The sequence below is a fragment of the Elaeis guineensis genome, chromosome 7 (genome assembly GCF_000442705.2).
Source record: "Elaeis guineensis isolate ETL-2024a chromosome 7, EG11, whole genome shotgun sequence".
NCBI lineage: Eukaryota > Viridiplantae > Streptophyta > Magnoliopsida > Arecales > Arecaceae > Elaeis > Elaeis guineensis.
Window position 1 is genome coordinate 35240105 of NC_025999.2, and position 288358 is coordinate 35528462.

The following is a 288358-nucleotide window of genomic DNA, read 5'->3' on the forward strand; positions in this document are numbered from 1 at the left end:
GAAAGCTTTGGGTGTGTGTGAAGGCCTAGGAGAGAAGGTTTTATCGCATAAAATAAGAGAGAGTGGGCGTGGGGGGCTATGGTGGCGCAAGGTGGAATCCTAGTCTTACTAGGATTCAATCTATGACTTGTTCAAATTTGGTTTCTCAAACCAAATCAAACCAAAATCAAATCAACCCAATTAAAATAGGTCTTAACTCAATTAAAAATCTAATTTAATCAGATTAAATTAGATTTAAATCTAATTTAATTTTTTAATCGAATTAGAAGTTAGATTGACCCAAGTCCTAATTGAACTAGGACTAGTTTTTCCTTGCACTTGGTTTATCCAATAAACCAATTAGACTTGATCCAATCAAGACCAAATCAAATCTAATTAAATCATATTCAATTTGACTTAATATCAACCCATTGTCTTAATCAAATTAATCCAATTAGCAATCGAATTGCTAATCGATCCTCCTACAACACTTGCACTAGGTTAAATATCAATCATATTGATCGTTTAACCCTAGAATGATTCTTAATCGTTGATCAACCATCCGATCGGATCATCAACTCTAATGTATGTGACCTCATAGGTTTGAACCTAAGTTGATAGCATAGAAATAAATTTTTATACCAATCAAAGTGACCATCTAGCAACGGTTCCCGACGATTGGATAGGTCGAATGTATAGAACAACATCCTTAGAACCCATGTGGATGTAGTTTCCATATAATTCATCCTCTTGACAAAAATGCTCATAGGATACCTTAAAGTTCAATTATCAACTCTGATCAGGTTATCCACATTGTATTTCAAAATATTAAATCCATCTGATGGATTATCCAGGCCAAAGTTTTGCTAAATTAAAATACAGCGACTCATTCTTCTCCAACTCTTGGGAATGGTCAATCCCATCTCGATCACACTCTGACTTCATAAGTACTTGACTGTGCCCAAAAGCCTTCCATCATTGAATTAAAAATTTAGTTAGTCCAGTACCAAAGTATAGTGAGTTGCTTGCAAGTCACTGAGATGATCTTAGGTCTAAGGGACACTTATACCTATATCCCATCAGAGACATTCTCGATAGTAGAATGCTCTGGAGTTGATCATGTTCTATGATGATGTACCCTTATATCTCACCTGTATGTCATACCAATATCTCTATACTCTTTGGTTAAGAGGATAACAAACCTATATGGCCTACAGCGACCTATGCTCGATAGAAGCTATCGTCCTTATTAATAGCCCATCATTTGGTCGTGAACAGTTTTAAAGACTAATCAATAAATCTTCTCTTTATCAAACCTAAATAGTCTTAAGGACTTCATCACAACAACGAAGTTCATTAGAAGATGAAAACTTATGATGAAAATGCCAAAAATATATATTTTTTTTAACAAATCAATTACAATACAAGGTTGCTCAACCATCAACAGGTTGATGATTGGCTTTTGGGATATATTTTTCAATAATTTGGATGTAAGAAAGAGAGGGCAGAAGGCTCTTTTAGATGGAAAAAAACTCACACAAAAAACTTTATGGCATGGAGAAAGGTGGGCATCAAAAATAGGTGGCGAATAGGAGGTAGAGTCCAACATCTTATGGACTCTTGGTTTTCTTATTTGAATCCAAACCAAATCATATTTGGTTAAGCCCAAATAAATAGATAAAACTCCATCTAATTAGGTTCATAAATTTTTAACCAAACTCCAATCACATTAAGAATTGATTGAACCAATATTTTGATCAAATCAGAGATAATTCTTTCTTAGCGATTAGGTCATCTCATAACCTAATCGGATCAAATGTAATTGAATCTAATTTGATTAGATTTTATCTAATCTCTTTGCTCAATAAAATTGAACTAATTAGTAATCTAATTACTAATTAATCTTCTATTAATTTACTAACACTTGATGAATAAATTTAGTGTAACTTTGCATAAGGTTAACCATCAATCGAATTAATAATTAAATCTTTGAACGATTCTTAATCATTGATTAGCTACATGATCAGTCAGAAACTTCTTTTGAGTATGATCCCATAGGTTTGAACTTAAGCTGGTAGTGCAAAAATAATTTTTTAAACCAATCGATGTAACTATCTAGTAATGAGATCCGACGTCCGGATAGGTCGAATGATGGTAAAGCAACATTCATAAACCTATTGACATATGGTTATCGTATAATTCATCTCTTTGACCCTAATGCTTTAGGATGATCTAGGATTTGACTGTCAACCCTATAATAGTCATCTACATTGTATTTCAATCTTTTAAATTTATCACATGGATTATCCAGACTCAGGTTTTACTAAATTGAAATACATTAATACATAAATCCTACTAATTCGGAGAGATCAATCCCATCTTGACTTACACATCGACTTGACAAGTACTTGACTACATCCAAAAATCTTTCATCATTAAATTATAAATTCAGATAGTCTGACACTAAAATACAGCGAGTTGCTTGCAAATCACCGTGGTGATCTCAGATCGAAGGGATACTTATACTCATACCCTTCGCGAGCCACTCTTGACAACAGAGTGCTCCGTAGTTAGTCACGTTTAGTGATGATGTACTCTTACATCTCATCTGCATGCCATACTAGTGTCTACACACTATTTGATTACGAGAATAACCAACACATATGGTACAAAATGACCTACACTTGATATTACTATCATCCTAGTAATAGCGTATCATTTGGTCGCGAACTAGTTTAAGGACTACGTGATAAATCCTCCTTTATTGATCAAAATAATCCTAAAAACTTCATCACATCATAGGAGTTCGTTAGAAGATGTAACCTTGTGATGAAAAAGGCCAAATAACTTTTATTATTTATCAATTTATATACATTTATAATTCGCACAATCGTCAAACGATTAGCTTAAGAACATATTTCTTAACAACTTCCATTTGGACTAAAGTCAATCAGTATAGTATCGTATACTTATCTTCGATTTATCATCTCAGAACTCCTAGATACTGAGGCTTTAGTAAATGGGTTGGTCAGGTTCACCCTTTCATCAATCTTCTAAAGTTTGACGTTACCTTAACAGATTTTTCGAATATGATGGTAGTGATGCAAAATGCTTGGTAAGCTAATGAGATTTTGACTCTTTGGCATGAGCTATGGTACCGATGCTGTACAATACAGCAAGAACATCATAGAAGGGTGCCACTCCTAGCTTATTAATGAACCTACAATTACATAGCTTCCTTGCAAGCATCAGATGCTGCAATGCATTCTACCTCGTAAATTAAATTGGCTATATTATTCTACTTGAAAATTTTCTAACAGATTACTCCATTATTTAGGATAAAGATGTGTTCCGACTTGTTCTTACTATTATTATATCCAACTAAAAATTAAAGTCATACTCTACAAGTTTTAAGTCAGATTCTCCATAATCGAGTCACCGATCCTTAGTATTTCTAAAATACTTAAGGATGACCTTCCAGTAATTCTCATCTAGATCTTACAGGTATCTACTCACTATCCTAGTGAGTATACCATATCCGATCTCATGCATGGTATTCATGATAGAACAAATTCTACTCATAAACACTCTATATACGCAGACTAGGATAACCTAAGCAGGCTTTTAGATTTATCTCTATAGATCTTCATCCTTAGGATGAGGGACGCTTTCTCAAAATTCTTTATGAAAAATAATGATAACAGCGAAACCTTTATTCCTATAATGTAAAGAAAGTTATCTTGATTAAGAGAATTTAATTCATATACAAAATAAGAAATACACTCACAGAACTATTAATCCATTTGTATTTATAGGGTTCTTCTTCGTTCTCAATGAAGCTATGTATTTTGATCACTTATTAAAATACATGTTTCAAATTTAAAATATTTAGTATTGCCATAGAAAAAAATGTCTCCTTATAGTCAATACCATAACGTTGATAATATCCTTAGGCAATCAGATGAGCTTGTAGGTCTCCACCTTCTTGCCTGTGCTACTCTGATCCTATTGAAGATCTATTTATACTCTATGGGCTTTACCCTTTCGAGTGGATCAATAAGTGTCCATACACTGTTGACCATTATGGACTCCATTTTGGACCTATGGCTCCAAGCCATTAATCAGAGTCGGACCTCTGCATGGCATCCATATAGGTGATCAAATCTTTATTATTCTCATCAAGTTCAACAGGATCATAACTCGAACTAGAAATCGAAGTATCTATCTGACGGATGTGGTACTCTATTAGATCTCCTTAATCGTGCCACTACAACAGGTTCTGGATTTGATCTAGTCAAATCCGATTCTATGAGTTCACTAGATTGTGTTGGTTCTTTTACATGTCGAACTTCATAAGTTCCATATTAAAAGCATCAGTTTCTTTACCAAAGTACTTTTCTAAAAAAAATGCTGAACAATTTTTATTCTTTAGCAAGGTAGAAGTTATATCCTCTAGATTCCTTAGGGTATCCTACAAAATAATATTTATAAGATCAGGATCCAAGCTAATTGGTCTGCAAATATTTGACATAAAACAAACACTCCTAGACCCTAAGATAAGAGAGTATCGGCTTACACCTAGTCCATATCTCATATGGAGTCTTTGTGACTGATTAATTCAAAATTCAGTTCAAAACATAACAAGTAGTCTTAAGAGCATAATCCTAAAAGGAGACAGATAGACTTGTAAACCCCATCTTGAATCGAACAATGTCTGACAAAGTGATTCCAATAAGAGAGAATCCTATTCTCTTCTAGATATGTCAAAAACTCATCGAAAAAGTATTCTCCTCCTTGGTTTTAATGCTTTTTTCAATTTGTTTCTCTACCTTCTTAAGAAATTATTTGCACATTTCAAATAATCCAAATTTATGGCAAGCATGTTCATAGATCCAATACATCATTATGTATCAGATATGACCGAGCCTAAATTGCCAAAGGTAAGCTTCCATGATATTATCTACTTTAAGAAGTTTATTTGTTGTATACAGTACATTAACAGGCTGTGACTATTCGTAAATGTCATTTTTTTAATTGTCCACACATGATTTTGACATGATCTATAATGATATTACAAAAATCATTCTATGTTGACAATGCAAATCCATCCTTGGCTAGAAGGCCTACAGAAATTACATTTGTTAAAATAGACAATGGTGACAATCATCAAAAATAATATTATTAGAATTAAAAATTTGCTTGAGAATTTCTAAAGCTAGAACTAAATCATGACTTTCAGCTCCAACATTCAAAATTTTTTTGTTGTTTTCAATCTTTCTACTAACCTGAAGTTATTGCAATAATTTGCATAGACTTTTAATATCCAATACCTAGGTAGTAGTGTCACAAATAGTGAAATCACAAGGTGTTATCATATAAGTATCTTGACCAGCAATCCTTTGTTAATTTTTCTTTTTTAGCCTGTTCGACTCAAAGAACTCTATCAGACTAGGTTAACCTTAAACTCTTTTGTCAGTTCAAACTCATCAACCCCAAGTATGACTCTTTTACATCTATATTTTTTTTTTCTTTCATAAAAATTATAGTCCCACTGAAGACACATCTTCAGAGGTGCAAAAGAACTCTTCCAATATTTGAAAGATTTCCTCCCACTGAGCATCATCAAATTTACAACTAAATTCGTGTCCTTTGCTACTCTCAAAAAAGCACCACACGGTGATATGATCATTTGGTCACTTCTGATAAGTATCTTTGATCACGTCATGTGTGTTGGATGTAGAAACATTAGGTGTTAGATCCATAATCATATATAGGATCCATTCATACTATAGAACTATTTGTAACTTTTGATACCATCTATTGAAGTTTGTGTTAGTAAAACTAGATAGGCAATATGTATATATTTCAATTTTTTTTTTGATTACAGCAGAAAAATAAATGGGTTAAACCCTTTAACCTCACATGCATAAGATCAAATCTAATCCTACCCAAGTCCAGGAGAAAAACAAATATATAATCTAGAATTTAAAAATAAGTATGAGATCGAATCTCAATTCTTTAGTGTGGATAGATATTCACCACTACTAATGATCACAGATTCGTAGATGCTCGAGCTGCACATATGTCTGACCTCTATGGATTGTTGGATATATGTCCTAAAAGCTAATCTTGGCTAACGCCTATCATATTACTAGACATATTTTTATACTTAATGGGCACTTATATTACCATTCATATTTTATGTGTCCATGAATTATCCAAGGGATTAACAAGATGACATATATTCTCAAAGAGTTGAAAATTTGAGACATGTGTCATTGATGGTAAATTTTTAAATTGCTCCTGATCATAGGATCATTATGGAGATGGTGATTGATCCAGATAGATCAGTGCACTGATCGCTTCCTTCCGATAAATGAGTCTCATGTCTGTGGTGTAGTGATACTGGAGCGACAATGCAGGTGGTTGTTAGAGAACAAGTAGCACTGAGCATGGCCATGGCCTATATGAGAAGTCATATGGATGTCTGTTCACTCGTTAGTAATTTTCTCGATGCTACAGTAGTGTGACTAGTCCTTTGACCTATGATGCTACAGCTACTCGCAGTGAGGCTGCTAAAGTTTGACTACACATAAACATTGACTTAATGAGTTCTTGTAGTGGATGTTGGTGATAGTTGGTCCACCGTAAGAGTAGGGTGCGCATCTAAATAGAATCTATCGATTCTAATAGAAGGGAGTAGTCATATGGGATTTAAGAAGCTGAGTTCTTAAGTCTATGGCCATAGCAATGTGATTGATGGAAAAGAGTCACATGTGGACTCAAGCTAATTGAATCTATCATATGATCGATGATGAGGTTTGATGATTTATCCATGACTTGCCATCTGGTCGGGACTCACGATAGAAAAACTGTATCATCATTAACTGCACCTAGAGGTTTATCACCTTTTATTTTGTTGGATTACCACTACATACTGCTAGGTGTCACTGATGGATTGTTAGACCCACGAGCATCATCTCGATGATTGATAATCTTTGATAGGCAGAGTTGAAATAATTCCAACCCATTGAAAGAAGTTTTAATGATATTGTGATAGGGATTACAATATATCTCACTACCAGATAGAACAAAATTTATGGGGTCATACATAAAGAGGCTTTTGACTAATCAGATGGTTGAATTACGATTATGAATCGTGATAGGATTTAATTATCAATTTGATTGATGATTAATCCAATGCAAAAGTTATAATTAAGTAACTTGCCAAAGAAGTCACGAGTTATAGGAGGATTAATTAGCAATTGGATTACTAATTGGCTCAATTTGATTGAGCAATGGGGCTTGCATCAAGTTTAATTGAATTAGATTCAATTTGACTTGACATGGATTTGATTTGATCAAGCCTAATTGGGTTATGAGATAATCAAAATGCATGGGAGAATAATTTTTTGTTTGATTAGGATTTGGATTTGACCTAATTTTTAATTAGATTAAGATCTAATTAAAGAGTGTTTGGATTTCTATTTGGACTAAAAATCCTCCTCTAATTAGGTGACATCTAATTCCTAATTGGATTAGGTTCTAATCTAGATAGTTTGGGCTCCTAATCAGATTAAGATTTTAATCTATTTGGATCTAATCAATTTCTAATATGATTAGAATTGATTAGAGTTTTATTTGTTTTAAATCAGTCACCTAAAGAGGAGTCCTAAGTGGTTAGAACTCTACCTCTCCTTGCGCCATTATGAAGCCCCACGCCCATATAGATTTTGGACGCCACAAATATCCAATGCCCCTTTTGTTTTGTGCGATGAAAACTCTTTTCTTTTCTGCTTTTAATGTGCAAGAGAGAGGCACACAAAATTAGAAAGGTGGGCGGCATAAATCAAGAGTCCAAGGATAGTTGGACTCTTATCCCTTTACCTAAAATCCTTATCAATTCCTATTTAAACATGGGATCATAAGAGGTGGCAACAAGGGGCTGATATTGATCAGATTAAGATGACTAAATTCAGAGGAGACGTGCGTGAAAAAATCCAAGGGAGAAAGACACGGCATCCCAAGGGAAGGCATGAGGTTTGTTTGTTCTTGTCCCTTCTTTCTTACCAACAACAAAAGGTTGGTTGTTAGGGTCTTCTCTCTCTCTCTCTTTGTCCAAGTTTGGACATAAAATTTTTCTCTCCCTTTTGTCCAAGAGTTGGACATAATTTTTTAGATCTCTAACGTAGAGATCATGAGTATGGATGTTAGGAAGAAAGAGAAGAAAATATTCTTCTCATGATCTCTAGCATAGAGATCATCATCCTCCTATTATCTTCTTCTCTAAAAGAGTCTTGAGAGAAGTGAATAGTTTTCAACCGTAAAGATACGATCTCTGCAAGGGAGTTAGCACCCTAATAAGATCAAGAAGCTTTTGATCAGATCGAAGCCTCGTGTGGATATTTGTAGAGGTCAGACACTTGTGCGGTTTCAAGAGACCTTCGGAAGACATCCAAGATCTTCAGTTCATAGTGTAGATTGACCCACACCAAGGAATGAAGATTAGATCTTCTCTATTTATTTTTCTCTATTTGATTTCTATATCTAAATCTTATCTCATATATGTATATCTTATTTTATAATTTTAAGATTTGATCTTATGCATGCTTAGATTAAATTAGATTTAATCTAAAATTTTAATTTTTATTGTATACTTATTTTAAAATTTTTGCATGCATGAAACTATAAAATTTTAACAGTGGTATTAGAGCCATATAATAAGCATGAGATTAAAATTTAGATCTAAAATCTATAGAAAAAAATTTTAGATCTAAAATTTTTTGATGTCATTCTGATATAAGGTTGCTCTGGCATAACTTGTTATGCTGCATGATTGTCTTAGAATGATATTAAAATTTTTAATTAAAATAAAATTTTAGATCTAATTTTTTATCATATATGTGATATATGTTTTATTGTTTAGATCTAAAAAGAGCTTTGAGATCTATTTTGATTTGTATATATGATATATAAAAGTATGTTTAGGGCTGAAATCAGTTTTTATAATCTGAATTTTATTCATATGTATGATATATATTTGTATGTATGATCTAAAAATTATTTTAAGATTAAAACATACTTTTTATGTAAAGAATTTAGATCTAAAAATTTAGATTTAAGATGTGAAACTAGTGTTTGTGCATGAGAGATTGTTCATGGATAGATCTAATTAGGTCATGTAATTTGATTATATATAAGATTTTTGATTTGATCATAATGGGTCAAAATCAATTTAGCAGTTGATCAAACTGAGTCAAGTGTTGATTAAGATTAGGTCAATAGAGCTTAAGATCATACAATTATTGTTGATCAAATTGATTGACACCCATATGCAGAATCAATTAACTTAAGAATCTAATTCAGCTCTATGGCTCGAATCTGATTCACCTAAGCTAACCTATTTGAACCAATTAACCAATTGATGTCTAAGACAAGTAATTGAAAGATGGTTATTTAATTGGTTTGGTTCGCTGACCTGGCCAATTTGTTGGTGTTTAAGAAAAGCAATGAAGAGACCTCCATCAATCTCCACTTATCTGATCAATTTGGAAGATTGAGTCTCAAATATAGTTGCTTGACGATTTGATTTAGTCCATGCCAATTAAATCAGTCGTATTATGATTGATTAGATGAGACCTAAATTCAAAACTTCTCATAAATATTAAATCCAATGATCTTCCACCATTATACATATGCAGGCATGCTACCGGTATTGATTGTTCATGGCTGGTCACAGTGGTTCAGTTGCATCAAAAACATGCAACCACTCTATTAGCAAAGAGTGGCTCCAAGATAAAGATAAGGTTGGACCCAATAACTATTAGGTGAGGGATCCAATGATAGCTTTGCACCTACTTGTGAACGGTGGGTCTGACTTAACTAAGGAGTGTGGGCAATAACTGTTAGATGAGCCTATATGACATAGAGACCAAATCACTGCAACATGCTTAGAGAAGAATCTAGGTAAAAAGTTGTCCATACGTCGATGTGCGTATTATCAATAACTATTAGGTGATATGCATGGCATCGGTGGAACTGCAGTACCCACAAAAAATTTAGTTATCGTGTTAGGATTTTCATTTCTCCATCCGAAGAGTGTGAGAGATCTGATAAAATAGTGAGAGTCTTTTTGCATCTAAAATTTTTTAATGTAAATTATAAAATAAGTATAAACATCTAACTAGAATCTTTACTCTCTGCTGTTTATTGTATCAGCTTCCAACCCTCTAGCTCGAATCCTAGATATCAACCGTTTAACCGAAATTAATTACATAGACTAGCTCACAAACTTAAAAATTATTTTTAATTTTAAAAAATTAAGCAATATTCTTTATCAAATTATTTTAATGTTAATAGCCTATCCAACTCAAAGTCAACGAGCTATACTTAATAAGTGGATGGACAATGACAATAAAGGTAGGTGCTATATGTTGAAGTCCATGTTAAGATGAACTCCAACATATGCATGACTATATATACACTACCAATGACATATTAATTCATCTACAAGTGTTGTGAGGTGATCAGAGTCACACAGTGCATGAGATGCGTGATGGACAGTCAGTCTATAATTATTGTTTGATAATGATCAAGGATATTAAGGAGCTTAAAAGGCTCGACATGACCATGCACAAAGAATTGCTTATGGATTTGATCCTGCAATATCTTTTTAGTTTATATGGATAGTTTATGGTAAACTACCATATGAATGACCTTCTTGGTATCTTATCTGAATTGATCAAAATATTGATAACTAAGAACCTTGAAAAGTTTAGAGGTACATATCTGGAGAGCCTAAAGAAACAACACACGTCTTGAGTAGGTTCGTTGAAATTGCTCAATACTATCCTTATAATTTCTTCTTCTCTTAGTTAAGTTTTAGACTCTAGTACTTTTTATACACTTTAGTATAGAGTCTATGGGAAGGTAGAGGGCTGAGGAAGTAACCCTTAAAATTAGCAATAGGACAAGAGTTACTACAATGGCCATGGGCATCTATCCTTTGTGATTATCGTTTGGATTTAGTTCATAGAGACAGTCTCTATCATTTATATGGTGATACATTTGTGAACTTAATTGAGCAAGCAGTGAATGCCATTAGATCTAAGAGATCCAAAGTTGAGATAAACCTTAAGTATATGTGGAACCTTGGGCTAGGTTGTATAGGAGAAGAAATGATTAACAAACTAAAGAAATATGAGATTTTGGGCTCATTGACTATTGAGTCATATCTAGTTTGTACATCAACTTTTTGAAAAAAAATGATCAAGCAACTCTTGTGGGACAAGAGGAAAAAGACCATTGAGATACTTATTCTAGTACACATTTGATGTGTGTAGCTCATTTGATATGCTAACAAAAGGAGTTGTCTTTACTTTATTGCCTTCATCGATGATCAGTCATGGTATGGGTAGTATATGAGATACAAATCTAAAATTTTTAAAAGGTTCAAAGAATTCAGATGTAAAGTAGAGAAGTAAATCAAAAAATTTTAATGATACTTCGATTAGATCGAGGATGCAATATCATTTTTTTTTTTTGATTATCTCATAAAATAGCATAGTTCCATATTGGACCCTCTTAGTACATCTCAGCTCAATGAGATAATTAAGAAGAGTCATGAGACTATATGAGATATGGTCCGGTCCATGATGGACTTCACTGATCTATTTTATTTCTTTAGGGACATACTTTATTTCTATAGAATTGGGTTCTCTCTAAATCTGTTCCTACCACACCGTATGAGATATGGCATGGTGAGAACTAAATCTTGATTATTTCAAGATCCAATAATATCCAATCTGTGTCAAGGACAGCAGGAGGACATGTTAGAGGATAGATCTATAAAGCTCATTTCAAAGAATATCCTAAAAGAGTTTTGGATACTACTTTTCTTCTGATAGGATCACAATGTGATTGTGACCTATTATGCTATCTTCTTTGAAAATTATTTTCCCAAAGATCAAGCAGTGAGAGGAAAGTTAAGCTCGAAGAGTCTCTGAAGAACAGCGAGCCAAAGAACCTAAAGAACCTATTCATGATGAACCAATATATGTATGTTCCTCCTCCACCTCATAGACATAGTAGGATCTCCTATCCTCTCGAAAGGTATTTGGATATGCTTGACAGAAGATGTAGAGAAAAATCATTTCTCATGAGAGATAGGGAACATAGATATGCCCAGCTATGCAACCCAAGAGTGGGGGGGGTGAATTGGGTTTCTAAAAATTCAAACTTAACTTACAACTTATGAAGAATATTTAACAATAGCAAGATAAGTAAGGAGAGTGTAATTGATGCAAGGGTAATGGTTGGATGCAAGAATGTAAGAGAATAAAAAGTTTAAAAAGAGAGCAATTAAGTACAACACAAACAAGAGGATTTATAGTGGTTCGGTGCCAATCTTGCACCTACATCCACTCCCCAAGCTCTTACTTGAAAATTCTAATCCACTAAACTGTATTCAACCTGAATACACTCGTCGGAACCTTCGACTCTAGCTATCCCAAGCTAGACCACTTGTTTCTCGGATACAAGCCAACCCAATACAATCCGATTCAAGGTTTGGATCAACCTTCCCACATTTTGGAATCCTTCCAAAATAAAAACAATAACTCAAAAAAAGTATTACAGTTAATTACACAGAAATACAGATGAAGCTCCTTTAATGAGTGAATAAAGCTTTAAATACACTTTACACAATTAGAAGGAAGCTCTTCTTGATTTCCTCAAGGTGGTTGGAGACTTTAATGAACTCTTGAGGAGTTGGTGAACTTGAAATAAAAGCTTCTTGAACTATTTTTGTGGGCTCTTGCTTAGGGTTGATAAGAATGCTTGAAGAATCTTTTTCAAATCTTTCTATCTCTTTTTCTTGATTCTCTCTTTTAAGTCTCTTTATATAACTTCAAATAATGGTGGAGAGTAATCTGGGCTGAAATAGAGCCATTAAAGCATATTAAATAAGCATTAAATGCAATTGAAATGGATTAAAATCTAATCATTGCAGAATTTTCCCATCACAGAGGTTGACTCATAGGGTCGACTCATGCTCATGGGTCGACTCATGGGGTCGACCTCTATGGAAAAGAGCAGAAAATGACTGTTCTGTAATTTTGGCCTGTAGAGCAGTAGAGGTCGACTCATAAGGTCGACTCATACCAAGGGGTCGATATTGGGAATAGTGTCCCAAAGCCAATCGTCAGTCTGTTGAGGTTGTGGTCTTTGTTGTATTAGTATATAAATTATAAATAAATAAAAGTTATTTTGATATTTTTCATCATGAATTATCATCTTCTAATGAACTCCTGTGTTGTGGTGAAGTCCTTAGGACTATTTAGACTCGACAAAGGAGGATTTGTCGTTTAGTCCTTAAATCTGTTCGCGACCAAATGATACGTTGTTACCAAGGATAATAATGTTTATCGAGCATAGATCATTGTGTGCCATATAGGTTGATTGTCCTCTTAACCAAGGAGTGTGGAGATACTAGTATGGCATACAGGTGAGATGTAAGGGTACATCTGCACTGAACGTGACCGACTCTGGAGCTATCTCTGCTGTCAAGATTTGCTCCGATGGGATATGAGTATAAATGTCCCTCCGACCTGAGACCGCCACAGTGACTTGCAAGCAACTCACTGCACTTAGGCACTGGACTACCTGAATTTCTAATTCAGTGACGGAAGGCTGTTGGGTGTAGTCAAGTACTTGACTTGTCGGTGCGTGTGTCAAGATGGGATTGACCACTCCAGTTCAGAAGCTGTATACAGTCGTATTTCAATTTAGTAAAATCTTAGCCAGGGTAGTCTTAGTGAGGAGTCACAGGACTGTTTGAGTTGAGCACGACTCGGATGATCTAATCAGGGTTGACAGTTTAACCCTGAGTCATCCTAAACACCGGGGTCAAAAGAGATGAATTATACAGTAACCATATTCACGTAGGTTTGAGTGTTGCGATTGTGACTATTCAACCTATCGAATGTCGGATACCATTGCTAGATGGTCACTTCGATTAGTACAGGAATTGGTTCCTATGCTACCGGCTTAGGTTCGAACCTGTGGGGTCACACACATTAGAGGTTCTTATCTGATCTGATGGCTGATAAAGAGTCCTAATATTCATGGACTATGAGTCCTATATGTCTGGGACTCTGTGATCGAGAATTAGAATTCTCTGATCATGAGTCCCACGCATTTTGGGTACCAGGGTCAAGAGTCCCACTGGTTTGGGACTCTTCGATCAAGATTTCATATTAATGAACTTTGATATCTGATTGCCCATCGAATTTGGACTCAATATTTATGAGAGGATTAATTAGTGATTTATCACTAATTAACTCAATTTGATTGAGTAATTATTTTTGGATCAAGTCTAACTGAATTGGATTCAGTTGGGTTTGACCCGATTAGGTTAAGTGTTGACCTAATCGTCGAAGTGGTTTGGTCCCTGATTTGATCAGGGGTTGGGCTTAGTCAATTTTTGATTTGATTAAGATTTTATTGAGCCTAATTAAGTTGGATTTAATATAGTTTAATTATGCTTAACCTATTTAGATTAGGTTGGCTCCATTAGGTTCAAACCACCTTGACCTTTCTCCCGGCGCCACCTCAGTTCTTTTGTGCATATTTGAATTCACGAGAAGCAACATCTCGTGAATTTTCTCCACACAGAAGGCATCCCACGTCCACCCTTGTGTGCCAATTATCTGGATAAAAATAAGTTGGTTGGCCATTCAAATTCAAAAGAAAGTTTGAATTTGAATGAGCAACCAACTAATCCATGCGCCATGCTCTTATCTTGTGTGCCCCATATTTTTCACGAGAAAGTGTTTCTCATGTAAACTCTCCATGCACAAATGAACTCACACCCCTTCTCTTCTCACACCCAAGTGGATATGGATGAGTTGGTTTTGCATTTGAATTCAAATTTGATTTGAATTCAAATTTGATTTGAATTCAAATGTGCAACCACTTATCTTTATCCTCTCACGCAGATAAGACACATTTGATGTTGTTTTAAAAGGAAGAGAAAGGTGGGGTGTGTGTAAAATTTTTTGGAAAAAAAGAGTGGGGCGTGAGGATGCCTTGTGCACAAGTAGGAAGTCCATATCCTTCTGAGAGAAAAAGAAAGAAAAGAAAAAACAAGTGGGTGCAGGGTTTCTAGTGAGTTCCCTAGGGTTTCAGCCTGGGGTTCGGGAAGTGAGAAGGTGAGCTACGAGTGTCGTGAGCCCACCAAATTTTAGGAAGATCTTCAACATCCTCTCAAGCATGTCTGCTGATGATCCAGAGCATCTAAAGAATCGACAGACATCGATAGAAGGAGTTCGATCAGCATCGGCCGTCGAAAGGGCTCTACAACGAGCTAGCACCCGTGAGGAGCTGATCAGATCGGGAGCCTCATATGGATGATCGTAGAGGCCAGATATACTATGTGGCTACATCATGATGATCAGACTCTCCCGACGGTGATCAGATTGCGGCGATCTACTATCCGCACAAAGGTATTGTGTTCTGAACACATTACAGTAAAGTGTTTACTGTTCAAATTTGAATTTTAAATTTAAATCCATGCATGCTGTATATCATATTTAGATTCTAGTGTAGGATAAACATATATTAATTAATTAGATTAATTAATATTTTTCACTGTAAAATCATAATTTTGAAAAAAATTAAAATTACCATTTTACCCCTGCACTGAATTTCATGTCAAATGGTATCAGAGCAGGTTCTAAGATATGATATATGAATTTGCATGCATAGATTAAATTGTAATCTAAAAGTTTAAATTTAAAATTTATTCAAAATTTGAAATTTGAATTTTGAAAGTTGTTCGAAATTTAAAATTCAAAAGTTTGAAATTCAAAATTTGAAATTTGAATTTTGAAATTTGAAATTTGAAATTTAAAATTCAAAAATTTGAAATTTAAAATTTGGTTGAAATTTCAAATTTGAAATTCAAAATTTAAAATTCAAAATTTAAAATTCAAAAATTTGAAATTTGAAATTTGAAATTTGTTTGAAATTTGAAATTCAAAATTTTAAAATTTGAAATTTGAAATTTGAAATTTAAATTTTGAAATTGGTATATTTAGATATACTTGATCCAAGTAGCAAGTAATCAAATTTGGTTGGTTGCCATGGCCGTCTGGTCATAGGAAAAAAGTAGGGTTTAAAGGCCCTCTCATCCCATTCGATGGGGTCTCCTATGGCGGTAGGGGTGCCGCTGTAATTATATCCCATGCAGATAAAGTAGCGAAAAGACTTAATTGTAATGGTTCAATTGTAAAATTTATCATGAATGTGTTAGATTAGATCTAAAGGAATATTCATGATTTATTTTGATTGAGTTATTTTCTGTTGTGTAATTAGCAATAGGATTGCTATTTATGAAATGTGCTGATCTATTTGTGAAATGAGTCAACATATTTGGTGAACAGAAAATAAAATTTTTCAAAAATTAAAAATTATTTTCAAAAAGCCAAACCTTGACCCATCAGCCCAAATACTTAATTAAAAGAATTAAGTATTGTCAAGTTGGTCTAGAATTGTGAATTAAGACCTAAGATAATTGCATAAACTTGTGGGTCAATGGGTTCGATGAATTAGGTCCATAATTGGGTTAGACCTAAGGTTAGTTAAAGAAATAGACTAAATTAGAGTAATTGATCAAATCTAATCAAAAGTTGAATTAGATTAGGTCAAGGATACTCTAGACTCAACTCCAATAGTTGTAGTTGAATGGGTCCATGTCTTTAACTAGACCAAGATGGACTTAATTCATGGCTACGCGGTGGAACCCTATTTACTAAGTTGATCAAATTAAAACTAATGAACCGATTGGTGTCTAAGGTAAGTTTGGCTGTTTGACCAGTGGTTTTTAAGCAGGAGCTACTCGCAGTGATTTGATCTCTGACGAGTTAATGGCTCATCCCCACCACTGATCTCACTTACCTGGCCAACCTGGTGAGTTAGGTTTTGATTAGATCACTTGGTGATTAGGGCTCACCCATGTCAATAGGTAAATCAGTTTGACTGATTTAGGTGCTCCTAATGCCAGCTTTAATTAAATCTTTTTTTAATCTGACTTGGTGAAGTCAGTGGGAGGATTGAAATTGACTGGATATTTCCTTCTCATCTATCCTTTAATAAAATCTTCAAAATTATTAGGTCCCTAAAATGATTAAGTTATAGTGATAACTAAGTCATAGCCTCCCATTAAGTGAGTGATAATCAGTCCATTAGTTTAATAATCATTGGAGGCCCAAAGGCCTGGTGCTTATTGACTAATGGAATTATCATTCATAATATGATAATTTGGTTTAAGTCTTTCTGATGGTGGTCAGGTTGGTTGGCCAAAGTCAGGCCTGATCATTTATTGGTCCGATTCATCAAATCAAGTCATGTTAATGGTTGGACTTAACCAGATCTTTTCAGTGGAGGCCAAAGCCTACTAATTAGGTTCTGGGGCAAAATTAATTACTAGAAGTTGTTTAGGAAAATAACTAGTTATGAACCTACCCATAGATGCACATGGGTTGACCAACCAAAGTTGAGCTCGTGTGTAGTCTGTGTGGATTCTAGTACCCACTAAGAAATTAAAGTAATTCCTCGAATTGGAGGTTGAGGCTACCAGTTCGTTAAAATACTGGGAGAAACTTTAGACTAAAATCCAAGTCTTTAGTATCAATAATTTATGTACTAATAGAGGTCTGATTTTTTTTTATGCAGCTATGGCTACTACCCTGTCGCTCCGGCATTATTAGATAATGACAAGCTCATGGGACCAAATTTTGATAGCTGGTATCGAAAATTAAAAATCATCCTTGAGCATGAGCGGATCCTTTATGTAGTAACAAATCCGGCATCCAAGGAGCCAGCCCTGAACGCTAGAGGGACGGTCTGAGATACTTACCAGAAGTGGCTCAATGACCGCACCACCGTTCGATGCATAATGCTGGCGGCAATGAATGATGAGTTTAGCCGCAGGTTTGAGAATGCCCAGCCGCAGGAGATGCTTCAAATGTTGAACGACTCCTTTGGCATGCCTGACGATGTTGAAAGGTACAAAACTAGTTGTGCTATTTTCAATACTCGAATGAGAAATGGAGCCTCAGTCACTGATCATGTACTGTACATGATCGAAATGATTGAGCGTCTAAGTAAACTGGGCTTTCCCTTGCATGAGCAGTTCGGTAAGGATGCGATCCTTAATTCATTGCCCAAGTGCTTCCTCCCCTTCCTTACTCATTTTGAATGACAAAGCCTGCAGTGAATACCACCATTTATTGGGGTTGCTGTAGAACATTGAGAAGGACCACCAGCTCCATAAGGATTCGGTGAATGTTGTGGGAGAATCTTCTTCTGTCATCGACCCTTTAAGAAAGGGAAGAAGAACATGAAGAAGAACAAGAAGATGCAGCCGTATGCTGGGATGTCTGCACAGGGTCAGACCAAGAAGCCAAGCCCGACCAGAGCCAGGAAGAGTGCTTCTTTTGTAAGAAGCAGGGGCACTGGAAGAGGAACTGTCCTCAATACATTGCCTCCCTGGACCCAAACAGGTCGAAGAAGAAGCAAGGTAATTATATGATAACACCTTGCAACTTTTCTATTTGTGATACTACTGCCTGGGTATTGGATACCGGAAGCCCTTATCATATTTGCAATTCGATGCAGGTCTGCAGGTCAGTAGGAGATTTGATGATGGCGAGAGGTTCCTGAACGTTGGAGATGGAAGCAAAGTTTCAGTTCTAGCTTTAGGAATCATGAACCTTGTAATCAATTTCGTAATGTAATTCTGAGTGAATATCACTATTGTCCAAATCTTTTATTAAATATTATTTCTGTAGGCCTTTTGGCCATGTACGGTTATCAATTTTTAATAAAAAGAAATATTTGCAATATCATTTTGAATGGTGTTACAATGTTTGTTGGACAACTAAATAATGTAATTTACTTACTGTCACGGCCTGTTAATGTGGTTCAAACCTCCGGTAAATGCCCTAGAATAGATAATGTATCAGAAGTCTACCTTTGGAACTGTAGGCTAGGTCATATCAATAAGAACAGGATAAACAGGTTGGCTCAAGAAGGAATTCTTGAAGTTGGTGATTGTGAATCACTTCCAACCTGTGAATCTGTCTTCTTGGGAAGATGACCAAGTCAGCTTTTACTGAAAAAGGTGAGCGAGCCAGTGAACTCTTGGGTCTGGTATATTTTGATGTATGTGGACTTATGAGCTCAAGTGTAAGAGGTGGATATTTCTACTTCATAACCTTCACAGACGACCTATCAAGGTATGGGTATGTCTATTTAATGAAGCATAAGTTGGAGTCATTTGAAATGTTCAAACTATTTCAAAATGAGGTAGAAAAACAAACTGAGAAGTGTATTAAAACTCTTTGATCTGATCGAGGAGGTGAATACCTTTCCAATGAGTTTCTAACATATTTAGGGGAGAATGGGATTCTCTCTCAGTGGACTCCTTCTGGAACACCACAGCATAATGGTGTGTCTGAAAGGAGGAATCAGACCTTGTTGGACATGGTCTGATCCATGATGGGGTTTGCTGGTCTGCCAATCTTCCTCTGGGGATATGCACTCGAATCGGCTTGTTACCTTCTAAATAGGGTTTCGGGTAAGTCTGTAACCAAAACACCATATGAGTTATGGATAAGACGTAAGCCAGTACTCTCGCACCTTAGGGTTTGGGGGTGTCCGGCTTATTTAAATATTTAATTACGGACAAGCTTGGACCTAGGTCTGACAAGTGTAATTTTATAGGTACCCAAAAGAGACCAAAGGATATTATTTCTACCTAGCTAATGAGCAAAAGGTGTTTGTCAGCCTTAAGGCAATCTTTTTAGAAAAGGAGTTCCTTAGTGAAGGGACTGTTGCCTCTAAGGTCAAACTTGAGGAAGTTCGGCAGGTGGAAAAACTGACACAAGTAGCTGAACCTGAACCAGATTTGGTTAGACCAAATTCGGAGTCCATTGTTGATGCATCCTTAAGGCGATCTGGTAGAGTACCACGTCAACCGGACAGATACTATGGTTTCTTGGTCCGGAACGACGATCCTGTCGAACTTGATGAAAATGATGAGGACCTGATCACCTACATGGATGCAATGCAGAGATCTGACTCTGAAAAATGGCTAGAGGCCATGAAATCCAAATGGAGTCCATGAAGGTCAACGATGTGTGGACATTGTTTGACCCACCCGAAGGAGTAAAACCCATAGGGTGTAAATGGGTCTTCAAGAGAAAGAGGGGCGCAGACGGAAAGGTGGAAACCTATAAAGCCCATCTGGTTGTCAAGGGATACTGTCAACGTTATGGTATAGACTATGACGAGACATTTTCTCTTCTGGCAATGCTCAAATCCATTCAGATTATGCTTGCGATAGCTGCCCATCTGGACTATGAAATTTGGCAGATGGATGTGAAGATAGCTTTCCTAAATGGAGAGCTGGACGAAGAGGTGTATATGATACAACCTGAAGGATTCACATTCACAGATGAGTCTAAGGTATGCAAGCTACAGAGGTGCATTTATGGACTTAAGCAGGCATCTCGGAGTTGGAACATACGTTTTGATAGGACGATCAAGACGTATGGCTTCATTAAGAATGGAGAAGAGCCCTGCATTTATAAGTGGGCTAATGGTTCAGTAGGAGTATTTCTTATATTGTATGTGGATGACATTCTCTTAATCGAGAATGATGTCCCTGCATTATAGGGAATAAAGATTTGGCTGTCGTCACAATTCTTCATGAAGGATCTGGGAGAAGCTTCCTACATCCTAGGGATGAGGATCTATAGGCATAGATCTAAAAGGTTGCTTGGCTTATCCCAGTCCACGTACATTGATACTATGCTGAAAAGGTTCAGCATGGAGAATTTCAAGAAAGGCTATCTACCGATAGGCCATAGAATTTCTCTCTCGAAAAGGGATTGTCCGACAACACCTCAAGAGAGAGAGCATATGGATAGAATTCTATATGCTTCAGTAGTGGGATCTATCATGTACGCCATAACATGTACACAACCAGATGTGGCATACTCACTAGGGGTAGTGAGTAGATACCAATCTGATCCAGGGGAGAATCACTGGAAGGTTGTTAAAACCATCCTGAAGTATTTAAGAAATACTAAGGACCAGTGGCTTGTTTATGGTGAATCGGACTTGAGACTTATAGGGTTTACAGACTCTAATTTTCAGTCTGATCATGATGACAGTAAGAGTGTGTCGGAATTTATTTTTATCCTTAATGGTGGGGCTGTTTGCTGGAAAAGTTTCAAGCAGCACACAGTGGCTGATTCAGTTTGCGAGGCAGAGTATATCGCTGTATCAGATACTATCAAAGAAGCGGTGTGGCTGAAGAAATTCATCACCGAGCTCAGAGTAGCACCCTCCCTTGTTGGTCCAGTTCTGCTCTACTGTGACAGCTCTAGAGCCATTGCTCAGGCGAAGGAACCAAAGGCACACCAACGGACGAAGCATATTCTACGTCGCTATCATCTCATCCGAAAAATCATGGATCGAGGAGACATCGACCTTCAGAAGATCGACGGGAAAGAGAACCTAGCCAACCCATTCACTAAAGCCATTGCGGTGAAGGAGTTCGACGACTTCAAGTCAAAGATGGGTATTAGATACTGCACTGATTGGATTTAGGCCAAGTGGGAGATTGTTGGAATAGTGTCCCAAAGCCAATCGTCAGCCTGTTGACGGTTGTGCTCTTTGTTGTATTAGTACATAAATTATAAATAAATAAAAATTATTTTAACATTTTTCATCACAAATTGTCATCTTCTAATGAACTCCTGTGTTGTGGTGAAGTCCTTAGGACTATTTAGACTCGACAAAGGAGGATTTATCGGTTAGTCCTTAAATCTGTTTGTGACCAAATGATACGTTGTTACCAAGGACAACAATATTTATCAAGCATAGATCGTTGTGTGCCATATAGGTTGGTTGTCCTCTTAACCAAGGAGTGTGGAGACACTGGTATGGCATACAGGTGAGATGTAAGGGTACATCTGCACTGAACGTGACCGACTCCGGAGCTATCTCTGCTGTCAAGATTTACTCTGATGGGATATGGGTATAAATGTCTCTCCGACCTGAGACCGCCATGGTGACTTGCAAGCAACTCACTGCACTTAGGCACTGGACTATCTAAATTTCTAATTTAGTGACGGAAGGCTGCTGGGTGTAGTCAAGTACTTGACTTGTCGGTGCGTGTGTTAAGATGGGATTGACCACTCCAGTTCAGGAGCTGTGTACAGTCGTGTTTAATTTAGCAAAATCTTGACCAGGGTAGTCCTAGTGAGGAGTCACAGGACTGTTTGAGTTAAGCACGACTCGGATGATCTATGAGGGTTGACAGTTTAACCCTGAGTCATCCTAAACACAGGGCTCAAAAAAAATGAATTATATAGTAACCATATTCACATAAGTTCTGAGTGTTGTGATTGCGACTATTCGATCTATCCAGATGTCAGGTACCATTACTAGATGGTCACTTCGATTAGTACAGGAATTGGTTCCTGTGCTACCGGCTTAGGTTCAAACCTGCGGGGTCACACACATTAGAGGTTCCTATCTAATCTGATGGCTGATGAAGAGTCTTAATGTTCATGGACTATGAGTCCTACGTGTCTGGAACTCTGTGATTGAGAATTAAGATTCTCTGATCATGAGTCCCACGCATTTTGGGTACCGGGGTCCAGAGTCCCACTGGTTTGGGACTCTTTGATCAAGGTTTCATATTGATGAACTTTGATATCCGATTGCCCATCGAATTTAGACTCAATATTTATGAGAGGTTTAATTAGTGATTTGATCACTAATTAACTCAATTTGATTGAGTAATTATTTTTGGATCAAGTCCAATTGAATTGGATTCAGTTGGGTTTGACCCGATTAGGTTAAGTGTTGACCTAATCATTGAAGTGGTTTGGTCCCTGATTTGATCAGGGGTTGGGCTTAGTCAATTTTTGATTTGATTTAGATTTTATTGAGCCTAATTAAGCCTAGTTAAGTTGGATTTAATTTAGTCTAATTGTGCTTAACCTATTTAGATTAGGTTGGCTCAATTAGGTTCAAACCACCTTGACCTTCCTCCCTGCGCCACCTCACTTCTTCTGTGCATATTTGAATTCATGAGAAGCAACTTCTCATGAATTTTCTCCATGCAGAAGGCATCCCATGCCCATCCTTGTGTGCAATTATCTGGATAAAAATAAGTTGGTTGGCCATTCAAATTCAAAAGAAAGTTTGAATTTGAATGAGCAACCAACTAATCCATGCGCCATGCTCTTATCTTGTGCGCCCCATATTTTACATGAGAAAGTGTTTCTCGTGTAAACTCCCCATGCACAAATCAACTCACACCCCTTCTCTTCTCATGCCCAAGTGGATAGGGATGAGTTGGTTTTGCATTTGAATTCAAATTTGATTTGAATTCAAATGTGCAACCACTTATCTTTATCCTCTCATGCGGATAAGACACGTTCGATGTTGTTTTAAAAGGAGGAGAAAGGTGGGGCATGCATAGAATTTTTTAGAAAAAAAGAGTGGGGCATGAGGAAGCCTTATGCACAAGTAAGAAGTCAATATCCTTTCGAGAGAAAAAGAAAGAAAAGAAAAAACAAATGGGCGCAGGGTTTCCAGTGAGTTCCTTAGGGTTTCAGCCTGGGGTTCGGAAGTGAGAAGGTGAGCTACGAGTGTCGTGAGCCCACCAAATTTTAAGGAGATCTTCAACATCCTCTCAAGCATATCTATTGATGATTCAGAGTATCCAAAGAATCGACAGACATCGATCGAAGGAGTTCGATCAGCATCGGCCGTCGAAAGGGCTCTACAATGAGCTAGCACCCGTGAGAGCCGATCAGATTGGGAGCCTCGTGTGGATGATCCGTAGAGGTCAGACGTACTGTGTGGCTATGTCATGATGATTAGACTCTCCCGACGGTGATCAGATTATGGCGATCTACTACCCGCACAAAGGTATTGTGTTCTGAACACATTACAATAAAGTATTTACTGTTCAAATTCGAATTTCAAATTTAAATCCATGCATGCTGTATATCATATTTAGATCCTAGTGTAGAGTAAACATATGTTAATTAATTAGATTAATTAATATTTTTCACTGTAAAATCATAATTTTGAAAAAGTTTTAAAATTATCATTTTACCCCTGCACTGAATTTCGCATCAGTTGACCCATGGGGTCGAGTCACAGAGTATGCCAGCCAAAATTTTAGCGTGCCGTTCAGCCCTTTAAGTCATGAGTCACTCATAGGGTCGACTCAAAAATAAAAAATCTGGTTTTCTTACAAAATATACTTCCAAAAATATTAAAATTTTCTCCAATAGATTGTACGTCTTTAGTTCTTGCTCTTGAGGCTTCTGAATCAGGTCTTGACAAAATTATGATTTTATCCCTAAAATGCAATAAGTCTTTTTCCAAGCCAAAATCATTAGTAATCCCCTCAAATACTTTGTAATCATCAAAATCAATTCAAGGAGCAACAATCTCCCCCTTTTTGATGATGACAAAATATTTGAGCAAAAGCAAATAGAAAGCATTGAACATGAATTTCAAATTTATGAAGATGCATCACTTAGATATTATAGCCAAGTATTGGAACGAAACGCATCATAATCAGTTTAAAGATAAATTTGAAATTTGCTTATAAGTGCATTTGCTTGGAAGGAAAAAGGCATGTGACACATGTACCCATTTGCTTAACAATTTACTTAATGTTCTTATAAGTGCATTTGCTTGGAAAGAAAAAGGCATGTGACACATGTACCCATTTGCTTAACAATTTACTTAATGTTCAATCTTTATTGCTCTTATTGCTCAATCTCAATCTCGATTCTCTACTCCCCCTTTTTGACAGCATCAATTGAGATTCTTTACTTTCCCTTTTTTTTAATATATTTTCTCTATTCCTTCCTTTTGATGGGATCAATTTTACATCTTTAGCTTCCTTCTTTATTGCTTGTTTCTTTATTGCTTATTATTTTACTCTCCCTCAATATAGCAATCATAAAAGATATATCAATTTGCTCATTTAACAGATATTGCTATTCAAGTATTTCATAATTTAAAAGTAATTCAATTTGATCACATTCAGAGATATTCATTGAAAGTCAAAGTGTATATATATATCCAAAAGATGACTGAAAACATAGATGTTTCAATACATAAGTATTGACTTAGAGTACAAAAGATATGGATAGAAACTATCCAAGAGTCAATCAGTCAACATTACATTACATGGCCCATAAGATAGATCCTAGACAAAAACTAAGGAAAGGACAGACTACACTGGATCTAATAGATATCATGGCTGGATGGATCCGAATCTGATGAATCAGAGTGGGGTGAGGAGATGAAGGATCATGTCCACGAGCTTGACCTCGACTGCATCTGCCTCTGCCATGGGTAGAGGTGCCAGCACGAGTAGAGGGGTGAGAAGATCCTGAAGGCTGAGAAGCAAAGGACTGAGCTACAAGTGAGAGTCTGATGGTGTCCAGAAGGTTCAAAGCTATCAAAATAGATTGTAGCAGTGCAGTGAACTAAGTGGAAGCATGCTCACTAGAGCCCCTAATCTCTCTCCTCAGGAAGTCAAAACCACTCTCTAAGACTCCTCGCAGTCTGGCTGCCTCCGCAGATAGGTCTGAGACCTCAGTGATGTCCTCATGCGGCTGTGGATGGGCTAGAGCTAACACTTGCCCCTGCAAATCAGGTACTCTGCCAGTCAATCTCAATACACAACCCTCAAGCTGCTCGATGTGTATTGACTAATCAAAAATCATCTGAAAAATAGTGGAGATGTGGGGGATCAGTATCTGATCAGATACATCATGAGATGTCGATCCCTGAGCAAAAGTGAAGTGCCCATCTGATGAGATAGTATGGAGGCTACACGCTGAGATATCATCTCTATCTCATCATCAGCCAATCTGATCTCTGAAGGATGTGCTCTGCTGTCCGGCTGTTGAACTGAAGTATGCCTCCTCGTAGACTCTGACAGCCCAGCCTCATGGTCAGAAACAAATTGAATATCTGGAGATATAGCCCTGTGATCACGGAGGGATGAGGATGGTCCTTTCTCCTCTGCTCTATCCTCAGCTCTCTCATCCACACCTTTTGTCCAACCACCATCAATTTTGAAAAATCCCATGCTGTGCAAAGTATGACGGTTGATAGTGTCGGAGTGAGATAGCCTAGCTACTGCCTCCCCCTCAAAGCTAACTCCAAACCTCCTAAATACTAAAGTAAGAGCCATACCAAAAGGCAAGTGTGCCTTGGACCTATTCAAGGTCTCTCTCATAGCCTCAAACATCAGTGCCGGGAGGTTCAGGGGGGTTTGAGTAATAACATGATGTGGGAAATTTAGTGTGGGGGTAAAATGATAATTTTAAAACTTTTTTAAAATTATGATTTTACAGTAAAAAATATTAATTAATCTAATTAATTAATATAAATTTATCCTACACTAGGATCTAAATATGATATATAGCATGCATGTATTTAAATTTAAAATTTAAATTCGAACAGTAAATACTTTACTATAATGTGTTCAGAACACAATATCTTTGTGCGGGTAGTAGATCGCCACAATCTGATCACTGTCGGGAGAGTCTGATCGTCGTGATACTGCCACACAGTGTGTCTGGCCTCTGTAGATTGTCCACATAAAGCTCCCGGTCTGATCGACTCCTCACGAGTGCTAGCTCATTGTAGAGCCCTTTTGACGGTCGATGCTGATCGAACTCCTTCGATCGATGTCTGTCAATTCTTCGGATACTCTGAATCATCAACAGATATGCTTGAGAGGATGTTGAAGATCTCTCTAAAATTTGTGGGCTCACGACACTCGTAGCTCACCTTCTCACTTCCGAACCCCAGGCAAAAACTCTAGGGAACTCACCGGAAACCTTGCACCCACTTTTCTTTCTTTTCTTTCTTTTTCTCTTGGAGGGATATGGACTTCCTTCTCATGCACAAGACTTCCTCACGCCCCAAAATTTTTCTCCAAAAATCTTCTTCTTTCACGCCCCACTCTTCTCCTCCTTTTACAACAACGTCAAACGTCTTATCCAAAAAAAGGATAAAGATGAGTAATTGCACATTTAAATTCAAATCAAATTTTGAATTCAAATGGACACCAACTCATCTCTTATCCACTAAAGGTATGAGGCATGGCTTAATTGTGCATGGAGTGATTTCATGAGAAACCTTTTCTCATGTAATAAATGGAGCGTAAAAAAAAGGATAAGGTGCAAAGATTGATTGCCCATTCAAATTCAAACTTTATTTTGAATTTGAATGGCCAACCAATCATTCTTATCCATTCATATGGCACATTAAAGTGGGGCGTGGAGAGGGCTTGGTGTGAGAAAAAAATTCATGAGAAGTTTCTTCTCACGAATTCAAATGGGTGCAGTGGAAGTGAGGTGGCGCATGGAGATTGGGTCAAGGTGGTTTAATTATTTAAACCAACCTAATTGAACCAAATAAGTTAGGTTCAATTAGACTAATTTAAATCCAACTAAATTAGGCTTAATTAGGCACAATAAAATCCTAATCAAATCAAGAATTGATTAAGCCCAACCCCTGATCAAATCAGGGACCAAACCATCTCGACGATTAGGTCAACTATTAACCTAATCGGGTCAAACCCAACTGAATCCAATTCAATTGGACTTGATCCAAAAATAATTACTCAATAAAATTGAATTAATTAGTGATCAAATCACTAATTAAATCTTCATAAATACTGAGTCCAAATCCGATGGGCAATCAGGCATCAGAATTCATCGATATGTAACCCTGATCGAAAAGTCCCAACTAGTGGGACTCTTGACCCCGGTACCCATAATGTGTGGAACTCATGATCAGAGAATCCTGATTCTCGATCACTGAGTCCCAAACATGTAGGATTCTACATCAGCCATCAGATCAGATAGGAACCTCTAATGTGTGTGATCCCGCAGGTTCGAACCTAAGCCGGTAGCACAGGAACCAATTTCTGTACTAATCAAAGTGACCATCTAGCAATGGTACCCGATGTTTGGATAGGTCGAAGAGTCACAATCGCAACACTCAGAACCTACATAAATATGGTTACTATATAATTCATCCTTTTGACCCCTGTGTTTAGGATAACTCAGGGTTAAACTGTCAACCCTGATCAGATCATCCGAATCGTGCTCAACTCAAATAGTCCTGTGACTCCTCACAAGGACTATCCTGGCCAAGGTTTTGCTAAATTGAAACACGACTGTATACAGCTCCTAAATTGGAGTGGTCAATTCTATCTTGACATACGCACCGACAAGTCAAGTACTTAACTACACCCAGCAGCCTTCCGTCACTGAATTAAAAATTCAGGTAGTCCAGTGCCTAAGTGCAGTGAGTTGCTTGTAAGTCACCATGGCGATCTCAGATCAGAGGGATATTTATACCCAATTCTATCGAAGCAAATCTTGACAGCAGAAATAGCTCCAGAGTCAGTCACGTTCAGTGTAGATGTACCCTTACATCTCACCTGTATGCCATACCAGTGTCTCCACACTCATTGGTTAAGATGACAACCAACCTATATGACACACAAGACCTATGCTTGATAAGCGTTGTCATCCTTGGTAACAACGTATCATTTGGTCACGAACAGATTTAAGGACTAAATGAAAATCCTCCTTTGTCGAGTCTAAATAGTCCTAAGGACTTCACCATAACATAGAGTTCATTTGAAGATGAAACATTTTATGATGAAAAATAACAAAATAATTTTTATTAATCATAATTCATGTACATATACAAAAATGAGCAAACCGTCAACAGGCTGAAATTGGCTTTGGGACACTATTTCAACACATGATACATAATGCAGATGTCCCGACTAAAGAGGAGATCATATCTACCACTTCTAGAAAAAAATAACTTAGTTACCATGTGGTGTAGCAGCCTCATCTCAATGGAAAGAATCTTTGCCTCTAATTTGTTTAGGCTTCCAGTGAAGGTCCTCCTTAGAATAACATTTATTCCTTCCTCTTTAACTGGGAGTTCTATGTTTGTGTATCCCTCACAAGGTAAATGAAGAATTTCTCCCAAAAGCATAGGATCTAGGCTAATTTCTATACCCTTTACTATGGATTTTATTGTTTCATTGCTGTATCCCAAATTCAGATAAAATTCTCTAACAAGATCCACATAAGTATTTTCTTTTAGGGAGCAGTAGAATTCCCAACCTTGGTCCTTTTTGATCCGATAGAGAACCCTTCCCTTTCAAAAAATCTGAAATCAATATTTTTGCCGGGCTCTACCTTCTTATCAGAGAGGGGTACCTTACTAGGGCTGATTGGAGACCTGGTTGTAGCAGGAGCTGATGCAGGAGCAGGGTTTGAAGCAGAAGTGATCTCGGTTGCTTGTCTCTTCCGGCGCACACTTTCCTCCAACCCATGAACTGATTTCCTCCTCTATGGAAGCTTCATCTTCGGAGCCATTTGCGCAGGCCGAAACAGCAAGGAACTTAGGAGAGCAAATGTGAGGGAGAGATGAAGGGTTTTGAGTGGAAAGACAAGGATTTTGGAGAAGTGGAGTGCCAATTTGGAGAAGATGGGTAGAATCTAGGGTAAGCTCGACTCGCTCCAAATGAAGAAGGAGAAAGGGAGGAGCTTGGTTCTTAGAGGGCGATTTAGAGGGTGAGAGATGGTGGGAGAAGAGTTTTGGGAAAAAACTTGGGTTTGAGGAAAAAGAGAGGGAGTCTTTTGGCTTGGTGGAAGAAAGAAGATGGAGAGTTGGGTCGGCTCAAGGGAGGTTTTCCAACAAAAAGAAAGCACCCGAAGGATTTAGTTAATATTACAAGTTTACCCTAGGGTCGACCTTGGGGGTCGACTCATGGCACAGAGAAATTCAGAAAAATGATTAAACAATTTTGAAAAAATTTGAAATATTAGGAGAACGATGTTTACCCAAAAATTGATTATGAGAATGATAATTTTGATTTTTGATCTCAAAAGAAAAAGATGAGAATTAAGCTAAAAGGATTTTTGGTGATGATACCTTGAAATCAGAGAGACACTTATGCAGATGGATCAAGGATTCCTAGTTCTCTCCTAATTTCACAAAATCTATTTTCAGTTAAGGTCTTGGTAAAGATGTCAGCTAATTATTTTTCAGCATAAATATAGTCAAGAATTATGTCTTTATTTTGGACATGTTCTCTTATGAAATGATGCCTGATTTCAATATGTTTTGACCTAGAATGTTGAATTGAGTTTTTAGTGAGATTTATCGCACTAGTGTTATCACATCTTATGAGAGTTTCATTAAGTTTGATACCAAAATCTTCGAGTTATTGCTTGATCCACAAGATTTGAGTACAACAACTTCCGACTGCAATGTATTCAGCCTTGGCTGTAGATAGTGCTACCAAATTTTATTTCTTGCTAAACCAAGAGATTAGGTTAACTCCAAAAAATTGACAAGTTCCACTAGTACTTTTTCTATCTAATTTACATCCAGCAAAATCGACATCTAAATATCCTATTAAGTCAATTAGTGAGTCCTTAGAATACCATAATCCTAAAGTTTGTATACCATTTAAATATCTAAGGATTCTTTTAACTGCATTCAAGTGTGATTCTTTTAGATTTGATTGAAAATGAGTACATAGGCAAACACTAAACATAACATCAGGTCTACTAGCAGTTAAATATAATAGAGAACAATCATGCCTCTATAAAATTTTAAGTCTACACTTTTACCTTCTTTATCCTTGTCAAGCTTACATGTTGGGCTCATGGGTGTGCTAATCAGTTTGGAGTTCTCCATTCCAAATCTTTTGAGTAATTCTCTTGTGTACTTGCTTTGGGTGATGGAGATTCCTTCCTTTGTTTATTTTATTTAGAGTCTGAGGAAAAATATGAGTTCTCCCATCATGCTCATCTCGAACTCCCCCTGCATGAGCTTTGCAAAATCTTGACAAAGAGTTTCATTAGTAGATCCAAAAATAATATCATCGACATATATTTGTATAACTAATATATCATCTTGATTTTTTTTAATGAAAAGAGTTGTGTCTATATTTCTTCTTGAAAAATTATTATTGAGTAGAAATTTGCTTAGCCTTTCATACCAAGTCCTGGATGCTTGTTTCAAACCATATAGAGCTTTATTTAATTTAAAAATATGATTAGAAAAAGCATGATTTTCAAAACTTAGGGGTTGTTCTACATAAACTTCTTCAGCAATATATCCATTCAAAAAGATACTTTTAACATCTATTTGGAATAATTTAAATTTCATAAAGCAAGCATATGCAAGTAGAAGTCTGATTGCCTCTAATCTAGCAACAGGTGCAAAAATCTCATCAAAATCAATTTCTTCTTCTTGATTATAACTTTTTGCAACCAATCTTGCTTTATTTCTTATCACATTTCCATATTCATCCAATTTATTCCTATATACCTATTTTGTGCCAATTATTGAATAGTTTTTAGGTCTTGATACTAAGGTCCATATATTGTTTCTTTCAAATTGATTAAGTTCTTCTTGCATTGCATTAATCCAATTATAATCTTTTTCAACTTCGTCTATAGTTTTAGGTTCAAGATGAGAGACAAAAGCATAATGATTGAATACATCTTTAAGTGAGAAACGAGTTTTACACCATGTGTAGGATCACCAATGATTAGTTTCTTGGGGTGATTGTGATCATACCTTCATTCTTTGGGTAGATTATTTGTACCTTGAGGTTATTCTTATCGTTCTTCACCTTCCTCATCTTGTTTGTCTTTATGTTCTTCATCATCTTGAATTGTTGAATCTTTTAGATTGATCTCCTTTATCCCTTCTATAAGAGGATCTGCATCATCAAAACTCTCATTTTTTCTTGAAGGAAGATCGTTAGTTTCATCAAAGACAACATGAATTGACTCTTCTACTACTAAGGTTCTTTTGTTGAAAACTCTAAAGGCTTTACTAGAAGAGGAGTAACCAAGAAAAATTGCTTCATCAGATTTTGCATCAAATTTTTCTAGTCTTTCTTTTCCGTTATTTAACACAAAGCATCGACACCCAAAAACATGAAAATATGCAATATTTGGTTTTCTTCCTTTCCAAAGCTCATAGAGAGTTTTCTTTAAAATTTGTCTAATTAAAGTATGATTTAATATGTAGCATACTGTGTTAATTGCTTCCGTCCAAAAATATCTTGGAAGGTTGCTTTCACATAGCATGGTACGAGCCATTTCTTCAAGGGTTCTATTTTTTCTTTCTACTACCCTATTTTGTTGGGGTGTCCTAGGTGCCAAAAAATTATGGTCAATTCCTTTTTCATCACAAAACTTTTCAAAATCTTGATTTTAAATTCGGTTCCATGATCACTTTGAATATTTTGAATTGAAAAATCTTTCTCATTTGTGACTTTTCGATAAAATTTAGAAAAAATTTGAAAAGTTTCATCCTTGTGTGCCAAAAAGAAAACCCATGTAAAATGAGAGAAATCATCAATAATTATAAAACCATATCATTTTTCTCCTAGACTAGTAGTTCTAGTAGGTCCAAATAAATCCATGTGCAAAAGTTCTAATGGCCTAGAAGTTGAAACAATATTTTTAGATTTGAATGAAACTCTTGTTTGTTTACCTAGTTGGCGTGCATCACAAATTCTATCCTTTTCAAAGTTCAATTTGGGTAAACAATAACCAATTCCTTCTTAATGAGTTTTGAAAGTGAATGCATGCTAATATATGCAAGCCTATGATGCCAAAGCCAACTAGTCTTATTAATCTTGGCATTCAAGGATACTAGGCATTGCATATTTATTTTGGATAAATCATTCAAATCTACCATATAAACATTGCCATGTCTATGCCCAACAAATTTAATACTTTCATTAACAGGACTAGTTACAATGCAAACAGAAGATTCAAAAATAACTTTGTATCCTTTATCACAAAATTGACTGATACTTAATAAATTATATTTTAAACCATCTACTAATAAAATATTTTTAATATACTTGGAGGGAGTGATACCAATATTACCTATACCGATGATATTTCTTTTGCCATTATCTCCAAAGGTGACCATCCCTCCATTTTAGCATCAAGTGTGATGAATTGGGATTCATCACCAGTTATGTGTCTCGAGCATCCGCTATCAAGATACCATTTTCGGTTTGCTCCTTGGGATGCTAGACACACCTGCAAGCAAAAGTTAAGTTTTTACTTGAGGTACCCAAGCTTTCTTGGGTCCTTCTTGGTTAGTCACAATGGTTTCTTTTAGAACCCATATTTTCTTTGCATTAGAATTTAAAAATTTGTTAGAGAGACAAGTGTATGACTTGTGACCTATTTTACCATATTTGAAGCAAGTAATGTTTGAAAACTTATTGTTTGAAGAGTTTACATAGATATTTTTTAGAAACTTTTGTTTCTTTAAGGGGTTGTAACCAAGACCAGCCTTATCATAAACAGCCTTTTGATTTTCAAGAATCATATTAAGTTTATTAAAACTTAAGGTAAATTTTTCAACTATTGATTTTAGCTTGGCAATTTCACTCTTTAAGTTCAGATTTTTTTGAAATAGGGTAGATTTTTTATTCGAAATGCTCTCATTTTATTTTAGTAAAGATTGATTCTTTGATTTTAACTCTTTATTCTTTACCCCTAGCTTCTTTAGTTCATCAATTAAATCATAAAAAGCTTTATAAAGTTCTTCAAAGGTAAAGTCAACAGGAGTTGCAGAATTTATCTCATTTTCATATGCGATAAGGCACAAGTTGGCTTGTTCATTTGAGTCTTCTTCTTTGGAGCTTGACTCATCACTTCCACTCCAAGTAGCCATCATGGCCTTCTTCTTGTACTTCTTGGGATCTTTCTTCAATTGTGGGCATTCAGACTTAAAATATCTTGGTTTCTTGCATTCGTAGCAAATAAGGGATTATTGTTCTTTATACTTTTCTTTGCTATATTCTCCTTTTGTGGGTGGCCTCTTCCTCATTTCTTGTTTTCTTTTCCTTAAAAATTTCTTAAACCTTCTAGTAATGAGAGCCATTTCTTCATCCTGCTCTTCATTTTTCGTATCATCAGTTTCTTCATCAAGTTGAGCAATGGATTTGAGGGTGATTGTCCTCTTCTTTTTGACTTCTTCTTCTTGATATTATTTTATGCTCAGCTCATGTGTCATCAGTGATCCTAGAAGCTCTTCCAAGGGTAGGATGTTCAGATCCTTGCTTCTTGGATAGCGGTCACTTTGGCTTCTCAAGTTCTTGGTAAGGACCTAAGAATCTTCCTCACGAGGTCACTATTAGCATAAGACTTACCAAGACTTTTTAAATTATTTATAATATCAGTAAAGTGAGTAAATATTTTAGTTATAGATTCATCATGCTTCATTTTAAAAAGTTCATATTTATGCACGAGCATGTTAATTTTAGATTCTTTCACTTGATTAGTTTCTTCATGAGTTACTTCTAATCTATCTCATATTTTCTTAGCAGACATGCAAATTGAAATACAATTAAATTCATTAGCATCTAGGGCACAATACAAGACATTCATGGCTTTAGCATTAAGTTGAGCCATTTTCTTATCAACCTCATCCCATCTTTTTCGGATTTGGTTGATTCCATACCGTCAATAATTTTAGTGGGTGTGTGTGATCCATTTACTATGATACTCCACATATCATAGTCAAGTGCTTGAATGAAGATTTTCATCCAAGCTTTTCAATAGGTATAGTTTGACCCATTAAAAGTGAAGGTCGGTTAGTGGACTGCCCCTCGACTAGAGAAGTACCAACTTGAGTTGCCATAGATCTTTAGCTCTTTGATTGGTTAAATCAAAGTAGGGCTAGAGCACCGGGCTCTGATACCACTTGTTACCCAACTATGCAACCCAAGAGGGGGGGAGTGAATTGGGTTTCTAAAAATTTAAACTTAACTTACAACTTATGAAGAATATTTAACAATAGCAAGATAAGTAAGGAGAGTGTAATTGATGCAAGGGTAATGGTTGGATGCAAGAATATAAAAGAATAAAGAAGTTGAAAAGGAGAGTAATTAAGCACAACACAAACAAGAGGATTTATAGTGGTTTGGTGCCAACCTTGCACCTACATCCACTCCCCAAGCTCCTACTTGAAAATTTCAATCCACTAAACTGTATTCAACCTGAATACACTCATTGAAACCTCTGACTCTAGCTATCCCAAGCTAGACCACTTATTTTTGGGTACAAGCCAATCCAATACAATTCGATTCAAGGTTCGGATCAACCTTCCCACATTTTGGAACCCTTCCAAAACAAAAAAAATAACTCAAAAAAAGTATTACAGTTAATTGCACAAAAATACAGATGAAGCTCTTTTAATGAGTGAATAAAGCTTTAAATATACTTTACACAATTAGAAGGAAGCTCTTCTTGATTTCCTCAAGGTGGTTGGAGACTTTAATGAACTCTTGAAGAATTGGCGAACTTAAAATAAAAGCTTCTTGAACTCTTTTTATGGACTCTTGCTTAGGATTGACAAGAATGCTTGAAGAACCTTTTTCAAATCTTTCTATCTCTTTTTCTTGATTCCCTCCTTAAAGTTTCTTTATATAACTTCAAATAATGGTGGAGAGTAATTTGGGCTGAAATAGAGCTGTTAGAGCACATTAAATGAGCATTAAATGCAATTGAAATGGGTTAAAAACTAGCCGTTGCGGAATTTTTCCATCACAGGGGTCGACTCATAGGGTCGACTCATGCTCATGGGTCGACTCATGGGGTCGACCTCTGTGAAAAAGAGCAGAAAATGACTGTTCTGTAATTTTGGCCTGTAGAGTAGCAGAGGTCGACTCATGCCAAAGGGTCGACCCATGGGGTCGACTCACAAAGTGTGCCAGCCAAAATTTCAGCATGCCGTTCAGCCCTTTAAGCCATGAGTCGACTCATGGGATCAACTCAAAAATAAAAGGCCTGGTTTTCTTACAAAATATACTTCCAAAAATATTGAAATTTCTCCAATAGATTGTACGTCTTTAGTTCTTGCTCTTGAGGCTTCTGAATCAGGTCTTGACAAAATTATGATTTTGCCCCTGAAATACAATAAGTCTTTTTTCAAGCCAAAATCATTAGTAGTTCCCTCAAATACTTTATAATCATCAAAATAAATTCAAAAGCAACAATAAAGACGATCTCAAAATCTATAATGAGATGATGTCAGACATCGACTACAAGAAAGGGATGTGAAATAGCTTTTCTAACTAGATACCTTTTAAAGATTTTCATATAGAGTAGCTTATGGATTTCACTTCTCGTGATAAGAGATCATAAAATCTACAATAATCTTGGAGTTGGAATATTCATCTCGATGATATGATCAAATTGTTTGATAAAAAATGAATAATTATGTATTTTCAAACGGGTCAGTGGGAGTGTCCAATACTGACATCGGTTAAAATATAGTTGTATATAAAATTCATAATGAAAGATATGAAGCAAGCATCCTATATTTTGAGAATATAAAGATCTATAGGAATAGATATAATTGGATGCTTGTGTTTTTATAGATAAAGTACAGAGAGTAGATGCTGAAAGGGTTCAGCACAGAAATCTCAGAGAGGGATCTGCTATCCTCTTGGATATAGATGTATGCCATGTGATGTACTTGAACTGATATAGATAATACTATGAATAACACTAGTAGATATTAGTTGTATCCAGACTGAGAGCACTGGATTGCTGTGAAAATATTTTTAAGTACTTGAGAAAAACTATAGATTTGTTCTTAATTTTTGGAGAAGGGTCAAAGCTAAGAGTGGGAGGATATACCAATTTAGATTTTATGTCTGATGTTAATGATAGAATATCTACATCATGAGGTGTGTTCCTATGTAATCATGTCGATATCTTGGAAGGATTCCAAGCAATTGATCGATCAAAGCTGAATACACTGTAGATATATAGGATGTATTCTGGTTCTAATATTAGTTGTAGAACTAAATGTCATACCATCAAATACTATGATACTATACTACAAAGATAATAGCACCATAGCCCTTGCTAAGGAGCCTAGGTCTCACTAGATATACAATCACATAGAGCAACAAAACATGCGACTACCTCAAGTAGAAATATATAGAGGTGCAGAGAGCAAACTCTACATGAGATGTGGTAAACTCACTGATAAGTCACATAGCTAGCCGAAGACTAAAGCCTGTCTTAAGAAGATGGGGCTTGGTATATGGCAGATTAGCTTTTGTGCAAGTGAGAAATTGTTGGATGTATGCTTTAGAAGCCAATCTTAGCTGATGCATATCATATTACTAGGACATGTTTTTATACTTAATGGGCACTTATATTACCATTCATATTTTATGTATCCATGAATCATTCAAGCGATTAACAAGATGATGACACATATTTTTAAAGAGTTAAGAATTTGAGACAAGTGTCATTGATGGTTAATTCTTAAATTGCTCCTGATCATAGGATCATCATGGGAATGGTGATTGATCCAAATAGTCCGATGCACGGATCGCTTCCTTCGGACAGATGAGTCTCGAATCTGCAGTGTAGTGACACTGGAGAGAGAGTGCAAATGGTTGTTAGAGAATAACTAGTATTGAGTGTGACCAACATGAGAGTCATATGGATGTCTGCTCACTCAGTGACTTTCTTGATGCTGCAGTAGTATGACGGGTCCTTTGACCTATAGTGCTACAGCTGCTCACAGTGAAGCTACTGGAGTTTGACTACACATAAATATTGACTCAATGAGTCCTTGTAGTGGATGTTGGTGATAGTTGGTCCACTGTAGAAGTAGGGTGCGCAGCTAGATAGAATCTATCGACCCTAGCAGAAGAGAGTAGTCTTATGGGATTTAAGAAGCTGAGTTCTTAAGTCTATGACCATAACAGTGTGATTGATGGAAAAGAGTTTCTGTGAGAATCACACATAGACTCGAGCTAATTGAATCTATCATATGACCGATGATGAGGTTTGATGATTTATCCATGACCTGCCATCTGATCGGGACTCATGATGGAGGGATTGTATCATACATTAACTATACCTAAAGGTTCATCTCTTTTTATTCTGCTGGATTGTCACTACATACTACTAGGTATCATTGGTAGATTGTGAGACCTACGAGCATCATCTCGATGATCGATGATTTTTGATGGATAGAGTTGAAATGGTTCTAACCCATTGAAAGGAGCTTTAATGATATTATGATAGAAATCACAATATATCTCACTACCAGATGGAATAGAACCTATGAGATCACACACAAAGAGACTTTTGACTGATCAGATGGTTGAATTACAATTATGAATTGTGATAGGATTTAATTATCAATTTGATTGATGATTAATCCAATGCAAAAGTAGCAATTAAGTAATTTGCTAAAGAGTTAGTGAGTTATAGGAGGATTAATTAGCAATTAGATTGCTAATTGGCTCAATTTGATTGAGCAATGGGGCTTGCATCAAGTCTAATTGAATTAGATTCAATTTGACTTGACATGGATTTGATTTGATCAAGCCTAATTGGGTTATGAGATAACCAAAATGCATGAGAGAATAATTTCTTATTTGATTAAGATTTAGGTTTGATCTAATTCCTAATTAGATTAAGATCTAATTAAAGAGTGTTTGGGTTCCTATTTGGACTAGAAATCCTCCTCTAATTAGGTGACGTCTAATTCCTAATTGGATTAGGTTCTAATATAGATAGTTTGGGCTCCTAATCAGATTAGGATTTCAATCTATTTGAATCTAATCAATTTATAATATGACTAGACTTGATTAGAGTTTTATTTGATTTAAATCAGTCACCTAAAGAGGAGTTCTAAGTGGTTAGGACTCTACCTCTCCTTGCGCCATTATGAAGCCCCACGCCCACTTAGATTTTGGACGCCACAAATATCCAACACCCCTCTTGTTTTGTGTGATGAAAACTCTTTTCTTTTCTGCTTTTAACGTGCAAGAGAGAGGCACACAAAATTAGGGAGGTAGGCGGCGTAAATCAAGAGTCCTAGGATAGTTGGACTCTTATCTATTTACCTAAAACCCTTATCAATTCCTATTTAAACATGGGATCATATGAGGTGGCACCAAGAGGTTGATATTGATCAGATTAAGATGCCTAAACTTAGAGGAGGTGTGCGAGAAGAAATCCAAGGGAGAGAGACACGGCATCCCAAGGGAAGGTGTGAGGTTTGTTTGTTCTTGTCCCTTCTTTCTTACAAACAACCAAAAGTTGGTTGTTAGGACCTTCTCTCTCCTCTTTGTCCAATTTTGGATATAAAATTTTTTCTCCCTTTTGTCCAAGAGTTAGACATCAATTTTTTGGATCCCTAGCATAGAGATCATGTGTATGGGTTTTAGAAAGAATGAAAAGAAAATATTTTTCTCATGATCTCTAGCGTAGAGATCATCATCCTCTTATTCTGTTCTTCTTCTCTAAGAGAGTCTTGAAAGAAGCAAAGAGTTTTCAACTATCAAGATGGGATTTCTGTAAGAGAGCTAGCACCCTAATGAGATCAAGAAGCTTTTGATCTAATCAAAGCCTCATGTGCATACCCGTAGGAGTCGGACACTTGTACAGTTTCAAGAAATCTTCGGAAGACATCCACGATCATCAGCTCGTAGTTTAGATCGATCCGCACCAAGGTATGAAGATTAGATCTTCTCTATTTATTTTTTTTAATTAATTTTTATATATAAATCCTATCTTACATAAGTAGATCTTATTTTATAATTTTTAGATTTGATCTTATGCATGCTTAGATTAAATTAGATTTAATCTTTTTAATTTTTACTGTGTACTTATTTTAAAATTTTTACATACATGAAACCATGAAATCTTAACACGGGTATCAATCGGGATCAATCTTGAACTGATATTCTCATGATAGATTCTTCTTCTTCAAGTAGAACCTCAGCCTTAGAATTTAGATTAACTTTTTGATCTTGACTGTGGGATCAACTCCTTGATCTGCAGCCTTCTTTTTCTTCTCCTTGTTCTTCGCTCTTGAAAAAAAATCACCTCTACTTTTTGGTATGTGGAAAGTGGGACACCCAACATTTGGGTGTGGAAGAGAATAGAGGAAGGAGGGGAGGTGTGGAGAAGGGAAAGAGAGAGCTTTTTTGTTTTCACAAAATTCTTCTCAGAAATCTTAAAGACCTTCTCTTTATATAAGCTCTACCTTGACTCATAAGAGGAATTCAATTATCTTAAAAAGTTACATCCTTATCTCATAAGAATACTCTACCATTTTAATATATTTTTTTTCAATAAAACCATATATAATTGGCATATTATCAGCCCCTTTAGGTAGGTACAAGGGGTGCCCCATGGTATACAAGTCAGGTAGTTGAAGCGCCAACTCTTGGTGCCCCACATTAGGATTTTGATCAAGAAAGGGGGCATGGCCCCTCTCTCTCTCTCCCCTCCATGCCAAGCCATAAGAGGGGGGCCCCTCTTGCAAAATCTTGGAGATTGGAGCCCTTGGTCTTGCCAAAATTGAAGGAAGGCACCACCCATGCTTTTCTTCTATTCCACATACACTTAGAGATAATTAAGAAATAATGAAGAGATAATGTTAGGATAATTTATGCCAACTCATTGATATTATTCAATCTTCTTAAGCTCACAATTAAGAGCCCAATAAAAGTCTAAATAGATTTATGTTAAGTTTAAAGCTATGGACTTGATCAAATCGAAGTTTGAGAAGAATTAGAGTTAACCATGTGCAAGCATGATTTAGTTAAACCCAATAGGATTTCAATAAATCCTATAATTAAAATTTTATAAGCCCAATTGACAAATTCGAGATTAAATCTCTTAATGTGTGATCCCATAGATTTTATTCTATCTAGTAGTAAGATATATTGTGATCTCCATCATAATATCACTGAAACTCTTTTAGATGGATTGAAACATTTTTAATTCTACCTTTCGAAGGTCATCGATCATCAAGACAACATCCGATAAGTCTCACAATCCATCAGTGACACCTAGTAGTATGTTGTGGCAATCTAGTAGAATGAAAGTATGAACTCTTAGGCATAGTTATCGTATGATTCAGTCCTTCTATCATGAGTCCCGACTTGATCGAGGTCATGGAGAACTCGTCAGACTCCATTGTTAGTCATATGATAGATTGGATCGACTCAAGTTCATTTGTGAATTTTGAAAAAAAAAATTTTCAATATTCATACTTGCTTTGGCCAAAAATTTTCTGAACTCAGTCTCGCAAATCACATAGGACTTCTGTTTTTCTATCAAGATCGATAGATTCCATCTAGGTGCATCCTACTCAAAACAGCGAACCTGAACCTACTGAAGCCAACATACATAGTAAGGACCTAAATGGCTAGAGACCAAGAGAACGTACAGTTAAACTCAGTAGCATCACTATGAATAGCTAATGACATCGGTGGTCAAAGGATCACTCACACCACTACATCGTCGAGAAGACCACTGACTAGTGAATAAACATCTATGTGGTTCTCATGTTGGTCATGCTCAGTGCAAGTTATTCTTCAACAACTACTCACACCCTCACCCCAGTGTCCCTACACTGTATACCCAAGACTCATCTACCCATGAGGAAGGTGAACATGCATCGATCTTGAATGGATTGATCATTATCTTTCATGACGATCCATTAATTAGAAGTATTTAAAAATTAACTACTAATTAATGTATGTCTAAAATTCATAACTTTTTAAGAATATATAAAAATCATCTTTGTTAATTTCTTGGATAAATCATGGATACATAAATATGATGGAAAAAAATAAATCTTTTATTGATAATAAATAATTATAAGTATAAGTTAAAGCCTTGGAATTACATAATGTGTTAGCCAACAATTGGCTTCTAGAGTATGAATCCAACAAACTCTCACTTGACCTAAAGCCAATAGGCCATATATCTAAGATCTATCTTCTCAAGATGAGCTTCGATCTTTTGCTGGCTGAGAGGCTTGGTCAATGGATCCGTCATGTTCAGAATAGAGTCGACTCTTTGCACCTCGACGAACTTCTTCTCGAGGTATTCGCATATGATGTGAAACCGCTGCTTTATATGCTTGGACTTCTGATGAGACCTAGGCTCCTTAGCGAAGGCTCTAGTGCCATTATTATCATAGTGCAGTACAATGGCATCTGATGGCATCACACCCAACTCCGCAATAAACTTTTTGAACCAAAAGGCTTCCTTAGCAGCTTCAGAGGTGGCGATGTACTCGACTTCCATGGTCAAATATATAATGATCGGTTGCTTGAAACTCTTCCAGCTAATCGCATCACTATTGCATAACAAGATATACCCCGATGTAGACTTTCTATCATCGACTTCAATCATGAAGTCTGAATCGATGTATTTCTCAACTTTCAGCTCCGATCCTCCACCAAGGACTAACATCAAATCCTTAGTCCTTCTTAAGTACTTAAGAATATTTTTAACAACAATCCAGTGCTCTTCACCTGGATTCGCCTGATATCTGCTCGTGGCACTCATAGCAAGTGCTATATCAAGATATGTACATAATATGGCATACATGAGGCTCTCTATTATTGAAGCATAAGGGATCTTGCTCATGTACTAGATCTCTTCAGGTGTGTCGGGATACATCTTCTTGGAGAGATCAATGCTATGTCGAAGAGGCAAAAGACTCCTTTTGGAGTTTTTCATGTTAAACCTCTTCAGTACCTCCTCTATGTATATCTACTATAAGAGTCCTATCATTCTCTTAGATTTATCTTTATAGACCTTTATACCAAGAATGTAGGAGACTTCTCTTAGGTCTTTCATAGCGAACTCTTTCGATAACCATACTTTGACTAATGTCAGCATGAAAATATCATTCTCAATCAGGTGGATATCATCAACGTACAATATGAGGAATGTGATAGCATTCCCACTGACCTTTTTGTACATACATGGCTCCTTTTCATTTTTAATGAAATCAAATATTTTGATCACATCATTGAAGCGAGTGTTCCAACTCCGAGATGCTTGCTTAAGTCTATATATGGATCTTTACAGCTGGTAGACCTTGTGATCACTATCACTGGATGTGAAATCCAAAGGTTGCTCCATATAGATATCTCCCTTAAGATATCTATATAAGAAGGCAGTTTTCACATCTATCTATCAAATTTTATAATCATGAAATGTTGCTATCGCAAGTAAAGTATGGATGGATTTCAGCATGGCTACGAGCGAAAAAATTTTATAATAGTCAATGCCTTCATGTTGACTATAACCTTTCACAACTAGCCTTATCTTATAGGTCTCTATCTTACCATCTGACCTAATTTTTCTTTTATAAATCTATTTACATCCAATTTATACAATACTTTCAGGTAGATCTACTAAAGACTAAACTTGGTTGGAATGCATGGAGTCAATTTCTGACTTTATCGCTTCCATCCATTTTTCAGAGTCTATATTTAACATTGTCTCATCATAGGTTTTGGGATCATTCCTATTGTCCCTATCTCCCATCAGGAATGCTTTCTCTAAATTCTCTGTAAGAACATCGAAGTACCTTTCAGAAGGATGGGAGACCCTACTTGATCTATGAGTCACATCTATTGGCTCATTATTGGATTTAGGTTCTTGGACTTGATGCTCTTCAAAGATTTTTTTTCGAGATCAATCTTCCTCCCACTGCCTCCATCTTGGATAATTTTTTTTCAAGAAGATGGCATGATGGCTCACAATCACATTATAATCCTCAAAAAAATAGAAGTAGTATCCCATGGTTTTCTTAGGATATCCTATAAAGGGTGCCCTAAAGGATCCAGCCTCTAACTTGTCTGTCTACTGTCGCTTGACATGGATCGGACATCTTCAAATCTTGAGGTACCTAGGAGTTAGTTTCTTACCATGCCATAACTCATATAGTGTGGTAGGAATGGATTTAGAGAAAATTTGATTCAAAAGATGAATCGCAGAAAGTAAAGCATGTTCCCAGAGAAAGACAGGAAGGTTAGTGAAGCTTATCATGGATCAGACCATATCTAATAGGATTCGATTTCTTCTTTTGGATCCTCCATTGAGCTGAAGTATCCCTGGAGGTGTCCACTATGAGACAATGCTATTATCCTTGAGATAGGCCCGAAATTTTTCACTAAGGTATTTCTCTCCTTGATCTGATCGAAGAATCTTTATAGATTTTCTGATCTATTTTTCTACTTCATGTCTGAACTCTATGAACTTTTCAAAGACTTCAAACTTTCGGTGCATCAGATGCACAAACCTATACCATGAATAATCATCGATAAAGGTTATGAAGTAGATATAGCCACTTCTGACTTGTACATCGAATGGACCACACACGTTAGTGTGTACCATGGCTAATATCTCAGTGGTCTTTTTCCCTAATCCCACAAAGGGTAGCTTGGTCATTTTTTTTTGAAGATATGATTCATAAATTGGATAAGACTCAGAAGTCAAAAGTCCAAGAAGATCATCTTTCTCCAGTTTGTTGAGTTTATCCTCTCCAATATGGCCTAGCCTAAGGTGCCACAAATACTTTTGACTAATTCTATCTCTAGGTTTCTTAGATCCTATGGCATTCATAATTTACTTGTTAATATTTACACTCATATCTGTATGCAAATGATAAAGACTATCAATCAAGAAAGTATATGCTATAATTTTATTTTTGAAATAAATTGAACATATGTCTTTATTGAAATAAAAGTTATAATTATCCTGTGCTAGTGCAGAGATAGAAATCAAGATTCTACTGGCTATAGATACATAATAACAATCTTTTAAAAATAAATTAAGTCCTAATGGTAGTCATAGATGATAGGTTTCGATGGCCATAATAGAAACCCTTGTTCCATTATCGATCTGGAGGGTGATCTCGCCTTCCTTCAACCCCCTTACTTCTTCAAGATCCTATATAGAAGTACACAAATGAGCACTTGAAGTAGAATCAAGAATCAACTAGAAGAAGAGAAAACTATTAGATTAGTTTTAATAACAAGCAATTCAGATGTACCTTCAAAAGGCCCATCCTTCTTCCTGCTCTTGACAGTCATCGGGTAGACCGGACAGTTTCTTCTCTAGTGACCTTCAACGTTGTAATGAAAATACTTTCCCTTATCATCGGCCTTTTTTGAAACCTATTTCATGGACTTGGCCTCATTCTTCTATTTCTTGATGGGATTTTTTTTCTTAAAAGAAGATTTTTTTTGGAGGAAGCCCGCTCCATAGCTAAAACTGTATCTCTTGAACTCTTCAAGGTATCCTCTGCTGTTATCAACATATTCAATAACTTGGGCAAAGTGCTATCAATTTTATTCATATGGTAGTTCATAATGAACAACCCATACGAATCAGGAAGAGACTGGAGGATCAGATCCACCTATAATTTCTTGTCCATGTTCATCCTGAGCTTCTGAAGCTCCTCTATGTCTTTGATTATTATCAAACAATGATCATTGACAGACTACCCATCATGCATCTTACTTTGAAAGATCTTCGAGAGACCTCAAAGCGAACTGTGTGACTCTGCTCACCATACAACTCTTGCAAATGAGTCAATATCCCTCTGGTAGTCCTCATGTCTTCATGCTGTCGCTGAAGATCATTGGACATGGATGCTAACATATAGCACTTCACCTTGTTATCTTCGTCCATCCATTTCTCAAGTACAGCTAGTTGATCAGGGGATGGATGAGCAAGTAACACAAGCACATCTTGGTCTAGGATATGGGTAAGCTTTTCAGAGCTGAGAATGATTCTCAGATTCTGGAGTCAGTCTTTATAGTTGGCATCAATCAACCTATTGGTATCGAGGATACGGGCTAAGGGGTTGGTACTCAACATGATTATCTACAAAGAGAATAGTTTTTAGTTAGATGTTTGTACTTATAAGATTTTTTATTCTAGAAACTTTAAAAATAAACAAAGGCTCCTACTATTTTCTCGAATCTCTCACACTCCTCGGGTGGAGAAATAAAAATCTATATGCGATCAGTTTCAAGTGAATACTACGGTCTCATTAATCTATACACACCTCACCTAACAGTTATTGGTAAGTACAGACCAATGAGTGGATAACACTTTATCCATTGCTTCACTAAGCAAGATACAGTGGTCTTGGTCTCTAAGTCCTGTGGCCTCAACTAACAGTTATTGGCACATTTCTTAGTTAAGTCAAACATATCATTCACCAGCAAATACAAAGCCATCATTGGAATCCTCATCTAATAGTTATTGAGCCCAATCCCATCTCTATCCAAGACATCAAATATCAATAGAGTGGTTGTACCTTTCCAATGCAATCGAACTACTATAACCAGTTAAGAATGATCAATGTTAGGAAGGCACCCGCATCTCTACAATGATGGAAGACCTCTAAACTTAATATTTAACATAGAGATTTGAGTTTAGGTCTCTTCTAAATTAGCTGATCTGACATCCGACTGATTATATTGAGTGTTGAAAATTATGTCCAAAAACAAATCATTTGATGATTGAGTTTATCCTTGTACATGAATTATTGATCAATTGAATAATAGTTATTCTGATATTTTTCATCACAAAGTGACATCTTTCTTGAACTCTTGTACTGTGATGAAGTCCCTAGAACTATGCTAGTATACGATAAAGAAAGAATTTATCATATAGTTCTTAAACATGTTCATGATCAAATGATACATCATTATGGGACAATAATGTTTATCGAGTGGAGGTCATTGTGTGCCATATAAGTTGGTTGTTCTCTTAATCAAAAATATGGTGACACTGGTATGGCATACAAGTGAGATAGAGGGGTACATCATCATTGAACAAGTGACTCACCTACCGAGCATTCTGCTGTCAAGAGCTACTCGTGAAACACATGAGTATATGGGTCATTCAGACCTAAAATCACCATAGTGACTTGCAAGCAACTCAATGTACTTTGGTATCGGACTACCTGAATTTCTAATGCAATGACGGAAGGCTACTAGGTACAGTCAAGTACTTACGAAGTTTGTGTGTGGATCAAAATGGGATTGACCTCTCTGGATTATTGAGTTGATGTATCGTTATATTTTAATTTAGTAAAGCCTTGGCCAGGATAATCCATGAGATGAATTTGAAAGGTTGAAATACAATATAGATGAAACAATCTCGGTTGACAGTTAACTTGAGACCATCCTAGAGCATCCAGGGTCAAAAGGATGAATTATATGGTAACCATGTGTATAGATTCTGAAATATTCTTTTACAATAATTCGACCTATCTGGATGTTAGGAACCATTGCTAGATAATATCTCGATTAGTACAGAAATTGGTTCCTGTGCTACCGACTTAGTGTTTGAACCTATGGAGTCATGCACATAAGTCAGACAATGCAAGAAGAAATTGACCTATATTTATATGTCTAATTTGGAAGTACTTGACTTGATTGAACATATAAGCTAACTTGATTGAAAATTAAGTTATGGGTCAAACGAGATTGAAGAGTTGACTATGTCTAGCTAGCACTACACATGAGGTTCAGGTACGATCTTGGGGATGAACAATTTCTAATCTATGATTCATGGAACATATAAAAGATTGAATTTAAGTACTAATTAATTTTAGATTAGATCTAAATTAATTAAACTTAAATGGATCCAAAATTTAAGTTAGAATTGGTACAAAAGTCCTAAAGAGTTTGGGATTGACAGCTTTTCAAAATTATTTCGAACCAGCTTCGAATTGGATCTGTTTTGGATGAGATATGAGTATTCCTACTTGCACTAAAAATATTTTCTAATGAAGCATGACCAAAACCAAATTTGGTGCTTATTTGGGGCATCCCAAGAGGGTGAGAGATTGGGTGCAAGTTGATTGTCATATGTGATGATAATTATATCTCATATAGGAATCCTTCTTTCATGAGTATTGGATCAATTCAAATCAGATTTGAATAAAAAGTTCTAATCTCATTGGATCATAAGAATCATCTATAAATAGAGAGAGTCTCTATCTATGGATGAGTAGCAATAGCATAGCAAACAAATCAGATTGAGAGAAGAGAAAAGAGAGAGAGAGGTCCTTTCCTCCCTTTGGCCTCTCTCCTTGTAGCCACCCCTCTTCCTTTGGGGTGGGGTCTCTTTGGGTGTCCCACATGCTGGTTTGAAAGTCACACCAGCACATCTCATCCCTCAATTGATTGTATTATGAAGCCAATTGGATTAGAGTTCATCCTCCTTTCCTGCGGTATCTGATGTGCATGCGAAGTAGAGGGTCTACACATCGAGGCCTCCATGAAGATTTATATCAAATAATTTAGGATTTGATCTCTGATTCTACTGTGTTTTAAGTAAGATTTAATCATTAAATAAGTAGAATATTAAAAAAATTTAGATGCAACCTGGGCATCCCGGAGGGAAACTGTTTTCCTTCTCTTCAATTGGTATCAGAGCAGGCCTGAAATATATGTATGCAAAATAAAATTTTTTAAAAAAATTATATAAGATATTTTTGAGAATTTTGTAGGATACTAAATCTAATTTAAATCTATTTATATAAAATTTTTGATCTAATTTTGATCGGATTAGAGGTGCCTAATCAATGGTTGATTGAGGTTGTTATAAGTCTGTTATAATAGAATTCTGATATTGCTGAATTTCTAATGGAATAGCAATGTGAATTAAAATTTATTTTAAATTTATTTTAATAAAATTTTAATATTATTATTTTTACTATAAAGTAAGATTTATTTTAGATTTAAATTAGATCCATTTTGATGGATATTTAGACCTGAATCCTATCATAATTCAGTACTGCATGAAAACAGATTTGATCAGAAATTAATTTCTTATGCATTCATATTTGCATCTAATTAATTTTTTATTTGACATCAAATTTAAAATTAATATTTTATAATCAGTATAAGATATATTTCAGATTTGATATGATGTATATGATACATCAAATCTAATTGGCTTAGATGAAGAACATAATTGATAAGATCAAAGATATGTTCATAACATAAAATAGTTTTGTCAATAATTGCATGTTGATGTAATTACATATGAAATTAGATTTAAATTCTAGTAGCCTAGTACTCAGATTGATGAGATCATCAGACCGCTCGGTCATAAGATATTGAAGAGATTATTCTCTTTTTTGCCTATTCGATGGGTTCTCTTATGATGTGTAGGGGTATCATTGTGATTCAGTTTCATGAAGAAGAAAAGTGAACAGATTTTTATGTATTATTTTGATCATAAATATATTTAGATTAAATTTTAAATAATTTATAATTTATTCTAATAGGATAAAATTCAGATATAAAATTATTTTAGATCAGAATTACATGTTGCATATGATGTAATTGATATTGATCTAAAAATTATCATGATACATGAGATGTATGAATGAAATTTAGATTATACCTATGTATGTTTAATTATTAAATATATTATAAAAAATATTTTCATGTATTGAAACATATGGTATGCTTCACCTGAAACTCTTATAGAATAGTTCTACAAACTAAAACACACATTTCACATAATTAATTTGAATTAAGTTTGAATGATCTAGATTTGAGAATTGAAGATCATTAAGACACCACATAATATAATGGGCAATGGGATAGCATGAATCAGGTCCTTCTAATAGATTAGACCTAGGGTTAGAAATACAAATGGACCAAGTAGAGAAATTGATTAAATCTATCAAGTGTTGAATTAGATTAGGTCAGTATTTCTTGAAATCAATCTCAATAGTTGAAGTTTGATCAAGTCCATGTGTTTGACCCTAATAAATGGACCATGATCATGGCTCCGTGGTTAAGCCCGAATCTTCTGGTGTATCCAATCGAAACTAATTAACCAGTTGGTGTCTAAGGTAAGCTTGGTAGATTCAATCAAGTAATTTTTAATTAGGAGCTATTCATCTAGATGCGTCTATGGTGAGTTAAGGGTAGATCCTTCCACTGATCTCACTTACTTGTCCAACATGATAGATTATATTTTGATTAGATCATGAATCGATTCGTGCAGACCCATACCATTAAGGTGAATCAGTGTGACTGATTTAGGTGTCTTTGGACCAGCTTGTGCTTAATCCTTTACATGACTTGGTGAAGACAGTGGGAGGATTTGCAGCTTGCAGGTCGACTTCTTCTCTTATTCTTAAATCAATTAAATCAAATTCTCTAAATTGTTAGGTCCATAAAGTGATAAAGTAATGAGATAACTTGGCATTGCCTCCCATTAAAGTGTGTGATAATGAGTCTAATATTCCAAATAGGCATTGAAGGTGCCACATGTCTAGTGTCTATTTCATATTGAAATTGTCATTCATCATATGATCATCATGATGTACCTTCAGATCAATGCTCAGGTTGGTCAAGCCATACTCGGGCCGAGACATCTATTTGTTGGATGCACTTGGTGTGTCATGTTAATGGTTGGACCTAATCAGAATTTTCAGTGGAGGTGCACACACCTGCTAAAGGGACACCTGGGGTAGAACCCATTGCTAGAAGTGGTTTAGAAAACAATTGGTAATGAACCTATCCATGGATGCATTAGGATTGGCTGAGCCACACTCAGGCCCGAATGCAGTCCGTGTGGATTCTAGTGCCCGCTAAGAAATTAATGTAATTCTTCGAGTTGGAGGTAGAGGCTATCAATTCGTTAAAAATAGTGGAAGAACCTTTAGACTAAAGTCCAAATCTTTAGAATTAAAAATAATTCATATACTAATAGGCTAGTGTTTTCTCCTTTCAATTATGGCCAACACACTATCCCTCTGTTCGCTGTTGGACAGCGACAAGCTCATCGGACCCAACTTCGATAGCTGGTATCAAAAGTTGAAGATTGTGCTGGAGCATGAAAGAATTTTATATGCCTTACGGATCAAGCACTTGAAGAACCTGCAGCCAATGCTCCTCGTGCTGCGAGAGACACTTATATGAAGTGGCCCAATGATTGCATGACTGTGCGTTGCATGATGAGGGCAGCTATGAAGATGAACTTAGTCATAAGTTTGTAGATGTAAAGCCTGAGGAGATGATTCAAATATTGAATGAGTCCTTCGGCACCCTTGAGGATGTGGAGAGAAATAAAACCTCTTGCATAGTGCTCAATGCCCATATGCGAGAGGGAGCTTCAGTCACCGATCATATATTATTATACATAATTGAGCAGATTGAACATCTTAGCAAACTTGAATTTCTGTTACATGAACAATTAGGCAAGAATGTTGTTGGGTGTAAAACCCCCCAGCCAAGTTCGTGTCAGGAGTGACCCCACGGGGATTCCACCAGCATCCAACTTCAACTGCAGGTAAACTTCGTCCGGACTCCTACGAGAGCCGGACTCCGTCTCCAACTTCAACTGCAGGTAAACTTCATCGGACTCCTACGGGAGCTGGACACCGTCTCCAACTTCAACTGCAGGTAAACTTTGTCCGGACTCCTACGGGAGCCGGACTACATCTCCAACTTTAACTGCAGGTAAACTTCGTCCGGACTCCTATGGGAGCCATACTCCATCTCCAACTTCAACTACAGGTAAACTTCATCCGACTCCTACGGGAGCCAGACTCCGTCTCCAACTTCAACTGCAGGTAAACCTCGTCCGGACTCCTATGGGAGCCAGACTCCGTCTCCAACTTCGACTGCAGGCAAACTTCATCCGGACTCCTACAGGAGCCGGACTCCATCTCCAACTTCAACTGCAGGGAAACTTCGTCTGGACTCCTATGGGAGCCGGACTCCGTCTCCAACTTCAACTGCAGGTAAACTTCATCCGGACTCCTACGGGAGCCGGACTCCTCTCCAACTTCAACTGCAGGTAAACTTCATCTGGACTCCTACGGGAGCCGGACTCCGTCTCCAACTTCAACTGCAGGTAAACTTCGTCCGGACTCCTACGGGAGCCGGACTCCGTCTCCAACTTCAACTGCAGGTAAACTTCGTCCGGACTCCTACGGGAGCCGGACTCCGTCTCCAACTTCAACTGCAGGTAAACTTCGTCCGGACTCCTACGGGAGCCGTGTTGGGAAATATGTCCCAAAAGCCAATCATCAAGCTGTTGACGGTTGAGCAACCAAGTATTGTAATTGATTTGTTAATAAATAAAATATATTTGGCATCTTCATCATAAGCTTTCATCTTCTAATGAACTCTGTTGTTATGATGAAGTCCTTAGGACTATTTAAGTTCGATAAAGAGAGGATTTATTGATTAGTCCTTAAAACTGTTCACGACCAAATGATAAGCTGTTAATAAGGACGACAGCTTCTATTGAGCATAGGTCGCTGTAGACCATATGGGTTGGTTGTCCTCTTAACCAAGGAGTGTGAAGATATTGGTATGGCATACAGGTGAGATGTAAGGGTACATCATCATTGAACGTGACCAACTCCAGAGTATTCTGCTGTCGAGAATGTCTCTGATGGGATATAGGTATAAGTGTCCCTTAGACCTGAGATCGCCTCAGTGACTTGCAAGCAACTCACTATGCTTTGGTACTGGACTAACTGAATTTTTAATTCAGGGATGGAATGCTTCTGGGCACAGTCAAGCACTTGCGAAGTCAGAGTGTGATCGAGATGGGATTGACCACTCCAAGAGTTGGAGAAGAATGAGTCGCTGTATTTCAATTTAGCAAAATCTTGGCCAGGGTAATCCATCAGATGGATTTGATATTTTGAAATACAATGTGGACAACCTGATTAAAGTTAACAGTTGAACTCTGGGGTATCCTATGATCATTTTGGTCAAGGAGATAAATTATATGAAAACTATATCTGCATGGGTTCTAAGGATGTTGTTCTATACATTCGACCTATCCGATCGTCGGGTACCATTGCTAGATGGTCACTTCGATTGGTACAAAAATTTATTTCTGTGCTACCGGCTTAGGTTCAGACCTATGAGGTCACACACATTAGAGTTCATGATCCGATCGGATGGTTGATCAATGATTAAGAATCATTCTAGTGTTAAATGATCAATACGATTGACATTTAACCCAGTGCAAGTGTTGCAGGAGGATCGATTAGCAATTCGATTGCTAATTGGCTTAATTTGATTAAGCCAATGGGATGAGATTAAGTCTAATTAAATATGATTTAATTAGATTTAGTTTGGGCTTGATTGGATCAAGTCCAATTGGTTTATTGGATAAGTCAAGTACAAGGAAAAATTAGTCCTAGTTCAACTAGGACTTGGGTCAATCTAATTTCTAATTTGATTAGAAAATTAAATCAGATTTAAATCTAATTTAATCTGATTAAATTAAGTTTTTAATTGGGTTAAGATCTATTTTAATTAGGTTGATCTAATTTTGGTTTGATTTAATTTGAGAAACCAAATTAAAACAAGTCATGAGATAGAATCCTAGTAAGACTAGGATTCCACCTTGCGCCACATAAGCCTTCCCCATGCCCTCTCTCTTATTCAACGCCAATTTCCACTTATTTTATGTGACAAAAGCCCTCTCCCAGGTCTCTCCCATGTTCACAAAAGGTTTCCTCTCTTCTTTCTTACATGGAAGGTGGTTTGGATCAAATCAAAAAGGAATAAGTTTGGATTTCGAATTCTATGAGATAGAGTTTTAGAAATCCAAAACTCTTTCAATTTTGCACCGAATTTATCCAAATTTTTTTTGAAATTTTTGTGGCTTTTAGGGTATATATTGTGTACCCTTTTCTGGAAATCCATACATAAAAATATGGAGGAGGTGCTCAAGAGTTGGGCGCCCTTTAACTTGCCATGTTTGGATAAGCCTTGACTAGGTATTTGACCTAGACAAGGACTCTATCATATCTCTCTGTACAAAATGAGTTTCTTCATGAAATTTTTAGAGAAGACAGAAATTTGAGAGACCTTTGAGGTATCCAAAAATAATAGAGAAAGACCTTTGGGTCATGGAGATATAAAAGACACAAGTTAGGGTGTCTAGAGAGAGAAACGAGAAGAAGAAGAGGGTCTTCTTCTAGGGTTTTGTTTGTTTTCATATCTTTCCTCCCTCCATCTTGAGTTTCCTGAGAGCATCTCAGATCTGAAACTCCTCCTTTTACTTTTCATCTTTGGAAGAGTCCAAATCAAGAAGAACGAGGCACCTGATCAACCATCAAAGAAGGATCAGCGCAGTACTAGCATACTGTACTGATTTCCTGAAGCAGGACTTCTGATCGAGATTCGTGGACTCGTGTGGATGACTCCTAGAGGCCGGACATGTGTGCGGCTTGCAACATCATCCTTAAGCCCAGATCAGGAGGTTAGAGCATCTAACTTGCAAGGTAATAGATCTGATCTATTGTTTAATACATACATTAGATGTAGTATAGAAACATGTTGATATGATCAACATGTAGTTCATGTTATATTTATATATTTTAATTTTTGATTTAATGCTATATAATAATCATATAATAGGATCTTAGATCAAGAAATTCTCTGATTTTAGAAAATAAATTTTGATTTATTTAAGTCTTTCGCTGTATGATCTTGAAAAAGTTTCAAGATCTAACTCTGAAACCCTAGATCTGGTTCCTACAAGCCGACTCTGTCTCCAACTTCAACTGCAGGTAAACCTCGTCCGGACTCCTACGGGAGTCGGACTCCGTCACCAACTTCGACTATAGGCAAACTTCGTCTAGACTCCTACGGGAGCCGGACTCCGTCTCCAACTTCGACTGCAGGCAAACTTCGTCCGGACTCCTACGGGAGCCGGACTCCGTCTCCAACTTCGACTGCAGGTAAACTTTGTCCGAACTCCTACGGGAGCTGGACTCCGTCTCCTACTTCAACTAAAGGTAAACTTCGTTCGGACTCCTATGGGAGCTAGACTCCGTCTCCTACTTCAACTGCAGGTAAACTTCGTCCGGACTCCTATGGGAGCCGGACTCCATCTCCAACTTCAACTGCAGGTAAACTTTGTCCGGACTCCTACGGGAGCCGGACTCCGTCTCCAACTTCAACTGTAGGTAAACCTCATCCGGACTCCTACGGGAGCCGGATTCCGTCTCCAACTTCGACTGCAGGCAAACTTCATCCGGACTCCTACGGGAGCCAGACTCCGTCTCCAACTTCAACTGCAGGCAAACTTTATCCGGACTCCTATGGGAGCCGAACTCCGTCTCCCACTTCAACTGCAGGTAAACTTCGTCCGGACTCCTACGGGAGCCGGACTCCGTCTCCAACTTCGACTTCAGGCAAACTTCGTCCGGACTCCTACGGGAGCCAGACTCCGTCTCCAACTTCAACTGTAGGTAAACTTCGTCCGGACTCCTACGGGAGCTGAACTCCGTCTCCAACTTCAACTGCAGGTAAACCTCGTCCGGACTCCTACGGGAGCCAGACTCCATCTCCAACTTCAACTGCAGGTAAACTTCGTCCGGACTCCTACGGGAGTCAGACTCCATCTCCAACTTCAATTACAGAAAGACTTCGTCCGAGCTCGTACGGGAGCCAGACTTCACCTCCGACTCCATCTAGAGGTGGGATTTGTCCGGGCCCCCACGGGAGCGGACTTCCACCCTGAACTCCTGCTGAAGGTCTTGACCTAGATTCCTAGACAAATGATCCCATCCAGGCTTCTGCGGAAATCAGACTCCAACCGAACTTCAGTCGATAAGTCTGGACCCCTGGCAGGCCGCAGTAACGGCCACGACTCTGCTCCACTCCCGGTGGCGGATCCTACGCGGCTCCATTACTCCCTGGCAGGCTGCAGTAACGGCCACGATTCTGCTCCACTCCCTACGGTGGATCCTATGCGGCTCCATTACTCCCTGACAGGCCGCAGTAACGGCCACGATTCTGCTCCACATTCTGCAATGGATACTCTGTGCAGTTCCACTACTCCCTGGCGAGTCGCGACAACGGACGCTGCTCCACTCCCCGCAACTGATTCCACGTGGCGAGCCATGATGACAGCCACGACTCCACCCCATTACTCTTCATGATTAATTCCTCCTGGCCCCGTACGGCCCATGACAAGGCGATCATAAACAGTCGCTATCAATCCTCTGCTCCCTCCGTCTATAAAAGGGAACCCCAGATATGTTATTCTCTAAGCTCTATTTTTTATCCCAAAACTCTGCTAAAATTTTCGTTCGAGCACTCCATTCTTGTTGAGGCAGAGAACTGACTTGAGCGTCGGAGAGTCTTGCCGGAGCAACCCCACCTCCGGTTTAGACTTCTTTTGCAGGTGCCAGCGGCGACCGCGACTCCCTCGACTCCAGCTTCTCCGACGCAGGCGGATTTTTGCACCAACAGGATTGGAGCTAGAGGAAGGGCCTGTGTCTTCGCAGTACCCTTGTTCTTAAAGGAGTGCTCAACGGGACCGTCTCCGATCATCTTCTCCGACATCCGCTCCTCCTTCCCCCACTAGATCCTTACCCGATGCCTTCTCGCGAAGCATCCACATGGCGACCCACGGCCTCTGCGGCCAGATCTCAGGCTCCAGCCTCGCCTCCAGTTTCCCAGGCCCCACATCCTCCGACAATGGCTCCAGCATGGAGCGGTCGGACAATCGGCCTTCGACGGATTTTGCCAACACTATCTCGGAAGAATCTCAACGGGGAGCGACTGGCATATTGGCCGGACCTCCCAAGCAGCAAAAGATCGAGGAATCCATAACTTTCACCGAAGAAGATGCTCAAGGAGTTCAATTCCCTCATAATGATGAGGTCGTAGTTTCCTTGAATATAGCTAATTACGATGTCCGCCGCATTCTTGTCAACAATGGAAGTTTGACCGACATTTTGTTCTATGACGCCTTCTCAAGAATGTCCATCCTTGATGGCCATTTGAGGCTGATTAGCTCCCCTCTAGTAGGGTTTACCGGCAATGCTGTCCCGATGGAGGGAGTGATAACTTTGACTATGGCCACGGGTCGATATCCAAGGCAATCCCGGGCTCTGGTGAATTTCTGGTGGTGAAGGCGCCGTCAGCCTACAACGCGATCCTCGACCGACCTCACCTCAATGCTCTCCGAGCCATCGTGTCAACCAACCATTTGAAGTTGAAATTCCCTACCGACCAGGGGATCGGAGAGGTCAGGGGAGACCAAGCCCTGGCCAGACACTGCTACAACATAGCCTTGCAAAGAAGCGACCAATCCGACCCCTGTACAGTTGATGGGCTGGATGCTCGCGATGACCTCACCGAGGAGAGGGGCGGCCCAATCGAAGATCTGGTTCTGATCTCTTTGAATGACGAAAATGTGGAGCATGTGGTGAAGATCGGCTCCAACCTAGGGGAAGAGGTACGGGCGCATCTCATAGACTTTCTACGAAAGAATGCGGATGTTTTCGCTTGGGTTCCAGCAGACATGCCAGGGATTGACACGAAAGTCATGGAGCATCGCCTGGCCATCGATCCCAAGCATCGACCGGCCATCCATCGATCCAAGCATCGACCGAGAAAGAGAAAATCCAAGGTCATGCACCAGAGAGGCAGAAAGCGATAGCCGAGGAAGTGGACAAACTCCTGAAAGCTGGATTCATTAGGGAAGTCAGTTATCCTGACTGGATTTCCAACGTTGTCCTAGTCAAAAAGGCAAACGGCAAGTGGAGGATGTGCATAGACTTCAAAAAGCTGAATAAAGCCTGCCCAAAGGACAGCTATCCTCTGTCCAGAATTGATCAATTGGTGGATGCGACCTCGGGCCATGAGCTCCTCACCTTTATGGATGCATTCTTCAGCTATAATCAAATCAGGATGGCACCGTAAGACGAAGAAAAGACTACTTTCATTACTAACTGGGCCTTTACTGTTACAGGGTCATGCCTTTCGGCCTAAAAAATGCAGGCACAACCTACCAACGACTGGTGAACAAAATCTTCAAGAGCAGATCGGCCACAATATGGAGGTCTACGTGGACGACATGCTCATGAAAAGCAAATCTTCCATGAACCACATCACCGACCTTGAGGAGGCCTTCGGCACCCTCCGAAAATATAAGATGAAGCTGAACCCGACTAAATGTACTTTCGGAGTGACCTCGGGGAAGTTCCTGGGCTTTATGGTATCAGGATGTGGAATCGAGGCCAACCCGAAGAAAATTTGTGCCATCCAGGAGATGGCCGCCCCAAAGTCGATAAAAGAGGTTCAGTGCCTTACAGGGAGGGTGGCAGCCCTGAATCGCTTCGTCGCGAGATCGGCCGAACGGTGCTTACCCTTCTTCCAAACCCTCAGGCGGCCGAAGAACTTCTGTTGGACCTCTGAGTGCCAACAGGCATTCGAAGAACTAAGGAGCTACCTCAGCTCACCTCCGTTGTTGGCGAAGCCAGAGCCTGGAGAGGAACTGTTTTTATACCTGGCGGTCTCTCCCACGGCTCTCGCGGCAGTCCTTATCAAGGAAGAAGCAAAAGTCCAACGGTCGATCTACTACGTCAGTCGCGCATTGAGAGACGCCGAGACCAGGTATACTAAATTTGAAAAACTGACTTACGTCCTGTTGATTGCAGCCCGGAGGCTCCGACCCTACATTCAAGGGCACACCATAATGCTGTTCACCAACCAACCGATCAAGGCGATTCTACACTGGCAGATGCCTCCGGGAGGATGGCAAAATGGGCGATCGAGCTCACAGAATTCGACATCAACTACTGACCCAGGCCAGCAGTGAAGGCCCAGATATTGGCAGATTTCATAGTGGAGTGTACTATCCCTGAGGAGGCCGAACTTGAACAAGGCAAATTGATGGCCTGGAGTCCCGACCGAACCCCCCCAAAGAAGAAGCAGATCCCTCTGGTTGCTTTTGGGCCCTCTACGTGGATGGGTCTTCCAACATGTCAGGTACAGGCGTGGGTCTGATCTTGATCAGTCCGGAGGGAATCGTTGCGGAGTATGCTCTGTGCTTCGAGTTTCCCGCAACAAACAATGGAGCAGAATATAAAGCTCTGATCGCAGGACTGAAGATCGCCAAAGAGTTGGGAGTAGATCGGCTCCAAGTCCACAGCGACTCCCAACTAGTAGTGGGACAAGTCAATGGAAACTACGAAGCACGGGAGGACAGCATGGCTAAGTATCTTGAAAAGGTAAAGGAGCTCGTCCCCGCCTTCAGTAGCTTCAACATCAAGTAGATTTTGAGGATGAAAAATATCAGGGCCGACCTTCTCTCCAAGCTGGCAACACCGGCTCCGACCGAATTGCCCAAGGATATTTTTTTGAAGTTCTAAAGTGCCCGAGTACGAAAGAATCATGGCCCGTGATGGAAATTGACCACGAGCCCAGCTGGATCGACCCACTGATAACATATCTCAGAGACGGGTTCTCCCCCAGGATGCAAAAGAAGCTCGGAAGCTCAGAAATCAAGCCTCCCGATACATCCTTTATGAGGGCAAGTTGTACAAGAGATCATACTCGTTGCCCCTTTTAAAATATCTCTGGCCTTCGGAAGCTGACTACGCCTTGTGGGAGGTGCATGAAGGAATCTGTGGAAGCCATATGGGGGCTAAATCTTTATCTCACAAGTTGCTCCGCCAAGGATATTACTGGCCGACGATGCATCATGACTCGATTGAATATGTCAGAAAGTGTGACCGATGTCAGAGATATGCCAACATCCAGAGACAGCCCGCCACCGAGCTTACACCCTTGAGTGCCCCATGGCCTTTTGCGCAATGGGGGATGGACATCCTTGGACCCTTTCCCGTGGCGTCGGGGCAGAGGAAGTTCCTCCTGGTAGCGATTGACTACTTCACCAAGTGGGTCGAAGCCGAACCACTGGCGAAAATCACAGAAGCTAAGGTGCAAGATTTCGTCTGGAAGTCAATCATTTGCAGGTTCGGTCTGCCAAGAACCCTAATTACCGATAACGGGCGACAGTTCGTGGGAGCAAGATTCGTCAAATTCTGTGAAGGTCTGAACATCTCCCACAACTTCACATCAGTAGCCCATCACCAGGCGAACGGCAAAGCTGAAGTGACCAACAGAACCCTGCTGCAAGGGATCAAGACAAGGCTCGAAAAGGCGAAAGAAACTTGGGCAGATAAACTTTATCATGTGCTGTGGGCGTATCTAACTATCCAAAGACTGCCCACGGGGAGACCCCCTTTGCTTTAGCCTTCGGAACGGAGGCTGTTATCCCAATTGAGCTTAAACTCCTGTCAGCGCGAGTCATGGCATTCAACGAACATCACAATTCGCAAGGTCTCAAAGCCAACCTTGACTTACTGAAGAAAAGTGGGAGGTAGCTCAAGTTCGGATGGCAGCCTACAGACAGAAAGTCACCCACTATTACAATTTCTGGGTCAAGAATAAAGTCTTTAGAGCAGGAGATCTAGTACTTCGACGAGCTGCTATCTCGCAACCTCAGGATCGAGGGAAGCTCATCCCAAACTGGGAAGGCCCGTATGAAGTCAAAGAAGTAGTCCGGCCCGAAACTTATTACCTCAAGAGCTCGAAGGAGCAGACCTCCCGCGACCATGAGCTCGAAAAACTTACGAATGTATTACCGATAACTTTATTTGAAATAAAAGTTGCATATCTACATGTCTCCTCTCTTGGCACTAGCTTATATCGACAGGACAGTCAAAACAAACCGTGTCGGAAGCGGGAGGGGAACTTCTTCTCGACAAAGTCGAAGGCCTAGTTCTCTTTAGACCGGATGGGGGGAGAGACCCTGCAACGCCCATATGTGCCCCCACAGCCCTGTTAGGGACAGGAGGAGAACCTCGTCCTAACTTGAGCAAAGTCGAAGGCCCGGTTCTCTTTAGACCGGATGGGGGGAGAGACCCTGCAACGTCCATATGTGCCCCCACAGCCCTGTTAGGGACAGGAGAAAAATCTCGCCTTAACTTGAGCAAAGTCGAAGGCCCGTTCTCTTTATACGGATGGGGGGAGAGGCCCTGCAACGCCCATATGTGCCCCCACAGCCATGTTAGGAACAGGAGGAGAACCTCATCCTAGCATGAGCAAAGTCGAAAGCCCGGTTCTCTTTAGACCGGATGGGGGGAGAGGCCCTGCAATGCCTATATGTGCCCCCACAGCCATGTTAGGAATAGGAGGAGAACCTCGTTCAAACATGAGCAAAGTCGAAGGCCCGGTTACACCTAGACCGGATGGGGGGAAGGGCCCAGCAGTGCCATATGTGCCCCTACAGCCGCATTAGGGACAGGAGGAGAACCTCGTCCTAACCAGAGCTGAAACATGTTACGACAGAAATAGGAGAAGAACCTCGCCCTGACACCAATTAAGGTCTGGTCATTCAAGACCAGATGAGAAAAAGGGGGACCTTCCCAGCGGCCCCTTCGCAATAAGACTCTGTCCGGACTTCTACGGGAGCCGGACTTCGCCCTCGATTTTGATCGCAAGAAGACTCCGTCTGGACTCCTATGAGAGCCGGACTTCGCCCCAACTTCAATCGCAGGTAGACTTCGTTTGGACTCCTAAGGGAGCCAGACTTCGCCACTGACTTTAAGTGCAGGTAGACTTCACCTGGACTCCTATGGGAGCCGGGCTCCATCCCCAACTTCAACGCAAGCAGACTCCATCCGGACTCCTGCGGGAGCCAGATCTCATCTCCGACTCCAGCTATGGGAAGACTCCGCCCGGACTCCTACGGGAGCCGGGCTTCATCCCTGACCTCGACCGCTGGTAAGCTTCATCCGGACTCCTACGGGAGCCGGACTTCGCCCCTGACTTCAATTGTAGGAAGACTCCGTTCGGACACCTACGGGAGCCGGACTTCGCCCCGACTTCGCCTATGGGAGCCAGACTCCCGCAACCCCACCAAGAGTAGAGGGAAAAATCCCACTCGAAAAAGAAAAAGGGGAAAGTGGGGAGGAGTTAAAAAGGAAAGTGATGAAAAAGGAAAGCGATGGACTACGTCGGCGATGAATGGAAAACAAACAGCATCAAATATGCAGAGAACCTCACCTCAGTAAGGATTGGGGTTCTTATCAAGAAGCCCAGCCTTCAAGAAAGCTCTCAACGCAAGCCCAAGATAAGACGACTTCCTCAGGGTGACGAGAAGCTCAGACCTCCGAGCTCGAGCCCTAATGGGGGGCACCAAGCCCGAGCGGCCCCAGACAAATTTGCGGCCTCAAATGAAAGGACGGATCAATGTGATGGCAATCGGGTACCTTCGATCGACACAAAGGCCGAAAGAAGCACGACAAGCGACAATTCAACACATGAGTAAAAGAGGTAGCAGAAAATTCCCTTCTCATATTATTTATTAAATATGCATTATAGAGCCATTAAGGTTGAAGAAGAAGGATGACTGGAAAGGCGAGCCGAGTGGCCACAACCAGTAACCTCCGGACGATCTCAAAAAAAAAAAAAAAGAAGAAAAAGAGAAAGGGAGAAAGAAAGAGAGAGAAGGGAATACAACAATAACAACGGTAAAGGAAAGAAGTTCAGCAGGTAGCAATTCGATGCAAAGTGCGGACGAAGTAACAAAATCTCCTTCTCATTTTTCGATTAACAAGATGTACGTTACAAGACCCAGAGGGCCAGAAAAAGAAAACATTACTACAAGACTTGAAAGGGATACACCAGAGACCACTTCAAGCTGTCGACTTCTCTTCCCGGTTCCATCCTTCTCAGTAGTATTTTTCAGTATGTGTGATAAGTCTCTCGGCTCTCGCCCCCCGCCTCATTCCGATCCATCCCGAAATCCCAACCCTAAGGGAAAATGGATGGGATAGAATTCAGGGGGCAGCAAAGGCAACAGCAGCGGCGATGACGACCTGCTTCAAGAAGAACCGGAGGTATCCCAGAGGCCGCGATGGCGTCGGAGGCATGCGCCACCACCGTGTGCTCCACGACAACCACCGTCGTAGGTACTCCGGCAAGGTCGGCATGCATTACTTCCACCGTCCCCGCAACAAGTTCTACTGTCCCACCATCAGTGCCGACCGCTTCTGGTCCCTCGGCCCCGACGACGTCAAGAATCCCGCCACAGCTTGTGACGACAACTCTGCCCCCTTGACTGGTGTCGCCCCGTTCGGCTACTCCGAAACTCTCGGCGAAATGCCCTCACCAGTGGTCCCCATTATTAAACCCCTGTTGTTGAAGGAATTCTCCCTCGAGCCCCCTTTAAGGCGACGGGAACCCTCGGTGACAGTTTGACAGCCGGAGAACTCGCAGGCCGCTGTTTTCCTCCTCACACTCCTCTTGGTCCATGGCATCCTCTCGAGGTTGGCCTCCAGGACGAGGGCCCCGACGGGAGAACTCCTTGGAGAGGTAGGGGGACTGAAGGTGGCGGAGAGCCGGCGGGGATGGCGAAGACTGGTGCGAAGGGTGCTCGGAGTCGAAAAGGACACCGATGGAGTGGCTAAGTGGCTAAACTCTCAGGCGAAAGAAAGGTGTCGACCCTCAAACGAAGTGAAGCCCCTGGAGTAAAGGGGGGGCTTAAATAAGCAACGGGGCCTGGTACAGTTATGGTGGCAGATATCCCTAGGCCAACCAATGCCCGTCACGTGTCCCACTCACCGTGGCATTGGGTTGACCATTCGCGGACCACTATGGCGTGACGCTTAGGATTACGCCCTGGTGGGAGTTCCGAAAGGACTTTTGGATGGCCCTAATCAAAAAAAGGCTCCAGCATGCACGCATTAAATGCCAAGATTTTCGAGGGCGATCGTGTGCAGAATTCAAGGAAACGACTTCGACTGTGAAAATTTTCTGTACTTCCTTCGCTCGAAGCACGAACTCGGAAGTAAGGGGACTGGTGTTGGGTATAAAACTCCCCCAACCAAAGTTCGTGTCAGGAGTGACCCCACGGGGATTCCACCGGCATCCAACTTCAACTGCAGGTATACTTCGTCGGACTCCTACGGGAGCCGGACTCCATCTCCAACTTCAACTGCAGGTAAACTTCGTCCGGACTCCTATGGGAGCCGGACTCCGTCTCCAACTTCAACTATAGGTAAACTTCGTCCGGACTCCTATGGGAGCCGGACTCCGTCTCCAACTTCAACTGCAGGTAAACTTCATCCGGACTCCTACGGGAGACGGACTCCATATCCAACTTCGACTGCAGGCAAACCTCATCCGGACACCTATGGGAGCCGGACTCCGTCTCCAACTTCAACTGCAGGCAAACATCGTTCGGACTCCAACGGGAGCCGGACTCCATCTCCAACTTCAGCTGCAGGAAAACTTCATCCGGACTCCTACGGGAGCCGGACTCCGTCTCCAACTTCAACTGCAGGTAAACTTCATCCAGACTCCTATGGGAGCCGGACTCCGTCTCCAACTTCAACTGCAGGTAAACTTTGTCCGGACTCCTACGGGAGTCGGACTCCGTCTCCAACTTCAACTGTAGGTAAACCTCGTCCGTACTCCTACGAGAGCCGGACTCCATCTCCAACTTCGACTACAGGCAAACTTCATCCGGACTTCTATGGGAGCCGGACTCCATCTCCATCTTCGACTGCAGGCAAACTTCGTCCGGACTCCTACGGGAGCCGAACACCATCTCCAACTTCAACTGCAGGCAGACATCGTCCGGACTCCTACGGGAGATGGACTCTGTCTCCAACTTCAACTGTAGGTAAATTCGTCCGGACTCCTATGGGAGTCGGACTCCATCTCCAACTTCAACTGTAGGTAAACTTCGTCCGGACTCCTACAGGAGCCGGACTCCGTCTCCAACTTCAACTGCGGATAATCTTCGTCCGGACTCCTACGGGAGCCAGACTCCATCTCCAACTTCAACTGTAGGTAAACCTCGTCCGGACTCCTATGGGAGCCGGACTCCGTCTCCAACTTGAACTGCAGGTAAACCTCGTCTGGACTCCTACGGGAGCCAGACTCCGTCTCCAACTTCAACTGCAGGCAAACTCCGTCCGGACTCCTATGGGAGCCAGACTCCGTCTCCAACTTTAACTGCAGGTAAACTTTGTCCGGACTCCTACGGGAGCCAGACTCCATCTCCCACTTCAACTGTAGGTAAACTTCATCCGGACTCCTACGGGAGCCGGACTCCGTCTCCCACTTCAACTGCAGGTAAACTTCATCCGGACTCCTACGGGAGCCAGACTCCGTCTCCTACTTCGACTGCAGGCAAACTTCGTCTGGACTCCTATGGGAGCCGGACTCTGTCTCCAACTTCAACTGCAGGTAAACTTCATCCAGACTCCTACGGGAGTCGGACTCCGTCTCCAACTTCAACTGCAGGTAAACTTCGTCCGGACTCCTACGGGAGCCAGACTCTGTCTCCAACTTCAATTGCAGGAAGACTTCGTCCGAACTCCTACGGGAGCTGGACTTCGCCTCCGACTCCAGCTATAGGTGGGATTTATCCGGGCCCCCACGGGAGCTGGACATCCATCCTGAACTCCTACTGAAGGTCTCGACCTAGATTCCTCAACAAATGATCTCCATCCGAGCTTCTGCGAAAATCAGACTCCAATCGAACTTCAGCCGACAAGTCTGGACCCCCTGGTAGGCCGCAGTAAGGGCCACGACTCTGCTCCACTCCCTGCAGCGGATCCTACGTGGCTCCATTACTCCCTGGCGGGCCGCAGTAACGGCCACGATTCTGCTCCACTCCCTACGGCGGATCCTACACGGCTCTATTACTCCCTGGCAGACTGCAGTAACAGCCACGATTCTGCTCCACTTCCTGCAATGGATACTCTATGCAATTTCACTACTCCCTGGTGAGTCGCGACAACAGATGCCGCTCCACTCCCCGCAACTGATTCCACATGGCGAGCCATGATGACAGCCACGACTCCACCCCATTACTCTTCATGATTAATTCCTCCTGGCCCCGTACGGCCCATGATGAGGCGATCATAAACAGTCGCTATCAATCCTCTGCTCCCCCCGTCTATAAAAGGGGACCCCAGATACGTTATTCTCTAAGCTCTATTTTCTATCCCAAAACTCTACTAAAATTTTCGTTCGAGCACTCCATTCTTGTTGAGGCAGAGAACTGACTTGAGCGTCGGAGGGTCTTGCCGGAGCAACCCCACCTCCGGTTTAGACTTCTTTTGCAGGTCCCGACGGCGACCGCGACTCCCTCGACTCCAGCTTCTCCGGTGCAGATGGATTTTTGCACCAACAAATGCTATCCTCAATTCACTACCGAAATCCTACCTACCCTTTCTCAGTCATTATAGAATGATGAAGTTTACGGTAAACTACTATGATTTGCTAGGGTTACTACAGACTTTTGAAAAGGAACACCAGCTCCAGAAGGAGCCGGTGAATTTAGTGGAAGGTTCATCTATAGGGCGTCGATCCTTTAAGAGAGAAAAGAAGAAAAAGGTACAAAAATCTCGTGCCATTGATCCCAAGCAGAGTAAAACATCAAAAATTAACAAGAGCCAAGTAGAGTGCTTCTTTTGTAAGAAGCTAGGTCATTGGAAAAGAAATTGTCCTGCTTATATAGCCATCCTTGACCCAAACAGGCCTAAGAATAAGAGAAAGAGGTAAGTGGTTGCTTCACAAGATATTTATATGATAACACTTTGTAATTTTTCTATTTATGATACTACTACCTAGGTATTGGATACCGAAAGTCTAATTAATATATGCAATTTGTTACAGGGACTACAGGTAAGTAAGAAGTTTCGAGAGAGCGAGCGGTTCCTTAACCTTAGAGATGGAAGTCTTGTTCTAGTTCTGGCCTTGAGAACTTTGCAGCTTGTTTTCGAGTCTAGTAGTATCATGTTGGATGATTGTCATTATTATCCCTCCTTTATGATGAATGTCATCTCTGTAGGCCTTTTGGCCAAACTTGGTTACATATTTATAATAAAAGATGATTTTTGTGATATCATTATGAATGATACTACAATTATGCATGGACAATTAAAATATGATATATAGACAATATCATGGTCTATTAGTGTAATGTACACACCTAGTAAACATCCCAAAATAGATAATGTCAGTGAATCCTACCTTTGGCATTGTAGGCTTAGTCATGTGAATAAGAATAGGATTGACAGGTTAATCAAAGAATATATCCTTGAAATAGATGATTGTGAATCATTGCCTACCTGTGAGTCCTGTCTACTTGATAAGATGACTAAATCACCTTTTAAAGGAAAAGATTAGAGAGCCAGCGATGTCCTAAGTCTAATGCATACTGATGTATGCGGGCCTATGAACATAAGTGCCAGAGGAGGATACTACTACTTCATTACATTTACAGATGACCTATCGAGTTATGGGTATGTCTATCTTATGAAGCATAAGTCAGAATCATTTGAGATGTTCAAATGATTTCAGCTGAAGTAGAAAAATAAACTGAAAAGAATATTAAGATTCTTCGATTAGACTGAGGAGGTGAATACCTCACCAGTGAGTTTCTGACATATCTGGAAGAGAATGGGATTCTTTCACAATGGACCCCTCCTAGAACATCACAACATAATGGTGTGTCTGAGAGAAGGAATAGATTAGACATGGTCCAATCCATGATGGGTCTTGCGAGTTTGTCAATCCCCTTTTGGAGATTGCTCTAGAAACTGCCTGCTACATTTTAAATAAGGTATCCAGTAAGTCTGTTGATAAAACTCCATATGAGATATGGATTGGGCGTAAACCAGTACTCTCACACCTTAGGGTCTAGGGGTGTCCAGCTTATATCAAGCATTTAAAGATAGATAAGCTTGGATCGAAGTCTGATAGATGCTTATTTGTAGGGTACCCAAAGAAAATTAAAGAGTATTACTTCTACCTCACTGTAGAACAAAAGGTGTTTGTTAGCAGCCAGACAGTCTTTTTGGAAAAGAAGTTTCTTGATGAAGGAGCTAATTCCTGTAAAATTGAACTTAATGAAGTTCATGAGGTAGAACGACTGACACATACAGAATTGGATTCGATTGGTGAATTGAATCTGAAATCGATAAAGGCACTATTAAGAAGATCCGATAGAGTACCGTGTCAATCGAACAGATACTATGATTTCTTGATCTGGGATGGTGATCCCATTAAACTTGCTGAGAATGATGAGGATCCGATCACCTATATGGGGTCATGCAAAGGCCCGACTCTCAAAAATGGCTTGAGGCCATGAAGTTTGAGATGGAGTCCATGGAGATCAATAGTGTATAGACACTAGTTGATCTGCCTGAAGGCATAAAATCTATAGGATGTAAATAGATTTTTAAAGAGGAAAAGAGGAGCGGATAGGAAGGTAGAGACCTATAAATCCCATCTAGTTGCCGAGGATTACCGTCAGCATTATGGTATTGACTATGATGAGACGTTCTTTCTTGTGGCAATGCTCAAGTCCATCTAAATTATACTTGCTATCGCTGCACACTTAGATTATGAGATCTGATAGATGGATGTCAAAATTACTTTCCTTAATGGAAAACTGAAAGAAGAGATGTATATGATACAACCTAAAGGGTTCATATCCACAGATGAGTCGAAAGTGTGCAAGCTGAAAAGGTCTATTTATGGACTTAAGCAGGCATCGAGGAGTTGGAACATGCATTTTGATAAAGTGATTAAAACGTATAGCTTCGTTAGGAATGGAGAAGAGCCTTACATCTACAAGTGAAATTTCAATTTTGTGATTATTTTTCTTATGCTGTATATGGATGGCATACCGTTACTAGGAAATGACATCCGGACTTTGCAGAGTGTGAAGCTGTGGTTATCATCACAGTTCTCCATGAAGGACTTAGGAGAAGCATCCTACATCCTAGGGATGAAGATCTATAAGGGTAGATCCAGAAGGTTGCATGGATTGTCCTAATTTACGTATATTGATGCCTTGTTGAAGTAGTTCAACATGGATAATTCTAAGAAAGGCTATCTTCCGATAGGTCACGAAATTACTCTTTTCAAGAAGGACAGGCTGACAACTCCTGAGGAGAAAAAGTGAATGAGTAGAATACCATATGCTTCGACAGTGAGATCTATCATGTATGCTGTGATATGTACAAGATCGGATGTGGCCTATTCACTAGGGGTAGTGATAGGTACCAGTCAGATCCAGATAAGAAGCATTGGAAGATTGCGAAAGCAATGCTTAAGTATTTGAGAAATACTAAAGACCAATGACTTATCTATGGAGATTCTGATCTGAAACTTGTGGGATATACTGATTCCAATTTTCAGTCAGATTGTGATAACAGCAGAAGCATGTCAAACTACATATTTACCTTGAATGGAGGAGCTATTTGCTGGAAGAGTTTCAAGCAACATACTTTGGCCGATTTTGTATGCGAAGCAAAATATATTGCTGCATCGGATGCTACAATGTTCTGCGCCGCTATCACCTGGTGTGAGAGATTGTGAACCATGGTGACATCGAGCTTCAGAAGATCGATGGAAAGGAGAACCTAGCAGACCTCTTCACTAAAACTCTTGGGATCAAAGAGTTCAATAACTTCAAATAGAAGATGGCTATAAAATACTGTCCCGATTGGCTTTAGTCCATGTGAGAGTTGTTGAAAATTATATCGTAAAACCAATCATGTGATGATTGAGTTCATCCTTGTATATGAATTATTGATCAATTGAATAATAGTTATTCTGACATTTTTCATCACAAAATGACATCTTTCTTGAACTCTTGTATTGTGATGAAGTCCCTAGAACTATGTCAGTGTACGATAAAGAGAGGATTTATCGTATAGCTCTTAAATATGTTCGCGACCAAATGATACATCATTATGGATAATGATGTTTATCGAGCGGAGATCATTATGTGCCATATGGATTAGTTATCCTCTTAACCAAAGAGTGTGGTGACACTAGTATGGCATACAGATGAGATGTAGGGGTACATCATCACTGAACAAGTAACTTACCTGCTGAGCATTCTGCTGTCAAGAGCTTCTCGCGAAACATATGGATATAAGTATCTTTCAGACCTGAGATCATCATAGTGACTTGCAAGCAACTCACTGTATTTTGATGTCGGACTATCTGAATTTCTAATGCAGTGACAGAAGGCTACTGGATATAGTCAAGTACTTACGAAGTCTGTGTGTGGATCAAGATGGGATTGACTCCTCTGGATTATTGGAGTTGATGTATCGTTGTATTTTAATTTAGTAAAGCCTTGGCCAGGGTAATCTTTGAGATGGATTTGAAAGGTTAAAATACAATGCAAATGAAGCAATCTCGGTTGACAGTTAACCTGAGAACATCCTAGAGCATCCAGGATCAAAAGAATGAATTATGCGGTAACCATGTGTATGGTTTTGAAATATTCTTTTATGATAATTCAATCTATCTGGACATCAAAACCATTGCTAGATGGTATCTCGATTAGTACAGAAATTAGTTTCTGTGCTATCGACTTAGTGTTTGAACCTATGGAGTTACGCACACACGTCAGACAAAGTAGAAAGAAATTGACCTATGTTTATTTGTCCAATTTGAAAGTACTTGACTTGATTAAACATATAAGCTAACTTGATTGAGAATTAAGTTATGGGTCAAACGAGATTGAAGAGTTAACTATGTCTAGCTAGCACTACACTGAGGTTCAGGTTTGATCCCGGGGATGAATAATTTTTGATCTATGATTCATGGAACATATGAAAGATTGAATTTAAGTGCTAATTAATTATAGATTAGATCTAAATTAATTGGACTTAAATAGATCTAAAATCTAAGTTAGACTTGGTACAAATGTCCTAAAGAGTTTGGGATTGACAGTTTGTCGAAATTGCTTTGAACCAACTTCGAATCAGATTCAAATCAGCCCTGTTTTTGATGAGATATGAGTATTCCTACTTGCACTGAGAATACACCCTCAGGAAGCATGTCCAAAACCTATTTGGTGCTTATTTGGGGCATCCCAAGTGGGTGAGAGATTGGGTGCAAGTTGATTGTCATATGTGATGACAATTATTATACCTCATATAGGAATCCTTCTTTCATGAGTATTGGACCAATTCAAATCAAATTTGAATTAGGAGTCCTAATCTCATTGGATCATGACAATCATCTATAAATAGAGACGGTCTCTATCTATGGATGAATAGCAATAGCATAGCAAACAAATTAGATTGAGAGAAGAGAAAAGAGAGAGAAAGGCATGAGAAGAGAGAGAGGTCCTTTCCTCCCTTTGGCCTCTCCCCTTGTTGCCGCTCCTCTTCCTTTGGGCATGGGGTCTCTTTGGGTGTCCCACATGCTAGTTTGAGGAGTCACACCAGTACATCTCATCCTTCGATTGATTGTGTTGCGAAGTTAATTGGATTAGAGTTCATCCTGCTTTCCTATGACGTCTGACGTGCATGCAAAGTAAAGGATCTACACATCTAGACCTCTGTGAAGATTTATATTCTTAAATTTTGATGGCATAATGGAAGGATTAGGTATTTAAAATTTTTATTAAAAATACCCAATGTACCAAAATCCTAATGCCTAGAAACTCTTGACTATATCAATCAAAGTACAATAAAATAAATTTGGATCAGAAGAATACCTATAACACTAATCCAATTTTTATGAGGTGTCCAAGTGTCTGCCCTCCAATGGTGATCCATAGAAAAATTAAACCAAGGACAGCACTCTTTCTTCACCTTGCTTCAAAAGTTCTAGCCCCTAGAACTCAACCAGCCATCAATCGATCAGATCTTCTTCCAGACCTGAGTCTAAATCTTTCTGAACTATCCACTAAACTTGACCTCCTTTTTCTAGACCTCTTAAACCCTTAGAGCTATTAGGATTAGGCTTGTCTTAAAAGATCAAGCCTTGTCCTAAAACCTAGAGTTGTAAGAGAGGGAGAGAAGGACTGGATAGGGGATGTAAGAATTGAATGATCACCCCATCTGCCATCCCCTATTTATAGCACTAGATGGGGCACTAACAGAGAAGGCACACATCATCTGAAAAGGTATATCAAGTCCTCGTATCACTTATCTGAGAGTCCCTAAACAAAAGGACTCTTCAAGAGGTGATACGTCGATTCCTGCCTTCTCACGTGCACACGCCTAGAACAAGATATTTTTTGTATCTCTTCACACATCAGATTAGCATAAAATTTTGCCACATGAACCTTTATTCAAATAAAAAGGCCATCACCAAATGACACATTATTCAGATAAGAGTTCATATTTGAAAAAAACTCTTCACCGAAGAGACACACGAGCACCTTCTCCCTATCCCGCACGCCCAGAAAAGGGTGTGAAAAGCAACCTTTCTTAATCTGATAATTTTTTAGATTTTTACCACATGATCAGCACTTAAAACTAATCCTTATCACAAAAATTATCAGATAAAAAGTTGCTTAAGACTCCCTAAATAGAAGGAGTCTTCACGTCCCTTCATGCATCCAGAAAAACCTGTCACACGTGCAGCAATAATTTGAGCAATTTATTTATGTATAATCTGATAGATTTTTCATACTCAAAAAGGTGTGCTAGGTGGCTCATCATCTGATCTACTTGTCATGAAAAATAGAGGCTCAAAATAGAAGGATTCTTAGTCTTTCTCCATGCCATAAATAAAGTGCACATGCATTTTGCATATTAGCGCCAAGAGTCCTTCTTAAGATGGACTCTTACTTATTTGGCGTGTACACCAGATGGCTCTTTTTGGCTACTTCTAGGTGGCTTGACCTTACCCAAATGCTCATCAAATTAGGCTAGCAAATAAGTAAGGCATGAGATCAAATTGATCTCTAAAAGAGCTAGGGATTCCACACGTGCTAGCATGCTTACCGAAACCCTGATTGAATCCAAAATTCTACTCAACTTTTTTAAAAAGGGTCCTTGGCTAATTTCTATATGTAAATGATCCATTGGGTTTCACATCTATCTAGTAGTAGATTTGGATGCAAGTTGACCTAATTTGATTAGAATTTAATCTAACCGATTTAGGTCCAATCGAACTAACCCAATTTAAGTAATTAGAACTCTTTCTAATTGGCATTCGAATTAAACTCTTTAATTTGATAAAAAATCTACAAGTCAAGATTGACATCTAGCAATATATCATGACTATTCAAAAAATATAAAAATTTAATAAAAATATCAAATATATCCTTCAGTGGTAAGTTACCATGCAATACAATCTTTCAATCATTCCAGCACCCTAAATATGTTCATGAGTATGGAATCATGTCAAACTCAAATAATATTCATATCGATTCTCAATTAACCAATGATGACTCAAATGAAGAAGTATGAGAATTTTTTTCTAATCTTCTTCCTATTTTTAGTCAAAAAATTTTTTCTAAGTCATCTACGAATGAGAATACACAGGATGCGATCTCCTCTTACTAGGAGTGATTGATTCTAGTTGACCTACTCACAACCTTCGTACACACTCCTACCATATCAGAATATCCCGTACATGTCTAAAGTCATGCTTGAGTATGAACCAAAATATGAATTCATGTGCACAAGATTTCATGATGATCTCAGGTCTAAGGATCACTTGCACAACTCCCACTTAGAGAACCATCTTTGATATGCAAGTAAGGCTTCCATAAGATGTTCTCTTTCATTGAGTCAATTCAGTGGACTCATTTCTTAGATGAGCATCCACATCCTTGTATTAGTGTCCCACACAAGTTGCTAGTAAGATCTACCACCGACTCCATCGAGCATACATAGGATGTGCCAATCTATTCAGAATATTGATCTCCGACTCAATGTTCCTTCGATCAGGAATATTTAAGATTAGAATTTTAGAATTTTAGGTCTCACTAGCATGACCCATTCATATCTCCTAAAATTATTATCCTAATATTTGAGGTTCATCATAATCTTAGTCATAATAAGAAGCAGCTAACATGATGAATCAATACCTCATTTTATTATTCAATAATAAATATCATTACATGAGTTGAAAAATTATGAAAAAATGTTTCATCGCAACACACTTGTGATTGGCTTATAGGGTACTCTTTTTTCAATCTCTCATTTGCACTAAAGCCAATTGCCTTTGTATCTCAATCCCATACAATCAAGATGACGATCAAATAGCTACTGTGGTATGGCCTTAGTGAATGGGTCTGCTATATTGTTCTTTGTATCTACTCGTTCAAGGATAATATCTTGTCTCCCTACAATTTCTCGAACGAGGCAGAAGTGTCTAAGGATGTGCTTAGATCTTTGATGAGACCTAGGTTCTTTAGCTTGAATAATGACTCCAGTGTTATCATAATAGAGTGGCACCGATTCTTCAATCTCAGGAACTACTCCTAAATCTATGATGAACTTCTTCATCTAGATAGCTTCCTTAGCTGCTCACTAACAGTGATATACTCTATCTCAGTAGTTGAGTCAGCTACTATCTGCTACTTAAAACTCTTTCAACTCACTGCCCCACCATTTAGGATAAATACATACCCTGATATTAACTTACTATTATCTGGATCAGATTGAAAACTAGAATCTGTATATCCCTCTAGTTTCAACTCTAATCCTCCTCCATATATAAAAAAATATCTTTAGTCCTTCTTAGGTACTTCAGAATATTTTTCACAGCTTTTCAATGATCCTCCCCTGGATCAACCTAAAATCTGCTAGCTACGCCAAAGCATAAGCTACATTAGGCCTGGTACATAGCATAGCATACATAATTGATCCCATAGCGAAGCATAAGGGATTTCACTCATCCTCTTTCTCTTTTCTGGTGTCTCAGGATATATTTTTTTATAGAGACGTATACCATGACTTGCTGATAGGTAATCTCTCTTACTAGCCTCCATATTAAACCTCTCTAATATGAGATCTATGTACCATGATTGGAATAAGTCTAACATCTTTTTAGATCTATCTCTATAGATCTTTATACCCAGTATATAGGATGCTTCACCTAAATCTTTCATGAAAAATTTATTCGATAGCCAAGTCTTGATCGATTGCATTATTAGGATATCATTCCCAATGAGCAGTATGTCATTGACATCCAAAATCAAGAAGACAACAGCACTCCCACTTATCTTCTTATACACACATGGTTCATCCTTATTTTTGATAAAGTCAAACTCTTTGACTGTCATATCAAATCAGATGTTCCAGCTCCTCGAAGCCTGCTTTAATCCATAGATGGATTTTTTTAGCTTGCTTACTTGATTTGCCTTCCCACTTGAGACAAATCTCTCTGACTGAGTCATATAGACTTCTTCCTCTAGATTACCATTGAGGAATGCAGTCTTGACATCCATCTGCCAGATTTCATAATCATATTATGGACTTGAGCATAGCCACTGATAAGAAGGTTTCATCATAGTCAATTCCTTACTTTTGTCTGAAATCTTTTGCCACCAACCTAGCTTTGTAGGTTTTCACTTGGCCATCTACTCTGATCTTTTTTTTGAAGACCCACTTGCACTCTTTTGGGATCACACACTCAGGTGCATCAACCAAGGTCCACACTTGGTTGGTGTACATCGAGTCTTTATCAAATTTCATAGCTTCCAGTCATCTGTCTGAGTCTCTACTCATGATAGCTTCCGAATAGGTCAGTGGATCATCATCTTGAATGATATTAATTGAATTATCATTCTCAATGACAAAACCATATCTCAGAGGTGCTTGACGCACTCTATCTGATCTAGCACTAAGCTTATGTCCAAAAATATTTTTGACATAAGCAGGACAGCCCCAAGTCTTAAGATGTTTAAGATTAGGCTTCTTTCCCTTTCATATCTCATATAGTGTGCTTGCAACAGACTTTAAAGACATCCTGTTTAATATGTATGTGGCAGTCTCTAGGGCATTATCTCTAGAAAGATATTGAAAGATCAGTGAAGCACATTATGGACTGCACCATATCCATCAAAGTACGATTCTTCCTTTCTGCTATACCATTTAACTGAGATGTATAAAGAGGGGTCCATTCAGAGAGAATATCTTTACTTTTAAGATGATCAAAAATTCACTGGATAAGTATTCTCCTCCTCGATCAAGAATATCTTTACTTTGGATTTATGTTTCATAGGATACACATATCCGAACCTTGATAAATCATCTGTAAAGGTAATAAAATAAGAGTATCCACCTCTAGCCTGAGTTGTCATTGGTCCACATACATCCATATGTATTAGGGCTAACAACTCACTTGCCCTCTCTCCATGTTCAAAAAATAGGGTCTTGGTCATCTTACCCATAAGCCAAGATTCACAAGTTTTGAATGATTCATAATCATACGGGTCAAAGAATTCCTCTTTGTATAACTTGTTTATCCTTGACTCGCTAATATAACCAAGATGGCAATACCAGAGATATGTAATATTCACATCTTTTCTCTCTTTTTTCATATTTTTTTTAATATAAAAAATATTTTCATTGAGTGCAAGAATTAAAAGATTATTATCAATATAACCACTGCCATAAGAGTCATTAGAAAAGAAAATAGAGCATCCATTTCCCATTAGCCTTATTTCATAACCTTATTTTAATAACAAAGGTATAAAAATAATATTTCTAATAATCTTTGGCATGTAATAACAGTCTTTCAATACTAAAATTTTGTTTGAAGGTAAATCAAGCATACAGGTTTTCACAGCCTCTACGCTAATGGACTCTCCACTTATGCCATAAAGCTCGAGGTCACCTCTTTTCAGACCTTTGATATTCTGTAGTCACTGTAATGAATTACAAATATGCGATCAATAGGCAGTATCTAATATCCAAGTATCAGAGTCTGATCCACTCAATAAAAATAGATTTGTATCATATACACACATTTTGGTGCTATACTTGCACCCTGCTTCAAACTTGCAAGATTATTCTTGCAATTATACTCCCAATATCTAAACTTGCCACAAAATAAATAGCTAATATTCATATGAATATCTTTTGCCTTCTCATTATTATTGACCATCCCAAGGTCAGAAATATTCAGAACATTAGAGTTCTTCTCTAATATAAACCTAACTTGCAAGTTTCTCAACCCATCCACATAGTTGAGATAGGTCAACATATTTTTATCTGTAGTGTTATGCAGTGAAAATAAAGAAGCCATAATACAGACTTAAATCTACATAAATAAAGAATAATAGTATAAGCAAACCACTCAAGTTTGACATGCATAACTAGTTAAGGACTTTTAAAAACTAGTTATATCTCCACTATTTTATCAGATACCATAGTCCTCTTTTATGGCAAACAAAAAATTTTAATCTGATTTCTTAATGGGGTTGAAACCCTAAACCCTTATTGAAGCCTTGTGGATATCACAATAAATCTTAATAATTTCAAAAGTAGGAAAATCTATCCAATTGCATCTCATGCAACTCTCAACATAAACTTTACCTCTAAAAATACTCATAGCCTTGTGGATATCATAATAAATTATAGTATTTTAAAGTTTAGTCAAACCCTTCATTTTCATACAGTCATATCTGAAAAATACTACCCTTGTGGATATCATAACAAAGCAACATATCCAAAATATACCGTAAAATATCTGATATGCATCAAGACAAACCCACATCAATCTTTATAGCAAGCTTTATGGATATCACAACAGACCTACTATGATTTTTGATAGAATATTGACTAGACATGAAGGAAGACATATGTAGTGTTCAAAATATTGAGCTACCATCATTCAAGATTTGAACTAATCTAATTGGTCAAAAAAGTATTAAGATTGATGGGGGTCCTCTCGTTGCTTTTCTTAGACACCAATAAAATTAGTCAGACCCATAATGGAACTAATTAAATAACCATCGTACTTAAAATACTCCTTAGACATCAATTAATTAATTGATTCAAAAAATAGATTAGCTACTGATTTATAATACTATGACTTAATATAATTTTTATGAGAGCTTTAATGGTCTCAAGCACATCCTAATTCAATCACAATGATGCACTATTATAGTTATATCTTAATAATCATAACAACTAATCATGGCATCTATTCATATATCTAAGATATGAAATCATTATCATTCAATATGATTATAACTAAGCATCTCAAGCATATCACATATGCATAAAGTTCTAATAACTTGCATAAATACAAAATATTCTTTTCATGGTTCTTCTTCTTAGGACATCACAATGGCACCCCTACATGCCATAAGAGTACCCTATTGAATAGAAAGAGAGGATCTCTGAACCTTACTTTCTCTTATGATCGGATGGCCTAGTGATGAATCTCAATTAAAGTACTAAGCTACTAAAAAAATTCTACACATACATCATGCATTTTATATTTAAAATATATCTCTAAGACATACTAGAGTTTGGATGTTCAATCGGGTTCAACCCTTGAGCCGACTTGAACCAAACTAAAAATCCATGCTTGATCACAATCAAGATAATAATTTAACCATTGATTATATAGATCAAGGTAGGCTCTGATACCACTATTGGATTTTAGTGGCATAGTAAAAGGATTAGGTGTTTAAAATTTTCATTAAAAATACTCGATGCACTGAAAATCCTAATGCCCAGAAACTCTTGACTATATCAATTAAAGTATAATAAAATAAATTTAGATCAGAAGAATATCTATAATACTAATCCAATTTTTATGAGGCATCCAAGTATCCATCCTCCAACGATGATCCACATGAAAATTGAACCAAGGACAGTGCTCTTCTTTACCTTGCTTCAAGAGTTCTAGCCCTTAGAACTCAAGCAGCCACCAATTGATCAGATCTTCCTCCAGACCTGAGTCTGAACCTTTCTGAACCATCCACTAGATTAGATCATATTTTTTTAGACCTCTTAAATGTTAGATGTGTGCCCTAGATGCCAGATTGGCTGACATATTCCTGTACAAATATAAGGATAAATTTATAATTTTGATTATAAATAAATAAAAAGATTATTCTACTATCACATTGTGTATATTATGTCTGTGATACATCCTTTGAGTTAGTAGGAATATTAATTCATATTTTCAAGAGTTGAAAATTTAAAGCATGAATTTACATAACTAACTCATAAACAGCTCCTGACCATAGGATCATCACGAGGATGGTGATCGATCCAGAAGGTTGATGTACGATCACTTTCTTAGAGTAGATGTGTCTCGAGTCTATGGTGTGGAGATACCAGAGTGAGAGTATAGATATTCATTGAGAATGAGAGTACTGAGCGTGACCACCTCGAGTAGTCAGAAGGAAGTCTACCTTCTCATCGATGACTAGCTCGATGCTGCAGCTGTGCATCTAGTTCTTTGACCTGAGGTGCATCGATAGTTCACCTTGAGTGTGTTATAGTTTGACTATACTATAACTCAATCTCCTAGCCATTCGAAACCTTGAGGTGTATGTTGGCTGTAGCATATTCATTGTAGGAACTAGATCGCACCAAGAAGGGATCTATGAACCTCGATTGATGAGAGTAGTAGTCCTATGATGATCGAAAGATCGAGTCCTTAAGCCCATGGCCATGGCAGAGTGAAATAATAGAAAAGGGTTTTCCATTGAGGTTTCACATCAGACTTGGATCGATCGATTGATTCATATGACTGATGTTGGGTTTGACGAGTTTACCTTAACCCTAATTCAGTCAAGACTCATGATAGAGGAACTCAATCACACAGATAGCTGCACCGAGAGGTTCGTCTTCATTTCTGATGGATTACCATCATATACTGCTAGGTGTCACTAGTGGATTTTGGGAGCAATTAGACGATCTTGATGATCGATCATTCTAATTGTCTGAATCAGAAGAGTTCTGATCCATCGAAAGGAGTTTCGATGATGTCGATGATGAGATCACGACATGTCTCATTACCATACAAAAATGAACCTAACTGGGTCACACAAATAAGAGTTAGGATCTGGATGTCATCAATTGAGCTGTCCAGTTTGATTGATTTGGATTAGATCTAATTAGGTTCAAAAAAATCATGCTAGCACACGATTGAGCCTAACTTTCTCCTCGTGCAATCTTTTTCATCTTGACTGAGCCAAATATGTTTTGACTCACCTAGAGAACCTTGAGAAGATTTTTCTCTATCTGACTAGAGTCAGTCCAGCTCTGAAAAGTTTTATCTTAATTCATGAGATGAATTTAAGACAGCACCTACCAATTTCTGTCACCTACCATTTCTATTTTAGGACATCGGTCAAACGTTGACTTATGGATCTTAAACTGAAGGCCACTTGGCAAGAAGTCATTGGAGAGTTTTTGTAGAGTGTCCACTTGCTAAATTAGGCCTCAAAGTGGGTGCCAAGATCAGATTGGGCATGCCCCCAAGTGGATAAGGATAGAGTCCCATGAGATGAGGACTCTATGCCTTGATCGACTCAAACTGTTGGGCACCAACCTCACTATGTTTATCCAGTGTTGGCACCAATAGTAGGAGGGTTTGGTGGGATTCTTATCTAATATGATTAGATGACATCACTCCACCAATTAAATTTTTTTCAAAATTAATTAGAATTTTTTGATTGGTCGAATGATGTGGCACTGCATGGCACAGCAAGGTCTATTTAAACCCTGTCTGCACCTAAGGTTTAGAGAATCTACTCAATTCCTAGTAAAAGCCTGATATCCCTCCACTTCTCCACATTTCCTCTAGTCTTCATTCTCCCCTCTTCACGTTCAAGAAGTTGGGCATCCATCTGGTGCTTGTCCAAGGCGTGGTGGCTTCCTGATTAGAAGGCTGCAGAGATTTGTCGAGAAGCTGCTGCTCCAGCTTCAGAAGATCTTTGAAGATCTTTCAGATCAGGATCCAGATCTGATTTTTGGAGCAAAGATTTGAGAAGAAAAGATAATCCAGATTCTGCTCGAGTGGATACCGATAGAGGCCAGACGACTGTGTGGCTATTTTAGAACCTCAGGCATTGCTGTGATCATCTACAGGGTAATCTAGTTACCCTAGAGGTATTCCTCTAATCCTCAAGTTTTAGATTTAATTTTAGATTAAATATTAGATAATAGAAATAAAATTAATAGATCTTAGATTTAAAATAATCATAGTATATTTTTTTTTATAATATTTCACCCCATATCTCATTAGATCTGGTAGATCCTACAAGGAAAAATATGGTTTTTTCTTCAACTGGTATCAGAGCCAGGTTGATGGCTCTATTTCAGATCTAATTTAGATTTAATTTTTATTTTTATTTATCTGATATTAATAGATTTAAATGTCACATCAGATGTGATTAAATCTAAAATCAAAAAATTTAAAATTAAATTTAAGTAGATCTAACATGTGTGAGATGCATGACTAGACTAGGAATAGTTTAAACTATGAATAGTCTTAAAGTTCTATGTTTTAATGTGATTAAAATATAAATTAGATCTAATTTATTCTTTGATTTTTTGATGTTATAAATACTATATTCAGATTAGAAAATAAAAAATAAAATTTAATTAATTTATAAGATTGATCTATTGTATGCCTAGACTAGTTGTAGAATTGTTCTAGTAACTATCTAGAATAGATTTTATATTGAATAGTTCAATTAAAATCTTATTTTTTAGATATTACATGTGATATATCAGATCTGAAAGCATGCTAATTAGATCAGATTTTAATACATGAGATGTATGCAATGCATGTATAAGTTAGATCTGAAATTATATATGTGATATGTAACTTAGATCTAACTAGTTTTGTAGTTAAATCAATATTTCTGATTAAGGTATTCCTCATGGCCGTCCGGTCATAAGAATAAAGTAGGGTTTAAGACCCTCTCCTCCCATTCAATGGGGTGTTCTTATAGCGTGTAGGGGTGCTGCGCATTCATCCTTAATCAGAAATCAAACTTACATTTCTGCAAAACCCTAGATCCTGAAATCCTAAGATTTATTTATATATTTTATTTATGAACCCAAGACTTAATTAATGAATTAAGCCTATGAAATCAAATTTGGTCTAAAATTGAGAATTTCAGATCTAAATCATTTTCATAAAATTGGGTTCGGGCTTGGGTAGCTCAATTAGGTCTAGCGGTTGATCAAATCGAATCAAAAATTGGTTAGGTGGGATCATGAAAGCTAATAATTGACCAGCCTAATAGGATTAAGTCTAGGTCAAGATCGAATCACATCTAGAAGCGACTCGATCAAGTTAAGATCTAATTTGGCTCAGTGTTTAGTGTCTGGATTGTAGACTAACCTAATTGGTTCTGGTTCGACAATTTGGTGTCTTAGATAAGTTGGGCAGATGCGACTGACTAGTTTTTAATTAGGAGCTACTCGACTTGAATACGTTCTTATCAAGTTAATGGCATATCCCTCCCACCGGTCTCACTTACCTGGCTATATGTGTCGACCCAATTCTAATTTGAGGTGGCTAACAATTCAGCTAACCCATGTCACTAGGTTAGTCATAATTGTTATGACTATGTCAAGTCAAGTTTAATGAGACCTAAATTAAATCTCTCTAAGAAAATATTAAGTCTTAGGTCTTCCACCATTGTGGATGTGCGGGCCCTTCTCACGGTTGATTGTTCTCGACTGGTTACAGTGACTCAGTTGCACCAGAAAGATGCAACCATGTCCATTAGGCATTGGATGCTACGGATTAGAGGATGGGTTGTGCTCAATATTTCGGATACGGTGAGGGATGCAATCAGGAATCTAGTTCGTGCAAATGGTGGGTCTGACTTAACTGAGGAATGGAGCAATATTTTGAACACGATGAGCTTCATGAATTAGAGATCAAGTTTTGGGTGCACCATGATTAGAGAATCATTGGACAAGAGTTGTCTACTTTTCGATTGACCCATCACCAATAACTGTTATGTGAGGTGGTGAGCCAGTCGGTGAGACCGCACCACCCACTAGAAATCACTAATCATGAAGATTTTCACATCTCTACCTAGGGAGTGTAGGGATCTGAGAAAATAGTAAGAGCCTAATTTATTTAAAAATGAAACTCCTAAACAAATTGGTTAAGTTTGATTACAAAATCTAACTAAAAACTTTTGACTCTCTACAGAAAACATGTCTGCATTCAACCCCCAGACCAAAATACTAGACACCCACAGATTGACTGGACCTAATTTTAAGGACTGGTTGAGGAACTACAGAATTATTCTAGATTTGAGAAACTGACTCATATCTTGGATCAGGACCCACCTGCCATACCAGCACGTTCGACTGCTGAACAAAGAGTATCTCTGAAAAAGTGGATGGATGACGATAACAAAACCAGGTACTTCTGTTGGGTGCAATGTCTGATAACTTGCAGTGCCAGCATGACAATATTATGACTACCCATCAAATATTGGCTCACCTATAAGAGTTGTTTGGTGAACAAAGTCATGCAGCCAAGTATCAAGTCTGTCAAAGACTTTTTAAGACTAAAATGCATGATGGACAGTCAGTCCAAGATCATTGTTTGACAATGATCAAGGACCTTGAGGAGCTTGAGAAGCTCGATATCATCTTAGACAAGAATTTTCAGATTGATGTGATCCTTCAGTCCTTGTCCGATGCATATGGTCAGTTCATCATGAACTTCCATATGCATAAGATGCAGTGTACCTTGGCTGAGTTAATGAACATGTTGGTTACGGTTGAGCTTTCTTTGAAGAGTTCAAAAGGCTCAGTCCTTACTATGGAGCGGACTTCTTCCAAGAAAAAATCTTTTAGAAAGAAGAAAAAGTCTGCAAGAAGCAGAAGGTGGATGGGAAAAGGAAATAGACGGAACTGAAGAAGAAGGCTGCTGAAAAGGGAAAATATTTTCACTGCAATTCAGACGGCCATTGGAAATAGAATTGTCCTCAGTACCTGACCACCCTGAAGAATAAGAAGGATGGTCCTTCTGGAGGTATGCTCGTTATAGAATCTAATCTTACGATTTTTTCGCATCCAGTTGGGTACTTGACTCTGGTTCTAGTGCTCATTTGTGCACTTCTGTGCAGGCTCTTGAGGAAAGCAGGAGGCTGAGGGATGGGGATATGATCCTACGCATCGAGAATGAAGCAAGAGTTGCTGTTGTGACCGTGGGAACCTATCCTCTGCGATTACTGTTAGGATTAGATTTAGTTCTTAGAGACTGTTATTATGTGCCTGCAGCAAGCAGGAATTTGATTTCGATGTCATGTTTAGCACAAGAAGGCTATGTGATTAGCTTTCATAAGGACCATTGTAACATATTTTATGAACATAATAAAGTTGCAAATAGTTTTCTTATTAATGGTCTCTATCAGCTACATATTGATGTATTTGTATTTAATATCGAGAAAAATGTGAATGCCATACGAATTAAAAGGTCTAGAGATAGTCTAAATAATATGTATCTGTGGCACCTAAGGCTAGGTCATATATCGAAAGATAGGGTTAACAAATTAGAAAATCTGGGCTATTAAGTCTGTTGACTTTCGAGTCATATCCAGTTTGTGAATCATGCCTTCAAGGCAAAATGACCAAGCTCCTTTTGTGGGTATGGGGAAAGGGCCACAGACCTACTTACCCTAGTACATACAGATATGTGTAGCCCATTTGATGTGCCGGCTAGAGGCAATTATGTCTACTTCATTACCGTCAGCGATGATATGTCTAGGTACGGATATGTGTTTCTAATGAAACAAAGTCTGAAGCTTTTGAAAAGTTTAAAGAATTCAGGCATGAGGTAGAAAAATAAACAGGAAAGCCCATTAAGGTTCTTCGATCAGATCGAGGAGGTGAATACCTTAGTCGGGAGTTTCTAGACTATCTTAAGGATAATGGCATAGTCTCTCAATGGACTCCACCTGGAACACCACAACTCAATGGGGTTTCAGAATGGAGAAATCGATCCTATTAGATATGGTCCGTTCCATGATAAGCTTCACGGACCTCCCTGAGTTTTTTTGGAGATATTGTCTCATGACAGCAATAAATGTATTGAATAGGTTCCCTCTAAATCCGTTCCTACCACACCGTATGAGATATGGCATGATAAGAAGCCAAGTCTGAGTCATTTCAGAATTTGGGGTTGTCTGGCTCATGTCAAGAGACAGCAGGCGGACAAGTTAGAGTTCAGGTCTTTTAGAGCTCGATTTATAGGATATCCTAAAGAGTCATTAGGATACAATTTCTATATTTGGAAGATCACAATGTGATTGTGAATCGACATGCTATTTTTCTTGAAAAATAGTTTATTCAAGATAGTGGCATCGAAAGAATAATTAAGCTCAAGGAGAATGTCTCCCAAGAGCAATGAGCTAAAAAACCTGAGGAACCAAATCAATTAGAACCAGTCCTAATACAACCTCTTCCACCTCGTAGATCAACTAGAGTTTCTCATCCTCCTGAAAGATACTTAGGTACTATACAAGAGGAAGTAGAGAAAATATTCCTCACAGGAAATGTGGCTCATGGTGATGACCCCAAGACCTATGACGAGGTGATATTAGATATTGACTCTGAGAAATGGTTAGAGGCAATGAGATCAGAAATTGACTCGATGCACTCAAATCAAGTCTGGATCTTGGTAGATTCACCTGAAGGTATTGTACCTATTAGGTGTAAATGGATCTTCAAAAGAAAGATAGGTGCAGATAGAAATGTGGAGACATTCAAGGCTAGGCTCGTAGCGAAAGGTTATAGTCAGCATGAAGGCATTGACTATTAGGATACCTTTTCATCCGTAACTATGCTAAAATCCATCCACACATTGCTTACTGTTGCAGCCTATTTCGATTATGAAATATGACAGATGGACGTGAAAACAACATTCTTAAATGGATATCTTGAGGAAGATATCTATATGAAACAGCTACTTGGTTTCACATCCAGTGATGATGATCACAAGATCTGCAAGCTACAAAGGTCCATTTATGAACTTAAGCAAGCATCTCGGAGCTAAAATACTCATTTCAATGATGTGATCAAAATATTTGATTTCATCAAGAACGAGGAGGAACCATGTGTGTTCAAGAAGGTCAGTGGGAGCGTAGTTGTCTTTCTCGTACTGTACGTAGATGAGATCCTCCTAATTGAGAATGATATTTTCATGTTGACCTCAGTCAAAATATGGTTGTCTAAGGAGTTCTCTATGAAAGATCTAGGAGAGTCATCCTTTATACTGGGTATTAAGGTCTATAGAGATAGACCAAATAGGATGTTGGGACTTTCATAGAAGATGTATATAGAGGAGGTGCTAAAAAGTTTAGCATGGAAAACTCCAAAAGAGATTTAGTACCTTTTAGACATAGCATTCATCTCTCCAAGAAGATGTGCCCTAGCACACCTGAGGAGATTGAACGCATGAGCAAGATCCCTTATGCTTCGGCAATAGGAAGCCTCATGTATGCCATGCTATTTACATGACCTGATATAGCCCATGCTATGAGTGTCACAAGCAGATATCAGTCGAATCCAGATGAAGAGCACTAGACTTCTGTGAAATATATACTTAAGTACTTGAGAAGGACTAAGGATATGTTTCTAGTCTTTGGGAATGGAGAACTCTAGGTTCAGGAATTTACAGACTCAGACTTTATGACTGATGTAGATGATCAAAAGTCGACATCAGGGAGTCTACTCATTTGCAATGGTGGTGCAGTTAGCTGGAAGAGTTTCAAGCAGACGGTGATTGCTAATTCCACCATGGAGGCAGAGTATATTGCTGCATCAGAAGCTGCGAAGGAGTTATTCTGGTACAAGAAGTTTGCCGCAGAGCTTGGAGTGATGCCATCAGATGCCATCCCTCTTTACTGTGATAATAATGGTGCCATAGCCCTAGCTAAGGAGTCAAGATCTCACCAGAAGTCCAAGCATATCGAGCGACAATTTCATCTGATCCATGATTACCTCGAAAAAAATTATGTCGAGGTTAAGAGAGTTGACTCCACAGATAATGTGGCAGACCCACTGACAAAACTATTAGGCCAGCAAAAGATCGAAGCCCACCTTGAGAAGATAGGACTTAGATATGTAGCCAATTGGCATTAGGTCAAGTGGGAGTTTGTTAGATGTGTGCCCTAGATGCCAGATTGGCTGACACATTTCTGTACAAATATAAGGGCAATTTATAATTTTGACTATAAATAAATAAAAGGGTTATTCTACTATTATATTGTGTAAATTATGTCTGTGATACATCCTTGGAGTTAGTAGGAATGTTAATTCATATTTTCAAAAGTTAAAAATTTAAGGCATGAATTTACATAACTAACTCATAAATAGCTCCTGACCATAGGATCATCACGAGGATGGTGATCGATCCGAAAGGTTGGTGTACGATCGCTTCCTTAGGATAGATGTGTCTTGAGTCTATGGTATGGAGATATCAGAGCGAGAGTACAGGTATTCATTGAGAATGAGAGTACTGAGCGTGACCATCTCGAGCAGTCATAAGGAAGTCTACCTTCTCATCGATGACTAGCTCGATGCTGCAGCTGTGTACCTAGTTCTTTGACCTGAGGTGCATCGATAATTCACCTTGAGTGTGTTATAGTTTGACTACACTATAACTCGATCTCCTAGCTATTCGAAATCCTGAGGTGTATGTTGGCTGTAGCATATTCATTGTAGGAACCAGATCGCATCAAGAAAGAATCTATCAACCTCGATAGATGAGAGGAGTAATCCTATGATGATCGAAAGATCGAGTCCTTAAGCCCATGGCCATGGCAGAGTGAAATAATAAAAAAAGTTTTCTATTGAGGTTTCACATCAGACTTGGATCGATCGATTGATTCATATGACTGATGTTGGGTTTGATGAGTTCACCTTAACCCTAATTCAGTCGGAACTCATGATAAAGAAACTCAATCACACAGATAGCTGCACTGAGAGGTTCATCTTCATTTCTGATGGGTTGCCATGATATACTGCTAGGTATCACTGATAGATTTTGGGAGTAATTAGAATGATCTTGATGATCGATCATTCTAATTGTTTGAATCAGAAGAGTTCTGGTCCATCGAAAGGAGTTTTGATGATGTCGATGATGAGATCATGACATGTCTCATTACCATACAAAAATGAACCTAACTGGGTCACACAAACAAGAGTTAGGGTTTGGATATCATCAATTGAGCTAGCCCAGTTCGATTGATTTGGATTAGATCCAATTAGGTTCAAGGAAATCATGCTAGCACACGATTGAGCCTAACTTTCTTCTCGTGCAATATTTTTCATCTCAACTGAGCCAAATGTGATTTGACTCACCCAGAGAACCTTGAGAAAGTTTCTCTCTATCTGATTAGAGCCAGTCCAGTTAAAAAAAGTCTTATCTTAATTCATGAGATGAATTTAAAATAACACCTGCCAATTACTGTCACCTGCCAATTTTGTTTTTGGACATCGGTCAAACGTTGACTTATGGATCTTAAACTGAAGGTCACTTGGCAAGAGATCATTGGAGAGTTTTTGTGGAGTATCCACCTGCTAAATTAGGCCTCAAAGTGGGTGCCAAGATCAAATTGGGTGTGCACCCCAAGTGGATAAGGATACAGTCCCATGAGATGAGGACTCTATGCCTTGATCGACTCAAACTGTTGGGCGCCAACCTCACTGTGTTTATCTAGTGTTGGCGCTAACAGTAGGGGTTGGGTTTGGTGGGGTTCTTATCTGATATGATCAGATGACATCACTCCACCAATCAAAATTTTTTTAGAATTAATTGAAATTTTTTGATTGGTCGAATGATGTGGCACTGCATGGCGCAGCAAGGTCAATTTAAACCCTGTCTGCACCTAGGGTTTAGAGAATCTGCTCAATTCCTAGCAAAAGCCTAATATCCCTCCACTTCTGTATGTCCCCTCTAGTCTTCTCTCTCCCCTCTTCATGTCCAAGAAGTTGGACATCCATCTGGTGCTTGTCCAAGGCGTGGTGGCTTCCTGATTAGAAGGCTGTAGAGATTTATCGAGAAGCTGCTGCTCCAGCTTCAGAAGATCTTTTGAAGATCTTCTAGATCAGATCCAGATCTGATTTTTGGAATAAAAATTTGTGAGAAGAAGACGATCCAGATCTTGCTCTAGTGGATACCGATAGAGGCTAGGCGACTACATGGCTATTTTAGAACCTCGAGCGTTACTGCGATCATCTACAGGGTAATCTAGTTACCCTAGAGGTATTCCTCTAATCATCAAGTTTTAGATTTAATTTTAGATTAAATATCAGATAATAAAAATCAGATCTAATAGATCTTAGATCTAAAATAGTCGTAGGATATTTTTTTTTGTAATATTTTGCTCCAGATCTCATTAGATCTGAAAGATCCTACAAGAAAAAATATAATTTTTTCTTCATTAAACCTTTAGAGCTATTAGGATTAGGCTTGTCTTAAAAGAACAAGCCTTGTTCTAAAACCTAGAGTTGTAAGAGAGGGAGAGAGGGAGTGGATAGGGGATGTAAGAATTGAATGATCACCCCATCTTCTATCCCCTATTTATATCACTAGATGGGGTACTAATAGAAAAGGCACACTTCATCTAGAAAGGTATATCAAGTCCTTGTATCACTTATCTGAGAGTCCTTAAACAGAAGGACTCTTCAGGGGGTGATATGTTGATTCCTGCCTTCTCATGCGTGCACACCCAGAACGAGATACCTTTTGCATCACTTCACACATCAGATTAGCATAAAATTTTTCCACATGAACCTTTTTTCAAATAGGAAAGCCATCACCAAATGACATATTATTTGGATAAGATTTCATATGTGAGAAGGACTCTTCGCCAAAGAGATGTGCGAGAACCTTCTCCCTATCACGTGCGCGCACGCCCAAAAAAGGATGTGAAAAGTAATCTTTCTTAATCTGATAATTTTTTAAATTTTTATCACATGATCAGCACTTAAAATTGATCTTTATCACAAAAATTATCAGATAAAAAATTACTTAAGACTCCCTAAACAGAAGGAGTCTTCACATCCTTTCGCGCATCCAAAAAAACCTATCGTGTGTGCAGCAATGTTTCAAGTAATTTTTTTATGCACAATCTGATAGATTTTTTATACTTCAAAAAGTGTTCTAAGTGGATCATCATCTAGTCTACTTGCCATAAAAATAGAGGCCCAAAATAGAAGGATTCTTAGTCCTTCTCTGTGCCACAAATAAAGTGTGCATGTATTCTGTATATTAGTGCCAAGAGTCCTTAAGTTGGACTCTTAGTTATTTGGTGTATACACTAGATATGGTGCCTCTTTTTAGCTACTTTGAGGTGGCTTGACCTAACCCAAATGTCCATCAAATTGGCCTAGCAAATGAGCAAGGCATGAGACCAAATTGATCTCTAAAAGAGCTAGGGATTCCACACGTGCTAGCATGCTTACCAAAACCCCGATTGAATCCAAAATTTCAATCAACCTTTTAAAAAGAATCCTTGGTCAATTTTTATATGTGTGTGACCCATTGGGTTTCACATCTAGCTAGTAGTAGGTTTGGATGCAAGTTGACCTAATTTTATTTGATTTAATCTAACTAATTTAGGTCCAATCGAGCTAACCCGATTTAAGTATTTAGAACTTTTTCTAATTGGCGTTCGAATTAAACTCTTTAATTCGATCAAAAACCTACAAGTCAAGATTGACATCGAGTAATATATCATGACTATCTAGAAGATATAAAAATTTGATAGAAATATCAAATATGCCCTTCAGTGGCAAGTTCCTGTGCAATACTATCCTTCGATCATCCCAGCACCCTGAATATGTTCATGAGTATGGAATCATGTCAAACTCAAACACATATTCATATCAATTCTCAATTAACCAATGATAACTCCAATGAAGAAGCATTAGAAATTCTTTCTAATCTCCTTCCTATTTTTGATCGAAAGATTTTTTTTGAGTCATCTACGAATGAAAATACACAGGATGCGATCTCCTCTTACTAGGAGCAATTGATTCCATATTGACCTACTCAAAATCTTCGTACACACTCCTACTATATCCAAAACACCCCGTACATGTGTTAAAGCCATGTTTGAGTATGAACTAAAATATAAATTCATGTGCACAGGATTTCATGGTGATCTCAGATCTAAGGATTACTAGCATAACTCCCACTTAGAGAACCATCTTTGATATGTGTTGGTGCGAAAATCTGCTTGCGCCGGAGAAGCTGGAGTCGGGGAAGCCGCGGTCGCCGACGGGACCTGCAATGGAAGTCAAAATCGGAGGTGGGGTTGCTCCGGCAAGACCCTCCGACACTCAAGTCAGTTCTCTGCCTCAACAAGAATGGAGTGCTCGAACGGAGAATTTAGCAGAGTTTTGAGATAAGAAATGAGCTTATCGAATAATGTATCTGAGTCCCCCTTTTATAGGCGGAGGAAGCAACGAATTGATGGCGACGTTTGTAACCGTCTGGCAGTGGACTGCCCAGGGTCAGGCAGAGTTTGCTGCGAAGCGTAGTGGAACGGACCCGTGGCTATCGCTGAGGCGTGCCACGTGGAGTCTGTCGCATGAAGTGGGGCGGCGTTTTGCCGTCGTGACTTGCCAGGAGAATCGTGCAGTATCTGTTGAGGCGGTGGAGCAGGATCGTGGCCGTTTATCGTGGCTGGTCAGGTAGTAATGGAGCCGTGCGGGATCCGTCATGGGGAGTGGAGCAGTGCTGCGATCGTTACTGCGGCCTGTCAGGGAGTGGTGGAGCTACGCGGAATCCACCGTAGGAAATGTAGCAGAATCATGGCCACGATCGTGAACTGGGAGTGCTGATACTGATCTGTCGGCTGAAGTTCGGCAGTGGTCATAGTCCGGCCACCGTAGAGGTCCGGATGAAGATTGTCTGCAGCCATTGGAGTCGAGGACGGAGCCCGGCTCCGTAGGATCCGGACGAAGTTTTCCTGCAGTCAAAGTTAAAGGCGAAGTCCGGCTCCCGTAGGAGTCCGGACGGGGCTTACCAGCAATTAACATTGAGGACGGAGCCTGGCTCCTGTGGGAGTTCGGGTGGAGCTGTCCTGTAGTCGATGTCGGTGGTGGAGCCAGGCTCCCGTAGGGGTTCGGGCGGAGTCTGCTTGCGGCTGAAGCTGTTGGCGTCGAGGATGAAGCCCGGCTCCCATAAGAGTCCGGGCGAAGTCTCCCTCCAATTAAAGTCAGAGGGGAGGTCCAGCTCCCGTAGGAGTCCGGACGAGGCCTACCAGCGGTTGATGCTGAGGACGGAGCCCGGCTCCCATAGGAGTCCGGGCGAAGCTGTCCTGTAGTCGATGTCGGCGGTGGAGCCCGGCTCCCGTAGGAGTCCGGGCGGAGCTGTTCTGTAGTCGATGTCGGCGCAGAGCCCGACTCCCGTAGGAGTTCGGGCGGAGTCTGCTTGCGGCTGAAGCTGTTGGCATCGAGGATGAAGCCCGACTCCCATAAGAGTCCGGGCGAAGTCTCCCTGCAATTAAAGTCAGAGGGGAGGTTCGGCTCCCGTAGGAGTCCGGACGAGGCCTACCAGCGGTTAATGCTGAGGACGGAGCCCGCTCCCGTAGGAGTCCGGGCGAAGCTGTCCTGTAGTCGATGTCACGGCGGAGCCGGCTCCCGTAGGAGTCCGGGCGAGCTGTTCTGTAGTCGATGTCGGCGGCGGAGCCCGACTCCCGTAGGAGTCCGGGCGGAGCTATTCTGTAGTCGATGTCGGCGGCGGAGCCTGGCTCCCATAGGAGTCCGGGCGGAGTCTGCTTGCGGCTGAAGCTGTTGGAGTTCTCGGTGACGGAGCCCGGCTCCCGTAGGAGTCCGGGTGAAGTTTTCGTATAGTCGATTCCACTGAGGACTTCGGCTGTGGATATTTTATACCCAACACCAGTCCCCCTACTTTCGAGTTTGAATTTCAAACAAAGGAAGTACAGAGAGAGAGATGGACACAGCCGAAATCGTCCCTTCGAATCCTGCGCACTGCCGCCTCCGGATATTTTGGCATTAAATGTGCGCGTGCCGGAGTCTTTTCGAATTGGAGTGGTACGAGGGGATGCTTCGAAATTCCCACAGGTACTCTGGCTAGGTACTGCACAATTATGATCCTGCCAACCGTCAGCCACTTTTAGCCATCTGCCAGGGGGAGTGGGACACGTGTCGGATGGGACTGGCCTGGGGGATTCGCGATCATTACGGCATCGGATCCAGGGTCTATTTAAACCCGTCCTCCCTCCTTTAGGCATCCTACTTCATTCCTGAGTTTTCGCTGGTGTCTGTCTTCTCTTCGAGAGCCCTGCTTTAGTGAGCGTCTTCTCGAGCCATAGGCGCCTCCCGTTTTTCGTCCCCCAGATCCCTCAGAGTAATATAGGTTAGTGCCAACCTTCCTCTCACCGCCTAGGGGCTTCTTTTCTCATCATTACTTTTGTGTATCCCTCCGAGTTAGTCTTCGGCCTCTCTTCCCCTTTCGGTCCGTCTTTTTAGGATCCTTTAGATCCTCCCTTCAAAACTACTCAAAATGTCCTCTGGCTCTTCTGCCCCCGGCAGTTTCGAGAGTTCTTCTGCTTCAAACCCCCAGGTCCCTGTCTCTGTGGACGAACCCCGTCCGGGGCTGGGCCTCGCCCGTTTTCGCACCGGGCGTTATTCCATGTTCCTCGACTTCGGAGGAACTCCTTCTGATAAGGGTTCAGTATGGGGTTCCTCCGGAGTACGACCTAGAGCTACCTGGCCCCTCTGACCGGGCCAGCACTCCTCCTCCTGGTCGCTTTTGTTTGTATCAGGAAGCGTTCCGTGCCAGACTCCGACTTCGCTTCCTGCCTTTGTCGCTGCCTTCTTCCGCTTCTTGGACATCTCTCTCGCTTCCGTGGCCCCGAATTCCTTTAGGTTTTTGATAGGGTTTCTCTCCCTCTGCCACATAGTCGAGGTTCAGCCGTCTCTCTCCTTGTTTAGGTATTTTTATACCTTCAAACGCCATCCTTCGGGAAGGACTGGTGGTACTTCTCCCCTCAGTTTGGTAAGAAGGGGTTGCTGAAAGGCGCCCCTTCTTCGATTCACAATTGGAAGGGAAAATACCTCTTCGTCCACTGCCCAACCTTGGAACTGGGCCTGCCCCCTTGGGGTTCTCTGAGGGATTCCGTCCGCGGGCTCCCAGCCTGGGGGAGGATGACCTCCAGGCTGCCCAGAAGCTCTACTTATCCCGCTCCTTCCCTTCCTAATCTTCTGAGGGAGTAGCTTCTTTTCAACATCGGCCTGAGCCCCCAGGATCCAGCGAGTATTCGTCTTATCTTTTCTTTTCTTGCCTTCCTCTTCTTCTTCTCTTTACTTCTTTTTCCTTCCCACTCTCTTTTTTTTTTTCTCTTTTTTTTTTTTTTTTTTTGACTCTTGATTGATCGGTGTTGCTTCTTTTTCCCCTTTTTCTTATTTCTTCTCTTTCTTCTCTTTTTTTTTTTCTTAGCAATGGACGCCGAAGCAATGCGGATGCTCGCCAGGGGCATGAGAGCTCAGAAGAGAAAGGGCGCGGTGGCCTCCGGATCGGCGAAGAGGGCCAGGGCGGAGGAGACGAGCTTGGCAGCGCCCGTCCAGGCGGCCCCGGCCATCGACATTCCTTCAGATGCCGAGCCAGTGGCTCCCCGGGCCTCCTCGAGGAGCCCACCGACTGGGGCCCCCCTCCGGGGGTTCGCTCCACGGAGGCGCCCGTCGGGGGAGGAGGAGGAAATCGATGGCTCGCAGGGCGAGTAGCCACCGAGCTGCTGTAGACGAGTCCGTCTGCTCCAAGGAGGGATCGGAGAATCCCTTCAACGATAGGGACTTGATCAGGCGGTTGATCGACGGCTGCATCCTGTCCGACTCGTGGGGAGGATCGACCGCGCCGATCCTGAGCAGCGGCTTGGGACTCTTTGGGGTCCTTCCTCGAGGTAAACGGATCTTTATTTACACGGTCAGTCGGCCTCTGTCGTAATTCTCTATCCGTCCTTGCAGATTGGGCACCAGCTCTTTGCCTATATCGAGGCGGTGAGCCGCATGAGGAGGGACATCCTCCAGGCGGAGGAACGCTGCCAAGCCGAGGTTGCCCACCTCCAAGCGAAGTCGGTTGAAGTAGCCGCCCTCCAGGAGGCCCTGGAAAGAGAGAAGCAGGCCCGGGAGGAGGAGAGACAGATCTTGGACGAGTCGGCGAGGAAGGCGGAGGCCGAGGTCGCCCATTTGGTCGAGCAAACTCCGGTCCTGGTCTCGGAGGCCAGGGCCCTTGCGGTGGAGGAATTCAAGGCCTCCATGGAGATGAGGGACCTGAATGTCCAGTTCGGCCAGGAGGCGTTCACCAAGGGGTTCGAGCTCTGCCAAGAGAAGGTGGCCAGCAAATTCCCCGATCTCGACCTCGGCTTCCTTGAGGAGTCCGAAGACGAGGCCGGCCCCTCGTCTGCCGCCACTGCGGTCGCACCCCCCACGCCGGGTTCTCCACCTCCCGCCCCTGAGGTCTGAGACCTCTGATCTTGTGCCCTTATTTTGTCGCAATATTTTCTTTCTATTTGTCTTCACAATTATTCAATCAATAAAGTCGAATTTCTTGTTGTGGATGGCTTCTCCTTCCCCCTCCTCCTTCTTTCCGCTTTTCTCCTTGCAATGAGTCGTTCCCTGATGCTTTTGCCTTCCGATGGCAGTGCCCTGCAGAAGCACTCCCCTTGCCCCTGGGGGTCCCGCTGAAATCGACAATCCAGCGGTTGAAAAAAGAGGTCCTTCACCTGACGAAGAAGTTGAAGAAGATGGAAGGCGAACTCCGCAAATCGAGAGAAGGCCATTCTGAAGCCCGGCCCACTTTCGGAGTCTCCATGTGAAGGCGATCATGGATTACAGTCGGAGGAAGGCAAACTTGCAAAGGAACTCGAGGAGTGCAAGAAGAGCACCAGCGACCGTATTTGGGCTCAAGAAGCCAGGATCAGTGCCCTTAAGGTGGAACTGTCAGCTGCGAAGAGGAAGATTGGCCAGCTGGAAGAAAATTCATCCCGACTCTTGGCCTGGGTCGATGATGAACAGAAGTGGTCGCAGAAGGTCTCCGACCTTCAGAAGCAGCTTCAGGACGCCGAGATGAGCCATGACGTTCAGCGGGCCAGCTGGCACCAGCAGGTGGAAGAGTATAAAGGGAGATTCCGACGGCGGTCGACGAAGTCGTTCGTCTCCAGAGGCAGCTGGCTAACAGGGCGCAGCTTACTTCTGCCCAAGATTCTGAAGAGCTCCAAGCCCTGAGAGGCACTGTTGAAGGGATCTCTGTCTCCCTCGGGGAGAAGTCAGTCGAGCTGCAACAAGTGAAGATCCAACTGGCACTTGAGCGGCGGGCCATCGCAGACGCGGAGGCGGAGTCCGAAGTTTTGAGGAAGAGGCATCGAGAAGCAGAGGCTGAGAGCCAGCAACTTCGTCGGGCGCTTCAGGACGCACTGCGAAAGAGGGAAGAGCTAGAAGGAGAAATAGAGAATCTGAGGCAGTCCTGATTGAGGGACGGAATAGATAACTCTAGGTCGGAGGGAGCAGGGCCTCCTTAGAGCTCTTTTTGCCTTTCTGTCTTATCATGTAGTTACTTCCTTTTTATCATTTTGCCCTCCTTGGCCTTCCTGGCTTTGTAGTGCGTATATTGGAAATGGAATAAAAAGAGTGTTTTGCGCTACCTCGTCCGCGCGCTGCACTAATATCGCTGTCTGCCGAACCTTTCTTGCCATCTGTCTTGCCCGATGTTGACATCATTGGGAGGGGGCTTTTTCCTTTCATCTGATCTTGTTAGCCGGCCAGGTTTCGCCACCATTAGCCCTCGCTGCAGAAGTCATGGATGGAGCCCGACTCTCGTAGGAGCCCGCTGAAGTCTTCCTTGGGGGGCGAAACTCGGCTCCCGTAGGAGTCCGGGTGAAGTCTTCCTTGCGGGCGGAACCCGGCTCCCGTAGGAGTCCGGGTGAAGTCTTCCTTGCGGGCGAAACCCGGCTCCCATTGGAGTCCGGGTGAAGTCCTTTTACGGGCGGAACCCGACTTCCGTAGGAGTCCGGGTGAAGTCTTCCTTGCGGGCGGAACCCGGCTCCCGTAAGAGTCCGGGTGAAATCTTCCTTGTGGGTGGAACCTGCTCCCGTAGGAGTCCGGGTGAAGTCTTCCTTGCGGCGAACCCGGCTCCCGTAGGAGTCCGGGTGAAGTCTTCCTTGCGGGCAGAACCCGGCTCCCGTAGGAGTCCGGGTGAAGTCTTCCTTGCGGGCGGAACCCAGCTCCCGTAGGAGTCCGGGTGAAGTCCTCTTTGCGGGCGGAACCCGGCTCCCGTAGGAGTCCGGGTGAAGTCTTCCTTGCGGCGGAACCCGACTCCCGTAGGTGTCTGGGTGAAGTCTTCCTTGCGGGCGGAACCCGACTCCCGTAGGAGTCCGAGTGAAGTCTTCCTTGTGGGTGGAACCCGGCTCCCGTAGGAGTCCGGGCCTTCCATTTTGCTCGAGCCGGTGTGAGGTTCTCCCCTCGTTACCAGCCTGGCTGTGGGGGCACGTTAGGGCACTGTAAGGCCTCTCCCCCCATCCGGTCTAAAAGAACCGGACCTTCGGCTTTGCTCATGTCAGGACGAGGTTCTCCTCCTATTCCTGACATGACTGTGGGGGCACATTAAGGCATTGTAAGGCCTCTCCCCCCATCCAGTCTAAGAGAACCGGCCTTTGACTTTGCTCATGTTAGGACGAGGTTCTCCTCCTGTTCCTGACATGGCTGTGGGGGCATATTAGGGCGTTGTAAGGCCTCTCCCCCCATCCGGTCTAAGAGAACCGGCCTTTGACTTTGCTCATGTCAGGACGAGGTTCTCCTGCTGTTCCTGACGTGGCTGTGGGGGCACATTAAGATGTTGTAAGGCCTCTCCCCCCATCCGGTCTAAGAGAACCGGGCCTTTGACTTTGCTCATGTCAGGACGAGGTTCTTCTCCTGTTCCTGACATGGCTGTGGGGGCACATTAGGGTGTTGTAAGGCCTCTCCCCCCATCCGATCTAAGAGAACCGGGCCTTTGACTTTGCTCATGTCAGGATGAGGTTCTCCTCCTGTTCTGATGTGGCTGTGGGGGCACATTAGGGCATTGTAAGGCCTCTCCCCCCATCCGTCTAAGAGAACTGGGCCTTTGACTTTGCTCATGTCAGGACGAGGTTCTCCTCCTGTTCCTAACATGGCTTTGTTTTTGGAGGGATCATATCCAGTCATAATAAATCCACGCCAGGTGGGAAGGGCACGTTAGGTAGAAAGGAAAGTAGATTCAAGGTGAAATCATAAGTGATACATTTACAATTTTCCCGCTCCTCCTTGAGGCCCTCCGGTGATGGAGTCGATGGTCCCGATGGGAGGCCGATCCCCGGGTTGCTCCTCCCTTCTCTGCGGTTCAGGCTGTGGGAGGGCTCTTGGCCGGTCTCCTCTACCCTCAGGCCTGCGGTGGATGAATCTGTCGAGTCGACCTCGTCGAATGAGCTCCTCATCTCGTCCTGGAGCTGGATGCATTCTTCGATGTCGTGGCCGTGGTCGTGGTGGTAGAGGCAGAACTTGTTGGGGTTGCGCTTCTCGGGATGTGTGCGCATCCTCTCCGGCCTAGGGAGCTGCTCCCTGACCTCCATTAGTACCTGGGCCTTCGAGGCGTTGAGGGGGGCGTAGTTGCGAAATCTCCCTGGTGGGGAGCCCCGCCGAACCCCGCGGTCCAGGCTTCTCTGCCTGTGTGCCTGGGGTGGAGTATGGGTGCGCTTATATCCAGGAGGAGATCGGGAACGTGGTCGGGCTTCCTTTGGCCTTTTCTCAACTGCGGGCTTACTCGAATCTCCCGCTTGATGCTCCCTTGCTGTCTCTTCGTCCTTCATTTTGAAGGCTTCTTTCGCTCGGGCGTATCCTTCAGCCCGAGCCAGTAAATCGGCAAAATCCCTGAGGTACTTCTTCTCCAGAGAGAACAAAAGATCATTCTTCTGAAGGCCACCTTTCAGGGTGGCCATGGCAACTGATTGGTCCAAGTTCCGGACCTCCAATGCCACGATGTTAAAGCGATTGACGTAGACCCGTATGGACTCCCCTTCCCTCTGCTTGATGTTGATGAGGGACTCCGAATCCTTCCGGGGGCGCCGGCTGCTGACAAAATGGGCCACAAATTGGTGGCTCATTTGATCGAAGGAAAAGATGGTACCCACTTCAAAGTCGAGTACCAGTTCCTCGCTGCTCCCTTCAAAGTAGACGGGAAAGCCCGGCATAAGATGGCGTCAGGAGCGTCGTGAAGCAGCATCATCGTCCGGAAGGCCTCCAGATGATCAACCGGGTCTGAAGTCCCATCGTAGCTTTCGAACTGGGGAAGCTTGAAGTTTGGCGGGATCGGTTCCTGCATGATCATTTGAGAGAAGGGAGGGTCAGTACAAATATCCTCATCATGAGCGGGGGGCACGTGGCGGAGTTCTTCAATCCACCGGTTCATCTCCTGGAGCCTCCGATCCAGAAATCCTCTCGACTTCGAGTCTCGAGGGTCCTCTGGCAGAGCGGGGCAGGGATCTTCCAGGGATGGAGTCGTGGTCCGATTGAGGGCTCTCTACCCTCGGATTTGTTTTCCCGGGAAGGATGGGGTGGCTGGCCCAGGTGGCCAGACCCGCTGTCGGGTTCTGACATTCTGGAGATGCCCTTTCGGGTGCGCCGATGCCTGCGGTTGCTGCTGCTGCATTGCTTGCACAGCTTCGATGAGGCCTCTGACCTGCTGTGCCAGCAAGTCAAATTGCTCCGTGTCGACCGCCACCGCCGGAGGAGGAGGAGGAGGCTGGGAAATAGGAGGGGAGGTCGGAGCCTGAGATCTGGCTGCGGAGGCCGTGGACCATCGTGTGGATGCCTTGCGTGGAGGCATCGGGCGTGGATCTCGCGGGGGAAAATTAGGAGTGGGTGTCGGAGAGACGATCGGAGGTGGCTCCGTTGAACACTCCTTTAAGAACAAGGGTACCGCGAAGGCTCAGCCCTTCCTCTAGCGCCAATCCTGTTGGTGCGAAAATCTGCTTGCGCCGGAGAAGCTGGAGTCGGGGAAGCTGCGGTCGCCGACGGGACCTGCAAAGGAAGTCTAAACCGGAGGTGGGGTTGCTCTGGCAAGACCCTCCGACGCTCAAGTCAGTTCTCTGTCTCAACAAGAATGGAGTGCTCGAATGGAGAATTTAGCAGAGTTTTGAGATAAGAAATGAGCTTATCGAATAACGTATCTGAGTCTCCCTTTTATAGGCGGAGGAAGCAACGAATTGATGGCGACGTTTGTAACTGTCTGGCAGTGGACTACCCAGGGTCAGGCGGAGTTTGCTGCGAAGCGTAGTGGAATGGACCCGTGGCTATCGTTGGGGCGTGCCACGTGGAGTTTGCCGCATGAAGTGGGGCGGCGTTTTACCGTCGTGACTTGCCAGGAGAATTGCGCAGTATCCGTTTCAGGAGGTGGAGCAGGATCGTGGCCGTTTATCGTGGCTGGTCAGGTAGTAATGGAGCCGCGCGGGATCCATCATGGGGAGTGGAGCAGTGCTGCAATCGTTACTGCGGCCTGTCAGGGAGTGGTGGAGCTGCGCGGAATCTGCCGCAGGAAATGTAGCAGAATCATGGCCGCGATCGTGGCCTGGGAGTGCTGATACTGATCTGTCGGCTGAAGTTTGGTAGTGGTCATAGTCCGCCACTGTAGAGGTTCGGATGAAGACTGTCTGCAGCCGTTGGAGTCGAAGATGGAGCCCGGCTCCCGTAGGAGTCCGGGCGAAGTTTTCCTGCAGTCAAAGTTAAAGGCGAAGTCCGGCTCCCGTAGGAGTCCGGACGGGGCTTACCAGCAATTAACGTTGAGGACGGAGCCCGGCTCCCGTGGGAGTCCGGGTGGAGCTATCCTGTAGTCGATGTCGGCGGCGGAGCCAGGCTCCCGTAGGAGTCCGGGCGGAGTCTGCTTGCGGCTGAAGCTGTTGGCGTCAAGGATGAAGCCCGACTCCCATAAGAGTCCAGGCGAAGTCTCCCTGCAATTAAAGTCAGAGGGGAGGTCCGGCTCCCGTAGGAGTCTGGATGAGGCCTAGCAGCAGTTGATGCTGAGGATGGAGCCCGGCTCCCGTAGGAGTCTGGGTGAAGCTGTCCTATAGTCGATGTCAGCGGCGGAGCCCGGCTCTCGTAGGAGTCCGGGCGGAGCTGTTCTGTAGTCGATGTCGGTGGCGGAGCCCGGCTCCCGTAGGAGTCCGGGCGGAGTCTGCTTGCGGCTGAAGCTGTTGGCGTCGAGGATGAAGCCCGCTCCCATAAGAGTCCGGGCGAAGTCTCCCTGCAATTAAAGTCAGAGGGGAGGTCCGGCTCCCGTAGGAGTCCGGACGAGGCCTACCAGCGGTTGATGCTGAGGATGGAGCCCGGCTCCCGTAGGAGTCCGGGCGAAGCTGTCCTGTAGTCGATGTCGGTGGCGGAGCCCGGCTCCCGTCGGAGTCCGGGCGGAGCTGTTCTGTAGTCGATGTCAGCGGCAGAGCCCGGCTCCCGTAGGAGTCCGGGCGGAGCTGTTCTGTAGTCGATGTCGACGGTGGAGCCCGGCTCCCGTAGGAGTCCGGGCGGAGTCTGCTTGCGGCTGAAGCTGTTGGAGTTCTCGGTGACGGAGCCCGGCTCCCGTAGGAGTTCGGGTGAAGTTGTCGTGTAGTCGATTCCACTGAGGACTTCGGCTGTGGATATTTTATATCCAACAATATGCATGTAAGGCTTCTATAAGATGTTCTCTTTCATCGAGTCAATTTAGTGGACTCATTTCTTAAATGAGCACCCACATCCTTATATTAGTGTCCCACACAAGCGGCTAGTGAGATCTGGCACCCTCTCCATCAAGCATACATAGGATGTGCCAGTCTATCCAGAACATTGATCCCCAGCTCAATATTTCTACAATCAGAAATATTTAAGATTAGGATTTTCGGTCTTACTAGCATGACCCATTCATGTCTCCTAAAATTATTGTTATAATCTTTGAAATTCATCATAATCTTAGTCATAATAAGAAGCAGCTAATATGATGAATCAATACCTCATTTTATTATCAAATAATAAATATCATTACATGAGTTGAAAAATTATAAAGAAAAATTTTATCGCAATACACTTGCGATTGGCTTATAGGGCACTCTTCATTCATATATCAGATAATTTGGAATTTGATCTTTGGTTCTGTTGTATTTCAGATAAGGATTTGATCGTTAAATAAGTAGAATATTAAAAAAATTTTAGATGCAACCTGGGTATCCCAAAGAAAAACTATTTTCCTTCTCTTTATTGAGGTCAGCACATCAACATATCTAACCAGCCTAATCGGCATGGGTGAACTCGAGTCAACAAGTAACCTAACATGAAACTGAATCTCTCAAGATGACCAGGTAAATTATGATATGTGGGGGTCCCCCTGTTACTTTCTTTAGATACCAATCAAAATTGGTCAGGTCAGATAATGAAATCAATTAAATAACGACCATCTAAATACTTGCTTAGACACCAAATTGATTTATTAGAATCATTAGGTTAACCTATTGAAATGGGCTCGAATCACTAAACCAAATTTAGTCTTGAGTCAATCAACTCATATCAAAATGTGAATCGATGCGATTAACTATAACTAATCTCGACTTTGAGCCCCTTTGATCTAATCCTAATCAATCATTGATTAGGTTCTATCAACTGCTCAAAATCGACAACAGATTCTAACTTGATCTAATCAATTAGACCCTAATTATAGTTTGATCACTCGACCTAATTTGTTCAACCCATACCCACATGCAATAATATAATTTTAGATCTAAAAATAATTTTTAGATTATATTTTATTGCATGCAATTAGTAGCTTATGATCTTGAAATTATTTCAGATCTAAACTTAATGTCATATATCATATATATGTAGTTTTAGATCTAAATTAAATATACATCACATATACATCAAATTTTAGATCTAAGACTAAATTTACATATATCAAATATATGTAAAATTAGATTTAAAATAATGATTAAAATATTTTAAAAATATCTTTTCAAACATCGATTCACATCAAACTATGATAATCTTTATAATATAGGAGATAAACCCTATATCAGGACAACCTTATATCAGTTTGATATGAACTTTTAATCATTCTAATTTTAGATCTAAACTTAAAATTAAACATATCGCATATGCTAATTTTTAGATCTAAAAGATTGAATTAATTATTTTAAAAATAATTTTCAAAATCGATCAATCTTGTACTACGATAATATTTGCAATATAGAGGGTAATTCTATATCAGAACAACCTTATATCAGCACAAGATTAATTTTAAATCATTAAAACTTTCAGATCTAATAAAAAAATCAAATCATATATATTTTTAAAAATCTATGGCTCTGATACCACTGTTAGTAAAATCGGATAGGCAGCATGTATATAATTTAAAACTCTTTTCGATTGCAGCGAAAAAATAAACTGGTTAAATTCTTTAACTGCATATGCATAAGATCATATCTAATCCTATCCAAGCCCAAAAAAAAAATAAACATATAATCTAAAATTTAAAAATAAGTATGCAATCGAATCTCAATACCTAAGCACGGGTAGATATTCATCGCTATCGATTATCATGGATTCGTAGATGCTCGAGCTGCACATGTGTCCGATCTCTATGGATATCTATCAGGATCAATCTCGAACTGATCTTCCCATAGTAGATCCTTATTCTTCAAGTAGAATCTCAACCTTAGAACTTAGATCAACTCTTTGATCTTGACTACAGGATCAACTCCTTGATCTGTAGCTTTCTTCTTCTTCTCTTCGTTCTTCACACTTGAAGAAAAATTACCTCTATCTTTTGGTGTATGGAAAGTGGGATGCCCAACCCTTGGGCATGGAAAAGAATAGAGGGATGAGAGGAGGTGTGGAAAAGGGAGAGAGAGAGAGCCTTTTTTTGTTTTCACAAAATTCTTCTCAAAAACCCTAAAGACCTTCTCTTTATATAAGCTTTACCTTGACTCATAAGAGGAATCCAACTATCTTAAAAAGGCACATCCTTATCTTGTAAGAACACTCTACATTTTTAATCTATTTTTTTTTCAATAAAATCAGATATAACTGGCATATTATCAGTCTCATTAGGTAGGTATAAGGGGTGCCCCATGGTATACAAGTTAGGTAGTTGGAGCACCAACTCTTGATGCCCCACATTAGGATTTTGATCAAGAGAGAGGGCGTGGCCTCTCTCTCTCTCTCTCTTTCTATTGGAAAATATGTCCCAAAAGCCAATCGTCAAGCTGTTGACGGTTGAGCAACCAAGTATTATAATTGATTTATTAATAAATAAAATATATTTTTGATATTTTCATCATAAGTTTTCATCTTTTAACGAACTCCGTTGTTATGATAAAGTCCTTAGGACTATTTAAGTTTGATAAAGAGAGGATTTATCGATTAGTCCTTAAAATTATTCACGATCAAATGATAGGCTGTTAATAAGGACGACAGCTTCCATTGAGCATAGGTCGCTGTAGGTCATATGGATTGGTTGTCCTCTTAACCAAAGAGTATGGAGACACTGATAGGGTACATCATCATTGAATGTGACCAACTCCAGAGTATTCTGCTATCAAGAATATCTTTGATGGGATATAGGTATAAATGTCCCTTAGATCTGAGATCGCCTCAGTGACCTGCAAGCAACTCACTATGCTTTGGTACTGAACTAACTGAATTTTTAATTTAGTGATGGAAGGCTTCTGGGTACAGTCAAGTACTTACAAAGTCAGAGTGTGATCGAGAGGGAATTAACCACTCCAAGAGTTGGAGAAGAATGAGTCGCTGTATTTCAATTTACCAAAACCTTAGCCAGGGTAATCCATCAGATGGATTTGATATTTTAAAGTACAATGTGGACAATCTGATTAGAGTTGATAGTTGAACACTGAGGTGTCCTATGATCATTTTGGTCAAGGATATGAATTATATGGAAACTATATCCACATGGGTTCTAAGGATGTTGTTCTACACATTCGATCTATTCGATCATCGGGTATCATTGCTAGATGATCACTTCGATTGGTATAAAAATTTATTCTTATACTATCAACTTAGATTTGGATCTATGATATCACACACATTAGAGTTCACGATCTAATTGGATGGTTAATCAATGATTAAGAATCATTCTAGGGTTAAATGATCAATACGATTGACATTTAACCTAGTGCAAGTGTTGCAAGAGGATCGATTAGCAATTTGATTGCTAATTGGCTTAATTTGATTAAACCAATAGGTTGAGATTAAGTCTAATTGAATATAATTTAATTAAATTTAATTTAGACTTGATTGGATCAAGTCCAATTGGTTTATTGGATAAGCCAAGTGCAAGGAAAAACTAGTCCTAGTTCAATTAGGACTTGGGTCAACCTAATTTCTAATTTGATTAGAAAATTAAAATAGATTTAAATCTAATTTAAGCTAATTAAATTAAGTTTTTAATTAGGTTAAGACCTATTTTAATTGGATTGATCTAATTTTGATTTGATTTGGTTTGAGAAACCAAATTAAAACAAGTCATAAGATAGAATCCTAGTAAGACTAGGATTCTACCTTGCGCCACATAAGCCCCCCACGCCCTCTCTCTTATTCCATGCCAATTCCCTCTTATTTTGTATGAAAAAAATCCTATCCTAGGTCTTCACCACACCCAAAAGGTTTCCTCTCTTCTTTTTACATCGAAGATGGTTGTGGATCAAATCAAAGTGAGAATAAGTTTGGATTTCAAATTCTATGAGATAGAGTTTTAGAAATCCAAAACTCTTTCTTTTTGCATCGATTTTATCCAGATTTTTTTGAGATTTTTATGAATTTTATGGCACTTGATAGGCACCTTTGCTGTTGGTCCACACACAAAAGGAAGGATGGGGCACCCAAGAGTTGGGTGCCCCTTATCTTGCCATGTATGGATAAACCTTGACTAGGTATTTGATCTAGACAAGAACTCTATCATATCTCTCTATATAAAATGAATTTCTTTACAAATTTTTTGTCAAAAATAGATAAAAGAAAGAACTTTGGGGTATCCAAAAATTAGAGAGAAAAATGTTAGGGCGTGGAGATATAATGGACACAAGATAGGGTGTCTAGAGAGAGCAAAGAGAAGAAGAAGAGGGTCTTCTTCTAGGATTGTTGTGTTCATCTCTTCCCTTCCTCCATCTTGAGTTTTCTAAGAGTGTCTCAGATATGAAACTCCTCCTCCTACTTCTCATCTTTGAAAGAGTCCAAATCAAGAAGAAAGTGGTACTTGGTCAACCATCGAAGGAGGATCAGCACAGTACTAGCATACTGTGCTGATTTCCAGGAGCAGGACTTCTGATCGAGATTCATGGGCTCGTGTGGATGACTCTATAGGCTGGATGTGTATGCAGCTCGCAACATCATCCTCAAGCTGGGATCAGCAAGGTTAGAACATCTAACTTGCAAGGTAATAGATCTGATCTATTATTTATTACATACATTAGATATAGCATAGAAACATGTTGATATGATCAACATGTAGTCCATTCTCTATATATTTTAATTTTTAATTTAATTTCATATAATAATCATGTAATAGGATCTTAGATCTATGAATTCTCTAATTTTATGAAATAAATTTTGATTTATTTTAGTCTTCCACTGCATAATCTTGAAAAAGTTTCAAGATCTAACCCTGAAACAATAGATCTGGTTCCTTCAATTGGTATCAGAGCCTAGGTTGTTTATTACATGATTATTTATACATACTTAGATTATTTTTTAGATTAGATATAATTTATAATCTAATTATTAAATCTAAAATTTAAATTTTTAGATCAACCATGAACTGCAAGGTTGTACTGCTGTAAGGTTTACCCCTTACAGTGCAATGGTTGTCCTAGTTCGTGTAGATCTATCTTTAATCATAAATTTATTAGATATGATCTAGATTAAATATATGATTTATTAGATTTAAAAAATATTTAAATTTAAAATAATTTTTTTTTGTTAATATAACCTGTGCAAAGAACCATCATATTTTTGTTTGAAAAATTTGTGCAGTTTAAAGTTGAAATTGTTTCAATTACATGAACCTATTTAGATTAGATCTAAAGTAGTTTCATGTTTATTTCATTTACATCTTGATTATAAATCAAACATGCAACATGGTTGGTGGATCCATGTTGTAAAATTATTTTACAAACATAAAAATTATTTTCAAAAAGTCGAATCCCAACCCTCAACCCAAAACTTAATTGAGAATTAAGAAGTTGTTTTGATTAGGTTCTAGGATTGTGAATTGAAGAACCTAAGACACAAACCATAACACATTGGGTTAATGGGTTAGTGGGAATTAGGTCCATTAATTGGGATAGACCTAAGGTTAGATTAAAGATGGACTTAATTAGAGAATTGACTAAATCTAATCAATTGTTGTCTTAGATTAGGTCAAGGATTCTCTAGATCAATTACAATAGTTGTAGTTGGTCAAGTCCATGTCTTTAACGAGAACCAAATGGACTTGATTCTTGGCTAAGCGGTCTAGCACAAACTATTAGGTTGATCCAATCGAAACTAATTAAACAAGTTGGTGTCTAAGATAAATCAGACCGGTGGTTTTTAATTGGGAGCCTGCTTACCTATCCATTTCTGATGGTGTCTAAGGCAAGCTTTGGCAGATCCTCCCACCGATCGAACTTACCTGGTCTCTTAGTAAAATTATATTTTGATTGGATCGCTTGACTATTCGAGCTGACCCATGTCAGCTAGGTAAATCAGTGTGACTGATTTAGGTGCTCCTAGACCAGCCCTTTTAATGGTCTCTCTTAAGCTAACTTGGTGAAGCCAGTGGGAGGATCATGATAAGCTGGTTCATCTAACCTCATCTTCTAAATCAATTAAATCCTCTAAAATTATTAGGTCCTTAAAGTGAAATAGTTATGATGATAACTAGATCATAGTGATGGAGGAGAAATAGTTTCTCCACGTAGGATCTTCCAGATTTCACCAAATCTGAGGCAGAATAATTTAAAAAAAAATTATCCTACATATTTTATATCTAATTCTCTAGATCTAATTTTATTATCTGATATTTAAAATCTAAAATTAAATCTAAAACTGTGATGAAAGAAGAAGTACCTCAAGGGTAATCTGATTATCCTGTAGATGATCTCTGCACAGCCCGAGGTTTTGATGTAGCCATGCAAGCACCTGGCCTCTATCGGTATCTACTCAGGTAGGATCTAGAATATCTTTTCCTCATGAATCTACACTCCAAAAATTAGATCTAAATCTGATTAGGAAGATCTTCAAAAGTCTTCCTGAAGTTGGAGCAGCAGCCTGTCGAAGAAGTCCTACAGCCTTCTGTTCCAGACGTCACCATGCCTTGGATCTCTACCAGATGGATGTCCAACTCTTTGGACATGAAGAGAGGAGAAAGGAGAGTAGGGAGGACATAGAGAAGAGGGGAGAGGATAGTAGCTATTAGATTTTGTGCAAAAAATAATTTCTTCCATGAAACCCTGGCACAGCAGGGTTTATATAGACCCTATATGCTGTGCAGTGCCACATCATTCAACCAATCAAAAAATTTTAATAAATTCTGCAAAAATTTTGATTGGTGGAGTGACGTCAACTGATCACATCAGATAAAAATCCCCACCCTCTCTCTTAAGTTGGCATCAACAATGGATAAGCTCAATCAAGGTGGCGCCAAAGAGTCCATGTTTATCAGGACTCTTTGGTTCTTATCCATTTGGGGCGCCCACTTAAATCAAATTGGGCTCAAGCCATAATTTGATTATGGTACCTAATTCAATTGAGTTTTCGCATGTGGACACTCCACAAAGATCCTCCAATAAGCCCTCTTTAGTTTAAGACCATATGTCAACTTTTGACAGATGTCCTAAAATGAATTTGGCAGGTGCTAGGAATTAGCAGGTGTTGTCTTAAATTCATCTCATGAATTAAGACAAATCTTTTTTTTTGAGCTGGACAAGCTTCATTTAGACTAAGAGAAACCTTCCTAAGATTCTCTGGATGAGTCAAATCACATTTGGCTCAGTAGAGACAGAAAAGATTACATGAGGAGAAAGTTAGGCTCAATCGAGTGCTAGCACGATTTTCTTGAACCTAATTGGATCTAATCCAAATCAATTGATTTAGCCCAATTGATGACATCCAGACCCTAACCCTTGTTTGTGTGATCCAGTTAGGTTTAATTCTGTATGGTAAAGAGACATATCATGATCTCATCATCGACATCATCGAAACTCCTTTCGATGGACCAGAACTCTTCTGATTCAGACAATTAGAATGATCGATCATCAATATCATTCTAATTGCTCTCAAAATCCATCAGTGATACCTAGCAGTATATAGTGGCAACCCATCAAAACTGAAGATGAACCTCTTGGTGTAGCTACCTGTGTGATTGAGTTCCTCTATCATGAGTCCCGACTGAATTAGGGATAAGGTGAACTCGTCAAACCCAACATCAGTCATATGAATTAATCGATCGATCCGAGTCCGATGTGAAACCCTAATGAAAAATTTTTTCTATTATTTCACTCTGCCATGGCCATGGGCTTAAGGACTCATCTTTCAATCACCATAGGACTACTTCTCTCATCTACCGAGGTTGATAGATCCCATCTTGGTGCGACCTAGTTCCTACAATGAATATGCTATAGCCAACATACACCTCAGGATTTCGAATGGCTAGGAGATCGAGTTATGGTGTAGTCAAACTATAACACACTCAAGGTGAACTATCGATGCACCTCAGGTCAAAGAACTAGACACACAACTGCAGCATCGAGCTAGTCATTGACGAGAAGGTAGACTTTCTTATGACTGCTCGAAGTGGTCACGCTCAGTACTCTCGTTCTCAATGAATACCTGTACTCTCATTTCAGTATCTCCACACCGTAGACTCAAGACACATCTACCCTAAAGAAGTGATCGTACACCAACCTTTCGGATCGATCACCATCCTCGTGATGATCCTATGGTCAGGAGCTGTTTATGAGTTAGTTATGTAAATTCATGTCTTAAATTTTCAACTCTTGAAAATATGAATTAACATTCCTACTAACTCAAAGGATGTATCACAGACACAATGTACACAAGGTGTAGAAGAATAACCCTTTTATTCATTTATAGTCAAAATTATAAATTTGTCTTTAGATCTGTACAAGAATGTGTCAGCTGATCTGGCATCTAGGGCACACATCTAACAAACTCCCACTTGACCTAATGCCAATTGGCTACATATCTAAGTCCCATTCTCAAGGTGGGCTTCGATCTTCTATTGGCCTAATGGCTTAGTCAGTGGGTCTGCCACATTATCTGTGGAGTCGACTCTCTTGACCTTGACATAACCCTTTTCGAGGTAATCACGGATCAGATGGAATCGCTGCTCGATGTGCTTGGACTTCTGGTGAGATCTTGGCTCCTTAGCTAGGGCTATGGTGCCATTATTGTTGCAGTAATAAGGTATGACATCCGATGACATCACTTCAAGCTCTGTGGCAAACTTCTTGTACCAGAATACCTCCTTCGCAGCTTCCGATGTGGCAATGTACTCTGCCTCCATGGTGGAATCAGCAATTACCGACTACTTGGAACTCTTCCAAGCTAACTGCACCACCATTGCAAATGAACAGACTCCCAGATGTCATCTTTCGATCATCTATATCAGACAAAAAGTCTAAGTCTGTATATCCCTAAATCTGGAGTTCTCCATTCCCAAAGATTAGAAACATATCCTTAGTCCTTCTCAAGTACTTAAAGATACATTTCACAGAAGTCCAGTGCTCTTCACCTGGATTAGACTGATATCTGCTTGTGACACTCACAGCATGGGCTATATCAGATCATGTACATAGCATGGCATACATGAGGCTCCCTATTGTCAAGCATAAGGGATCTTGCTCATGCGTTCAATCTCCTCAGGTGTGCTAGGGCACATCTTCTTGGAGAGATGAATGCCACGTCTAAAAGGCAATAAACTTCTTTTGGAGTTTTCCATGCTAAACCTCTTTAACACCTCCTTTATGTATATCTTTTGTGAAAGTTCGAGCATCCTATTTGGTCTATCTCTATTGACCTTAATACCCAGTATAAAGGATGCCTCTCCTAGATCTTTCATAGAGAACTCCTTAGACAACCATACTTTAACTGAGGTCAATATAGGAATGTCATTCCCAATTAGGAGGATGTCATCTATATACAATACGAGGAAGACAACTACGCTCCCACTGACCTTTTTGAACACACATGGTTCCTCCTCATTCTTGATGAAACCAAATATTTTGATCATATCATTGAAGCGAGTATTCCAACTCTGAGATGCTTGCTTAAGTCCATAAATGGACCTTTGCAGCTTGCAGATCCTGTGATCATCATCACTGGATGTGAAATCAAGCAGTTGTTCCATATAGATATCTTCCTCAAGATATCCATTTAAGAATACCATTTTCAATCCATCTGCCATATTTCATAATCGAAATAGGCTGCAATAGCAAGCAATGTGCGGATGGATTTTAGCATGGCTACGGGTGAGAAGGTATCCTGATAGTCAATGCCTTTGCGCTAACTATAACATTTCGCTACGAGCCTAGCCTTGAATGTCTCCACATTCCCATCTGCACCTATCTTTCTCTTGAAGATCCATTTACACCCAATAGGTACAATACCTTCAGGTGGATCTACCAAGGTCCAGACTTGGTTTGAGTGCATCGAGTCAATTTCTGATCTCATTGCCTCTAACCATTTCTCGGAGTCGATATCTGATATCGCCTCATCATAGGTCTTGGGATCATCACCATGAACCCTATTTTCTATGAGGAATATTTCTTCTACATCCTCTTGTATGGTACCTAAGTACCTTTCAGGAGGATGGAAAATCCTAGTCGATCTACGAGGTGGAAGAGGTTGTGTTAGGACTGGTTCTGATTGATTTGGTTCCTCAGGTTCTTTAGCTTGTTGCTCCTGGAAGACATTCTCCTTGAGCTTAATTATTCTTCTGATGCCACCATCTTGAATAAACTATTCTTTAAGAAAAATAGTATTTCGACTCATAATCATATTGTGATCTTTCAAAATATAAAAATAGTATCCTAATGACTCTTTAGGATATCCTATGAACCGAGCTCTAAAAGACCGAACTCTAACTTGTCTGTCTGCTGTCTCTTGACATGAGCTGGACAACCTCAAATTCTGAGATGATTCAGACTTGGCTTCTTACCATGCCATATCTCATATGGTGTGGTAGGAATGGTTTTAGAGGAAATCCTATTCAATACATAAATTACTGTCATGAGATAATATCCCCAAAGAAATTCAGAGAGGTCTGTGAAGCTCATCATAGAATGGATCATATCTAATAGGGTTCGATTTTTTCATTCTGAAACCCCGTTGAGTTGAGGCATTCCAGGTGGAGTCCATTGAGAGACTATGCCATTGTCCTTAAGATAGTCTAGGAACTCCCGACTAAGGTATTCATCTCCTCGATCTGATCAAAGAACCTTAATGGGCTTTCCTGTTTGTTTTTCTACCTCATGTCTGAATTCTTTGAACCTTTCAAAGGCTTCAAACTTGTGTTTCATAAGAAACACATACCCATACCTAGACATATCATCGATAAAGATTATGAAGTAGATATAGTTGCCTCTAGCCGGCACATCAAATGGGCCGCACACATTTGTATGTACCAGGGCAAGTAGGTCTGTGGCCCTTTCTCCATGTCCCACAAAAGGAAGCTTGGTCATTTTACCTTGAAGACATGATTCACAAACTGGATATGACTCGAAAGTCAATGGACTCAATAGCCCGAATTTTTCTAATTTGTTAACCCTATCTTCCACTATATGACCTGCCTTAGGTGCCACAAATACTTATCATTTAGACTATCTCTAGGCCTTTTAATTCCTATGGCATTCACATTTTGCTCAATATTAAATATAGATACATCAAAATGTAGCTGATAGAGATCGTTAATAAAAAAACCATCTGCAACTTTATTATTTTCATAAAAAAATATTACAATGGTCCTTATGAAAGCTAATTACATAGCCTTCTTGTGCTAAACATGAAATTAAAATCAAATTCCTGCTTGCTACAGGCACATAATAACAATCTCTAAGAAATAAATCTAATCCTAATGGTAATCGCAGAGGGTAGGTTCCCACGGCCACAGCAGCAACTCTTGCTCCGTTCCTAATGCATAGGATCATCTCCCCATCCCTCAGCCTCCTGCTCTTCTCAAGACCCGACATAAAAGTACACAAATAAGCACTAGAACCAGAGTCAAGCACCCAACTAGATGCAGAAGAAATCATAAAATTAGATTCTAAAATGAGCATACCTCCAGAAGGACCATCCTTCTTATTCTTTAGGATGACCAGGTACTGAGGATAGTTCCGCTTCTCCTTTTCCCATCCACCTTCTGCTTGTTCGCAGACTTCTTTTTCTTTTCAAAAGACTTTCTCTTGAAAGAAGTCGCTCCACAGTAAGAACTGAGCCTTTTGAACCCTTCATAGAAAGCTCAGCCGTAACCAGCAAGTTCATTAACTCAGCCAAGGTACACTACATCTTATGCATATGGAAGTTCATGATGAACTGACCATATGCATAGGACAAAGACTGAAGGATCACATCAATCTAAAAATCTTTGTCTAAGATGATATCGAGCTTCTCAAGCTCCTCAAGATCCTTGATCATTGTCAAATAATGATCTTGGACTGACTGCCCATCACGCATCTTGGCCTTAAAAAGTCTTTGACAGACTTGATACTTGGCCACGCGACTCTATTCACCGAACAACTCTTGCAGGTGAGCCAACATTTGATAGATAGTCAAAATATTCTTATGTTGGTGCTGCAAGTCATCAGACATTACACCCAACATGTAGTACCTTACTTTGTTATCATCATCCGCCCACTTTTTCAGAGACGCTCTCTGTTCAGCAGTCGGACGTGCTGGCATGACAGGTGGGTCCTGGTCCAAGACATGAGTCAATTTTTTAAAATTCAGAATAATTCTATAGTTTCCTAACCAGTCCTTGAAATTGGGTCCAGTCAATCTATGGGTATCTAGTATTTTGGTCAGGGGTTTAGAGGCAGACATATTTTCTGTAGAGAGTCAAAAGTTTCTAGTTAATTTTATAATCAGACTTAACCAATTTATTTAGATATTTTATTTTTAAATAAATTAGGCTCCCATTATTTTCTCAGATCCCTACACTCCCTTAGTAAAGATGTGAAAATCTCTGTGATCAGTGATTTCTAATGGGTGGTGCGGTCTCACCGACTGGCTCATCACCTCACCTAACAGTTATTGGTGATGGGTCAACCAATGAGTGGACAACTCTTGTCCAATGATTCTCTAATCATGGTGCACCCAAAACTTGATCTCTAATTCATGAAGCTCACCGTGTCTAGGATATTGCTCAAATCCTTAGTTAAGTCAAACCCATCATTTGCACGAACTAGATTCCTGATTGGGTCCCTCACCATATCCAGAATATTGAGCCCAACCCATCCTCTAATCCGTAGCATCCAATGCCTAATGGACATGGTTGCATCTTTTCAGTGCAACTGAGCCACTGTAACCAGCCGAGAACAATGAACCCCAGGAAGGGCCCACACATCCACAATGGTGGAAGACCTAGACTTAATATTTTCTTAGAGAGATTTGATTTAGGTCTCATTAAACTTGACTTGACATAGTCATAACAATTATGACTAACCTAGTGGCATGGGTTAGCTTGAATTGTTAGCCACCTCTAATCAGAACTGAGTTGACATATATGGCCAGGTAAGTGAGATCGGTGGGAGGGATATGCCATTAACTCGATGTATTCGAGTCGAGTAGCTCCCAATTAAAAATTAGTCGATCGCATCTGCCCAACTTACCTTAGATACCAAATTATCGAACTAGAACTAATTGGGTTAGCCTACAATCCAGGCTCTAACCACTGAGCCAAATTAGGTCTTAACTTGATCGAGTCACATCTAAATGTGATTCGACCTTGACCCAGACTTAATCCTATTAGGCTGGTCAATTATTAGCTTTCATGATCCCACCTAACCAACTCTTGATTCGATTTGATCAACCGCTAGACCTAATTGAGCTACCCAAGTCCGAACCCAATTTTATGAAAATGTCTTAGATCTGAAATTTTTAATTTTAGACCTAATTGAATTTATAAGCTTAATTCATTAATTATGTTTGGGTTCATAAACAAAGCATGTAAAATAAATCCAAGAGTTTCAGGATCTAGGGTTTTGCAGAAAAGTAAGTTTTAATTTCTGATTAAGGATGAACGCGCGGCACCCATATATGTCATATGAACACCCCATTGAATGGGAAGAGAGGGTTTTAAAATCTTACTTTATTCTTATGACCGGACGGCCATGAGGAACACCTTAATCAGAAATATAAATTTAACTACAAAATTAGTTAGATCTAAATTAACATATCACATATACAATTTAAGATCTAACTAATAAATACTTTGCATACATCTCATGTATCAAAAATTAATCTAATTAGCATACTTTCAGATCTGATATATCTCATGTAATATCTAAAAAATAAGATTTAAATTGAACTATTCAAAATTAAATCTATTCTAGACAAGTTACTAGAATAATTCTAGAACTAGTCTAGGCATGCATCAGATCAATTTTATGAAAAAAAATTAAAATTTTATTTTCTATTTTTTGATCTAATTATAATACTTATAATATTAAAAAAATAAAAAATAAATTAGATTTAATTTATATTTTAATCTCATTAAAATATAAAACTTAAGACCATTCATGGATTCAACTAATCCTAGTCTAGTCATGCATCTTATGCATGTTAGATCTTCTTAGATTTAATTTTAAATATTTTAATTTTAGATCCTATCATATTTGATGTGATATCTGAAATCTTTAATATCAGATAAATATAAATTAAAATTAGATCTAAAATAGATCTGAAATAGAGCCAACAATCTGGCTCTGATACCACTTGAAGGAGAAGAAACGGTTTCTCCGCGTAGGATCTTTCAGAATTCATCAAATCTGGGGTGGAATAATTTTAAAAAAAATTTATCCTACATATTTTAGATCTAATTCTTTAAATTTAATTTTATTATCTAATATTTAAAATCTAAAATTAAATCTAAAACTATGATGAAAGAAGAAGTACCTCAAGGGGTAATCTGATTACCCTGTAGATGATCTCTGCACAGCCCGAGGTTCTGATGTAGCTACACAAGTACCTGGTCTCTACTGGTATCCACTCAGGTAAAATCTAGAAACCTTCTCCTCATGAGTCTATGCTCCAAAAATCAGATCTAAATCTGATTAGAAAGATCTTCAAAAGTCTTCCTGAAGTTGGAGCAGCAGCCTGTCGAAGAAGTCCTAAGCCTTCTGTTCCAGACGTCACCACGCCTTGGATCTCTGCCAGATGGACGTCTAACTCTTTGGACATGAAGAGGGGAGGAAGGAGAGCAGGGAGGATATAGAGAAGAGGGAGGGGGCAGCAGCTATTGGGTTTTGTGCATAAAATAATTTCTTCCATGAAACCCTAGGAGCAGCAGGGTTTATATAGACCCTGTATGCTGCGCAGTGCCACATCATTCAACCAATCATAAAATTCCAATAAATTTTGAAAAAATTTTGATTGGTAGAGTGATGTCATCTGATCACATCAGATAAAAATCCTCACCCTCTCTCCTAAGTTGGCACCAACAATGGATAAGCTCAATCAAGATGGTGCCAAAGAGTCCATGTTTATCAGGACTCTTTGGTTCTTATCCATTTGGGGCGCCCACTTAAATCCAATTGGGCTCAAGCCATAATCTGATTATGGTACCCAATTCAATTGGGTTTTGACTTATGGACACTCTACAAAAATCCTCCAATAAGCCCTCTTCAGTTTAAGACCTATATGTCAACTTTTGACAGATGTCTTAAAATGAATTTGGTAGGTGCTAGGAATTAGCAGGTGTTGTCTTAAATTCATCTCATGAATTAAGACAAGCCTTTTTTTTTGAGCTGGACAAGCTTCATTTAGATTGAGAAAAATCTTCCTAAGGTTATCTGAATGAGTTAAATTATATTTGGCTCAGTAGAGACAGAAAAGATTACACGAGGAGAAAGTTGGCTCAATCGAGTGCTAGCACGATTTCCTTAAACCTAATTGGATCTAATCCAAATCAATTGAGTTAGCCCAACTGATGACATCCAAACCCTAACCCTTGTTTATATGACCCAGTTAGGTTCAATTCTGTATGGTAATGAGACATGTCGTGATCTCATCATTGACATCATCGAAACTCCTTTCGATGGACTAGAACTCTTCTGATTCAGACAATTAGAATGATCGATAATCAATATCATTCTAATTGCTCCCAAAATCTACCAGTGACACCTAGCAGTATATGGTGGTAACCCATCAGAACTAAAGATGAACCTCTTGGTGCAGCTACCTGTGTGATTGAGTTCCTCTATCATGAGTCCCGACTGAATTAGGGTTAAGGTGAACTCGTCAAACCCAACATAGTCATATGAATCAATCGATCGATCCGAGTTCGATGTGAAACCCTAATGAAAAACTTTTTTCATTATTTCACTCTACCATGGCCATGGGCTTAAGGACTCGATCTTTCGATCACCATACGACTACTCCTCTCATCTACCGAGGTTGATAGATCCCATCTTGGTGCACCTAGTTCCTATAATGAATATGCTACAGCCAACATACACCTCAAGGTTCTAAATGGCTAGGAGACCGAGTTATGGTGTAGTAAAACTATAATACACCCAAGGTGAACTGTCGATGCACCTCAGGTCAAAGAGCTAGACACACAACTGCAGCATCAAGCTAGTCATTGACGAGAAGGTAAACTTCCTTATGACTGCTCGAAGTGGTCACGCTCAGTACTCTCATTCTCAATGAATACCTGTACTCTCGCTCTGATGTCTCCATACTGTAGACTCAAGATACATCTATCCTAAGGAAGCGATTGTGCACCAACCTTTCGGATCGATCACCATCCTCATGATGGTCCTATGGTCAGGAGCTATTTATGAGTTAGTTATGTAAATTCATGTCTTAAATTTTTAACTCTTAAAAATATGAATTAACATTCCTACTAACTCAAAGGATGTATCACAGACACAATGTACACAATGTGATAGAAGAATAACCCTTTTATTCATTTATAGTCAAAATTATAAATTTGCCCTTTGATCTGTACAAGAATGTGTCAGTCGATCTGGCATCTAGGGCACACATCTAACATATAGCCTCCCATTAAGTGGATGATAATGGGTCCATCAGTTGGATAATCATTGGAGGCCTAAAGGCTTGGTGCTTATCGGCTGATGGAATTATCATTCATTATATGATTTTTGACTGCATCTATCTAAATGGTGGCTAGATTAGCCACCCAAAGTTGGGCCTAATCATTCATTGGCTAGATGGATCAAGTATGGTCATGTTAATGGTTGGACCTAACCAGACCTTTTCAGTGGAGGCCAAAGCCTACTAATTAGGGACTGGGACAAAATTAAAATTACTAAAAATTATTTAGAGAAATAATTGGTTATGAACCTACCCTTAGATGTACATGGGTTAGCCAACCAAAGTTAGGCTTGTGTGCAGTCTAAGTGGATTCTAGTACCCACTAAGGAATTAGGGTAATTCCTCGAATTGGATGTAGAGGCTACCAATTTGAATAAAATAGTGGGAGAAACTTTTTGATTAAAGTCCAAATATTTAGGTTTAATGAATCAATTACTAATTAGGTTATGATTTTTCTTTATGCAGATATGGCCACTTTTCTATCGCTCTGATCATTGTTGGACAATGAGAAGTTGGTGGGACCCAACTTCGGTAGCTGGTATTGAAAGTTAAAGATAGTTCTGGAGCATGAACGGATCCTATATGTGATAACAGATTCTGCACCTGAGGAGCCAGCTACCAATGCACATGGAACAGTCAGAGATACTTACCAGAGTGGCTCAATGATCAAACCATGATGTGCTGCATCATGCTGGCTGCCATAAGCGATGAGTTCAGTCGCAAATTTGAGATGGCTCAGCCAAAGGACATGCTTCAAGTATTGGAGGATGCCTTTGGCACACCCGATGATGTGGAAAGGCACAAGACTAGTTGTGCCATCTTCAACACCAAAATGCGGGATGGTGCCTCTATCACTGATCATGTATTGTACATGATCGAGCTGATGGAGCATTTGAGCAAGCTCGACTTTTCCTTGCATGAGCAGCTTGGGAAAGATGCAATATTGAACTCGCTGCCTAAGTTTTATCTCCCATTCCTCACTCATTATAGAATGTCAAAGTTTGAAGTAAACTACCATGGGTTACTGGGGTTGCTTCAAACTTTGAGAAGGATCACCACTCCACAAGGAGTCGGTGAACTTAGTGGGAGGTACATCTTCTGGTTCTCGACCCTTTAAGAAAAGAAAAAAGAATAAGAAGAAGAAAGTGAAGAAGGTACAAGTTCAGATTGGGACATCAGTGCAGGGCCAAACCAGAAAGATCAAGCCTGATAAGAGTCTATTCTACTGGCAAGCACCCTAGATTAGATAGTGTGTCAGATATTTACTTATGGCACTGTAGGCTAGGTCATATAAACAAGAACAGAATAAACAGGTTGACTCAAGAGGGAATCTTCGAAGTCAGTGATTGTGAATCACTTCCAACCTATGAGTCCTATCTTCTTGGTAAAATGATCAAGTCACTTTTACTGAAAAAGGTGAGAGAGCTACTGAGCTCTTGGGCCTAGTACATACTGATGTATGTGGACCCATGAGCACAAGTGCTAGAGGTGGATATTTTACTTCATCATTTTTACGGATGATCTATCCAAATATGGATATGTCTATCTGATGAAACATAAGTGGATTCATTTGAAATGTTCAAACGATTCTGAAGTGAAGTAGAAAAATAAACTGGAAAGAGTATTAAAACTCTTCGATCTGACCGAGTAGGAGAATACTTTTCTGATGAGTTTCTCACATACTTAGGAGAGAATAGAATTCTCTCCCAATAGACTCCTCTAGGAACACTACAACATAATAGTGTGTCTGAAAGGAGAAATTATACTTGTTAGACATGGTCCGATCCATAATGATTTTGCTAGCTTGCCGATATCTTTCTGGGGCTATGCACTCGAATCGGCCTGTTACCTATTAAATAGGGTTCCAAGTAAGTCTGTAATTAAGACTCCATATGAGATATGGACAGGGCGTAAGCCAGTACTTTCACACCTTAGGGTCTGGGGGTGCCCGATCTATGTCAAATGGTTAGCTACAGATAAACTCGGACCTAGGTCTGACAAATGCACATTCATAGGGTACCCCAAAGAGACCAAAGAATATTTTTTCTATGCTGATGAACAAAAGGTGTTCGTCACCTTAAGGCAACCTTTTTAGAAAAGGAGTTTCTTGATGAAGAAACTGTTACCTCTAAGGTTGAACTTGATGAAGTTCAACAAATAGAATGATCGACACCAATAGCTGAAACTGAGTCAGATTTGATTAGATTAAATTTGGAGCCCAATGTACCTGCACCATTAAGGCGATCCGATAGAGTACCACGTCAGTCAGACAGATACTATGATTTCTTGATCCAGGATGGTGATCCCATCAAACTCGATGAGAATGATGAGGATCTGATCACTTATATGGATGCAATGCAGAGACCTGATTCCAAAAAATGGCTTGAAGCTATGAAATTCGAAATGGAGTCCATGAAGGTCAACGATGTATGGACATTGGTTGACCCACCTAAAGGGGTTAAACCCATTGGGTGTAAATGGGTCTTCAAAAGGAAGAGGGGTGCAGACGAAAAGGTGGAGACCTATAAAGCCGTCTGGTTGTCAAGGGGTATCGTTAACTTATGGTATTGACTATGACGAGATATTTTTTCTTATGGCAATGCTCAAATTATTCGGATAATACTTGCAATAGCTGTCCATCTAGATTATGAGATCTGACAGATGGATGTAAAGATAGCTTTCCTGAATGGAGAGCTGATCGAAGAGGTGTATATGATACAACCTGAGAGGTTTGCATCCACAGATGAGTCCAAGGTGTGCAAGCTCCAGAGATCCATTTATGGATTGAAGCAAGCTTCTCAGAGTTGGAACATGCATTTTGATAAGGTGATCAAAACTTATGGCTTCGTTAAGAAGGGAGAAGAGCCCTGCATATATAAATGGGCAAATGGTCCAGTTGTGGTATTCCTTTTTTTGTACGTGGATGGCATTCTCTTAATCGAAAATGACATCCCCGCACTACAGGGAATAAAAATTTGATTGTCATCGCAGTTCTCCATGAAGGACTTGGGTGAAGCATCCTACATCCTAGGGATGAAGATCTATAGGGATAGATCTAAAAAGATGCTTGGGTTATCCCAGTCCACATATATAGACACTGTGCTAAAGAGGTTCAGCATGGAGAATTCCAATAAGAGCTATTACCGATAGGCCATGAAATTTCTCTCTCTAAGAAGGATTATCCGACAACTCCTGAAGAGAGAGTGCGTATGAGTAGAGTCCCATTGCTTCGGCCGTGGATCTATCATGTATGCCATGATATGTACAAGGCCAGATATGGCATACTCACTAAAAGTAGTGAGTAGATACCAATCTGATCCTGGAGAAAACTACTGAAAAGTGGTTAAAGCCATCCTTAAGTATTTAAAAAATACTAAGGACCAATGGTTGGTTTATGATGAGTCAGATCTGAAACTTGTGGGGTTCACAGACTCCAGCTTTCAATCTGACCATGATGACAACAGAAGCATGTCGAGTTATATCTTTACTCTGAATGGTGGAGCCATCTGCTAGAAGAGTTCTAAGCAGTATACTGTGACAGACTCTGTTTGCGAGGCATAGTACATCGTAGCATCGGATGCCGCGAATGAAGTTGTGTGGCTGAGAAAATTCATCACCGAGCTCGGAGTAGCATCCTTCCTCGATGGTCCGGTCCTACTCTATTACGACAGCACTGGTGCCATAGCTCAGGCGAAGGAACTCAAAGCACACCAATGGATAAAGCACATTTTGCATCGCTTTCATCTAGTCCAGGAGATCGTGGATTGAGGTGACGTCGACCTTCAGAAGATCGATAGAAAGAAAAACCTGGCCAACCCCTTCACTAAAGCCCTGACAATAAAGGAGTTCGACAATCACAAGTCGAAGATGGGTACTAGATACTGTGCCGAGTGGCTTTAGGACAAGTGAGAGTTGTTGGAAAATATATTCCAAAAGCCAATCGTCAAGCTGTTGATGGTTGAGCAATCAAGTATTGTAATTGATTTGTTAATAAATAAAATATATTTTTGGTATTTTCATCATAAGTTTTTATCTTCTAACAAATCTGTGTTATGATGAAGTCTTTAGGACTATTTAAGCTCGATAAAGAGAGAATTTATCGATTAGTCCTTAAAATTGTTCACGACAAATGATAGGCTGTTAATAAGGACAATAACTTCTATCGAGCATAGGTCACTGTAGGCCATATGGGTTGGTTGTCCTCTTAACCAAAGAGTGTGGAGACACTGGTATGGTATACAGGTGAGATTAAGGTACATCTTCACTGAACGTGACTAACTCCAGAGCATTCTGCTATCGAGAATATCTCTGATGGAATATAGATATAAGTGTCCCTTAGACCTGAGATCGCCTCAGTGACCTGCAAGCAACTCACTGTGCTTTGGTACTAGACTAACTAAATTTCTAATTCAGTGACGGAAGGCTTTTGGACACAGTCAAGTACTTGCTAAGTCAGAGTGTGATCAAGATTGGATTTATCACTCTAAGAGTTGGAGAAGAATGAGTCGTTGTATTTCAATTTAGCAAAACCTTGGTCAGGATAATCTATCAGATGGATTTGATATTTTAAAATACAATGTGGACAACCTGATCAGAGTGATAGTTGAACTCTGAGGTATCTTATGATCATTTTGGTCAAGGGGATGAATTATATGGAAACTATATCCGTGGCTTCTAAGGATGTTGTTCTACACATTCGACCAATCCAGCCGTCGGGTACCATTGCTAGATGGTCACTTCGATTGGTACAAAAAATTATTCCTCTATTATCGACTTAGGTTCGGACCTATGAGGTCACACATATTAAAATTCATGATCTGATCAGATGGTTGATCAACAATTAAGAATCATTCTAGGGTTAAATGATCAATACGATTGACATTTAACCTAGTGCAAGTGTTGCGGGAAGATCGATTAACAATTTGATTGCTAATTAACTTAATTTGATTAAGCCAATGGGCTGAGATAAAGTTTAATTAAATATTATTTAATTAGATTTAGTTTGGGCTTAATTGGATCAAGTCCAATTGGTTTATTGGATAAGCCAAGTGCAAGGAAAAACTAGTCCTAGTTCAATTAGGACTTGGGTCAACCTAATTTTTAATTTGATTAAAAAATTAAAATAGATTTAAATCTAATTTAGTCTGATTAAATTAGATTCTTAATTGGGTTAAGATCTATTTTAATTAGATTGATCTAATTTTGGTTTGATTTGGTTTGAGAAACCAAATTAAAATAAGTCATAAGATAGAATGCTAGTAAGACTAGGATTCTACCTTGCGCCACATAAGCCCCCCACGCCCTCTCTCTTATTCCACACCAATTCTCTCTTATTTTGTGTGACAAAAATCCTCTCCCAGGTCTTCACCATGCCCAAAAGGTTTCCTCTTATCTTTCTTACGTGGAAGATGGTTGTGGATCAAATCAAAGTAGGAATAAGTTTGGATTTCAAATTCTATGAGATAAAGTTTTAGAAATCCAAAACTCTTTCCTTTTTGCATCAATTTTATCCAGATTTTTCTTGAAATTTTTGTGACCTTTATGGTACTTGATAAGTTCTCTTTTTTGTTGGTTCATGCATAAAAAGAAGGAGGGGGCACCCAAGAGTTGGGTGCCTCTTATCTTGCCATGTTTGGATAAACCTTGACTAGGTATTTGACTTAGATAAGGATTTTATCATATCTCTCTATATAAAATGAATTTTTTGATGAAATTTTATGAAAAATATATCAAAGAGAGTCCTTTGGGGTATCTAAAAATAGAGAGAAAAAAAGTTAGGGCATGGAGATATAATAGATACAAAATAGGGTGTCTAGAGAGAGCAAAGAGAAGAAGAAGAGGGTCTTCATGTAGGATTGTTGTGTTCATCTCTTTCCTTCCTCCATCCTGATTTTTTGAGAGCATCTCAGATTTGAAACTCTTCCTCCTACTTCTCATCTTTGGAAGAGTTTAAATCAAGAAAAAAGAGGCACCTGATCAACCATCGAAGAAGGATCAGCGCAGTACTAGCATACTGTGCTGATTTTCTGGAGCAGGACTTCTGATCGAGATTCATGGGCTCGTGTGGATGACTCTTAGAGGCCGGACACATGTGCGGCTCGCAACATCATTCTCAAGCCTGGATCAATATGGTTAGTGAAAGGAATATGCCCTATAAGCCAATCATAATGTGTAATTTGATGGATATTCTTTTGTCTCCCGACAACTCATGTACTGATGTTTTAAATAAATAAAGGCATTTAGTTCATCATATACTGTGTCTTATTTTTGATTATGATGAACCCCATAAATTAGGGCTATGGTTTTAGAGTTATGATGTGATCATACCAGTGAGATCTAAAACCTTAAAACTCTAATTTTAAATATTCCTAGTCGATGGAACATTGAGTAGGGGATCAATATTTTCAGTAAGACTGGTACATCCTGTGTATGCTCGATGGAGAGGGTAATTAATCTCACAATTACTTATGTATGACATTAATATAAAGATGTAAGTGCTCATTAGAGAATGAGTTCATTGAATTGATCCAATTAAAGAACATCTGATGGAGTCTTATCTACATGTCAACAGATGTTTCTCATAGTGAGAATTGTGCATGTAAATCTTTTGACCTGAGACTGCCATAGAACCTTATAAGCATGAATCCATATTTTGATCATACTCATTCATGATTTAATCATGTACGGGGTGTTCTGGATATGATGGATTGCTTATGAAGGTTGTGAGTAGGTCAATATGGAAACAATCACTCCTAGTAAGAGGAGATCGCATCCTATCTACTTCGATCGAATAATGATTCAGGAAGACTTTGATTAGAGCATTATGAAAAATTAAAAATAGTTTATAATATTTCATAAATCAAATCATTATTCTCTGATCAAGAGAAATATAAATATAAAATTGGGTTTGACATTTTTCCATACCCAAACTTATATTCGGGATGCAGGATGATCGTAAGATCAAGTTGCACTGTAATTTTCCACTGAAGGGTATTTTTGATATTTCTATCAAAATTTTATATCTTTCAGGTAGACATGATACATTGTTAGATATCAATCATGTCTTGTGAGTTTGATCAAATTAAAGAGTTTAATTCGATCATTAATTAGAAGCTGTTCTGATTGATCGAAACGGGTCAGCTTGATTTGACCTAAATCGGCTCGGTTGTGTTCTAACCAAATTAAGTCAAATTGCACCCGGACTCACTACTGGCTAGATGTGGAACCCAATGGGTCACACACAAAGAGAATTGATCATGGATTTAATTTGATTAAACCATATTTGCAAGTTGAACATGCTAGCACATGTTGCAAACCCTAGCATCTAGATTCGAATTGGATTCAAATCAGGTTCCGATTTGGGCTAATTTAGAACCAATTTGAGTCAAATTGAATTTGGTCTTGAAATAGGTTTGAAGTATTCTGATTGGGCTTACTGTTGGATGTCAAAAACCGAGGAACCACAAGCCTAAGAGTCTCTCTCTTGGCATGTGGATTTAAATCCATGCGCATGTGCCACATGGCGCATGGAGGGAGTTGGCGCCCCTTAACTTGGTCTTATCTATTTTCTCCATGGCTTTTATTCTATGAAAGATTTTCAGAAATCTTAAGAGGTGCCTAAGAGTCCTTCTGAGTATTAAACTCTTCATAAAAAAAATTAGGAGAAGAGATAAGGATGTATCCATGCGCATGTGCCACATGGCGCATGGATGGAGTTGGCACCCCCTTAACTTGGTCTTATCTATTTTTCTTCATGGCTTTTATTATATGAAAGGTTTTCAAAAATCTTAGGAGGTTCCTAAGAGTCCTTCTGAGTATTAAACTCCTTGTAGAATAGTTAGGAGAAGAGATAAGGATGAAGCCATGCGCCACCCTTTGGAAGCACCCCTTGGACCAAGTCAAATCTCAAGGTTGTTTTGAATTGTTCCACGCCCCTTATCTCTTGCGCCCTTCCTGAAGTTGGCACCCTCTATCTTGGCCATTGGATGGGCTTCCTTCCATATCCAAAGGCATGGGTTGATGGCGCCAATAAGAGAAGCATTGCGACTTCTCATGTGAACACCGTAAGTTAAGATCGAAGAGTCCTTCTGCAATAAGGCGCCTCTTCAACCCAACTTTGATGTCCACATGGCTTTTTCTCATCAAATGGGGTATGAGAAATTAAGAGGAGGTATGAGATGAGGTGTGAGTGGGTGTGAGATGCTTGATTTGCACCCCTATGTGCAATATAAATAGGGGTGCACGCCAAGGAGTCATCGCTCATTCCAAACTCTTCCTTCTTTCTTACAATAGGCTCATCTTGTCCAATTCTCTTTATTCTTCTTTTCTAGCCTAGACAAGGTCCTGATAAAGGACAACAAGTCTTCCAAAAGGTTTAGAGAATTGGAATAAAAATTAAGGTGACAAGAAGCAAGAAAGGAAGGCAAGAAAAGGTCCAACAGTGTGACAGCAAAGCCAAGAAAAGAGATTCTGCCCAAATTGCATTTAAATTCTGATAAATTAGAATTTAATTGTAGAGAATATGTAAATAGGTGCTAGTGGGTTGATTGAGTCCCCATGTGGATCAACATTAGAGGGTGAACACGTGGGCACCTGATGGAAACCCTGACGGACTGCTACCAGTGACCGAGCATAAATTAGGGTCTAGCGATAAGAGATATGTTTCTATACCTTATATTATGATATTAATGCATATTATATGGTTTAAATTCTGATAAGATGATCTTGGAGTTAGGTTTTGATTTTATAATTTCATAATAATTACTTTGAAATCCGTGCTTTCGCCTTGACACCAAACCCTACAGTGGTATCAGAGCCACCTTGTTAGAATTAAATCATATGATGATATGTTAATGATTTAATGGCAATATTATAAATATGATATGATCATAATTTATAATTTTTATATGATATTAATATGATGAGATCATATTCATTATTTCATAATTAAATTATGATGTATATAATTATAGAATGTTGCTTTGTCATATTGAATTGTGTTCACTATGATGCTAATTTCTTTTATTCATGTATTTAGTATGATATAGAAATTAAATGTGCATTGAGACCTGAAAAGCCCTCTGTAAAATGATATTAAGTTGTAGTGTAATTAACCAATAGCAAAACCAGTCCAGATGTCTAATTGATCAATCAGTGTCTAGGAAAGTGGTTCATGATTGGTAAAGAGAATGTGGTTTCTAATTGGTTCCGTTGTCTGACCTGGCCAATTTATTGGTGTCTAAGGAAAGCAACGGGGGGACCCCCACCTCTCTCCCACTTACCTGACTGATTAGATTAATTTAATTCTTGGCTGGGATGCTTGATGTTATATTTACTATATTATGGCCTTCCTTCATGCTAGGACATTATTATGTCACAAACCATATTAGGTTCGTTGTGTAACCACAAGACCAATTATGGAAACTGACATAATATTGTTCTGGCGCATCGAGATGCTTACAGCATTTTTGAGTATAATGCTTTGTTGTGTAACCACAAGAGTATTTATATTCTATTTTGACTGTATTAAAATGAAGGGTCCTACTTAACTAAAACATTATGGTTTGTTGTGTAAACACAAGGCTATTAATGTTTTAGAGGCCAGAGTTTTTATTGAGAATTGCATGAGATGCAATTGGAAAGAGTTTCCTACCTTTAAACTTATAAAAGATTTGTTGTGCAACCACAAGATCTTTTATAAAGAATTAGGGTCTCAATCCCACTAAGCAAAACAATCAGGGTTTTCTCGAACATCATACTAGAGGGTTATGATGTCTGATAAAATAGTGGGAGACACAATAAAATTAAAGTTCTAATTTAATTGTGCATATCATCTTGAGTTGTTTGCTTATGTAATGTTCTTTATTATGTAGATTAATGGCTTCTTCACTTTCACTTCGCTCCATTTTGGATACAAATAAATTGACTGGTACCAACTACGTGGACTGGTTGAGAAATCTTAAAATAGTACTTAGTCAAAAGAAGCTTTCTTACATCCTCGATACCCCTAATATTGAGCCAGTTGGGGAGGATGCCACAAAGGAAGAAAAAGCCACATATAGGATGTGGCAAAATGATTCTTTAACTATCAAGTGTATCATACTTACCTCTATGACAAATGAGTTGCAGAGGCAGCATGATAGTATGGACACTCATTCCATATTGCTCAATTTAAAAGAGCTTTATGGGGAACAGAGTAGGACTGCTAGATATGAGATATCTAAGTAGTTATTCCATACCAGAATGGCAGAGGGGTCATCCATACAAAATCATGTTTTGATGGTTATTGACCTAATCACTCGATTAGATCAATAAGGTTTTGTTATAGATGGGGAGTTGAGTCAGGATCTAATCCTGCAATCACTCCTAGAATCATTTTCTCAGTTTGTCATGAACTATCACATGAACAAACTGAATTCTTCCTTGCCTGAGCTGTTAAATATGCTCAAGACAGCAGAGAGCCATATCAAGAAGGATAAGGCTCCTATTCTTCTTGTGGATGGGATCTCTAAGAAGAAGGCAGGCAAAAAGGGTTCTAAAAGGAGGCTAAACCCTAAAGGTGGTATAAATAAGAGGAAAAAAGGAAAGAAGATCTCCGGACAGTTGACCTGCTTTCACTACGGCAAGGCAGGTCATTAGAAAAGGAATTGCAAGGTTTACCTTGCAATAGTGAAGACTAGTGCAAATAATGCACCAAAAGGTATGTATGACATACATACAATATTATCATTGAATTCTTCCATTTCAAACTCTTGGGTATTGGATACTGCCTGTGGTTTTCATATCTGCAAATTATTGCAGGGGCTGCAGAAAATTAGAAGTTTGAGGAAGGGAGACTTCGAGCTCTATGGTGCTGTAGGAGAGTCTATCTAAGAAGAAGCTATAGGGACAAATATCTTGAAGTTTCCTTTGGGGAAGATCTTAGAGCGAACAAATTGTTATTACATGCCTAAGATCATTAGAAATATTGTATCTGTACCCTTGTTGATAAAACAAGGATATCAAATATTTGTAACGAGCAATGGTTGCTCGATTAATTTTTCTAATAAAATAATTTGCCATGGCATTTTTTACAATGGTTTGTTGACTCTATACTTGAATGATAATATTTTTTATGTTGATGAAAATAGTAAAAGTAAAAGAGATAATGTAAATAATACCTTACTTTGGCATTGTTGACTTGGTCATATTAGTGAGACCAGGATTAACAAGTTGTACAAAGAAAAGTTCTTTGATCCTTATGATTGTGGATCATTAGGAACTTGTGAATCATGTCTCATGGGTAAAATGACCAAGACTTCATTTAGTGGATATGGAGATAGGACAAACGAGTTGTTAGGACTTGTACATACAGATGTATGTGGCCTTATGACAACCCAGGCCAGAGGTGGATACTCTTATTTTATTACATTTACAGATGATTTATCTAGATTTGGATATGTGTATCTTATGAAACATAAATCCAAAACCTTTGATAAATTCAAAGAGTATCAAAGTATGATCGAAAAATAAACTAAAAAAAGTATAAAAATCCTTCAATCTGATCGAGGAGGAGAATACTTATCCAATAAATTTTTAGACCATCTTAAGGTAAAGAAAATTATCTTTGAATGGACACCTCCTTATACACCACAATTAAATGGTGTAACGAAAAGAGGAATCGTACCTTATTAGATATGGTGCGATCTATGATGTGCTTCACTGAGTTGCCTATTTTCTTCTGGGGTCATGCTTTAGAGACTGCAATAATTATCTTGAATAGAGTACCTTCTAAATCTGTATCTAGCACTCCATATGAGATATGGAGAGGTAAGAAACCCAATCTTAAATATTTTAAGATATGGGGATGTTCAGCATATGTCAAAAGAAATTTTGGACATAAGCTAGATGCTTGAGCAGATAAATATTTATTTGTAGGATATCCTAAGGATAGTATAGGATATCTATTCTACCACCCTACTGAACAAAAGGTATTTGTAAGTAGGCATGCCACTTTCATGGAGAAAGAATTTATCCTATAAAGAGGCAGTGGGAGAAATATTGAAATTAATGAAGTTCAAAAAAAATAAATAGATATTTCTCAACCAAATATTCACATAAATAAGAAAGAACCAGAACACATAAATCCTATCCGTAGGTCAGATAGGGTACGATATGTACCTATAAGGTATGGGTTCATTATTGAGAATAATGAAGCCCAAGTCATTGAGAATGACAAACCTTTGACCTATACGGAAGCTGTCATGAGTAAGGACTCAAACAAATGGCAGGATGCCATGAAATCCGAGATGGACTCCATGTACACCAACAAAGTATGGACTTTGGTTGATGCACCAGAAGGGGTAAACCCTATTGGGTGAAAATGGGTCTATAAGAAAAAGATTGGAGCAGATGGTCAAATAGAAACCTATAAAGCTAGATTGGTAGCTAAAGGTTTCAGGCAAAAATTGGGTATTGATTATGATGAAACTTTTTCACCGGTTGCCATGCTCAAATCTATTTAGATTATGCTTGCAATAGCAGCATACTATGATTATGAAATATGGCAAATGGATGTGAAGACCGCCTTCTTGAATGGTTTTCTAGAAGAGGAGGTCTACATGTCACAGCCAGAGGATTTTGTCTCAAATGATAGATCAAATCAGGTATGCAGGCTTAAGAAATCTATTTATGGATTAAAGCAAGCCTCAAGGAGTAGGAACATCCGCTTTGATGTAACAGTCAAAGAGTTTGACTTCATCAAGAATGTGGATGAACCGTGTGTATACAAGAAGACTAGTGGGAGTGCTATAGTTTTCTTAGTTCTGTATATGGATGACATACTCCTTATTAGGAATGATATCCCAATGTTACAATCAGTCAAGTTATGGCTATCTAATATGTTTTCCATAAAGGACTTGGGAGAAGCATCCTATATACTTGGAATTAAGATCTATAGAGATAGATCTAAAAGGATGCTAGGCTTATCTCAGTCTAAGTACATTGACTTAATACTGAAAAGGTTCAGTATGGATGGGAGTAAAAGAGGTTACTTACCCATGAGTCAAGGCATACATCTCTCTAAGAAGATGTCTCCTAAGACATCTGAAGAGAGAAATAGAATGAGTTCTATTCCTTATGCTTCGGCTGTAGGACCAATAATGTATGCTATGTTATGTACCAGGCCTGATGTAGCTTATGCCTTAGGCATAGCCAGTAGATTTCAGGCTGATCCAGGAGAGGATCATTGGAAGGCTGTGAAAAATATTCTAAAGTACTTAAGAAGGACTAAGGATATTTTTCTTATATATGGTGGATCTGATCTTAAACTAAAAGGATACTCTGATTCTAGTTTTCAATCAGACCCAGATGATAGCAAATCCATTTCAGGGTATGTCTTTACTTTGAATGGTGGAGCAGTGAGTTGGAAGAGTTCTAAGCAGCAGACTGTAGCTGACTCAACCACAGAGGCAGAATACATAGCTGCAAGTGAAACTGCCAAGGAAGCTGTCTGGATGAAGAAGTTCATCACTGAATTGGGTGTTGTTCCTGAGATTGAGAATCTAGTACCACTTTATTGTAATAATACTGGAGCAGTTGCTCAAGCAAAGGAACCAAGGTCTCACCATAAATTCAAGCATATTTTGAGATGCTTCCATCTCATTCATGAAATAATTGAAAGACAAGATGTTATTATTGAACGAGTAGACACAAAAAACAACATAGCGAATCTATTCACTAAAGCTTTACCACAGCAACAGTTCGATCGCCACCTCGATTGTATGGGGTTGAAATATAAGGAAGATTAACTTTAGTGCAAGTGGGAGATTGAAAGGAATATGCCCTATAAATCAATCAAAATATGTAATTTGATGGATATTCTTTTGTCTCCCGACAACTCATGTACTGATGTTTTAAATAAATAAAGGCATTTAGTTCATCATATGCTGTCTTTTTTTTTTATTATGATGAACTCCATAAATTAGGGCTATGATTTTAGGGTTATGATGTGATCATATCGGTGAGACCTAAAACTTAAAACCCTAATTTTAAATATTCCTAGTCGATGGAACATTGAGTGGGGATCAATGTTTCCAGTAAAACTGGTACATCCTGTGTATGCTTGATAGAGAGGGTATTTGTGTTGGGAATAGTGTCCCAAAGCCAATCGTCAGTCTGTTGATGGTTGTGCTCATTTTTATATTTGTACATAAATTATGAATTAATAAAAATTATTTTGACATTTTTCATCACAAAATATTTATTTTCTAATGAACTCCTATGTTGTGGTGAAGTCCTTAGGACTATTTAGACTTGACAAAGGAGGATTTATCGTTTAGTCCCTAAATCTGTTCGCGATCAAATGATACGTTGTTACCAAGGACGACAACGTTTATCAAGCATAGGTCGTTGTATGCCATATAGGTTGGTTGTCCTCTTAACCAATGAGTGTGGAGACACTGGTATGGCATATAGGTGAGATGTAAGGGTACATCTGCACTGAAAGTGATCGACTCCAGAGCTATTTCTGTTGTCAAGATTTGCTCCGATGGAATATGGGTATAAATATCCTCTAACCTGAGACTGCCACGGTGACTTGCAAGCAACTCACTGCACTTAGGCACTGGACTACCTAAATTTTTAATTCAATGTCAGAAGGCTGCTGGGTGTAGTCAAGTACTTGACTTGTCGGTGCATGTGTCAAGATGGGATTGACCACTCTAGTTTAGGAGCTGTGTACAGTCGTGTTTCAATTTAGCAAAACCTTGGCCAGGGTAGTCATTGTGAGGAGTCACAGGACTGTTTGAGTTGAGCACGATTCGGATGATCTGATCAGGGTTGACAGTTTAACCCTGAGTCATCCTAAACACAGGGGTCAAAAGGATGAATTATACAGTAACCATATTCATGTAGGTTCTGAGTGTTGCGATTGTGACTCTTCGACCTATCTGAACGTCGGGTACCATTACTAGATGGTCACTTCGATTAGTACAGGAATTGATTCCTGTGCTACTGTTTTAGGTTCGAACCTGCGGGGTCACACACATTAGAGGTTCCTATCTGATCTGATGGCTGATGTAGAATCCTATATGTTTGGGACTCAGTGATCGAGAATCAAGATTCTCTAATCATGAGTTCCACACATTATGGGTACCGGGGTCAAGAGTCCCACTGGTTGGGATTTTTCGATCAGGTTTACATATCGATGAATTCTAATGCCTGATTTCCCATCGGATTTAGACTCAGTATTTATGAGAGGTTTAATTAGTGATTTGATCACAAATTAACTCAATTTGATTGAGTAATTATTTTTGGATCAAGTCCAATTGAATTGGATTCAGTTGGGTTTGACCCGATTAGGTTAAGAGTTGTCCTAATCATCGAGATGGTTTGATCCCTGATTTGATCAGGGGTTGGGCTTAGTCAATTCCTGATTTGATTAGAATTTTATTGAGCCTAATTAAGCCTAATTAAGTTGGGTTTAAATTAGTCTAATTTGGTTCAATTAGGTTGGTTTAAATAATTAAACCACCTTGACCCAATCTCCATGCGCCACCTCACTTTCATTGCACCCATTTGAATTCATGAGATGGAACTTCTCATGAATTTTTTCCTCATGCCTTTAGTGGATAAGAGATGAGTTGGTGTCCATTTGAATTTAAAATTTGATTTGAATTCAAATGTGCAATTACTCATCTTTATCCTTTCATTTGGATAAGACGTTTGATGTTGTTATAAAACGAGGAGAAGAGTGGGGCATGCAAGAAGAAGATTTGTGGAGAAAAATTTTGGGACGTGAGAAGTCTTGTGCGTGAGAAGGAAGTCCATATCCTTCTAAGAGAAAAAGAAAGAAAAGAAAGAAAAGTGGGTGCAAGGTTTCTGGTGAATTCCCTAGAGTTTTAACCTAGGGTTCGGGAAATGAGAAAGTGAGCTACGAGTGTCGTGAGCCCAAAAATCTCAGGGAGATCTTCAACATCTTCTCAAGCATGTCTGTTGATGATCCAAAGTATCCAAAGAATCGACAGACATCGATCGAAGGAGTTCGATCAGCATTCACCGTCAAAAAGGCTCTACAACGAGCTAGCACTCGTGAGGAGTCGATCAGATCGGGAGCTTCTTGTGGATGATCTGCAGAGGCCAGACATATTGTATGGCTGCATCATGATGATCAAACTCTCTCGACGGTGATCAGATTGCGGCGATCTACTACCCGCACAAAGGTATTGTGTTCTGAACACATTACAGTAAAGTGTTTACTGTTCGAATTTGAATTTCAAATTTAAATGAATGCATGCTATATATCATATTTAGATCTAGTATAAGATAAATTTATGTTAATTAGTTCGATTAATTAATATTTTTCTGCTAAAAAATCATAATTTTGAAAAAGTTTTAAAATTACCATTTTACCCTGTATTGAATTTTCCCCAAAAATGGTATCAAGCGGGTTCTTAGATATGATATATATATTTACATGCATAGATTAAGTTGTAATCTAAAAGTTTAAATTTAAAATTAGAAATTCAAAATTTAAAATTTGAATTTTAAAAGTTGTTCGAAATTCAAAATTCAAAAATTTAAAATTCAAAATTTGAAATTTGAATTTTAAAATTTGAAATTTAAAATTCAAAAATTTGAAATTCAAAAATTAAATTTAAAATTTGGTTGAAATTTCAAATTTGAAATTCAAAATTTAAAATTCAAAATTTAAAATTCAAAAATTTGAAATTTGTTTGAAATTTAAAATTTAAAATTTGAAATTTAAAATTTAAATTTTGAAATTGGTATATTTAGATATACTTGATCCAAGTAGCAAGTAATCGAATTGGGTTGGTTGCCATGGCCATCCGGTCATAGGAGAAAAACAGGGTTTAAAGGCCCTCTCCTTCCATTCGATGGGGTTTCCTATGACGGTAGGGATGCCGCTGCAATTATATCCCATGCAGATGAAGCAGCGAAAGAAATTAATTGTAAAAGTTTAATTGTAAAATTTATCATGAATATGTTAGATTAGATCTAAAGAATATTTATGATTTATTTTGATTGAGTTATTTTCTATTATGTAATTAGCAATAGGATTGCTATTTATGAAATGTGCTGATCTATTTGTGAAATGAGTCAACATATTTGGTGAACAGAAAATAAAACCTTTCAAATTTGAAAATTATTTTCAAAATGCCAAATCCTGACCCATCAGCCAAATACTTAATTAAAAGAATTAAGTATTGTTTAGTAGGTCTAGAATTATGAATTAAGACCTAAGATAATTGCATAAACTTGTGGGTCAATGGGTTAGATGGATTAGGTCCATAATTGGGTTAGACCTAAGGTTAGCTTAAAGAAATGGATTAAATTAGAGTAATTGGTCAAATCTAATCAAAAGTTGAATTAGATTCGGTCAAGGATACTCTAAACTCAACTCCAATAGTTGTAGTTGAATGGGTCCATGTCTTTAACTAGACCAAGATGGACTTAATTCATGGCTATGCGGTGGAACCCTATTTAATAAGTTGATCAAATTAAAACTAATGAACCGGTTGGTGTCTAAGGTAAGTTTGGCATTTTGACCAGTGGTTTTTAAGTGGGAGCTACTCGCAGTGATTCGATCTCTAATGAGTTAATGGCTTATCCCCACCACTGATCTCACATACCTGGCCAACCTGGTGAATTAGATTTTGATTAGATCACTTGGTGATTAGGGCTCACCCATATCATTAGGTAAATTAGTTTGACTAATTTAGGTGCTCCTAATGCCAGCTTTAATTAAATCTTTTTTAATCTGACTTGGTGAAGTCAGTGGGAGGATTGAAATTGGCTGGATATTTTCTTCTCATCTATCCTTTAATAAAATTCTCAAAAATTATTAGGTCCCTAAAAATGATTAAGTTATATTGATAACTAAGTCATAGCCTCCCATTAAGTGAGTGATAATGAGTCCATTAGTTTAATAATCATTGGAGGCCCAAAGGCCTGGTGCTTATTGACTAATTGAATTATCATTCATAATATGATAATTTGGTTTGAGTCTTTCTGATGGTGGTCAGGTTGGCCGGCCAAAGTCGGGCCTGATCATTTATTGGTCCGATTCACCAAATCAAATCATGTTAATGGTTGGACCTAACCAGATCTTTTCAGTGGAGGCCAAAGCTACTGATTAGGTTCTGGGGCAAAATCAATTACTAGAAGTTGTTTAGAGAAACAACTGGTTATGAACCTACCCATAGATGCACATGGGTTGACCAACCAAAGTTGGGCTTGTGTGTAGTCTGTGTGGATTCTAGTACCCACTAAGGAATTAAAGTAATTCTTCGAATTGGAGGTTGAGGCTACCAGTTCGTAAAAATACTGGGAGAAATTTTAGACTAAAGTTCAAGTCTTTAGTATTTATAATTTATGTACTAATAGAGGTCTGATTTTTCTTTATGCAGCTATGACCACTACCCTGTCCCTCCAGTCATTATTAGATAATGACAAGCTCATGGGACCTAATTTCGATAGCTGGTATCAAAAATTAAAAATCATCCTTGAGCATGAGCGGATCCTTTATGTAGTAACGGATCCGACACTTGAGGAGCCAGCCCCGAATGTTAGAGGGATGGTCCGAGATAGTTATCAGAAGTGGCTCAACGATTGCACCACCGTTTGGTATATTATGCTGGCGGTAATGAATGATGAGTTCAGTTGTAATTCGAGAATGCCCAGCCATAGGAGATGCTTCAAATGTTGAACGACTCCTTTGGCACGCCTGACGATGTTGAAAGGCACAAAACTAGTTGTGCCATTTTCAATGCTCAGATGAGGGATGGAGCCTCAGTCACTGATCATGTACTGTACATGATCGAAATGATTGAGCGCCTAACTAAACTGGACTTTCCCCTGCACGAGCAGCTCGGTAAGGATGCGATCCTTAATTCATTGCCTAAGTCCTTCCTCCCTTTCCTTACTCATTTTCGGATGACAAAGCCTGTAGTGAACTACCACGGTTTGTTTGGGTTGCTGCAGAACTTTGAGAAGATCACCAGTTCCATAAGGAGTCGATGAATGTTGTGGGAGAGTCTTCTTCTGGTCATCGCCCCTTTAAGAAAGGGAAGAAGAAGAACAAGAAGAAGAAGAATAAGAAGGTGCAGCTGCATGCTGGGACGTCTACACAGGGTCAGACCAAGAAGCACAAGCCCGACCAGAGCCAGGCGGAGTGCTTCTTTTGCAAGAAGTAGGGGCACTTGAAGAGGAACTGTCCTCTATACATTGCTTCCCTGGACCCGAACAGGCCGAAGAAGAAGCAAGGTACTTATATGATAGCACCTTGCAACTTTTCCATTTGTGATACTACTACTTGGGTATTGGATATTGAAAGCCCTTATCATATTTGCAATTCGATGCAGGGTCTGCAGGTTAGTAGGAGATTTGATGAAGATGAGAGGTTCCTGAACGTTGGAGATGGAAGCAAAGTTCCAGTTCTAGCATTAGGAATCATGAACCTTGTAATCAATTCTCAAAACATAATTCTGAGTGAATGTCACTATTGTCCAAGCTTTTTATTAAATATTATTTCTGTAGACCTTTTGGCCATGAACGGTTATCAATTTTTAATAAAAGAAAATGTTTGCAATATCATTTTGAATGGTGTTACAATGTTTGTTGGACAACTTAATAATGGAATTTACTTTCTATCACAACCTGTTAATGTGGTTCAAACCTCCGATAAATGCCCTAGAATAGATAATGTGTCAGAAGTCTACCTTTGGCATTATAGGCTAGGTCATATCAATAAGAACAGGATAAATAGGTTGGCTCAAGAAGAAATTCTTAAAGTAGGTGATTGTGAATCACTTCCAACCTGTGAGTCCTGTCTTCTTGATAAAATGACCAAATCACCTTTTACTGGAAAAGGTGAGCGAGCCAGCGAACTCTTGGGTCTGGTACATTTTGATGTATGTGGACCCATGAGCTCAAGTGCAAGAGGTGGATATTTCTACTTCATAACCTTCACAGACGACCTATCGAGGTATGGGTATGTCTATTTAATGAAGCATAAATCGGAGTTGTTTGAAATGTTCAAACTATTCCGAAATGAGGTAGAAAAACAAATTGAAAAGTGTATTAAAACTCTTCGATCTGATCGAGGAGGTGAATACCTTTCCAATGATTTTTTGACATATCTTGGAGAGAATGGGATTCTCTCTCAGTAGACTCCTCCTGGAACACCACAACATAATGGTGTATCTGAAAGGAGGAATTAGACTTTGTTGTACATGGTTCGATCCATGATGGGGTTTGCTGGTCTGCCGATCTTCCTCTGGGGATATGTGCTCGAATCAGCTTGTTACCTTCTAAATAGAGTTCCGAGTAAGTCTGTAACTAAAATGCCATATGAGATATGGATAGGATGTAAGCCAGTACTGTCGCACCTTAGGATTTGGGGGTGTCCGGCTTATGTTAAACGTTTAATTACGGACAAGCTTGGACCTAGGTCTGACAAGTGTAATTTTATAGGGTACCCAAAAAAGACCAAAGGGTATTACTTCTACCTAGCTGATGAGCAAAAAGTATTTGTCAGCCTTAAGGCAATCTTTTTGGAAAAGGAGTTCCTTGGTGAAGGGACTGTTACCTCTAAGGTCGAACTTGATGAAGTTCGATGGGTACAAAAATCGACACAAGTTGCTGAACCTGAACCGGATTTGATTAGATCAGATCTGGAGCACATTGTTCAAGCACCCTTAAGGCAATCTGGTAGAGTACCACGTCAACCGGACAGATACTATGGTTTCTTGGTCCGGGACGATGATCCTATTGAACTTGATGAAAACGATGAGGATCCGATCACCTACATTGATGCAATGCAGAGACCCGACTCTGAGAAATGGCTAGAAGCCATGAAATCCGAAATGGAGTCCATGAAGGTCAACGATGTGTGGACATTGGTTGACCCACCCGAAGGAGTAAAACCCATAGGATGTAAGTGGGTCTTCAAGAGGAAGAGGGGCGCAGACGGAAAGGTGAAAACCTATAAAGCCCGTCTGGTTGCCAAGGGATATCGTCAACATTATGGTATAGACTATGACGAGACATTTTCTCTTGTGGCAATGCTTAAATCCATTCGGATTATGCTTGCGATAGCTGCCCATCTGGACTATGAAATCTGGCAGATGGATGTGAAGACAGCTTTCCTAAACGGAGAGCTGGATGAAGAGGTATATATGATACAACCTGAAGGATTCACATCCACAGATGAGTCTAAGGTGTGCAGGCTACAGAGATCCATTTATGGACTTAAGCAGGCATCATGGAGTTGGAACATACGTTTTGATAAGACGATCAAGACGTATGGCTTCGTTAAGAACGGAGAAGAGCCATGCATTTATAAGTGGGCTAATGGTCCAGTAGTAGTATTTCTTGTATTGTATGTGGATGACATTCTCTTAATCGAGAATGATGTCCCTGCATTACAGAAAATATAGATTTGGCTGTCGTCATAGTTCTCTATGAAAGATCTGGGAGAAGCTTCCTACATCCTAGGGATGAGGATCTATAGGGATAGATCTAAAAGGTTGCTTGATTTATCACAGTCCACATACATTGATATTATGCTGAAGAGGTTCAGCATGGAAAATTCCAAGAAAGGCTATCTTCCTATAGGCCATGGAATTTCTCTCTCGAAGAGGGATTGTCCGACAATACCTCAAGAGAGAGAGCGTATGGGTAGGATTCCATATACTTCGACAGTGGGATCTATCATGTACGTCATGACATGTACACGATCAGATGTGGCATACTCACTACGGATAGTGAGTAGATACCAATCTGATCTAGGAGAGAATCACTGGAAGGTTGTTAAAACCATCCTGAAGTATTTAAGAAATACTAAGGACTAGTGGCTTGTTTATGGTGAATCGGACTTGAGACTTATAGGGTTTACAGACTCTAGTATTCAATCTGATCACGATGACAGCAAAAGTGTGTCGGGATTTATTTTTACCCTTAATGGTGGGGCTATCTGCTGGAAAAGTTTCGAGCAGCACACAGTGGCTGATTCAGTTTGCAAGGTGGAGTATGTCACTGCATCAGATGCTGCCAAAGAAGCGGTGTGGCTGAGAAAATTCATCACCGAGCTTGTAGTAGCACCCTCCCTTGTTGGTCCAGTTCTGCTCTACTGTGACAGCTCTGGAACCATTGCTCAGGTGAAGGAACCAAAGCCACACCAGCGGATGAAGCATATTCTGTGCCGCTACCATCTCATCCAAAAAATTATGGATCGAGGTGACATCGATCTTCAGAAGATCGACGGGAAGGAGAACCTGACTGACCCATTCACTAAAGCCATTACGGTGAAGGAGTTCGACAACTACAAGTCAAAGATGGATATTAGATACTGCACCGATTGGCTTTAGGCCAAGTGGGAGATGGTTGGGAATAGTATCCCAAAGCCAATTGTCAGTCTATTGACGGTTGTGCTCATTTTTGTATTTATACATGAATTATGAATTAATAAAAATTATTTTGATATTTTTCATCACAAAATGTTTCATCTTCTAATAAACTCCTATGTTGTGGTGAAGTCCTTAGGACTATTTAGACTCGACAAAGGAGGATTTGTCATTTAGTCCTTAAATCTATTTGCGACCAAATGATTTGTTGTTACCAAGGATGATAATGTTTATCAAGCATAGGTTGTTGTGTGCCATATAGGTTGGTTGTCCTCTTAACCAATGAGTGTGGAGACACTGGTATGGCATATAGGTGAGATGTAAGGGTACATTTGCACGGAACGTGACTGACTCCGGAGCTATTTCTGCTGTCAAGATTTGCTCCGATGAAATATGGGTATAAATATCCCTCCGACCTGAGACCGCCACGGTGACTTGCAAGCAACTCACTGCACTTAGGCACTGGACTACCTAATTTTTAATTCAGTGACGGAAAGCTGCTGGGTGTAGTCAAGTACTTGACTTGTCGGTGTGTGTGTCAAGATGGGATTGACCACTCTAGTTTAGGAGCTGTGTACAGTCGTGTTTCAATTTAGCAAAACCTTGGCCAGGGTAGTCCTTGTGAGGAGTCACAGGACTGTTTGAGTTGAGCACGATTCGGATGATCTGATCATGGTTGACAGTTTAACCCTTAGTCATCCTAAACACAGGGGTCAAAAGGATGAATTATACAGTAACCATATTCATATAGGTTCTGAGTGTTGCGATTGTGACTTTTTGACCTATCCGGACGTCGGGTATCATTGCTAGATGGTCACTTCGATTAGTACAGGAATTGATTCCTGTGCTACCGGCTTAGGTTCAAACCTGCGGGGTCACACACATTAGAGGTTCCTATCTGATCTGATGGCTGATGTAGAATCCTATATGTTTGGGACTCAGTGATCGAAAATCAGGATTCTCTGATCACGAGTTCCACACATTATGGGTACCGGGGTCAAGAGTCCCACTGGTTGGGATTTTTCGATCAGATTTACATATCGATGAATTCTGATGCCTGCCCATTGGATTTGGACTCAATATTTATGAGAGGTTTAATTAGTGATTTGATCATCAATTAACTTAATTTGATTGAGTAATTATTTTTGGATCAAGTCCAATTGAATTGGATTCAGTTGGGTTTGACCCGATTAGGTTAAGAGTTGACCTAATCGTCGAGATGGTTCGGTCCCTGGTTTGATCAGGGGTTGGGCTTAATCAATTCCTAATTTTATTAAGATTTTATTGAGCCTAATTAAGCCTAATTAAGTTGGGTTTAAATTAGTTTAATTGAACCTAACTTATTTGGTTCAATTAGGTTGGTTTAAATAATTAAACTACCTTGACCCAATCTCCATGCGCCACCTCACTTCCATTGCACCCATTTGAATTCATGAGAAAAAACTTCTCATAAATTTTTTCCTCACGCCTTTAATGGATAAGGGATGAGTTGGTGTCCATTTGAATTCAAATGTGCAATTACTCATCTTTATCCTTTCTTTTGGATAAGACGTTTGACATTGTTATAAAAGGAGGAGAAGAGTGGGGCGTGCAAGAAGAAGATTTTTGGAAAAAAATTCTAGGTTGTGAGAAGTCTTGTGCATGAGAAGGAAGTCCATATCCTTCCAAGAGAAAAAGAAAGAAAAGAAAGAAAAGTGGGTGCAAGGTTTTCGGTGAATTCCCTAGAGTTTTAACCTGGGATTCAAAAGTGAGAAAGTGAGCTACGAGTGTTGTGAGCCCACAAAATCTCAGAAAGATCTTCAACATCCTCTTAAGCATGTTTGTTGATGATCCGGAGCATCCAAAGAATCGACAGACATCGATCGAAAGAGTTCGATCAGCATCCACCGTCAAAAAGGCTCTACAACGAGCTAGCACTCGTGAAGAGTCGATCAGATCGGAAGCTTCGTGTGGATGATCCACAGAGGCCAGACATGCTGTGTGGCTATGTTGCGATGATCAGACTCTCTCGACGGTGATTAGATTGCGGCATCTACTACCCGCACAAAGGTATTGTGTTCTGAACACATTACAGTAAAGTGTTTACTGTTTGAATTTGAATTTCAAATTTAAATGAATGAATGCTATATATCATATTTAGATCCTAGTGTAGGATAAATTTATGTTAATTAATTAGATTAATTAATATTTTTCTTTGTAAAATCATAATTTTGAAAAAGTTTTAAAATTACCATTTTACCCCTGCACTGAATTTTCCCCAAAAAATTGATCTCATAATTACTTGTGTATGACACTAATATAAGATGTAAGTGCTCATTAGAGAATGAGTTCACTAAATTGATCCAATTAAAGAACATCTGATGGAGTCTTATCTACATGTCAACAGATGTTTCTCATAGTGGGAATTGTGCATGTAAATCTTTTGACCTGAGACTGCCATAGAACCTTATAAGCATGAATCCATATTTCGGATCATACTCATTCATGATTTAATCATGTACGGAGTGTTCTTGATATGATGGATTGCTTATAAAGGTTGTGAGTAGGTCAATATGGAAACGATCACTCATAGTAAGAAGAGATCGCATCCTATCTGCTTTGATCGAATAATGATTTAGGAAGACTTTGATCAGAGCATTATAAAAATTAAAAATAGTTTCTAATATTTTATAAATCAAATCATTATTATCTGATCGATAGAAATATGAATATAAAATTGGGTTTGACATTTTTTCATACCCAAACTTATATTCGGGATGCAGGATGATCGTAAGATCAAGTTGCACTATAATTTTCCACTGAAGGATATTTTTGATATTTCCATCAAAATTTTATATCTTCTAGGTAGACATGATATGTTGCTAGACGTCAATCATGTCTTGTGAGTTTGATCGAATTAAAGAGTTTAATTCGATCATTAATTAGAAGCTGTTCTGATTGATCGAAACTGGTCAGCTTGATTTGATCTAAATCGGCTCGGTTGTGTTCTAACCAAATTAGGTCAAATTGCACCCGGACTCACTGTTGGCTAGATGTAGAACACAATGGGTCACACACAGAGGAAATTGATCATGGGTTTAATTTGATTAAAGTATGTTTGTAAGTTGAACATGCTAGCACATGTTGCAAACCCTAGCATCTAGATTCGAATCGGGTTTCAATTTGGGCTAATTTAGAATCAATTTGAGCCAAATTGGATTTGGTCTTGAAATGGGTTTGAAGTATTCTGATTGGGCTTACTGTTGGGTGCCAAAAACCAGGGAACCACATGCCTAAGAGTCTCTCTCTTGGCGTGTGGATTTAAATCCATGTGCATGTGCCACATGGCGTATGGAGGGAGTTGGCGCCCCTTAACTTGGTCTTATCTATTTTCTCCATGGCTTTTATTCTATGAAAGGTTTTCAGAAATCTTAAGCGGTGCCTAAGAGTCCTTCTGAGTATTAAACTCTTCGTAGAAAAATTAGGAGAAGAGATAAGGATGTATACATGCGCATGTGCCACATGGCACATGGATGGAGTTGGCGCCCCCTTAACTTGGTCTTATCTATTTTTCTCCATTGCTTTTATTCTACAAAAGGTTTTCAAAAATCTTAGGAGGTGCCTAAGAGTCCTTCTGAGTATTAAACTCCTCGTAGAATAGTTAGGAGAAGAGATAAGGATGAAGCCATGCGCCACCCTTTGGAAGTGCCCCTTGGACCAAGTCAAATCTCAAGGTTGTTTTGAATTGTTCCACACCCCTTATCTCTTGCGCCCTTCCTGAAGTTGGCACCCTCTATCTTAGCCATTGGATGGGTTTCCTTCCAGATCCAAATGCATGGGTTGATGGTGCCAATAAGAGAAGCATTGCGACTTCTCATGTGAACACCGTAAGTTAAGATCGAAGAGTCCTTCTGCAATAAGGCGCCTCTTCAACCCAACTTTGATGTCCACATGGCTTTTTCTCATCAAATGGGGTATGAGAAATTAAGAGGAGGCATGAGATGAGGTGTGAGTGGGCATGATATGCTTGATTTGCTCCCCTACGTGCAATATAAATAGGGGTGCACGCCAAGGAGTCATCGCTCATTCCAAACTCTTCCTTCTTTCTTACAATAGGCTCATCTTGTCCAATTCTCTTTATTCTTCTTCTCTAGCCTAGAAAGGTCTTGATAAAGAACAAGAAGTCTTCCAAAAGGCTTAGAGAATTGAAATAAAATTAAGGTGACAAGGAGCAAGAAAGGAAGGCAAGAAAAGGTCCAACAATGTGACAATAAAGCCAAGAAAAGAGATTCTGCCCAAACTGCATTTAAATTCTGATAAATTAAAATTTAATTATAGAGAATATTTAAATAGATGCTAGTGGATTGATCGAGTCCCCATGTGGATCAACGTTGGAGGGTGAACATGTGGGCACCTGGTGGAAATCCTGACGGACTGAAGCCGGCGACCGAGCACAAATTAGGGTCTAGCGATAAAAGGTATGTTTCTATACCTTATATTATGATATTAATGCATATTATATGGTTTAAATTCTGATAAGGTGATCTTGGAGTTAGGTTTTGATTTTATGATTTCATAATAATTGCTTTGAAATTCGTGCTTCCGCCTTGACACCAAACCTTACAGTTAGAACGTCTAACTTGCAAGGTAATAGATCTGATCTATTATTTATTATATACATTAGATGTAGCATAGAAACATATTGATATGATCAACATGTAGTCCATTCTCTATATGTTTTAATTTTGATTTAATGCCATGTAATAATCATGTAATAGGATCTTAGATCTAGAGATTCTCTAATTTTATAAAATAAATTTTGATTTATTTTAGTCTTCCGCTGCGTGATCTTGAAAAAGTTTCAAGATCTAACCCTGAAACCCTAGATCTGGTTCCTTCACTCCCCCCCTCCATGCCAAGTCATAAGAGGGAGTGGGCCCTTCTTGCAAAATCTTGGAGATGGTGCCCTTGGTCCTACCAAAATTGAAGGAAGGCGCCATCCTTTCTTTCCTTCTATTCCACACACATACTTAGAGATAATTAGGAGATAATGAAGAGATAATGTTAGGATAATTTATGCTAACTCATTGACATTATCCAATCCTCTTGGGTTCACAATTAAGAGCCTAATTAAAACCCAAATAGATTTAGATTAGGTTCAAGGTATGGACTTGATCAAATTGAAGTCTCGAGAAGAATTAGGTTCAACCATGTGCTAGCATGGTTTAATTAAACCCAATAGGATTTTAATAAACACTAACCCAATTGGAACTTCATAAGCCCAATTGATAAATTCAAGATTAAATCTCTTAATGTGTGATCCCATAGGTTCTATTCTATCTGCTAGTGAGATATATTATAATCTCTATCACAATATCATCGAAACTCTTTTCGATAGATTGAAATATTTTCAATTCTACCCTTTGAAGGTCATCGTTCATCAGGATGACACCCGATGAGTCTCACAATCTACCAATGACACCTAACAATATATAGTGGCAATCCACTAGAATGAAAGTATGAACCTCTAGATGCAGTTATTGTTGGGAAATGTGTCCTAAAAAGTCAATTGTCAAGCTATTGACGGTTGAGCAACCAAGTATTGTAATTGATTTGTTAATAAATAAAATATATTTGGCATCTTCATCATAAGCTTTCATCTTCTAATGAACTCCGTTGTTATGATGAAATCTTAGGACTATTTAAGTTCGATAAAGAGAGGATTTATCGATTAGTCCTTAAAATTGTTCACGACCAAATGATAAGCTGTTAATAAGGACGACAGCTTCTATCGAGCATAGGTCGCTGTAGGCCATATGGGTTGGTTGTCCTCTAACCAAGGAGTGTGGAGACACTGGTATGGCATACAGGTGAGATGTAAGGATACATCATCATTGAACGTGACCAACTCCAGAGTATTCTGCTGTCGAGAATGTCTCTGATGGGATATAGGTATAAGTGTCCCTTAGACTTGAGATCGCCTCAGTGACTTGCAAGCAACTCACTATGCTTTGGTACTGGACTAACTGAATTTTTAATTCAGGGACGGAAGGCTTCTGGGCACAGTCAAGTACTTGCAAAGTCAGAGTGTGATCGAGATGGGATTGACCACTCCAAGAGTTGGAGAAGAATGAGTCGCTGTATTTCAATTTAGCAAAACCTTGGCCAGGGTAATCCATCAAATAGATTTGATATTTTGAAATACAATGTGGACAACCTGATCAGAGTTGATAGTTGAACTCTGGGGTATCCTACGATCATTTTGGTCAAGGGATGAATTATATAAAAACTATATCCGCATGGGTTCTAAGGATGTTGTTCTATACATTCGACCTATCCAATCGTCGGGTACCATTACTAGATGGTCACTTCGATTGGTATAAAAATTTATTCCTGTACTACCGCTTAGGTTCGGACCTATGAGGTCACACACATTAGAGTTCATGATCGATCGGATGGTTGATCAACGATTAAGAATCGTTCTAGGGTTAAATGATCAATACGATTGACATTTAACCCAGTGCAAGTATTGCAGGAGGATCGATTAGCAATTCGATTGCTAATTGGCTTAATTTGATTAAGCCAATGGGCTGAGATTAAGTCTAATTAAATATAATTTAATTAGATTTATTTTGAGCTTGATTGGATCAAGTCTAATTGGTTTATTAGATAAGCCAAGTGCAAGAAAAAACTAGTCCTGGTTCAACTAGGACTTGGGTCAATCTAATTTCTAATTTCATTAAAAAATTAAATCAGATTTAAATCTAATTTAATATGATTAAATTAGGTTTTTAATTGGGTTAAGACCTATTTTAATTAGGTTGATCTAATTTTGGTTTGATTTGGTTTGGAAAACCAAATTAAAACAAGTCATAAGATAGAATCCTAGTAAGACTAGGATTCCACCTTGCGCCACATAAGCCTTCCCCATGCCCTCTCTCTTATTCGAAATCCAAACTTATTCCTTTTTGATTTGATCCAAACCACCTTCCATGTAAGAAAGAAGAGAGGAAACCTTTTGTGAATATGGGAGAGACCTGAGAGAGGGCTTTTGTCGCACAAAATAAGTGGAGATTGGCGTTGAATAAGAGAGAGGGCATGGGGAAGGCTTATGTGGCGCAAGGTGGAATCCTAGTCTTACTAGGATTCTATCTTATGACTTGTTTTAATTTGTTTCCCAAACCAAGTCAAACCAAAATTAGATCAACCTAATTAAAATAGGTCTTAACCCAATTAAAAACCTAATTTAATCAGATTAAATTAGATTTAAATCTGATTTAATTTTCTAATCAAATTAGAAATTAGATTGACCCAAGTCCTAGTTGAACTAGGACTAGTTTTTTCTTGCACTTGGCTTATCCAATAAACCAATTAGACTTGATCCAATCAAGCCCAAAATAAATCTAATTAAATTATATTTAATTAGACTTAATCTTAGCCCATTGGCTTAATAAAATTAAGTCAATTAGCAATCGAATTACTAATCAATCCTCCTGCAATACTTGCACTGGGTTAAATGTCAATCGTATTGATCATTTAACCCTAGAATGATTCTTAATCGTTGATCAACCATCCGATCGGATCATGAACTCTAATGTGTATGACCTCATAGGTCCGAACCTAAGCCGGTAGTATAAGAATAAATTTCTGTACCAATCAAGTGACCATCTAGCAATGGTACCCGACGATCGGATAGGTCGAATGTATAGAACAACATCCTTAGAACCCATGCGGATATAGTTTTCATATAATTCATCCCCTTGACCAAAATGATCATAGGACACCCCAGAGTTCAACTGTCAACTCTGATCAGGTTGTCCACATTGTATTTCAAAATATCAAATCCATTTGATGGATTATCCTGGCCAAGATTTTGCTAAATTGAAATACAGCGACTCATTCTTCTCTAACTCTTGGAGTGGTCAATCCATCTCGATCACACTCTGACTTTGCAAGTACTTGACTATGCCCAGAAGCCTTCCGTCCCTGAATTAGAAATTCAGTTAGTCCAGTACCAAAGCACAGTGAGTTGCTTGCAAGTCACTGAGGTGATCTCAAGTCTAAGGGACACTTATACCTATATCCCATCAGAGACATTCTCGACAGCAGAATACTCTGGAGTTGGTCACGTTCAATGATGATGTACCCTTACATCTCACCTGTATGCCATACCAGTGTCTCCACACTCCTTGGTTAAGAGGACAACCAACCCATATGGCCTACAGCGACCTATGCTCGATAGAAGCTGTCATCCTTATTAACAGCTTATCATTTGGTCGTGAATAGTTTTAAGACTAATCGATAAATCCTCTCTTTATCGAACTTAAATAGTCCTAAGGACTTCATCATAACAACGGAGTTCATTAGAAGATGAAAGCTTATGATGAAGATGCCAAATATATTTTATTTATTAACAAATCAATTACAATACTTGGTTGCTCAACCGTCAATAGCTTGACGATTGGCTTTTTGGGACATATTTCCCAACAACTCCCACTTATCCTAAAGCCACTCGGCACAGTATCTAATACCCATCTTCGACTTGTGGTTGTCGAACTCCTTTATTGCCAGGGCTTTAGTGAAGGGGTCGGTCAGGTTCTCCTTTCCGTCGATCTTCTGAAGGTCGACGTCACCTCGATCCACGATCTCTCGGACCAGGTGGAAGCGGTGCAAGATATGCTTCATCCGCTGATGTGCTTTGGGTTCCTTCACCTGAGCTATGGCACCAGTGCTATCGCAGTAGAGTAGTACCGGACCATCGAGGGAGGTGCTACTCCGAGCTCATTGATGAATTTCCTCAGCCACACAGCTTCCTTCACGGCATCCGATGCTGCGATGTACTCCGCTTCACAAACAGAGTCTGCCACAGTATGCTGCTTGGAACTCTTCAGCAGATGGCTCCACCATTCAGAGTAAAGATATAACCCGACATGCTCCTGCTGTCATCATGGTCAGATTGGAAGCTGGAGTCTGTGAACCCCACAAGTTTCAGATCTGACTCGCCATAAACCAACCATTGGTCCTTAGTATTTCTCAAATACTTAAAGATGGCTTTAACCACTTTTCAGTGATTTTCTCCAGGATCAGATTGGTATCTACTCACTACTCCTAGTGAGTATGCCACATCTGATCTTGTACATGTCATGGCGTACATGATAGATCCCACGGCTGAAGCATATGGGACTCTACTCATACGCTTCTCTCTTCAGGAGTTGTCGGACAATCCTTCTTAGAGAGAGAAATTTCATGGCCTATCGGTAGATAGCCCTTCTTGGAATTCTCCATGCTGAACCTCTTCAGCATAGTATCTATGTACATGGACTGGGATAACCCAAGCATCTTTTTAGATCTATCCCTATAGATCTTCATCCCTAGGATGTAGGATGCTTCACCCAAGTCCTTCATGGAGAACTGTGATGACAACCAAACTTTTATTCCCTGTAGTGCGGGGATGTCATTCCCGATTAAGAGAATGTCATCCACGTACAAGACAAAGAATACCACAACTGGACCATTTGCCCATTTATAGATGCAGGGCTCTTCTCCATTCTTAATGAAGCCATACATTTTGATCACCTTATCAAAATGCATGTTCCAACTCCGAGAAGCTTGCTTCAATCCATAAATGGATCTCTAAAGCTTGCACACCTTGGACTCATCTGTGGATGTAAACCCCTCAGGTTGTATCATATACACCTCTTCAGTCAGCTCTCCATTCAGGAAAGCTGTCTTTACATCCATCTGCCAGATCTCATAATCCAGATGGGCAGCTATTGCAAGCATTATCCGAATAGATTTGAGTATTGCCACAGGGGAAAATGTCTCATCATAGTCAATACCATAATGTTGACGATACCCCTTGGCGACCAGACGGACTTTATAGGTCTCCACCTTTCCATCTGCACCCTCTTCCTTTTGAAGACCCATTTACACCCAATGGGTTTAACCCCTTCAGGTGGGTCAACCAATGTCCATACATCGTTGACCTTCATGGACTTTATTTCGGATTTCATGGCTTCAAGCCATTTCTCGAAATCAGGTCTCTGCATTGCATCCATATAGGTGATTGGATCCTCATTATTCTCATCAAGTTCGATGGGATCACCGTCCAGACCAAGAAACCGTAGTATCTGTCCGGCTGACGCGGTACTCTACCGGATCGCCTTAATGGTGCAGGTATATTGGGCTCCGGATCTGATCTAATCATATCCGACTCAGGTTCAACTATTGGTGTCGGTCCTTCTACCTGTTGAACTTCATCAAGTTCAACCTTAGAGGCAACGGTTCCTTCACCAAGGAACTCCTTTTCTAAAAAGATTGCCTTAAGGCTGACGAACACCTTTTGTTCATCAGCATGGTAGAAAAAATATCTTTTTGTCTCTTTGGGGTATCCTATGAATGAGCATTTGTCAGACCTAGGTCCAAGTTTGTCTGTGACTAATCGTTTGACATAGGCCGAGCACCCCCAGACCCTAAGGTGTGAAAGTGCTGGCTTACGTCTCGTCCATATCTCATATGGAGTCTTAATTACAGACTTACTTGGAACCCTATTTAACAGATAACAGGCCGATTCGAGTGCATATCCCCAGAAGGATATCGGCAAGCTAGCAAAACCCATCATGGATTGGACCATGTCTAACAGAGTCCGATTCTTCCTTTCAGACACACCATTATGCTGTGGTGTTCTTGGAGGAGTCCATTGGGAGAGAATCCCATTCTCTCTTAGATATGTGAGAAACTCACTAGAAAGATATTCTCCTCCTCGATCAGATCGAAGAGTTTTAATACTCTTCCCAGTTTGTTTTTCTACTTCACTTCGGAATCGTTTGAACATTTCAAATGAATCCGACTTATGTTTCATCAGATAGACATATCCATATCATGATAGGTCATCCGTGAAAATTATGAAATAGAAATATCCACCTCTAGCACTGGTGCTCATGGGCCCTCATACATTAGTATGTACTAGGCCTAAGAGCTCAGTAGCTCTTTCACCTTTTCCAGTAAAAGATGACTTGGTCATTTTATCAAGAAGACAGGACTCACAGGTTGGAAGTGATTCACAATCACTGACTTCGAGGATTTCCTCTTGAGTCAACCTGTTTATTCTGTTCTTATTTATATGATCTAGCCTATAGTGCCAAAAGTAGATATCTGACACACTATCTAATCTAGGGTGCTTGCCAGTAGAATAGACTCTTATCAGGCTTGATCTTTTTGGTCTGGCTCTGCACAGATGTCCCAGCCTAAACTTGCACCTTCTTGACTTTCTTCTTCTTGTTCTTCTTCCCTTTCTTAAAAGGTCGAGAACCAGAAGACGAACCTCCCACTAAGTTCACCGACGCCTTGTGAAGTTGGTGATCCTTCTCAAAGTTCTGAAGCAACCCCAGTAACAGTGGTAGTTCTCTTCAGGCTTTGTCATTCTATAATGAGTGAGGAATGGGAGATAAGACTTGGGCAGCGAGTTCAGTATTGCATCTTTCCCAAGCTGCTCATGCAAGGGAAAGCTGAGCTTGCTCAATCGTTCCATCAGCTCGATCATGTACAATACATGATCAGTGACAGAGGCACCATCCTGCATTTTGGCGTTGAAGATGGCACAACTAGTCTTGTGCCTCTCTACGTCATCGGGTGTGCCAAAGGCATTCTCCAACACTTGAAGCATGTCTTTTGGCTGAGTCATCTTGAATCTGCGACTGAACTCGTCGCTCATGACAGCCAGCATGATACAGCGCACCATGGTCTGGTCACTGAGCCACTTCTGGTAAGTGTCTCTGACTGTTCCACGTGCATTGGCAGCTGGCTCCTCAGGTGCAGGATCCATTATCACATATAGGATCCGTTCATGCTCCAGGACTATCTTCAATTTTTGGTACCAGCTATCGAAGTTGGGTCCCACCAACTTATCATTGTCCAACAATGATCGGAGCGATAGGGAAGTGGCCATATTTACACAAAGGAGAACCATAACCTAATTAGTAATTGATTCATTAAACCTAAAGATTTAGACTTTAATCAAAAGGTTTCTCCCACTATTTTATTCGAATTGGTAGCCTCTACCTCCAATTCGAGGAATTACCCTAATTTCTTAGTGGGTTCTAGAATCCACTTAGACTGCACACAAGCCCAACTTTGGTTGGCCAACCCATGTACATCTAAGGGTAGGTTCATAACCAATTGTTTCTCTAAACAATTTCTAGTAATTTTAATTTTGCCCCAAAAACCTAATCAGTAGGCTTTGGCCTCCACTGTAAGGATCCGGTTAGGTCCAACCATTAACATGATCATACTTGGTGTATCTAACCAACGAATGATTAAGCCCAACATTGGTTGGCTCACCTAACCACCATTAGAGAGACACTTCCAAGTCGTCATATGATGAGTGATAATTCCATTAGTCAACAAGCACCAAGCCTTTGGGTCTGCAATGATTATTGAGTTAATGGACTCATTATCAAACACCTTAATGGGAGGCTATGACTCAGTTATCTTCATAACTTTATTATTTTAAGGACCTAATAATTTTAGAGTATTTAAATAATATAGAGGATGAGGTCAGATGAACCAGCTTATCATGATCCTCCCACTGGCTTCACCAAGTCAGCTTAAGGGAGACCATTAAAAGGACTGGTCTAGGAGCACCTAAATCAGTCACACTGATTTATCTAGCTGACATGGGTCAGCTCGAATAGTCAGTGATCCGATCAAAACATAATTTCACCAAGAGGCCAGGTAAGTTCGATCAGTGGGAGGGTCTGCCAAAGCTTGCCTTAGACACCATCAGAAATGGCTAGGTAAGCGGGCTCCCAATTAAAAACCATCGATCTGATTTACCTTAGACACCAACTAGTTTAATTAGTTTCGATTAGATCAACCTAACAGTTTATGCTAGACTGCTTAGCCAAGAATCAAGTCCATTTGGTTCTCGTTAAAGACATGGACTTGACCAACTATAACTATTGTAATTGATCTAAAGAATCCTTGACCTAATCTAAGACAACAATTGATTAGATTTAGTCAATTCTCTAATTAAGTCCATCTTTAATCTAACCATAGGTCTAACCCAATTAATGGACCTAATTCACACTAACCCATTAACCCAATGTGTTATGATTTGTGTCTTAGGTTCTTCAATTCACAATCCTAGAACCTAATCAAACAACTTCTTAATTATTAATTAAGTTTTGGGCTGAGGGTTGGGTTCGGCTTTTCAAAAAATAATTTTCATATTTTAAAATAATTTTACAATATGATTCTACCAACCATATTGCATGTTTGATTCATAATCAAGATACAAGTGAAATAAACATGAAACTACTTTAGATCTAATCTAAACAGGTTCATGTAATTGAAATAATTTCAACTTTAAACAATTTCTTTGCACAAAAATTATTAACAAAGAGATTTTATTTCAGATTTAAACATCTTTTAAATCTAATAAATCATAAATTTAATCTAGATCATATCTAATAAATTTATGATTAAAGATAGATCTACACAAATTAGGACAACCTTTGCACTGTAAGGGGTAAACCTTACAGCAGGACAACCTTGCAGTTTGTGATTAATCTAAAATTTTAATTTCAAATTTAATAATCAGATTATAAATTAGATCTAATCTAAAAAATAATCTAAGCATGTATAAATAATCATGTAATAAAGAACCTAGGCTCTGATACCAATTAAAGGAACCAGATCTAGGGTTTCAGAGTTAGATCTTGAAACTTTTTCAAGATCATACAGCGGAAGACTAACATAAATTTTGATTTATTTTAGTCTTCCGCTGTATGATCTTGAAAAAGTTTCAAGATCTAACTCTGAAACCCTAGATCTGGTTCCTTTAATTGGTATCAGAGCCTAGGTTCTTTATTACATGATTATTTATACATGCTTAGATTATTTCTTAGATTAGATCTAATTTATAATCTGATTATTAAATCTGAAATTAAAATTTTAGATCAATCACAAACTGCAAGGTTGTCCTACTGTAAGGTTTACCCCTTACAGTGCAAAGGTTATCCTAGTTTGTGTAGATCTATCTTTAATCATAAATTTGTTAGATATGATCTAGATTAAATTTATGATTTATTAGATTTAAAAGATGTTTAAATCTAAATAAAATCTCTTTGTTAATAATTTTATTTCAGATTTAAATATCTTTTAAATCTGATAAATCATAAATTTAATCTAGATCATATCTAACAAATTTATGATTAAAGATAGATCTATACAAACTAGGATAACCTTTGCACTGCAAGGGTAAACCTTACAGCAGGACAACCTTGCAGTTTGTGATTAATCTAAAATTTTAATTTCAGATTTAATAATCAGATTATAAATTAGATCTAATCTAAGAAATAATCTAAGCGTGTATAAATAATCATGTAATAAAGAACCTAGGCTCTGATACCAATTAAAGAAACCAGATCTAGGGTTTCAGAGTTAGATCTTGAAACTTTTTCAAGATCATACAGCGGAAGACTAAAATGATCAAATCAAAAAGGAATAAGTTTGGATTTCGAATTCTATGAGATAAGAGTTTTAGAAATCCAAAACTCTTTCAATTTTGCACTGAATTTATCCAATTTTTTTTGAAATTTTTATGGCTTTTAGGGTACATATTGTGCACCCTTTTCTAGTGATCCATGCATAAAATATGGAGGAGGTGCTCAAGAGTTGGGCGCCCCTTAACTTGCCATGTTTAGATAAGTCTTGACTAGGTATTTGACCTAGACAAGGACTCTATCATATCTCTCTGTATAAAATGAGTTTCTTTTGAAATTTTAGGAGAAGATAGATATTTGAGAGACCTTTGAGCCATCTAAAAATTAGAAAGAAAACCTTTGGGTCATGGAGATATAAAAGATGCAAGTTAGGGTGTCTAAAGAAAAAAAACATGAAGAAGAAGAGGGTCTTCTTCTAGGGTTTTTTGTTTTCATATCTTTCCTCCCTCCATCTTGAGTTTTCTGAGACGTCTCAGATCTGAAACTCCTCCTTTTACTTTCCATCTTTGGAAGAGTCCAAATCAAGAAGAAGGAGGTACCTGATCAACCATCAAAGAAGGATCAGCGCAGTACTAGCATACTGTGCTGATTTCCTGAAGCAGGACTTTTGATCGAGATTCGTGGGCTCGTGTGGATGACTCCTAGAGGCCGGATGCATGTGCGGCTTGTAACATCATCCTTAAGCCTGATCAGCGAGGTTAGAGCATCTAACTTGCAAGGTAATAGATTTGATCTATTGTTTAATACATACATTAGATGTGGTATAGAAACATGTTGATATGATCAACATGTAGTTCATGCTATATTTATATATTTTAATTTTGATTTAATGCTATGTAATAATCATGTAATAGAATCTTAGATCTAGGGATTCTTTGGTTTTAGAAAATAAATTTTGATTTATTTTAGTCTTTCGCTGTCTTATCTTGAAAAAGTTTCAAGATCTAACTCTGAAATCCTAGATCTGGTTCCTACAGTTATCGTATGATTCAGTCCTTCTATCATGAGTCCCAACTTGACAGAAGTCATGGAGAACTCGTCAGATCCCATTGTCAGTCATATGCTAGATTGGTTCGACTCAAGTTTATTTATGAAATCTATGAAAACTCTTTTTCAGTATTCACACTTATTTTGGCCAAAGACTTTCTGAACTCAGTCTCACAAATTGCATAGGACTTTTTCTTTTCTATCAACATCGATAGATTCCATCTAGGTGCATCCTACTTCAAATAGTAACCTGAATCTACTGAAGCCAATATACACAGCAAGGATTCGAATAGCTAGAGACTAAGAGAACATACAGTCAAACTCAGCAGTCTTGCTGCGAATATCCAATGATACCACAGGTCAAAGGATCACTCACACCACTGCAGCATTAAGAAGACCACTGATGAGTCAGTAGACATCCATATGGTGCTCGTGTTGGTCATGCTTAGTGCAAGTTATTCTCTAACAACCACCCGCATCCTAAGCCCAGTGTCCCTATACTGCAGACCCAAAACTTATCTACCCATGAGGGAGGTGAACTGTGCACTGATCTCGAATGATTTGATTACTGTCCTCTATGATGATCCATTGATTGGGAGTATTTAGAAATTAATCATCAATTAATGTATGTCTTAAATTTTTAACTCTTTATGAATATACAAAAATTATCTTTGTTAATTTTTAGGACAAATCATGGATACATAAATATGATTGGAAAAAATAAACCCTTTATTGATAATAAAAAGTTACAAGTACAAGTTAAAGCCCTGGAATTACATAATATGTCAGCCAACAAATGGCTTCTAGGACACAAATCCAACAGTTGGGTCCTATAAATAAGTCACCAATAAATAGTGAAAGAGCAACGGACATCTAGCCATAATTAAAAAGAAAATACAAGATCTCTATGTTTATGAATTGATTAAGCCTAAAGACTTGAGCTTTAGTCTAAAGGTTCTCCTATTATTTTAGTCGAAGTGGTAGCCTCTACTTCAATTCGAAAATTATTCTAATTCTTTAGCGGATACTAGAATCCACACAGTTGTACATGAGCCCAACTTTGTCCAGCTCACCCATGTACATCTATGGGTAGGGTCTTAACCAATTCTTTCAGTAAATAATTTTTAGTAATTAATTTTGCCCCAAGTTTTATTTTATTAGGTGATGGGCCTCCATTGAAAGTCTCGGTTAAGTCCAATTATTAACATGAATGTTCTCAAGAATCTAACTATCGAATGATTAGGCTTGACTTTGGCCGGCTAACCTGACCACTCACCAGAGAGACTCGACTGAGTCATCATATTATAATGATAATTCAATAGTAAATGAGCATCAGGCCTTTGGGCCTCTAATGATCATCATACTAATGGACCCATTATCATCCAACTTAATGGGAGGCAATGATTCAGTTATTACTATAACTATCTCATTTAAGGGACCTAATAATTTAAAAAATTTGATTAATTTAGAGAAAAGATTTGACCAGCTATTCTCAATTCTCTCACTGACTTTCTCAAGTCAGATCAAAGAAGATAAGCTAATGTCACCAACAAGATCACCATCGACTACCAAGCATGAAGAGGACTCAAGACTAGCTGGTCAATCTAGGAGTACCTAAATTAGTCACACTGATTTACCTATGCAGCATGGGTTAGCATAAATCAATGAGCAACCTAATCAAAAGCTAGTTAACCATATCGATCAGGTAAGTGAGATCGATGGGAGGGTATACTAAACTTACCTTAGACACCATCAAAATGATTAGATAAGCTGCTTCTAATTAAAAACTATCGATCAAAATACCGATAGGATAGAAATAAATTTTTGAATCAATCAATCTAACCATCTAGCAATGGGACCCGACGTCTGGATAGGCCGAATAATGGTGAAGCAACATTCCAAAACCTATTGACATATGGTTACCATATAATTCATCCCTTTGATCTTAATGCTCAAGGATGATCTAAGATTTGACTGTCAACCCTATAATAGTCATCCACATTATATTTAAATCTTTCAAATCCATCACATGGATTATCCAAGCCTAAATTTTGCTAAATTGAAATATATTGATAAATAACTCCAACTAATTTGGAGGGATCAATTTCATCTTGACTCACGCACTGACTTGACCAGTACTTGACTACACCCAAAAGTCTTCTGTCACTAAATTATAAATTCAGATAGTTTGATATTAAAGTACAGTGAGTTGCTTGCAAGTCATCATGATGATTTCATGTCGGAGGGATATTTATAATCATACACTTCGCGAGCCACTCTGGACAGCAAAGGACTCCATAGTTGGTCGCGTTCAGTGTTGATGTACTCCTACATCTCACCTGCATGCCATACCAATGTCTTCATACCATTTGGTTACGAAGACAACTAATACATATGGCACACAACAACTACACTTGATATCGCTATCATCCTAGTAATAGCATATCATTTGGTCATGAACTAGTTTAAGGACTATACGATAAATCCTCCTTTATCGATCAAAATAACCCTAAAGATTTTATCACATCATAGGAGTTCGTTAGAAGATGTGATCTTGTGATGAAAAAGGACAAATAACTTTTATTATTGATCAATTCATATACATTTATAATTAGCACAATCGTCTAATGATTGGCTTTACGACATATTTTCCAACATTAAGATCTAATTTCATTGCATAAAACATGGGGTTATGGGTATGGGTAGCTTTATTAGGTCTAATTTTGAATGGTTGATCAAACCAAACCAAAAGTTGACTAGGATTGGGTCAAGTGTGCTCATAACCAATCCAATAGTTATAGATTGGTTAGATTGATTAACAGCCACATGTTGTCGATCAATTCAAGGATCTAATTTGGTTCAGTGGTTCGAGCCCGAGTCTAGGCTGGCCTATTCGATTCTAATTGATCAATTGATGTCTAAGGCAAGTCTCGATTATGATTTTTAATTGGGATCATACTTACCTGACAATGAACAAATAGTATCTAAGGCAAGCATCTGCAACCCTCCCAATGATCACACTTACCTAGCTAACTTGATCGATTAAGTTTTGAATTAGGTTGCTCAATGATTCGACCTAGCCCAAGCCACTATATTAGTCATAACAGTGATGACTAATTAAGGATGTGACCTAAATCTAAATCTTTTTCTAAAATATTAAGTCTAACGATCTTCTACTATTGTAGTTATGCAAGCCTTTCTTGGGGTTGATTATTCTTGACTGGTCATAGTAGTTTAGTTACACATGGAAGATGCAACTATGCTATTGGCTTGAGATGCTGTTGGATGGAGATGGAGTTGGGCTCAATATTTTAGATACGGTGAGAGTTCCAATGACGACTCCATTTCATGAAAATAGTGGGTCTGACTTATCTAAAAAGTGGGCAAATATTTCAGACATGGTAAGCTTCATGAATTAAAGATCGAAGTTGGTTGCAACATATTTAAAAAAATATTGAATAAGAGTTGTCCACTCATTGACTGACCCATCACCAATAACTATTAGGTGAGGTGGTGAGTCAATCGATGAGACCACGCACCCACTAAAATCCTTAATCATGGAGGTTTTTATTTTTTTATCTAAGAAGTGTAAGGGATTCGAAAAAATAGTGGGAGCCCAAATTTATTTTTAAAATAAAATTTCTAAAATAAGTTCATTAAGTCAATTACAAAATCTAACTAGAACCTTCATCTCTCTGTAGGAAATGGCTGCTTCAAAGCCTCTTACCCAGATCCTAGAGACCAACCAATTGACTGGACCAAATTTTAAGGATTAACTATGAAACCTTAAGATCATCTTGAGTTTGAGAAGATAGCTTATGTTCTCGATCAGGACCTCACCCCCTTTGAAGGAGAAAAAACATTTTTTCTCGTAGGATCATCCAGATTTCATCAAATCTGGGGTAAAATAATTTTAAAAAAAAAAATTATCCTACATATTTTAGATGTAATTCTCTAGATCTAATTTTATTATCTAATATTTAAAATCTAAAATTAAATCTAAAACTATGATGAAAGAAGAAGTACCTTAAGGGTGATCTGATTACCCTGTAGATGATCTTTGCACAGCCCAAGATTCTGATGTTGCCATGCAAGCACCTGGCCTCTACCGATATCCACTTAGGCAGGATTTGGAACATCTTCTCCTTACAAATCTATGCACCAAAAATCAGATCTTTATCTGATTTGAAAGTACTTCAGAACTACTTCTGAAGTTGGAGCAGCAGCCTGTCGAAGATGTCCTGCAGCCTTCTGTTCCAGACGTCACCATGCCTTGGATCTTTGCCAGATGGACATCCAACTCTTTGGACATGAAGAGGGAAGGAAGAAAAGTAGGGAGGATATAGAGAAGAGGGAAGGGGATGGCAGCTATTGGGTTTTGTGCATAAAATAATTTCTTCCATGAAACCCTAGGCGCAGCAGGGTTTATATAGACCCTGTATGTTGCGCAGTGCCACATCATTCAACCAATCAAACAATTCCAAAAAATTTTGGAAAAATTTTGATTGGTGGAGTGATGTCATCTGATCATATCAGATAAGAACCCCACCTTATCTCCAAAAGATTGCACCAACATTGGATAAGCACAAATAGAGTGGCGCCAAAGAGTCCATGTTTATCAGGACTCTTTGGTTCTTATCCATTTGGGGTGCCCACTTTAATCCAATTGGACTCATGTCATAATCTGATTATGAAACCCAATTTAATTGGATTTTGGCATGTGGACACTCCACAAAAATCCTCCAATGAGCCCTCTTCAGTTTAAGACCCATATGTCAACTTTTGACAGATGTCCTAAAATAAAATTGACAGGTGCTAGGAATTAGCAAGTGTTATCTTAAATTCATCTCATGAATTAAGGCAAGCCTTTTCTGAGCTGGACAAGCTTCATTTAGACTAAGAGAAACCTTCCTAAGGTTCTCTAGATGAGTCAAATCATATTTGGCTCAGTAGAGACAGAAAAGATTTCATGAGGAGAAAGTTAGGTTCAATCGTGTGCTAGCACGATTTCCTTGAACCTGATTGGATCTTATCCAAATCAATTGGGTTAGCCCAATTGATGACATCCAGACCCTAACCCTTATTTGTGTGACCCAGTTAAGTTCAATTTCATATGGTAATGAGACATATCATGAGCTCATCATCGACATCATCGAAACTCCTTTCAATGGATCAGAACTCTTCTGATTCAGACAATTAGAATGATCGATCATCAATATCATTCTAATTGCTTCCAAAATCCATCAGTGACATCTAGCAGTATGTGGTGGCAACCCATCAAAATTGAAGATCAACCTCTCGGTGCAGCTACCTATGTGATTGAGTTTCTCTATCATGAGTTCCGACTGAATTAGGGTTAAGGTGAACTCGTCAAACCCAACATCAGTCATATGAATCAATCGATCGATCTGAGTCCAATGTGAAACCCTAATGGAAAATTCTTATCCATTATTTCACTCTGCCATGGCCATGAGCTTAAGGACTCAATCTTTTGATCACCATAGGACTACTCCTCTCATCTACCGAGGTTGATAGATCTCATCTTGGTGCGACCTAGTTCTTACAATGAATATGCTATAGCCAACATACACCTCAGGGTTTCGAATGGCTAGGAGATCGAGTTATGGTGTAGTCAAACTATAACACACTCAAGGTGAACTGTCGATGCACCTCAGGTCAAAGAACTAGACACACAACTGCAGCATCGAGCTAGTCATCGATGAGAAGGTAGACTTTCTTATGACTGCTCGATATGATCATGCTCAGTACTCTCGTTCTCAACGAATACCTGTACTCTCGCTCTGGTGTCTCCACACCGTAGACTCAAGACACATCTACCCTATGGAAGCGATCGTACACCAACCTTCTGGATCGATCACCATCCTCATGATGATCCTATGGTCAGGAGCTATTTGTGAGTTAGTTATGTAAATTCATGTCTTAAATTTTCAACTCTTGAAAATATGAATTGACATTCCTACCAACTCAAAGGATGTATCACAGACACAATGTACATAATGTGATAGAAGGATAACCCTTTTATTCATTTAAAGTTAAAAGTATAAATTTACCCTTAGATCTATACAGGAATGTGTCAGCCGATCTGGCATCTAGGGCACACATCTAACAAACTCCCACTTAAGCTAATGCCAATTGGCTACATATCTAAGTCCCATCTTCTCAAGGTGGGCTTCGATCTTCTGCTGGCCTAATGGCTTTGTCAGTGGGTCTGCCACATTGTCTGTGGAGTCGACTCTTTTGACCTCGATATAACCTTTTTCGAGGTAATCATGGATCAGATGGAATCGCTGCTCGATGTGCTTGGACTTCTAGTGAGACCTTGGCTCCTTAGCTTGGGCTATGGCACCATTATTGTTGCAGTAAAGAGGTTTGGCATCCGATAACATCACTCCAAGCTCTGTGGCAAACTTTTTGTACCAGAATGCCTCCTTCGCAGCTTCTGATGCAGCAATATACTCTGCCTCTATAGTGGAATCAGCAATCACCGTCTGCTTGGAACTCTTCCAGCTAATTGCACCACCATTGCAAATGAACAGACTTTCAGATGTCGACTTTCGATCATCAATATCAGACATAAAGTCTGAGTCTGTATATCCCTGAATCTGGAGTTCTCCATTCTCAAAGACTAGAAACATATCCTTAGTCCTTCTCAAGTACTTAAGGATACATTTCACAGAATTCCAGTGCTCTTCGCCTGGATTCGACTGATATCTGCTTTTGACACTCACAGCATGGGCTATATCAGGTCGTGTACATAGCATGGCATACATGAGGCTCCCTATTGCCGAAGCATAAGGGATCTTGCTCATGCATTCAATCTCTTCAGGTGTGCTAGGGCACATCTTCTTGGAGAGATGAATGCCATGTCTAAAAGGCAATAAACCTCTTTTGGAGTTTTCAATGCTAAACCTTTTTAGCACCTCCTCTATGTACATCTTCTGTGAAAGTCTGAGCATCCTATTTGGTCTATCTCTATAGACCTTAATACCCAGTATAAAGGATGCCACTCCTAGATCTTTCATAGAGAACTCCTTAGACAACCATACTTTGACTGAGGTCAACATGAAAATATCATTCCCAATTAGGAGGATGTCATCTACGTACAATACGAGGAAGACAACTGCACTCCCGCTGACCTTTTTGAACACACATGGTTCCTCCTCGTTCTTGATGAAACCAAATATTTTGATCACATCATTGAAAAGAGTATTCCAACTCCGAGATGCTTGCTTAAGTCCATAAATGGACCTTTGCAGCTTGCAGATCTTGTGATCATCATCACTAGATGTGAAACCAAGCGACTGTTTCATATAGATATCTTCCTCAAGATATCCATTTAAGAATGCCATTTTCATGTCCATCTACCATATTTCATAATCGAAATCGGCTGCAACAGCAAGCAATGTATGGATGGATTTTAGCTTGGCTACGGGCGAGAAGGTATCCTGATAGTCAATGCCTTCGCGCTGACTATAATCTTTCGCTATGAGCCTAGCCTTGAATGTCTCTACATTCCCATCTGCACCTATCTTTCTCTTGAAGATCCATTTACACCCAATAGGTATAATACTTTCAGGTGGATCTACCAAGGTCCAGACTTGGTTTGAGTGCATCGAGTCAATTTCTGATCTTATTGCCTCTAACCATCTCTTAGAGTCGATATCTGATATCACCTCATCATAGGTCTTGCAGTCATCACCATGAGCCCCATTTCTCGTGAGGAACATTTCCTCTACATCCTCTTGTATAGTACCTAAGTACCTTTCAGGAGGACAGAAAACCCTAGTCGATTTATGAGGTAGAAAAGGTTATGCTAGGACTGGTTCTGATTGATTTGGTTCCTCAGGTTCTTTAGCTCATTGTTCTTGGGAGACATTCTCCTTGAGCTTAATTATTCTTTCAATGCCACCATCTTGAATAAACTATTTTTCAAGAAAAATAGTATTTCGACTCACAATCACATTGTGGTCTTTCAGAATATAGAAATATTATCCTAATGACTCTTTAGGATATCCTATGAATCGAGCTTTAAAAGATCTGAACTTTAACTTGTCCGCCTGCTGTCGCTTGATATGAGCTGGACAACTCCAAATTCTGAGATGATTCAGACTTGGCTTCTTACCATGCCATATCTCATATGGTGTGGTAGGAACAGTTTTAGAGGGAACCCTATTCAATACATAAATTACTGTCATGAGACAATATCCCCAAAGAAATTCAGGGAGGTCCGTGAAGCTCATCATAGAACGGACCATATCTAATAGGATCCGATTTCTCCGTTCTGAAACCCCATTGAGTTGAGGTATTCCAAGTGGAGTCCATTAAGAGACTATGCCATTGTCCTTAAGATAGTCTAGGAACTCTCAACTAAGGTATTTACCTCCTCGATCTGATCGAAGAACCTTAATGGGCTTTCCTGTTTATTTTTCTACCTCATGTCTGAATTCTTTGAACCTTTCAAAAGCTTCAGACTTGTGTTTCATTAGAAACACATATCCGTACCTAGACATATCATCGGTAAAGGTAATGAAGTAGATATAGTTGTCTCTAGCCGGCACATCAAATGGGCCGCATACATCCGTATGTACTAGGGTAAGTAGGTCTGTGGCCCTTTACCCATGTCCCACAAAAGGAAGCTTGGTCATTTTGCCTTCAAGGTATGATTCACAAACTGGATATGACTCGAAAGTCAACGGACTCAACAGCCTGAATTTTTCTAATTTGTTAACCCTGTCTTCCGCTATATGACCTAGCCTTAAGTGCCATAGATACCTATCATTTAGACTATCTCTAAGCCTTTTAATTCCTATGGCATTCATATTTTGCTCGATATTAAATACAGATACATCAATACCTAGTTGATAGAAATCGTTAATAAGAAAACTATCTGCAACATTATTATTTTCATAAAAAATATTACAACGGTCCTTATGAAAGCTAATCATATAGCCTTCTTATGCTAAACATGAAACAGATATCAAATTCCTGCTTGCTGCAGGTACATAATAACAGTCTTTTAAAACTAAATCTAATCCTAACGATAATCATAGAGGGTAGGTTCTCACGGCCATGGCAGCGACTCTTGCTCCATTCTTGAGGCGTAGGATCATCTCCCCATCCCTCAGCCTCCTGCTCTCCTCAAGATCCTGCATAGAAGTGCACAAATGAGCACTAGAACCAGAGTCAAGCACCCAACTAGATGCAAAAAAAATCGTAAGATTAGATTCTAAAATGAGCATACCTCTAGAAGGACCATCTTTCTTATTCTTTAGGATGGCCAGGTACTGAGGACAGTTTCGCTTCCTCTTCTTCCCATCCACCTTCTGCTTCTTCGTAGATTTCTTTTTCTTTTCAAAAGATTTTCTCTTGGAAGAAGTTTGCTCCACAGTAAGAACTGAGCCTTTTGAACCCTTCATAGAAAGCTCAGCCGTAACCAGTATGTTCATTAACTCGGTCAAGGTACACTGCATCTTATGCATATGAAAGTTCATGATAAACTGACCATATGCATCGGACAAGGACTGAAGGATCACATCAATCTGAAAATCCATGTCTAAGATGATACCGAGCTTCTCAAGCTCCTCAAGATCCTTGATCATTGTCAAACAATGATCTTGGACTGACTGCCCATCACGCATCTTGGCCTTAAAAAGTCTTTGACAGACTTGATACTTGTCTGCACGATTCTGTTCACCAAACAGCTCTTGCAGGTGAGCCAACATTTGATGGGTAGTCAAAATATTCTCATGTTGGCACTGCAAGTCATCAGACATTGCACCCAACATGTAGTACCTTGCTTTGTTATCATCATCCGTCTACTTTTTCAGAGATGCTCTCTGTTCAGCAGTCGGATGTGCTGGTATGGCAGGTAGGTCTTGGTCCAAGATATGAGTCAATTTTTTGAAACCCAGAATAATTCAATAATTCCTCAACCAGTCTTTGAAATTGGGTCTAGTCAATCTATGGTTGTCTAGTATTTTGGTCAGGGGGTTTGAGGCAGACATGTTTCTTGTAGAGAATCAAAAGTTTTTACTTAGATTTTGTAATCAGGCTTAACCAATTTATTTAGGAGTTTTATTTTTAAACAAATTAGGCTCCCACTATTTTCTCAGATCCCTACACTCCCTGGGTAGAGATGTAAAAATTTTTTGATTAGTGATTTCTAGTGGGTGGTGCGGTCTCACCAACTGGCTCACCACCTCACCTAACAGTTATTGGTGATGGGTCAACCGATGAGTGGACAACTCTTGTCCAATGATTCTAATCATGGTGCACCCAAAACTTGATCTCTAATTCATGAAGCTCACCGTGTCCAGGATATTGCTCCAATCCTTAGTTAAGTCAAACCCACTATTTGCACGAACTAGATTCCTGATTGGGTCCCTCACCATATCCAAAATATTGAGTCCAACCCATCCTCTAATCCGTAGCATCCAATGTCTAATGGACATGGTTGCATCTTTCCAGTGCAACTGAGCCACTGTAACCAGCCGAGAACAATCAATCCCGGGAAGGGCCCGCACATCCACAATGGTGCAAGACCTAGACTTAATATTTTTTTAGGAAGATTTGATTTAGGTCTCACTAAACTTGACTTGACATAGTCATAACAATTATGACTAACCTAATGGCATGGGTTAGCTCGAATTGTTAGCCACCTCTAATCAGAATTGAGTCGACACATATGGCCAGGTAAGTGAGATCAGTGGGAGGGATATGCCATTAACTCGATAAGAACGCATTCGAGTCGAGTAGCTCTCAATTAAAAATCAGTCGGTCGTATCTGCCCAACTTACCTTAGACACCAAATTGTCGAACTAGAACTAATTGGGTTAGCCTATAATCCAGGCTCTAACCATTGAGCCAAATTAGGTCTTAACTTGATCGAGTCACATCTAAATATGATTCGACCTTGATCCAGACTTAATCCTATTAGGCTGATCAATTATTAGCCTTCATGATCCACCTAACCAACTCTTGATTCGGTTGGCTCAACCGCTAGACCTAATTGAGCTACCCAAGCCTGAACCCAATTTTATGGAAATGTCTTAGATTTGAAATTCTCAATTTTAGACTTAACTTAATTTCATAAGCTTAATTCATTACTTAAGTTTGGGTTCGTAAACAAAGCATGTAAAATAAATCCTAGGGTTTCAGGATCTAGGGTTTTGCAGAAAAGTAAGTTTTGATTTCTGATTAAGGATGAATGCACGGCACCCCTACATGTCATATGAATACCCCATTGAATGGGAAGAGAAAATCTTAAAATCCTACTTTGTTCTTATGACCGGACGGCCATGAAGAACACCTTAATCAGAAATATCTATTTAACTACAAAACTAGTTAGATCTAAATTAACATATCACATATACAATTTAAGATCTAACTAATACATGCTTTGCATACATCTCATGTATCAAAAATTAATCTAATTAACATGCTTTCAGATTTGATACATCACATGTAATATTTGAAAAATAAGATTTGTTGGGTATAAAATACCCTCCGATCGAAGTTTGTAAAAGACCGACCCTTCCAAGACTTTTTCGGCTTCTGACCTTGTGTGGCATCTCTCTGAACCCCCTCGACTGTCCGAGCTTCTGGACTTCTCCGACAAGGAGCCTCTCCATCCATCTACCGAGCTGCTCTACAAGCTCTCTAGGCCTCACTATCAGCCGACCTTCTACAGTGATCAACTATTCTCCGAATTCCTTCCAGACTCTTTCCGACCACGGATAACCCTTTTCCGAACTTCTTCCGAACTTCGTCAATATCTGAGCTTCTCCGACGATGAGATTTCTATAGTAACCAGACTCTATCCAAGTTTCTACGATGATCGACCACCTTCCAAATTCCACCCGAGCTCCTGCGAGAGCCGAACTTCTACAGCAAGCAGTCTATTCCGAACTCCTACCGCAGGTGGTCTAATTCGGATATCTACTCCGGATCCCAGATGAGCTTCTACAATGGGACAGGCTCCATCGACCAGGTTACTACTCTGAGCTTCCACGACAATCGATCTTCAATCGAGCTTCTATAATAAGCGGCCTCCCTTTAGCCTTCTGCAAGAACTGAGCTCCGTCCGAACCTCCATAGCGGATAGATTTCGGACGAGCTTCTACAACAGACGGGCTCCAACAGCTGAATTTCTACAATGGTTGATCGCCTTCGGTGTCTGCTGAACCTCCCCAGCCATCAACCTTCAATAGCATCAGCCGAACTTCAACAATGCCATCCAGACTTCCACAAGATCCCCTGACTCCTCCAGCGGACGAACCTCCCCAATGCCATTTGAAGTCCACCTCCGGCCGACCCTCCACCAGATTCTTCATGAAATCAGACTTTCCCAACAGAAAGTCTCCGTCCGAGCTTCTACAGCAGATGGTTCCCGCCTGTAGCATCAGTGCTCTGGGCACCCAACAATAGTAGACCTGTCACAACCTCGAATGTTTTCAAGCTCCTCTCAGATCGATGAGATAGAGAGTCATTCCGCTCCATCGGACATCCTAGCCGAGCTTCAGCCGACAGATCCGAATTCTTTGGCAAGTCACGACAAGGGCCACAACCCTACTCCACTCACTGCAATAGATTCCGTGTGGCTCCACCACTCTCTGGTAAGTCACGATAATGGACACCACTCCACTCCTCGTAACAAACTCCACGTGGCCCTGAACGGCCCCTGACGCCACTACTCTCCATAACAAACTCCGCATGGCTCTGAATGACCCACTACCAGATGGTTACAAACGTCGCTGTCAATTAGTTACACACTCCATCTATAAAAGGGACTCCCAGATACATTTTTCTCTAAGCTCAAAACTCTATCTCAAAACTCTGCTAAATTTTTACTCAGCACTCCATTTTTGTTGAAGCAGAGTATTGACTTGAGTGTCGGAAGGTCTTTCCAGAGCACCCCCAACTCTGATTTAGACTTCCCTTGCAGGTCCCGACGGCGACCGCGGTCATCTTGACTCCAGCAACTCCGACTTCGATAGAATTCTGCACCAACAAGATTTAAATTGAACTATTCAAAATTAAATCTATTCTAGACAAGTTACTAGAACAATTCTACAACTAGTCTAGGCATGCAGCAGATCAATTTTATAGAAAAACTAAAATTTTATTTTTTATTTTTTGATCTGATTATAACACTTATAACATCAAAAAAATAGAGTATAAATTAAATTTAATTTATATTTTAATCTCATTAAAATATAAAACTTAAGACCATTCATGGATTCAACTAATCCTAGTCTAGTCATGCATCTCATGCATGTTAGATCTTCTTAGATTTAATTTTAAATATTTTAATTTTAGATCTTATCATATCTGATGTGACATCTGAAATCTTTTAATATTAGATAAATTAAAATTAAAATTAGATCTAAAATAGATCTAAAATAGAGCCAACAATCTGGCTCTGATACCACTTGAAGGAGGAAAATCACTTTTCCTCGTAGGATCTTTCAGATTTCATCAAATCTGGGGTGAAATAATTTTAAAAAAAAAATTATCCTACATATCTCAGATCTAATTCTCTAGATCTAATTTTATTATCTAATATTTAAAATCTAAAATTAAATCTAAAACTATGATGAAAGAAGAAGTACCTCAAGGTAATCTGATTACCCTGTAGATGATCTCTACACAGCCTGAGGTTCTGATGTAGCCATGCAAGCGCCTAGCCTCTACCAATATCCACTCAAGTAGGATCTAGAACAAATTTCCTCATAAATCTATGCTCCAAAAATTAGATCTTTATCTGATTTGAAAGTACTTCACAACTCCTTCTGAAGTTGGAGCAGCAGCCTGTCGAAGATGTCCTGCAGCCTTCTGTTCCAGGCATCACCACGCCTTGGATCTTTGCCAGATGGACGTCCAACTCTTTGGATGTGAAGAGGGGAGGAAGAAATTAGGGAGGATATGGATAAGATGGGAGGGGGTGGCAGCTATTGGGTTTTGTGCATAAAATAATTTCTTCCATGAAACCCTAGGCACAGCAGGGTTTATATAGACCCTGTATGCTGTGCAGTGCCACATCATTCAACCAATAAAAAAATCCAATAAATTTTGAAAAAATTTTGATTGGTGGAGTGATGTCATTTGATCATATCAAATAAAAATCCCACCTTATCTCCAAAAGATGGCACCAACATTGGATAAGCACAAATAGAGTGGCGCCAAAGAGTCCATGTTTATCAGGACTCTTTGGTTCTTATCCATTTGGGGTGCCCACTTTAATCCAATTGGGCTCACTCCATAATCTAATTATGACACCCAATTCAATTGAATTTTAGCATGTGGACACTCTATAAAAATCCTCCAATGAGCCTCTTCAGTTTAAGACCCATATGTCAACTTTTGACAGATGTCCTAAAATAAAATTGGCAGATGCTAGGAATTAGCAGGTGTTATCTTAAATTCATCTCATGAATTAAGATAAGTCTTTTCTGAGCTGGATAAGCTTCATTTAGACTAAGAAAAACCTTTCTAAGGTTCTCTGGATGAGTCAAATCATATTTGGCTCAGTAGAGACAGAAAAGATTTCATGAGGAGAAAGTTAGGCTCAATCATGTGCTAGCAGATTTTCTTGAACCTAATTGAATCTTATCCAAATCAATTGGGTTAGCCCAATTGATGACATTCAGACCCTAACTCTTGTTTGTGTGATCTAGTTAGGTTTAATTCCATATGGTAATGAGACATGTCATGATCTCATCATCGACATCATCGAAACTCCTTTCGATGGACCAGAACTCTTCTGATTCAGACAATTAGAATGATCGATCATCAATATCATTCTAATTGCTCCCAAAATCCATCAGTGACACCTAGCAGTATATGGTGGCAACCCATCAGAATGAAGATGAACCTCTCGGTGCAGCTACCTGTGTGATTGAGTTCCTCTATCATGAGTCTCGACTGAATTAGGGTTAAGGTGAACTCATCAAACCCAACATCAGTCATATGAATCAATCGATCGATCTGAGTCCGATGTGAAATCCTAATGAAAAACTTTTTTCATTATTTCACTCTACCATGGCCATGGGCTTAAGGACTCGATCTTTCGATCACCATAGGACTACTCCTCTCATCTACTGAGGTTGATAGATCCCATCTTGGTGTGACCTAGTTCCTACAATGAATATGCTACAGCTAACATACACCTCAGGATTCGAATAGCTAGGAGATCGAGTTATGGTGTAGTCAATCTATAACACACTTAAGGTGAATTGTCGATGCACCTCAGGTCAAAGAATTAGACACACAACTGCAGCATCGAGCTAGTCATCGATGAGAAGGTAGACTTCCTTATGACTGCTCGATATGGTCACGCTCAATACCCTCGTTCTCAATGAATACCTGTACTCTCGCTCTGGTGTCTCCACACCATAGACTCAAGATACATCTTCCCTAAGGAAGTGATCGTACACCAACCTTTCGGATCGATCACCATTCTCGTGATGATCCTATGGTCCGGAGCTGTTTATGAGTTAGTTATGTAAATTCCTGCCTTAAATTTTCAACTCTTGAAAATATGAATTGACATTCCTACTAACTCAAAGGATGTATCACAGACACAATGTACATAATGTGATAGAAGGATAACCCTTTTATTCATTTAAAGTTAAAATTATAAATTTACCCTTAGATCTGTACAAGAATGTGTTAGCCGATCTGGCATCTAGGGCACACATCTAACACCCTTGCCAGCCCATCCAACCCCTAATCAGACAGTGTCTCATGAGAAGTGGTTGGACGATAACAATAAATTTAGGTGTTACATATTGGCCTCGATGCCTAATGAGTTGCAATGCAAACATGAAGACATGAAGACTGCTAGGCATATACTGATTCACCTATAAGAGTTGTATGATGAACAGAGCCATGCAGCATATTACGAAGTGTCCAAGCAACTATTCAAAGTAAAAATATGTGATGGACAGTCGGTCCATGAACATTGTCTAACAATGATCAAGGACCTAGAGGAGCTTGAAAAGCTCGGTATATCTATGGATAAGGAGTTGCAGATTGATCTCATTCTGTAATCCTTGACTGATTCATTACATAGTTTATAGTAAACATTCATATGAATAAAATCCAATGCACCATATCTGAATTGATCAATATGCTGGTGACCACTGAGGATGTTGGGTTCCAATCACGTAGTGAAATATGAATTTTGAAAAGTTTAAACATGCAAATCGAAAGCTTTAACAATTAAAACTATCGAATCAAAATCTAAATCCTAGAATTACCTTGTATATGTTGAACAAAACAAAATCTAAACATGTAAAGAGATAGAAACTTATACTTTCTCAAATTAGCAGTATGGTAAGAAGGTGATCTCCATGAGACTCTAAAGTAGAAATCCTCCAATGGTGATTCATATGAAAGATGGTCAAGGTCCTTCCCAATCGGTGTACCGCCGTAGCCTTTTCTTCACAAGAATACTGCCAGCTTCGAACTTAAAGAACGATCACACCAACACTCTATTGCCTTCGATTTCTCCACTAGGATCAAGCCAAGAGAATTCTCTCTAGAAGTCTCACAACTTAGAATTTAATTTTGAACTCCAACACATGGAAAAATCAAACCCTAGGACAAGCACACCTCACTTGCTATTTTTCTCACCTCCCTTCTTTCTATTTTTTCCACTCTATTTTTTCTTGTCTTTTCCTCAGATTTTTTTTTTCTAATTTTTTTCTCTCTTATCACATGCCAAGGTCTTTGATTTCTCACCAAAATACAGCCCTTATCCTATAAGAGGCACCCCATTTAAATAGGTGATGAAGAGACATCAAGGAGATCCAAGGGGCACCAAATCATAGCGCTCCACTTCTCTCATGTAGAGAAATAAATTCTTTAATGAATTAAATGGTGCAGAAGAGGCTTCACATAGAAGGACTCTTTCGCTTCTGTAATTATTTCTGACATGTGACATTTAAGGAATCAGTGGAAATTTAACAAGTGGTTAAGAGTCTTAAAAAAGAAAGACTTTTCCTCTTCTAAATGCTAAAAAGAGGGTGGCGGCAATTAATTTTTGGCATAAAACCAGAGTGGCATAGAGGTATCCTTCCATACTTGAAACTCTTCCAAGTTGGGTAGGAGTCCAATTAAAATAGACCTAACCCAATCAGGTCAAAGGCAATAGATTCAGTTTAGCTCAAACACTTTGAACTTTACCAAATTAGGAACTTGGGTTAATACATTGTGCTAGCAAATCAAATTAACCCATAAAATTTATATTAAATATTAATTAAATTAAATCTAGACCAAATCTCAAAATGTGTGATCCATTGGGTTCCAAATCTAACCAACAGTGGACATAGACTCTTAATCTAACCCTAATATGATCAGATTAGGTCAACTCAAGTGTCTCAATTAACTAGGATTCTTCTTAATTAATTCTCAAATTAAACTCTTTTAATTTTAATAGATCCATAAGTCAAGATTGACATCTAGCAATATATCATAACTACCAGAAAGAGATGAAATTTGATAAAAATTATCAAAATATCCTTCAATGGCAAGTTATCATGAAATTCAATCCTTCAGTCAAACAACATCCCAGATCAGCTATGGGCATGGAATCATATCAAACTCAATTACTTATCTAAATGTATCTCGATCAGAAGATGATGATTTAGTGGATGATATATTAGATACATCTTTTTAATTATCATCCTGCTTTGGCCAAAGACTTTCAGAATCATCAACCTATAAGATCACATAGGATGTTTGCTCCCTTTATTAGGAGTGACTGATTCCTTATTGACCACTCACAACCTCTATGCATACTTCACCACATCTAGAACACCCCACACAAAGATCAAAGAATCAAGTTAGAAAGTGAACCAAAATATGGATTCACATACACAAGGTAGTATGGTGACTCAGGTCAAAGGATCACTTACACAACTTTCATTAGAGAACAATTAGCTGACATGTAAATAAGACTCCATCAGATGTACTCTCATAAGTCTATTCAATAAACTCATTCTTTAATGAGCACTCAAATCCTTGTATTAGTATTTCCATACAAGTGGTTATGAGATCAACCACCCTCATCACTGAGCATACATAGGATGTGTCAGTCTTACCGGTATTATTAATCTCTGACTCAATGAACCAATGACTGAAAATATTTTAGATCAGGACTATCAAAGATTTAGGTTACACTAGCATAATCTCATCACGATCCTAAAATCATTATCCAGACTTATGGGTTCATTATAATCTTAAAAATAATAATAAGATATAGCATATAATGAATCAAAAAAATTATTTTATTAACTAACAATATCAATTACATGATTTTGGAAGATAAATAATAAAAAAATATCCCATTGCATCCCATATATAATTGACTTATATGGTATTATTCTTTCAATCTCCCACTTGCACTAAAGTCAATCGCCCCTATACTTGATGCCCATGTAATTTAGATGGCGATCAAATTACTACAATGAGAAGGTCTTAGTGAATAGGTCCGCTATATTGTTCTTAATGTCAACTTGCTCCACAATCACATTATATCTTTTGACTCTTTCGAATGAGGTGGAACCATCTTAGGATGTGCTTAGATTTTGATGAGATCTTGATTTCTTTGCTTGAGCAATTGCCCATTATTGTCACAATAAAGGAGCATTGGTTGTTCAATTTTCAGAACTACACCCAATTCTGAGATGAATTTCTTCATCCAGATGGCCTCCTTAGTAGCCTCACTAGTAGTAATGTACTCAGCCTCAATGACTGAGTCAGCAACAGTTTACTATTTGAAACTTTTTCAACTTACTACTCCATCATACAAGGTGAATACATACCCAGATATAAATTTACTATTATTTGGATCAGATTGAAAACTAGAGTCAGTATAACCTTTCAGTTTCAAATTAGATCCATCATATATAAGAAAAATATCTCAAGTCCTTCTCAAGTATTTGAGTATATTTTTCATAACTTTTCAATGATCCTCCTTGAGATGAGCCTGAAATCTGCTTACAATACCGAAGGCATAAGCCACATCAGGCTTCATACACAACATAACATATATTATTGATCCTATAGCTGAAGCATAAGGAATAGAACTCATTCTATTTCTCTCTTCAGATTCTTAGGAAACATCATCTTAGAGAGTTGTATGCCATGACCCATGGGTAAGTAATCTTTTTTACTTTCTTTCATGTTGAACCTCTTCAACATAGAGTCTATGTACCTAGACTGGGACATGCCAAGCATCTTCTTTAATCTATCCCTATAGATCTTTATACCAAGTATATAGGATGCTTCACCCAAGTCTTTTATGAAAAGCTTTTATGATAGCCATGTTTTGATCGATTTCAATATAGGGATGTCATTCACAATAAGTAGTATGTTATCTACATACAAGACTAAGAAGACAACAGCACTTCCACAAGTCTTCTTGTATATACAAGATTCATCCATATTTTGGATAAAGCCAAATGATTTGACTATCTCATCAAAATAGATGTTCCAGCTCCTCGATACTTATTTTATTCCATAAATAGATTTATTTAGCTTGCATACTTGATTTGCTCTCTCACTAGAGATAAATCTTTCTGACTGAGTCATATAGATTTCCTCCTTAATATTTTCATAGAAGAAGACAGCCTTGACATCTATTTGTTAGATTTCATAGTCATGGTATGCAGTAATAGCAAGCATAATCTGAACAGACTGGAGCATAGCAACGAACGAAAAGATTTCTTCATAATCAATACCTTATTTTTGTCTGAAATCTTTTGCTACTAGTGTAGCCTTATAGATCTCTACCTGGCCATCTACTCCAATCTTCTTCTTGAAGATCTATCTGTAGCCTATTGGGGTCACACCCTCAGGTGCATCAATCAAAATCCAAACTTGAATGGTATACTAGGAGTCCATTTCAAATTTCATGACATTAAGCCATTTGTCAGAGTCACTACTCATGACGGCTTCCGAATAGATCGTAGGATCATCATTCTCAATGATGTGGGATGTGTTGTCATTCTCAATAATAAACCCATATCTAAGTGGTACATTACGTACTTTACTTGACCTTTAAAGAGAAAGTGTGTGTAGTAGCTGTGCCTCAACAATGGGCACATCTGGTTGAGAGACAACTTGTGAATTCTAGATAGATTGTATATTTTGAACTTCTTCAAGTTCAACTAAACTCCAACTGCCTCTATCTTAGATGAACTCTTTCTCTAAGAAAATGGTATGCCTACCAACAAAGACCTTTTGTTGAGTAGGGTGGTAGAAGTCATATCCTATACTTTTCTTAGGATAACTCACAAATCTATATTTTTCTGATCTAGCATTAAGCTTATATCCATCAACATTTTTTACATAAGCAGGACAACCTCAAATCTTAAGTTGTTTAAGACTGGGCCTCTTCCCTTTTCATATCTCATATGGAGTGCTAAAGATAGATTTTGATGGTACTTTATTCAAAACATATGCCGCAGCCTCAAGAGCAAATCCTCAAAAGGAGATCGAAAGATCTATGAAATACATCATAGATCACACCATATCTAATAAGGTGAGATTCCTTCTTTTCACAATACCATTTAATTGTGGAGTGTAAGGAGGTATCCATTGAGAGAGAATATCATTTTATTTTAAATGATCAAAGAACTCACTAGTTATGTATTCTCTTCTTCAATTAGATCGAAGAGCTTTAATACTTTTATCAGTTTGTTTTTCAATTATTCTTTAATATTCTTTAAACTTGTGAAAGATTTCAGATTTATATTTCATTAAATATATATATCCAAATCTAGACATATCATCAGTAAATGTAATGAAGTAAGAGTATCCACCTTGAGCTTGAGTCAACATTGGATCATAAAAATCAGTATGTACAAGGTCCAAAATATCGCTTGCCCTTTCTCTATGTCTAGTAAATAAAGTCTTGATCATTTTACCTATGAGACAAGATTCACAAGTTTCATATAATTCAAAATCATAAAGATAAAAAAATTAACTTTGTACAACTTGTTAATTCTTCACTTATTTATATGACCAAATCGACAGTGCCAGAAGTATGTGACATTCACATACTCTCTCTTTCTTTTCTTTATATTATCAATGTGAAGTATATTAGCACTAAGTGATCGGACTAAAAGACCATTATCAATAAAAATATTTTCATAAAATTTATTAAAAAAATAAATAGAACAACCATTATTCTTAATATTTATTTTAAAACTTTGTTCTAATAATAAGGATACAAAAATAATATTTTTAATAATATTTAAAATATAATAAAAGGTCTTCAGTTTCAAAACTTTGCCTAAAGAAAACTTTAAAATCTTGATTCCTACGACTTCAGCCTGGATGGACATTTCACTAGCGTCGAATAGCACAAGGTCACCTTTATTCAGACTCCTTATTTCCTATAGACTCTGCAACGATTTGCAAAGGTGTGAGCCACAGACAGTATTTAATATTTAAGAATCTAAAATTGAAGTACTTAATGATAAATTTATTTGTATCATATACAAATCTTTAGTAACATTTGCTTCCTTATGTTTCATAATTGTAAGGTATTCCTTGTAATTTCTCTTCCAGTGCCTGTCCTTGATGCAATGATAGCAAGTACCTTTGGCAGAGACCTTTTTCACCTTCTTCTTGGTGATGCTAGCCTTAGAATTCAATTTTTTTTTGGAATCCTTCTTGCCTTTCTTTTTGTTGATCTTATTTATAAGAAGAACTAGAGCCTTTTCAATTTTGAAATGGCTCTCTGCTGTTTTGAGCATATTCAGCAGTTCAGGTAGGCTAATGTTCAATTTGTTCATATGGTAAATAATGACAAATTGAGAAAAAAAATTAGAGAGTGACTGCAGGATCAAATCTTGATTAAGTTCACCATCCATAACAAAATTCAGTTATCCCAAATGAGTGATCAATCAATCATCTTAAGGATATCAGTTTGCATAAATATGCCTTCAGTCATCCGAACACGGAACAACTGCTTAGATACCTTATATCTAGTAGTTTGACTTTGTTCCCTGTATAACTCCTTTAGATTAAGGAGTATAGAAAGAACATCCATGTCCTCATGCTACCACTGAAGTTCATTATTCATCGAGGCAAGTATGATACACTTGACAATCACACTGTCATTCTTCCATATCTTATATGCGGTCCTTTCTTCAGATGCATCTTCTCCAATTGTATTGGGTGCAGGTGAATCCAGCATATAAGATAAAAGAATAGTGCCCTACAAACCAATCATATGGGGATGCGAAGGGACTTTTCTGTATTATCTTTCTGTTCATTTGTATGATATTAGTTATTTATTCATGACGTATTATGTTTTATTATTTGCTACATCATATTTTTATGATTATGATAAACCTTATAGATTAGGATAATGATGTTAGGGTCATGATGAGAGTATGTCAGTGAGATTTAAAATCTTGATAGTCTCAATCTAAAATGTTCTCAGTCGTTGAATCATCAAGTCAGAGATCGATGATGCTGGTAAGACTGATACATCCTATGTATGCTCGATGGAGAGGATGGTTGATCTCACAATCACTTGTGTGGTGACACTAATACAAGGATGTAGGTGCTCATTAGAGAATGAGTTCACTGAACTAATCTACAGAAAGAATATCTAATGGAGTCTTACAGTATGTCGACAGATGATTCTCCAGTAGGAGTGGTGCATGTGATCTTTTGACCTGAGATCACTATGGTACTTTGTGTACATGGATCCTTACTTTGGTTTATTCTCTAGCATGCTACTTTGAGATATGTGTGGGATATTCTAGGTATGGTAAACTGTGCATAGAGGTTGTGAGTGGTCAATAAGAATTGATCACTCTTTGTAGGAGAAAACATCCTATATGATCTCATAGGATGATAACTCTGAGAGTCTCTGGCCAAAGCAGGGATGAATAGTAGAAATAGTTATTAGATGTGTACCCTAGATGTCAGATTGGCTGACACATTCCTGTACAAATCTAAGGGTAAATTTATAATTTTGACTATAAATCAATAAATGGGTTATTCTTCTATCATATTATGTACATTGTATCTGTGATACATTCTTTGAGTTAGTAAAATGTCAATTCATATTTTCAAAAGTTGAAAATTTAAGGCATGAATTTACATAACAAACTCATAAACAGCTCCTGACCATAGGATCATCATTAGGATGGTGATCGATCCAGAAGGTTGGTGTACGATCGCTTCCTTAGGATAAAGTGTCTTGAGTCTACGGTGTGTAGACACCGAAGCAAAAGTATAGATATTCATTGAGAATGAGAGTATTGAGCGTGACCACCTCGAGCAGTCATAAAAAGTCTACCTTCTCATCGATGACTAGCTCGGTGCTGTAGTTGTGTGTCTAATTCTTTGACCTGAGGTACATCGACAGTTCACCTTGAGTGTGTTATAGTTTGACTACACTATAACTCAATCTCCTAGCCATTCGAACCCTGAGGTGTATGTTGGCTGTAGCATATTCATTGTAGGAACTAGATCGCACCAAGATGGGATCTATCAACCTCGGTAGATAAGAGAAGTAGTCCTATGATGATCGAAAGATCGAGTCCTTAAGCCCATGGCCATGGTAGAGTGAAATAATAAAAAAGAGTTTTTCATTGGAGTTTCACATCGGACTTGGACCGATCGATTGATTCATATGACTGATGTTGGGTTTGATGAGTTCACCTTAATCCTAATTCAGTCGGGACTCATGATAGAGGAACTCAATCACACAGGTAGCTACACCGAGAGGTTCATCTTTAGTTCTGATGGGTTGCCACCATATACTGCTAGGTATCACTGATAAATTTTGAGAGCAATTAGAATGATCTTGATGATCGATCATTTTAATTATATAATTAGAAGAGTTCTGGTCCATCGAAAGGAGTTTCGATGATGTCGATGATGAGATCACGATATGTCTCATTACCATACAGAATTGAACCTAACTGGGTCACACTAACAAGGATTAAGATTTGGACGTCATCATTGGGCTAGCCCAATTGATTTGAATTAGATCCAATTAGGTTCAAGGAAATCATGCTAGCACTCGATTGAGCCTAACTTTCTCCTCGTGTAATCTTTTCTATTTTTACTAAGCCAAATATGATTTGACTCACCCAGAGAACCTTGAGAAGGTTTTTCTTAGTCTAAATGAAGCTTGTTCAGCTCAAAAAAGTCTTGTCTTAATTCATGAGATGAATTTAAGACAACACCTGCTAATTCCTATCACCTGCATTTTCATTTTAGGACATCTGTCAAATGTTGACATATGGGTCTTAAACTGAAGAAAGCTCATTGGAGGATTTTTGTGGAGTGTCCACATACCAAAACTATATTAAATTGGGCACCATAATCAGATTATGGCGTGAGCCCAATTGGATTAAGTGGGCGCCCCAAATGGATAAGGATGAAGAGTCTTGATCAACATGGACTTGTTGGCGCCAACCTTCCTTTGTGCTTATCCAAAGATGGTGCCAACATTGGAGAGAGAGTGGGAGTTCTTATTTGATATGATCAAATAACATCACTCCATCAATCAGAATTTTTCTAGATTTATTGGAATTTTTTGATTGATCGAATGATGTGGCACTGTGCAGCGCAGCAAGGTCTATATAAACCCTATCTGCGCCTAGGGTTTCAAGAGATTGCACCAAACCCATCAAAGATACCACCCCCTTTCCTCTTCTCTATGTCCCATCTATAGCTCTCCCTCTCCTTTTCACATCCAAGGAGTTGGACATCCATCTGATGAAGGATCAAGGCATGGTGATTCTTTGAACAAAAGGCTGCAGGAGTTTTTCGACAAGCTGCTACTCCAACTTCAGGAAGGTTTTTGAAGATATTTCTAATCAGATTTAGTTTTGATTTTTGGAGCAAAGATTTGTGAGGAGAAGATGATCCAGGTCCTGCTTGAGTGGATACTGGTAGAGGTCAGGCAATTGCATGGCTAAATCAAAACCTCAGGCTTGCTGCGATCATCTACAGGGTAATCAGATTACCCTTGAGGTATTTCATATTTTCTCATACTTTTAGATTTATTTTAGAATTAATATTAGATAATAAAATTAGATCTGGAGATTTAGATCTAAAATAAATATAGAATAATTTTTTTTTTAAATTATTCTATCCCAGATTTGATAAAATCTAAAAGATCCTACAAGAAAAAATACAGTTTTTCCTTCAACTAGTATCAGAGCTAGATTGATAGCTCAGTTTCAGATCTAATTTAGATTAATTTTAATTTTAATTTATCTAATATTAAAGGACTTCAGATATCACATCAGATATGATATAATCTGAAATCAAAATATTTAAAATAAAATCTAAAAAAATCTAACATGCATGAGATGCATGACTAGACTAGGAATAGTTTGATCTATGAATAGTCTTGTAAGTTTATGTTTTAATATGATTAAAATATGAATTAGATATAATTTATTATCTATTTTTTTGATGTTATAAATATTATAATCAGATCAAAAAATAAAAAATAAAATTTTAATTATTACATAAGATTGATCTGTTGCATGCCTAGACTAGTTGTAGAATTGTTCTTGTAACTATCTAGAATAAATTTTATGTTGAATTATTCAATTTAAATTTTATTTTTCAGATATTACATATGATGTATTAAACCTAAAAGCATATTAATTAGATCAATTTTTGATACATGAGATGTATGCAAAGCATGTATTAGTTAGATCTTAAATTGTATATGTGATATGTAAATTTAGATCTAACTAGTTTTGTAGTTAAATTTATATTTCTGATTAAGGTGTTCCTCATGGCCGTCCGATCATAAAAATAAAGTAGGGTTTAAAGGCCCTCTCCTCCAATTCAATGGGTGTTCTTATGATGTGTAGGGGTGCTACGCGTTCATCCTTAATCAGAAATCAAAACTTACTTTTCTGCAAAATCCTAGATCCTAAAATCCTAGAATTTATTTTACATATTTTATTTATGAACCTAAGACTTAATTAATGAATTAAGTTTATGAAATTAAATTAGATCTAAAATTGAAAATTTTAGATCTAAGTTATTTTCATAAAATTGGGTTCGGACTTGGATAGCTCAATTAGGTCTAGTGGTTGATTAAACCGAATCAATAATTGATTAGGTGGGATCATGAAAGTTAATAATTGACCAGCCTAATAGAATTAAGTCTGGGTCAAGGTCGAATCACATGTAGATGTGACTCGATCAAGTTAAGACCTAATTTGGCTCAATGGTTAGAGTCTGGATTGTAGGCTAACCCAATTAGTTCTGGTTCGACAATTTGGTGTCTAAGGTAATTTGGGCAGATGCGACCGACTGGTTTTTAATTGGGAGCTACTCGACTCGAATGCGTTCTTGTCGAGTTAATGGCATATCCCTTCCATCGATCTTACTTACCTGGCCATATGTGTCGACCCAGTTCTGATTTGAGGTGGCTAATAATTCGAGCTAACCCATGCCATTAGGTTAGTCATAATTGTTATGACTATGTCAAGTCAAGTTTAAAGAGACCTAAATCAAATCTTCCTAAGAAAATATTAAGTCTAGGTCTTCCACCATTGTGGATGTGCGGGCCCTTCTCGAGGTTGATTGTTCTCGGCTGGATACAGTGGCTCAGTTGCACCGGGAAGATGCAACCATGTCCATTAGGCATTGGATGCTATGAATTAGAGGATGGGTTGGGCTCAATATTCTGGATACGGTGAGGGACCCAATCAGAATCTAGTTCGTACAAATGGTGGGATTGACTTAACTAAGGATTGGAGTAATATTTCGGGCACGATGAGCTTCACGAATTAGAGATCAAGTTTTGGGTGCACCATGATTAGAGAATCATTGGACAAGAGTTGTCCACTCATCGGTTGACCCATCACCAATAACTGTTAGGTGAGGTGATGAGCCAGTCGGTGAGACCGCACCACCCACTAGAAATCACTAATCATAGAGATTTTTACATCTCTACCAAGAGAGTGTAGGGATCTGAGAAAATAGTGGGAGCCAAATTTGTTTAAAAATGAAACCCCTAAATAAATTGGTGAAGTCTGATTACAAAATCTAACTAGAAACTGTTGACTCTCTATAAAAAACATGTCTGCCTCAAACTTCTGACCAAAATACTAGACACCCACAGATTGACTGGACCCAATTTCAAGGACTGATTGAGAAACTACAGAATTATTCTGGGTTCTGAAAAATTGACCCATGTCTTGGACTAGGACACACCTGCCATGCCAGCACGTCCAACTGCTGAACAGAGAGCGTCTCTGAAAAAGTGGACAGATGATGATAACAAAGCAAGGTACTACATGTTGGGTGCAATGTCTGATGACTTACAGCACCAACATGAGAATATTTTGACTACCCACCAAATGTTGGCTCACCTACAAGAGTTGTTTGGTGAACAAAGTTGCGCAGCCAAGTATCAAGTCTGTCAAAGACTTTTTAAGACTAAAATGCATGATGGGCAGTCAGTCCAAGATCATTGTTTGACAATGATCAAGGATCTTGAGGAGCTTGAGAAGCTTGGTGTCATCTTAGACAAGAATTTTTAGACTGATGTGATCCTTCAGTCCTTATCTGATGCATATGGTCAGTTCATCATGAACTTTCATATGCATAAGATGCAGTGTACCTTGGTCGAGTTAATGAACATGCTGGTTACGGCTAAGCTTTTTATGAAGGGTTCAAAAGGCTCAGTTCTTACTGTGGAGTAGACTTCTTCCAAGAGAAAGTCTTTTGGAAAGAAAAAGAAGTCTGCGAAGAAGCAGAAGGTGGATGGGAAGAAGAAGAAGACAGAACCGAAGAAGAAGGCTGCTGAAAAGAAAAAAATTTCCACTGCCAATCAGACGGCCATTGGAAGCGAAATTGTCCTCAGTACCTGGCCATCCTGAAAAACAAGAAGGATGGTCCTTCTGGAGGTATGCTCATTTTAGAATCTAATCTTACGATTTCTTCTGCATCCAGTTGGGTGCTTGACTCTGATTCTAATGCTCATTTGTATACTTCTATGGAGGATCTTGAGGAGAGCAGGAGACTGAGGGATGGGGAGATGATCCTACGCATCAAGAACGGAGCAAGAGTTGCTGCTGTGGTCGTGGGAACCTACCCTCTGCGATTATCGTTAGGATTAGATTTATTTCTTAGAGACTGTTATTATGTGCCTGCAACAAGCAAGAATTTGATTTTTATTTCATGTTTAGCATAAGAAGGCTATGTGATTAGCTTTCATAAAGACCATTGTAACATATTTTATGAAAATAATAAAGTTGCAAATGGTTTTCTTATTAATGGTCTCTATGAGCTACATATTGATGTATCTATTTTTAATATCAAGCAAAATATGAATGCCATAGGAATTAAAAGGCCTAGAGATAGTCTAAATGATAGGTATCTGTGGTACCTAAGGCTAGGTCATATAGCGGAAGACAGGGTTAACAAATTGAAAAAATTTGGGCTGTTGAGTCCATTGACTTTCGAGTCATATCCAGTTTGTGAATCATACCTTCAAGGCAAAATGACCAAACTTCCTTTTGTAGATATGGGGAAAGGGCCACAGACCTACTTGCCCTAGTACATATGAATGTGTGCGGCCCATTTGATATGCCGACTAGAGGCAACTATGTCTACTTCATTATCTTTACCGATGATATGTCTAAGTGTGGGTATGTGTTTCTAATAAAACACATGTCTGAAGCCTTTAAAAGGTTCAAAGAATGCAGACATGAAGTAGAAAAATAAACAGAAAAGCCCATTAAGGTTCTTCGATCAGATCAAGGAGGTGAATACCTTAATCGAGAGTTCCTAGACTATCTTAAGGATAATGGCATAGTCTCTTAATGGACTCCATCTACAATGCCACAACTCAACGGGGTTTCAGAATGAAGAAATCGGACCCTATTAGGTATGGTCCATTCCATGATGAGCTTCACAGACCTCCCTGAGTTTCTTTGGGGACATTGTCTCATGACAGCAATATATGTATTGAATAGGGTTCCATCTAAAATCGTTCCTACCACATCATATGAGATATGGCATGGTAAAAAACCAAGTTTAAATCATCTCAGAATTTGAGGTTGTCCGGCTCATGTCAAGAGACAGCAGACGGACAAATTAGAGTTTAGGTCTTTTAGAGCTCGATTCATAGGATATCCTAAAGAGTCATTAGGATACTATTTCTATATTCTGGAAGACCACAATGTGATTGTGAGTCAAAATACTATTTTTCTTGAAAAATAGTTTATTCAAGATGGTGGCATCGGAAGAATAATTAAGCTCAAGGAGAACGTCTCCCAAGAGCAACAAGCTAAAGAACCTGAGGAACCAAATCAATTAGAACCAGTCCTAACACAACCTCTTCCACCTCGTAGATCGACTAGAGTTTTTCGTCCTCCTGAAAGATACTTAGATACTATACAAGAGGATATAGAGGAAATATTTCTCACGGAAAATGGGGCTCATGGTGATGATCCCAAGACCTATGATGAGGCGATATCAGATATCGACTCTAAGAAATGGTTAAAGGCAATGAGATCAAAATTGACTCGATACACTCAAACCAAGTCAGAACTTTGGTAGATCCACCTGAAGGTATTGTACCTATTAGGTGTAAATGGATCTTCAAGAGAAAGATAGGTACAGATGGGAATGTAGAGACATTCAAGGCTAGGCTTGTAGCGAAAGATTATAGTCAGCATGAAGGCATTGACTATCTGGATACCTTCTCGCCTGTAGCCATGCTAAAATCCATCCGCACATTACTTGCTGTTGCAGCCTATTTCGATTATGAAATATGGCAGATGGACGTGAAAACGATGTTCTTAAATGGACATCTTGAGGAAGATATCTATATGGAACAGCCACTTGGTTTCACATCCAGTGATGATGATCATAAGGTCTGCAAGCTGCAAAGATCCATTTATGGACTTAAGCAAGCATCTCGGAGCTGGAATACTCATTTCAGTGATGTGATCAAAACGTATGGTTTCATCAAGTACGAAGAGAAACCATGTGTGTTCATAAAGGTTAGTGGGAGCCAGTTGTCATCCTCGTATTGTACGTAGATGATATCTCCTAATTGGGAATGACATTCCCATGTTGACCTCAGTCAAAGTATGGTTGTCTAAGGAGTTCTTAATGAAAGATCTAGGAGAGGCATCCTTTATACTGGGTATTAAGGTCTATAAAGATAGACCAAATAGGATGCTGGGACTTTAACAGAAGATGTACATAGAGGAGGTGCTAAAAAGATTTAGCATGAAAAACTCCAAAAGAGGTTTAGTACCTTTTAGACATGGCATTCATCTCTCCAAGAAGATGTGCCCTAGCACACCTGAGGAGATTGAACGCATGAGCAAAATCCCTTATGCTTCGGTAATAGGGAGCCTCATGTATGCCATGCTATGTACACGACCTGATATAGCCCATGCTGTGAGTATCATAAGCAGATATCAGTCGAATCCAGGTGAAGAGCACTGGACTTCTGTGAAATGTATCCTTAAGTACTTGAAAGGACTAAGGATATGTTTTTAGTCTTTGGGAATGGAGAACTCCAGATTCAGGGATATACAGACTCAGACTTTCTATCTGATATAGATGATCGAAAGTCAACATCTAGGAGTCTGTTCATTTGTAATGGTGGTGCAGTTAGCTGAAAGAGTTTCAAGCAGACAGTGATTGCTGATTCACCATGGAGGTAGAGTATATTACTGCATCGGAAGCTGCGAAGGAGGCATTCTGGTATAAGAAGTTTGCCGAGGAGCTTGGAGTGATGTCATCAGATGCCATCCCTCTTTACTGCGATAATAATGACGCCATAGTCCTAGCTAAGGAGCCAAGATCTCACCAGAAGTCCAAGCACATCGAGCGACGATTCCATCTGATCCGTGATTACCTCGAAAAGGTTATGTTGAAGTTAAGAGAGTCGACTCCATAGACAATGTGGCAGACCCACTGACAAAGCCATTGGGCCAACAAAATATTGAAGCCCACCTTTAGAAGATGGGACTTAGATATGTAGCCAATTGGCATTAGGTCAAGTGGGAGTTTGTTAGATGTGTGCCCTAGATGTCAGATTGGCTGACACATTCCTGTACAAATCTAAGGATAAATTTGTAATTTTGACTATAAGTCAATAAATGGGTTATTCTTCTATCACATTGTGTACATTGTGTCTGTGATACATCTTTGAGTTAGTAGGAATGTCAATTCATATTTTCAAGAGTTAAAAATTTAAGGCATGAATTTACATAACTAACTCACAAACAGCTCCTGACCATAGAATCATCACGAGGATGGTGATTGATTCAGAAGGTTGGTGTACGATCGCTTTCTTAGGGTAGATGTGTCTTGAGTCTACAGTGTAGAGACACCAAAGTGAGAGTACAGGTATTCGTTGAGAATGAGAGTACGGAGCGTGACCACCTCAAGCAGTCATAAGGATGTCTACCTTCTCGTCGATGACTAGCTCGATGCTGCAGTTGTGTGTCTAGTTCTTTGACCTGAGGTGCATCGATAGTTCATCTTGAGTATGTTATAGTTTGACTACACCATAACTCAGTCTCCTAGCCATTCAAAATCCTGAGGTGTATGTTCGCTGTAGCATATTCATTGTAGAAACTAGGTTGCACCAAGATGGGATCTATCAACCTCGGTAGATGAGAGGAATAGTCCTATGATGATCGAAAGATCGAGTCCTTAAGCCCATGGCCATGGTAGAGTAAAATAATAGAAAAGAATTTTCCATTCGGGTTTCACATCGGACTCGGATCGATCGATTGATTCATATGACTGATGTTGGGTTTGCCGAGTTCACCTTAATCATAATTCAGTCGGGACTCATGATAGAGGAACTCAATCACACAGGTAGCTGCACTGAGAGGTTCATCTTCAGTTTTAATGGGTTGCCACCATATACTGCTAGGTATCACTAGTAGATTTTGGGAGCAATTAGAATGATCTTGATGATCGATCATTCTAATTATATGAATCAGAAGAGTTTTGATCCATCGAAAGGAGTTTTGATGATGTCGATGATGAGATCACGACATATCTCATTACCATACAGAATTAACTTAATTGGGTCATATTAATAAGGGTTAGGATCTGGATGTCATCAATTGGGCTAGCCCAATTGATTTGGATTAGATCAAATTAGGTTCAAGGAAATCATGCTAGCACTTGATTGAGCCTAACTTTCTCCTCATGTAATCTTTTCTTCTCGACTGAGCCAAATATGATTTGACTCACTCAGAGAATCTTGAAAAAGTTTTTCTCCATCTAAATAAAGCTTGTCTAGTGCAGAAAAATCTTGTCTTAATTCATGAGATGAATTTAAGACAACACCTGCTAATTCCTGTCACCTGTCATTTTCATTTTAGGATATCTGTCAAATGTTGACATATGGGTCTTAAACTGAAGAGAGCTCATTGAAGGATTTTTGTGGAGTGTCCACATCCTAAAACTACATTAAATTGGGTACCATATTCAGATTATGGTGTGAGCCCAATTGGATTAAGTGGGTGCCCCAAATGGATAAGGATGAAGAGTCTTGATCAACATGGACTTGTTGGCGCCAACCTTCCTTTGTGCTTATCCAAAGATGGTGCCAACATAGGAGAGAGAGTAGGGATTTTTATCTATTATGATCAGATGATATCACTCCACCAATCAAAATTTTTTTGGATTTATTAAAATTTTTTGATTGGTTGAATGATGTGGCACTGCGCAGCGCAGCAGGTCTATATAAACCCTGTCTGCGCCTAGGATTTCAAGAGATTGCACCAAACCCATCAAAGCTGCCACCCCTTCCTTCTTCTCCATGTCCCATCTATAGCTCTCCCTCTCCTCTTCATGTCCAAGAAGTTGGACATCCATCTGGTGAAGGATCAAGGCGTGGTGATGCTTTGAACAAAGGCTGCAGGAGTTTTTCGACAAGCTACTGCTCCAACTTCAGGAAGGTTTTTGAAGATCTTTCTAATCAGATTTAGTTTTAATTTTTGGAGTAAAAATTTGCAAGGAGAAGATGATCCAGGTCCTACCCAAGTGGATATTGGTAGAGGCCAGGCGATTGCATGGCTAAATCAGAACCTCAGGCTTGCTGCGATCATCTACAGGGTAATCAGATTACCCTTGAGGTATTTCATATTTCCTCATGCTTTTAGATTTATTTTAGAATTAATATCAGATAATAAAATTAGATCTAGAGATTTAGATCTAAAATAGATATAGGATAATTTTTTTTTAAAATTATTCCATCCCAAATTTGATGAAATCTGAAAGATCCTACAAGGATAATGACAGTTTTTCCTTCAATAGTTTCTACTGGTTCATCAATTGAGTCATCATCATCGAATTAAGATACATATAGATAAGTATTTGGGTTTGACATATTTCCATATCCATGATCTTTTCAGAATATTGTGTGATCGAAGGATTGAATTGCACGGTAACTCACTATGAAAGGATAATTTTGATATTTTTATCAAATTCTAAATCTTTCGGATAGTCATGACACATTGCTAAATATCAATATTGACTTGTGAACTCATCAAAATTAAAAGAGTTTAATTTGAGAATCAATTAGGAAGAGTCCTAGTTGATTGAGACTCTTAAGCTGACCTAATCTAATCGGATTAGGATTATATCATGAGTTGGATCCACTGCTGGCTAGATTTGAACCCAATGGGTCACACACAATAAAAATTTGATCTTGATTCCATCTATTTAGATTTATTGTAAATCCAATGGGTTAATTAAATTGCTAGCACATGAATTAACCTAAGTTCTCAATTGGATTCAGTGCAAAGGTGTTTATGCTAACCCTTGACTTGTAGCCTTGACCTAATGTGTTTGGATTTGAGCCTATATTTAAATAGGTGGCTTATCTAATTTTTATTAAAGAGTTCTATGTAAATCACCTACCTCCATGCTATTCACCATGCCAAAGAATAATGTGGCATCATTTATTTTTGGGCATTAAGAGGAGGAGTCCTTCTTTTCCACTCCTCTTAAATTTCTTACCATTTATTTCATACATTTCTTAATTCCTCATGTCATGAGATGGCTCTTAGGATTATAGGCATAGAAGAGAAGGAAGAATCCTTCTCTGGTAAGGAATTCATACATCAAAATTTATTAAGGGATGCCACATATTTTGGATGATATGGAAGAGTCCTTAATGTCATGGACTCTTTGGTTTCTCACACCATTCCCTTTCCCACATGCCAAGAGTTGGCATTATATTTTCTCTTAGTAGAAGAAGAGTCCTTTTTTTGGTAAAACAGTTCATATTCCACACCATCCCCTTGTATTCCATGCTAAAAATTTATTTTTAGAATGTAAGAGTTAAGGGATGCCAAGAGTTGGCATCCCATGGAGTCGCTCCATCTTTCCTATAAAGGGGGCACTACACCCAGGTTGGATGTGCTAATTTTGGGCTATAGATAGGTGTGAGAATGAGAAGAAAAAGAGAGGAAAAATCTAGGATATAGACAAGAAAAAGGGAGAAAGAAAATCAAAGGAAGAGAGGAAGGAAAAAGGAAAGCATGTGATGCTTGTCCAAAAATCAGATTGTTCATGTGTTGAACATATAGTCTGATTTTTATGTGGTGAGATCATTTGAAGAAAGATTCTTAGAGTGATCTTAGTAGAGGTCTCGAAGGCATACAAGCGGTGGTGCAACCTGTTCTTGCAAAGAACGATCGGCAGCAAGCTTGCGAAGAAGGCTGCGGCACTACGTCAAATTTGGAAGGGCTCTGATCAGTCCTATGTGGATCATTGTTGGAGGGTTTCTACTTTGGAGTCTCATGAAAATATCAAGATTATCAGTTCGTGATCTTCATATTGGTATATGGCTTCTGATCTTCTCTTATTATGCATGCTTATGTTATTTGATTGCAATCATTAAGGTATTCCTAGGACTTTTATATTCTGGTAGTCTAGTTTAAATGTTAAACTTGTTTTCAATTGTTGAATGTATGTAAAAATTTTTGAAATTTATATTTCACTGCATCATTGGAATCCAACATAGGAGTCTTTCTCCTGTGTGAAAACTATTCTCAGATTTCTCAACTAGTCCATATAATTTGATCCGGTTAGTTTATTTGCATCTAGTATACCTCAAAGTGATAGTGAGGATGCCATTTATGCAAGTAATCTATAATAACAAGAATACAATATAAACGGACAACTCATGATGACATGCACAATTAGATTAGGACTTTTGTCTAATTATGTCTTTCACTATTTTAACAAATTTTGTAGCCCTCAAATATGAAAATGTAAAACATCATCATGTTTCTAAAAGGGGCTAAGATCCCTACTCCTCACAAATATCTTGTGGATAGCACAACAAGCATTCATGAGTTCAAGAGTAGGTAACTCTTTACCAATTGTACTACATATAATTCTCAATATTTTTTTCTTACCTCTAGATTACTCAATCTTGTGGATAGCACAACAAACTATAGTATTCTAATTAAGTTAACCCTTCATTCTCATATGGTCATACTTAAAACAATGCTGCCCTTGTAGATAGCACAACAAAGCAATACTATTCAAATATACCATAAACATCAGTATGCACTTAGTCAACATCATATCAATTTCTATAGTAAGCCTTATGGATAGCACAACAAGCTCACTAAGATCTTGACATATTTTATTGATTAAGCATGAAGGAAGGCTTTTGTAGTGTCTACATCACTAAGTAATCTAAGTCTGAAACTTAATAAGACCAAATTGGTCAGGTCAGTAGGTGGGAGGCTCCCAATAGCTTTTCTTAGACAACAACAAAGTTGGCCAAGCTAGTATACAGACCTAATTAGAAAACTATCTTTAGCACTTATCTAGATACTAATTGATCAAATGAATTTGATATTTGATTTGTAACTGAATCTTGATATTACAACTTAATATAATTTTTATAGAGAGTCTTAAACTGGTCTCGGCATATCCTAACTACTACATAAAATGTAACATACAAATTATGCAATTTCAACATACTTTTCAAGTTATAATATCATTCATATTATCATGCCAAAAATGATTATAATAATTATATAAGGGTGTATAAATGACTTAACATATAACAAGTTTAGTCAATATAAAATAATCCTAATCGAATTAGGCATGCAATACATCTAAATCAAATTGATTTAAGCACCAAATATCCATGAACCATTAAATTTCATATTATTATAAATTTAAAATTTAATCACTAAAATTTAAATCCATGGTTCGAAAAAAATCAAAAATAATTTTTGATTTTCTTTAAGATCAATGCTAAAAATCAACACAACATTTTTGCAAAATATGAATTAGATCAAATCTATATTATAACTTTAGCACTTATTTGATCGAATCTAATAAGGGTGGCTCTAATATTACTATTGGATTTCAATCATATAGTAGAATGTGAATTTTAAAAATTTTAAATACATAAATTGAAAGCTTTAATAATTAAAATTATCAAACTGACACCCAAATCATAGAATCACCTTGTAGATGTCGAACAAAATAAAATCCAAACATGCAAAAATATAAAAACTTATACTTTCTCAAATGAGCAGTATGGTAAGAAGGTGATCTTTGTTAGGAATTATGTCATAAAATTAGTGTGACGATTGAGTTCATCCTTGTATATAAATTATTGATTATTGAATAATAGTTATTCTGGTATTTTTCGTCACAAAGTAACATCTTCCTTGAATTTTTGTACTATGATGAAGTCCCTAGAACTATGCTAGTGTACGATAAAGAGAGAATTTATCGTATAATTCTTAAACAAGTTTACGACCAAATGATACGTCATTATGGGATGATGATGTTTATTGAGTGAAGATCATTGTATGCCATATGAGTTAGTTGTCCACTTAACCAAGGAGTGTAGTGACACTGGTATGGCATATAGGTGAGATGTAAGGGTACATCATTACTGAACAAGTGATTCACCTACTGAGCATTCTACTGTCAAGAGCTGCTCACAAAAACATAGATATAAATATCTTTCAGACCTGAGATCACCATAGTGACTTGCAAGTAACTCACTGTGCTTTGATGTCAAACTACCTAAATTTTTAATGCAGTGATGGAAGGCTACTGGGTACAGTCAAGTATTTGCAAAATCTGTATGTGGATCAAGATGGGATTGACCCCTTTGAATTATTGGAGTTGATGTATCGCTGTATTTCAATTTAGTAAAGCCTTGGCCTAGGTAATCCATGAGACAGATTTGAAAGGTTGAAATACAATGTGGATGAAGCAATCTCAGTTGACAGTTAACCTGAGACCATCCTAGAGCATCCAAGGTCAAAAGGATAAATTATGCAGTAACCATGAGTATGGGTTTTGAAATATTCTTTTGTGATAATTCGACCTATCTGGACATCGAGAACCATTGCTAGATGGTATCTCGATTAGTGTAGAAATTAGTTTCTGTGCTACTGGCTTAGTGTTTAAACCTATGGAGTTACGCACACAAGTCAGACAAAGTAGGAAAGAATTGATCTATATTTATATGTTCAATCTAGAAGTACTTGACTCAATTGAACATATAAACTAACTTGATTGAGAATTGAGTTATGGGTCAAATGAGATTGAAGAGTTGACTATGTCTAGCTAGCACTACACATGAGGTTCATGTTCAATCCCGAGGATAAACAATTCTTATCTATAATCCATGAAACATATGAAAGATTGAATTTAAGTACTAATTAATTTCAGATTAGATCTGAATTAATTAGACTTAAATAGGTCTAAAATCTATGTTAGACTTGGTACAAAATCCTAAAAAGTTTAGGATTGACAATCTTTCGAAATTATTTCGAACCAGCTTCAAATCAGATTTGAATCGGACATATTTTGGATAAGATATGAGTATTCCTACTTGCACTGAGAATACCCACTCATGAAACATGACCAAAAATTAGTTTGGTGCTTATTTGGGGCATCCTAAGTAGGTGTGGGAGTGGGTGCAAAGTGGATGTCGTAAGTGATGGCAATTATATCTCATGTAGGAGTCCTTCTTTCATGAGTATTGGATCAATTTAAATCACATTTGAATAAAGAGTCCTCCTCTCATTGGGTCATGAGAATCATCTATAAATAGAGAGGGTCTCTACCTATGGATGAGAGAAGAGAATAGAATAGCAAACAAATCAAATTGATAGAAGAGAAAAAGAGAGAGAGATAGGCATGTGAAGAGAGAGGTCTTTCATCTTCTATATCTCTCCCTTTGTTGCCACCTCCTCTCCTTGGGTGTGGATTTTTCTTGGACATCCTATCTACTGGTGTAAGGTATCACATCATCATATCTCATCCCTTAATTAATTGAGCTGGAAAGCCAATTAGATTGGAGTTCATCTTGCTTCCTTACGGCATCTGACGTGCATACGAAGTAGAGGATCTGCATATCCAGACCTCTACAAAGATTTATATCAGATAATTTGAGATTTGATCTCTGGTTCTACTATGATTCAAGTAAGAATTTGATCCTTAAATAAGTAAAATATTACAAAAATTTTTAGATGCAACTTGGGCATTCTGGAGGAAAATTGTTTCCTTCCCTTCAATTGGTATCAGAGCTGGCCTGAAATATATACATGTAAAATAAAATTTTTTATAATTATTTATATAATATAAAATTAAATTTTTTGTAAAACATTAAACCTCATTTTAATCTATTTACATAAAATTTTTGATCTGATATTGATTGGATTAGAGTTGCCTAATCAATGGTTGGTTGAGGTTGTTATAAATCTGTTATAACAGAATTCTACTGTTGCTGAATTTTTGATAAAAAATAATATAAATTAAAATTTTATTTTAAATCTATTTTAATAAAATTTTGATTTAATTATTTTTCTTATAAAATGAGGATTATTTTAGATTTAAATTGGATCTTTTTTTATGGATATTTAGATTTGAATCCTATCATAATTCAGCACTGCACGAAAATAGATTTTATCAAAAATTAATTCCTTATGCATTCATATTTATATCTAATTATTTTTTTATTTGGTATCAAATCTAAAATTAATATTTTATAATTAGTATAAGATAAGTTCTAGATTTGATATGATGTATATGATATATCAAATCTAATTAGATTAAATGAAGAATAAAATTGATGAGATCAATGATATATTCATGACATAAAATAGTTTTATCAATAATTGCATGTTGATGCAATTATATATGAAATTAGATTTCAGATCTTAGTAGCCTAATACTCGGATTGATGAGATCACTAGATCGTCCGATCATAAGAGATTGAAGAGATTAATCTCTCTTTTGCTTATTCGATGGGTTCTCTTATAATGTGTAGGGGTGTCGTTGTGATCTAATTTCATGAAAAAAAAAGTGAATAGATTTTTATATATTATTTTGATCATAAATATATTTAGATTAGATCTAAAGTGATTTATGATTCATTATAATAGGATAAAATTTAGATATAAAATTATTTTAGATCTGAATTGCATGTTATATATGATGTAATTGGTATTGATCTAAAAGTTGTCATGATACATGAGATGTATGAATAAAGTTTAGATCATACCTAGGTATATTTAATTATTAAATATATTATAAATTTTTTTTTCATGGGTTGAAACATATGGTATGCTTCACTTGAAACCCTTGTAGAATAGTTTTACAAACTGAAACACACGTTTTACATACTTAATTTTGAATTAAGTTTGAATGATTTAGAATTGAGAATTGAAGATCATTTAGACACTACATAATATGATGAGCAAAGGGTTAGCATGAATCAGGTCCTTTTAATGGGTTAGACCTAGGGTTAGAAACACATATGGATCAAGTAGAGAAATTAATTAAATCTAATTAAGTGTTGAATTAGATTAGGTCAGTATTTCTCTAAATCAATCTCAATAGTTGAAGTTTGATCAAGTCCATGTGTTTGACCATAATAAATGAACCATGATCATGGCTCCGTGGTTGAGTCCAAATTTTTTGGTGTGTCAAATCAAAACTAATTAACCAATTGGTGTCTAAGGTAAGTTTGGCAGATTTGATCAAGTGATTTTTAATTGGGAGCTATTCACCTAGATGCATCTACGATGAGTTAAGGGCAGATCTCTCCTGTTGATCTCACTTACCTGGCCAACATAGTAGATTATGTTTTGATTAGGTCACTAGTCCATTGGTGCAGACCCATGTCATTAAGGTGAATTAGTGTGACTGATTTAGGTGTCCTTAGACCAGCTTGTGTTTAATCCTTTACATGACTTGGTGAAGTTAGTAGAAAGATTTACAGCTTGTAGGTTGACTTCTTCTCTTATTTTCAGGTCAATAAAATTAAATCCTCTAAATTATTAGGCCCATAAAGTGATAAAGTTATGAGATAACCTGATCATTGCCTCCCATTAAGGTGTGTGATAATGAGTCTAATATTCCAAATAGGCATTGGAGGTGCCACATGACTGGTGTCTATAATGTATTGGAATTGTCATTCATCATATGACCATCATGATGTATCTTCATATCAATGCTCAGGTTGGCTGAGCCACACTCAGACCTGGATATCCATTTGTTAGATGCACTTGATGTGTCATGTTAATGGATGGACCTAATAAGATTTTTAGTGGAGGTGCCACATGCCTGCTGAAAGGATGTCTGGGGCAAAATCCAATACTAGAAGTTGTTTGGAGAAATAATTGTTTATAAACTTATCCATGGATGCACTAGGATTCGTCGAGCCACACTCGAGCTCGAATGCAGTCCATATGGATTCTAGTACTCGCTAAGGAATTAATATAATTCTTCGAGTTCGAGGTAGAGGCTATCAATTCACAAAACATAGAGGGAAGACCTTTAGACTAAAATTCATATCTTCAGGATTAAAAAAAAATAATAATTCATATACCAATAGGCTAATATTTTTTCTTTTTAGTTATGGCCACACACTATCGCTCCGTTCGCTGTTGGATAGCGACAAGCTCATCGAACCCAACATCAATAGCTGGTATCAAAAGTTAAAGATTGTGTTGGAGCACGAGAGGATTTTGTATGTCCTTACGGATCAGGCACCTGAAGAACCTGCAGCCAATGCTTCTCGTGCTGTGAGAGATACTTATATGAAGTGACTCAATGATCACATGACTGTGCATTGTGTGATGAGGGCAGCTATGAATGATGAACTTAGTCGTAAGTTTGAGGATGCGCAGCCTGAGGAGATGATTCAAATATTGAATGAGTCCTTTGACACCCCTAAGGATGCGGAGAGATATAAAATCTCCTGCACAATATTCAATGCCCGTATGCGAGAGGAAGCTTCAGTCACCGATCATGTATTATACATGATTGAGTAGATTGAACGCCTTAGCAAACTTGGCTTTCTGTTGCATGAACAGTTAGGTAAGAATGCTATCCTCAAGTCGCTACCGAAATCCTACCTGCCCTTTCTCAGTCATTATAGAATGACGAAGCCTGCAGTAAACTATCATGGTTTGCTAGGGTTATTACAGACTTTTGAGAAGGATCACCAGCTCCAAAAAAAGCCAGTGAATTTAGTGGGAGGTTCATCTGCAGAGCGTCGATCCTTTAGGAGAAGAAAGAAAAAAAATAAAAAATCCCATACCGTCGATCCCAAGCAGAGCAAACTGTCAAAAGTTGACAAAAGTCAGGCAGAGTGCTTCTTCTATAAGAAGCTGTGTAGGAACCAGATTAGGGTTCAGGGTTAGATCTTGAAACTTTTTCAAGATCATACAGCGGAAGACTAAAATAAATCAAAATTTATTTTCTAAAATTAAGAATCTCTAGACTAAGATCCTATTATATGATTATTACATAGCATTAAATCAGAAATTAAAATATATAAATATAGCATGAACTACATGTTGATCATATCAATATGTTTCTATACCACATCTAATGTATGTATTAAACAATAGATCAGATCTATTACCTTGCAAGTTAGATGCTCTAACCTCGCTGATCTGGGCCTAAGGATGATGTTGCAAGCCGCACATGTGTCCGGCCTCTAGGAGTCGTCTACACGAGCCCACGAATCTCGATCAAAAGTCCTGCTTCAGGAAATCAGCACAGTATGCTAGTACTGCGCTGATCCTTCTTTGATGGTTGATCAGGTGCCTCCTTCTTCTTGATTTGGACTCTTCCAAAGATGAAAAGTAAAAGAAGAAGTTTCAGATCTGAGACACTCTCAGGAAACTCAAGATGGAGGGAGGAAAGATATGAAAACAAAAAACCCTAGAAGAAGACCCTCTTCTTCTTCATATTTTTCTCTCTAGATACCCTAACTTGCATCTTTTATATCTCTACGATCCAAAGGTATTTCTCTCTAATTTTTGGATGAACAAAGGTATCTCAAATCTATATCTTCTCCTAAAATTTCACAAAAAAACTCATTTTATACAAGAGATATAATAGAGTCCTTATCTAGGTCAAATACCTAGTCAAGGCTTATCCAAACATGGCAAGTTAAGGGGTGCCCAACTCTTGAGCACCTCCTCCATATTTATGTGATGGATTACCAGAAAAGGGTGTACAATATGTATCCTAAAATCATAAAAATTTAAAAAAAATTTGGATAAATTCGGTGCAAAATTGAAAGAGTTTTGGATTTCTAAAACTCTATCTCATAGAATTCGAAATCCAAACTTATTCCTTTTTGATTTGATCCAAACCACCTTCCATGTAAGAAAAAAGAGAGAAAACCTTTTGTGAACGTGGGAGAGACCAGGGAGAGGGATTTTGTCATACAAAATAAGTGGAGATTGGCATTGAATAAGAGAGAGGGCATGGGGAAGGCTTATGTGGTGCAAGGTGGAATCCTAGTCTTACTAGGATTCTATCTTATGACTTGTTTTAATTTGGTTTCCCAAACCAAATCAAATCAAAATTAGATCAACCTAATTAAAATAGGTCTTAACCCAATTAAAAATTAATTTAATCAGATTAAATTAGATTTAAATCTGATTTAATTTTCTAATCAAATTAGAAATTAGATTGACCCAAGTCCTAGTTGAACTAGGACTAGCTTTTCCTTGCACTTGGCTTATCCAATAAACCAATTGGACTTGATCCAATCAAGCCCAAAATAAATCTAATTAAATCATATTTAATTAGACTTAATCTCAGCCCATTGGCTTAATCAAATTAAGCCAATTAGCAATCGAATTGCTAATCGATCCTCCTGCAACACTTGCACTGGGTTAAATGTCAATCGTATTGATCATTTAACCCTAGAATGATTCTTAATCATTGATCAACCATCCGATCGGATCATGAACTCTAATGTGTGTGACCTCATAGGTCCGAACCTAAGCCGGTAGTACAGAAATAAATTTTTGTACCAATCGAAGTGACCATCTAGCAATGATACCCGACGACCGGATAGGTCGAATGTGTAGAACAACATCCTTAGAACCCAAGCGGATATAGTTTTCATATAATTCATCCCCTTGACCAAAATGATCATAGGACACCCCAAAGTTCAACTGTCAACTTTGATCAGGTTGTCCACATTGTATTTCAAAATATCAAATCCATCTAATGGATTACCCTGGCCAAGGTTTTGCTAAATTGAAATACAGCGACTCATTCTTCTCCAACTCTTAGAGTGGTCAATCCCATCTCGATCACACTCTGACTTTGGAAGTACTTGACTGTGCCCAGAAGCCTTCCATCCCTAAATTAGAAATTCAGTTAGTCCAGTACCAAAGCACAGTGAGTTGCTTGCAAGTCACTGAGGCGATCTCAAGTCTAAGAGACACTTATACCTATATCCCATCAGAGACATTCTCGACAGCAGAATGCTCTGGAGTTGGTCATGTTCAATGATGATGTACCCTTACATCTTACCTGTATGCCATACCAATGTCTCCACACTCCTTGGTTAAGAGGACAACCAATCCATATGGCCTACAGCGACCTATGCTTGATAGAAGCTGTCGTCCTTATGAACAGCTTATCATTTGGTCGTGAACAATTTTAAGGACTAACCCTAGAATGATTCTTAATCATTGATCAACTATCCGATCGGATCATGAACTCTAATGTGTGTGACCTCATAGGTCCGAACCTAAGCCGGTAGTACAGGAACAAATTTCTGTACCAATCGAAGTGACCATCTAGCAATGGTACCCGACGACCGGATAGGTCGAATGTGTAGAACAACATCCTTAGAACCCATGCAGATATAGTCTTCATATAATTCATCCCCTTGACCAAAATGATCATAGGACACCCCAGAGTTCAACTGTCAACTTTGATCAGGTTATCCACATTGTATTTCAAAATATCAAATCCATCTGATGGATTACCCTGACCAAGATTTTGCTAAATTGAAATACAGCGACTCATTCTTCTCCAACTCTTAGAGTGGTCAATCCCATCTTGATCACACTCTGACTTCGCAAGTACTTGACTGTGCCCAGAAGCCTTCCATCCCTGAATTAAAAATTCAGTTAGTCCAGTACCAAAGCATAGTGAGTTGCTTGCAAGTCACTGAGGCGATCTCAAGTCTAAGGGACACTTATACCTATATCCCATCAGAGATATTCTCGACAGCAGAATGCTCTGGAGTTGGTCATGTTCAATGATGATGTACCCTTACATCTCACCTGTATGCCATACTAGTGTCTCCACACTCCTTGGTTAAGAGGACAACCAACCCATATGGCCTACAGCGACCTATGCTCGATAGAAGCTATCGTCCTTATTAACAGCTTATCATTTGGTCGTGAACAGTTTTAAGGACTAATCGATAAATCCTCTCTTTATCGAACTTAAATAGTCCTAAGGACTTCATCATAACAACGGAGTTCATTAGAAGATGAAAGCTTATGATGAAGATGCCAAATATATTTTATTTATTAACAAATCAATTACAATACTTGGTTGCTCAACCGTCAACAGCTTGACGATTAGCTTTTTGGGACACATTTTCCAATAGCTGGGTCATTGAAAAAGGAATTGTCCTACTTATATAGCCACCCTTGACCCAAACAGGCCTAAGAATAAGAGAAAGAGGCAAGTGGTTGCTTCACAAGATATTTATATGATAACACCTTATAATTTCTCTGTTTGTGATACTGCTACCTGGGTATTGGATACCGAAAGTCCTATTAATATATGCAATTCATTGCAGGGACTATAGGTAAGTAAAAAATTTTGAGAGAGCGAGGTTCCTTAATGTTGAAGATGGAAGCCTTGTTCCAGTTCTGGCCTTGAAAACTTTACAGCTTATCTTCGATCCAATAGTGTCATGTTAGATGATTGTCATTATTATCCCTCCTTTATAATGAATGTCATCTCTGTAGGCCTTTTGGCCAAACTTGATTATAAGTTTATAATAAAAGATAATTTTTGTGATATCATTATGAATGATACTATAATTATGCATGGATAATTAAAACATGGCATATACATAATTCACCGCCTTTAGTGCAATGTACACACCTAGTAAATACCCCAAAATAGATAATGTCAGTGAATCCTATCTTTGGTATTGTAGGCTTGATCATGTAAACAAAAATAGGATTGATAGGTTGATCAAAGAATGTGTCCTTGAGATAGATGACTGTGAATCATTGCCTACCTATGAATCTTATCTACTTGATAAGATGACTAAGTCACCTTTTAAAGAAAAAAGTGAAAGAGCCAGTGATGTCCTAGGTCTAATACATACTGATGTATGTGGGCCTATGAACATAAGTGATAGAGGAGGATACTACTACATTATATTTACAGATGACCTATCAAGGTATGGATATATCTATCTTATGAAGCATAAGTCAGAATCATTTAAAATATTCAAATAATTTTATACTGAAGTAGAGAAACAAACTAGAAAGAGTATTAAGATCCTTCGATCAAATCGAAGAGGTGAATACCTCACCAGTAAGTTTGTGACATATCTGAAAGAGAATGGGATTCTCTCATAATGGATCCCTCCTAGAACACCATAATATAATGATGTGTCCAAGAGGAGGAATCGAACCTTGTTAGACATGGTCCGATCCATGATGGACTTTTTTTAGTCTGCCAATATCTTTTTGGGAATATGTTCTAGAGACTGCCTGCTATATTTTGAATAAGGTGCCCAGCAAGTCTGTCGATTAAACTCCATATGAGATATGGACTGGACGTAAGCTGGTGCTCTCACATCTTAGGGTCTGGGGGTGTCCAGCTTATATCAAGCATTTGAAGATAAATAAGCTTGGACCGAAGTCCGATAGATGCTTTTTCATAGGGTACCCAAAGAAACTAAAAGATACTACTTCTACCTCGCTGCAGAATAAAAGGTGTTTGTCAGTAGTTGGGCAGTTTTTTTAGAAAAAGAGTTCCTTGGTGAAGGAGCTATACCTATAAAATTGAACTTGATGAAGTTCATGAGGTGGAAGGACCGACACATACAGAATTGGCTTTGATTGGTGAATCAAATTCGGAGCCAGTAGAGGCACCATTAAGGAGATCTGATAGAGTACCGCGTTAGCCAGATAGATACTACAATTTTTTGATTTGGGATGGTGATCCTATTGACTTGATGAGAATGATGAGGATCCGATCACCTATATGGAGGCCATGCAAAGGTCCGACTCTCAAAAATGGCTTGAGGCCATAAAGTCCAAGATGGAGTTCATGGAGATCAATAGTGTCTGGATACTAGTTGATCTATCTGAAGGGATAAAATGGATAGGATATAAATAGATTTTCAAGAGAAAAAGAGGAGTAGATGGGAAGGTAGAGACTTATAAAGCCGATCTAGTTGCTAAGGGTTACCGTCAGTATTATGGTATTGACTATGATGAGACGTTCTCTCCTATGGCAATGCTCAAGTCCATCCAGATTATGCTTGCTGTCGCTACACACTTAGATTATGAGATCTGGCAGATGGATGTCAAAACCACTTTTCTTAATGGAGAGCTAGAAGAAGAGGTGTATATGATACAACCTGAAGGGTTCACATCCATAGACAAGTCGAAAGTGTGTAAGCTGAAAAGGTCAATTTATGGACTTAAGCAGGCATCGAGGAGTTGGAACATGCATTTGATAAAGTAATCAAAATGTATGGCTTTGTTAGGAATGGAGAAGAGCCTTGCATCTATAAATGGGCTTTCGATTCTATGGTTATTTTTCTTGAGGTGTATGTGGATGACATCTTGGTACTAGGAAATGATATCCCGACTTTGCAAAGTGTGAAGCTATGGTTATCATCACAGTTCTCCATGAACAATTTGGGAGAAGCATCCTATATCCTAAGGATGAAGATCTAGAAGGTTGCTTGGATTGTCCAAATCCATGTACATTGACACCTTGTTGAAGCAGTTCAATATGGATAATTTTAAGAAAGGCTATCTTTCGATAGGCCATAGAATTACTCTTTCCAAGAAGGATTGTCCGATAACTCCTGAAGAGATAAAGTGCATGAATAGAATACCATATGCTTCGACAGTGGAATCTATCATGTACGCTATGACATGTATGAGGCCGGATGTGGCCTATTCACTAGGCATAGTGAGTAGGTACTAGTTAGATCTAGATGAGAAGTATTGGAAGATTGCAAAAATAATTGTTAAGTATTTGAGAAATACTAAAGACCAATGGCTTATCTATGGAGACTCTGATCTGAAATTTATGAGATATATTGATTCTAATTTTCAGTTAGCTTGTGATGACAGTAGAAGCATGTCGGGCTACTTATTTACCTTGAATAGAAGAGTTGTTTGTGAAAAAAATTTCAAGCAACATACTGTGGCCGATTCTATATGCGAAGCAGAATATATTGCTACATCAGATGCTGCAAAGGAGGCGGTGTGGTTACGAAAGTTCATTATCGAGCTGTGAGTTATACCTTTCATTGATGGTCCTATCCTGCTGTACTGTGATAGCTCCAGTGCCAAAGCTCAAGCAAAAGAACCTAAGTCACACCATCGCACTAAACATGTTTTGTGCCGCTATCACCTAGTGTGAGAGATCGTAAACCAAGGTGACGTCGAGCTTCAGAAGATCAACAGAAAGGAGAACCTAGCCGACCCCTTTACTAAAGCTCTTGAAATCAAAGAGTTTGATGACTTCAAATGAAAGATGGGTATAAGATACTACCCCGATTGGCTTTGGTCCACGTGAGAGTTGTTGAAAATTGTATCCTAAAATCAATCATGTGATGATTGAGTTCATCCTTGTATATGAATTATTGATTATTGAATAATAGTTATTCTGATATTTTTTATCTCAAAGTGACATCTTCCTTGAATTCTTGTACTATGATGAAGTCCCTAGAACAATACTATGGACAATAAAGAGAGAATTTATCGTATAGTTATTAAACAGTTTGTGACCAAATGATACGTCATTACGGGATGATGACGTTTATCGAGTGAAGGTTGTTGTGTGCCATATGGGTTGGTTGTCCTTTTAACTAAAGAGTGTGGTGACACTGGTATGGCATACATGTGAGAGGTAAGGGTACATCGTCACTGAACAAGTGGCTCACCTGCTGAGCATTCTGCTGTCAAGAGTGGCTTGCAAAATACATGGGTATAAATATCCTTCAGACCTGAGATCACTATAGTGACTTGCAAGCAACTCACTGTGTTTTGGTGCCAAACTACCTGAATTTTTAATGCAGTGATGGAAGGTTATGGGGTACAGTCAAGTACTTATAAAATCTATATGTGGATCAAGATGGGATTGACCCCTCTGAATTATTGAAGTTGATGTATCACTATATTTTAGTTTAGTAAAGCCTTGGCCAATATAATCCATGAGATGGATTTGAAAGGTTGAAAAATAATATGGATGAAGCAATCTCAGTTGACAGTTAACTTGAGACCATCCTAGAGCATCTCAGGTCAAAAAGATGAATTATGTGGTAACCATGTGTATGGATTCTAGAATATTCTTTTACGATAATTTGATCTATCTGGACATTGAAAACCATTGCTAGATGGTATCTCGATTAGTACAGAAATTGGTTCTTATACTACTGGCTTAGTGTTTGAACCTATAGAGTCATGCACACAAGTCAGACAAAGTAGGAAGGAATTAACCGATGTTTATATGTCCAATCTAGAAGTTCTTGACTTGATTGAACATATAAGCTAACTTGATTGAGAATTGAGTTATGGGTCAAACAGGATTGAAGAGTTGACTATGTCTAGCTAGCACTACACATGAGGTTCAGGTTCAATCCCGGAGATGAACAATTTCTATCTATAATCTATGGAACATATGAAAGATTGGATTTAAGTACTAAATAATTTTAGATTAGATCTAAATTAATTAGACTTAAATATGTTCAAAATTAAAATTAGATTTGGTCCAAAAGTCCTAAAGAGTTTAGGATTGATAGCCCTTCGAAATTGTTTCGAACCGGCTTCGAATCAGATTCGAATCAGAACTATTTTGGATGAGATATGAGCATTCCTACTTATACTGGAAATACCCACTCATGAAGTATGATCAAAAATTGATTTGATGCTTATTTGGGGCATTTCAAGTGGGTGTGGGAGTGGGTGCAAAGTGGATATCATAAGTGATGGCAATTATATCTCATGTAAGAGTCCTTTCATAAGTATTGGACCAATTCAAATCAGATTTGAATAAAGAGTCCTCCTCTCATTGGGTCATTAGAATCATCTATAAATAGAGAGGATCTCTACTTATGAATGAGAGAAGGAATAGAATAGCAAACAAATCAAATTGAGAGAAGAGAAAAAGAGAGAGAGACAGGCGTGTGAAGAGAGAGGTCCTTCATCTTCTACATCTCTCCCTTTGTTGCTGCCTTCTCTCCTTGGACGTGGATCCTTCTTGGGCATCCTACCTGCTGGTGTGAGATATCACATCATCACATCTCATCCCTCAATTAATTGAGTTGTGAAGCCAATTGGATTGAAGTTCATCCTGCTTCCCTACGGCATCTGACGTACATGCGAAGTAGAGGGTCTGCATATTCAGGCCTCCACGATGGTTTATATCAGATAATTTGAGATTTGATCTCTGGTTCCGCTATGATTCAGATAAAGATTTGATCCTTAAATAAGTAGAATATTAAAAAAAAATTTTAAATGCAACCTGGGCATTCTGGAGGAAAACTGTTTTCTTTCCTTCAATCTTCATGAGACTTTAAAGTAGAAGTCCTCCAACGGTGAGCCACATAGAAGATGGTCAAGATCCTTCCCAACTAGTGCACCACCACAGCCTTTTCTTCACAAGAACATTGCCAGCTTTGAACTTGAAGAATAATCACACCAATACTTTATTGCCTTCAATTTCTTTACTAAGATCATGCCAAGAGAATTCTCTCTGAAAGTCTCACAACATAGGATTTGATTCTGTACTCCAACACAAGAAAAAATCAAACCCTAGGACAAGCACACCTCACTTTCTATTTTTCTCACCTCTCTTCTTTCTATTTTTTTTAGTCAATTTTTTCTTAGCCTTTCCTCACTTTCTATTTTTTCTCTTATCACATGCCAAGGCCTTTGATTTCTCCCTAAAATTCAGCCCTTATCCTATAATAGGTGCCCTATTTAAAGAGATGATGAAGAGATATCAAGGAGACCCAAGGGGCACCAACTCTTGGCGCTTCACTTCTCTCACATAGAGAAATAAATTCTCTGATGAATTAAGTAGTGCAGAAGAGGCTTCACACAAAAGGACTCTTTTTCTTCTATGCCCAATAATTCCCATAATTATTTTTGACATGTGACATTTAAGAAATCGATAAAAATTTAAGAAGTGGTTAAGAGTCTTAAGGAAGAAAGACTCTTCCTCTTCTCAATGCTAAGAAAAGGGTGGTGGTAATTAATTTTTGACATGAAATTAGAGTGGCATGGAGGTATCCTTTCATACTTGAAACTCTTCTATGTTAGGTAGGAGTCCAATTAACATAGATCTAATCCAATCAGGTCAAAGGCAATAGGTTCAGTTTAGCTCAAACACTTTGAACTTAACCTAATTAGGAATTTGGATTAACACATTGTACTAGCAAATTAAATTAACCCATAGGATTTATATTAAATCTTAATTAAATCAGACTAAGATCAAATCCCAAAGTATGTGATCTATTGGATTCCAAATCTAGCTAGCGGTGGACACAAACTCTTGACCTAACCCTAATCCAATCAGATTAGGTCAGCTTAAGAGTCTCAATTAACTAGGACTCTTCTCAATTAATTTTTAAATTAAATTCTTTTAATTTTAATGAGTCCACAAGTCAAGATTGATATCTAGCAACATGTCATGACTACCCAAAATTATCAAAATATTTTTTAGTGGTAAGTTATCAAGAAATTCAATCTTTCAATCAAACAATATTTCAGATGATCTATGGATATGAAATCATGTCAAATTCAATTACTTATCTAAGTATATCTCAATTAGAAGGTGATGATTCAGTTGATGATGAAGGAAACATATGATAGTACTATGCATACTATGAGAATTTCAGTGCAGGGGGTAAAATGGTAATTTTAATTTTTTTTTAAAATTATAATTTTATAGTGGAAATTATTAATTAATCTAATTAATTAACATAAATTAATCCTACATAAGGATCTAAATATGATATATATAGCATGCATTTAAATTTAAAATTTTGAATTCTATACAGTAAACGTTTTACTGTTATGTGTTCAGAACACATTACCTTCGTGTAGGTAGTCGATCGCTGTAGTCTGATTACCATCAGAAAGTCTGATCATTGCAATACAACCACACATATGTCTGACCTTCGTAGATCGTCCACACAAAGTTTCTGATCTGATCGGCTCCTCACGAATGTTAGTTCATTGCAGAACCCTTTCGACGGCCGATGCTGATCGAACTCCTTCGATCTTGATCTGTCGACTCCTTGGATACTCTAAATCATCAGTAGATATACTTGAGAGATTGATAAAGCTCTCCCTAAAGTTTGATGGGCTCACGACACTTGTAGCTCACTTTCTCACTTCCCGAACCCTAGGCAGAAACCTTAGGGTACACAAGAAAAACCTTGCGCCCACTCTCTCTTTTCTTTTCTCTTCTTTTCTTTTCTTTTCTCATGCAGAGGGTCTCTCTGATGCCCACTTTTCTCTCTCAGATCAGATGTCACACACCCCACCTTCTCATTTCTTTTAAAATGGTGCAAGACTGTATCTTTGTAGCATTTTTACCGCGTGAGAGGATAAAGATAAGTGGTTGCTCACTTGAATTCAAATCGAATTTGAATTCAAATGCCAACCAACCAATTTTTATCCACTCTTGGCATGAGAAGGGAAGGGCATGGGCTTCTTTGTGTGTGGAGAGTTTACACGAGAAACCTTTTCTCGTGTGGAGGAAGTGGTGCACAAATTAAAGGGGTGGCGCAGGGATTTGTTAATCATTCAAATTCAAACATCCTTTGAATTTGAATGGCCAACCAACCTTATCATTATCCATTCAAAATGGCGCACAAAGAAGGGGTGTGGGAAGGCATCTGCATGGGAGAAAATTCATGAGAACTCGTATCTCGTGAATTCAAATGGGCGCAGGTGAAGTGAGGAGGTGCAGGGAGATAAGTCAAGGTGGTTTGAAATTTTAAAGCAATCTAATTGAACCAACCATATTAAAATAGGTTAGACACAATTAGACTAAATTAAATCCAACACAATTAAGCTTAATTAGGCTCAATAAAATTCGAATCAAATTAGAAATTGACTAAGCCCATCTCCTGATCAGATCAAGGACCAAACCACCTCGGCGATTAGGTCAACTCTTAACCTAATCGAGTCAAACCCAACTGAATCCAATTCAATTGGACTTGATCCAAAAATAATTACTCAATTAAATTATGTTAATTAGCGATTAAATTACTAATTAAATCTCTCATAAATACTGAGTCTAAATTTGATGGGCAATCGGGCATCAAAGTCCATCGATATGAAACCTTGATCGAAGAGTCTCAAACCAGTGGGACTCTTGACCCCGGTATCCAAAATATGTGGAACTCATGATCAGAGAATCCTGATTCTCAATCACAGAGTCTTCGAGCATTAGGACTCTTGGTCGAAGAGTCTCAGTCTAGTGGGACTCTTCACCAGCCATCAGATTAGATAGGAACCTCTAATGTGTGTGACCCCACAGGTTCAAACCTAAGCTGGTAGCACAGGAACCAATTTCTGTACTAATCGAAGTGACCATCTAGCAATGGTACCTGACATTCAGATAGGTCGAATATTCACAATCACAACATTCAGAACCTACGCGAATATGGTTACTGTATAATTCATCCCTTTTGACCCCTGTGTTTAGGACGACTCAAGGTTAAACTGTCAACCCTGATTAGATCATCCGAATCATGCTCAACTCAATCAGTCCTGTGACTCCTCACTAGGACTATCCTGGTTAAGGTTTTGCTAAATTGAAATATGACTGTACACAGCTCCTGAACTGGAGTGGTCAATCCCATCTTGACACACGCACCGACAAGTCAAGTACTTGACTACACGCAGCAGCCTTCCGTCACTGAATTAGAAATTCAGGTAGTCTAGTACCTAAGTGCAGTGAGTTGCTTGCAAGTCACCATGGCGGTCTCAGGTCGGAGGGACAGTTATACCCATATCCCATCGAAGCAAATCTTGATGGTAGAAAAAGCTCCGGAGTCAGTCACGTTCAGTGCAGATGTACCCTTACATCTCACCTGTATGCCATACCAGTGTCTCCACACTCCTTGGATAAGAGGACAACCAACCCATATGGCACACAACGACCTATGCTTGATAAACGTTGTTGTCTTTGGTGACAACGTATCATTAGATCGTGAACAGGTTTAAGAACTAAACGACAAATCCTTCTTTGTCGAGTCCAAATAGTCCTAAGGACTTCAACACAACACAAGAGTTCATTACAAGAAACAATTTGTGATGAAAAAATATCAAAATAATTTTTATTTATTTATAATTTATATACTAATACAAAAAAGAGTACACCCATCAACAGACTGACGATTGGCTTTGGGACACTATTCCCAACAATCTCTCACTTGGCCTAAAGCCAATCGATGCAGTATTTAATATCCATCTTCGACTTGAAGTCATCGAACTCCTTCACTACAATGGTTTTAGTGAATGGGTCGGCCAGGTTCTCCATCCCGTCGATCTTCTGAAGTTTGATGTCACCTCTATCCATGATTTTTCGGATGAGATGGTAGCGGCACAGAATATGCTTCGTCCGTTGGTGTGCCTTCGGTTCCTTCACCTGAGCAATGGCTCCAGAGCTGTCACAGTAGAGCAGAACTGGACCAACAAGAGAGGGTGCTACTCCGAGCTCGGTGATGAATTTTCTCAGCCACACCACTTCTTTGGCAGCATCTGATGCAATGACATACTCTACCTCGCAAACTGAATCAGCCACTGTGTGCTGCTTGGAACTCTTCCAGCAGACAGCCCCACCATTAAGGATAAAAATAAATCCCGACACACTCTTGCTGTCGTCGTGATCAGACTGAAAATTAGAGTCTGTAAACCCTATAAGTCTCAAGTTCGATTCACCATAAACAAGCCACTGGTCCTTAGTATTTCTTAAATACTTCAGGATGGTTTTAACAATCTTCTAGTGATTCTCCCCTGGATCAGATTGGTATCTACTCACTACCCGTAGTGAGTATGCCACATCTGGTCATGTACATGTCATGGCATACATGATAGATCCCACTATCGAAGCATATAGAATTCTACCCATATGCTCTCTCTCTTGAGGTGTTGTCGGACAATCCCTCTTCGAGAGAGAAATTCCATGGCCTATCGATAGATAGTCTTTCTTGAAATTCTCCATGCTGAACCTCTTCAGCATAGTATCAATGTATGTGGACTGGGATAAGCCAAGCAACCTTTTAGATCTATCCCTATAGATCCTCATCTCTAGGATGTAGGAAGCTTCTCTCAGATCCTTCATGGAGAATTATGACAACAGCCAAATCTTTATTCCCTGTAATGCAGGGACATCATTTTCGATTAAGAGAATGTCATCCACATACAATACAAGAAACACTACTGCTGGACCATTAGCCCACTTATAAATGCAGGGTTCTTCTCCGTTCTTAATGAAGCCATACGTCTTGATTGTCCTATCAAAATGTATGTTTCAACTTCGGGATGCCTGCTTAAGTCCATAAATGGATCTCTATAGCCTGCACACCTTAGACTCATCTGTGGATGTGAACCCTTCAGGTTGTATCATATACACCTCTTCGTCCAGCTCTCTATTTAGGAAAGCTGTCTTCACATCCATCTGCTAGATTTCATAGTCCAGATGGGCAGCTATCGCAAGCATAATCTAAATGAATTTGAACATTGCCACAGAAAAAAATATCTCATCATAGTCTATACCATAACATTGACGATATCCCTTGACAACCAGACGGGCTTTATAGGTCTTTACCTTTCTGTCTGCACCTCTTTTCCTCTTGAAGATCCACTTACACCCTATGGGTTTTACTCCTTCAGATGGGTCAACCAATGTCCACACATCGTTGACCTTCATGGACTCCATTTCGAATTTTATGGCCTCTAGCCATTTCTCAGAGTTAGGTCTCTGCATTGCATCCATGTAGGTGATCGGATCCTCATCATTTTTATCAAATTCAATCGGATCGCCATCCCGGACCAAGAAACTATAGTATCTGTTCGGTTGACGTGGTACTCTACCAGATCACCTTGAGGGTGCAGGAACAATGGGCTCTGGATCTGATCTAACCAAATCCAGTTCAGGTTCTGCAACTTGTGTCAGTTTTTCCACCTGCTGAACTTCCTCAAGTTTGACCTTAGAGGCAACAGTCCCTTCATCAAGGAATTCTTTTTTTAAAAAGATTGCCTTAAGACTGACAAACACCTTTTGCTCATCAGTTAGGTAGAAATAATACCCTTTGATCTCTTTTGGGTACCCTATGAAATAACACTTGTCAGACCTAGGTCCAAGCTTGTCCGTAATTAAACGTTTAACATAAACTGAACATCCCCAAATCCTAAGGTGCGAGAGTACTGGCTTACGTCCTATCCATATCTCATATGGCATTTTGATTACAGACTTACTCGAAACTCTATTTAAAAGGTAGCAAGCCGATTCGAGCGCATATCCCCAGAGGGAGATCGGGAGACCAGTAAACCCCATCATGGATCAAACTATGTCCAACAAGGTTCGATTCCTCCTTTCAGACACACCATTATGCTGTGGTGTTCCAGGAGGAGTCCACTGTGAGAGAATCCCATTCTCTCCAAGATATGTCAGAAACTCATTAGAAAGGTATTCACCTCCCCGATTAGATCGAAGAGTTTTAATACACTTTTCAGTTTGTTTTTCTACCTCATTTCAGAATAGTTTGAACATTTCAAATGACTTCGACTTATGCTTCATTAAGTAGACATATCATACCTCGATAGGTCGTCTGTGAAGGTTATGAAGTAGAAATATCCACCTCTTGCACTTGAGCTCATGGGTCCATATACATCAGAATGTATCAGACCCAAGAGTTCACTGGCTCACTCACCTTTTTCAGTAACAGGTGATTTGGTCATCTTCCCAAGAAGACAGGACTTACAGGTTGGAAGTGATTCATAATCACCAACTTCAAGAATTCCTTCTTGAGCCAACCTGTTTATCCTGTTCTTATTGATATGACCTAGCCTACAGTGCCAAAGGTAGACTTCTGACATATTATCCATTCTAAGGCATTTACCGGAGGTTTGAACCATATTAACAAGCTGTGATAGTAAGTAAATTTTATTATTTAGTTGTCCAACAAACATTGTAACACCATTCAAAATGATATTGCAAATATTTTTTTTTATTAAAAAATCATAACTGTACATGGTCAAAAGGCCTACAGAAATAATATTTAACAAAAAACTTGGACAATAGTGACATTCACTCAAAATTACATTACGAGAGTTGATTACAAGGTTCATGATTCCTAAAGCTAGAACTGGAACTTTACTTCCATCTCCAACGTTCAGGATCCTCTCGCCTTCATCAAATCTCCTACTGACCTGCAGACCCTGCATCGAATTATAGATATGATAAGGGCTTCCGGTATCCAATACCCAGGTAGTAGTATCACAAATAGAAAAATTACAAGGTGTTATCATATAATTACCTTGCTTCTTCTTCGGCCTGTTCATGTCCAGGGAGGAAATGTATAGAGGACAGTTCCTCTTCCAGTGCCCTTGCTTCTTGCAAAAGAAGCACTCCTTCTGCCTCTGATCGGGCTTGCGCTTCTTGGTCTAACCCTGTGCAGACGTCCCAGCATGCGGCTGCACCTTCTTGTTGTTCTTCTTCTTGTTCTTCTTCCCTTTCTTAAAGGGTCAACGACCAGAAGAAGATCCTCCCATAACATTCACCGACTCCTTATGGAGCTGGTGGTCCTTCTCAAAGTTCTGCAGCAACCCCAACAAGCCGTGGTAGTTCACTGCAGGCTTTGTCATCCGAAAATGAGTAAGGAAGGGGAGGAAGGACTTGGGCAAAGAATTAAGGATCGCATCCTTATCGAGCTACTCATGCAAGGGAAAGCCCATTTACTTAGGTGTTCAATCATTTCGATCATGTACAGTACATGATCAGTGACTGAGGCCCTATCCCTCATCCAAGTATTGAAAATGGCATAACTAGTTTTGTGCCTTTCAACATCGTCAGACGTGCCAAAGGAGTCATTCAACATTTGAAGCATTCTCGAACCTACGGCTGGGGTTCCCGAACCTACGACTGAACTCATCATTCATTGCCCAGCATTATGCACCGAACGGTGGTGCGGTCATTGAGCCACTTCTGGTAAGTGTCTCGAACCGTCCCTCTAGCATTTGGGACTGGCTCCTCAGGTGCCGGATCCGTTACTACATAAAGAATTCACTCATGCTCAAGGATGATTTTTAATTTTTGATACCAGCTATCGAAATTAGGTCCCATGAGCTTGTCATTATCTAATAATGACCGAAGCGACAGGGTAGTAGCTATAGCTGCATAAAGAAAAATCAGACCTTTATTAGTATATAAATTTATTAATACTAAAGACTTAGACTTTAGTCTAAAGTTTCTCCTAGTATTTTATGAACTGGTAGCCTCAACCTCCAATTCGAGGAATTACTTTAATTCCTTAGTGGGTACTAGAATCCACACAAACCACACACGAGCCCAACTTTGGTTGGTCAACCCATGTGCATCTATGGGTAGGTTCATAACCAGTTGTTTCTCTAAACAACTTCTAGTAATTAATTTTGTCCTAGAACTTAATCAGTAGGCTTTGGCCTCCACTGAAAAGATCTGGTTAGGTCCAACCATTAACATGACTTGATTTGGTGAATCGGACCAATAAATGATCAGACCCGACTTTGGCTGGCCAACCTGACCACCATCAGAAAGACTCAACCAAATGATCATATTATGAATAATAATTCCATTAGTCAATAAGCACCAGGCCTTTGGGCCTTCAGTGATTATTAAACTAGTGGACTCATTATCACTCACTTAATGGGAGGCAATGACTTAGTTATCACTATAACTTAATCATTTTTAGATATCTAATAATTTTTGAGGATTTTATTAAAGGATAGAAGAGAAGAAATTAACCAACCAATTTCAATCCTCCCACTGACTTCAGCAAGTCAGATTAAAAAAGATTTAATTAAAGCCGACATTGGGAGCACCTAAATCAATCACACTGATTACCTAATGACATGGGTGAGCCCTAATCACCAAGTGATCTAATTAAAACCTAACTCACCAGGTTGGCCAGGTAAGTAAGATCAGTGATGGGGATATGCCATTAACTCATCAGAGATCAAATCAATGCGAGTAGCTCCCACTTAAAAACCACTGGTCAGACTACCGAACTTACCTTAGACACCAATCGGTTCATTAGTTTTAATTTGATCAACTTAGTAAATAGAGTTTCACCACATAGCCATGAATTAAGTCCATCTTGGTCTAGTTAAGACATGGACCCATTCAACTACAACTATTGGAGTTGAGTCTAGAGTGTACTTGACCTAATCTAATTCAACTTTTGATTAGATTTGACCAATTACTCTAATTTAGTCTATTTCTTTAAGCTAACCTTAAGTCTAACCCAATTATGGATCTAATCCATCTAACCCATTGACCCACAAGTTTATGCAATTGTCTTAGGTCTTAATTCATAATTCTAGACCAACTAGACAACACTTAATTCTTTTAATTAAGTATTTGGGCTGATGGGTCAGGGTTTGGTATTTCAAAAATAATTTTTAAATTTGAAAGATTTTATTTTCTGTTCATCAAATGTGTTGATTCATTTCACAAACGGATCAGCATATTTCATAAACAGCAATCCTATTGCTAATTACATAACAAAAAATAACTCAATCAAAATAAATCATGAATATTCCTTTAGATCTAATCTAACACATTCATGATAAATTTTACAATTGAATCTTTACAATTAAGTCCTTTCACTGCTTCGTCTGCATGGGATATAATCACATCGGTACCCCTACCGCCATAGGAGAACCCCATCGAATGGGAGGTGAGGGCCTTTAAACCCTACTTTTCTCCTATAACCGAATGACCATGGCAACAAACCCAATTAGACTACTTGCTACTTGGATCAAGTATATCTAAATATATCAATTTTAAAATTTAAATTTCAAATTTTAAATTTTAAATTTCAAATTTTAATTTTTTAATTTCAAATTTGAATTTTAAATTTTGAATTTTAAATTTTGAATTTTAAATAAATTTCAAATTTAAATTTTAAATTTTGAATTTCAAATTTTTGAAGTTTGAATTTTGAATTTCAAAATTCAAAATTTAAATTTAAATTTCAAATTTAAATTTTAAATTTAAACTTTTAGATTACTACTTAATCTATGCATGCAAATGTATATCATATTTTAGAACCTGCTCTGATACCATTTGTGGAAATTTCAGTGTAAGGGTAAAATGGTAATTTTCAAACTTTTTTCAAAATTATAGTTTTACGGTGAAAATTATTAATTAATCTAATTAATTAACATAAATTAATCCTACATAAGATCTAAATATGATATACATAGCATGCATTTAAATTTAAAATTTCAAATTCTATACAGTAAATATTTTACTGTTATATGTTCAGAACACATTACCTTCGTGCAGATAGTCGATCGCTACAGTCTGATCACCATTGAAAAAATCTGATCATTGTAATACAGTCACACAATATGTTTGGCCTCTGCGGATCATCCATACGAAGCTTTCGATCTGATCGGCTCCTCACGAATGCTAGTTCGTTGCAGAATCTTTTCGACAGTCGATGCTGATCGAACTCCTTCGATCTTGATCTGTCGACTCCTCGGATGCTTTAGATCATCAGCAGATATACTTGAGAGGTTGATGAAGCTCTCTCTAAGGTTTGATGGGCTCATGACACTCATAGCTCACTTTCTCACTTCCCGAACCCTAGGCAGAAACCCTAGGATACATAAGAAAAACCTTGCACCCACTCTCTCTTTTCTTTTCTCTTCTTTTCTTTTCTTTTCTTATGTAGAGGGTCTCTCTGATGCCCACTTTTCTCTCTCAGATTAGATGTCACACGCCCCACCTTCTCATTTCTTTTAAAACAATGCAAGACCGTATCTTTGCAGCATTTTTACCGCGTGAGAGGATAAAGATAAGTGGTTGCTCACTTGAATTCAAATCGAATTTGAATTCAAATGCCAACCAACCAATTTTTATCCACTCTTGGTGTGAGAAGGGAAGGATGTGGGCTTCTTTGTGCATGGAGAGTTTACACGAGAAACCATTTCTCATGTGGAGGAAGTGACCACAAATTAAAGGGGTGGCACAGGGATTTGTTAATCATTCAAATTCAAACATCCTTTGAATTTGAATGGCCAACCAACCTTATCATTATCCATTCAAAATGGTGCACAAAGAAGGGGTGTGGGAAGGCTTCTGTATGGGAGAAAATTCATGAGAACTCATTTCTCATGAATTCAAATGGGCATAGGTGAAGTGAGGTGGCGCAGGGAGATAAGTCAAGGTGGTTTGAAATTTTAAAGCAATCTAATTGAACCTACCATATTAAAATAGGTTAGACACAATTAGACTAAATTAAATCTAACACAATTAGGCTTAATTAGACTCAATAAAATCCTAATCAAATCAAAAATTGACTAAGCCCATCCCCTGATCAGATCAGGGACAAACCACCTCGATGATTAGGTCAACTCTTAACCTAATCGGATCAAACCCAACTGAATCTAATTCAATTGGACTTGATTCAAAAATAATTACTCCATCAAATTAAGTTAATTAATGATCAAATCATTAATTAAACCTCTCATAAATACTGAGTCTAAATTCGATCGGCAATCGGGCATCAAAGTCCATCGATATGAAACCTTGATCGAAGAGTCCCAAACCATGGGACTCTTGACCCCGGTATCCAAAATGTATGGAACTCATGATAGAGAATCCTGATTCTCAATCATAGAGTCTCCGAGTATTAGGACTCTTGGTCGAAGAGTCCCAGTCCAGTGGGACTCTTCACCAGCCATCAGATCAAATAGGAACCTCTAATGTGTGTGACCCTGCAAGTTCGAACTTAAGCCGATAGTACAGTAACCAATTCTTGTACTAATCGAAGTGACCATCTAGTAATGATACCCAACATCTGGATAGGTCAAATAGTCACAATCGCAATATTCAGAACATACGCAAATATGGTTACTGTATAATTCATCCCTTTTGACCCCTGTGTTTAGGAGACTCAGGGTTAAACTGTCAACCCATATTAGATCATCCGAATTGTGCTCAACTCAATCAGTCCTGTGACTCCTCACTAGGACTACCCTAATCAAGATTTTGCTAAATTAAATACGACTGTACACAGCTCCTGAACTAGAGTGGTCAATCCCATCTTGACACACACACCGACAAGTCAAGTACTTGACTACACCCAGTAGCCTTTCATCACTGAATTAGAAATTTGGTAGTCCAGTGCCTAAGTGCAGTGAGTTGCTTGCAAGTCACCATGGTGTCTCAGATCAGAGGGATAGTTATACCCATATCCCATCGGAGCAAATCTTGACAGCAAAAAAAGCTCGAAGTCGGTCACGTTCAGTGCAGATGTACCCTTACATCTCACCTGTATGCCATACCAGTGTCTCCACACTCCTTGGTTAAGAGGATAACCAACCCATATGGCACACAATGACTTATGCTTGATAAATATTGTTGTCCTTGATAAAAATGTATCATTTGGTCACGAACAGGTTTAAGGACTAAACGACAAATCTCCTTTATCGAGTCTAAAATAGTCCTAAGGACTTCACCACAACACAGGAGTTTATTAGAGGATGAAACATTTTATGATGAAAAAATATCAAAATAACTTTTATTTATTTATAATTTATATATAATACAAGAAAGACACAACCGTCAACAGGCTGACGATTGACTTTGGGACACTATTCCCAACACATACAATTTTAAAATTTTACACAGTGAAATAATAAGATTAAATAATTTAATCTAAATTATATGCATAAGATCTAATTAGACTACCATGTCAAGATAAATAATATGAACTAAGATGCACTTTAGATCTGAAAATAAAACTTTCATTGATCTGATCAATGCTGTAATTCTAGATCTAACTATTAGTCTAACGAAATGATCAAGAGAGTTTAGAAACTATTACCAAACTGAAAGAATTTTGATCTTTGCTAGTCCAACATTTGAAAAGGCTCTCCTTCAGGTTGTTTACAGCCAAACAAAGTCATCCGACCTCTGTAGTATGTCCATACGAAGACCGACATAGATCAGGATCTTTGGAAGTGCTAGCTTGCAAGGAACTTGGAGGCTGATTTCATTCTTCTTCTTCAAGAGCCTTGGATACTCCAAAGGATGAAGAGATCTAGAGGAGGAAGAGAGAAAGAGGAGAAGGAGCTCTAAAAAAATAAAATAGCAAAGGAAACCAAGATATGGCATCAACAATTGAAGCCCTCATTTTATAGACAAGTGCTAGGGTTTTGGTTCAAGGGATGGGGCGCCATATCTGAATGCCAAAACACAATTTTGGGCATCCCAAAATTTCCAAAAAATGCTCTTTGGTGTGAGGAGGAGATCTGATATCTCACATGCCCAAAAGCACCACATAGAAATTAAGGAAAAAATCATTAGGCACCTCCCAACCTTCCTTGTTAGAAAAATCCTTTTCCTTCTTATCACCTTATCTCTAATTCGGATCGCATTTGAATTAGGCAGGAGATAAGATTATGAGTCACCATCCATTGGTTCCCACCCTTACTGGGCCCACTCCCTTGATGCCAAAAGGCTCAAGTCAAATCTAATTTGGCATTGAGATATGGGCATGGGTCCAAGTGTGGCGCAAGAGATAAGGATTGAGTCCCTGTCGATTGGGACTTTTCATTTCTAAATTAATTCTAAACCAAATCAAATCTAGTTTGAACCCAATGCTAGAAATGAACCTAATCCAATTAGGAGCTCAATCATCTTAATAAATTCCTAACCCAATTAAAATTAGCTAAGTCTAAGTCTTGATCAAATCAAGATCAAATTTCTCTTGCAATCAGGCTTGATCATATCAAACCCAAACAACTCGAACTGAATCTAATTCAATAGACTTGATTCAAAGCTCTTTACTTAATCAAATTGAGTTAATTAATAATTTAATTACTAATTAATTTTTTATTAATAGTAGAGTCCCAGTCTAGTGGGACTCTCCTTTACAGTTCCAGTCCCAATGGGACTCTTCAACAGAATCACAATCCCATTGGACTCTTCAGCCATCAGATCTGACCGAATCTTCTAATGTGTGTGATCCCATAGGTTCGATCTTAAGCTGGTAGCATAAAAATAATTTTTTATACAAATTGATGTAACCATCTAGCAATGAGACCCGATGTCTGGATAGATCGAAAGATTGCAAAGCAACATTCCAGAACCTACTGGCATATAGTTACTATATAATTCATCCCTTTGACCCAAATGTACAAGGTGACCTAGGGTTTGACTATCGATCTTAATTTAGTTGATCATATTATATTTTAACCTTTCAAATCCATCACATAGATTACTCTGACTAATATTTTACTAAATTGAAATATACTGATGCATATCTCTTACTAATTCAGAGAGGTTAATTCCTTCTTGACTCATACCTTGACTTGATAAGTACATGACTGCACCCAATATTCTTCTATCATTGAGTTATAAACTCAGATGGTCTGATATTAAAGTACAGTGAGTTGCTTACAAATTACTATGGTGATCTTAGGTCTGAGAGATACTTATACTCATACCCTTCATAAGCTACTCTTCACGGTAGAGTGCTCGACAAATGATCACGTTCGATGCGAATGTACTCCTACATTCTATCTGCATGCTATAACAGTATCTCCACACTCCTTGATTAAGAAGATAACCAACTCATATAGAACACAATAACCTATACTCGATATTGTTATCATCCTATAACAGCATATCATTTGGTCGCGAACACTTTTAAGGACTAAATAATAAATCCTCTTTTATTGATTAATTACAGTCCTAAGGACCTCATCACAACACAGAAGTTTAAATAAGATGATAAATTTATGATGAAAAAGTCAAATAACTTTTATTAATAAAAATTCATATACAATTACATGTATGAGCATAATCATCAACAGGCTGATAATTGACTTTGGGATATATTTTCTAACAACTCTCACTTGAATAAAAATCAATCGATATAGTATCGAATACCCATCTTCGACTTGTAATCATCGAACTCCTTGATTCTGAGAGCTTTAGTAAATAGGTTGGCTAGGTTCTTCTTTTTGTCGATCTTCTGAAGGTCGACGTCACCTCGATCCATGATCTTCCGGATAAGGTATTGGCGGCGCAGAATATGCTTGGTACGCTGATGGGACTTTAGCTCCTTGGCTTGAGCAATGGCTCTAGTATTATCGTAGTATAACAAGACAGGGCTATCAACGGACGGTGCCACTTTGAGCTCATCGATGAACTTTCGCAACCATACAACTTTCTTCGTAGTATCAGATGCCATGATATACTCTACTTCGCAGACAAAGTCAGCCATAGTGTGCTGCTTGAAAATTTTCTAGCAGATTACTCTAATATTTAGGATAAAAATATAACCAGACATATTCTTGCTATCATCATGGTCTAACTAAAAATTGAAGTTGGTAAATCCCATTAGTTTCAAGTTAGTTTCACCATACACTAGCCACTGTCCTTAGTATTTCTCAATACTTAAGGATGGTCTTTACGACCTTCCAGTGATTCTCTCCTGGATCAGACTAGTATCTACTCACTATCCTTAGGAGTATGCCACATCTGATCTTATACATATCATGGTGTGTATTATAGAACCTACTATTGAAGCATATGAAACTCTACTCATACACTCTCTCTCTTAAGGGATTATCGGACAATCCTTCTTTAAGAGAGAAATTTCATGGTCTATCGAGAGATAGCCTTTCTTGAAATTTTTTATGCTGAACTACTTCAGCACGATATCTATATACGTGGACTGGGACAATCCAAGCAACCTTTTCGATCTATCTATACAGATCTTCATCCCAAAGATATAGGATGCTTCTCCCAAGTCCTTCATAGAGAACTGAGATGATAACCAGACTTTTATCCCTTATAATGCAGAAATATCATTCTCAATTAAGAGAATATCATCCACATATAGAATGAGAAATACAACCACAGAGTCATTTATCCATTTGTAAATATAGGGTTCTTCTGTTAGGAAATATGTCCCGAAAGCCAATCGTCAGCTGTTGACGGTTGAGCAACCAAGCATTGTAATTGATTTGTTAATAAATAAAATATATTTGATATTTTCATCATAAGCTTTCATCTTCTAATAAACTTCATTGTTATGATAAAGTCCTTAGGACTATTCAGATTCGATAAAAAAAAGATTTATCGATTAGTCCTTAAAACTATTCACGATCAAATGATAGGTTGTTAATAAGGACGACAGCTTCTATCGAGCATAGATCATTGTAGGTCATATGGGTTGGTTGTCCTCTTAACCAAAGAGTGTGGAGACACTGGTATGACATACAGGTTAGATATAAAGGTACATCATCATTGAATGTGACTAACTCCAGAGCATTCTACTATCGAAATATCTTTGATGGGATATAAGTATAAGTGTCCCTTAGACCTGAGATCACCTCAGTGACTTCAAGCAACTCACTGTGCTTTGGTACTGGACTAACTAAATTTTTAATTCAATACGGAAGATTTCTGGGCATAGTCTAGTACTTGCGAAGTCAGAATGTGATCGAGATGGGATTGACCACTCCAAGAGTTAGAGAAGAATGAGTCACTATATTTCAATTTAGCAAAATCTTGGCCAGAGTAATCCATCAGATGGATTTGATATTTTAAAATATAATGTGGACAATCTGATCAGAGTTGACAGTTGAACTCTGAGGTGTTCTATGATCATTTTGGTCGAGATGAATTATATGGAAACTATATCTGCATGGGTTCTAAGGATGTTGTTCTACACATTCGACCTATCCGATCATCGGGTACCATTGCTAGATGGTCACTTCGATTGGTACAAAAATTTTTTTGTGCTACCGGCTTAGGTTTGGACCTATGAGGTGTTGGGAATAGTGTCCATAAGCCAATCGTCAGCCTGTGACGGTTGTGCTCATTTTTGTATATGTACATGAATTATGAATTAATAAAAATTATTTTGGTATTTTTCATCACAAATTATTTCATCTTCTAATGAACTCCTATGTTGTGGTGAAGTCCTTAGGACTATTTAGACTCGACAAAAGAGGATTTATCATTTAGTCCTTAAATCTGTTCGCGACCAAATGATACGTTGTTACCAAGGATGGCAACGTTTATCAAGCATAGGTCGTTGTGTGCCATATAGGTTGGTTATCCTCTTATCCAATGAGTGTGGAGACACTAGTATGGCATACAGGTGAGATGTTAGGGTACATCTACACTGAACGTGATCGACTCTGGAGCTATTTCTGCTGTCAAAATTTGCTACGATGGAATATGGGTATAAATATCCCTCTGACCAGAGACCGCCACGGTGACTTGCAAGCAACTCACTGTACTTAGGTACTGGACTACCTGAATTTTTAATTCAATGAGGAAGGCTGCTGGGTGTCGTCAAGTACTTGACTTGTCGGTGCATGTGTCAAGATGGGATTGACCACTCCAGTTTAGGAGCTGTGTACAGTCGTATTTCAATTTAGCAAAATCTTGGTCAGGGTAGTCCTTGTGAGGTGTCACAGGACTATTTGAGTTGAGCATGATTCGGATGATCTGATCAGGGTTGACAGTTTAACCCTGAGTCATCCTAAATACAGGGGTCAAAAGGAAGAATTATACAGTAACCATATTCATGTAGATTCTGAGTATTGTGATTGTGACTCTTCGACCTATCCGGACATCGAGTACCATTGCAAGATGGTCACTTCGATTAGTACAGGAATTGGTTCCTGTGTTACCAGCTTAGGTTCAAACCTGCGAGGTCACACACATTAGAAGTTCCTATCTGATCTGATGGCTGATGTAGAATCCTACATATTTGGGACTCAGTGATCGAGAATCAGATTCTCTGATCATGAGTTCCACACATTATGGGTACCGGGGTCAAGAGTCCCACTGGTTGGACTTTTCGATCAGGGTTACATATCGATGAATTCTGATGCCCGATTGCCCATCAGATTTGGACTCAATATTTATGAGAGATTTAATTAGTAATTTATCATTAATTAACTCAATTTGATTGAGTAGTTATTTTTGGATCAAGTCCAATTGAATTGGATTTAGTTGGGTTTGACCCGATTAGGTTAAGAGTTGACCTATTCGTCGAGATGGTTTGGTCCCTGATTTGATCAGGGGTTGGGCTTAGTCAATTCTTGATTTGATTAGGATTTTATTGAGCCTAATTAAGCCTAATTTAATTGGATTTAAATTAGTCTAATTGGACCTAAATTATTTGGTTCAATTAGGTTGGTTTAAATAATTAAACCACCTTGACCCAATCTCCATGCGCCACCTCACTTCCATTGCACCCATTTGAATTCATGAAAAGGAACTTCTCATGAATTATTTTCTCATGCCAAGCCCTCTCCACACTCCACTTTAATGTGCCAAATGAATGGATAAGATGATTGGTTGGCCATTCAAATTTAAAATAAAGTTTAAATTTGAATGGGCAATCAATCTTTGCACCTTATCCTTTTTTTTCACCCCATTTATTACATGAGAAAAGATTTCTCATGAAATCACTCCATACATAATTTAAGCCACGTCTCACACCTTTAGTGGATAAGGGATGAGTTGGTGTCCATTTGAATTCAAAATTTGATTTGAATTCAAATGTGCAATTACTCATCTTGATCCTTTCTTTTGGATAAGACGTTTGACGTTGTTATAAAAAGAGGAGAAGAGTGGAGCGTGTAAGATGAAGATTTTTGGAGAAAAATTTTGAGACATGAGAAGTCTTGTGCATGAGAGGGAAGTCCATATCTTTCCAAGAGAAAAAGAAAGAAAAGAAAGAAAAGTGGGTGCAAGGTTTTCGGTGAGTTTCCTAGAGTTTTAGCCTAGGGTTCGGGAAGTGAGAAAGTGAGCTACGAGTATCGTGAGCCCATAAAATTTTAGGAAGATCTTCAACATCCTCTCAAGCACATCTATTGATGATCTGGAGCATTCAAAGAATCGACAGACATCGATCGAAGGAGTTCGATCAACATCAGCCGTCAAAAGGGCTCTACAACGAGCTAGCACTCGTGAGGAGTCATCAGATCGGGAGCTTCATGTGGACGATTCGTAGAAGTTAGACATACTATGTGGCTATGTCACGATGATCAAACTCTCCCAACGGTGATCAAATTATGGCGATCTACTACCCGCACAAAGGTATTGTGTTCTGAACACATTACAGTAAAGTATTTACTGTTCGAATTTGAATTTCAAATTTAAATGCATGCATGCTATATATCATATTTAGATCCTAGTGTAGGATAAATTTATATTAATTAATTAGATTAATTAATATTTTTCTACTATAAAATCATAATTTTGAAAAAGTTTTAAAATTACCATTTTATCCCTACACTGAATTTTCCCCATAAATGGTATCAGAGCCAGGTTCTTAGATATGATATATATATTTGCATGCGTAGATTAAGTTGTAATCTAAAAGTTTAAATTTGAAATTTAAAATTTAAAATATAAATTTTGAAAGTTGTTCAAAATTCAAAAATTTGAAATTCAAAATTGAAATTTGAAATTTGAAATTTAAAATTCAAAATTCGAAATTCAAAAATTTGAAATTCAAAATTTGAAATTTGAAATTTGAAATTTGGTTGAAATTTCAAATTTGAAATTCAAAATTTGAAATTCAAAATTTAAAATTCAAAAATTTGAAATTTGAAATTTGAAATTTGAAATTTGTTTGAAATTTAAAATTCAAAATTTAAAATTTGAAATTTAAAAATTAAAATTTTAATTTTAAAATTGGTATATTCAGATATACTTGATCCAAGTAGCAAGTAATCGAATTGGGTTGGTTGCCATGGCCGTCCGATCATAGGAGAAAAGTAGGGTTTAAAGGCCCTCTCCTCCCATTCGATAGGTCTCCTATGGTGGTAGGGGTGTCGCTGTAATTATATCCCATGCAGATGAAGCAGTGAAAGAAATTAATTGTAAAGGTTCAATTGTGAAATTTATCATGAATGTGTTAGATTAGATCTAAAAGAATATTCATGATTTATTTTGATTGAGTTATTTTCTGTTATGTAATTAGCAATAGGATTGCTATTTATGAAATGTGCTGATCTATTTGTAAAATGAGTCAACATATTTGATGAACAGAAAATAAAACCTTTCAAATTTGAAAATTATTTTCGAAATGCCAAACCTTGACCCATCAGCCCAAATACTTAAATAAAAGAATTAAGTGTTGTCTAGTAGGTCTAGAATTGTGAATTAAGACCTAAGACAATTGCATAAACTTGTGGATCAATGGGTTAGATGGATTAGGTCCATAATTGGGTTAGACCTAAGGTTAGCTTAAAAAATGGACTAAATTAGAGTAATTGATCAAATCTAATCAAAAGTTGAATTAGATTAGGTCAAGGATACTCTAGACTCAACTCCAATAGTTGAAGTTGAATGGGTCCATGTCTTTAACTAGACTAAGATGGACTTAATTCATGGCTACGCGGTGGAACCCTATTTACTAAGTTGATCAAATTAAAACTAATGAACCGGTTGGTGTCTAAGGTAAGTTTGGCAGTTTGACCAGTGGTTTTTAAGCGGGAGCTACTCGCAGTGATTTGATCTTTGACGAGTTAATGGCTTATCCCCACCACTGATCTCACTTATCTGGCCAACCTGATGAATTAGGTTTTGATTAGATCACTTGGTGATTAGGGCTCACCCATGTCATTAGGTAAATCAGTTTGACTGATTTAGGTGCTCCTAATGCCAGCTTTAATTAAATCTATTTTTTAATCTGACTTGGTGAAGTCAGTGGGAGGATTGAAATTGGTTGGATATTTTCTTCTCATCTATCCTTTAATAAAATCTTCAAAAATTATTAGATCCCTAAAAATGATTAAGTTATATTGATAACTAAGTCATAGCCTCCCATTAAGTGAGTGATAATGAGTCCATTAGTTTAATAATCATTGGAGGCCCAAAGGCCTGGTGCTTATTGACTAATAGAATTATCATTCATAATATGATAATTTGGTTTGAGTCTTTCTGATGGTGGTCAGGTTGGCCGGCCAAAGTCGGGCCTGATCATTTATTGGTTCGATTCACCAAATCAAATCATGTTAATGGTTGGACCTAACCAGATCTTTTCAGTGGAGGCCAAAGCCTACTGATTAGGTTCTGGGGCAAAATCAATTACTAGAAGTTGTTTAGAGAAACAACTAGTTATGAACCTACCCATAGATGCACATGGGTTGACCAACCAAAGTTGGGCTCGTGTGTAGTCTGTGTGGATTCTAATACCCACTAAGGAATTAAAGTAATTCCTCGAATTGGAGATTGAGGCTACCAGTTCGTAAAAATACTGGGAGAAACTTTAGACTAAAGTCCAAGTCTTTAGTATTTATAATTTATGTACTAATAGAGGTCTGGTTTTCCTTTATGCAGCTATGGCCACTACCCTGTCCCTCCGGTCATTATTAGATAATGACAAGCTCATGGGATCTAATTTCGATAGCTGGTATCGAAAATTAAAAATTATCCTTGAGCATGAATGGATCCTTTATGTAGTAACGGATCCGGCACCTGAGGAGCTAGCCCCGAACGTTAGAGGGATGGTCCGAGACACTTATCAGAAGTGGCTCAATGACCGCACCACCGTTCGATGCATTATGCTGGCGGCAATGAATGATGAGTTCAGCTGCAGGTTCGAGAACGCCCAGCCACAGGAGATGCTTCAAATATTGAACGACTCCTTTGGCACGCCTGACGATGTTGAAAGGCACAAAATTAATTGTGCCATTTTCAATGCTCGGATGAGGGATGGAGCCTCAGTCACTGATCATGTACTGTACATGATCGAAATGATTGAGTGCCAAAGTAAACTGGGCTTTCCCCTGCACGAGCAGCTCGGTAAGGTTGCAATCCTTAATTCATTGCCCAAGTCCTTCCTCCCCTTCCTTACTCATTTTCGGATGATAAAGCCTGCAGTGAGGGGTTACTGCAGAACTTTGAGAAGGATCACCAGCTCCATAAGGAGTCGGTGAATGTTGTGGGAGGGTCTTCTTCTGGTCGTCGACCCTTTCAGAAAGGGAAGAAGAAAAATAAGAAGAAGAAGAATAAGAAGGTGCAGCTGCATGCTGGGACGTCTGCACAGGGTCAGACCAAGAAGTGCAAGTCTGACCAGAGCCAGATGGAGTGCTTCTTTTGCAAGAAGCAGGGGCACTGGAAGAAAAACTGTCCTCTATACATTGCTTCCCTGGACCCGAACAAGCTGAAGAAGAAGCAAGGTACTTATATGATAACACCTTACAACTTTTCCATTTGTGATACTACTGCCTGAGTATTGGATACTGGAAGCCCTTATCATATTTGCAATTCGATGCAGGGTCTACAGGTCAGTAGGAGATTTGATGAAGGCGAGAGATTCCTGAATGTTGGAGATGGAAGCAAAGTTCCAGTTCTAGCATTAGGAATCATGAACCTTGTAATCAATTCTCGAAATATAATTCTAAGTGAATGTCACTATTGTCCAAGCTTTTTATTAAATATTATTTCTGTAGGCCTTTTGGCCATGAACAGTTATCAATTTTTAATAAAAGAAAACATTTGTAATATCATTTTGAATGGTGTTACAATGTTTGTTGGACAACTTAATAATGAAATTTACTTTCTATCATAACCTGTTAATGTGGTTCAAACCTCCAGTAAATGCCCTAGAATAGATAATGTGTCAGAAGTCTATCTTTGGCACTGTAGGCTAGGTCATATCAATAAGAACAGGATAAACAGGTTGGCTCAAGAAGAAATTCTTGAAGTAGGTGATTGTGAATCACCTCCAATCTGTGAGTCCTGTCTTCTTGGTAAAATGACCAAATTACCTTTTACTGGAAAAGGTGAGCGAGCTAGTGAACTCTTGGATCTGGTACACTCTGATGTATGTGGACCCATGAGCTCAAGTGCAAAAGGTGGATATTTCTACTTCATAACCTTCACAGACGACCTATCGAGATATGGGTATGTCTATTTAATGAAGCATAAGTCGGAGTTGTTTGAAATATTCAAACTATTTCGAAATGAGGTAGAAAAATAAACTGGAAAGTGTATTAAAATTCTTCGATCTGATCGAGGAGATGAATATCTTTCCAATGATTTTCTGACATATCTTGGGGAGAATGGGATTCTCTCTCAGTGGACACCTCCTGGAACACCACAGCATAATGGTGTGTCTGAAAGGAAGAATCGGACCTTGTTGGACATGGTTCGATCCATGATGGGGTTTGCTGGTCTGTCGATCTCCCTCTGGGGATATGCACTCAAATCGACTTGTTACCTTCTAAATAGAGTTTCGAGTAAGTCTGTAACCAAAACGCCATATGAGATATGGATAGACATAAGCTAGTACTCTCACACCTTAGGGTTTGGGGGTGTCCGGCTTATGTTTAACATTTAATTACGGACAAGCTTGGACCTAGGTCTGGCAAGTGTAATTTTATAGGGTACCCAAAAGAGACCAAAGGGTATTATTTCTACCTGACTGATGAGCAAAAGGTGTTTGTCAGCCTTAAGGCAATCTTTTTGGAAAAAGAGTTCCTTGGTGAAGTGACTGTTGCCTCTAAGGTCGAACTTGACGAAGTTTGACAGGTGAAAAAATTAACACAAGTTGCTGAATCTGAATCGGATTTGATTAGATCAGATCTGGAGCCCATTGTTCAAGCACCCTTAAGACGATCTGGTAGAGTACCACGTCAACCGGACAGATACTATGGTTTCTTGATCTGGGATGATGATCTTATCAATCTTGGTGAAAACGATGAGGATCCGATCACCTACATGGATGCAATGCAGAGACCCGACTCTGAAAAATGGCTAGAGGCCATGAAATCCAAAATGGAGTCCATGAAGGTCAACGATGTGTGGACATTGGTTGACCCACCCAAAGGAGTAAAACCCATAGGGTGTAAGTGGGTCTTCAAGAGGAAGAGGGGCGCAGACGGAAAGGTGGAAACCTATAAAGCCCGTCTGGTTGCCAAGGGATATCGTCAACATTATGGTATAGACTATGACGAGATATTTTCTCCTGTGGCAATGCTCAAATCCTTTCGGATTATGCTTGCGATAGCTACCCATCTGGACTATAAAATCTGACAGATGGATGTGAAGACAGCTTTCCTAAATGGAGAGCTGGATGAAGAGGTGTATATGATACAACCTGAAGGATTCACATCCACAGATGAGTCTAAGGTGTGCAGACTACAGAGGTCCATTTATGGACTTAAGCAGGCATCCCGGAGTTGGAACATATGTTTTGATAGGACGATCAAGACATATGGCTTCGTTTAGAATGGAGAAGAGCCCTGTATTTATAAGTGGACTAATGGTCCAGTAGTGGTATTTCTTGTATTGTATGTGGATGATATTCTCTTAATCGAGAATGATGTCCTTGCATTACAGAGAATAAAGATTTGGCTGTCGTCACAGTTCTCCTTGAAGGATCTGGGAGAAGCTTCCTACATCCTAGGGATGAGGATCTATAGGGATAGATCTAAAAGGTTGCTTGGTTTATCTCAGTCCACGTACATTGATACTATGCTGAAGAGGTTCAGCATGGAGAATTTCAAGAAAGGTTATCTTCCGATAGGCCATGAAATTTCTCTCTCGAAGAGGGATTGTCTGACAACACCTCAAGAGAGAGAGCGTATGGATAGGATTCCATATGCTTCGGCAGTGGGATCTATCATATACGCCATGACATGTACACGACCAGATGTGGCATACTCACTAGGGATAGTGAGTAGATACCAATCTGATCCAGGGGAGAATCACTGGAAGGTTGTTAAAATCATCCTAAAGTATTTAAGAAATGCTAAGGACCAGTGGCTTGTTTATGGTGAATCAGACTTGAACTTATAGGGTTTACAAACTCTAGTTTCCAGTCTAATCACGATGACAGCAAAAGTGTGTCGGAATTTATGTTTACCCTTAATGGTGGGGCTATCTGCTGGAAAAGTTCCAAGCAGTACATAGTGGCTGATTCAGTTTGCGAGGCGGAGTATGTCACTGCATCAGATGCTGCCAAAGAAGCGGTGTGGCTGAGAAAATTCATCACCGAGCTCGGAGTAGCACCCTCCCTTGTTGGTCCAGTTTTGCTCTACTGTGACAGCTCTGAAGCCATTGCTCAGGCGAAGGAACCAAAGGCACACCAGCGGACGAAGCATATTCTACGTCGCTACCATCTCATCCAAGAAATTATGGATCGAGGTGACGTCGATCTTCAGAAGATCGACAGGAAGGAGAATCTGGCTGACCCATTCACTAAAGCCATTGTGGTGAAGAAGTTCGACAACTACAAGTCGAAGATGGGTATTAGATACTACACCGATTGGTTTTAGGCCAAGTGAGAGATTGTTGAGAATAGTATCCCAAAGCCAATCGTCAGTCTGTCGACGGTTGTGCTCATTTTTGTATATGTACATGAATTATGAATTAATAAAAATTATTTTGGCATTTTTCATCATAAAATATTTCATCTTCTAATGAACTCCTATGTTGTGGTGAAGTCCTTAGGACTATTTAGACTCGACAAAGGAGGATTTGTCGTTTAGTTCTTAAATCTGTTCGGACCAAATGATACGTTGTTACCAAGGATGACAACGTTTATCAAGCATAGGTCGTTGTGTGCCATATATGTTGGTTGTCCTCTTAACCAATGAGTGTGGAGACACTAGTATGGCATACAGTGAGATGTAAGGATACATCTGCACTGAACATGACTGACTCCGAAGCTATTTCTGCTATCAAGATTTGCTCCGATGGAATATGGGTATAAATATCCCTCCGACCTGAGACCGCCACTGTGACTTGCAAGCAACTCACTGCACTTAGGCACTGGACTACCTGAATTTTTAATTCAGTGATGGAAGGCTGCTGGGTGTAGTCAAGTACTTGACTTGTCGATGCGTGTGTCAAGATGGGATTGACCACTCCAGTTTAGGAGCTGTGTACAGTCGTATTTCAATTTAGCAAAATCTTGGCCAGGGTAGTCCTTGTGAGGAGTCACAGGACTGTTTGAGTTGAGCACGATTCGGATGATCTGATCAGGATTGACAGTTTAACCCTGAGTCATCCTAAACATAGGGATCAAAAGGATGAATTATACAGTAACCATATTCATGTAGGTTCTGAGTGTTGCGATTGCGACTCTTCGACCTATCCGAACATCGGGTACCATTGCTAGATGGTCACTTCGATTAGTACAGGAATTGGTTCCTGTGCTACCAGCTTAGGTTTGAACCTACGGGGTCACACACATTAGAGGTTCCTATCTGATCTGATGGCTAATGTAGAATCCTACATATTTGGGACTCAGTGATCGAGAATCAGGATTCTCTGATCATGAGTTCCACACGTTATGGGTACCGGGGTCAAGAGTCCCACTGGTTGGGACTTTTCGATCAGGGTTACATATCGATGAATTCTGATGCCCGATTGCCCATCGGATTTGAACTCAATATTTATGAGAGATTTAATTAGTAATTTGATCATTAATTAACTCAATTTGGTTGAGTAATTATTTTTGGATCAAGTCCAATTGAATTGGATTCAGTTGGGTTTGACACGATTAGGTTAAGAGTTGACCTAATCGTCGAGATGGTTTGGTCCCTGATTTGATCAGGGGTTGGGCTTAGTCAATTCCTAATTTGATTAAGATTTTATTGAGTCTAATTAAGCCTAATTTAGTTGGATTTAAATTAGTCTAATTGGATCTAAATTATTTGGTTCAATTAGGTTGGTTTAAATAATTAAACCACCTTGACCCAATCTCCATGCGCCACCTCACTTCCATTGCACCCTTTGAATTCATGAGAAGGAACTTCTCATGAATTATTTCCTCACACCAAGCCCTCTCCATGCCCCACTTTAATGTGCCAAATGAATGGATAAGGATGATTGGTTGGCCATTCAAATTCAAAATAAAGTTTAAATTTGAATGGGCAATCAATCTTTGCACCTTATCTCTTTTTTTTCGCCCCATTTATTATATGAGAAAAGATTTCTCATGAAATTACTCTATGCACAATTTAAGCCACGTCTCACACCTTTAGTGGATAAGGGATGAGTTGGTATCTATTTGAATTCAAAATTTGATTTGAATTCAAATGTGCAATTACTCATCGTTATCCTTTCTTTTGGATAAGACGTTTGACGTTGTTATAAAAGGAGGAGAACAGTGGGGCGTGTAAGATAAAGATTTTTGGAGAAAAATTCTGGGACGTGAGAAGTCTTGTGCATAAGAAGGAAGTCTATATCCTTCCAAGAGAAAAGAAAGAAAGAAAAAGTGGGTGCAAGGTTTCCGGTGAGTTCCCTAGAGTTTTAGCTTGGGTTCGGGAAGTGAGAAAGTGAGCTACGAGTTCGTGAGCCCACAAAATTTTAGAGAGATCTTCAACATCCTCTCAGGCACGCCTGTTGATGATCCAGAGCATCTGAAGAATCGACAGATATCAATTGAAGGAGTTCGATCAGCATCGGCCGTCAAAAGTGCTCTACAATGAGCTAGCACTCGTGAGGAGTCGATCAGACCGAGAGCTTCGTGTGGATGATCTGCAGAGGCTAGACACACTGTGTGCTATGTCACGATGATCAGACTCTTCCGATGGTGATCAGATTGTGGCGATCTACTACCCGCACAAAGGTATTGTATTCTGAACACATTACGATAAAGTGTTTACTGTTCGAATTTGAATTTCAAATTTAAATGCATGCATGCTATATATCATATTTAGATCCTAGTGTAGGGTAAATTCATATTAATTAATTAGATTAATTAATATTTTCTGCTGTAAAATCATAATTTTGAAAAAAATTTAAAATTACCATTTTACCCCTACACTGAATTTTTCCACATGAGGTCACACACATTAGAGTTCATGATCCGATCGAATGGTTGATCAATGATTAAAAATTATTCTAGGATTAAATGATCAATACGATTGACATTTAACCTAGTACAATTATTGCAGGAGGATCGATTAGCAATTTGATTGCTAATTGGCTTAATTTATTAAGCCAATGGGCTGAGATTAAGTTTAATTGAGTATAATTTAATTAAATTTGATTTGGGCTTGACTGGATCAAATCTAATTAGTTTATTGGATAAACCAAGTGCAAGAAAAAAACTAATCCTAGTTCAATTAAGACTTGGGTCAACCTAATTTCTAATTTGATTAGAAAATTAAATCAGATTTAAATCTAATTTAATCTGATTAAATTAAGTTCTTAATTGGGTTAAGATCTATTTTAATTGAGTTGATCTAATTTTGGTTTGATTTGATTTGAGAAACCAAATTAAAACAAGTGATAAGATAGAATCCTAGTAAGACTAGGATTCCATCTTGTGCCACATAAGCCCCCCCCACACCCTCTCTCTTATTCCATGCCAATCCCCTCTTGCCTTGTGTGACAAAAGCCCTCTCCCAGATCTTTCCCACATCCAAAAGGCTTCCTCTCTTCTTTCATACATGGAAAATGGTTGTGGATCAAATCAAAGTAGGAATAAGTTTGGATTTCAAATTCTATGAGATAGAGTTTTAGAAATCCAAAACTCTTTTCTTTTTGCATCGAATTTATCCAAATTTTTTTTGAGATTTTCATGGATTTTAGGGCATATATTGTGCACCCTTTTCTGATGGTCCATATATGAAAATAAGGAGGAGGAGCACAAGAGTTGGGCGCCCCTTATCTTGCCATGTTTAGATAAGCCTTGACTAGGTATTTGACCTAGACAAGGACTCTATCATATCTCTCTCTATAAAATAAATTTTTTTATGAAATTTTTAGATAACATAGAGATTTGAGAGATCTTTGGGGTACCCAAAAATTAGAGAGAAAAACCTTTGGGTCATAGAGATATAATAGACACAAGATAGGGTGTCTAGGAGAGAGTAAAGAGAAGATGAAGAGGGTCTTCTTCTAGGGCTGTTAGTTTCATCTCTTCCCTTCCTCCATCTTGAGTTTTCTGAGAGCATCTCAGTTTTGAAACTCCTCCTCCTACTTCACATCTTTGAAAGAGTCCAAATCAAGAAGAAGGAGGTACCTGATCAACCATCGAAGAAGGATCAGCATAGTACTAGCATACTGTGCTGATTTCCTGGAGCAGGACTTCTGATCGAGATTCGTGGACTCGTGTGGATGACTCCTAGAGACCGGATGCATGTGTAGTTTGCAACATCATCTTCAAGCCCAGATCAGCAAGGTTAGAACCTCTAACTTGCAAGGTAATAGATCTGATCTATTGTATAATACATACATTAGATGTAGTATAGAAACATATTGATATGATCAACATGTAGTTTATGCTCTATGTATTTTAATTTTTGATTTAATGCTATGTAATAATCACGTAATAGGATCTTAGATCTAGAGATTCTCTAATTTTAGAAAATAAATTTTGATTTATTTTAGTCTTTCGCTGTCTAATCTTGAAAAAGTTTCAAGATCTAACCCTGAAACCCTAGATCTGGTTCCTACAATTGGTATCAGAGCCCAGATTATTTATTATATAATTATTTATACATATTTAGATTATCTCTTAGATTAGATCTAATTTATAATCTGATTATTAAATCTAAAATTAAAATTTTAGATCAATCACGAACTGCAAGGTTGTCCTGCTGTAAGGTTTACCCCTTACAGTGCAAAGGTTGTCCTAGTTCATGTAGATCTATCTTTAATCATAAATTTATTAGATATAATCTAAATTAAATTTATAATTTATTAAATTTAAAAGATATTTAAATCTAAAATAAAATATCTTTGTTAATAATTTTTGTGCAAAGAAATTATTTAAAGTTGAAATTATTTTAATTACATGAACCTGTTTAGATTAGATTTAAAGTAGTTTCATGTTTATTTTATTTGCATCTTGATTATGAATCAAACATGCAATATGGTTGGTAGAACCATATTATAAAATTATTTTATAAATATGAAAATTATTTTTGAAAAGCTGAACCCAACCCTCAGCCCTAAACTTAATTAAGAATTAAGAAGTTATTTGATTAGGTTCTAGGATTGTGAATTGAAGAACCTAAGACACAAACCATAACACATTGGGTTAATGGGTTAGTGAGAATTAGGTCCATTAATTAGGTTAGACCTATGGTTAGATTAAAGATGGACTTAATTAAAGAATTGACTAAATCTAATCAATTGTTGTCTTAGGTTTTGTCAAGGATTCTCTAGATCAATTACAATAGTTATAGTTGGTCAAGTCTATGTCTTTAATGAGAACCAAATGGACTTGATTTTTAGCTAAGTGGTCTAGCACGAACTGTTAGGTTGATCTAATCAAAACTAATTAAACCAGTTGATGTCTAAGGTAAACCAGACCGGTGGTTTTTAATTGGGAGCCCGCTTACCTGGCCATTTTTGATAATGTCTAAGGCAAGCTTTGGTCGATCCTCCCACTGATCGAACTTACATGGCCTCTTAGTGAAATTATGTTTTGATCGGATCACTTGACTATTCGAGCTGACCCATGTCAGCTAGGTAAATCAATGTGACCGATTTAGGTGCTCCTAGACCAGCCCTTTTAATGGTCTCCCTTAAGCTAAGTTGGTGAAGCCAGTGAGAGGATCATGATAAGCTGGTTCATCTGACCTCATCCTCTAAATCATTTAAATCTTCTAAAATTATTAGGTCCTTAAAATGACAAAGTTATGGAGATAACTGAGTCATAGCCTTCCATTAAGGTGTTTAATAATGAGTCCATTAACTCAATAATCATTACAGACCCAAAGGTCTGGTGCTTGTTGACTAATAGAATTATCACTCATCATATGACGACTTGGAAGTGTCTCTCTAATGGTGGTTAGGTGAGCCAACCAAAGTTGGACTTAATCATTCATTGGTTAGATGCACCAAGTATGGTCATGTTAATGGTTAGACCTAACTAGATCCTTATAGTGGAGGCCAAAGCCTACTGATTAGGTTTCTGGGGAAAAATTAAAATTACTAAAAATTATTTAGAGAAATAATTGGTTATGAACTTATCCTTAGATGTACATGGTTTGGCCAACCAAAGTTGGGCTTGTGTGCAGTCTAAGTGGATTCTAGTACCCACTAAGGAATTACGGTAATTCCTCGAATTGAAGGTAGAGGCTATCAATTCGAATAAAATAGTGGGAGAAACCTTTTGATTAAAGTCCAAATCTTTAGGTTTAATGAATCAATTACTAATTAGGTTATGATTTTCCTTTGAGCAGATATGGCCACTTCTCTATCGCTCCGATCATTGTTGGACAATGATAAGTTGGTGGGACCCAACTTCAGTAGCTGGTATCGAAAGTTGAAGATAGTCCTGGAGCCTGAACGGATCCTATATGTGATAATGGATCCTGCACTTGAGGAGCCAACTGCCAATGCATGTGGAAGAGTCAGAGATACTTACCAGAAGTGGCTTACTGACCGGATCATGGTGCGCTGTATCATACTGGCTACCATGAGTGACGAGTTCAGTCGCAGATTCAAGACAGCTCAACCAAAGAACATGCTTCAAGTGTCGGAGGATGCCTTTGGCACACCCGATGACGTGGAGAGGCACAAGACTAGTTGTGCCATCTTCAATGCCAAAATATGGGATGGTGCCTCTGTCACAGATCATGTATTGTACATGATCGAGCTGATGGAATGATTAAGTAAGCTCGGCTTTCCCTTGCATGAGCAGCTTAGGAAGGATGCAATACTAAACTCACTGCCCAAGTCTTATCTCCCATTCCTCACTCATTATAGAATGACAAAGCCTGAAGTAAACTACTATGGGTTACTGGGGTTGCTTCAAAACTTTGAGAAGGATCACCAACTTCACAAGGAGTCAGTAAACTAAGAGGGAGGTTCGTCTTCTGGTTCTCAACCCTTTAAGAAAGAGAAAAAGAACAAGAAGAAAAAAATGAAAAAGGTGCAAGTTCAGGCTGGGACATCAGTGCAGGGCCAGACCAAAAAGATCAAGCCCGATAAGAGTCAAGTTGAATGCTTCTTTTGCAAGAAGCAGGGGCACTGGAAGAGGAACTGTCCTCAGTACATTGCCTCCCTGGACCTGAACAGGTAGAAAAAGCAGCAAGTTATTGCTGGGCAAGGTATTTATATGATAACTCCTTGCAATTTCTCTATTTGTGATATAACTGACTGGGTATTGGATACCGGTAGCCCTTACCATATTTGCAATTCGTTGCAGGGGTTGCAGGTCGTAAAAGATTCGAGCAAGGTGAGAGGTTCCTGAATGTTGGAGATGGAAGACCAGTTTCAGTTCTACCATTAGAAATCTTGAAACTTATATTTGAATCTCATATCATTATTCTTAATGATTGTTGTTGGTGCAAAAATCCGCTTGCGTCGGAGAAGCTGGAGTCGGGGAAGCCGCGGTCGCCGCCGGGACCTGCAAGGGAAGTCTAAACCGGAGGTGGGGTTGCTCCGGCAAGACCCTCCGACGCTCAAGTCAGTTCTCTGCCTCAACAAGAATGGAGTGCTCGAACGGAGAATTTAGCAGAGTTTTGAGATAAGAAAAAGGAGCTTAAAGGATAACATATCTGGGTCTCCTTTTTATAGGCGGAGGAGGCAAGGGATTGATGGCGACGTTTGTAACCGCCTGGTAGTGGGCCGCCCATGGTCAGAGGAATTGATTGCGAAAGATAGTGGGGTAGACCCGTGGCTATCGCCATAGCCTGCCACGTAGGGCCTGTTGCAGGTAGCGGGGCGGCGTCCGTCGCCGCTAGTTGTCAGCGAATAGTGGGATCATGCAGCACCCGCCGTAGGGAGCGGAGCAGAATCGTGGCCATTGGTATAGCCTGTCAGAGAGTAGTGGGCCCGCCGCAGGGGGGGTGTGGAGCCGCGCGGGATCCGCTACAGGAAGCGGAACAGGATCATGGCTGTTATTGTTATCTGCCAAGGGACGCGAATCTGTTGATCGAGGCTCGGCAGTGGTCGGAGTTCGACTTCAGTAGCTGATACTGAGGTCGGAGCTTGGCTCCCGTAAGAGTCCGGACGGAGCCGCCCTGCTGCTGATGGCGGAGCCCGGCTCCCGTAGGAGTCCGGGCGGAGCCGTTCTGCTGTCGATGGAGGAGCCCGGCTCCCGTAGGAGTTCGGGCAGAGCCATTTTGCCGTCGATGGAGGAGCCCGGCTCCCGTAGGAGTCCGGGCGGAGCCGTTCTGCCGTCGATGGTGGAGCCCGGCTCCCGTAGGAGTCCGGGCGAAGCCGTTCTGCCGTCGATGGAGGAGCCCGGCTCCCGTAGGAGTCCGGGCGGAGCCATTCTGCTGTCGATGGAGGAGCCCGGCTCCCGTCGGAGTCCGGGCGGAGCCGTTCTGCTGTCGATGGAGGAGCCCAGCTCCCGTAGGAGTCCGGGCTGAGCCGTTCTGCTGTCGATGGAGGAGCCCGGCTCCCGTAGGAGTTCGGGCGGAGCCGTTCTGTCATCGATGGAGGAGCCCGGCTCCCGTAGGAGTCCGGGCGGAGCCGTTCTGCTGTCGATGGAGGAGCCCGGCTCCCGTCGGAGTCCGGGCGGAGCCATTCTGCTGTCGATTTCGACTGTGGGTATTTTATACCCAACACCAGTCCCCCTACTTTCGAGTTTGAATTTCAAGCGAAGGAAGTACACAGAGAGAGATGTGCGCAGCTAGAATTGCCCCTTCGAACCTTGCGCACCGCCGCCCCCATTTAATGCGCGCACGTCAGAGTCCGTTTTTTGGTGAAGGTGACTTGAAAAGTCTTTTCGGAACCCCCGTTGAAATGCGATCCCAAGCATCGCTTTGCGGGAATTTGTGAGCGGTCAACCCTCGATGGCGGTGAAGGGGATAAGTGCGCCACGTGGCACACACCAGTTGGCCCAGGAATACCCGCCGTCATAACTGCGCCAGGATCCATCGGCTATTTAAACCCCTCGGTCCCTTCGCGATTTTAATCCTGTTGCTGTTCTTTCATCTGAGAGTCTTGCTTCTCTCGCCCCAGTCCCTGTCTTCTTCCCTCACCATGTTCTCTACTCGTGGGGCTGTTCTTGAGGGAACCTCTAGGGTTTGGAGAAAGGTGAGGAGGAGAATGGCGGCTGGTGAGAATCTCCGTCGTGCCAAAGGGAGCTCAAGGAAGAATTCCTTCAACAACAGGGGTTTAATAACGGGGGCTGTCGGTGAAGCTATTCTGCCCGTGAATCTTGGGGCAGCAAGGCGGGGTGATACCGGTCAAGAGGGCAGAATAGACGTCATAAGCCATGACGGGATCCTTGACGCCGTCGGGGTCGAGAGACCAGAGGCGGTCGGCGTCGACGGTGGGGCAGTAGAACTTGTTGCGGGGACGGTGGAAGTAACGCATGCCGACCTTGCTGGAGCATCTCGGGTGGCGGCCGTCGTGGTGCATTCAGAGATGAGGCATATCTCTGGTGTCCCAACCACTCCTGAAGTGGCTACGGTTCTTCTTGAAACAGGTCTTCGCTACTGCCGCCGTTACCCCCACCGCCTCCGGAGATCTATCCCACCCCTTTCCCGCTAAGGTTGGGACTTCGGGGACAGAACGAGGCAAGATGGGGCGAGAGCTGTTACACGCACTGGAGAATGTGACTGGGAAGGATAGAGACGGAGTTCGTAGCTCGGAGTGGTCTCCGGTTTGTCCTGCCCGAACTGTGCTCACGATATTTGGGATGACGTGTATCTTCTTTTTCCTTGACCCACCGGGTCCTGTAACGTGTACTTCTGTTAAACGAAAAAGTGATTTCAGTACCTTGTTTGCATCTTGTGTTAAATAGTTATCTGCCGAACTTCTTCATTTTCCTTTCCTTCTCTTTGTCTGTGTTACGTCGTTCCCAGGTCGTCGGCGACCTTTTCAGTTCATGTGGGGTCGTCATTCGTCGAGCTTCTTTTCGGCTTTCCTGTCGTTCGGAGATACCCACTTGTCAGGTTTACTTGGATTTTTCTCCGCTGAAGTCGGAGCTAAGTTCGGCTCCCTTGATAGTCCGAACGGAGAAGCCCTCCGGAAGTTGGAGTAGCTCGGTTCTCGTAAGAGTCAGGGCAAAGTTTTTCTGCAATAAAAGTCATAAGTAATGTCTGGCTTCCGTAGAAGTCCGGGCGGAGTTGTCCTGTAGCTGATGTTGGCGGCAGAGCCCGGCTCCCGTAGGAGTCCGGATGAAGTCTTCTTTGGCGTAGGGGCCCGGCTCCCATAGGAGTCCGGGCGAAGTCTTTTTTGCGGCGAAACCCGACTCCCGTAGGAGTCCGGGCGAAGTCTTCTTGGCGTAGGGACCCGGCTCCCGTAGGAGTCCGGGCGAAGTCTTCTTGGCGTAGGGACCCGGCTCCCGTAGGAGTCCGGGCGAAGTCTTTTTTGCGGCGGAACCCGGCTCCCGTAGGAGTCCGGGCGAAGTCTTCTTGGCGTAGGGACCCAGCTCCCGCAGGAGTCCGGGCGAAGTCTTCTTGGCGTAGGGACACAGCTCCCGTAGGAGTCCGGGCGAAGTCTTCTTGGCGTAGGGACCCGGCTCCCGTGGGAGTCCGGGTCTTCCACCTTGCTCATGTCAGGACGAGGTTCTCCTCCTGTTCCTGACAGGGCTGCGGGGGCACATTAGGGCGTTGCGAGGCCTCTCCCCCCATCCGATCTAAAAGAACCGGGCCTTCGACTTTGCTCGAGTTAGGGCGAGGTTCTCCTCCTGTCCCTAACAGGGCTGTGGGGGCACATATGTGCATTGCAAGGCCTCTCCCCCCATCCGGTCTAAAAGAACCGGGCCTTCGACTTTGCTCAAGTTAGGGCGAGGTTCTCCTCCTGTCCCTAACAGGGCTGTAGGGGCACATATGGGCGTTGCAAGGCCTCTCCCCCCATCAGGTCTAAAAGAACCGGGCCTTCGACTCTGCTTAAGTTAGGGCGAGGTTCTCCTCCTGTCCCTAACAGGGCTGTGGGGGCACATATGGGCGTTGCAAGGCCTCTCCCCCCATCCGGTCTAAAAGAACCGGGCCTTCGACTTTGCTCAAGTTAGGGCGAGGTTCTCCTCCTGTCCCTAACAGGGCTGTGGGGGCACATATGGGCATTGTAAGGCCTCTCCCCCCATCCGGTCTAAAAGAACCGGGCCTTCGACTTTGCTCAAGTTAGGGCGAGGTTCTCCTCCTGTCCCTAACAAGGCTGTGGGGGCACATATGGGCGTTGCAAGGCCTCTCCCCCCATCCGGTCTAAAAGAATCGGGCCTTCGACTTTGCTCAAGTTAGGGCGAGGTTCTCCTCCTGTCCCTAACAGGGCTGTGGGGGCACATATGGGCGTTGCAAGGCCTCTCTCCCCATCCGGTCTAAAAGAACCGGGCCTTCAACTTTTATAAGGTTGCCCTCTCATTTTTGATATCGTCTGCTTGAATTGTCCCAAGACAAATGGGCACGCATTTTTCGATTAGGATGAAATTACTGGTAGTACATCCGTAAGTTTTCTGAGCTCCAAGGTCGCGGGAGGTCGGCTCCTCCGAGCTCCTTAAGATAATAAGTTCCAGGTCGGACTACTTCTTTGACCTCATAAGGTCCCTCCCAGTTTGGGGCGAGCTTCCCCTGGCCCTGTGGTTGTGAGACAGCAGCTCGTCGGAGCACTAGATCCCCTGCTTTGAATGCCTTGTTGTTGACTCGGGCGTTGTAATATCGGGCAACTTTCTGTCTGTAGGCTGCCATTCGAACCTAAGCAATCTCCCGCCTTTCTTCCAGTAGGTCGAGGTTGGCTCTGAGACTTTGCGCGTTTTGGGGTTCGTCGAATGCCACGACTCGTGCCGACGGGAGTTTAAGCTCGATCGGGATGATGGCTTCCGTACCAAAGGCTAAAGCAAAGGGAGTCTCTCCTGTAGGCAACCTCTGGGTGGTCCGATAAGCCCATAGCACATGATAAAGTTCGTCCGCCCAAGTTCCTTTTACTTTTTCGAGCCTGGTCTTAATCCCCTGCAAAAGGGTTCTGTTTGTTACCTCGGCTTCGCCATTCGCCTGGGGATGGGCCACTGATGTGAATTTGTGGGAGATGTTTAGGTCTTCACAGAATTCAGCAAATCTGGCTCCCGCGAATTGCCGTCCATTATCAGTGATGAGGGTTCTAGGCAAACCGAACCTGCACACGATCGATTTCCAGACGAAATCCTGCACTTTCGCTTCTGTGATTTTGGCTAGCGGCTCGGCTTCGACCCATTTGGTGAAGTAGTCGATTACTACGAGGAGGAATTTCCTTTGACCAGACGCCTTGGGAAAGGGGCCAAGAATATCCATCCCCCACTGCGCAAAAGGCCATGGGGCACTCAAGGGTGTAAGCTCGGTAGCAGGTTGTCTCTGGACGTTGGCGTATCTCTGGCATCTATCACACTTTTTGACATATTCGATTGAATCACGATGCATTGTAGGCCAGTAATACCCTTGGTGGAGTAGCTTGTGGGATAGAGACCTGGCACATAAATGGCTTCCGCAAGCTCCCTCGTGTACCTCCCCTAAAGCGTAGTCAGCTTCTGAGGGTCGGAGGCATCTCAAGAGAGGCAAGGAGTACGATCTTTTGTACAATTTGCCCTCATAGAGGATGTACCGGGAGGCTTGATTTCGGAGTTTTCGGGCTTCTTTTGCATCCTGGGGGAGAATCCCGTCTCTAAGATAGGTTATTAGCGGGTCGACCCAGCTGGGCTCGTGGTCGATCTCCAATACGAGTTGCGGTTCTTCCATACTCGGATGTTTTAAAACTTCAAAGAGGATGCCTTTTGGCAATTCGGCCGGAGCCGATGTTGCCAGTTTGGAGAGAAGATCGGCTCTGGTGTTCTCTGACCTTGGAATTTGCCTGATGTCGAAATTGCCAAAGGCAGGGATGAACTCCTTCACCTTCTCAAGATATTTGGCCATACTATCCTCCCGTGCTTCAAAGCTCCCGCTGACTTGCCCCACCACAAGTTGGGAATCGCTGTGCACCCGGAGTTGACCTATTCCGAGCTCCCTGGCGATCCTCAATCCTGCGATCAGAGCTTCATACTCCGCTCCATTGTTTGTTGCGGGGAATTCGAAGCGTAGAGCGTACTCCGCAACGACTCCCTCCGGGCTGGTCAAGATCAGGCCTGCACCCGCACCTGCCATGTTGGACGATCCGTCCACATGGAGGGTCCAAAAGCTATCAGAGGAACTGGCTTCTTCGTCGGGGGAGTTCGGTTGAGTCCTCAGGTTGTCAATTTTGTTTTGCTCAGGTTCGGCCTCCTCGGGAATGGTGCATTCTACTATGAAATCCGCCAACACTTGGGCTTTTATCGTCGGTCTAGGTTTGTAGTTGATGTCGAATTCTGTGTGCTCGATGGACCATTTCACCATTCTCCCGGAGATATCAGCTCGGTGCAAAACCGCCTTGATCGGTTGGTCGGTGAGTAACGTCACCGTGTGCCCTTCAAAGTAAGGCCGGAGTCTCCGAGCTACAATCAACAAGGCGTAGGTCAGTTTTTCTAATTTAGTATACCTGGTATCGGCGTCCCTCAATACGCGACTAATGTAGTAGACCGGTCGCTGGACTTTCATTTCCTCTTTAACAAGGACAGCTGCAAGGGCTGTGGGAGAGACTGCCATGTACAAAAATAATTCCTCCTTGGGCTCGGGCTTCGCCAGCAGCGGGGGCGAGCTAAGGTAGCTTTTTAATTCTTCGAATGCCTGTTGGCATTCAGAGGTCCAACAGAAGTTCTTCGGCTGCTTGAGGGTTTAAAAGAAGGGCAGACATCGTTCGGCCGACCTAGCGACAAAGCGATTAAGAGCTGCAACTCTTCCCGTGAGGCACTGAACTTCCTTGATCGATCTTGGGGCAGTCATATTTTGGATGGCGCGAATTTTCTCTGGATTGGCCTCGATCCCGCGCCCCGATACCATGAAGCCCAGGAACTTTCCTGAGGTTACCCCAAAGGCGCATTTGGTCGGATTCAGCTTCATTCTATACTTTCGAAGAGCGCCAAAGGTTTCCTCGAGGTCGGCGACATGATTTTCGGGAGACCTGCTTTTCACGAGCATATCGTCCACATAAACCTCCATGTTTTGGCCGATCTGCTCCTTGAAGATCTTGTTCACCAGTCGTTGATAGGTTGCACCCGCGTTCTTGAGGCCAAACGGCATAACCCTGTAGCAGTAAAGGCCACGATTAGTGATAAAAGCAGTCTTCTCTTCATCTTCCGATGCCATCCTAATCTGGTTATAGCCGGAGAATGCGTCCATGAAAGTGAGAAGCTCATGGCCCGAGGTAGCGTCCACCAGTTGGTCGATCCTGGGAAGGGGGTAGCTGTCCTTTGGGCAAGCTTTATTCAGCTTTTTGAAGTCGATACACATCCTCCACTTGCCGTTTGCTTTCTTGACCAAGACTACATTGGAGATCCACTCAGGATAATTGACCTCCTTGATGAATCCGGCCTTGAGAAGTTTATCCACTTCCTCGGCTATCGCCTTCTGCCTCTCCGGGGCATGACTCCGGATCTTTTTTTTTGTTGGCCGATGTTTAGGGTCGACCGCCAGATGATGTTCCATGACTTCTGTCTCAATCCCCGGCATATCCGTCGGGACCCATGCGAAAACGATCGCATTCCTTCGGAGGAAATCCATGAGATGCGTCCGCACCTCCTCCTCCAGGCTGGAGCCGATTAACACCACATGCTCCGCGTTTCCGTCGTTCAAAGGAATTGCTATTAGGTCCTCGATCAGACCGCCCCTCTCTTCCGTTAGGTCATCGCGCGCATCCAACCCGCCGACTGGACAGAGGTCCGCTTGATCGCTTCTTTGCAAGGCAATATTGTAGCAGTGCCTGGCCAGCGCTTGGTCTCCCCGGACTTCTCCGATCCCCTTGTCGGTGGGGAACTTCAATTTCAAATGGTAGGTTGAAACAACGGCTCTGAGGGCATTGAGGCCGGGTCGGCCAAGAATTGCATTGTAGGCAGATGGTGCCTTTACCACCAGGAAATTCACCTGGGCTCTGGACTGTTTTGGATGCTGACCCGCGGTCACAGTTAGAGCTATCATCCCTTCCATCGGAACGGCATCTCCAGTAAACCCTATCAAGGGGGAGCACATCGGCCTTAGATGACCGCCAAGAGTGGCCATTCTCGAAAAGGCACTGTAGAATAAGATGTCGGCCGAACTTCCGTTATCGACGAGAATGCGACGGACGTCATAATTTGCTATGTTCAAGGAAACTACGACCGCATCGTTATGAGGGAATTGGACTCCCTGGGCGTCTTCTTCAGTGAAGGCTATGGGCTCTTCAACATTTTGCCGCTTGAGGGGTGCAGCTGATGTGCTGATTGCCTCCGGCCGGGATTCCCCCGAGATGACGTTGACGGAATCCGGCGAAGACTGGTCGTCCGGCCACCCTTTATCAGCAACCATAGCCGGAGGTAGTTGTGCAGAAACCTCGCGAGAGGGCATCAGATGGGGAAAAGAGGATTGGATGCCGGAAAAGATGGCTGGGAGCGGGTCCGTTGAGCGCTCCTTCAAGAACAAGGGTGCTGCGAAGACACAGACCCCTTCCTCTAGCGCCAATCCTGTTGGTGCAAAAATCCGCTTGCGCCGGAGAAGCTGGAGTCGGGGAAGCCGCGGTCGCCGTCGGGACCTGCAATGGAAGTCTAAACCGGAGGTGGGGTTGCTCCGGCAAGACCCTCCGACGCTCAAGTCAGTTCTCTGCCTCAACAAGAATGGAGTGCTCGAACGGAGAATTTAGCAGAGTTTTGAGATAAGGAAAAGGAGCTTAAAGGATAACATATCTGGGTCTCCTTTTTATAGGTGGAGGAGGCAAGGGATTGATGGCGATGTTTGTAACCGCCTGGTAGTGGGCCGCCCATGGTCAGAGGAATTGATTGCGAAAGATAGTGGGGTAGACCCGTGGCTATCGCCATAGCCTGCCACGTAGGGCCTGTTGCAGGTAGCGGGGCGGCGTCCGTCGCCACTAGTTGTCAGCGAATAGTGGGATCGTGCAGCACCCGCCGCAGGGAGCGGAGCAGAATCGTGGCCGTTGGTACAGCCTGTCAGAGAGTAGTGGGCCCGCCGCAGGGGGGGTGTGGAGCCGCACGGGATCCGCTACAGGAAGCGGAACAGGATCATGGCTGTTATTGTTATCTGCCAAGGGACGCGAATCTGTTGATCGAGGCTCGGCAGTGGTCGGAGTTCGGCTTCAGTAGCTGATACTGAGGTCGGAGCTTGGCTCCCGTAAGAGACCGGACGGAGCCGCCTTGCTGCTGATGGCGGAGCCCGACTCCCGTAGGAGTCTGGGCGGAGCCGTTCTGCTGTCGATGGAGGAGCCCAGCTCCCATAGGAGTTCGGGCGGAGCCGTTCTGCCGTCGATGGAGGAGCCCGGCTCCCGTAGGAGTCCGGGCGGAGCCGTTCTGCCATCAATGGAGGAGCCCGGCTCCCGTAGGAGTCCAGGCGGAGTCGTTCTGCCGTCGATGGAGGAGCCCGGCTCCCGTAGGAGTCCGGGCGGAGCCGTTCTGCTGTCGATGGAGGAGCCCGACTCCCGTCGGAGTCCGGGCAGAGCCGTTCTGCTGTCGATGGAGGAGCCCGGCTCCCGTAGGAGTCCGGGCGAAGCCGTTCTGCTGTCGATGGAGGAGCCCGACTCCCGTAGGAGTTCGGGCGGAGCCGTTCTGCCGTCGATGGAGGAGCTCGGCTCCCGTAGGAGTCCGAGCGGAGCCGTTCTGCTGTCGATGGAGGAGCCCGGCTCCCGTCGGAGTCCGGGCGGAGCCGTTCTGCTGTCGATTTCGGCTGTGGATATTTTATACCCAACAATTGTCATTTCTATCCCAGTTTCTTTTTAAATATCATTTATGTAGGCCTTCTGGTCAAAAATGATTATGAAATTTCAATAAAGAAACAAGTTTGTAATATCATTATGAATGGTATTACTATTTTTTGTAGGCATTTGAATAATGGTGTGTATATGTTATCACAACCTGTTAATGTAGTCTATTCAACTAGCAAGCATCCTAGATTAGATAGTGTGTCAGATATCTAGTTATGGCACTATAGGCTAGGTCATATAAACAAGAACAGAATAAACAGGTTGACTCAAGAGGGAATCTTTGAAGTCAGTGATTGTGAATCACTTCCAACTTACGAGTCCTGTCTTCTTGGTAAAATGATCAAGTTACCTTTTACTGAAAAAGATGAGAGAGCTACTGAGCTCTTGGGCCTAGTACATACTGATGTATGCAGGCCCATGAACACAAGTGCTAAAAGTGGATATTTCTACTTCATAACTTTCACGGATGATCTATCCAGATATGGATATGTCAATCTGATGAAACATAAGTCAGATTCATTTGAAATGTTCAAATGATTCCGAAGTGAAGTAAAAAAATAAACTGAGAAGAGTATTAAAACTCTTCGATCTGATAGAAGAGAAGAATATCTTTCTAGTGAGTTTCTCACATATCTAAGAGAGAATGGAATTCTCTCCCAATGGACTCCCCCAGCAACACCACAGCATAATGGTGTGTCTGAAAGGAGAAATCGGACTCTATTAGATATGGTCCGATCCATGATGGGTTTTGCCAGCTTGCAGATATCCTTCTGAGGATATGCACTCAAATCGGCATGTTATCTGTTAAATAGGGTGCCAAGTAAGTCTGTAATTAAGACTCCATATGAAATATGGACAAGGCGATACTAGCACTTTCACACCTTAGGGTCTGGGGGTGCCCGACCTATGTCAAAAGATTAGTCACAGACAAACTTGAACCTAGGTCTGACAAATGCTCATTCATAGGGTACCCCAAAGAGACAAAAGGATATTTTTTCTACCATGCTGATGAACAAAAGGTGTTCGTCAACCTTAAGGCAATCTTTTTAGAAAAGGAGTTCCTTGGTGAAGGAACCGTTGCCTCTAAGGTTGAACTTGATGAAGTTCAACAGGTAGAAGGACCGACACCAATAGCTGAACCTGAGTCAAATTTGATTAGATCAGATCCAGAGCCCAATGTACCTGTACCATTAAGGCGATCTGATAGAGTACTGCATCAACCAGATAGATACTATAATTTTTTGGTCTGAGATGATGATCCCATCGAACTCGATGAGAATGATGAGGAACCGATCACCTATATGGATGCAATGCAGAGATCTGATTCTGAGAAATGGCTTGAAGCCATAAAATTTAAAATGGAGTCCATGAAGGTCAACGATGTATGGACATTGGTTGACCCACCTGAAGGGGTTAAACCCATTGGGTGTAAATGGGTGTTAAAAAGGAAAAGGGATGCAGACAGAAAGGTGGAGACCTATAAAGCCCATCTGGTTGCCAAGGGGTATCGTCAACGTTATAGTATTGACTATGACGAGATGTTTTCCTTTGTGGCAATGCTCAAATCCATTCGGATAATGCTTGCAATAGCTGTCCATCTAGATTATGAGATCTGGCAAATAGATGTAAAGTCAGCTTTTCTGAATGGAGAGCTGACCGAAGAGGTGTATATGATACAACCTGAGGGGTTTACATCCACAGATGAGTCCAAGATGTGCAAGCTTTAGAGATCCATTTATGGATTGAAGCAAGCTTTTCAAAGTTGGAACATGTATTTTGATAAGGTGATCAAAACGTATTGCTTCGTTAAGAATGGAAAAGAGCCCTGCATCTATAAATGGGCAAATGATCCAGTTGTGGTATTCCTTGTCTTGTACATGGATGACATTCTCTTAATCGAGAATGACATCCCCACACTACAAAAAATAAAAGTTTGGTTGTCATCGCAGTTCTCCATGAAGGACTTGGGGGAAGCATCCTACATCCTAGGGATGAAGATCTATAGGGATAGATCTAAAAAGATGCTTGGGTTATCCCAGTCCACATACATAGACACTGTGCTGAAGAGGTTCAGCATGGAGAATTTCAAGAAGGGCTATCTATGGATAGGCCATGGAATTTCTCTCTGTAAGAAGGATTGTCCGACAACTCCTGAAGAGAGAGAGCGTATGAGTAGAGTCCCATATGCTTCGATCGTGGGATCTATTATATACATCATGACATGTACAAGACTAGATATGGCATACTCACTAGGAGTAGTGAGTAGATACCAATCTGATCCTGAAGAAAATCATTGGAAAGTGGTTAAAGCCATCCTTAAGTATTTGAGAAATACTAAGGACCAATGGTTGGTTTATGGCGAGTCAGATCTGAAACTTGTGGGGTTCACAGACTCCAGCTTTCAATTTGACCATGATGACAGTAGAAGCATGTCAGATTATATCTTTACTTTGAATGGTGGAGCCATCTGCTGGAAGAGTTCCAAGCAGCATACTGTGGCATACTCTGTTTGTGAAGCAGAGTACATTGCAGCATCGGATGCTGCGAAGGAAGCTCAGAGTAGCACCCTCCCTCGATGGTTCGGTCCTGCTCTACTGCGACAGCACTGGTGCCATAGCTTAGGTGAAGGAACCCAAAGCACACCAGTGGATGAAGCACATTTTGCACTGCTTCCATCTGCTCTGAGAGATCGTGGATCGAGGTGACGTCGACCTTTAGAAGATTGATAGAAAAAAAAACTTGGCCGACCCCTTTACTAAAGCCCTGGCAATAAAGGAGTTTGACAACCACAAGTCGAAGATGGGCATTAGATACTGTGCCGAGTGGCTTTAGGATAAGTGAGAGTGGTTGGGAAATATGTCCCAAAAGTCAATCGTTGAGCTGTTGACGGTTGAGCAACTAAGCATTGTAATTGATTTGTTAATAAATAAAATATATTTGATATTTTCATCATAAGCTTTCATCTTCTAATGAACTCTATTGTTATGATGAAGTCCTTAGGACTATTCAGATTTGATAAAGAGAGGATTTATCGATTAGTCCTTAAAACTATTCACGATCAAATGATAGGCTGTTAATAAGGATGACAGTTTCTATCGAGCATAGGTCGCTGTAGGCCATATGGGTTGGTTGTCCTCTTAACCAAGAGGTGTGGGGATACTGGTATGGCATACAAATGAGATATAAAGGTACATCATCATTGAACGTGACCAACTCCAGAGCATTCTGCTCTCGAGAATATCTTTGATGGGATATAGATATAAGTGTCCTTTAGACCTGAGATCACCTCAGTGACTTGCAAGCAACTCACTGTGCTTTGGTACTGGACTAACTAAATTTTTAATTCAGTGATGAAAGGCTTCTAGGTATAGTTAAGTACTTGTGAAGTCAGAGTGTGATCGAGATGGGATTGACCACTCCAAGAGTTGGAGAAGAATGAGTCACTGTATTTCAATTTAGCAAAACCTTGGCCAGGATAATCCATCAGATAGATTTGATATTTTGAAATACAATGTGGATAATCTGATCAGAGTTGACAGTGAAACTCTGAGGTGTCCTATGATCATTTTGGTCAAGGAGATGAATTATATGGAAACTATATCCGCATGGGTTCTAAGGATGTTGTTCTACACATTCGACCTATCCGATCGTCAGATACCATTACTAGATTGTCACTTCAATTGGTATAAAAATTTATTTCTGTGCTACCAGCTTAGGTTTGGACCTATGAGGTCATACACATTAGAGTTCATGATCCAATCGGATGGTTGATCAACAATTAAGAATTGTTCTAGGGTTAAATGATCAATATGATTGACATTTAACCTAGTGCAAGTGTTGCAAGAGGATCGATTCATAATTCGATTGCTAATTAGCTTAATTTGATTAAGCCAATAGACTGAGATTAAGTCTAATTGAATATAATTTTACTAGATTTGGTTTGGGCTTGATTGGATCAAGTTCAATTGGTTTATTGGATTAGCCAAGTGCAAGGAAAAAACTAGTCCTAGTTCAATTAAGACTTGGGTCAACCTAATTTATAATTTGATTAAAAAATTAAATTAGATTTAAATCTAATTTAATCTAATTAAATTAGGTTCTTAATTGGATTAAGATTTATTTTAATTGGGTTGATCTAATTTTGGTTTGATTTGGTTTGAGAAACCAAATTAAAACAAGTCATAAGATAGAATCCTAGTAAGACTAGGATTCTACCTTGCGCCACATAAGCCCCCCCATGCCCTCTCTCTTATTCCATACCAATCCCCTCTTGTTTTGTGCAAAAAAAGCCCTCTCCCAGGTCTTTCCCATGTCCAAAAGGCTTCCTCTCTTCTTTCATACATGGAAAGTGGTTGTGGATCAAATCAAAGTAGGAATAAGTTTGGATTTCAAATTCTATGAGATAGAATTTTAGAAATCCAAAACTCTTTTTTTTTTTGCACCGAATTTATCCATTTTTTTTTTGATATTTTAATGGATTTTAGGGCACACATTGTGCTCCCTTTGCTGGTGGTCCATGCATGAAAATAAGGAGGAGCCCAAGAGTTGGGCATCCCTTATCATGCCATGTTTGGATAAGCCTTGACTAGGTATTTAACCTAGACAAGGACTCTATCATATCTCTCTCTATAAAATAAATTTCTTCATAAAATTTTTGAATAACATAGAGATTTGAGAGGCCTTTGCGTCATCTAAAAATTAGAGAGAAAAACTTTTGGGTCATAGAGATATAATAGGCACAAGACAGGGTGTCTAGGAGAGAGTAAAGAGAAGAAGAAGAGGGTCTTCTTCTAGAGTTGTTAGTTTCATCTCTTTCCTTCCTTCATCTTGAGTTTTCTGAGAGCATCTCAGATTTGAAACTCCTCCTCCTACTTCTCATCTTTGAAAAAGTCTAAATCAAGAAGAAGGAGGCACCTGATCAACCATCGAAGAAGGATCAGCACAGTACTAGCATACTGTGCTGATTTCCTGGAGCAGGACTTATGATCGAGATTCGTGGGCTCATGTGGATGACTCCTAGAGATCGGATGCATGTGTGGTTTGTAACATCATCCTCAAGCCCAGAACAGTAAGGTTAGAATATCTAACTTGCAAGGTAATAGATCTGATCTATTGTTTAATACATATATTAGATGTAGTATAGAAACATGTTGATATGATCAATATGTTGTTCATGCTCTATATATTTTAATTTTTGATTTAATACTATGTAATAATTATAAAATAAGATCTTAGATCTAGAGATTTTCTAATTTTAAAAAATAAATTTTGATTTATTTTAGTCTTCAACTGTCTGATCTTGAAAAAGTTTCAAGATCTAACCCAGAAACCCTAGATCTGGTTTCTACATCTTCTCCATTCCTAACGAAGCCATACGTTCTGATAACTTTATCAAAATACATGTTCCAACTCCTGGATGCCTGCTTCAATCCATAAATGGATCCCTGAAGCTTGCACACTTTGGACTTATCTATGGATGTGAATATTGAGAAATATATCCTAAAGCCAATTGTTTAACGATTATGCTAATTATAAATGTATATGAATTGATCAATAATAAAAGTTATTTGACCTTTTTCATCACAAGGTTACATCTTCTAACGAACTCCTATATTGTGATGAAGTCTTCAGGACAACTTTGATCGATAAAGGAGAATTTATTGCATAGTCTTTAAATTGGTTCGTGATCAAATAATATGCTATTACTAGGACGATAGTGATACCAAGCATAGGTCATTACGTGCCATATATGTTGGTTGTCCTCATAACCAAATAGTTTAAAGACACTGATATGGCATACAAGTGAGATGTAGGAGTATATCATCACTGAACGTGACCAACTACGGAGCACTCTTCTATCAAGGGTAGCTCGCAAAGGGTATGGGTATAAGTATCCCTCTAACTTGAGATCACCACAGTGACCTACAAGCAATTCACTATACTTTGATATCAGACTAACTGAGTTTTTAATTCACTAACAAAAATTTTTAGGTACAGTCAAGTACTTGTCAAGTCGGTGCGTGAGTCAAGATGGGATTGACCTCTCCAAATTAGTAAGAGCTAATGTATCAATGTATTTCAATTTAGCAAAATCTAAGTCTAGATAATCCATGTGATAAATTTGATAGATTAAAATATAATGTGGATGACTTATCTAGGATTGATAGTTAAATTTTAGGTCATCCTTGAGTATTAGGGTCGAAGGGATGAATTATACGGTAACCATACACCAATAGGTTCTTGAATGTTACTTTACCATCATTCGATCTATCTGGACATCAGGTCACCATTGCTAGATGGTTACATCGATTGGTTTAAAAATTTATTTTTATGCTACTGGCTTAGGTTCGAACCTATGGGGTTACACTCAAAAAAAATTTCTGACTGATCATATGGTTGATCAATGATTGAGAATCATTCACGGGCTTAATCATCAATTCGATTGATGATTAACCTTGTGCAAAAGTTACAATAAATTTATTCACCAAGTGTTAGTGAATTAATTTAAGATTAATTAGTAATTAGATTATTGATTAGCTCAATTTTGATTGAGTAAAGAGGATTAAATGAAATCTAATTAAATTAGATTCAACTAGGTTTGACCCAATTAGGTTATGAGATGACCTAATCACTAAGAGAGAAATATCCTTGATTTGATCGAGAATTTGGTTCAATTAATTTTTAATTTGATTGGGATTTGATTAAAGATTTATGAATCTAATTAAATTAAATTTTATATATTTTATTTGAGCTAAATCAGATGTGATTTGATTTGGATTCAAATAAGAAAACCTAGAGTCCATATAGGATTGGACTCTTCCTCCCCATGTGCCTCCCACTTTGACTTCAACTTTCTCCATGCTCAAGAGGTTTTTGTGCAAGATTTTTTCATGCCAAAGAGGACTTCTCCCTCCCTTTCTCATGTCTAAATCTAATTTGGTTTTGACAAAGGAAAGGTTTTAAAATTGGATTTCAAGACATTCCTTATCAAGAGAATCTGTTCTTATCCAAATCACTCCACACGTAAACTTATTTTTTTCTCCTTATGTGTGCCACATTTTGAGAAGATTTTTCATTAAAAATTTGTTAGAAAACTAGTTTACAAAAAAAAAATATGGGAAGGGACATCCCATATTTTTTTGGGCATCTTTTGGTATGGAATTGGGAGAAGGTGCAACATATCTTGAAGAGTCCAAGATCCTTAGGACTCTTCACCCAACCCTATTACATGCTAATAAAAAGGGGTCAATTTCTCACTTTTGTATGTGTAAGAGATCAGAGAAGAAGTTCTCCATGTTGAGGGGCTTTGGGGTGTGGTTCTTGGCATAAAAAAGAGGAGGAGAGTCCTATCTCTTGGGGTGTGTATAAAATCTAGTATTCTAAGGTTTCTTCCTTAGGATTTGGGAAGAGAGAAAAAGAAAAGAAAAAAAATATTTTCTTCTCCATCTTTCTTTTACCTCTTCATCTCCTTTAGAAGTCCATCTTCAATCTCTAAAAAGATTTTAGAGATTTAAAAAAAATATCCAGATCAGCCAAGAAGAATGTCTTCGCGCGAGCTAGCACTTTCGAGAAGATCGATCAGATCGGGGCTTCGAGTAGATTTTTCATGGAGGTCGGATGTATGTGCAGCTGTGAGCAACTAGCAAGGATCATCTTCACCATATCTGCCAATAGTGATGATCATCGATCTAAACTTAGGTATCTTGTTCTGAACTCAGATAGGTATAGATATGATCTACCGCTTACATCCATGCATGCAGATTTTATCTTCAATATTTTTTTGATTTTATATACAACATATCATATCATAAATCCTAGAGTAGGTTGATTTTATAATTAGATCATATGTATATTAGATTAATTTGATTAATCTAATTATCTTTCACTATAATTTATTTAAAAAAATTTAAAATGTATGCATGAAATCACCTACGTTCTCCAACTGTGGTATCAGAGCCCAAGTTCGTTATGACATGTTATATATATATATTAAATCTGAAATTTAATTTTATTTAGATTTGATATATGATATTTTGATCTAAATTTAATTAATGGTTGATCATACAAACTGAAATAAGGTTATCCTGCTATAGGGTTTACCCCTTACAGTAAAAATATTATCCTAATTTGTGCTGATCATTGATAAAAATCTGATTTTTATGTTATGTGTGATGTTTATGATCTGATTTAGATATGATCTAAGATTATGATTAGATCTGATGTAATTTAGATTAGATCTAAATTCAAGCATATATGATATGTGATTAGATTAGATGGTCCAATTAGCAAATACTTGGATTGGGTTGATCGTCAGACCGTCTGGTCATAGAAGCAAGAAGGGTTTAAAAGTCCTATCTTCCCATTCGATGGGTTTAAAGGCCATCTGATCAAATCAAAACTAATTAATCAATTGATGTCTAAGATAAGTTCGATATTTCGATTGATGGTTTTTAATTAGGAGTAGCTTATCTAGCTATTTTGATAGTGTCTAAGACAAGCTTAGCAAACCCTCCCATCGATCTTACTTACCTGACCAATTTGGTAAATTATATCTTGATTAGACTGCTAAGTGATTCGAATTGACCCATGCTATTAAGGTTGATCAGTGTGACTGATCTAGGTGCCAGTTCAACCAGTATGACTCTAATCCAATTCAATGACTTGGTGAAGTCAATTGGAGGATTGTAGTTTACTGGTTGATCTCTTCTCTTTTCTCAATTCATAAATTAATTTTTGTAAATTATTAGATCCATAAAATGAGCTAGTTATGGTGATAACTAAATCATAGCCACCCATTAAGTTGGGCGATAATGGATCCATTAGTATGATGGTCATTGGAGGCGCAAAGACCTGGTGCTCATCTGGTATTGAAATTATCATTCATAATATGATAACTCAATCGAGTTTCTCTGACAAGTGGTTAGGTTAGCCGACCAAAATCAGACCTGATCATTTGATAGTTAGATTCCTGAGTATGATCATATTAATGGTTAGACCTAATCAAAACTTTCAGTGGAGGCCCATTGCCTACTGAAATGAAACCTGTGGCGAAACTTATTACGAGAAATTATTTACTGAAATAATTGATTGAGAACCTACCCATAGGTGCATATGGGTTGACTGAGCCATCCTTGGGCCTGTATGCAGTCAGTGTGGATTCTAGTACTCGCTAAGGGGTTAAAGTAATTCAACAAATTGAAAGTAGAGCCTACCAATTCGTATAAAATAGTGGGAAAATCTTTAGACTAAAATTCAAGTCTTTAGGCTAAATCAATTCATAAACATTGAGGTCTTATATTTTTTTTTCAGTTATGGCTAGATATCCATTGCTCCATTCACTGTTTGACAGTGACTTATATATAGGACCCAACTTCGATAGATGGTATGGAAAGTTGCAAATAGTTCTAGAGCATGAATGGATCCTAAAAATGATTATGGATCCAGCACTTGATATTTTCACATCCAACACACATGATGTGATCAAAGACACTTATCAGAAGTGGCCAAATGATCATATCACTGTGTGATATTTTTTGAGAGTAGTAAAGAGCATGAATTTAGTTACAAATTCGATGATGCTTAGTGAGAGAAAATCCTTCAAATGTTGAAGGAATTCTTTTGCACCTCTGAAGATATATCTTCAGTGGGCAATAATTTTTGAGAAAAAAAAGAAAAAGAAGGTGCAAAAGAGTCATGCTTGAGCTAATGAGTCTGAACTGATAAAAGAGTTTAAGGCTAACCTAGTTTGACAGAGTCCCTTTATCCGAACAGGCTAAGGAAGAGCAATCAGTAAAGGATTTCTGGATAAGGTACTTATATGATAACACTTTGTGATTTCTCTATCATAACACTACTATCTGGATATTTGATATCGAAAGTCCATGCAAATTATTGTAATGACTTCAAGTTAGTAGAAAGTTTGAAAATAGCAAGAGGTTCTTGAACATTAGAGATGAAAGTTATGTTCCAATTCTAGTTTTAGGAATCGTCGAGCCTATTTTCAATTCTAACAATATCATTTTAGTCATTATCATTATTATCTAATAATTTTTATGATATCATTATAAATAATGTCAAAATTGTGGTGGACAACTAAAGAAATAACATTTATAAAAGATCACAGTCTGTTAGTGTACTGTCACAACAAACAAACTCTTTAGAGTAGATAATGTCATGTATTCCTACCTTTGGTAATTTAGGCTCAATCATCTAGAGCAAAAATAGGATCAACAGTTCTCAAAGTCAATGATTGTGAATCATTGTCAACCTGTCAATCCTATCTCTTTAGTAAGATGATTGAATCACCTTTTGCTAGATAAGATAAACAAGCCAATGATGTTCTGAATCTGATACATACTGATGTATTGGATCTATTAATATGTTTATCATAAATATAAATTATTTAAAATATTTAAATAATTTTTTAATAAGATAGAGAAATAAATTAGAAAGAGCATTAAACTCTTTGGTCAGTCCAAAGAGGAGAATGCCCTTTTGATGAATTTTTGACATATCTAAAAGAGAATAAGATTTTCTCTTATTGAAATTGACTTTGTTAGATATAGTTCAATTCATGATGGGGTTTACTAGTCTGCCAGTCTCCTTTTAAGATTATATTCTTGAGACTACTTATCATGTTCTGAACTGAAATTCAAAATAATCAATCGTAAGGACTCCATAAGAGATATGGACTTCGTGCAAGCCGATACTTTCTTACCTTAGATTTGGAAGTATTTATTTTATGTCAAGCATTTGTAGACTGATTAGCTTAGATCTCGATCTTATAAATATCATTTTATAGGATAATCCTAAAAAGTTTAGGGAATATAATTTCTATCATGCTAATGAATAAAAGTTGTTCGGCATTCCTTTTGAAAAAAAAGAGTACCTTGGTGGAGGAACTGATGCCTTTAATGTGAAACTTATGAAGCTCGATGGGTAGAAGAACCGACACAATCTAATAAACCCATAGAACCAAATTTGATTAGATCAAACTCAAAACCTATAGTAAAAGCACTATTCAGGAGATCGAGTAGAGTACTGCATCCATCGGATAGATACTTCGGTTCTTAGTTTTGGGACATGATCTTATTGAACTCGATGAGAACAATAAGGATTTGATCACCTACATGGATACCATACAGAGGTCCGACTCTAATTAATGACTTAGAGCCATAGAATTCAAAATGAAGTCCATAATGGTCAACAGTGTATGGACACTCATTGATCCACTCGAAAGGGTAAAGCCCATAGGGTATAAGTGGATCTTTAATAGGATCAGAGAGCATAGATGAAAAGATAGAGACCTATAAAACCTGTCTGGTTGCCTAAAGATATTATCAATGTTATGGTATTGATCATAGCAAGATATTTTCTTCTGTGGTAATGCTAAATATTTCGGAGTTGGAACGTGCATTTTGATAAGTGATCAAAATGCATAGCTTCATTGAAAATGAAGAAGAATCCTGCAAATACAAATGAGTTAATAGTTCTGTGAGTATATTTTTTATTTTGTATGTAAATAAAATTATATTAATTGAGAATAATATTCTTTACATTATAAAAAATAAAGGTTTTGCTATTATCATAGTTCTCCATAATGGATTTTGGAAAAGCATCTCTCATCCTAGGGTTGAAGATCTATAGAGATAGATCTAAGAGGCTGCTTAGATTATCCCTATCTACGTACATAGAGTGTTTATGAGTAGAATTTATTCTATTATGTACACTATTGGTGCAAAAATCCGCCTGCGTCAGAGAAGCTGGAGTCGAGGGAGTCGCGGTCGCCGCCGGGACCTACAAAGGAAGACTAAACCAGAGTTGGTGGTGCTCTGGAAAGATCCTCCGATGCTCAAGTTAGTTCTCTGCCTCAACAAGAATGGAGTGCTCGAACAAAAATTTTAGCAAAGTTTTGGGATAAAAATTAAAGCTTAGAGAATAACGTATCTGGGGTCCCCCTTTTATAGGCGGAGGGGGCAACGGACTGATAGCGATGTTTGTAACTGTCTGGCAGTAGGCTGCTTGGGGTCAGGAGGAGTTTGTTGTGAAGAGTAGTGGAGTGGAATCACGACCATCACTGGGACATGCCACGTGGAGTGTGTTGCGGGGAGTGGAGCGGCGTCCGTTGTCACGACTTGCCACAGGGTGGAGGAGCCGTGCGGTATCCATCGCAGGAAGTGGAGCAGGGTAGTGGCCATTACTGTGGTCTTTCAGGGAGTGATGGAGCCGCGTGGGATCCATCGCAGGAAGTGGAGCAGAGTCATGGCCGTTACTGAGGCCTGCCAGGGAGTGATGGAGCCGCGTGGGATCCATCGCAGGAAGTGGAGCAGAGTCGTGGCCGTTACTGAGGCCTGCCAGGGAGTGATGGAGCCGCGTGGGATCCATCGCAGGAGGCGGAGCAGAGTTGTGGCCATTATTGCGGGCTGCCAGGGGGTCAGGGCCTGTCGGTCGAAGCTTGATTGAGGTACCTGGCGGAGAGAGGTAGCCATCCATCTGAGAAGAGCTCGGATGTTGCAAATCCTGTTGGGTGCTTTGAGCGTTAAGGCTGCAGGCGAGGACCACTTGCCATGGGAGCTCGGTCAGAAGCTTTCCGCAGACGCAGTCCGATTTTGCACAGACTTCGACAGAGGATCGATCGGCTGTGGATGTCGGATGGCGCTGGAGAGGTTCATCCGCTGGAGGGGTCCAGTTACTGAATTCTGTGAGCACGGCATTTGCCCGCTTATAGAAGTTTAGTCGGAGTCCGATCTCCGTAGAAGCCCGGATGGGGATCATTTGTCGAGGAGTCTCGGCCAAGGCATGTCTGCAACAGAGATCTGAAAGGAATTTATCCATAATGGAAGCTCAGGTGAAGGCTTACGGTGGGAATCCAGCATGGACCGCTCGTGGTAGAAATTTGAAGTAGATCGTTTGCAGCAGAAACTCGAAGTGGGTCGCTTGCAGTAGAAGCTCAGAGTCCAGCCCTTGTAGGAGTTCGGGGTGAGATCTACCTGCGACGGAAATTTAAGGCGAAAGTCTGGCTTCCATGGGAGCCCAGATGAAGTCTACCTGCAGTTGGAATCGGGGACGAAGTCTGGCTCCCGTAGGAGTCCGGACGAAGTCCACCTGCAATTGAAGTCGGAGATGAAGTCTGGCTCTCGTAGGAGTTCGGACGAAGTCTACCGCAATTGAAGTCAGGGACGAAGTCCGGCTCTCGTAGGAGTCCGAACGAAGTCTACCTGCAATTGAAGTCCGGGACGAAGTCCGACTCCCGTAGGAGTCCGAATGAAGTCCGGCTCCCGTAGGAGTCCGGACGAAGTCTACCTGCAATTGAAGTCGGGGATGAAGTCCGGCTCCCGTAGGAGTCCGGACGAAGTCTACCTGCAATTAAAGTCGGGGATGAAGTCCGGCTCCCGTAGGAGTCCGGACGAAGTCTACCTGCAATTGAAGTCGGAGACGAAGTCCGGCTCCCGTAGGAGTCCAGACGAAGTCTTCCTGCAGCCGGAGTCGGGGATGAAGTCCGGCTCCCGTAAGAGTCCGAATGCAGTCTAGAAGGTGGTTGATCATCGTGGAAACTTGGGTGGAGTCCGTCCGTCGTGAAGAATCCGGTCGACGCTGGTGGGTGCTTATCAGTCGGCGAAACTTGGGAGTGTTGCGGAGGCTCGGTCGCCAAAGAGGTTCGAAAAGATGTCGTCGAAGGTCGGAAGTCGGTAGAACCCCCAGAGGGTCACTTCTGTCACGAACTTCGGCTGGGGGGTATTTTATACCCAACATACACCATATACGAGATCGGATATGGTATATTCACTAGGGTAATGAGTAGATACCTATAAGATCTAGGTGAGAATCACTAGAAGGTCATCTTTAAGTATTTGAGAAATATTAAGGACTGGTGATTCGGTTATGGAGAATCTGACTTAAAATTTGTAGAGTATGACTCCAATTTTTACTTGGATATAATAATAGCAAGAACGTGTCGGAGTACATCTTTACACTAAATAATGGAGCAATATATTGAAAAAATTTCAAGCAAAAAAATTATAGCCAAATTCAATTTGCGAGGCAGAATGCATTGCAGCATTCGATGCTTGTAAGAAAGCTATGTGATTGTATAGGTTCACTGACAAGCTAGAAGTGGCACCCTCTAATGATAGTTCTGCTATATTGTACAGCATCAGAGCCATAACTCAGGTCAAGGAGCTGAAGTTCCATTAGCTTACCAAGCATTTTACATCACTACTATCTTATTTGGAAAAATCTTTTAAGGTGACGTCAATCTTTAGAAGATCAACGCAAAAGAGAATTTGACCAACACATTAACTAAAGCCTTGGTATCTAGGAGTTTTGAGATGATAAATCAAAAATGGGTATATGATACTATATTGATTGGCTTTAGTTCAAGTAGGAGTTGTTGGAAAATGTATCCTATAGTCAATCATTTGACGATTGTACTAATTATAAATGTATATGAATTGATCAATAATAAAAATTATTTGATCTTTTTTATTACAAAGTTATATCTTCTAAGGAACTCCTATATTGTGATGAAGTTCTGAAGACTACTTTGATCGATAAAGAAAGATTTATCGCATAGTTCTTAAATTGGTTCGCGACCAAACGATACACTATTACTAGGATGATAGCGATATCAAGTGTAGGTCGTTGTGTGCCATATGCGTTGGTTGTCTTTGTAACCAAATGGTGTAGAGATACTAGTATAGCATGTAGGTGAGATGTAGGAGTACATCATCACTAAACATGACCAACTACGAAGCACTCTGCTGTCAATGGTAGCTCGCGAAGGATATGGGTATAGTGTCCCTCTGACCTAAGATCACCACAGTGACTTGCAAGCAACTCACTATATTTTGATGCTGGACTAACTAAGTTTTTGATTCAATAATAAAAATTTTTTGAGTACAATTAAGTACTTGTCAAGTTGGTGCATGAGTCAAGATGGGATTGACCCCTCCGAATTAGTAAGAGTTAATGTATTAATGTATTTCAATTTAGTAAAACTTGAGTCCGAATAATTTATGTGATAGATTGAAAGATTGAAATACAATGTGAATGACTTATCTAAGATTGATAGTTAAATTCTAGGTCATCCTCAAGCATTAGGGTTAAAGAGATGAATTATACGGTAACGATACACCAATAGGTTCTTGAATATTGCTTCACCGTCATTCAACCTATCCGAACGTCAGATCACCATTGCTACATGGTTACATCGATTGGTTTAAAATTTTATTCTTATGCTACCAACTTAGATTCAAACCTATGGGGTTACACTCAAAAAAAATTTCTAACTGATCATATGGTTGATCAACGATTGAGAATCGTTCAAGGGTTTAATTGTCAATTTGATTGATGATTAATCTTATACAAAAGTTATAATTAATTTATTCATCAAGTGTTAGTAAATTAATAAAAAATTAATTAATAATTAGATTATTGATTAGCTTAATTTGATTGAGCAAAGAGGATTAAATGAAATCTAATTGAATTAGATTTAATTAGGTTTGATCCGATTAGGTTATGAGATGACCTAATTGCTAAGAGAGAAATATCCCTGATTTGATCAGGATTTTGATTTAATCAATTTAGTTCGATCAAAATTTAATTAAAAATTTATGAATCTAATTTAATTAAGTTTTATATATTTTATTTGGGCTAAACCAGATATGATTTGGTTTGGATTCAAATAAGAAAACCTAGAGTCCATATAGGATTGGACTCTTCCTCCCCATGCGCCTCCCACTTTGACACCAACTTTCTCCATGCTCAAGAGATTTTTGCATGAGATTTTTCTATGCCAAAGAGTTCTTCTCCTTCCCTTTCTTACATCCAAATATGATTTGGTTTTGATAAAAGGAAGGTTTTGAAATTGAATTTCAAAACAATCCTTATCAAGAGAATATGTTCTTATCCAAATTACTTTACATGCCAACTTATTTTTTTCTTCTTATGTGTGCAACATTTGAGGAGATTTTTTGTATGAAATTAGTTGAAGAATTGTTTTACTATAAGAAAATATGGGAAGGGGTGTCCCATATTTTTTTGGACATGTTTTGGCATAGAATTGGGAGAAGGTGCGACATATCTTGAAGAGTCCAAGATCCTTTGGACTCTTCACCCAACCCTATTACATGCCAATAAAAAGGGATCTATTTCTCACTTTTGTGCATGTAAGGGATCGAAGAAGGAGTTCTCCATGTTGAGATGCTTTGGGGCATGGTTCTTGGTGTGAAAAAGAGGAGGAGAGTCCTATCTCTTGGGGTGTGTGCAAAATTTAGTATTCTAGGGTTTCTTCCTTAAGATTTGGGAAGAGAGAAAAAGAAAAGAAAAAATTTATTTTCTTCTCTGTCTTTCTTTCACCTCTTCATCTTCTTTACAAGTTTATCTTCAATCTCTGAAAAAATTTTAGAGATTTGATGAAAGTATCCAGATCAGCCAAGAAGAAGGTCTTTACGTAAGCTAGCACTCTCGAGAAGATCGATCAGATCGGAGCTTCGAGTGGATTTTTTGTGGAGGCCGGATGTATGTGCGGCTATGAAAAATCAGCAAAGATTATATTCACCATGTATCTTAGTAGCAGCGATCATCGACCCATACTCAAGTATCAAGTTCTGAACTCAAATAGGTGTAGATATGATCTACCACTTACATCCATGCATGCAGATTTTATCTTCAATGTTTTTCAGATTTTATATGCAACATATCATTTCACAGATCCTAGAATAGATTAATTTGATAATTTGATTATTTGTATGTTAGATTAATTTGATTAATCTAATTATCTTCTGCTATAATTTATTCAAAAAAATTTTAAAATACATGCATGAAATCGCCTATATTCTCCAACAGTGAAATCCTCAGGCTATATCATATACACCTCTTCTTGTAGCTCTCCATTTAGAAAAACTATTTTCACATCCATTTATCAGATTTCATAGTCCATGTATGCCGCTATTGTAAGCATGATCCGAATAGATTTGAGCATTGCTACAAGAGAAAATATCTCATCATAGTCAATACCATAATGCTGACGATAATTCTTGGCAACCAAATGGGTTTTATAGATCTCCACCTTTCTATTTGTGCCCCTCTTTCTTTTGAAGATCCACTTACATCCTATGGGTTTAACCCCTTCAGGTGGGTCAACTAATGTCCATACATCATTGACCTTCATAAACTCTATTTCAAATTTTATGACTTCAAGCCATTTATCAAAGTCAGACCTCTACATTGCGTCTATATAGGTGATCGGATCCTTATTGTTCTCATTGAGTTCAATAAGATCCCTATCCCAGACCAAAAAATCTAAGTATCTATCCAGTTGATGTGGTACTCTACCGGATCACTTTAAGGATATCTCTATAATAGGTTCTGGGTTTGACATCATTGAATCCGATTTTGTGGGTTCACTAGACTGTGTCGGTTCTTTTATCTGTCGAACTTCATCAAGCTCGATTTTAGAGGCACTTATTCCTTCACTAAGAAATTTTTTTTTCAAAAAGTGTGCCTTACTACTGACAAATATTTTTTGTTCAGCAGGAAGATAAAAGTAATATTCTCTTATTTTCTTAGGATACCCTATGAAATTACACTTATCGGACCTAGGTCCGAGGTTGTCAGTTTGTAATCATTTAACATAAGCCGAACATTTTCAAACCTTAAAGTATGTGAGGTTCAGCCTACGTCTTGATCATATCTCATATGGTGTTTTACTAACTAGCTTGCTCAGAACATTATTAAGGACAAGATAGGCTGTCTCAAGTGCATATCCTCAAAAGGAGATCGATAGAGCTGCAAAACCCCATCATGGACTGAAATATGTCCAACAAGATTTGATTCCTCCTTTCTGAGATGCCATTACGCTGTGGTGTCTCTGGAGGGGTCCATTGTGAGAGAATCTCATTCTTTTCTAGATATGTTAGAAATTCACTGAAAAGATATTCACTCCCTCGGTCAGATCGAAAAGTTTTAATACTTTTTTTCAATTTGTTTCTCTACTTCATTATGGAACCATTTGAACATTTCAAATGATTCGGATATGTATTTCATCAAGTAGACATACCCATACCTAGATAAGTCATCTGTGAACGTAATGAAATAGCTATATCCTTCTCTGACACATGTGCTCATGGGTTCACATACATCAGTATGTACCAGACTCAGAACATCACTAGCTTATCCACTTTTTTCAATAAAAAGTGATTTGGTCATTTTCTCAAGTAGGTAGGACTCATAGGTAGGTAACGATTCATAATCATTTTTATCAAGAATCCCTTCTTGAGCTAATCTGTTCATCCTATTCTTGTTGATATGACCTAACCGACAATGCCAAAGGTAAGTATCCATGACATCATCTATTTTAGGGTGTCTATTAGAAATATACATTACATTAGGCCTAGATACAATATAGATACCATTATTCCACTATCCATGCATTATCGTAACACCATTCAAAATGATATTATAAAAACTTTTTTAATTAATATTTCATAATTTGATTTGACCAAAAGACCTACAAAAATAACATTTAAAAGAAAACTAAAATAATAATGATATTCATTCAGAATAATAAATTGAGACTTGAATACAAGCTCGATAATTCCTAAAGTTAGAACTGAAACTAATCTTCCATCTCCAACATTCAAGAATCTCTCACTATCTTCAAATCTCCTACTGATCTGAAGATCCTATAATGAATTACAAATATTAATAAGGCTTTCAGTATCTAATACCTAGGTCATTGTATCAAAAATAGAGAAGTTATAAGGTGTTATCATATAAGTACCTTATCCCATAACCGATTGCTTCTTCTTCTTTGGCCTGTTCGAATCAAGGAAAGCTATGTATTAAGGATAGTTTCTCTTCCAGTGACTTTACTTCTTGCAAAAAAAGTACTCTATCTAATTTTGATCAGTCTTGAACTTAGATTTCTGGGTCTGACGCCTAGCACCTTGCATCTTTTCATTTTTCTTATTTTTTCTTTTCTTAAAGGGATGATGCCCATCCAAAGAAAATCCTTCCACTACATTCATCATCTCCTTTTGGAGTTGGTGATCCTTCTCAAAAGTCTATAGCAACCCCAACAGACCATAGTAGTTGACTACAAGCTTCATCATTTTAAAATGACTGAGAAATGGCAAGTAAGATTTGGATAGGGTGTTCAGGATCACATCCTTCCCCAACTGTTCATGTGAAGAAAAATCGAGCTTGCTCAATCGCTTGATCTATTCGATTATGTACAATACATGATCAGTGTGATGCTCTCATCCACATCCAAGCATTAAAAATGGTGCAACTAGTCTTGTGTCGCTCGACATCGTCAGGAATACCAAAGGACTTTCCCAACATCTTGAGCATGTCCTCTGACTTAGCCTCTTTGAACTTTCGACTAAACTCATCATTTATGGAGGCCTGCATTATGCAATGAACCATGGTGTGGTCATTGAGCTACTTCAAATAAGTATCTCAGACCATGCCACGAGCATTGGGAGCAGGCTCCTCAGGTGCCAGATCTGTAATCACATACAAGATCGGCTTGTGCTCCAAGATGATTTTAAGTTTTTGATATTAGTTATTAAAATTTTATCTGATTAATTTTTCACTTTCCAACAGTGATCGGAGTGATAAGTTTGAGACCATATCTGCATTAAAAAAAATATAAACCTAATTAGTATATAAATTAATTTAGCCTAAAGATATAGATTTTAGTCTAAAGGTTCTCCTACTATTTTATATGAATTGATAACCTCTACCTCCAATTCGAAGAATTTTCTTAATTTCTTAGTGGGTACTAGAATCCACACAGACTACATACATGCTTGAGTATGGCTCGACCAACCCATATGCACCTATGGATAGGTTCTTAATCAATTATTTTTTAAATAATTTTTAATAGTTAATTTAGCCTTAGATTTCATTTCAGTAGATGATGGACCTCCACTAAAAGTCCCGATTAGGTCAAACCATTAACATGAACTTACTCAATGATTCTAGCTAATGAATGATCAGGTTCAAGGATGGCTCGGTCAATCTAACCATTCATCAGATAGTACAATAGAGTTATCATATGATGAATGATAATTCTATCATCAAAAAAATATCAGACGAATGACGCCTGCGATGTTAATAAAAAATAATGGATCCATTATCATTCATCTTAATGGGAGGCTATGATCTAGTTATCACCATAACTAGCTTATTTTAGGAATCTAATAATTTTAAAAATTTAATTAATTTAGAAAAAAGAGAAGAAGAGATCAATTAGTAGACCACAATCTTCTTACTGACTTAATCAAGTCATTGAATTAGATTAGGATCATGCTGATTGCAACGGCACCTAGATCAGTCACACTAATCAACCTTAATGGCATGGGTTAACTTGAATCATTTAGTGATCTAATCAAAACATAATTCATCAATTTAGCCAGATAAGTGAGATTGGTGGGAGGGTTTGCTAAGCTTGCTTTAGACACCATCGAAATGGCCAGATAAGCCGCTCCCAAATAAAAACCACCAGTCGAAATGCCAAACTTACCTTAGACTCTAATTGGTTAATTAGTTTTTATTTGACCAACCTAATGATTCGAGTTCAATCACTGAGCCACAATCAAGGTCCATTTAGTCTAATCAAAGACATAGACTTGACCATATACAACTTTTGTATTAGAAAAACCCTAATTAATCTAATTCAATATTTGGTTAGATATAATCAATTTCTCTACATGATCAATTAGTTCTTTTATTCTAATCTTAGATCTAATATAATTAAAAGGATCTGATTTGAGCTAACCCATGCCCCATATTTTATGCAATATCATTAAATCTTAAATCACAATTCTAGATCTAATCAATCCCACACTTAATTCTTAATTAAGTTTTTGTATCAACATAGTTTAGGTTTTGAAATAATTTATCATATAAACTTTTTATATTAAATCATAAATTTTTTTTAGATCAAATCTAAATTTTCATAATTTTAAATCAAAATAATTTTGATTAATCAAGATTAGACTAACTAATTTCTTTGCAACTTGCATCACATACAACAAATCCTAGGATTTCAAGATCTAAAATTTTGCAAGAAAGTAAGTTTTTTTCTTTTCACTTTTTTTTTCATGGGATCTCACAGTGACACTCCTACATGCCATAAGAGCAACCCATTGAATGAGAGGAGAGGGTCATATAACCCTACTTGCTTCGATGATCGGATAGCCTGATGACTACCCAATCCGAGTTCTTTGCTACTTAGATCATTTAATCTAACAAAATAAAATCAGATCTAAAAATAAATATATTTAAATTTAATTTAAATTATAAATAATCAGATCTAACATTAAAAAATCAGATCTAAAGATATAATAAATCATATCAAAATGAACTTGGCTCTGATATCAATTGAAAGAAACATGTAGTAGTACTATGCATGCAATTTCAAAATTTTATGCAATGGAACAATAAGATTAAATAATTTAATCTAAATTATATGTATAAGATCTAATCTAGACTATCATACTAAGATAAATAATATAAACTAAGATACACTTTAGATCTGAAAATAAAACTTACATAGATCTGATCGATGCTGTAATTCTAGATGTAACTATTAGATCTAACAAAATGATCAAGAGAATTTAGAAACCATTACCAAACTCAAAGAATCTTGATCTTTGCTGGTCCAACATTTGGAAAGGCTCTCCTTTAGGTTGCTCATAGCTACATGAAGTTGTCTGACTACTACAGTACGTCCACATAAAGATCGGTGTAGATTAGGGTTCTTGGAAGTGCGAGCTTGCAAAAAACATAGAGACTGATTTCTTCCTTCTTCTTCAAGGGCCTTGGATGATCCAAAGGATGAAGAGATCTAGTGGAAAAAGAGAGGAAGAGGAAAAAGAGCTCTAAAAAAATAAAAATAGCAATGGGAACCAAGATATGGCATCAACAATTGAAGCCCTCCTTTTACAGACCAGTGCTAGGGTTTTGGTTCAGGGGATGGGGCGCCATATCTCCATGCCAAAACATAATTTTGGGCATCTCAAAATTTCTAGAAAATTCTCTTTGGTGTGAGGAGGAGATCTAGTATCTCACATTCCCAAAAATACCTCATAGAAGTTAAGAAAAAAATTATTAGACACCTCCCAACCTTTTTTGTTTGAAAAATCTCTTTCCTTCTTATCACCTTATCTCTAATTCAAATTGCATTCGAATTAGGTAGGAGATAAGATTATGAGTCACCATCCATTGGTGCCCACTCTTACTGGGCCCACTCCCTTGACACCAAAAGGCTCAAGCCAAATCTAATTTGGCGTTGAGATATGGGCATGGGTCCAGGTGTGGCGTAAGAGATAAGGATAGAGTCTCTACCGACTGGGACTCATTATTTCTAAATTAATTTTAAACCAAATCAAATCTGATTTGAACCCAATATTAGAAATGAACCTAATTCAATTAGGATCTTAATCATCTTAATAAATTCATAATCCAATTAGGAATTAGCTGAGTCCAAATTCTGATCAAATTAGGATCAAATTTTTCTTGCAATCAGGCTTGATCATATTAAACCCAAACTAAGTCAAATTGAATCTAATTTAATTAAACTTGATTCAAAGCTCTTTACTTAATCAAATTGAATTAATTAGTAATCTAATTACTAATTAATTTTTTATTAATAATAGAATCTCAATCCAGTGGGACTCTCCTCCAAAGTCTCAGTCCTAGTGGGACTCCTCAACAGAGTCACAATCCAATTGAACTCTTCAGCCATCAGATCTAACTAAATCTTCTAATGTGTGTGACCCCATAGATTCAAACCTAAGCTGGTAGCATAGGAATAATTTTTTGTACCAATCGATGTAACCATCTAGCAATGGGACCCAATGTCTAAATAGGTCGAAAGATTACAAAGCAATATTCTAGAACCTACTGGCATATGGTTATCGTATAATTTATCCCTTTGATCCTAATACTCAAGGTGACCTAGGGTTTGACTGTCAATCCTAATTTAGTCAATCACATTATATTTCAATCTTTCAAATCCATCACATGAATTATCCTAACCAAGGTTTTACTAAATTGAAATACACTAATGCATATCTCCTACAAATTTAGAGGGATCAATTCCTTCTTGACTCACACATCGACTTGATAAGTACTTGATTGCATCCAGTGTTCTTTCATCATTGAGTTAGAAACTCAGATGGTTTAATGCTAAAGTACAGTAAGTTGCTTACAAGTTACTATGGTGATTTCAGATCTGAGGGACACTTATACCCATACCCTTCATAAGCTACTCTTGAGAGCAGAGTGCTCGACAAATGGTCATGCTCGATGTGAAGATACTCTTATATTCTATTAGCATGCCATAACAATATCTCCACACTCCTTGATTAAGAGGACAACCAACTCATATGGCACACGATGATCTATACTCGATATTACTATCATCCTATTAACAGCATATCATTTGGTCATGAATACTTTTAATTATAGTCCTAAAAACTTCATCACAACAAAAGAGTTTAAATAAGATGGATAAATTTATGATGAAAAAGCCAAATAACTTTTCTTAATAAAAATTCATATACAATTACAAGTATGAGCACATTCGTCAACAGACTGACGATTGACTTTGGGATACATTTCTCAACAGATAATATATTAGAAATCTCTTTCTAATTATCATCCTGCTTTGGCCAAAAACTTTTAAAATTATCAATCTATGAGATCACATAGGATATTCACTCTCTTTATTAGGAGTGACTGATTCCTTATTGACCACTCACAACCTCCATGTATATTTCACCATATCCAAAACACCCTACACAAGGATCAAAGAACCAAGTTAGGAAGTGAACCAAAATATGGATTCATGTATACATGGTACCATGGTGATCTCAGGTCAAAGGTGTTAGATGTGTGCCCTAGATGCCAGATTGGCTGATACATTCCTATACAAATCTAAGGACAAATTTATAATTTTGACTATAAATCAATAAAGGGGTTATTCTTCTATCACATTGTGTATATTGTGTTTGTGATACATCTTTTGAGTTAGTAAGAATATCAATTCATATTTTCAAGAGTTGAAAATTTAAGGCATGAATTTACATAACTAACTCATAAACAGCTCCTGACCATAGGATCATCACGAGGATGGTGATCGATCCGGAAGGTTGGTGTACGATCGCTTTCTTAGGATAGATGTATCTTGAGTCTATGGTGTAGAGACACCGGAGTAAGAGTACAGGTATTCATTGAGAATGAGAGTATTGAGCGTGACCATATCGAGCAGTCATAAAGATGTCTACCTTCTCATCGATGACTAGCTCGATGCTGCAGTTGTGTGTCTAGTTCTTTGACCTGAGGTGCATCGATAGTTCACCTTGAGTGTGTTATAGTTTGACTACACCATAACTCGGTCTTCTAGCCATTCGAAACCCTGAGGTGTTTGTTGGATATAGCATATTCATTGTAGGAACTAGGTCGCACCAAGATGGGATCTATCAACCTCGATAGATGAGAGGAGTAGTCCTATGATGATCGAAAGATCGAGTCCTTAATCCCATGGCCATGGTAAAGTGAAATAATGAAAAAAGTATTTTTTATTAGAGTTTTACATCGAACTCGGATCGATCGATTGATTTATATGACTGATGTTGGGTTTGACGAGTTCACCTTAACCCTAATTCAGTCGGGACTCATGATAGAGGAACTCAATCACACAGGTAGCTACATCGAGAGGTTTATCTTCAATTCTGATGGGTTGCCACCACATACTGCTAGGTATCACTGATAGATTTTGGGAGCAATTAGAATGATATTGATGATCGATCATTCTAATTGTCTGAATCAGAAGAGTTCTGATCCATCAAAAGGAGTTTCGATGATGTCGATGATGAGATCACGACATATCTCATTACCATATGAAATTGAACTTAACTGGGTCACACAAACAAGAGTTAGGGTCTCGATGTCATCAATTGGGCTAACCCAATTGATTTGGATAAGATCCAATTAGGTTCAAGGAAATTGTGCTAGCACACGATTGAGCCTAACTTTCTCCTCGTGTAATCTTTTCTGTCTCTACTGAGCCAAATATGATTTGACTCATCCAGAGAATCTTGGAAAAATTTTTCTCAGTCTAAATGAAGCTTGTCCAGCTCAGAAAAGGCTTATCTTAATTCATGAGATGAATTTAAGACAAGCACCTACTAATTCCTATCACCTGCCAATTTCATTTTAGGACATTTGTCAAAAGTTGACATATGGGTCTTAAATTGAAGGCCACTTGGCAAGAGCTTATTGGAGGATTTTTGTGGAGCCAAACAACATCAAATTGGGTGCCATAATTAGATTATGGCATGAGCCCAATTGGATTAAGTGGGCACCCCAAGTGGATAAGGTTGGAGAGTCTTGAAAAGATTGGACTCTTTGGCGCCAACCTTTCTTTGTCCTTATCCAGTGTTGGTGCCAACTTTGAGATAGATGCTTGGGTTCTTATCTGATGTGATTAGATGACATCAAGAACCAATCAAAATTTTTCCAAAATTTATTAAAATTTTTTGATTGGTTGAATGATATGGCACTGCGCAGCATACAGGGTCTATATAAATCCTTCGCGCCTAGGATTTTAAGAGGAAGTTGTTTTATGCACCAAACCCAATAGCTGCCACCCTCTCTCTTATTCTCCACATCCTCCCTACTCTCCTATCTCCCCTCTTCATGTCCAAGGAGTTGGACGTTCATCTGGTGCAAGAAAAAGGCGTGGTGATGCCTGGAACAGGAAGCCTGCAGGGCATCTTCGACAGGCTGCTGCTACAACTTCAGAAGGAGTTCTGAAGCACTTCCAAATCAGATAGAGATCTGATTTTTAGAGCATAGATTTGTGAAGAGAAGACATTCTAGGTCCTACCTAAGTAGATACCGTAGAGACCAGGCGCTTATGTGGCTACATCAGAACCTCGGGCTGTGCTGAGATCATCTATAGGGTAATCAGATTATCCTTGAGGTATGTCTATACTTCTCATACTTTTTAAATTTAATTTTAGATTTTAAATATTAGATAATAAAATTAAATCTAATAGATATTAGATCTAAAATAGCATAGGATAAAATTTTTAAATTATTCTATCCTAGATTTGATAAAATTTGGAAGATCCTACAAAGGAAAAAGGCGATTTTTCCTTCAACTGGTATCAGAGCCAGGTTGATGGCTCAGTTTCAGATCTAATTTAGATCTGATTTTAACTTTAATTTATTTGATATTAAAAGATTTTAGATGTCATATTAGATATGATAAGATCTGAAATTAAAATATTTAAAATTAAATCTAAGAAGATCTAACATGCATGAGATGCATGACTAGACTAAGATTAGTTGAATCCATGAACAGTCTTAAGTTTTATATTTTAATGAGATTAAAAGATGAATTAAATCTAATTTATTCTTTATTTTTTTGATGTTATAAGTATTATAATCAGATCAAAAAATAGAAAATAAAATTTTAATTTTTTCATAAAATTGATCTGTTGCATGCCTAGACTAGTTGTAGAATTGTTCCAATAACTTGTCTAGAATAGATTTAATTTTGAATAGTTTAATTTAAATCTTATTTTTTAGATATTACATATGATGTATCAGATCTGAAAGTATGTTAATTAGATTGATTTTTGATACATGAGATGTATGCAAAGCATGTATTAGTTAGATCTTAAATTGTATATGAAATATGTAAATTTAGATCTAACTAGTTTTGTAGTTAAATTTATATTTCTGATTAAGGTGTTCTTTGTGGCCATCCAGTCATAAGAATGAAGTTAAGTTTTAAGACTCTCTCTTCCATTCAATGGGATATCCTTATGACGTGTAGGGGTGCCGCACGTTCATCCTTAATCAGAAATCAAAACTTACTTTTCTGCAAAACCCTAGATCCTGAAACCCTAAGATTTATTTTACATGTTTTGTTTATGAACCTATACTTAATTAATGAACTAAGTTTATGAAATAAATTTGGTCTAAAATTGAGAATTTCAGATCTAAGATATTTTCATAAAATTGGGTTTGGGCTTGGGTAGCTCGATTAGGTCTAGCGGTTGATCAAACCGAATCAAGAATTAGTTAGGTGGGATCATGAAAGCTAATAATTGACCAGCCTAATAGGATTAAGTCTGGGTCAAGGTCGAATCATATTTAGATGTGACTCGATCAAGTTAAGACCTAATTTGGCTCAGTGATTAGAGTCTGGATTGTAGGCAAACCCAATTGGTTCTGGTTCAACAATTTGGTGTCTAAGGTAAGTTGGGCAGATGCGACTGACTGATTTTTAATTGAGAGCTACTCGACTCGAATGCGTTCTTATCGAGTTAATGGCATATCCCTTCCATCGGTCTCACTTATCTGGCCATATGTGTCGATCCAGTTCTGATTTAAGATGGCTAACAATTCGAGCTGACCCATGCCACTAGGTTAGTCATAATTGTTATGACTATGTCAAGTCAAGTTTAATGAGACTTAAATCAAATCTTCCTAAGAAAATATTAAGTCTAGATCTTCCACCATTGTGGATGTGCAGGCCCTTCCCGGGGTTGAGTGTTCTCGACTGGTTACAGTAGCTCAATTGCACTGAAAGAATCAACCATGTCCATTAGGTATTGGATGCTACGAATTAGAGGATGGGTTGGGCTCAATATTTCAGATACGGTGAGGGACCCAATCAGGAATCTAGTTCATGCAAATGGTGGGTCTGACTTAACTAAGGATTGGAGAATATTCTGGACACGGTGAGCTTCATGAATTAGAGACCATGTTTTGGGTGCACCATAATTAGAGAATCATTGATAAGAGTTGTCTACTCATCGGTTGACCCATCATCAATAACTGTTAGGTGAGGTGATGAGCCAGTTGGTGAGACCGCACCACCCACTAGAAATCACTGATCACGGAGATTTTCACATCTCTACCAAGAAAGTGTAGGGATCTGAGAAAATAGTGGGAGCCTAATTTGTTTAAAAATAAAACTTCTAAACAAATTGGTTAAGTCTGATTATAAAATTTAACTAGAAATTTTTGACTCTCTATAGGAAATATGTCTACCTCCAACCCCCTGACCAAAATACTAGACACCCACAGATTGATTGGACCCAATTTCAAAGACTGGTTGAGGAACTACAGAATTATTCTGGATTCTAAAAAATTGATTGACATCTTGGACCAGGACCCACCTGCCATGCCAGCACGTCTGACTGCTGAACAGAGAGCATCTCTAAAAAAGTAGACGGATGATGATAACAAAGCAAGGTACTACATGTTGGGTGCAATGTCTGATGACTTGCAGTGCCAGCATTAGAACATTTTGACTACCCATCAAATGTTGGCTCACCTACAAGAGTTGTTTGGTGAACAGAGTCACGTGGTCAAGTATCAAGTCTATCAAAGATTTTTTAAGGCTAAGATGCATGATGGGCAGTCAGTCCAAGATCATTGTTTGACAATGATCAAGGACCTTGAGGAGCTTGAAAAACTCGATATCATCTTAGACAAAATTTTTAGATTGATGTGATCTTTCAGTCCTTGTCTGATGCATATAGTTAGTTCATCATGAACTTTCATGTGCATAAGATGCAATGTACCTTGGTCGAGTTAATGAACATGCTGGTTACGGCTGAGCTTTCTATGAAGGGTTCAAAAGGCTCAATTCTTACGTGGAGAGGACTTCTTCCAAGAGAAAGTCTTTTGGAAAGAAAAAAAAGTTTGTAAAGAAGTAAAAGGTGGATGGCATGAAGAAGAAGACAGAACCAAAGAAGAAGGCTGCTGATAAGGAAAAATATTTCCACTGCCAATCAGACGGCCATTGGAAGCAGAACTGTCCTCAGTATCTGGCCACCATAAAGAATAAGAAGGATGGTCCTTCTGGAGGTATGCTCATTTTAGAATCTAACCTTACAATTTTTTTTGCATCCAGTTGGGTGCTTGACTCTGGTTCTAGTGCTCATTTGTGCACTTCTATGCAGGGTCTTGAGGAGAGCAATAAAGGGAGGAGAAACGTTTTCTCCGCATAGGATTTTCCAGATTTCATCAAATCGTGGGTGGAATAATTTTTAAAAAAAATTATCCTACATATTTTAGATCTAATTCTCTAGATCTAATTTTATTATTTGATATTTAAAATCTAAAATTAAATCTAAATCTATGATGAAAGAAGAAGTACCTCAAGGATAATCTGATTACCCTGTAGATGATCTCTGCACAGCCCGAGGTTCTGATGTAGCCACACAAGCGCCTGGCCTCTACTGATATCCACTCAAGTAGGATCTAGAATGCCTTCTCCTTGCAAATTACACTCTAAAAATCAGATTTTTATCTGATTTGAAGGTACTTCAGAACTCCTTCTGAAGTTGGAGCAGCAGCCTGTCGAAGATGTCTTGCAGCCTTCTATTCCAGGCGTCACCACGCCTTGGATCTCTGCCAGATGGATGTCCAACTTTTTGGACATGAAGAGGGGAGGAAGCAGAGCAGGAAGGATATGGAGAAAAGGGTAGGGGGCAGCTGCTATTAGATTTTGTGCATCAAATAATTTCTTCCATGAAACCCTAGGCGCAGTAGGGTTTATATAGACCATGTATGCTGCGCAGTGCCACATCATTCAACCAATCAGAAAATTTCAATAAATTTTGAAAAAATTTTAATTGGTGGAGTGATATCATCTGATCACATCAAATAAGAACCCCCACCCTCTTGCCTAAGTTGGCACCAATAATGGATAAGCTCAAAGAAGGTGGCGCCAAAGAGTCCAAATTTATCAGGACTCTTTGGTTCTTATCCATTTGGGGTGCCCACTTAAATCCAATTGGGCTCATGCCATAATCTGATTATGGCACCCAATTCAATTGGATTTTGAAATGTGGACACTCCATAAAAATCCTCAAATGAGCCCTCTTCAGTTTAAGACCCATATATCAATTTCTGACAGATGTCCTAAAATGAAATTGGCAGGTGCTAGAAATTAGCAGGTGTTGTCTTAAATTCATCTCATGAATTAAGACAAGCCTTTTTTGAGCTGGACAAATTTTATTTAGACTGAGAGAAACTTTTTTAAAATTTTCAGGATGAGTCAAATCTCATTTGGCTCAGTAGAGACAGAAAAGATTACACGAGGAGAAAGTTAGGCTCAATCGTGTGCTAGCATGATTTCCTTGAACCTAATTGGATCTTATCCAAATCAATTGGGTTAGCCCAATTGATGACATCCAGACCCTAACCTTTGTTTGTGTGACCCAGTTAGGTTCAATTCTGTATGGTAATGAGACATGTCATGATCTCATCATCGACATCATCGAAACTCCTTTCGATGGATCAGAACTCTTCTGATTCAGACAATTAAAATGATCGATCATCAATATCATTCTAATTACTCTCAAAATCCACCAGTGACACCTAGCAGTATATGGTGGCAATCCATCAGAACTAAAGATGAACCTCTCAGTGCAGCTACCTATGTGATGGAGTTCCTCTATCACGAGTCTCGACTGAATTAGGGTTAAGGTGAACTCGTCAAACCCAACATCAGTCATATGAATCAATCGATCGATCTGAGTCTGATGTGAAACCCCAATGAAAAACTCTATTCCATTATTTCACTCTACGATGGCCATGGGCTTAATAACTCGATCTTTCGATCACCATAGGGCTACTCTTCTCATCTACCGAGGTTGATAGATCCCATCTTGGTGCGACCTAGTTCCTGTAATGAATATGCTACAGCCAACATACACCTCAGGGTTTCGAATGGCTAGAAGACTGAGTTATGGTGTAGTCAAACTATAACACACTCAAGGTAAACTGTCGATGCACCTCAGGTCAAAGAACTAGACACACACAACTGCAGCATCGAGCTAGTCATCAACGAGAAGGTAGACTTCCTTATGACTGTTCGAAGTGGTTATGCTCAGTATTCTTATTCTCAATGAATACCTGTACTCTCACTCTGGTGTCTCCATACCGTAGACTCAAGACACATCTACCCTAAGAAAGCGATCGTACACCAACCTTCTGAATCGATCACCATCCTCATGATGATCCTATGGTCAGGAGCTATTTATGAGTTAGTTATGTAAATTCATGCCTTAAATTTTCAACTCTTGAAAATATGAATTTACATTCCCACTAACTCAAAGGATGTATCACAGACACAATGTACATAATATGATAGAAGAATAACCCTTTTATTCATTTATAGTCAAAATTATAAATTTGCCCTTAGATCTGTACAGAAATATGTCAGCCGATCTGGCATCTAGGGCACACATCTAACAAACTCCCACTTGATCTAATGCCAATTGGCTACATATCTAAGTCCCATCTTCTCAAGGTGGGCTTCGATCTTCTGTTGGTCCAATAGCTTAGTCAGTGGATTTGCCACATTATTGTGGAGTCGACTCTCTTGACCTCGACATAATCTTTTTCGAGGTAATCATGGATCAAATGGAATCATCGCTCGATGTACTTGGACTTCTGGTGAGACCATGGCTCCTCAGCTAGGGCTATGGCGCCATTATTATCGCAGTAAAGAGTATGGCATCCGATGACATCACTCTAAGCTCTGCGGCAAACTTCTTGTACCAGAATGCATCCTTCGCAGCTTCTGATGCAGCAATATACTCTGCTCCATGGTGGAATTAGCAATCACCGTCTACTTGAAACTCTTCCAGCTGACTGCACCACCATTGCAAATGAACAGACTCTCAGATGTCGACTTTCGATCATCTATATCAGACATAATGTCTGAGTCTGTATATCCCTGAATTTGGAGTTCTCCATTCTCAAAGACTAGAAACATATCCTTAGTCCTTCTCAAGTACTTAAGGATACATTTCACAGAAGTCCAGTGCTCTTCATCTGGATTCGACTGATATCTGCTTGTGACACTCACAGCATGGGCTATATCAGGTCGTGTACATAGCATGGCATACATGAGGCTCTCTATTGCCGAAGCATAAGGGATCTTGCTCATGTCTTCAATCTCCTCAGGTGTGCTAGGGCATATCTTCTTGGAGAGATGAATGCCATATCTAAAAGGTAATAAACCTCTTTTGGAGTTTTTCATACTAAACCTTTTTAGCACCTCCTCTATGTACATCTTCTGTGAAAGTCGAGCATCCTATTTGGTCTATCTCTATAGACCTTAATACCTAGTATAAAGGATGCCTCTCCTAGATCTTTCATAGAGAACTCCTTAGACAACCATACTTTGACTGAGGTCAACATGGGAATGTCATTTTCAATTAAGAGGATGTCATCTACGTACAATATGAGGAAGACAACTGCGCTCCCACTGACCTTTTTGAACACACATGGTTCCTCCTCATTCTTGATGAAACCAAATATTTTGATGACATCATTGAAATGAGTATTCCAACTCCGAGATGCTTGCTTGAGTCCATAAATGGATCTTTGCAGCTTGCAGATCTTGTGATCATCATCACTGGATGTAAAACCAAGCGGCTGTTCCATATAGATATCTTTCTCAAGATGTCATTTAAGAATGTCGTTTTCAGTCCATCTGCCATATTTCATAATCGAAATAGGCTACAACAGCAAGCAATGTGCGGATGATTTTAGCATGGCTACGGGCGAGAAGGTATCTTGATAGTCAATGCCTTCACGCTGACTATAACCTTTTACTACGAGCCTAGCCTTGAATATCTCCACATTCCCATCTGCACCTATCTTTCTCTTGAAGATCCATTTACACCCAATAGGTACAATACTTCAGGTGGATCTACCAAGGTCTAGACTTGGTTTGAGTGCATCGAGTCAATTTCTGATCTCATTGCCTCTAACCATTTCTCAGAGTCGATATCTGATATCGCCTCATCATAGGTCTTGGGATCATCACCATGAGCCCCAGTTCCGTGAGGAATATTTTCTCTACTTCCTCTTGTATGGTACCTAAGTACCTTTCAGAAGGATGGAAAATCCTAGTCGATCTATAAGGTGGAAGAGGTTGTGTTAGGATTGGTTCTGATTGATTAGGTTCCTCAGGTTCTTGAGCTCATTGCTCTTGGGAGACATTCTCCTTGAGCTTAACTATTCTTCCGATGCCACCATCTGAATAAATATTTTTCAAGAAAAATAGTATTTGACTCACAATCAATTGTGGTCTTTCGAATATAGAAATAGTATCCTAATGACTCTTTAGATATCCTATGAATCGAGCTCTAAAAGATCTGAATCTAACTTGTCCGCTGCTGTCTCTTGACATGAGCTGGATAACTCCAAATTTGAGATGATTCAGACTTGGCTTCTTACCATGCCATATCTCATATGGTATGGTAGGAACGTTTTAGAGGAAACCCTATTCAATACATAAATTGCTGTCATGAGACAATATCCCAAAGAAATTTGGAGAGGTCCATGAAGCTCATCATGGAAGGACCATATCTAATAGGGTCTGATTTCTCCATTCTGAAACCCCATTGAGTTGAGACGTTCCAGTGGAGTCCATTGAGAGACTATACCATTGTCCTTAAGAAGTCTAGGAACTTCCGACTAAGGTATTCACCTCCTCGATCTGATTGAAGAACCTTAATGGGCTTTCCTGTTTGTTTTTCTACCTCATGTCTGAATTCTTTGAACCTTTCAAAGGCTTCAGACTTGTGTTTCATTAAAATACATACCCATATCTAGACATATCATCGGTAAAGTAATGAAGTAGATGTAGTTGCCTCTAGTGGTACATCAAATGGGCCGCACACATCCGTATGTACTAGGGCAAGTAGGTCTGTGGCCCTTTCCCCATGTCCCACAAAAGGAAGCTTGGTCATTTTGCCTTGAAGCATGATTCACAAACTGGATATGACTCGAAAGTCAACGGACTCAATAGCCCAAATTTCTCAATTTGTTAACCCTATCTTCCGCTATATGACCTAGCCTTAGGTGCCATAGATACCTATCATTTAGACTATCTCTAGGCCTTTTAATTCCTATGGTATTCACATTTTACTCAATATTAAATACAGATACATCAATATGTAGCTGATAGAGACCGTTAATAAGAAAACCATCTGCAACTTTATTATTTTCATAAAAAATGTTACAATAGTCCTTATGAAAGCTAATCACATAGCCTTCTTGTGCTAAACATGAAACAGAAATCAAATTTCTGCTTGTGCAGGCACATAATAACAGTCTCTTAAAACTAAATCTAATCCTAATGGTAATCGCAGAGGGTAGGTTCCACGGCCACAGTAGCAACTCTTGCTCCATTCCGATGCGTAGGATCATCTCCCCATCCCTCAGCCTCCTGCTCTCCTCAAGACCTGCATAGAAGTGCACAAATGAGCACTAGAATCAGAGTCAAGCACCCAACTGGATGCAGAAGAAATCGTAAGATTAGATTCTAAAATGAGCATACCTCCAGAAGGACCATCCTTCTTGTTCTTCAGGTGGCCAGGTACTGAGGACAGTTCCTTTTGCCTTGTTTGAATTTTTCTTCAACTTTCTTCTTCTTCTTCTTCTTCCCATCCACCTTCTGCTTCTTCGCAGACTTCTTTTTCTTTTCAAAAGACTTTCTCTTGGAAGAAGTCCGCTCCACAGTAAGAACTGAGCCTTTTGAACCCTTCATAGAAAGCTCAGCCATAACCAGCATGTTCATTAACTCGGCCAAGGTACACTGCATCTTATGCATATGAAAGTTCATGATGAACTGACCATATGCATCGGACAGGATGAAGGATCACATCAATCTGAAAATCTTGTCTAAGATGATACCGAGCTTCTCAAGCTCCTCAAGATCCTTGATCATTGTCAAACAATGATCTTGGACTGACTGCCCATCACGCATCTTGGCCTTAAAAAGTTTTGACAGACTTGATACTTGGCCGCGCGACTCTGTTCACCAAACAACTCTTGTAGGTGAGCCAACATTTGGCGGGTAGTCAAAATATTCTCATGTTGGGCTGCAAGTCATCAGACATTGCACCCAACATGTAGTACCTTGCTTTGTTATCATCATCGTCCACTTTTCAGAGACGCTCTCTGTTCAGCAGTCGGACGTGCTGGTATGGCAGGTGGTCCTGGTCCAAGACATGAGTCAATTTTTTGAAACCCAGAATAATTCTGTAGTTCCTCAACCAGTCCTTGAAATTGGGTCCAGTCAGTCTATGGGTGTCTAGAATTTTGGTCAGGGGGTTTGAGGCAGACATGTTTCTTATAGAGAGTCAAAAGTTTCTAGTTAGATTTTAATCAGACTCAACCAATTTGTTTAGATTTTCATTTTTAAACAAATTAGGCTCTCACTATTTTCTCAGATCCCTACACTCCCTTGGTAGAGATGTGAAAATCTCCATGATCAGTGATTTTTAGTGGGTGGTGCGGTCTCACCGACTGGCTCACCACCTCACCTAACAGTTATTGGTGATGGGTCAACCGATGAGTGGACAACTCTTGTCCAATGATTCTCTAATCATGGTGCACCCAAAACTTGGTCTCTAATTCATGAAGCTCACCGTGTCCGGATATTGCTCCAATCCTTAGTTAAGTCAAACCCACCATTTGCACGAACTAGATTCCTGATTGGATCCCTCACCGTATCGAAATATTGAGCCCAACCCATCCTCTAATCCTAGCATCCAATGCCTAATGGACATGGTTGCATCTTCCGGTGCAACTGAGCCACTGTAACCAACGAGAACAATCAACCCCGGGAAGGGCCCGCACATCCACAATGGTGGAAGACCTAGACTTAATATTTTCTTAGGGAGATTTATTTAGATCTCATTAAACTTGACTTGATATAGTCATAACAATTATGACTAACCTAGTGGCATGGGTTAGCTCGAATTGTTAGCCACCTCTAATCAGAACTGAGTCGACACATATGGCCAGGTAAGTGAGACCGGTGGGAGGGATATGCCATTAACTCGACAAGAATGCATTCGAGTCGAGTAGCTCCAATTAAAAATCAGTCGGTCGCATCTATCCCAACTTACCTTAGACACCAAATTATCGAACCAGAACTAATTGGGTTAGCCTACAATCCAGGCTCTAACCACTGAGCCAAATTAGGTCTTAACTTGATCGAGTCACATCTAAATGTGATTCGACCTTGACCAGACTTAATCCTATTAGGCTGGTCAATTATTAGCTTTCATGATCCCACCTAACCAACTCTTGATTCGATTTGATCAACCGTAGACCTAATTGAGCTACCCAAGCCCGAACCCAATTTTATGAAAATATCTTAGATCTGAAATTTCATTTTAGACCTAACTTAATTTCATAAGCTTAATTCATTAATTAAGTTTGGGTTCATAAACAAAGCATGTAAAATAAATCTTAGGATTTCAGGATCTAAGATTTTGCAGAAAAGTAGTTTTGATTTCTGATTAAGGATGAAACGTGCCGGCACCCCTAACGTCATATGAACACCCCATTGAATGGAAAGAGAGGGTCTTAAAACTCTACTTTGTTCTTATGACCGGACGGCATGAGGAACACCTTAATCAGAAATATAAATTTAACTACAAAACTAGTTAGATCTAAATTAACATATCACATATACAATTTAAGATCTAACTAATACATGCTTTGCATACATCTCATGTATCAAAAATCAATCTAATTAATATGCTTTAGATCTGATACATCACATGTAATATCTAAAAAATAAATTTAAATTGAACTATTCAAAATAAAAATCATTCTAGATAAGTTACTAGAACAATTCTACAACTAGTCTAGGCATGCAACAGATCAATTTTATGAAATAATTAAAATTTTTATTTTCTATTTTTTATTAATTATAATAATTATAACATAAAAAAATAAAGAATAAATTATATTTAATTCATATTTTAATCTCATTAAAATATAAAACTTAAGACTATTCTGGATTCAACTAATCCTAGTCTAGTCATGCATCTATGCATGTTAGATCTTCTAGATTTAATTTTAAATATTTTGATTTTAGATTTATCATATCTGATGTGATATTTAAAATCTTTAATATAAATAAATTAAAATTAAAATTAGATCTAAAATAGATCTGAATAGAGCCAACAACCTGGCTCTGATACCACTTGAAAGGAGGAGAAATGTTTTCTCCGCGTAGGATCTTTCCAGATTTCATCAAATCTGGGGTGGAATAATTTTAAAAAAAAAATTATCCTACATATTTTAGATTAATTTCTAGATCTAATTTTATTATCTGATATTTAAAATCTAAAATTAAATCTAAAACTATGATGAAAGAAGAAATAAAACCTCAAGGTAATCTGATTACCCTGTAGATGATCTCTGCACAGCCCGAGGTTCTGATGTAGCCATGCAAGCCTGGCCTCTACCAGTATCCACTAGGTAGATCTAGAATCTTCTCCTCATGAATCTATGCTCCAAAAATTAGATCTATCTGATTTAGTACTTCAGAACTCCTTCTGAAGTTGGAGCAGCAGCCTGTCGAAGATGTCCTGCAGCCTTCTGTTCCAGGCATCACCAGCCTTAATCTCTATGCCAGATGGACGTCCAACTTTTGGACATGAAGAGGGGAGGAAGGAGAGCAGGGAGGATATGGAGAAGAGGGTAGGGGCAGAGCTATTGGGTTTTGTGCATAAAACAATTTCTCATGAAACCCTAGGCGCAGCAGGGTTTATATAGACCCTGTATGCTGCGCAGTGCCACATCATTCAACCAATCAAAAAATTCAATAAATTTAAAAAATTTTGATTGGTGGAGTGATGTCATCTGATCACATCAGATAAGAACCCCATCTCTCTCCTAAGTTGGCACCAACAATGGATAAGCTCAAAAAGGTGGCGCCAAAGAGTCCAAGTTTATCAGGACTCTTTGGTTCTTATCCATTTGGGGCCCACTTAAATCCAATTGGGCTCATGCCATAATCTGATTATGGCACCAATTCAATTGGTTTTGGCATGTGGACACTCCACAAAAATCCTCCAATGAGCCCTCTTCAGTTTAAGACCCATATGTCAACTTTTGACAGATGTCCTAAAATGAAATTGGCAGGTGCTAGAAATTAGCAGGTGTTGTCTTAAATTCATCTCATGAATTAAGACAAGCCTTTTCTGAGCTGGACAAGCTTATTTAACTGAGAGAAACCTTCTAAGGTTCTCAGGATGAGTCAAATCTCATTTGGCTCAGTAGAGACAGAAAAGATTACACGAGGAGAAAGTTAGGCTCAATCGAGTGCTAGCACGATTTCCTTGAACCTAATTGGATCTTATCCAAATCAATTGGGTTAGCCAATTGATGACATCCAGACCCTAACCCTTGTTTGTGTGACCCAGTTAGGTTCAATTCTGTATGGTAATGAGACATGTCGTGATCTCATCATCGACATCATCGAAACTCCTTTCGATGGATCAGAACTCTTCTGATTCAGACAATTAGAATGATCGATCATCAATATCATTCTAATTGCTCTCAAAATCCATCAGTGACACCTAGCAGTATATGGTGGCAACCCATCAGAACTGAAGATAACCTCTCGTGCAGCTACCTGTGTGATTGAGTTCCTCTATCATGAGTCCCGACTGAATTAGGGTTAAGGTGAACTCGTCAAACCCAACATCAGTCATATGAATCAATCGATCGATCCGAGTCGATGTGAAACCCAATGAAAACTCTTTTCCATTATTTCACTCTGCCATGGCCATGGGCTTAAGGACTCGATCTTTCGATCACCATAGGACTACTCCTCTCATCTACCGAGGTTGATAGATCCCATCTTGGTGCGACCTAGTTCCTACAATGAATATGCTACAGCCAACATACACCTCAGGGTTCGAATGGCTAGGAGATGAGTTATGGTGTAGTCAAACTATAACATACTCAAGGTGAACATTCGATGCACCTCAGGTCAAAGAACTAGACACACAACTGCAGCATCGAGCTAGTCATCGACGAGAAGGTAGACTTCCTTATGACTGCTCGAAGTGGTCACGCTCAGTACTCTCGTTCTCAATGAATATCTGTACTCTCGCTCTGTGTCTCACATGTAGACTCAAGACACATCTATCCTAAGAAAGCGATCGTACACCAACCTTCCAGATCGATCACCATCCTCGTGATGATCCTATGGTCAGGAGCAGTTTATGAGTTAGTTATGTAAATTCATGCCTTAAATTTTTAACTCTTGAAAATATGAATTTACATTTACTAACTCAAAGGATGTATCACAGACACAATGTACACAATGTGATAGAAGAATAACCCTTTTATTCATTTATAGTAAAATTATAAATTTGCCCTTAGATCTGTACAGAATATGTCACCGATCTGGTATCTAGGGCACACATCTAACAAGCAGAGGTTGAGGGATGGGGAGAAATGTACATAGAGGAGGTGCTAAAAAGGTTTAGCATGGATATATCAGTTACATGTTTGTCATTAACGATCTTTATCAGTTACATGTTGATGTATCTGTATTTAATATCGAGCAAAATGTGAATGCCATAAGAATTAAAAGGCCTAGAGATAGTCTAAATAATAGATATCTGTGGCACCTAAGGCTAGGTCATATAGCGGAAGACAGGGTTAACAAATTGGAGAAATCCGGGCTATTGAGTTCGTTGACTTTCGAGTCATATCCAATTTGTGAATCATACCTTCAAGGTAAAATGACCAAGCTTCCTTTTGTGGGACATGGAGAAAGGACCACATACCTACTTGCCCTAGTACATACGGATGTGTGCTGCCCATTTGATGTGCCGGCTAAGGACAACTACGTCTACTTCATTAACCTTTATCGATGATATGTCTAGGTACGGATATGTATTTCTAATGAAACACAAATCTGAAGCTTTTGAAAAGTTCAAAGAATTCAGATATGAGTGTAGAAAAATAAATAGGAAAGCCATTAAGGTTCTTCGATCAGATTGAGGAGGTGAATACCTTAGTCAGAAGTTTCTAGACTATCTTAAGGACAATGGTAGTCTCTCAATGGACTCCACCTGGAATGCCTCAACTCAATGGGGTTTCAGAATGAAGAAATCGGACCCTATTAGATATGGTTCGTTCCATGATGAGCTTCACAGATCTCTCTGAATTTCTTTGGGAACATTGTCTCATGAAAGTAATTTATGTATTAAATAGGGTTTCCTCTAAAATCGTTCCTACCACATCGTATGAGATATGGCATGGTAAGAAGCCAAGTCTGAATCATCTCAGAATTTGGGATTGTCTGACTCATGTCAAGAGACAGTAGACGGACAAGTTAGAGTTCAGATCTTTTAGAGCTTGGTTATAGGATATCCTAAAGAATCATTAGGATATTATTTTTATATTTCAGAAGATCACAATGTGATTGTGAGTTGAAATACTATTTTTCTTGAAAATAGTTTATTTAAGATGGTGGCATCGAAAGAATAATTAAGCTCAAGGAGAATGTCTCCCAAGAGCAATGAGCTAAAGAACCTGAGGAACCAAATCAATCAGAACTAGTCTTAACCCAACCTCTTCCACCTCGTAGATCGACTAGGATTTTTCATCCTCCTGAAAGGTACTTAGGTACCGTACAAGAAGATGTAAAGGAAATGTTCCTCACGGGAAATGGGGTTCATGGTGATGATCCCAAGACCTATGATGCGATATCAGATATCGACTCTGAGAAATGGTTAGAGGCAATAAGATCAGAAATTGACTTGATGCACTCAAACCAAGTCTGAACCTTGGTAGATCCACCTGAAGGTATTGTACCTATTGGGTATAAATGGATCTTCAAAGAGAAAGATAGGTGCAATGGAAATGTGGAGACATTCAAGGCTAGGCTCGTAGCGAAAGATTATAGTCAGCGTGAAGGCATTGACTATCAGGATATCTTTTCGTCCGTAGCCATGCTAAAATCCATCCACACATTGCTTGCTGTTGTAGTCTATTTCGATTATGAAATATGGCAGATGGACGTGAAAATGACGTTCTTAAATAGACATCTTGAGGAAGATATCTATATAGAACAGCCACTTGGTTTCACATCCAGTGATGATGATCACAAGGTCTGCAAGTAGAAAAGGTCCATTTATGGACTTAAGCAAGCATGTCGGAGCTGGAATACTCATTTCAATGATGTGATCAAAACTTTTGGTTTCATCA